The 245,340-nt window shown below is 41.5% G+C and overlaps 68 protein-coding genes and 2 non-coding genes across 70 annotated transcripts; 28 read left to right on the top strand and 42 right to left on the bottom strand.

Moving 5' to 3' along the window:
- The first annotated feature begins 1,452 nt into the window (after window positions 1-1,452).
- Window positions 1,453-4,606, top strand: BCR41DRAFT_334032 (OPT oligopeptide transporter protein-domain-containing protein). Its single transcript, XM_022021914.1, has 5 exons — window positions 1,453-1,940; window positions 2,059-2,292; window positions 2,411-2,516; window positions 2,635-3,593; window positions 3,675-4,606. Exons 1-5 carry the CDS (start codon window positions 1,687-1,689, stop codon window positions 4,408-4,410), a joined length of 2,289 nt encoding a protein of 762 aa, XP_021883290.1. The 5' UTR covers window positions 1,453-1,686; the 3' UTR covers window positions 4,411-4,606.
- Window positions 4,588-6,608, bottom strand: BCR41DRAFT_320093 (pseudouridine synthase; the record flags this gene model as incomplete). The annotated part of the gene is made up of 4 exons (XM_022021382.1): window positions 4,588-5,732; window positions 5,865-6,114; window positions 6,270-6,361; window positions 6,492-6,608. The coding sequence occupies 4 exons, from the start codon at window positions 6,606-6,608 to the stop codon at window positions 4,713-4,715; spliced, it is 1,479 nt and encodes a 492-aa protein (XP_021883289.1). The 3' UTR covers window positions 4,588-4,712.
- Window positions 6,609-7,388: 780 nt separating this feature from the next.
- On the bottom strand, window positions 7,389-9,436 carry BCR41DRAFT_394309 (hypothetical protein; the record flags this gene model as incomplete). The annotated part of the gene is made up of 7 exons (XM_022028635.1): window positions 7,389-7,632; window positions 7,733-8,276; window positions 8,369-8,444; window positions 8,608-8,689; window positions 8,842-8,988; window positions 9,120-9,224; window positions 9,357-9,436. The coding sequence occupies 7 exons, from the start codon at window positions 9,434-9,436 to the stop codon at window positions 7,389-7,391; spliced, it is 1,278 nt and encodes a 425-aa protein (XP_021883288.1).
- Window positions 9,437-9,989: 553 nt separating this feature from the next.
- On the bottom strand, window positions 9,990-12,000 carry BCR41DRAFT_349575 (cyclin-like protein; the record flags this gene model as incomplete). The annotated part of the gene is made up of 8 exons (XM_022023491.1): window positions 11,479-12,000; window positions 11,318-11,399; window positions 11,106-11,231; window positions 10,849-10,972; window positions 10,698-10,743; window positions 10,431-10,585; window positions 10,147-10,323; window positions 9,990-10,052 (listed from the first exon to the last, which is right to left on the bottom strand). The coding sequence occupies exons 1-8, from the start codon at window positions 11,928-11,930 to the stop codon at window positions 9,991-9,993; spliced, it is 1,224 nt and encodes a 407-aa protein (XP_021883287.1). The 5' UTR covers window positions 11,931-12,000.
- Window positions 12,001-12,016: 16 nt separating this feature from the next.
- Window positions 12,017-14,585, top strand: BCR41DRAFT_13819 (hypothetical protein). The gene is made up of 6 exons (XM_022019525.1): window positions 12,017-12,386; window positions 12,475-12,588; window positions 12,675-12,905; window positions 13,007-13,264; window positions 13,354-14,275; window positions 14,395-14,585. Exons 1-6 carry the CDS (start codon window positions 12,135-12,137, stop codon window positions 14,550-14,552), a joined length of 1,935 nt encoding a protein of 644 aa, XP_021883286.1. The 5' UTR covers window positions 12,017-12,134; the 3' UTR covers window positions 14,553-14,585.
- Window positions 14,586-14,790: 205 nt separating this feature from the next.
- On the top strand, window positions 14,791-16,665 carry BCR41DRAFT_320088 (armadillo-type protein). Its single transcript, XM_022021381.1, has 3 exons — window positions 14,791-15,030; window positions 15,147-15,638; window positions 15,749-16,665. Exons 1-3 carry the CDS (start codon window positions 14,923-14,925, stop codon window positions 16,256-16,258), a joined length of 1,110 nt encoding a protein of 369 aa, XP_021883285.1. The 5' UTR covers window positions 14,791-14,922; the 3' UTR covers window positions 16,259-16,665.
- Window positions 16,666-17,511: 846 nt separating this feature from the next.
- Window positions 17,512-20,655, top strand: BCR41DRAFT_369073 (hypothetical protein; the record flags this gene model as incomplete). Its single annotated transcript, XM_022026432.1, has 3 exons — window positions 17,512-17,637; window positions 17,727-17,910; window positions 18,038-20,655. The coding sequence occupies 3 exons, from the start codon at window positions 17,512-17,514 to the stop codon at window positions 20,653-20,655; spliced, it is 2,928 nt and encodes a 975-aa protein (XP_021883284.1).
- A 181-nt stretch (window positions 20,656-20,836) lies between these two features.
- Window positions 20,837-22,656, bottom strand: BCR41DRAFT_349563 (60S ribosomal protein L14). The gene is made up of 4 exons (XM_022023490.1): window positions 22,627-22,656; window positions 21,862-21,972; window positions 20,984-21,232; window positions 20,837-20,886 (listed from the first exon to the last, which is right to left on the bottom strand). Exons 1-4 carry the CDS (start codon window positions 22,627-22,629, stop codon window positions 20,842-20,844), a joined length of 408 nt encoding a protein of 135 aa, XP_021883283.1. The 5' UTR covers window positions 22,630-22,656; the 3' UTR covers window positions 20,837-20,841.
- Window positions 22,657-24,421: 1,765 nt separating this feature from the next.
- Window positions 24,422-28,027, bottom strand: BCR41DRAFT_349562 (hypothetical protein). The gene is made up of 7 exons (XM_022023489.1): window positions 27,531-28,027; window positions 26,690-26,840; window positions 26,322-26,395; window positions 26,172-26,203; window positions 25,803-26,031; window positions 25,412-25,691; window positions 24,422-25,297 (listed from the first exon to the last, which is right to left on the bottom strand). The coding sequence occupies exons 1-7, from the start codon at window positions 27,532-27,534 to the stop codon at window positions 24,430-24,432; spliced, it is 1,638 nt and encodes a 545-aa protein (XP_021883282.1). The 5' UTR covers window positions 27,535-28,027; the 3' UTR covers window positions 24,422-24,429.
- Window positions 28,028-29,873: 1,846 nt separating this feature from the next.
- BCR41DRAFT_394303 (hypothetical protein) lies at window positions 29,874-31,709 on the top strand (the record flags this gene model as incomplete). Its single annotated transcript, XM_022028634.1, has 1 exon — window positions 29,874-31,709. The coding sequence occupies one exon, from the start codon at window positions 29,874-29,876 to the stop codon at window positions 31,707-31,709; it is 1,836 nt and encodes a 611-aa protein (XP_021883281.1).
- Window positions 31,710-34,280: 2,571 nt separating this feature from the next.
- Window positions 34,281-35,875, top strand: BCR41DRAFT_380408 (hypothetical protein; the record flags this gene model as incomplete). Its single annotated transcript, XM_022027259.1, has 2 exons — window positions 34,281-34,349; window positions 34,586-35,875. 2 exons carry the CDS (start codon window positions 34,281-34,283, stop codon window positions 35,873-35,875), a joined length of 1,359 nt encoding a protein of 452 aa, XP_021883280.1.
- A 512-nt stretch (window positions 35,876-36,387) lies between these two features.
- Window positions 36,388-37,244, bottom strand: BCR41DRAFT_394301 (nuclear transport factor 2; the record flags this gene model as incomplete). Its single annotated transcript, XM_022028633.1, has 4 exons — window positions 36,388-36,495; window positions 36,642-36,740; window positions 36,869-36,940; window positions 37,155-37,244. 4 exons carry the CDS (start codon window positions 37,242-37,244, stop codon window positions 36,388-36,390), a joined length of 369 nt encoding a protein of 122 aa, XP_021883279.1.
- A 1,289-nt stretch (window positions 37,245-38,533) lies between these two features.
- BCR41DRAFT_385029 (serine dehydratase alpha chain-domain-containing protein) lies at window positions 38,534-41,832 on the top strand (the record flags this gene model as incomplete). The annotated part of the gene is made up of 5 exons (XM_022027632.1): window positions 38,534-38,929; window positions 39,306-39,378; window positions 39,711-39,792; window positions 39,932-41,277; window positions 41,800-41,832. The coding sequence occupies exons 1-5, from the start codon at window positions 38,550-38,552 to the stop codon at window positions 41,830-41,832; spliced, it is 1,914 nt and encodes a 637-aa protein (XP_021883278.1). The 5' UTR covers window positions 38,534-38,549.
- Window positions 41,700-43,033, bottom strand: BCR41DRAFT_13644 (hypothetical protein). Its single transcript, XM_022019512.1, has one exon. It carries the CDS (start codon window positions 42,899-42,901, stop codon window positions 41,924-41,926), a length of 978 nt encoding a protein of 325 aa, XP_021883277.1. The 5' UTR covers window positions 42,902-43,033; the 3' UTR covers window positions 41,700-41,923.
- A 4,567-nt stretch (window positions 43,034-47,600) lies between these two features.
- Window positions 47,601-48,376, top strand: BCR41DRAFT_420494 (hypothetical protein). Its single transcript, XM_022029908.1, has 3 exons — window positions 47,601-47,772; window positions 47,900-47,999; window positions 48,140-48,376. Exons 1-3 carry the CDS (start codon window positions 47,684-47,686, stop codon window positions 48,206-48,208), a joined length of 258 nt encoding a protein of 85 aa, XP_021883276.1. The 5' UTR covers window positions 47,601-47,683; the 3' UTR covers window positions 48,209-48,376.
- Window positions 48,377-49,021: 645 nt separating this feature from the next.
- Window positions 49,022-53,683, bottom strand: BCR41DRAFT_385028 (trypsin-like cysteine/serine peptidase domain-containing protein). Its single transcript, XM_022027631.1, has 4 exons — window positions 52,731-53,683; window positions 51,099-52,319; window positions 49,995-51,001; window positions 49,022-49,879 (listed from the first exon to the last, which is right to left on the bottom strand). Exons 1-4 carry the CDS (start codon window positions 53,389-53,391, stop codon window positions 49,076-49,078), a joined length of 3,693 nt encoding a protein of 1,230 aa, XP_021883275.1. The 5' UTR covers window positions 53,392-53,683; the 3' UTR covers window positions 49,022-49,075.
- A 658-nt stretch (window positions 53,684-54,341) lies between these two features.
- Window positions 54,342-56,101, bottom strand: BCR41DRAFT_349551 (translation initiation factor eIF2 alpha subunit). Its single transcript, XM_022023488.1, has 5 exons — window positions 56,006-56,101; window positions 55,647-55,841; window positions 55,078-55,285; window positions 54,582-54,933; window positions 54,342-54,484 (listed from the first exon to the last, which is right to left on the bottom strand). The coding sequence occupies exons 1-5, from the start codon at window positions 56,052-56,054 to the stop codon at window positions 54,362-54,364; spliced, it is 927 nt and encodes a 308-aa protein (XP_021883274.1). The 5' UTR covers window positions 56,055-56,101; the 3' UTR covers window positions 54,342-54,361.
- A 3,265-nt stretch (window positions 56,102-59,366) lies between these two features.
- Window positions 59,367-60,011, bottom strand: BCR41DRAFT_369066 (hypothetical protein; the record flags this gene model as incomplete). The annotated part of the gene is made up of 3 exons (XM_022026431.1): window positions 59,367-59,396; window positions 59,459-59,824; window positions 59,952-60,011. The coding sequence occupies 3 exons, from the start codon at window positions 60,009-60,011 to the stop codon at window positions 59,367-59,369; spliced, it is 456 nt and encodes a 151-aa protein (XP_021883273.1).
- Window positions 60,012-60,845: 834 nt separating this feature from the next.
- Window positions 60,846-61,753, bottom strand: BCR41DRAFT_349550 (ubiquinol-cytochrome C reductase hinge domain-containing protein). The gene is made up of 3 exons (XM_022023487.1): window positions 61,310-61,753; window positions 61,041-61,174; window positions 60,846-60,924 (listed from the first exon to the last, which is right to left on the bottom strand). Exons 1-3 carry the CDS (start codon window positions 61,686-61,688, stop codon window positions 60,892-60,894), a joined length of 546 nt encoding a protein of 181 aa, XP_021883272.1. The 5' UTR covers window positions 61,689-61,753; the 3' UTR covers window positions 60,846-60,891.
- A 168-nt stretch (window positions 61,754-61,921) lies between these two features.
- Window positions 61,922-64,045, bottom strand: BCR41DRAFT_349548 (cell division control protein 42). The gene is made up of 5 exons (XM_022023486.1): window positions 63,819-64,045; window positions 63,549-63,565; window positions 62,993-63,049; window positions 62,556-62,628; window positions 61,922-62,422 (listed from the first exon to the last, which is right to left on the bottom strand). Exons 1-5 carry the CDS (start codon window positions 63,847-63,849, stop codon window positions 62,025-62,027), a joined length of 576 nt encoding a protein of 191 aa, XP_021883271.1. The 5' UTR covers window positions 63,850-64,045; the 3' UTR covers window positions 61,922-62,024.
- Window positions 64,046-67,612: 3,567 nt separating this feature from the next.
- On the top strand, window positions 67,613-69,881 carry BCR41DRAFT_349546 (dehydrogenase E1 component-domain-containing protein). The gene is made up of 4 exons (XM_022023485.1): window positions 67,613-67,799; window positions 68,250-68,483; window positions 68,727-69,194; window positions 69,297-69,881. The coding sequence occupies exons 1-4, from the start codon at window positions 67,737-67,739 to the stop codon at window positions 69,705-69,707; spliced, it is 1,176 nt and encodes a 391-aa protein (XP_021883270.1). The 5' UTR covers window positions 67,613-67,736; the 3' UTR covers window positions 69,708-69,881.
- On the bottom strand, window positions 69,876-71,783 carry BCR41DRAFT_349545 (hypothetical protein). Its single transcript, XM_022023484.1, has one exon. The coding sequence runs from the start codon at window positions 71,586-71,588 to the stop codon at window positions 69,942-69,944; it is 1,647 nt and encodes a 548-aa protein (XP_021883269.1). The 5' UTR covers window positions 71,589-71,783; the 3' UTR covers window positions 69,876-69,941.
- Window positions 71,784-72,046: 263 nt separating this feature from the next.
- Window positions 72,047-73,048, bottom strand: BCR41DRAFT_320057 (hypothetical protein). The gene is made up of 4 exons (XM_022021380.1): window positions 72,918-73,048; window positions 72,477-72,835; window positions 72,254-72,368; window positions 72,047-72,132 (listed from the first exon to the last, which is right to left on the bottom strand). The coding sequence occupies exons 1-4, from the start codon at window positions 72,979-72,981 to the stop codon at window positions 72,071-72,073; spliced, it is 600 nt and encodes a 199-aa protein (XP_021883268.1). The 5' UTR covers window positions 72,982-73,048; the 3' UTR covers window positions 72,047-72,070.
- A 109-nt stretch (window positions 73,049-73,157) lies between these two features.
- On the bottom strand, window positions 73,158-73,229 carry BCR41DRAFT_t45. Its single transcript has one exon. It is a non-coding gene; the product is annotated as a tRNA-Glu (tRNA).
- Window positions 73,230-95,398: 22,169 nt separating this feature from the next.
- Window positions 95,399-97,880, top strand: BCR41DRAFT_349524 (hypothetical protein). Its single transcript, XM_022023483.1, has 2 exons — window positions 95,399-96,673; window positions 96,766-97,880. Exons 1-2 carry the CDS (start codon window positions 95,431-95,433, stop codon window positions 97,794-97,796), a joined length of 2,274 nt encoding a protein of 757 aa, XP_021883267.1. The 5' UTR covers window positions 95,399-95,430; the 3' UTR covers window positions 97,797-97,880.
- A 9,064-nt stretch (window positions 97,881-106,944) lies between these two features.
- Window positions 106,945-111,855, top strand: BCR41DRAFT_349510 (hypothetical protein). Its single transcript, XM_022023482.1, has 5 exons — window positions 106,945-107,081; window positions 107,964-109,491; window positions 109,701-109,731; window positions 110,744-111,240; window positions 111,349-111,855. Exons 1-5 carry the CDS (start codon window positions 107,046-107,048, stop codon window positions 111,822-111,824), a joined length of 2,568 nt encoding a protein of 855 aa, XP_021883266.1. The 5' UTR covers window positions 106,945-107,045; the 3' UTR covers window positions 111,825-111,855.
- A 2,781-nt stretch (window positions 111,856-114,636) lies between these two features.
- BCR41DRAFT_369059 (JmjC domain, hydroxylase-domain-containing protein) lies at window positions 114,637-118,367 on the bottom strand (the record flags this gene model as incomplete). Its single annotated transcript, XM_022026430.1, has 7 exons — window positions 114,637-114,741; window positions 114,841-115,215; window positions 115,377-115,833; window positions 115,947-116,448; window positions 116,706-116,976; window positions 117,150-117,350; window positions 118,068-118,367. The coding sequence occupies 7 exons, from the start codon at window positions 118,365-118,367 to the stop codon at window positions 114,637-114,639; spliced, it is 2,211 nt and encodes a 736-aa protein (XP_021883265.1).
- A 1,692-nt stretch (window positions 118,368-120,059) lies between these two features.
- Window positions 120,060-122,540, top strand: BCR41DRAFT_420483 (hypothetical protein). Its single transcript, XM_022029907.1, has 3 exons — window positions 120,060-120,777; window positions 120,881-122,310; window positions 122,423-122,540. The coding sequence occupies exons 1-3, from the start codon at window positions 120,202-120,204 to the stop codon at window positions 122,523-122,525; spliced, it is 2,109 nt and encodes a 702-aa protein (XP_021883264.1). The 5' UTR covers window positions 120,060-120,201; the 3' UTR covers window positions 122,526-122,540.
- Window positions 122,541-122,600: 60 nt separating this feature from the next.
- On the bottom strand, window positions 122,601-124,923 carry BCR41DRAFT_420482 (kinase-like domain-containing protein). Its single transcript, XM_022029906.1, has 5 exons — window positions 124,033-124,923; window positions 123,630-123,908; window positions 123,354-123,489; window positions 123,012-123,232; window positions 122,601-122,903 (listed from the first exon to the last, which is right to left on the bottom strand). The coding sequence occupies exons 1-5, from the start codon at window positions 124,674-124,676 to the stop codon at window positions 122,714-122,716; spliced, it is 1,470 nt and encodes a 489-aa protein (XP_021883263.1). The 5' UTR covers window positions 124,677-124,923; the 3' UTR covers window positions 122,601-122,713.
- BCR41DRAFT_385017 (hypothetical protein) lies at window positions 124,834-128,685 on the top strand. The gene is made up of 5 exons (XM_022027630.1): window positions 124,834-125,901; window positions 126,039-126,072; window positions 126,177-126,361; window positions 126,505-126,853; window positions 126,972-128,685. The coding sequence occupies exons 1-5, from the start codon at window positions 125,160-125,162 to the stop codon at window positions 128,629-128,631; spliced, it is 2,970 nt and encodes a 989-aa protein (XP_021883262.1). The 5' UTR covers window positions 124,834-125,159; the 3' UTR covers window positions 128,632-128,685.
- Window positions 128,686-128,773: 88 nt separating this feature from the next.
- Window positions 128,774-129,983, bottom strand: BCR41DRAFT_420480 (hypothetical protein; the record flags this gene model as incomplete). The annotated part of the gene is made up of 4 exons (XM_022029905.1): window positions 128,774-128,859; window positions 129,000-129,140; window positions 129,230-129,350; window positions 129,438-129,983. 4 exons carry the CDS (start codon window positions 129,981-129,983, stop codon window positions 128,774-128,776), a joined length of 894 nt encoding a protein of 297 aa, XP_021883261.1.
- A 622-nt stretch (window positions 129,984-130,605) lies between these two features.
- Window positions 130,606-132,117, top strand: BCR41DRAFT_394278 (hypothetical protein; the record flags this gene model as incomplete). Its single annotated transcript, XM_022028632.1, has 3 exons — window positions 130,606-130,975; window positions 131,249-131,416; window positions 131,516-132,117. 3 exons carry the CDS (start codon window positions 130,606-130,608, stop codon window positions 132,115-132,117), a joined length of 1,140 nt encoding a protein of 379 aa, XP_021883260.1.
- Window positions 132,118-132,813: 696 nt separating this feature from the next.
- BCR41DRAFT_394277 (translation initiation factor eIF 4e-like domain-containing protein) lies at window positions 132,814-134,382 on the top strand (the record flags this gene model as incomplete). Its single annotated transcript, XM_022028631.1, has 5 exons — window positions 132,814-132,842; window positions 132,984-133,536; window positions 133,692-133,874; window positions 133,977-134,113; window positions 134,268-134,382. The coding sequence occupies 5 exons, from the start codon at window positions 132,814-132,816 to the stop codon at window positions 134,380-134,382; spliced, it is 1,017 nt and encodes a 338-aa protein (XP_021883259.1).
- A 289-nt stretch (window positions 134,383-134,671) lies between these two features.
- Window positions 134,672-139,159, top strand: BCR41DRAFT_420478 (hypothetical protein). Its single transcript, XM_022029904.1, has 2 exons — window positions 134,672-134,807; window positions 134,940-139,159. The coding sequence occupies exon 2, from the start codon at window positions 135,090-135,092 to the stop codon at window positions 139,053-139,055; it is 3,966 nt and encodes a 1,321-aa protein (XP_021883258.1). The 5' UTR covers window positions 134,672-134,807; window positions 134,940-135,089; the 3' UTR covers window positions 139,056-139,159.
- A 260-nt stretch (window positions 139,160-139,419) lies between these two features.
- On the bottom strand, window positions 139,420-140,496 carry BCR41DRAFT_403211 (secreted lipase; the record flags this gene model as incomplete). Its single annotated transcript, XM_022029348.1, has 3 exons — window positions 139,420-139,514; window positions 139,600-139,703; window positions 139,811-140,496. The coding sequence occupies 3 exons, from the start codon at window positions 140,494-140,496 to the stop codon at window positions 139,420-139,422; spliced, it is 885 nt and encodes a 294-aa protein (XP_021883257.1).
- A 1,211-nt stretch (window positions 140,497-141,707) lies between these two features.
- Window positions 141,708-146,666, bottom strand: BCR41DRAFT_320045 (hypothetical protein). The gene is made up of 6 exons (XM_022021379.1): window positions 146,432-146,666; window positions 146,246-146,337; window positions 145,918-146,124; window positions 142,462-145,785; window positions 142,230-142,348; window positions 141,708-142,089 (listed from the first exon to the last, which is right to left on the bottom strand). The coding sequence occupies exons 1-6, from the start codon at window positions 146,625-146,627 to the stop codon at window positions 141,867-141,869; spliced, it is 4,161 nt and encodes a 1,386-aa protein (XP_021883256.1). The 5' UTR covers window positions 146,628-146,666; the 3' UTR covers window positions 141,708-141,866.
- A 126-nt stretch (window positions 146,667-146,792) lies between these two features.
- Window positions 146,793-148,455, bottom strand: BCR41DRAFT_349498 (hypothetical protein). The gene is made up of 3 exons (XM_022023481.1): window positions 147,954-148,455; window positions 147,211-147,876; window positions 146,793-147,086 (listed from the first exon to the last, which is right to left on the bottom strand). The coding sequence occupies exons 1-3, from the start codon at window positions 148,224-148,226 to the stop codon at window positions 146,856-146,858; spliced, it is 1,170 nt and encodes a 389-aa protein (XP_021883255.1). The 5' UTR covers window positions 148,227-148,455; the 3' UTR covers window positions 146,793-146,855.
- Window positions 148,456-148,616: 161 nt separating this feature from the next.
- Window positions 148,617-149,528, bottom strand: BCR41DRAFT_349496 (hypothetical protein). Its single transcript, XM_022023480.1, has one exon. The coding sequence runs from the start codon at window positions 149,424-149,426 to the stop codon at window positions 148,914-148,916; it is 513 nt and encodes a 170-aa protein (XP_021883254.1). The 5' UTR covers window positions 149,427-149,528; the 3' UTR covers window positions 148,617-148,913.
- Window positions 149,529-149,861: 333 nt separating this feature from the next.
- Window positions 149,862-151,419, bottom strand: BCR41DRAFT_333983 (histidinol-phosphate aminotransferase). The gene is made up of 3 exons (XM_022021913.1): window positions 150,836-151,419; window positions 150,443-150,708; window positions 149,862-150,332 (listed from the first exon to the last, which is right to left on the bottom strand). Exons 1-3 carry the CDS (start codon window positions 151,295-151,297, stop codon window positions 149,891-149,893), a joined length of 1,170 nt encoding a protein of 389 aa, XP_021883253.1. The 5' UTR covers window positions 151,298-151,419; the 3' UTR covers window positions 149,862-149,890.
- Window positions 151,420-152,202: 783 nt separating this feature from the next.
- Window positions 152,203-153,650, top strand: BCR41DRAFT_349493 (3-hydroxyacyl-CoA dehydrogenase). Its single transcript, XM_022023479.1, has 6 exons — window positions 152,203-152,283; window positions 152,401-152,450; window positions 152,533-152,765; window positions 152,907-153,048; window positions 153,136-153,184; window positions 153,311-153,650. Coding segments are annotated over exons 1-6 (771 nt in total). The 5' UTR covers window positions 152,203-152,281; the 3' UTR covers window positions 153,606-153,650.
- Window positions 153,651-153,710: 60 nt separating this feature from the next.
- BCR41DRAFT_349491 (WD40-repeat-containing domain protein) lies at window positions 153,711-156,156 on the bottom strand. The gene is made up of 6 exons (XM_022023478.1): window positions 155,511-156,156; window positions 155,007-155,366; window positions 154,739-154,856; window positions 154,397-154,626; window positions 154,173-154,295; window positions 153,711-154,052 (listed from the first exon to the last, which is right to left on the bottom strand). Exons 1-6 carry the CDS (start codon window positions 156,139-156,141, stop codon window positions 153,736-153,738), a joined length of 1,779 nt encoding a protein of 592 aa, XP_021883251.1. The 5' UTR covers window positions 156,142-156,156; the 3' UTR covers window positions 153,711-153,735.
- A 1,245-nt stretch (window positions 156,157-157,401) lies between these two features.
- BCR41DRAFT_302528 (cysteine proteinase) lies at window positions 157,402-162,135 on the top strand (the record flags this gene model as incomplete). The annotated part of the gene is made up of 11 exons (XM_022020673.1): window positions 157,402-157,538; window positions 157,760-157,923; window positions 158,075-158,586; window positions 158,761-158,869; window positions 159,027-159,351; window positions 159,470-160,095; window positions 160,211-160,494; window positions 160,641-160,750; window positions 160,887-161,682; window positions 161,776-161,896; window positions 162,017-162,135. The coding sequence occupies 11 exons, from the start codon at window positions 157,402-157,404 to the stop codon at window positions 162,133-162,135; spliced, it is 3,303 nt and encodes a 1,100-aa protein (XP_021883250.1).
- A 125-nt stretch (window positions 162,136-162,260) lies between these two features.
- On the bottom strand, window positions 162,261-163,421 carry BCR41DRAFT_420470 (hypothetical protein). Its single transcript, XM_022029903.1, has 3 exons — window positions 163,258-163,421; window positions 163,073-163,135; window positions 162,261-162,933 (listed from the first exon to the last, which is right to left on the bottom strand). The coding sequence occupies exons 1-3, from the start codon at window positions 163,396-163,398 to the stop codon at window positions 162,328-162,330; spliced, it is 810 nt and encodes a 269-aa protein (XP_021883249.1). The 5' UTR covers window positions 163,399-163,421; the 3' UTR covers window positions 162,261-162,327.
- Window positions 163,422-163,741: 320 nt separating this feature from the next.
- BCR41DRAFT_349487 (DUF51 family protein) lies at window positions 163,742-165,306 on the bottom strand. The gene is made up of 5 exons (XM_022023477.1): window positions 165,114-165,306; window positions 164,597-164,722; window positions 164,386-164,448; window positions 164,128-164,179; window positions 163,742-164,020 (listed from the first exon to the last, which is right to left on the bottom strand). The coding sequence occupies exons 1-5, from the start codon at window positions 165,206-165,208 to the stop codon at window positions 163,778-163,780; spliced, it is 579 nt and encodes a 192-aa protein (XP_021883248.1). The 5' UTR covers window positions 165,209-165,306; the 3' UTR covers window positions 163,742-163,777.
- Window positions 165,307-165,382: 76 nt separating this feature from the next.
- Window positions 165,383-165,940, bottom strand: BCR41DRAFT_349486 (hypothetical protein). Its single transcript, XM_022023476.1, has one exon. The coding sequence runs from the start codon at window positions 165,898-165,900 to the stop codon at window positions 165,442-165,444; it is 459 nt and encodes a 152-aa protein (XP_021883247.1). The 5' UTR covers window positions 165,901-165,940; the 3' UTR covers window positions 165,383-165,441.
- A 999-nt stretch (window positions 165,941-166,939) lies between these two features.
- On the bottom strand, window positions 166,940-168,827 carry BCR41DRAFT_420468 (hypothetical protein; the record flags this gene model as incomplete). The annotated part of the gene is made up of 2 exons (XM_022029902.1): window positions 168,319-168,827; window positions 166,940-167,405 (listed from the first exon to the last, which is right to left on the bottom strand). The coding sequence occupies exons 1-2, from the start codon at window positions 168,729-168,731 to the stop codon at window positions 166,940-166,942; spliced, it is 879 nt and encodes a 292-aa protein (XP_021883246.1). The 5' UTR covers window positions 168,732-168,827.
- A 1,261-nt stretch (window positions 168,828-170,088) lies between these two features.
- Window positions 170,089-170,819, bottom strand: BCR41DRAFT_349484 (hypothetical protein). Its single transcript, XM_022023475.1, has one exon. The coding sequence runs from the start codon at window positions 170,667-170,669 to the stop codon at window positions 170,136-170,138; it is 534 nt and encodes a 177-aa protein (XP_021883245.1). The 5' UTR covers window positions 170,670-170,819; the 3' UTR covers window positions 170,089-170,135.
- Window positions 170,820-171,513: 694 nt separating this feature from the next.
- BCR41DRAFT_349483 (hypothetical protein) lies at window positions 171,514-171,972 on the bottom strand. The gene has a single exon (XM_022023474.1). It carries the CDS (start codon window positions 171,891-171,893, stop codon window positions 171,537-171,539), a length of 357 nt encoding a protein of 118 aa, XP_021883244.1. The 5' UTR covers window positions 171,894-171,972; the 3' UTR covers window positions 171,514-171,536.
- A 3,566-nt stretch (window positions 171,973-175,538) lies between these two features.
- Window positions 175,539-178,990, bottom strand: BCR41DRAFT_369040 (hypothetical protein; the record flags this gene model as incomplete). The annotated part of the gene is made up of 3 exons (XM_022026429.1): window positions 175,539-178,016; window positions 178,098-178,499; window positions 178,622-178,990. The coding sequence occupies 3 exons, from the start codon at window positions 178,988-178,990 to the stop codon at window positions 175,539-175,541; spliced, it is 3,249 nt and encodes a 1,082-aa protein (XP_021883243.1).
- Window positions 178,991-182,365: 3,375 nt separating this feature from the next.
- On the top strand, window positions 182,366-182,728 carry BCR41DRAFT_12657 (hypothetical protein). Its single transcript, XM_022019472.1, has one exon. It carries the CDS (start codon window positions 182,457-182,459, stop codon window positions 182,682-182,684), a length of 228 nt encoding a protein of 75 aa, XP_021883242.1. The 5' UTR covers window positions 182,366-182,456; the 3' UTR covers window positions 182,685-182,728.
- A 336-nt stretch (window positions 182,729-183,064) lies between these two features.
- BCR41DRAFT_394261 (hypothetical protein) lies at window positions 183,065-186,646 on the top strand (the record flags this gene model as incomplete). Its single annotated transcript, XM_022028630.1, has 5 exons — window positions 183,065-183,190; window positions 183,315-183,369; window positions 183,812-184,195; window positions 184,284-186,103; window positions 186,203-186,646. The coding sequence occupies 5 exons, from the start codon at window positions 183,065-183,067 to the stop codon at window positions 186,644-186,646; spliced, it is 2,829 nt and encodes a 942-aa protein (XP_021883241.1).
- A 647-nt stretch (window positions 186,647-187,293) lies between these two features.
- Window positions 187,294-187,365, top strand: BCR41DRAFT_t48. Its single transcript has one exon. It is a non-coding gene; the product is annotated as a tRNA-Pro (tRNA).
- Window positions 187,366-190,391: 3,026 nt separating this feature from the next.
- BCR41DRAFT_302825 (hypothetical protein) lies at window positions 190,392-191,860 on the bottom strand (the record flags this gene model as incomplete). Its single annotated transcript, XM_022020686.1, has 2 exons — window positions 190,392-191,519; window positions 191,618-191,860. 2 exons carry the CDS (start codon window positions 191,858-191,860, stop codon window positions 190,392-190,394), a joined length of 1,371 nt encoding a protein of 456 aa, XP_021883240.1.
- A 793-nt stretch (window positions 191,861-192,653) lies between these two features.
- Window positions 192,654-196,753, bottom strand: BCR41DRAFT_349477 (glycoside hydrolase superfamily). Its single transcript, XM_022023473.1, has 7 exons — window positions 195,848-196,753; window positions 195,125-195,517; window positions 194,974-195,027; window positions 194,321-194,876; window positions 193,968-194,215; window positions 193,398-193,845; window positions 192,654-193,277 (listed from the first exon to the last, which is right to left on the bottom strand). The coding sequence occupies exons 1-7, from the start codon at window positions 196,369-196,371 to the stop codon at window positions 192,690-192,692; spliced, it is 2,811 nt and encodes a 936-aa protein (XP_021883239.1). The 5' UTR covers window positions 196,372-196,753; the 3' UTR covers window positions 192,654-192,689.
- An 816-nt stretch (window positions 196,754-197,569) lies between these two features.
- Window positions 197,570-198,767, top strand: BCR41DRAFT_420462 (hypothetical protein; the record flags this gene model as incomplete). Its single annotated transcript, XM_022029901.1, has 4 exons — window positions 197,570-197,783; window positions 197,918-198,179; window positions 198,290-198,471; window positions 198,620-198,767. The coding sequence occupies exons 1-4, from the start codon at window positions 197,758-197,760 to the stop codon at window positions 198,765-198,767; spliced, it is 618 nt and encodes a 205-aa protein (XP_021883238.1). The 5' UTR covers window positions 197,570-197,757.
- Window positions 198,768-198,852: 85 nt separating this feature from the next.
- Window positions 198,853-201,372, bottom strand: BCR41DRAFT_320021 (hypothetical protein). The gene is made up of 6 exons (XM_022021378.1): window positions 201,189-201,372; window positions 199,778-201,064; window positions 199,552-199,690; window positions 199,356-199,442; window positions 199,129-199,266; window positions 198,853-199,027 (listed from the first exon to the last, which is right to left on the bottom strand). The coding sequence occupies exons 2-6, from the start codon at window positions 200,944-200,946 to the stop codon at window positions 198,893-198,895; spliced, it is 1,668 nt and encodes a 555-aa protein (XP_021883237.1). The 5' UTR covers window positions 200,947-201,064; window positions 201,189-201,372; the 3' UTR covers window positions 198,853-198,892.
- Window positions 201,373-202,076: 704 nt separating this feature from the next.
- BCR41DRAFT_320020 (hypothetical protein) lies at window positions 202,077-204,422 on the top strand. Its single transcript, XM_022021377.1, has 4 exons — window positions 202,077-202,779; window positions 202,873-203,536; window positions 203,630-203,850; window positions 203,939-204,422. The coding sequence occupies exons 1-4, from the start codon at window positions 202,225-202,227 to the stop codon at window positions 204,392-204,394; spliced, it is 1,896 nt and encodes a 631-aa protein (XP_021883236.1). The 5' UTR covers window positions 202,077-202,224; the 3' UTR covers window positions 204,395-204,422.
- A 155-nt stretch (window positions 204,423-204,577) lies between these two features.
- BCR41DRAFT_369035 (hypothetical protein) lies at window positions 204,578-205,244 on the bottom strand (the record flags this gene model as incomplete). Its single annotated transcript, XM_022026428.1, has 2 exons — window positions 204,578-204,738; window positions 204,851-205,244. The coding sequence occupies 2 exons, from the start codon at window positions 205,242-205,244 to the stop codon at window positions 204,578-204,580; spliced, it is 555 nt and encodes a 184-aa protein (XP_021883235.1).
- Window positions 205,245-206,336: 1,092 nt separating this feature from the next.
- Window positions 206,337-208,476, bottom strand: BCR41DRAFT_420458 (hypothetical protein). The gene is made up of 2 exons (XM_022029900.1): window positions 208,027-208,476; window positions 206,337-207,386 (listed from the first exon to the last, which is right to left on the bottom strand). The coding sequence occupies exons 1-2, from the start codon at window positions 208,148-208,150 to the stop codon at window positions 206,725-206,727; spliced, it is 786 nt and encodes a 261-aa protein (XP_021883234.1). The 5' UTR covers window positions 208,151-208,476; the 3' UTR covers window positions 206,337-206,724.
- Window positions 208,477-210,967: 2,491 nt separating this feature from the next.
- BCR41DRAFT_289191 (hypothetical protein) lies at window positions 210,968-213,624 on the top strand (the record flags this gene model as incomplete). Its single annotated transcript, XM_022020322.1, has 6 exons — window positions 210,968-211,297; window positions 212,567-212,644; window positions 212,948-213,089; window positions 213,222-213,294; window positions 213,379-213,431; window positions 213,515-213,624. Coding segments are annotated over 6 exons (786 nt in total), but the record flags the coding sequence as incomplete, so codon positions are not given.
- A 1,007-nt stretch (window positions 213,625-214,631) lies between these two features.
- BCR41DRAFT_384996 (hypothetical protein) lies at window positions 214,632-215,724 on the top strand (the record flags this gene model as incomplete). Its single annotated transcript, XM_022027629.1, has 1 exon — window positions 214,632-215,724. The coding sequence occupies exon 1, from the start codon at window positions 214,645-214,647 to the stop codon at window positions 215,722-215,724; it is 1,080 nt and encodes a 359-aa protein (XP_021883232.1). The 5' UTR covers window positions 214,632-214,644.
- A 585-nt stretch (window positions 215,725-216,309) lies between these two features.
- Window positions 216,310-216,956, bottom strand: BCR41DRAFT_369032 (hypothetical protein; the record flags this gene model as incomplete). Its single annotated transcript, XM_022026427.1, has 3 exons — window positions 216,310-216,331; window positions 216,367-216,669; window positions 216,844-216,956. 3 exons carry the CDS (start codon window positions 216,954-216,956, stop codon window positions 216,310-216,312), a joined length of 438 nt encoding a protein of 145 aa, XP_021883231.1.
- Window positions 216,957-217,334: 378 nt separating this feature from the next.
- BCR41DRAFT_349466 (nuclear protein localization protein 4) lies at window positions 217,335-220,438 on the bottom strand. Its single transcript, XM_022023472.1, has 8 exons — window positions 220,029-220,438; window positions 219,818-219,898; window positions 219,596-219,714; window positions 219,340-219,486; window positions 218,966-219,245; window positions 218,170-218,871; window positions 217,861-218,058; window positions 217,335-217,734 (listed from the first exon to the last, which is right to left on the bottom strand). Exons 1-8 carry the CDS (start codon window positions 220,029-220,031, stop codon window positions 217,462-217,464), a joined length of 1,803 nt encoding a protein of 600 aa, XP_021883230.1. The 5' UTR covers window positions 220,032-220,438; the 3' UTR covers window positions 217,335-217,461.
- BCR41DRAFT_349463 (hypothetical protein) lies at window positions 220,334-221,511 on the bottom strand. The gene is made up of 5 exons (XM_022023471.1): window positions 221,334-221,511; window positions 221,091-221,239; window positions 220,710-220,962; window positions 220,537-220,630; window positions 220,334-220,460 (listed from the first exon to the last, which is right to left on the bottom strand). The coding sequence occupies exons 1-5, from the start codon at window positions 221,477-221,479 to the stop codon at window positions 220,377-220,379; spliced, it is 726 nt and encodes a 241-aa protein (XP_021883229.1). The 5' UTR covers window positions 221,480-221,511; the 3' UTR covers window positions 220,334-220,376.
- A 1,001-nt stretch (window positions 221,512-222,512) lies between these two features.
- On the top strand, window positions 222,513-224,058 carry BCR41DRAFT_377151 (UDP-glucose 4-epimerase; the record flags this gene model as incomplete). The annotated part of the gene is made up of 2 exons (XM_022027088.1): window positions 222,513-223,665; window positions 224,021-224,058. The coding sequence occupies 2 exons, from the start codon at window positions 222,513-222,515 to the stop codon at window positions 224,056-224,058; spliced, it is 1,191 nt and encodes a 396-aa protein (XP_021883228.1).
- A 277-nt stretch (window positions 224,059-224,335) lies between these two features.
- Window positions 224,336-226,332, bottom strand: BCR41DRAFT_320011 (oxalate/formate antiporter). Its single transcript, XM_022021376.1, has 2 exons — window positions 225,792-226,332; window positions 224,336-225,697 (listed from the first exon to the last, which is right to left on the bottom strand). Exons 1-2 carry the CDS (start codon window positions 226,179-226,181, stop codon window positions 224,456-224,458), a joined length of 1,632 nt encoding a protein of 543 aa, XP_021883227.1. The 5' UTR covers window positions 226,182-226,332; the 3' UTR covers window positions 224,336-224,455.
- Window positions 226,333-231,643: 5,311 nt separating this feature from the next.
- BCR41DRAFT_384992 (DnaJ and TPR domain-containing protein) lies at window positions 231,644-233,663 on the bottom strand. The gene is made up of 3 exons (XM_022027628.1): window positions 233,291-233,663; window positions 232,374-233,185; window positions 231,644-232,240 (listed from the first exon to the last, which is right to left on the bottom strand). The coding sequence occupies exons 1-3, from the start codon at window positions 233,448-233,450 to the stop codon at window positions 231,671-231,673; spliced, it is 1,542 nt and encodes a 513-aa protein (XP_021883226.1). The 5' UTR covers window positions 233,451-233,663; the 3' UTR covers window positions 231,644-231,670.
- Window positions 233,664-233,953: 290 nt separating this feature from the next.
- On the bottom strand, window positions 233,954-236,457 carry BCR41DRAFT_349458 (velvet factor-domain-containing protein). Its single transcript, XM_022023470.1, has 2 exons — window positions 235,935-236,457; window positions 233,954-235,649 (listed from the first exon to the last, which is right to left on the bottom strand). The coding sequence occupies exons 1-2, from the start codon at window positions 236,003-236,005 to the stop codon at window positions 233,975-233,977; spliced, it is 1,746 nt and encodes a 581-aa protein (XP_021883225.1). The 5' UTR covers window positions 236,006-236,457; the 3' UTR covers window positions 233,954-233,974.
- Window positions 236,458-238,753: 2,296 nt separating this feature from the next.
- On the top strand, window positions 238,754-241,961 carry BCR41DRAFT_349456 (SPX domain-domain-containing protein). Its single transcript, XM_022023469.1, has 5 exons — window positions 238,754-238,878; window positions 239,052-240,369; window positions 240,462-240,806; window positions 240,900-241,619; window positions 241,725-241,961. Exons 1-5 carry the CDS (start codon window positions 238,817-238,819, stop codon window positions 241,926-241,928), a joined length of 2,649 nt encoding a protein of 882 aa, XP_021883224.1. The 5' UTR covers window positions 238,754-238,816; the 3' UTR covers window positions 241,929-241,961.
- Window positions 241,962-245,005: 3,044 nt separating this feature from the next.
- On the top strand, window positions 245,006-245,300 carry BCR41DRAFT_394245 (hypothetical protein; the record flags this gene model as incomplete). Its single annotated transcript, XM_022028629.1, has 1 exon — window positions 245,006-245,300. A coding segment is annotated over one exon (295 nt), but the record flags the coding sequence as incomplete, so codon positions are not given.
- Between the last annotated feature and the right edge of the window lie 40 nt (window positions 245,301-245,340).

Below are 245,340 nucleotides of genomic sequence, written 5' to 3'. Positions count from 1 at the left end.
CACTTATTTTCGTGTTAGAACACATATTATTCCAATGTAAAGGAGGGAGCACAGGAGCAAAAAAAGCATTTTGACGTGAGCTTTTTTTTTTTTTTTCCTGATAGATAGCGGGCATAATAAAGAAGAAAAAGGAGAGAAGGTGGAAGTGCATTTAATGACAGAGTTGACGCCATTTTACTTGCATTTGGTAAAATAAGAACCACTAATGTCAGATCTCGCCATAGGCTAAAAGCTATATAAAAAAAAAGGAGCACCTTTGCTTTTTTTTTTTTTTTTTTTTACCCCGAAGAGTGAGATAAAGAGGAGACAGCAGGTTTGTTGCCTTTGTTCATGTTTGCTTTTTTGCTTTTCTTGGGAAAAAAATTGGCAATTAACGTCGCTCATTGGATACAGAGCTCCGAATATACAAACAAACACATGTATACTACGTCTAATTAAATAGACAAACAAGCATACAAATAATCGAGACGTTCAAGATGCATAACATGTGTACAATAGATATGCAAGTATAATAATAAAGGAAAGTCTTTTGTTCGAGTCTCGAAGCACAAATAAACAAACAAGCAAACAAAAGAGAAGGGAAACGTCTCGGATCTTGACTGAAGCAGCATAAATCCGTATATATAATATAATGGATTTGATGTGTTGAGCGGTTTGTTAATCATTGTGTGCACTGTGTGCATGTATACATGCGTGGCAATGGTTTACTGCCGAAATGAAATAGATTTTTATAAGCTCTGCAAAATGTGCAAATATTCTCACCATTGGAAGCTGTTGGCTCGGAGTTTTTGTATTACATATTGCTTATTGTTACTCCACCCAAAGCCAGTATGTCAGTATGTCATTTACATTTTGATAGATCTAAATTTTTGTCTTTATTCTATTGAGCAGGATGAAAAGGGAAAGTGACTAATACAACACTTTCGTTAAAGGTTGAAGCCAAGGCCAAGTATTACAGCTATTTTCAGTCAGCAAGGGTTATTGGGCCGTGTAATGACCTAGCATAGTCCATGCAGACACAGAAGTACAAACAAGATGCACACGCTGGGCGTAATTCCCCCACCCGTCATCACCAGAATGTCTATGTTGTTTTGGTGTTGTGCTGTTTCTATTTTTTTTTTTTTCTTTTTTTTCTTTTTTTGCCGAGGGTTGGTCACGAAGGTAGGATAACAAGAGTAGCAGCAGCATTATCAATAGCAATGAAGAGTTTTAGAGCCTGCATTAGAAACCAATTCTTCTCTCGTCCTGAATTGAGCTGTTCATTCAAAGTCAGCTAAATCCAAATCCAGTAAATGACTGCATATTGGCAGATTCGCCTTTGCGACCAATTCATTCATCATTTTTCAGTTGGGCTACATAGTTCTAGCGCTCAACCTTCGGGGGAATGGGTGCTTACCTTGAATCTGCTATAAAACACGGCTATCCCCCCCCTTCCTCTCCTTGCTTTGTGCAGCTTGCCGCCACTCAAATAGCATTAAAAATACTCGCAAAACTTTCTCTTTCACTTCTCGCGCTCTCTTTCTCACCCCTTCGGACGACTTCGACAAAGGGTTGGGCGTTCCTATTCTCCCTTAACTGTTGCATGGCCGCTCTCTTTACTTTCCTCTTGCTCCCACTCTCTCCTCTATCTTTAATTCTTTGCTGACCCTGGAAGCTACACCATATCTTATATAATATCCACTGATCATGTCATCAGAAAAGGGCTCTTTCGCTCCATTACACGACGAGAAGCCTCCCGTTGCCGAGGATCCTGTTGCCCCCATCCCCCATTTCCCTTCTGAGAATAAGGGTGATATCAAGGATGAACTAAACGCCATCGAGACTGATGCCGGTTCCTTGGAGGAGGAGAAGCTCGAGGAATCGCTTCGCCTTGTACCCAAGGTCGTTCGGGAGCTGGTCTCGATGGAAGATGATCCAACCCTTCCAACTGTTACCTTTCGGTAAAAGCGCCACACGAAAACATTGAAAACGTAATGAAATGAATCAAAGCACTTACGAAGCATTATGCATTCTGACACTTCATCTCAATTATTTTCTCTTTTCATTTTTCCTCCTCAGTTACTTTGTTCTAAGCACATTCTTTGTCTCGCTTGGAGCTGTAATCAGTCAGATTGCATGGTTCAGAACCACATCTGCCTCTTACTCTATGTTCTTTGTGCAAATCGTGTCCTACTGGTTGGGTAACCTAATGGCCCGTGTCTTGCCTTCTTGGGACGTAAACCTTGGTTTTATCAAGTTCAACCTTAATCCTGGTCCCTTCTCTATCAAGGAACACGTCCTGATCACTTTGGCGTAAGTTGAAAGAAAAAATTATAGGGATGCTGAGGTTGAAAAGACAGATCAATCAATAAATCTTGATTGATTGATTGATTGATTTTTTTTTTTTTTTTTTTTTTTGTATAACTTATAGTGCGAGTGCTGGCGCTACTTCTAACTTGGGAGAGATCATTGTGTCCGTCAAGGACATCTTTTATAAAGAGCAGATGCACCCCCTTGCCGCCATCTGTCTCATGTGGGTGCGTGTTAGCCTATCTTTTTACTCTTTCATATCCTGTGAAACATCTAAAAAAAAGCCTCTCATCTCATTGTTACTGCGTTTCCATATCATGTCATGTATTCTGAATTTGAGAATAGGCTACCATGTGGACAGGTTATTCGTTCGCTGCCATTGGGCGTAACTTCTTACTTTATGATCCAGACCTGATCTGGCCTTCTGCACTGATGCAGACAGCTCTTTATCGCACTCTCCGTTCCGAAGGTCATTCACTGGAGTATTCCAAGAAGCAAATCCGTGTTTTCTGGTTGGTCCTTATCGGTGTCTTCTTTTGGTCATTCTTGCCCGAATATGTTTTCCCATTCACCTCATCATTGGCGGTCCTTTGCTGGTTCGCTCCTCACAATGACACTATCAAATTTATCGGTAGTGGGTTTGGCGGTATGGGTTTCCTGAACTTCACACTTAATTGGTCGAATATTACTTCCACGATCATGGTCTCCCCTTGGTGGACTCAAGTAATCAGTTTTGTTGCCTTCGTCACTTCCGTCTGGGTTTTGATTCCTATTGTCCATTTCACTGGTGTCTGGAATGGTAATAGGTTCCCTCTTATGTCCAATCGTCTTTTCACATCCAACGGTACTTCCTATCCTTTCACTAAGTTAACTGACAGTGAGGGCAAGTTTGATGAGGTAGCATTCAATGAATTGGGTAACGTCTACATGTCGACCTATAATCTTTGGGGCATCTTCTTTGGTTATGCTACATTCCTCTCAGCGTTCGTGCAGATCTTCTTGTTTGGCCGCAAGAAAATTTGGGCTACAGTTCAACATTTGCGTCAGAGAAGATCGCATGGGTTCAAGGACCGTCTCAACGTTTTGATGTCTGCCTATGATGAGGTCCCTCTGTGGTGGTACATCCTATTGTTTACCTGCTGCTTCACTACAATGCTAGTCTTGATTTTCACTCAGGACTTGTACTTGCCTTGGTGGACCTACGTTATCGGTGTCATCCTTGGTGCCATGACAGTTGTGCCCATGGGCTTCATCTACGCTGTTAGTGCTTACCAAGTCAGCACTGGTACTTGGAACGAATTAATGTAAGTGAAAATATAGTAATGATCACATGGCTTTGACAAAAAAAAAAAAAAGGCTCTAATAACTGGCTTTTTAAATCTTAGTTACGGATACATGGCGCCTGGAACTCATCCGGTTGGTTCACTCGTATATCGTGTGGTTGCTGGCCAGTGCTGGTATCGTGCTCAAAGTATCTTACTGGATCAAAAGATTGGTCATTATATGAAGGTCAGTCCCAAAGCTACTTTCTTGTCTCAGCTTTGGGGCAACCTGCTTGGAGTACCCATTAATTATGCTGTCATCCGCTGGGTCATTGACACCAAGCGCTCATACCTCGATGGTACTGAGAAGGATCCTCTAGGTCAATGGTCCGGCCAAGCTCCTCAGAGCTACTTGAACCAAGGTATCCAATACGGCCTCGTAGGTCCTACTCGTCTGTTTCGGGATGAGATCTATGGTCCTCTTCGCTGGGGATTCTTACTAGGCATAGCAGCGCCTGTGCTGATGTATTTATTACACAAGAAATTCCCTCGCGCCAAGTTCCATCTCTGGCATAGTACCATCTTCTTTTCATGCATGGAGAACTTTTATGGATACATCTCAACAGGGCCTCTGTCATCCTTCATTGGAGGGTTCTTTTGCATGTACTACTTCTTCCGCTACAAGCACGCGACATGGGTTAAGTACAATTACCTAGTAGGAGCAGCTGCCGACACAGGTCTGTCGTTGACAATCTTGGCCATCTTTATCTGCTTCGGAAGCGCAAAGATTATCAAGATGCCTTATTGGTGGGGCAACGACTCTGATTCCGTCGAGAAGTGTTATGGATCGGGCAATTAAAAAAAAAAAGAGAGGAAAATAGAAAATAGAGTTGAATATCCTACATTCATTAATCCATTCATCACCTTTTCATCCTATCCATCCACAAATTTAATATGTACATAGTCAGATGTAGTCCTCAAATACCTTAATTTTGCGACGCGTCAAAGAAACAAATTAAACTTTTGACAGTCACAAATCCGCAATTCAGCGTCCCACTCGGACAACCTTTTATTTACATATTAAAATGCAAAACACAAGAAAGAAAGAGAAGAGCATGTAGTTTATGGGCAAACGGAGTTTTTTTTTCTTAAAAATTTGCTCTAGTCCGAGTCTGAATCTTCCTTTTTACTCTTCTTTTCCTTCTTCTCCTTCTTCTCCTTCTTCTCCTTCTTCTCCTTCTTGTCTTTCTTCTCCTTCTTCTCCTTCTTTTCCTCAGTCTTGGCTTTCTTCTTCTCCTTCTTCTTCTCGGATTCAGAATCACTGGAAGAAGCCTTGCGCTTCTTTTCCTCGTCATCTTCTGCTTTGGCAGAAGCGGTAATATTAGAGACAGCGGAAGCAATTGCAGCGGCATTGGGAGCAGCAGCGTCCTCACGGTTGAAGTCAACATACCCCTTCTTCCAGTTCTCTGGTGTAGCATCGGTCGTGCGTCCGTACTTGTCCAGCTTGCCATCCTTAATCAGCTTCTTCTTTTCCTGAGCCTTGGGCCCCAATCCCCAGCGACGAGGATAGGTATCACGCTCCATGATCACACGCTTGATCTTGGCCACCACTCCATGGTCGCAAGTCGCCATGACTGCCGTAGTCATCTGAGCAATACCCAATGCAATGGCCTCGCCCTTAGTAGTCATCAGCACCACCTCCTCGTTAACCTCAATACCGGACTCGTAACGAAGCAAGCCAGGAATCATCAGCTTGGCTCCATAGCAAATAGCATTGACTGCGCTGTCCTTAACCACCACACGCTTATATGTTGTCAGCAGTGTCTCCAAAGGACGAACCATCCTACGAAGGTACGATTCATCCTTGGTGTTATCATACATCCACTGAGCATCCAAAACATCATGCATCGTCACAATGTCGTCTTCCTCTCCCATATGTCCTGAACGAACACGGCGAAGTTCCTGCATATGTCCTCCCACGCCCAACAATAAGCCCATGTGCACACACATCGTACGCATATATGTTCCAGCCTCACAAGCAACCCAGAAAACAGCCAGATGACGATCGTTATCAAATTCGATGAGCTTGGATTGGTGAATCGTACGGATACGAAGTTGTCGCTTGACAGCTGAGATAAGAGGAGGACGCTGAAACAAAGCACCCGTCAGCGTCTCGAGGGTCTAAGGGCCCAAAAATGAATAAATCAAGAAGAAGGAAAAAAAAAAAAAAAAGTTAGAGAGCAATCTTAGGAGAAAACCGAAAACAACTAATAGAATAACAATGTATTTTTCACGCCTATTTCGTTTCTTTACCTGAGCAAGCTTCTTCTCGGACTCGATAGCATCGTGAAGACGAAGAACACAGACGTACTCCTTACCAGCACCTTGCTGAGACTTGACCAGACGAGTTGCACGATCAATGCAAACAATCAAGCATCCAGTGACCTTGGGATCAAGTGTGCCACTGTGGCCAGTTTTTTCAACACGAAGAATACGACGGACCCAAGCGACAACTTCGTGCGAGGAAGGGTTGGCAGGCTTATCCAAGTTAATGACACCATACCTTTTTTTTTAGTTAGAAGCAAAAAAAATAAATGTCAATTAAAAGTCTTCTTTTCCCTAGAGACCAATGCCTTTTAGCTTCTGACCTAGCCCAAAAGATAGTTTTTTTTTTTTTTTTTTTTTTTTTTTTTTTCCCTTCAGTAGATCGATTGTTACCTGATGTACTCAGTAAGCTCTCGTCTCAAGGGGGAGCATCCGCTAGGGATAGGAGTGTAATGACCAGTGCGGACATTGAGTTTATCGTAGTTCTAAATAAGAAAAACCAAAGACAAGCAAGTAATAGAAAACCATTTGTCAGAAAGAAACCTTCAAACAGCGAAATATTGACTTGCAGTATTGGAAAAAAGAGAACTGGTTTTCATTGAGATAAACACTAACCTTCAACAACAATGGCCAGTCAGCTGTGTTGAGTGAAGGAGTGGCAGACTCTGGCTTGATGGCAAAGTCGCCCTTGCGCTGAGCCTCTTCAACGTTGTTCTTCGATGCAGCGGACATTTAAAGGGTTACTGGCGTTGTTGTTGAAATGTGTCGAAGAGGAAGAGCAAAGCATTACATGCAACACCACTCGCTTCATTTATGCTCACAACCTTCCTTTTCAGTTTTTTTATTGTATTTGTTTAGGATGCTAAGCCGCACAAGCGGTCCCCGATCTATCACGTGTTGACTTCGCGAAAGGATTTTTTATTCAACAGATATAGACAGAAAGTGTAGTTGATTACAAGAAGAAAAATGACAAAGTTATGCTGTGGTATACGGGACATGATCAAAAAAACAAAAAATAAAAAATAAAAAAAAGAAAAGAAGAGTAAACATATGAAAAAGCATGACAAAGGCTTTGCATACAGACAAAAAAAAGGGAGAATGTGATAGATGCAAAAAGAAAGACAAACATAACGTGCAACCGGAACGGATTAGTTGATAGGGCATAATTATACAAGAGAGGGCAGTAGTAGAATTAGGCGTGATTCACAGAGCAAAAAAGTAGGAGCAGGATTAGAAAAAAGAAATACGAAAAAAGATACAAAAGAACAAGGAAGTGTCAAGACTTTTGGAGAATATGATGAAGTAACAAAAAAGAAGAAAAGAACGAAGACATGAAGCGAGGAGCAAGAATTAGACCTGGAAATAAAACATGAAAAATGCAAAGGACGTGTTTGTGTGTATATGTGATGTATGATGACAATAAAAAAACTCACTGCTCATGTGATGGACCGTTTTGCGCTGCTCTGGGAATCGGAGGACTATATCCGTTTGTTAGATCTTCCATCTGAAGAACTAGGCGTAAATCGCTCCAGATCCTCTCCAGCTAGCGCCTTCATCCATACGAGTCATCAGAGCATCCTTTCTCTCCATGAATATGCGATTTTGGTGCTCGACTGGAATTCTCTCCATGGGATCCCGCGAAGACTGTGTCTGCATCAGACCAGGTAACATTGAGCTCTGTACAAATCCCGGGAATGTGCCAAAAGATGGAGTAGCTCTGTTGTGTCCATAGCCGTATTGGTTATGCATAGGAGGGCTAACACAGGTAACAATTGTAAGCATAAGTTCAGCCGTCATTATACGGAAAACATAGCAAGTGAAGAGTATGAGTGTTGATTTATAGTACAGTTCCTTACCGGAAGCTGGATGCCACTGGAGGTCCATGTGGCGACATCGGTTTTGGCTCATTCTGAGCACGTCCCCATGACAAACGAACGCGCGAACTACCGATTTGGTAACCATTTAGCTGGTTAATGGCCATCTCCGCACTTTGTCTATGCACGAATTGAACGAATCCACATCCTTTGCCTGGTGGGATCTTAACATAAGTAATATCACCATATGCTGCAAAGATATTCCTGAGCTCGTCCTCATGAGTTATTCCAGAGAGTCCTCCAACGAAGACCGTAGTATTATTGGGGTCTGTATATTGATTGAGGGTATGGGTGTGCTGAGGACTAGTGGGTTGAAGAGGCATATAACCGTGGGTGTGCGCATACCCTATTGGTGCCATACCCATACTTCCGTTCATGTTACTAGCACTCATATTGAGTACAGGAGCTTTATTCTTTGGGGTCGCAACCGATACTCTGATAGGCCGGCTACCGCAGTAGACGCCTTGCATCTCGTGAAGTGCACGCTGCTGCTCGGCTTCGTCACCAAATCGGATAAAACCATAACCTAATCGGAAATGAAAGAGTTGTTCAAGCAAGTGTTATTACTTTCAGTTCTATCTAGTTTACTTTTTACATAAAAATATGAGGTCAATTTACCCCTGGAGGCACCCGTTGCAGGATCGGTCATGATTTTGGCTGATCTACAAGTCATGTATCGCTCCTGGAATGTAGCCTGCAAAAAGTGTTCAGAGAAGGTGAAAAGTATAATTCAATACATGTGCATCAAGCAATCCTTTTTTTCCTGAACCGAACTCCGCAGCATCTCTGTGTCTCAGTCTATTATATATAGGTCCTTCTAGAACAGGAGGGAGATTAAGAAACAATAGTGCACATACCATGAGGATATACTCAGTCACCTCAGGTGATAGATCTCCAACAAATAGAGAATACTCTTGATTGGCACCTACACCTGAACCTCTGGAGAAGACGAAAAAGAATGAGTTAATGTGATCTGATCAGTCCCTATGAATATGCAATCCGGGGAGAGGAATGGATAGGAGCTGAATATGCCACACAAGCAGCAAATATACACAATTGGCATAGTAACAAATATATATACATGTACTTACACAGCTGAGGTCATATTTCCTCCCGTGGCCCAATTCAACTTGAAAGTCTTGTTGGTACCAGGAATTAAAACCCCATTCAGGTTTGCAATAGCCTTAGCAGCCGCTGCTGGGCTAGATAGCTCAACAAAGCAATATCCAGCGCCAGCTCTAGCAGCATGAATAGTAGCAAGAGGAAGGAGAGGAAGAGATGCATCAGTCCATCATATTCTTTGTCATCTTGCATAGAGCAGGAACAGCTTTTTTTTTTTTTTTTTTTTTTTTTCGAGATCGTTTATTACCCTGTATATTTGTCGCGAATCATTTTCACCGCAACCTGTTCACCAGCACTGTACCATGCTCCTCGGATCCAATTCTCATCCATCCATGGCTCTAGCTCACCCATCCTACAAAAAAAAAAAAAAAAAAAAAAAAAAGAGACAAAGGTACAGCAGTTGTCAGCAGTTGACATCGTTGTTATTTTTTGCTGTTCCCGCCATTACAGAAGTAATCAGGGGTTACTATGCTAAAATGCTCACCAAAGGGAAGACGAGTTATTGAAGCCAGGTGACTGTTGGAGCTGGAGTTGTTGATAAGCAAGAGGATCGTAGTAGGCCATTTATGCTGTTGTTGGAGTGAATAAGAAAATATTATGCTGAGAAGGCGAGAGAGTGGGGAATGGAATGATGAAAAGTGAACAAAATGAGCAAATACAAAAAAAAAAGAAATATATGTCTATGTATCAATATATGTGAATGATATAAAAATATATATAGAGATGAAGATAAAAGCAAAAGGCGTGTGAGAAAAAAAAAAAAAACACACGCGGGTAGATGGAAAGGAATAATAACAATGGAAATGTGTGGTGTGAAGGAGGAGAGGAAGAAGGATGAATGAGAGGAGATATTTTTTGTTCAGGAGAACATTGAGCAAATTGCCCATGGCTTGGCTTCTCACTACAATCATTTTTTACATGATAAAAAATATCCGCGTGGAACATGGGTCACTTGAATTTGGAGGCAAATCGTCATGGCATGCTCACGTCCGTGTTGTTTATTTGTACGAACGCATTACATGACCCGCGTGATCACACCCTCACAGACCCAGACAAAAATGCGCGGCAAAAAAAAAAAAAAAAAAAAAAAAGTTTTTTTTATTTTATTTTTAATTTTGTCATGACTGGCTGTATCGCACAGTCGGGTTTGATGCTCCACCGTCCTGTATCCTTTCCAACTCTATGAAACAAAAGATTGTTAAGTTTATCAAATTAGCTCATTTGCGACAAAAAAAAAAAAAAAAAAAGGCGTAAGCGTAACCAAATAAACATACCAGCTTGTACACCAATTGATGTTGCAAAATCTATCCTTGCCTTCTTCAACTTGGGCATTTGATGCTCCAAATCTAGCCTGTGTGCATCATTCAGACTAATGTGTATTGTATCGTACTGTTGTCTCTGTGCATCCGAACGTCCTATTGACAGCAGGTCTAGCATTTGATGGCTGAAATCTATATAACAGGCAAATGATACACATGTTTATACACAAAAATATTCCTTTATATACATTCATATTTATGGTTATTATTCATAAGCAAATAAAAACGCTCCATATTACCATCGACATCTATTGATCGTGTTCTGAACGCCTTCATCCATGGTACTCCTTGGACAAGATCTGGGAATGATTCCCCAATCAGTTTTGCTGCTAGATATATAGACCCTGCTGCTATCGTATGAGGAGGGTATTCCAGGCAAACACCAACCTTATAGCTGTTCTCCCAGGATAGCAATGGGATCGAGCAAGGGTGTATTAGATGAGTAAATCCTTGTTATTTTTGGTGGCTGTGGCGCTGTCCTTATTTCCTGTATTCTCCTTTCTTACCTATTCCGAGCAATATCCCAAGCCTTTCGAGCTAAATTCTGGGAGCCTAGTTTTTAGAAGCATTGAAAGACATTAGCTTCCTCTAATATCATGCATCCTGATAGAATATGTACTTAAGGTATTGAATTATGGTGCTTCGCAGCTTACTTACCCCCCATAATTTTGACAAACTTGATCACGTATTTATATGGATGGACAATACGGAAATCAAAGCAGATAGATTCTAAAACCATTTTTTCATACGAAAGAACCCGCTTTCGTTGCTCTTCGCCTTCCTACAACCAGACCAATTAAAAATAAAGATAAAATAAAAAAAAGAGGCAGGTATATAAGCTAAGCGTAAATTTATAAAAGTCTAAAAAAGAATGGCTTTCGTTCTATTGAAGCTATGTCCGACTTCTAACTTACCCTACTCTCAGGGTCCCAGTCCGTTGCGTCCGAGTGCCTATAAATAAATGTTGCCACCATGATATCCTTGAGCTTCTTGATAGTGTCTTCAACTTTGGATGACACAAATAGACACGCCATCACAACCTAAGCATTCGATATGCATGGAGTGTCAATAATGGTTCTAAACACAATTATTTATTTTGCCTAGATGTCATACTTGACTACATTACCTCATTTCCTGTATCTGGGACAGAGTTGAACATAAAGAAGCGATGTAAAAGTAACTGTGCCGTGCTGATTGTACGTTGCGGACTTAAAATAAAAGAAGTCAGACTTCAACTTTTCTTTTCTATTGATTTCCCCATTACTTTGAACCAGCGATCTTCCTTACAATCCAATTTTCTTGCCAATAGCTGCAATGACTTCACACGCTTCTCTTCTCATATCTGCCTGCCGGTGTAAACTGATTCCAGGATTTCGTGCATAGTAAATAGTGTCTTGATCTTTTTTACTATAATATGTTCGTGAGACGCGGTTGATAGAATTAAGGATGGGCGCTGGTTGTAATGTCAATAGTTGAGGTTCTGAGAGTTGAGATGCTTGTGGCCGTACGGATTCTGATGTAGTTGCTCCGGGAGCCAGTGCAGCCAGTTGACCCTGTGTTGATACTGCTGTGTGGGATACTGACGCCTGTGCTTCTGCTTGTGTAAGATGTCCTTGTGTCTGTACTGGTGCTTGTGTCAATGGCTGTTGTTGCTGTTGTTGTGTGAGTGTCTGACCATGAGAAGGTCTCAAGGAAGGTGTACCCGGACTAGTAGATGTCGGTCGACTAGGTGAGTACATTGGTTATATTTCCAGCCCTGTAGTTTTCTCGTGTGAATGTGGTCGAGCAACCAGAGTACAAATAATGGTGAAAAACGTCTTGCCAATAATGAAACAGAATGAGATCTCTTCAGAAAAAAAAAAGAAAAAAAGTGGCTTGTGGAAACCAGACTTTGTGGCCCCTGCTCATGTTTTGCCGCTTTTTACTTGTTTCCTCGAGACTCAATGACGAATGCATCGCGACAGAAGAGCTACCGGCACCATCGAGGATCTGCACACCGTAAAATCGACTCTGAACACTCGCCCAAGAGACAACCGGGCCTCAGACAGCAAGCAAGAGAGGCAAGTGGTTGTTCTCAGCTCTTAGCTGCTGACATAGCAGCATTGAGGGAGGATTTGAGCCGAATACAGGGACACGTTAAAGAGCTGGGGACAGACAAGTCCAAGGATACAGAAGACATTCATGAATTATCAAAGGCAGGTCTGCAGCGTTCATTGGCTTTAATGGACTAAAAACCCGGCATAAAAAGAAGCTAAATCTCCTGCCCGATCCCTGTCAACTTAGGTTGCTTTAACAAAAATTGCTTCAGCATGCTATACATTATCAGCTGAGTCAATACAGGATGTTGACTTGATGTCGAAAGTCGTATTTTCTTTATTCAGTCGGGATCTTATTAAGGTTAGAAGCACTAATGTTCAGTTTCAAAAGTCTCAAAAGGAGCTTTTTTTTTAATATGCCCGCTTTTTTGTTGTTTTTCTTTGAAGGTTCCCGTATCTAGTAGCCCACAGCAGGACACCATAGAATTATTATGTCAGTTCTTCATATCCGCATACAAATACGAACAATCAAAAGAAAATGTGGATGCAGATAGCAACTTGAGTGGTACTGGCACGATTACCTCCCCTTCGCCTGTAGACGACCCTGACCGCGTTAAGGTGGATATTCTTCGTGCATTAAGCGCAGTATTATTCGAAAATGGGTTCCGCCTAAAGAATGTAAAGTATTATGCAGCAACGCAACATTAAATCGTTCCTTGTTGATTTTGATACTGCCATTTATTTTTCGTCTAACAACCTATTTTTTGAAATGATCACAGTCTCTTGAGGATCTATTGGAAATCATTGTGGCAGTCGGCAAGGACACAAGGCGACAGGAACAATCAGAATTGCGCCGGATGGCACTGAATTGCATGGCAAATCTTGTCTGCAAAACTGGTCATCTCCTCTCAACCTATCATGAACAGATGTATGAATTGCTTTTAGCCAACCTTACCATCACGTCCCAATTCGATCCTAGCTCAGCTTCGGGGGTCTCTAGCACATCGCGCCGTAGAGACCGCGGATCGGATCGAAAGGTATGAGTAGCTTTCAATTTAAGATGTGGCGTATTACAAAGTCTAGTAATACTAGGACTTATTTATTTTTTCAACGTGGTCGCCGCCAGCTTATTAGCTCCGCACTCCGAGCACTGCATTTTTTATTGCAGGAGGACAAACGCATGTCCACACGATCCTTAGCACCATTCATAAATATTGTCTGCCGATTCATGTTTTATACTTCTGAAAACCTGACAATGCAGTCAACTTCCGTGTCGTCATCCACCAGCGTATTCAACGCCGGGGTCATCCAGCGCTCCGTATATTCCTCCCCATCAACAAACATGGTATCCTTGGTGAAATCAGCAGGAGTTGGGTCCTCCAATATCTCACCATCGCAACAACACTCACTGGATATTTCAGAGCCATCATCGTTCATATCTTATCGTAACATGCAGTCCTCTGATTCGGAATACTCTGATTCAGAATTAGGAGCTCATCTCTCACATCGGAGGCAACACGATGGGAAAGTGAGGCTGAACGCATTACTCTGCTTACAAGCTCTGGCAAGAGGTGCTCCCAAGCAGCTACAGCCACACTGGCCCAAATTCTTAACGAGCTCGAACGCAGCACCAATGATGGCAGGCACACATAAAGCACCTTCGCTCATTGGATTAATTTCGACTGACCCAATCTTTAATGTACGCTCTGCGGCTTGTGCTGTCCTTGGTAGCATTCTCGAGAATTCAAAGCAGTATCTAGCTATGGCTGAGGAAGAAAGAAACACGGCAGGCCTGTCTGGCTTGGCCATTAGGAACCAGACGGGTTTATTGGCGCTATCGGAAAGAATAGGCATTATGGTTCGAGAGCTACATATCGGTATCGCTACGGCTATGAATGCGTTAGACAAACTCGTCGTTGAACATGGGGTTATAATTCCGATGATTAAATGCTGTTCATCAATCGTGGCCAACTGCTCGTATGAGAAAATGAGGCCAGGGCTTGCACTCTTAGTATGGCGTTCTATTGAGAGATTCATGGACTCAAATGGTGCATACGATACCCTTTAGAATTATGCTTTTTATAGTGTTGTAAGGTTATGAATCACATTCCTAATATCTTTTCTCTTGTTCATTCTCATTCTCTATTGAAAAGAATCAACATTGCAGACTGCGACGCTTTCTTTCCTCTCGGCTCTGTTGAGCAATTCGTCTGCAACAGTAGACACACGGCAGCATATTCTGTCATTCTCAACAGCATCACTCAATGCCAGTGCCAATATCAATGTTATTCCGGAGCTACTCTCAAAACTTTTATGCTTGGTTGAGAGTCCGAGGACATGTGTGGCGGTTTGCCTGGAAGCCTGGGGTGTCCTACGAGTCATCGCTCAATATTACTTTGACCTGCTCAAGCCTGCATGGCCACGACTCGATGCCGCTTTGGAGCATAGTGGCGGGGGAGGGATTGAAGGAGGAAATGAACAGCAGCTACAGCTGTCAGAAGACATCCGTGTCCGTTCCGCAGGACTTTTTTTCCTGGAGGAATATACCAAATCTGGAGCGTCTGCATCAGATCCACTGGTAACCTGAAACACTTTTGTAGTAGGCTTTATATAAGGGCTTGAGTGTTTGAATATTGCTAATACCCTAGTTTATCATCTTTGCTCCATGTAGGCATCAGAGTGGTGGAAGGATGTCATGGAGAGGCATGTCCTCAAAGCATTTGCGGAAGATAATCCATCTATTAAGGCGTTGGGATGTGATTGCATCTCTCACCTCCCCTCGGATATATTTGATGACCTGCCTGTAAAGCTTATCAATGATCATTGCCACTCACATTTATTACCACTTAAACCACTTTTATTGACTTGAGGACCCCATTTATTAACATTCCTTCCTTTTGGCCTGTTATTGTTTTGTAGGGCCGACTTCAGATGTTAATCATGTCGCTTGTACTGGGTACAGCCCTCGATGAGCATCCTACAGCCCGAGCTGCTGCATGTCGTGCTATTGGGGTATTTATCCTTTTCCTATCGCTTCATGGGGATACGGGCAACATGATAGACATGGCGAGCACTGTCCTGGGCTTGTGTCAAGACCCCAACTTGAATGTTCGAGTCCGAGCCAGCTGGGCTGTTGGCAATTTGAGTGATTCGTTAGTTCTACTCAAAAACAAGGGAGCAGAATATGATCACATCTTAGAAGAAGTCTTGACGTTGCCTCTGTGGACACGAATCATCAAGACTGCATTGCTGATCTGTCAAGACCATGAAAAGATCAAATCAAATGGTATTCGGGCCATCGGAGGCCTTCTTCGTGTCACCTTCGAAGGTATTCTAGAGCGGGAAAGACATAGCTTGGTTAAAGATGCCATATATACCTTAATCAGACACATGGAACAAGGGTCTCTTAAGGTATAGTTTTTCTCTTTCTTCCTTCCTCCTTTCCCCTAAAGGTTTTTTGATGTCCGATTCATTCATAGGATTTTAATGTCTCTATAACCCATCATAAAATGAAATATCAGGGTCGCTGGAATGCATGTTACGCTATGCAAAACGTATTGCTTAATCCAGACTTTCCGATCGGATCTACTGCGGGCACTAGCTATGCTCTGGACTCGCCTATGGTTTCGTGGACAAAGGACATCTACCACGCACTTTTACAGGCTATTCAACAAAGCAAAAACTTTAAGGTCCGAATTAATGCTTGTGCGGCGCTTGCGGTGCCAAAAACGAGAGCCAAATATGGTGATCAAGCCATGCTTCGGCACATGGTTCAGGTACTCATGTGCGCAGTCCAAAGCCTAGATGAGAAACAAGAGGATCAAGAATTTGGCGAATTCCAGTATCGAGATCTACTAGAAAATAAGCTGTTAAGATGTTTAGATCATCTACTACAGCTAACTGGGGGTGTAGCAAGTTTGGATCTGGAGCTAGATCCAACTTTACGCCAGAGAATAGTTGCCAGCCGCCTACCACCACCATCATCTGAGCCTGCGATCGAGTCGGTGTCACAGGAGTCGGCTATCTCATAGTAAATTTTATCTCTGACCCATGCAGATTAAAAAGATACGCGTCTATGTCCTTGCCGTATTGTTCATTACACGAGGCCGGGCAATTAATCTGCGGCTTTTATTGCGGTACACGATTCCAAACAGCCAACAGTAAACAAAAGCAACAAAACATCATCTCACTTCTTACAGAGCCAATGGGAACCTAGGAGAAATACGTGCGCAGAGAGGTTAGAATGGGCTTGATCTTGAACCTTGCGGCTTTAGAGCTTACCGCGCAGACACCTTTGATTAGATGATCAAAGGTCAAGAGGATGGTAATTTAGAGAAAGATATACCCATCTACGCTAATAGCATAGCTCTCTCGACATATTATATCCTTTGTCCTGACTCTATCGGCTTATTAAGGACTTCAGTTGTAAGAAATAAAGGAATTGAACAATGAATTAAGCCTATCCTTTTTTGTTCAATGCCTTCGCAGTAACGTCTTCTGATTTGGACAACAGCCACCAACTCATTTACAAGACAGCCACAAAAAAAGAACTGCGCGATGATGGGGTGGGCACATCAAGAAACGTATGAAAGAGGATGAGAAACAGAAGAGTTGCTTTCAGCCGCTTTCCATGGCTGTCTTGGGATGGAGTAGGCTGATTCTCAGCAGAGAAAGAGGCAATATTCATCTTTTTGATCCAGCTGCCTAGTATATACATGTAGTCAACAGAATACCGGTTAAGGCCAATCTTCATGCAGTGAGCATTGGTTTATGAGTGCAATAAGTAAAGGGCAAAAAAAGAATGGAGTAAAATGATTAATGCCCAGAACCTGCCCTTGGATTCATCACCTGGTTTTGCCTGCAGCAATTGGCTTTCCTCGAGATGCATAATAGCCCCATCTCTCCTTTTTTTTTAAAAAAAAGATCGGAGGTCGTTGTTTAACGGGACGGGTGTGCATGCATATCTTGGACCCTATAGCTTTTTTTTTTACTGTCTCTTGTCCCTTTAACTAATATCACTCCTTCTTCCCTTTCCCTCACCTCCTTTCCAAAAGACCTGCCTTTTCATGGTCAATTGTCATTGTAATTGCCATGTCTTCATTCGCTAAATTTGCATGCTCGCATTCTTCTTTGACCTGACCTCTGCAACAGCCATACGCGTATTTTTTATTTTAATTTTAACTTTAAATCCTGTCGTACACAACGCACTTTTCAATTTTTGTAGGCCACCAGAATAATAAATAACAACAATACTGCAATGCATCTCAATAGTTTCCTCATATTCATGACCTTGGCAGGTCATATTTGTGCTCAGAGCGCCACGAGCACTGTTGTCACCACTGCTATCTCTACGGCCATACCACCATCACAAACATGTGAAGCACAATACGATTGCTCAGCCTCACCCAAAGTAAGTCAAGTTTGCATTTGCAGATGTAGACTCCTATTGCTTTTCATCCTTATTCAACATTCTTCATTTACAAATGGGTTTGTTTTTAGGGCTGCCTAAATAACGGTGTTTGTGAGAACAAGGCTTGCAAATGTATGTCTGGGTTCGGTGGTATTGACTGCAGTCTCCTAGCATGCGGCTCGCCTTTGATAGACCCCGCACAACGACCCACAGTTGCTTCAAATACCAGCTGTAGCTCGTGTGACGATGGTTTTGGAGGATTCAATTGCAATGGTACTAAAATCAGCAACTTTTTTTTTTTTTTTTTTTTTTTTTACTTGTTGTGCTGTGTGTGTATTTGATGATGGTTACAGGGTTTGGCACATGAGGTTGATTTACTTATTCATTTATTTGTATACAGTTTGCCAGACAGATGCAGGCTGTCGATCGAAACCACCGTCGCGAACATCCTTCTTGAGCAATGAGGAGATGGTCTGCAACAAAAAATCCGAGGTTTACCATAATGCATACATGACTTGTGCAGTCCGTGCCCCTGAACTGACAGGCTTCTTCCCTGGAGAGTACAGTCTGACAATGAGCTTGGACCCAGTCAACAAGACAGTGAATGCTCAACTGTGGTTGGATCATACTGAACAGTTCTTCTGCAGTGCTCCTAACTGCACACTTGCCACAATAGAAGAGAAAGGTGCTATTCAAACAAGATGGGATTGCCCAATACTGAATTGTAAGTGTATCAAACCAACGCTCATTTGCGGAGGTGTCCCAGGACCTGTTGTAACACTCGGAAATGTCGTCGATGGTTTGAAAGGCCCCTTCTCATTGAGCTGTCCACAGAACAGTAATGAGTGCGATTTTTATATTAAAGACCTCAGTGGATTGTTTCCGACGGGTCTCAAAGTGACGGACTGCGACCTGGGTGAATGTGTGTTCCCATCAGAGATGCAATCCACTGTCACCACAATCAAAAGCACTATGTCCCCAGGTGTGATCGCCTGTTTGGCCATTCTGGGCGCATTGGTTTTGTTCTTGATTGTTGTTTGTTCGATTGCCCGTCGGAATCAACTTATCCTCAGACGTACACCTTACACTCTCAATGCCGAAGCAGCATCACTTGAGTTCCGCAATGTGGGCTATACTCTTAATAAGGACGGACTGGAGATTCTGAAGGGTATCTCAGGAGCAGCACCTGCTGGCGTGGTCCTAGCGGTGATGGGGCCATCTGGTGCTGGTAAATCGACACTGGTTGACATCTTGGCAGGTAAACGCAAGGATGGCAAGGTCACGGGTCAGATCCTGTTGAATGGCAAGCAAGTTCATGAAAGTGATATTCGCAGAGCAGTCGGATTTGTGGATCAGGAGGATACGTTGCCGCCTACTCAGACTGTGTACGAAGCAGTGCTGTACTCTGCCATGCTACGCCTTCCTGAGGCAATGCCTATTCACCGGGTCCACGAGCGCGTTTCGGAGGTGATTGAGATGTTGGGATTGACTCACTGCGCAGATCGTAGGATCGGCAATGTTACAGCGCGTGGTATCTCTGGAGGAGAGAAACGCCGTGTCTCGATCGCATTGGAACTGATTACACGTCCCCCGATTTTGATTCTGGACGAGCCCACCTCTGGACTGGACTCTTACAGTGCACGCATGGTGGTCGAGCAACTCTGCAAACTAGCAGCCAACAAGACAACGACTGTGATCCTGACAATCCACCAACCTCGCTCCGATATTTTCTTCATGTTTGATCAGACATTGGTCATCAGTAAAGGAGAGACCCTTTATTTTGGACCTACGGACACAGTAGCGGAGCATTTCCGGCAACGCAATTTAGTCTGTCCTCCAAACTACAACATTGCAGATTACCTATTGGATATTGCCATGGATGATGCGTTATTGAGCAAAGCCATTGATAAAAACAATAACGAAAAAGCTGGAGCATCAACTGGACGTGAAATACACGTTTCTGCAGGAAATGCTGTCTCACGACACGCTGTTGTCAATGGTCATTCAGAGAGCCATGCAGAAGCTATACTAACAGTTACAGGCAGAGCAAGCAACAACCCATCACCATCATCATCTCATCAAACTACTGTTCAAATAGAAAAACCAGAGTCCTTCTCCGAACATCATGCATCAGCAGCAGCTTCTGTCAACGAAAAGAGACAAAGAAATGTGTATCCCACTAGCTTCTTGACACAATTACAAGTCATCATGAAGCGTGATTTTCAGAATCTGATCCGTGATCGATCTTTGCTAGTTCTCCATTTGGGAGTATCGATTGTTCTTGGTCTTTTTATTGGTGGCCTCTATTTCCAAGTACCCATGAGTCTGGCTGGGTTTCAGAACCGCGCTGGGTCCCTGTTCTTTATGCTTGCTCTTTTGGGGTTTAGTAGCATATCTGCTCTGGGGGCCTTCACAGAGACTCGTATACTGTTCATCAAGGAACGATCCAATGGTTATTATCCACCTCTGCCGTTCATCATTTCAACCTTGCTATTTGATCTAGTTCCACTCAGGATTGTCCCATCGCTCTTTATGGGCAGTATCTCTTATTTTATGATCGGTCTGACTGCAGACGTGGCGACTTTCTTCAAGTTTCTGTTGATCCTTGTTCTATTCAACGTGGCGACTGCTATGTTCTGCCTGGTTATTGCAGCAGGAGTTCGGACCACAGGTGCGGCATCGCTAGCATCGTCGATTGTAATACTATTCATGATGTTGTTTGGAGGATTCATGATCAACTCTGGGAAGATCCCAGCAGCCCTAACCTGGATTCAGTATCTATCCATGTTTAAGTTCGGATTCGAAGCCTTGGCAGTAAATGAGGTGGCAACCACAAAGCTGGTTGATAATATCCAGGGGGTCGCGTTCAATGTGCCTGGATCATTGATCCTGCAAAAGCTATTTGGATTTGATCTTGGAGGCTATTGGAGAAATATGATCATCCTGATTGGATTCATCATCCTGTTCATCGCCATCTTCTGGATGCTAGTGACATTAAAGCTCAAAGAACGGAAATAAAAATGATGATACCTTCAAGTAGTATAGTAAAATCACAATGCTTTTATTCTTTTCTTTCTTTCGCTGACAAGTTGGAAAAGCAACAAGAAGAGGAGAAAGAGAGAGAGAAGGAGGATAGGGTAAAGGCGGATGAGATGCAAGTTTTATTTTTTTTATTTTTTTTATTTTATTTTTTATTTTTTCCCTCTAAGCCTTGGTAGCCTTGACAGCCTTGTTGACAATCTCGCGACGCTATTATTAGTATTTTATTACAATAATATATAATGAATTAGTATTACTGCAAGACTCCTTTATGATTTCATATAATAAAAGCATAGTCAAAACTTACAAGCTTCTTGTATTTCTGGAGTTTGAAGCGGTCAAAGTCAGTGTTGGAAGCGCGCTTGGAACGAGAGGCGATCTTCTTAGCCCAAGAGGTCTTGGCCCAGTTACCAGCGAGATCCTGCTTCTGAATGGCAGCCTTGAGAACAGCCTGACCAGCGTTGCGAGGAACCTTGATGACCAAGGGAGTCAAGGTTAAGCGACGGAAGGCATGGGCACTGCGGGGAATACCAGTGGTGGGGCCTTCAATTAGAGCCTAACGATATTAATGGAGACAAACACAGGAAATTAAGGTAAGTATGTTGATCGTAATAAAAGCTATTCCGCTTGCGCCTTTTTTCTCTTTATAATTAATTTGTCCCGTCATTTGGAAGATATATGATACTCCAAAAAGACTTTAAAGTCATGCAGAACATGAAAAAAGGCCCGAGTCCCTGGTTCATACTTGATTCCAGCTTGCTATTTTTCCTGTTTATTCATCTGTTCATCGCAATCAGTTTCTGGCCGGTCTGTATACAGTTCTGGATTTGTAAAACTAGAGGTGTTTCATCCAGACGCCGAATCCTTTCATACTATGCTCATCCAACTTGTCAATCCATCCATCGATCCATCCATGCAGCCATGCAGCCATTCCTGATTAGACTCGTGTACACATAGACTTTTTGCTTCGTTATTTTCAGTTTCGTTTTTTCAGATATGTTGCCCTAGAATTGTCTACAAGCTTTTTTTTTTTTTCTTCCCCGAGCCTATTGTTGATAGAGTCGCTCCTGCGTTGACCAACGGCAAGATGTCTTCTTTTGCTTATTGATTTCCTTGCCTTCCTTGAAATGAATGATAAAATGATATTCCTGATCCGTGGATAATTTCAAATTAAGAAACACATACGCGGTTGTGGTCAATGATATCGACAATAACTGCGAGCTTGCCGGCATCAGGACCATAGTTGATCATGACAACACGGCCAACCTCAACGACACGCTGGAAAGTAGGAGTGCGCTATAGTATCGTTTTTTTTTTTTTTTTTTTTTTTTTTTTTTTTCGAAATAAGACAATAGTTGCATTTTTCGTTAGTCCTATTAGTTGATTGTGGAGTTATGAGCTGGAAAAAAAAAAAAAAAAAAAAAAAAAAAAAAAAAACTGAAGGTGAGATCTTTTTTTTCCAAGCTTTCCGTTTTTTTTTTTTCTTCCTCTGTCGGTTATTAGCTGCTGTTTCTTGCTGACAACTTCTCTTTCTTTCTGTTCTTCAGTTTTGTAGTGCCAGAAAACAATAATAAATTAAACGCATTTTTTTTTTTTCTCCCGTTGTAACTGCTGGATTGCATAGCTTAGTTTAATTATATGCGATCTGTAGCACTCCATGATTTTGCATTCAACGTCGAAAATCCATTTGCATCCCATCTCGCGCCTTTTTTTTTTTTTTTTTTTTTTTTTTTTTCCTGATTAACTGAAAGATATAGGCTTAGTAGAGTGTTTCCAAAGGATGCCTAGGATGTTCCTGATAGCTTTTTTTTTTTTTATTTCCCTAATCGATGGATATATCCTTTTGTTTTCTCAACTTGGATTTTTTTTTTTATTTTTTTTTTTTTTTTACTTGATCTCACTATTTGCCCATATTTCTTAAAAGATCGAAATGACCCCTTAAATAAATACCATTGTTAAAAATTGGATTTTTGAGCAAAGAGGAGGAATTCAATCCCTACTGCACTTGTGGCCAAACTAATATGCGGGGGCTGAGCGATTGACAAGGCACAATAAATTTAAAGTGGCTTAGACATTCCCTTTTGAATCATAAAAGGGTGGCAAATGCGGCCTCCTTTCCTCTCTTTTTCTTTATTACTTATTATGACTAGAATAATGAAGGGATCACTAAGATTTGGTATACAAAAACCAAGCGTCTTTTTTTTTTTTTTTTTTTTTTATTTTTTTTTATTTTTTTGGTTTGATTTGCTTTGTTTTTAGCTTCGGTTGTGTTTGCTCTTATGGTTTTGCCTGTGCTTTTGGTGATGGCGAGCCTTCTTGCCCTTGTGGGAGGCCTTATGGCGTCCATGCTGAGGACGCTTCTTGGTATGAAGGCCAAAGGCCGCCAAAAGCTCATCCAAATCACGCTTCTCGTGCTGGTGGCATGATGCAACCTCGTGCTGCTGCTGTTGCTGCTGTTTTTGAACATGAGAATGGTGTTTCTTACGGTGAAGGCTAACGGCCTTCAAGTCACGCCGGTGGTGTTGGTTGCAATTGCTAGGCTTGCTCTTCTGGTGTTGCTGCTGATGGTGATGTTGCTGCTGATGGTGATGTTGCTGCTGATGGTGATGTTGCAACGGTTGTTTTTGGCGGTGGAGCTCCAAAATATCCGCCTGGACGTTGATAATAGGAGCATCAGCAGTGGCCTTTACATCACGACGCTGCAAATGCTTGTGCTCATGGCTCTCTTGGGATTTGTGATGGTGATGAGGATGGTCAGTCTTATGGTTGTGGTGATGAGGATGATCAGCCTTGTGATTATGAAGGTGACGAGGTGCCAGTTTGAAGTTTGTTTGTTGCCGCTGATGGGGATCAGCAATTGCCATAGTACCAACAAGGACCGAGGCCAAGAAGACAGAAAGGATGAAACGCATGATTAAAGTAGCAGTCTAAATGCAGGGTAAAATGGTGAAACGTACACGTTTTTTTTTTTTTTTTCTTTTTTTGATGAGGAGGGTATGGGTATCAAGAATGAAATATTGTCCAGAGTTTTATACTTTCTTTGACACTGAGTTTGTAAATCTCTTTTGATGCCATTATTTGCTTTATGCATGCATCCATGTATTAACATGAGAAATTGGAATACAGTGTAAAAGAGGAACCATCTCTTGTAAAAAAAACAAAAAAAAAAAAAAAGAGGGGAGGAGACAATCAATCTTTCTGATTCCCAAATGGCCCGTGCTACATCAAGATCGCACTCTTTACATGCGACGCGTGCTTTTGTGCATCCTATTAGAAGTGTAGAAGTGAGAATATTTTCGTTTGTATCCATCCTATCTGTACAACGTTACCCAAAGCATTGGATGAACATCACATCGCATCCAAATTATGTCTTTATAAGGACGGGTTGACACTGTCATATCCTATTTGGCTCGTCTGAGGAATTCATTATAATCCTATCCTTAACGACATTCCATTTGGAATGATCCTTCCCTTGCTAGAATGTCCGTGTGGTACATGCATGTTTGTAAAGTTAATAACATTTCAGTCCCAAAAACATTAACGAGGTTTGTACACGAAACAATCCGGAAGAAAAAAAATGAGTATAAGCAGCTCTAGTTCCAAGTTCTTTTTTTTTTTTTTTTTTTTTTTTTCTTTCTATATATATAAATATGTATTTCTGTGCATTTTTTTTTTCTTTCTTTTTTTCTTTCCTTTTTTTTTTTTGATTAAAAAAAAAAAAAAAAAAAAAAAAAAAAAAGTTATTTTACAGCTTTAATTGTGAGGCCGGTTCGATGGATATGGGCCTTGCTGATAGTGCCCACGCTGCTGTTCCACGTAACTGGAACCGCTTACAACGCTTCCATTAGGGTTAGGATGGACACCACCGCCCAGACCTGTGGGCGGTCCATGGTAGCCACCGTTACCTCCATTCATCCCACTATAAGGGTTGGGCGGGCCACGATGGCCACTCATATCTGTCAACATGACTGTATCTGAGAAATGATTGCCATTACCGAGTTCATGTCCGGTATGCTGCTGCTGGAGTGGATGAGGCCTTGCTCCACGGCTTGGTCCGTATCCGCTCACCACACTGCCTTGGTTCGAACCACTCAAGACTGTGCTGGTATCTGAAGCCTGTCGTCGATGTGGAAACGCTTGGATATTGGGTTTTGGTGGATATTGATGAGGATGATAGCCACCTCCTGAACTATACGCGCCTTCACTGATCTCACTCCGGTCATCTGGATAATCGTAGGAGTGATTTTGATGACTCAAGTTACGATTATGATAGTGCTGTGCATGATTATCCTGTCGCAATGGCCTTGTATCGCCATCGTCGTCCATGGTAGGGGTATAGGGTCTTCCGGGGGCTGGGGAATATGGCCGTGAAGGCTGTTGTGGGTATTGTCGGCGGTAGGGATCGTTAGGTGGCATTGCTTTACGAAGACCAGGCGATCCTCCCATGTATGGCGATGGAGCTGGTGCAAGTCTAGGAGAGTTTCGAGGGCCTTCCTCAAACAAGTCTATATTGGGCAATGTTGGTTTTTGAAGTGGGGTCTCGCCACCCTTTCCGTTCTTTGCATTCTTGGCTGCCTCCTGTGCACGCTGCTTCGCTTTTTTCTTGACAATTTCATCAATTCTATGTATCATTAGAAAAACAAAAAAATAAAATAAAAATAAATAAATAAATAAATTGGTATTACTTTTTACATATTGATGTCCATTTTTCTTAATAGCAACCAAGATTGTATACCGTTTATCAATCTTGTGGCAACAGAATTCCTTGAGGTTTCCTTGAATCTGCATGACCAAAGGGATGTAGAGACAGACCGCCACAAGCATCAGCAGAATCGAGATGATCCACAATGTAAGCGTGAATGTCATGAGAACCAAGGTGATCTTTGTTGTGTTTCCTCCTGCGACCTTGTATTCGAAAATATTCAAACTGTTTCCCTGACTCTTAATAATTGTCATCAAGATGATCGCATTGATAACCTGTCTTGGCCCATCCGCAAACAGCAAGCGCTTCCAGCCTACGAATAGAATAAAGTAAAACAAAGTTATATAGGCATCCTAATAAGCGCGAGCGAGTATGAAGTACAACTACAATCTTTTTTTTTTTTTTTTTTTTTTTTTAATAGTACCTCGGAAGGTGAAGAAGCAAAAGAAAGCAATTTCGTCCATTGTCTTTTTGGAGTTGTGGATCTTTTCGAACAGACAGAAATGAGCGTAGCTTTTGATAGCATAGTATCTGTAGGCGATCATGCTGGTGAATGCATAACTGATATCACGACTTTGAACAATTGCCACCGCTTTTTTCATGTCCCATGCCAGCAAAATAAAGGATAGAATAATACATGCGGAAAAAAGATACTATAGCAAACGTCCAAAAGATGAATTAGTTACGAAGAAGAAGAGGAAAAAATAAACATATCTCCCTATACTCTTTTGTGTGCTTTGCGCTGATATGTAGGTATGATCGATAAATAACACATGCATATGAAGTAGCTTACTCTGTAAATTCCGGAGGTGATGTTGATGCCACCTATATTAATAAGAAAAGAAAAAGAAAAAGAAAAGAAAAGGAAATTGCAATGATGAGTTTTTGTACCTTTTTCATCAAAAAAAAAAAAAAAAAAAAAAAAAAAATAGCTATTACATACCCCAGCTGAGTTCTTTGTTTCCCTCGAAACCTGCCAATTGCCAGTTTTTAGTCACCAGCAAGTTGACTGCCGTCCTGAGAGAGGAAAACGAAGGATTTCAAAGGAATAAGGATGCGTATGTATATCAAGTGAGCGAGTAAGAAAGATGTAGTGAAGGATGAGTGCATCGATGAAAGAGACAGAGGGGAACGACAATGCCAATAGAATAGAGTAAATAAATAAATAATAAAATAAAAAACAAAAAATAAAAATAAAAAACAAAAAAGAGGTGAGCATTTTCATTTCATTTCTCTTATCGGATAGACATGCTAAATATCCAAGCCTTGGCCTGTTCGGCAAAAGCACTTTCTGAAAGAAGAATAACTTACCATAAATCGGCGCAGTAAATCAATATGCCTTTGATGACAACTGCAAAGACAAGCGAATATTTGAATTTGCGATAGGGAGAGTTGTCAATGTAGTCTTCGACATCAATAAAGTCGAACTTGTGGTCCTGAACTTTCTGTCGTTTCCAGTCACCTAAATCAAACCAAACCAAGTAAAAGCATAGATAAATCCTTGTGAGTTTTTTTTTGTTTGTTTGTTTTTTAAGCGTATTTAATATATTCCTCCAGGAGGATGGAGCACAAAGTTATCCGCAGATAAAGGGTTCACAAAAGCAAGCAACTCTCTGCAGTAAGATTTGTTTGCATTGTGCACATGGACGCAATGTCATTTACAATGGCCCAAGGTTAAAAATAACTCGTGCGATCCCAAAGCCCAAAATTAGAATAGATTGACCCAGTCCCCAAAAAAAAAAAAAAAAAAAAAAAAATTGAAGTGATTCTTCTTTTTTTTTTTTTTTTTTTTTTTTCCTGTGTATCATTCTATTCATGTACGCTGTAGGTCCTGATCTGACTATCTGTATCCATAAAAGACCAACGCTGCAAAAGATCACTTTTTTTTTTTTTTTTTTTTTTCTCATGTCCTGTTGGGCAAACATGCGGTGAGTAGTCCATGGTTTGATACCATTGAGCTACACAAGACTCTGTGGGATGTTTGTAATATTCACCACATTGAAAAAATTGACGATACACAAGTTTTTTTTTTTTCTTTTTGTGGTTGAGGCCCCCTGTAGATACAACAAAAAAAAAAAAATGAGGGGAAAGGAGTGGGAGAGAAAGAGGTATTCGAAACATTTTGCTGGAACGAAGAGAGAAAGGGACTTACTCATATTGTATGAAATATATAATTAGCAGATGTAGAACCAGCACCTGTCTTCCTTGAGATAGAAGTGTTAAAGAATATAAAGAAAAAGAGAGAGAGAGAGAAGGGATAGTTGACGCGTTCAGTGCGACAAAGGATATGCTTGCAGGGTAAAGGTATATAGACTTGTGTATGTTTAATAGTAGGAATGCGATATATGAAGTAGATGAATGAATGTGGATGAAGAAGTTTTGTTTTCAGTGTTTGTGCAATGTAGATGTGGACTCGATTGTCAGGGACGGAAAGATGAGATGATGAGGTGATGAAAAGATGCAACAAGGTCGTTATAAAAAAAAAATAAAAATAAAAAATAAATAAAAATAAAAAGAGAGAGAAAGAGAGGGAGGGAGAATCAGTCGAGGTTCATGAACGAGTGTAGAGATGCTGAACCACACGGAATCAGATTATGAGATGAGAATGAGATGATGGTAATGGGATATATAAAAAAAAAAAGAGAGAAGACAGACAGAAAGGAAGGAAAGGAGGAAGAAAATGGTCTCTTTTGATATTTGATGTTTGTTGCATTGGATGGCTGTGTACACTAGATGAAATAAAATATATCAATGTAAAACCAATTGACCATGGGAATGATAAATAGATAAATACATACACTATGATATATTGCATGTCGAAGAGAGGAAGTTGAGTGGTCTAGTTTACAGTTAGTCTACTTGTCCTCTGCTCTCCGGTCCCTGTCCATGGTCTCTGTCGCCAGCTTCATCGACTGACTGACTGACTGTGGCTGACTGTGGCTGACTGTGATGAATACAAATCATAAGAGTCCTACACCATGTCCTTTAGCCTAAATATCTCGACACTATTGCTGACGACATCTTCCGTCTTTCAGACTAATAAAAGGCATTGGCTCACGGCATTGGTGGCATACATGTTATATAAACTATTCATTCATTCATGTACATGTACATGTTTACACAGGATATGACAAAAAATCCTCCAATCAAGATCTTTATGATTAGGACCATCTGTTCCTGAGTTTTCAGACATCTTTAATTTGAATTAGGAATTAGATATTTTACTGAAACACGGCCTATCATCCAAATCATTTAAACCCAATTTTTCTCATTTACTGTTTTATTACAAGTGTCACAAGGATCTATCGTTTTTCTGTGACATTGTAAAAGCAAACAACATCCCTTCTCTTGCCATAACCTGACGATAACAAAAAAAAAATTCAGCTGGCCACACATGAAGAGAAAAGACTCAAACACAGCATATAAAACTAGTATGAGGAGCCTTTTTTTCTGAGTGATAGCTGGCCTGATATAGACCTCCTTAGATGCCTTTTATCCTTTTTTTTCTTTATTTTTTTAAAAAAGACAATACTCAAGTTCATTATGCATGGCTCCTTAATGCTCTCATCCTCACTTTCCCTACACATCATGCCGTCTCCTTCTCGCCATTGCGGTTGTCAAGGCCGGCAAATGTTAAGAAAACGATAAAAATAACATCATCGTATGGATGATGGAAGGAACCTGTCATGAACCACTTCAAATATATAACCCCAAATACAATGGTGTCTTGTCCTCTAGGTTGGGGGCCAAGATTGATGTTGTGGCTGGGAAAGATGACAAAGGTCGTCCTCACTATTCACAATATGAACAAAAGTAGAGACTTGGCACGACTCCGAGCTAGGAAAACGTGTCAGAATTTGCTGACTGATGGATATATTTTATCGCTGTAAGAACCTTTAAAACGTCTATCAAAGAGCCTTCAAACCAATGAACAAAAAAAATTAAATGTTGACAATGCCAGACGCCAATGAAAATAAAGCATTTCTGGAACCTTCACCTCCTTTCGCAATCATGCTCTTGTAATCTGGTGTTGGTCTTTGCCCCTTCTCATTGTCACCCTGACCTATAATCGACTGTTGAATAGACTGCATAAGACATGCATGCATCTACACCGGCTTCTCTTGATTTTGCACAGATTGAAAGGTAGTCAGCTTCATTACTGGGTGGTGTAAACTCAACTCATCTGAATTGGATGCCCCTACAACTAACGCATGAGCATACTACACTTTACTACATTTCCCCTGTTGAGCATATCCAGTTTGAAAATAATTTACATAACATGCCACGAAAGATGGGTTGCCTTGCGGAAGAAGAAAGAAGGGGCCGTTGTGGACTAGAATAATAATAATAAAAAAAAAAAAAAATACATATAAGAGTTCCTTTTTCATCCTTTCTTACTAGTTTTCATTCTGATTCTGTATTCATTATATCTGTTACCCATTAGTTAGCAAGAATCAACCACAGCCATCTTCTACAGAGCATATCACACTACATTATGCCAGCTAATTCAGTCGCACCATTGAACATTGCACATAGGTCGCAATCCCAATCAACATCATCGTCAATATTAAACACAAAACTCATATCCTCAGCACCGGCATCAGCATCAGCGCCCTCGCTGCTTTCGCCCTCTTCTGTTCCCCCTATGTCGTCATCCAAGTTCAAAGGAAATATGCAGAAAAACAGCCCAGATACTCATTGTAAACTGCATGTCATTGATACCCACATATGCGACCGAGATTCGCAAAAACGCGGCAACAGGAGATTTTTTACAGAGAGATACTCAAGTCTGAAATCATCATATCCACTAATGTCCCCTACAACGTTCACTCTGGCCAAAAACGACATCTCCAAAGTCAACAATTCCGTCATTTCTCGATTGAACAGCGAAATTTTACTTACCTTGTTTCCCCCACCACCTCATGCGTTCCCAAAAAGTAAGGCCCAAACTACCCCTTGTTCAAAAACCAGGTCTGCCCCTGTTTCTACCGGACTGCCTACAATTGAGTCTGAAGAACCAGCAGCGTCGTCATCCGTGTCTCCTCCACCTTCAAAATCCGGTAAGAACCGGAATTGGGTCATCAGCTCGGGCTTCTTTGTTACTCTTACTGAGGATGGTCAAAAGTCCCATATAAGTGTAATACCAGGAATCGCACGTTTAAGAGAGCAAGGGTCAGAACCAAATACACCAGATACGCCTATGCTTAATATCAAACCCGTCCATAATCAATCTTTACCGCCTTGCCAGCCCTTATCATCTTCTATACCTCCCCCTTCACTAAATCCATCCACTACGTATTGCAGTTCGGACCAAGCTTCTTGTGCGCCGCCACAGTCGTCACGTCTCTCAGATTACTGTAGTGATGTCAAGGCCCCATATGCGCCAGTACCATTTTTGGATGAAATGAACTCGTTGTCAGAACGTCTCCTAGAGATTGAAACTCAAATGAGAAGACCATCCTTCCTCATGAATAGGCGGACATCTGTCCTATCGGCGTTATTTCCGTCAAACATCATTGCTCCAGTTTCAGTTTCAACTCCAGTTTCGGCTTCAGTCCCAGTAATGGGTGATATGATTTCTAAACATCAGCAAGAAATACTGCTAGCCGAGCTTTCCTTGACCGTTGGGAGTATTACCACTCCATCACCAGAGGTTCCTGCCTTTTTGAATGGCCTGCACAGCAACAGCAAGAGCGTCAACAACCGCGCGGCTGCGGTTGAAGCTGCCTTTGACAGTGTGCGTGTTAGCGATGAAGCAACAGAGTCAACATTAGTATCAGCACCGCTGATGGACTGGGCACGGCGACGGAAGCAGCTGCCTTGTCCGACGGACCCACCACTGTCGTCACTGTTTTCAACAAACATGCCCAATGGGAAGCCTTACTCATCCTCGTCTACTAAAGCCTCAGCAATGTCCTCTACGACTAAATCAATGGGTCACAAGCCTCGAAAGTTCTTTTCAGCGCTCACAAATCCAGGTATTGGTGCTGGCTCTGCCCCTTCAGTGTCATCATTCCCAACACAGATGTCCCGCCCATCTCCATCAGGGTATCCTCGTTCCAGTACCATCCCTCTTTTACCGATTAAGGACGATCATGGTGAAGATAGTAATGCTTACTGCTCAGCTCTAAGGAAGAACAAAGGCCATCAAAAGTGGGGTGAACGGCTCCAGTCACTGGTCCACACTTTCCAGTTCACAAATAATGGCAACAAAAGTAATAGGCTTTCTAAAAAATTAGCGGGTATCTTGCCCAAAAACCGTTGGGATAAACGCTCCCGAGGTTCCCCTCGCACTCATTATCGATCGTCATTTGAATTAAAGAGATCATAAAAATATATATATATATATATAAAAGGTCTTTTGCTCCTATTTTCTCTCGTTGGTGATTTCACTTTCAGCTCTAGAAGCAGTTGAGGCTATTCAGTTGAAGTGACAAAAAACCTATAATAATAGCCTTTCGCTATTTGATCAAACCATTGGCCATGAATGCTTTAATCATCTTTTCCCTTTCTTTCTTTATCCTTTCTCGGAATCATTCCTTGTCTCGACCATGCATGAATGAAACAAAACCCCTACCTTCCTTCGCCTATTTATCCATTTATCCATTTACTCTTTTGTATTTCTAGCGAGAACAGTCAAACAAAACATCGTGTAACAATCCATTCAAGTCGCACTAAAGTGAGGATTGTGTCTAAAAGAGGGGTTTTCTGGGGAAATAAAATGTATACTTAAAAAGAAGCTTTGTTTTACATCGGTTCTCTGAGATTTTATCCACTGCCTTTTTTTTTTTTTTTTTTTATTTTTTTTTTTAGATCGCTTCAGCTTCCTAGTAGATTCAGCTTATCCTACGATACTGGTAAAATTCATTTCCCGAAACAAAAGTGCATTCGATTTGCGCACAAATGAAACTAATGTCATGGATTTGTAACATGTAAGACAGATAAGCGGTTGACCATTGGATTATCTCACATCAAAACGGCACATTCAATACATTCACATTCACAGAACGGAGTCCGACCTTGTCACTCTCATGGCGAACATGCGAGCGATATCTCTCCTTTCATATACCGACAGTATGTGTTCACTTTGTATATTAAGATAGACTCAAGAACACAGAGAATTGTCAGTGTTGTAATTTGTAATTGTTGGGTTGATCGAGGTCATCCATATATCCATGGATACATGTCATTTATACTTCTTACTTCTTCGCCGAGGTTTCAAATCTATTCATTGTAAAACGTTACTCCTTGAAGGATGGAAGGGGGGGTTTTTCGCATTCTTTATATTTTTTTTTTCTTTGTTCTGCAGAATCTCTGCACTCGAATCAATCTCTCACGTCTGTTTACATATTTTGTGGAACAAACATTCTGCGATCAGACCCTCTCTTCTACTCCAAAAATCAATCCATTCATGTCCAATAGCAATAACCGTAACGCCTCTTCCAATCCTCGCTTCATTCCAGCAGGCACCAGTAGGATAAACGGGATCAATGATCCTTCTCATAACAACAGCAATAGCAACATCCGTGCTATTGACAACCGTTTAGCTGGCCCTAGTAATGCATCGGATTCAGCTCCGGACAGGTTTCCTAACGGTCTTCGCCAGCATTACATGACTGCTGCATACCAACGATCAAATCACCAATACTACCCACTTCAACGACCCACCACTCCAATCGCCTCTCCCATATCCCCCCATCCAAACCTTAACCAGAATCAGCGCAATAATAGTAATAGCAGTAATCACATCCCCCAAACACCAAAACCGGTAGCACTAAGCGCACGCCATCCTTTCTCTCTAGATTCTCTTCAGATCCAAGAAGAGTCTGGCACCCCATTGACAAGCTCTAGGAGCTCTACTACGCATTCCAGCCCCAATTCCAGCCCCAACACTAACTCTATAGCCGATAGTCATGCCATGACCTTACAACTCCATCGCGCACTATCAGATCTGGCCGATAGCAGGGAAAGGGAGGGGAAAGGAGAAAGTGATGAGGATGGACCAATCATGTTGGAGGGCTCCAAAACTTCATCTTTGAAATATAAATCCCCTGAAACCCAACCCTTCAAGAAAGTTATTGCAAAGTGCTCCATGGTCATCAACAGCTTGGGTCTTGGATCGACTGGACCAGTAACAGAAAATAATAGTACTACTACGTCTGACACTGCCAGTCCTTCAACCACTACTCCTACAACCTCTGTGAGGGCAGGCCCCCTGACACATGGAATCGGAGGTTCAGATGTGACACTGATACCATCAATGTCATTTACTCCGCCAGCTGAGGAGTCCTCCGGGAAGAAAAAGGAGTTGCATGTGCTATTCAAGGAGCAGGTCACGAACAAGGAAAAGCCTGGCGGCAATAATCGCCAATGCGATCGCATCTCCAGATTCTTTCAGGGAGATGTAGCAACACCAATGGTGTCTGTCAACCGAGATCAACAATCACAACCTACAACAAACACTGCCGCCGCCACTACTACCGCCGCCGATTCCTCTCGACAACCTTCTAAAGCTGGTGTACTCAGCAATTTGTTGAAGCTCCATAATAATGGGCGTCACCAAAAGGTACATGTGCGTAAATCGGATCTTGTCTTTCTTTTTTTTTTTTTTTTTTTTTTTTTTTTGTGCCTGACTTTGTATCTAATGTTGCTTATTGACTTTATTATTATTATTATTATTATTATTATTATTATTATTATTATTATTATTATTATTATTATTATTATTTTCCCCCTTCGATGTAGTCAAACCATAGATCGTTGTCATTACCGAAGTCCAAGACGCCCAAAGAAAAGAGGAGTCTGGATCTGTCGACCATTTATGATCGTTCTGCCAATAATTCGACTTCCTCAATTCGAGAAGCTGTCTTTGGTACATATCCACCTCTACCTCCAATCCAGAATGGTGGACGAATCAATAGCCTCTCCAATTTCCAGCCTACTCCAAACAGCGCCAGAAGAAGAAGCATTGGTACCCTTAATAGCCACCGTCATTCAACCTACTCCGACGCGTCCTCAGGCCAACAGCCATTCTCAGCCATGAATTCATCCAAACAGACACTCTGTATGCCCCCCCGCGGATCTTTTTCAGGCAGCGAAAACATGCATGGATTAGACAGCGTTCCATTTAATATGAGTAGTAGTAATAGTGATGCATGTGGGCGGGGTAGTATATTTGATTCACGGTCATTATCGGGTGACGAAAAGATATGCATTACCGTTGCTATGGCGGATATTCTAGAGCGTCAAGACTATATTCTCCGTCTAGCGAAGTCCATGATCAAATATGGAGCTCCCCCACATCGGCTGGAGGACTCGATCGATCAAGCTGCACGCCATCTTGAGCTCCATCTCCAATGTATTTACTTGCCCAACTTGATGATCGTGGCCTTTACGGATTATGAAACCCACACATCCGAGACACACTTACTCAAAGCCTCTGCAGGGCTGGACATGTACAAGTGTGCATTAGTTCATCAAGTCCATAAAATGGTCACTCATGATACCACCACAGTAGGAGAGGCCATTATGAAATTAGAAGCTATTCATGCACAGAAGGATATTAATTCACGTCTCTTGACGCTCTTGGCCTATGCCTGCGCAGCCTTTAGTACCACACCCATGTTCTTCCAGGGATCCTTGGCTGATGCTGGGGTTTCGTTCTTGATGGGGGGTGCTGTGGGTTTATTGGCTTGGTTGTCCGAGATAGTACCTAATTCCACACATATCTGTGAGGTCGCCATGCCGATGCTCGTTGCATTCGTGACTGAAGGCTTGCGCCGGTATCATGTCTATCCAGTCTGTCAGGGTGCAGTCCAGTTGGGAAGCATTATTATCGTTTTGCCTGGTTTCACCATCGCCTGCTCGATCTTGGAGCTCAGTGCTCGACATGTTATTTCGGGCTCGGTCCGGCTCTTTTATGCCGTGCTCTATTCGTTGGTGCTTGGCTATGGTCTTTCGATCGGTACCTCGATTTGGGACCTATTTGGTCGTTTGCCTAGCGAAGAAGCAGCAGGGAAATACACTCCACAATGTCCATTGGAGCCACTGGACTCTAAATGGAGTATCTTGTTCGTACCGATGTTTGCGATTTCAATCAACATTTGGCTTAAAGCCCATCCTCGACAATGGCCCCTGGGCATCATTCTGTCCACAGTTGGGTTCACAGTTGGGTATATAACAACGACCTATACAACAGTCACGTCAGACGTTTCGTCCGCCTTGGCAGCCTTCTCCATTGGTTTGCTGGGCAACATCTATCAGCGTTTGACTCGACAGCTATCATTCCAAGCCGTTTGCTGTGCATCATTCTTTTTAGTTCCTGGTTCCATTGGGTTAAAGGGAGCAATGTCCATCTTTACGGATGATATGGCAGGAGGCATTCTTTTTGCACGCCAGATGGTCGCTACCGCCATCTCGATCAGCGTTGGGTTATTTGCTTCTGCTCTGGTGGTATATCCAACGGGCAAGCAACGATCCCCACAAATGACTTTTTGAAAAAGAGAAAACTGTACTCATCTTTTCAGCACTGTACTTATACCCCCACTCCCTAGCTTTCTTATACCCCCTTCTGTCATCAGAATACTTTTCCGAAGTATGCCTCCGATTGTATATCCGTATATAAAGCAAAATGGAGAGGTTTTTTTTTTTTTTTCCCTCCTTTATCCATGAGTCAAAGATAGCTCTCCGTGATGTAAAGAGTTGTTTTAAATCCTTAGCCATTCTTGATTACATTAGATACTGTCATGTGGAGCGCATATGGTGATGGGTTACTGAATTTCAAAAAAAAAAAAAAAAAAAACGACTGCGCCTTTATAAAAAAAAAAAAAAAAAAAAAAAAAGTTTTTGTTACTCCTGATCTAGCTCTTTTTTCTATTTATCCTTTATTGTATTTATAATTTTATTATCTCTTATCGATCCTGATATTTCTTCTTTATTTTGTTTTTTCATTCCTCTTTCTTCTTGATTGAGACGATTTTCAAAAACCAACGAAAAAGGGTGGGTGTGCTTCATGCATAAACGAGACGGAAGATGTCATTGGCAACATAGAAGTTGCTGCCATCGTGCTTCAAGTAGAAAGTCTGCGTGAAAAATTGAGGGTTCTGTTCATTGTCAATCTTTATATATATAATAACAATAATAATAATAATAATAATTCAAAGGCGTTAGTAAGACGTTTTGTTTCCTTTTATGCATCACCTGAAGGAAAAAAGAAAAAAGAAAAAAAAAAAAAAAACTGATGACGTGGAGCCGCAGCACTTACCAACAACTGTCCAGTAACAGAAATAACAATAGAGTTGTTATCAGATGGCTGAGAATCGTGGGTGGAAACCTTGTGGACAACTGATTGGAAAGGAAGAGACTGTTTATGCCATAAAGAAAACAAACGTTAATAATCAAGGATAGATGAGGGGTAGATAGGCAATGAGGGGACCTTCTTCTCAGACAGAGCTAAAAAAAAAAAACAAAAAAAAGAAAAAAGACACTTACGATTAACTTATCGACAATAGCCTGAGCACCCAAAGTGTGAACACCCTCGAAAGTCAACATGGAGTTGTCACGCTATCGATGGTTTGTGTAGATATATTTATATAAAAAAAAAAAGAAAGAAAGAAAGAAAAAAGAGTAGGTCAATTAGTGTATGATGAATACTAATATCCAACTGTTGCTCCGGTTCCTGATATCCATTTTATTAGTGATTGATGCTTCGACAACGACGCGTCAATAATGAAAGCATGTTCAGTCAAATCTTTAAAGAAAGAAAGAGAAAGCATACGTAAAGAGGAGCGAGGCCGGCGCGGCTACTGTCGAATGTACCATAGTAGTAATCAGTAAACTGTTTGCTAATTGCTTGGATGTCGGCCATGATGTGTACTTTTTGAATGAATAAGAGCGGAGAAGATTATGTGATGAATGATTCAAAAAAAAAAAAAAAAAAAGAAAAAATAGAGAAAGGGACGAAAAACAAGAGGAGGAGTTAAGGTCCTTAAGGGTCGTGATGGATTTAAGACTTTTAAGGGGTAAAACAAATAAGAAGTGGCACGCGGACCAACCTTGAAGATAACAGGATACACACCAAGAGTTTATTGCTTGCCACCATACTCTGCATCCTCTGAAAGGACAGTCTTTATGGCTTTGATAGGTTCATGCGTATTAAAATGAGGAAAAGTATGAAGATGGGCAGTCAGGTCAATTCAAGACTTGTAAAAGTTTTGAACTGGTCCTTATAAGCGACAGCAATGAGTTTGTGCAGACTCTAGCGTCAAATTTGAGAGAGAGAGAAGAATTTGGGCACCCAAGGGTCATCATGTATAAATATGTATATATATTGCTTGGGCCGTAACAGGATCTCTATAAGAAGAAAGAAAGAAAGAAAGAAAAAAATAGAGTGTGCCCCTGAATGAAAGTGTAGAATAGAGTATGGAGTAAAGTTGAGTGGAACGCGCACAAATTGCTAATTCACCCAACGTTTTTTTTTTGTCACCGTGCCCGTTTTTTTTTTTTTTTTTTTTTTTTTTAATTCCACCGTGCCAGGTTAAGCAGGATATAGTTGAAAAAAACTTTAAATATAGAAAATGCTTAATTTAAACACATATTCAATTGAAATCAAACAAAGTTTTTTCTTCATGTATGTAATACATGTGTACATGTCAACTCGATGTCATGTCAAAGAACATATTCAATTCGCTTTCTGCTTTGCCCGAGCGGTCAAACAAAAAAAAAAAAAAGCGTGTACAGATTTCAAAAACGACCGTCTGAGAATAATGTCATCCACGGACAATGGAAAAAGAGGAGTAAATTCAAGTTCCGGTTTGTTAGTAGAATGAAGGGCCTCCTTCTTCCTACCTTCTTGGTCTGTTTAGTATTTCTATCCCTTCACTTCTTCACTCTCTCTTTTCTTTCTCTCTCCCCGTCTTCTTAAAAAGCCTTTTTTCCGAAACCATTTGTTCTTCTTTTTTCTTTCTCCCCCCCCCTTTTTAACTCTACTCTCCACTCTTTGTACTTTCTTTTCCATAGCCTTTAGTTTCTCATTGAAGTTGCTGGTAGTTCACCACGTCTGACCCATCAATTTCAACCAGCCCTTTGCCACTTCCACATCAAACCTTTCTCTTCTAGCCTCTCCTTTTTCATTTTTCATTTTTTTTTTTTTTTTTTTTTTTTTTTGTTCACAATGTCAACATTCACTCGAATGAGCTTGGTCATTCCACGCCAAGCTCGACTCTATTCTACCACATACAGAGCACTCAATTCTACTCCAACGACGACTGTAGGAGCAGCGCAACGTCCCCGTTTCTCTGTCCCTTTCTTGTACAACTCCCATGGTCGCATCTCGTCTCATAGGACGACTGCGTCTTTTGCCTCCCTAAAGGTCCTTCAGACCAAAGGCTTCTCTACCTCGGCCTGTTGTGCTGATCCATCGTTGACAACACCAGTTCCGAACCCCGTAGCCCCTGAAGAGACTTGTCAGAACAACCAGTCAGAAGAAGAGGTTAAGCATGCAGTAGTTTCGACTTTTGATCTTTTCTCCATTGGCATTGGTCCGAGTTCAAGGTAAAGGAGATACAAAAGAAAAAGACTTTGGAGCAAGAGCCACAGTGTGACGATAAACCCAGATGGAACCTTGTTAAATAAATTAAACACCGAGATATCAGAGCAACATCATAACATCACACAGGGGCAAAAAGTGGGGTGAGCGGGTGAGGGAAGAAAATGGGGCTAAAAAAAAAAAAATTAAAAAAGAGCACAGATGGATGTGCGAACCTGTAAAAGGCCAGGATGAAGAATGATTGGTTCGTTTCAAGCGTGAGAAATACTTGTGCAGTTGCCCTATTCAACCCATGCAATGCAAAAACACGTCAAACTGGACTAACCCACTCAAGCTATTATGAATGTTCTATCTCTACCCAAACTCGCCATCACTCTTTAGTCACACCGTTGGCCCAATGCGTGCTGCAAAGATCTTTGTAACAGATCTCAAAGACCACAAAGTACTTGATAAGGTATGGACATGGACGGAAGCAAACACCCTACATACTACACCCTACAACACCTCATTTACACATACACACACATACACATACATACACCTTATATGATGGCCGTTTTGCTCATACTTACTCCTTCCTCCTACCAAAAACTGCTAAGCAACTACAACCCTTGAAGTGATTCAACTCACATGTTTATAAATCTATTTTTTTTCTCCTTCCTATTTTATCATCATACACTTCCCATCTGTACTTGCCTTTCAACCGGCTGCATATTTGGGTCTGAAATCATATTTTATTGTCACCTATCTATCATTCTATTCTGCTCCCAATCTTATCCATAAAAGGTTGCCACTCTTCGAATCGACCTTTTTGGCTCTCTTGCCCTCACAGGCATCGGTCATGGTACTCCTGACTCTATTCTCATGGGTAAGAAGTCGTTTTTATTTATTTATTTATTTTAACATTACAACAATTGTGAAAGATACATGGTTGTAAACACGTGTTCTGTCCTTTTAATCTAATCTTTATTTTTTTTTAAAAAAAAAAAAAAAAAAAAAAAAAAAAGGCATGGAGGGTGAATCTCCCGAGTCGGTCGAGACGTCAACGATCCAAGCACGTCTGAAAGCGATTGATGAGCAAAAAGCCCTGACATTGGACTCGACCAACCGGATCAAATTCGATCCAGCCAAGGACCTAGTCTTCCACTACTTTGAATCTTTACCCCAACATCCAAACGGCATGCGATTCTGTGCGTTTGATGACCAAGGAGATCTCTTGGCAACCAACGAATATTTCTCTATCGGAGGTGGATTCGTAGTCAACGAACGAACTCAGTTGGCTCATGGTGAGAACGTCTTCTACAAGAATGAACAGGACAAGGAGACCAAGGCCAACAAGGTCATCCCACAAACCCGTCGAAGCCAGGATCTGGCCACTGCAGCCCTACCCTTCACAAACGCTCAAGAATTGTTGGAACTCTGTCATCGAGAGAATATGACGATAGCACAGGTTGTGTTGGAGAACGAACTCCGATGGCGATCAATGGAAGATATCAAGGAAAAGACTTTTGCCATCTGGAACACTATGGACAATGCAATCAAGAATGGTTGTCTCTCAAGTGAAGAGATGTTGCCAGGACGTCTTCGTGTCCGCCGTCGTGCCCCTGGCCTATACAAAAAGCTCTTGAAGGGACTCTATACGACCACTCCGCTCTACAAGGATACCACTGTAGGATCTGGATCCAATGCTTTATTGGGAGGGGGCCATGGATTGACTAACCAAGCACCTGAGCGTAGTATCGACAGAGTCTTGCCTAAACGTGCAGTCAAACGCCTTATGCTCCCTGCATTGGATTATCTCAGTGTGTATGCCATCGCTGTGAACGAAGAGAACGCAGCAGGTGGACGTGTCGTCACTGCACCCACTAACGGTGCTGCCGGCGTCATCCCTGCAGTCCTCAAATACTACCTCGAGTTCATCTCCGACAATCCTGAACAGGACATCATGGAATTTATCCTGACTACTGCAGCCATCGGAATGTTGTACAAGCGAGGTGCATCCATCTCGGCTGCCGAGATGGGATGTCAGGGAGAGGTCGGTGTCGCTTGTTCCATGGCTTCTGCAGGCTTCGCAGCCGTCATGGGCGGTACAGTTCAACAGGTCGAGAATGCTGCCGAAATTGGTATGGAGCATAACCTGGGTCTGACATGCGACCCAATCGATGGACTGGTCCAGATCCCTTGCATTGAACGGAACGCACTAGGTGCAGTCAAGGCTGTCACGGCTGCTCAACTGGCTCTGAACGGAGATGGGCATCACCGTGTGACCTTGGATCAGGTCATCGAGACCATGCGTCAGACTGGAAATGATATGCAGGCTAAATACAAGGAAACCTCTCAAGGAGGACTCAGTGTCTGTGTTCCTGTCTGCTAAAAAAAAAAAAAAAAAAAAAAAAAAAAATCGGATCGATCGTTGCTTCTCGCTTCCCTTTTTTTTTTTTTTTTTTTTTTTTTTTTTTTCCTCCTTCCTGCATACCTCTTACCTCTATTTGTCCATAGATGAACATCATTATCCATTCTTATTTTTAGCATTTTCAATCATCCCTTTGTACTTTATCTTTTTTTTTTTTTTTTATTCATACTCATACGCCAAAAGGTGTTTTTTCATATGATCCTCCTTTGGCAATAATAATAAAAGTAAAAAAAAAAAAATAAAAAAAAAAAAAAAAGTAATAATAAAAACAAAAAATCATGTAAGCATCGGAAGCAATGCCTATTCAATTCTTTTTATTTACTTTATTTTATTTTATTTTATTTTATTTTATTTTGCTTTTTGCTTTATTGTTTTTAAGCGAAGCTTGAGGAAGCAAAATAAAGGTCAGCATTAATGATGATGACACACATAAATATGTATATATATATTTAAAACTAAAAGGAAGATTGCAAGTGTCAAGTCTATGTAGAATAAAAATGTGTAAGATGTAAAGGATATGAAAAAATGCTACAGCAGTAATAAAAAACCTTTATTAGGGAGGGAGAGAAGGAGAGCCAAGTTTTCGTTATGACCACATGGTCCTTGACTTTGGAGGCGGTACATAACCACCATCGTTGGTGCTGCTCCTATTGTTATCATTGCTGCTTGAACGACGCCCCCCATAATCAGACCCTACTTGAACCTTATAATCATGATGACTCTGTGTTTCATCAGCACCATCGAGAGCAGTGCCCGCTTGAGCTTCAGCTTCTTCTTGACGGGCCCGTCGAATTTCTCCCAAAAGTTCTGCCTTGTACCGATCATCCGAATAATGAGATTCGGCAACAGTGATGTTATCAGATTGATACAGCTGAGGACTTCCCTTGATACGTGCACTACTGTTGTTGGAGTCCGGAGTCACCATCCCTGTATCAAAGTTCTGAGCCGCTCCAATGGAATAAGGATGATGGTTGCTAGATCCTCCCCCAGCTCCTGATGAGGGGACTTGATCAAGCACCGAAGATGAGGGCGCGGTCGTGCTCCCTAAAGTGGCTTTCGCAGTGGTCGTAGATGAAGGAGCTGTAGTGGTAATAGTAGTATGAGATACTGGTAGAGGATAGGTGGCACTGTGACGAGGCGGTGGCGGATAAATATCAACTGTCGATCCCGATACAGGAGGAGGTCCTGAAGTAGGATTTTCTGGATGATGTTGTTGCTGTTTAAGCATCCTTTCATGTTTTTGTCTCTGAAGAGCCTCAGCCATGTTCTGATGGTAGAGCTGCTGTTCTCTTAGTTGTTTTGCATATTCCAAATGTGCCAAAGCCTTCTGTGATGCCAAGTCCTCCTCATGCGTTGGCTCTGCGTGGTTATTGCTAGTGTTATTAATGTTAGGCTGATTATGCCCATGGTCTATTAGAGTCTGGCTTCCCCCATACTGCGCGCCAGGTGCCCTAGCTCCTGGTGTCTCGACGTAGTTAGAGGGCTCTTCAGTATACTCGCCTCCTGTTATGGGCACCGCCGCGGAACTTTGGTTTTGATAGCTGATGCCTGTGGTTGGGATCATCTCGTACGATGGCCGGTGCTGTCTCTCTAATGCGTAGTTACTGTTGTAATATGCCTCATTATCAATAACTGCCTGTGATTGCTGCGCTTGGGACTGAATCTGCTGCTGTTAGAAAGAAAAAAAAAGAGAGGGAGAGCACTCTTTTTAGACTTAACGAAGCAAAAGAAAGTGGGTTCGGGTGATAAATGCATCTTCGCATCTAGCGTTTATGTAGTGAAGCTTGCGACTTACATAAGGATGATTTAAATAACCTGACGAGTTTTGATGTTGCATTTGGTGGTTGTAATAGGGCTGTTGGTTATTAACAGGATTAACGCGTGGGGTTTGATAGTGATGTTGCTGATATGGTTGGTAAGGATGTGTGGGCCTTGGTTGGGGTTGTTGCTGTACAGGCTGTATAGGTCGATGTATTTGCTGCTGTTGTTGCATTTGCTGCTGCTGACGCTGCTGAGCACGCCTTCTTTCAGCCTCTGCAATTACAGCAGCAGCCTCTTCCCGCTCTCGCTGAGCAGCATCTTCTTTGGCCAACGTTGAGGCCATGGTCGTGGGTGAGCTCGTGATCATTTCCTCTGTCAGATCCTTAAATTCTAAGGGTCGACTACGGAAGAGCACGACCCAAAGGATGGTCGTTGCAAAGAACAAGACGCCACAGGCAGCACAGCCTAGCAACTGACTCTGCCATAGACGACAGTGGATCATGCTGTCATACGAACTTGTTGAACAAAGAAACTCATTGGGTTCTTCATTGGCGAAAGTCTGATAGAACTGCCAGGCTGCAGCAAAGAGATACAGACCTGAGAACAGACCGGTGAGCACACACTCCTGGACTGTTGGCCTTCCATTTTCGTAGAGCCTGGACTGAGAGATCCAAAGGAGAGATTGCAATGCACCCGCGCAACCTAATCATGCAAAGCGTCGTAAAAAAAAAAAAAAAAAAAAAAAGAGGTCGTGCGTTAAAACGGAAAGATCGGGTTTCAGAAGGATAGATAATCTATAATTACTACATTCACGCGCGAGCCTGTAAGGGGAATGACCCAAAGCGGTCGAGACCTTGTTTTTGTTGGTTTTTTTTTTTCTACTTTTCCTTAGGAGAGGGAGTGCTTAATGAATTTTTTTTGCTTTTTTATATTAATCAGCTTTGTCTTATACACTCCAAAAGAAGGAAAGAGAAAAAGGAAGGGCAAAAGAGAAAGTGAGGCATTCACTCTGTAGCAAGGTGTGACAGAGCAGGAAGGCTGATTTTGTGTCCGTTACTTTCTCTGGCCTTTTGGAATATTTGATGTCAAGAACGGATTGTGTTCCATTCCAATCATGCTCAAAAATAACAAACAAATAAACACTGTAACCGTTTTGGATACAGTTTCAACCCTTTTTATAAATGTGTCCATGTGTATCATGTCTTTGCCCGAAACAAGGAAAAATACTTTTTGGAGTATGAAGTGGCGAGGAAATCATCATTCCTTAATCTGGTCTATCCAGGGGTTGTTTTGTAGTTTTAAACATTTGGAGGCAAAATATTAATAAACAATTGTTGACTTACTGACGCTTAAGAGATAATACGTTAGCCAACTATAATCATAGTTACTGCCTTCGTCCTTTCTGACCCTGGTAGTAATGACTGTTCGTGCCCAGGAATAGATCGAGTCAAGGAAAATAAAAGTTAGATTTAAAAAAAAAAAAAAAAAAAAAGGACTTCCCATATTGTATTAACACAAAAACAAACAAACAAAAGTCTTACTCAGTTCAGCAACTAGACAAGCACAAGTCTTTTGTTAGGGGGGAACATGAAGTTGGAAAAGAGTAGCATGAATAAAAAGGGGGCAAGACACGACAAGTATCAACAAGTGGTAAAAAATAAAAAAAAATAAAAAAATAAAAAAAGACGTTGAGGTGGTTAGGTGTGAATTGAATAGCCTAGGTCATTCTATTTTCCAAGTGCCATGAGAATGAATGAAATAAAGTACCCCAGCTGCAAAGATGAACAGGATCAAATGGATCAATCTGGCTGTAATTCTGCTGAACATTGTGAAAACGGACGTGGACAGCTGAAAAACGTCCTTTCGCAGTGGCGGGTAGAATTAAATGTATTTGTGTAAAGTACGGGTATTATGTAAAAAAGAAAAAGAAAAAGAAAAAGAAAAAATTAAGGGAAAATAACTGTGTCAAATATCCAGTGATCAAAAGTGTGAATGAGTGTGAATGAGTGTGAATGAGTGTGAATGAGTGTGAATGAGTGTGAATGAGAGGAGTGGGGATGAGGATGAGGATGAGTGGGAATGAGCGAGGGTGTGAATGAATGAGAGTTGGAGTGGAGTTGAGAAGGGATGCCCAAACTAAAGAGACAAAAGACAGAAAAGAGGCGGAATGAAGAAACAAATGGCGATGAGGCAAGACAAAGCATGAGCATGAAAAATAAGTTTAATGTCGGGTTTTGAGAATTTTTTTATTTTCCCCTGACTTGCCTGACTTGCCTGACTTGTCTGACTTGCCTGCCTTGACTTGTCTGATTTGCTGACTTGGTGTGCCTGGGCTTGAGCTTAAAAGAGTTTAGAAGGGGGGAGAACCAAATACACACACAGACATGCAGGACACTTTTATTCAATTAAAGCTTCCCTGCAAGCCCAACATCTCATCTATTCTCACAATACTTCCCTCCATTCTTTGCATCGCTTCGATCAGCTTTACCAGGATAGCATTACATTCAAACTCTCATTCACCCAGACATAATTTTCGCAGCTCCGATGCCAACAACAAGTGCAGGGATCCCATCTTTCTCTGTTCACACAAATGATAGGAGGGACCTTCTGCTCATTCAATCAGCCATTCACCTGAGGCATACAATTTACATTGTTGCTTCGGACTTTTTGAATGCAACAAAGAAACCCCTGACCATGCTCTGTCTGTGCCCTTTTTGCTTTTCGCTCATAAATTGCAATAACATTCATGTCTATATCTCTTTCTATACATCATTATCACCATCATTATTATTATTATCACTATCATTATCATCATCATTATTATCCTTCGCTAGAGATTTCTGTGAGCCTTTTCCATTTCACCAAAACTTTTTTTTTTTTTTTTTTCTTTTTTATCTCACCATTTGTCAGTTACGAAAAATAAGCCATATCAATGCTTACCGTTAACGCGTCTTTTCATATCCTTGAGCGGAAGATCGTCAAGTAAGCCATTGGTATAGCCCGTTTCATTTGGTCATGATACCTTATATTTTTTGAATACTTTCGAGTGTATTGGCAGCCAATTGGCTCGCTTGTTGCGAGTATTGTTGCAAGTCCGTCACGTAGTGAAATGCCACCAGAACAATTCAATCATCGTTTTTACATTAAAAATATAAAGTATCATGACCAAATGAAATTGGCGATACAACCTCGCATTTATTATTCCACTTGCAGGCTAGGCTCTTGCAGCAGACAAAGCAGTTGGCACATCCTTAAAGTTGATATTAGGAGACATCGTGCAGACATTCATCGCTTTATCAAGAATTGTCCATACTCTTGTACACAGCGTTTTATTGTAAACCATATTAAGGCGGTTTGACATCAAAGCATCCCATCGTCACAGTATACGGATTGGTAGCAAAGGCCTAAGCGCGGCGTTCAGCTTTTGCCATGGCTTTCTTCGAAGCGTTCTTACACGTGTCACCTTTGGTCCCGTGACATAGATCCCAAATGCTACAGCCTAGTCCAACCATGAAGAGAATATCATTCTAGGGCCGGATGCCGGCCATAGATTTTAACAGTTTATGTAGTGTGACTCTTGGATCGGGCCCTGGTTTGCCCACAAGGCTGGCTCTAAACCTAAGTAGCATTGTTGAAAGCGAAAGGACGCCGTCCTTACTCATTTACTCGACTTTGTATTCAGACTTCTTCACCTCCTTAATGAGATAGCATTTTACTATCAAGGCGGTGCACTAAAAGACGCAAGTTGGCTCATTGTCGCCAAGGAAAATACTCCACAACTCACTAAAGCGCCTACTTTCATCCTTAAATACAATCGAATATGTACCCCTCCTGCTAAGGCACAGCAGACTGCATAGGCTGTAATAGGTCCTGATTGTTTTAGCATTGCAGACCTACATATTCTAAAAGTCCTCGTTGAAATACTGTTTAATGTAAGGTTGGATAAGCAAGTATCGAGAAAAGTGTATATTACATCAGAAGCCGGTCTAAAATGGGGTCGCATCTTACATTAAAAGTCGCCTCCGTTGTGATAATATGCTTTTTCTCTTCACATTAGTCAATTTTGGAAGCTTGTACCTACATCTTTCAAATAGCTTACATTCATAATTGGCAAATCACTACAGCCAAAATTTTCAGAGTTGTAAGCTTCTCTTCTATCAGCCTGAATAGATTCAGGTAAATAATACTCTATACCTTGTTATTTTTATTAGTCGCACAGCGTGCCTGACCATTTTGATTTTTTTTTTTTTTTTTTTTTTTTCCCTTTATATACACCATCGTTTGGTGGCGTAGCGAGAGCTCATTGATAAGGGATAGATGCAGATTGCATATTGATATGCGATTCAGTTCATTTGGAGAAAAGACATCCTTCAAAGTATGCGCTTTGGTCTCTTCATTGTATTCTCATTTCCCTTGTCCACCCTCCTTGTTCGTGTATAAAAAGGGACCTTTTTCTTTTTTCTTTCTCTTCTTTCTTTTAATATATACACTCAGCTTTCCTTTTTCACTCATCACTCTCCACTCTCCACTCAGTTTTTGCAACTTTTCTTTTACCCTACTTCTTCATATCAAGTAAAATCACAATATGTCTGGCGTCGTTCACCTTGTCAAGACCAACCCTGCTTTGGCTCCTCTCTTCCTCTTTGGCGGTTCTGGTATCGTTGCTGGCGTTGCGTAAGTTACAAAAAATGCAAATTCTCTTTTTCTCTTCCTCTCTCTCTCCAAGTCATTCTCTTCCACATCCTTAAGTGCTTTGATCATGAACCACAAGTCTTACCATCCTTCTTTTTCTTTTATATAGCTATATCGGCCATTGTTTGAAAAACGGACCCGACGTAATCATCAACAAGTCTGCTCCTCAAAAGCCATGGCAACGTATTCAACCTCATGAGAACGCCAAGGTAAAGACTCGATAGGAATCAAAAAGGACCTTTTCCTTTCCTGAATCATTCAGAAGCGCAGTGCCCCCCCCCCCCCCTTTTTTTTTTTTCTTTCTTGTTCCTCCCAGCTTACATCCTCCTTGTCTTTCTTTATTCTTTAGTTGTGGTCTCCCAACACTGAGTTCTGGCAACAGCGCAAGGAACGTGCCGAACAAGCCAAGACGGCGTAAAGAAAAAAAGAAAAGAAAAGAAAAAAGAAAATCAAACAACAAAAATACTGGATATTCTTGTTTGTCCCTTTCTCCAAAGCTCTTCTGAGGAATTCCACTTACCTCTTTCTCATTCTCTTCCTCTCCACTCTAAGAAAAAAAAAAGTTTTTACAAACACATTCGTACATACAAAATAAATCTTTTTTTTTTTTTTTTTTTTTCCTCGTCAGTTCCGAGAACTAGGAATAAGTAAAAACAAAGGAAATAAAGAAAAGTAATCATCTTGTAAAATAAGAATGTATGCGCCGTGCAATAGGTTAAAGAATATGATGCTGAATATGCTGTGCAAATGTGTATGTTGGATACTCCGACCTTCATTTGTTGTCGGACTTTGGAGTAAGAGTGAGTAAATGACAGTTCTTAGTTCTTTCTCCACAAAAAAATCTTGAATCAGTTTTTGACTCCAATAACAATCCAAAGTGGAGGGGCTCTTTGGGAGAAGAAGAGGGGGGTTGGAAAAGAGTTTGACCATTTTCTTCCCGTCATGCGTATGTGCTACTACACGCCTCTTTCTTTCTCTTTTTTGGTTGCATTAACCAATCATATCATTGTACCTGTCATCCTCTGGGCTCCTCCACCCACTTTTTTTCTTTTTTGTAAAAAAAAAAAAAAAAAAAAAAACTGGAGAACCGAGCGCTCTAGTAAGGCTAACAAGAGTAAAGAGTACACATGATCTATATCATTCATGTATACACATATTAATATATAGACATGTCTTATTCATTCTGTAACGACCATTAGCCTGAATCTAGTGCATTTTTTTGAGATTACATCCAAAAGTTTATAAACAAAAAACAAAATATATAAATATGGGGCTATTCTTTCCTTTAGATGACATCGCACAACTTCCAACCACTGACACTGTCAGGATCTGGTAACAATTGAGTGGTACTCCAATAGATAGGATCTAGTTTCATGGCAATCACAGATACCGTGCCATTGCGCGCCTGGATCTTGATACGCACATAACCCTGAGATTGTGCTGCATCGTCCCCTTGTACCATTGTAGGAGACGGTTCTTCCGCCTCATCCTCATCCAACAAATGAGCCTCTCCAAAGCTGCCTGATGAGCCTCCAAGGTCCATTGGATGTATTCCATCAGGGTTAGAAGAGCCCAACTCAGAGTTCAGAATACCGAGGCCAAGACCATTGAGGGCAGCAGTTACACCAGTAACGGAAGGCGGAGCAGGAGCGTTACCGCCAAGGACATTTGTAGCTGAATGACCCTGAGTGCCTTCGGAATGAGTAGATAGAGGATGTTGCTGCGTCATCTTCTTGAGGTTTAATGACAAACGCTTGAGCCCAACTTCACAGACACTACCCTGTCGAGATCGAACAACCTTTTTCTCATGATGATGAACCGCATCCAAAAACTCATCCAGATTTGCAACAGGCATGCCATCCACCTCTGTAATCCAAACCCCTGGCCGCAGGGCCGTCGACGCTGGAGAACCATAAAGTGTGCAGGACACATACACACCCGTGGGAGCGTTTGACACTTGCTCAAGGACTGCCTTATAGGGCATCTGAATCAATGCACCAGCCCAAGAAATGATACGATTCGTGTCTGTGCCCATCAACGGGACCGTTGGAACTGTTAAATTGAGCACCTTGCCTTCACGGAGCACAGTCTAGGTTGATTATAAGAAAGGATGAGTGGTTAATTGCAATGAAGAAAAAAAAAAAAAAAAAAAAAAAAAAAAAGGAATAAACGATAAGCACCCTTGCATAAGTGCAGTTTATTACCATCTGAACAGAGTCCACGTTTCGAGCGCGCTCCAGATCCTTCATACCAGTTGCAACTTTGCCCCCGAGTTCCAGGACAATGTCTCCAACCTTCAACATCTGGCTGCAGGGTGTACTTGTGTCCAGCAGGCTCAACACATAAAGCAATGAGTGCTTCGAGTTCGGATCGCTCTCAATTCTCTGAACCCATGCATCTGTGAGTCCCAGGGAACGGGCTGCTGCAATACGCATCGTCCAGAACTCAACATCCAAAGCTCGCAACTTTGGATATTCGCCTCTCATAAAAGGTTCAATCACTGTCTTAACACTTGCAATGTCCAAGCCAGACATGAATGTGATATCGTTTCCTTTGTCATCTTGAGACGAATAATTCACCCATAGAGCCTGGACTTTACCCTCATTGTTACAGAGGACACCTCCCTGAGTACCGATAGGGTCATCAATCTTGATACCCTCGACGTTCATAGCACGCCAACGAGGCGGTGAGCATTCGCGCGTACCAATGTTTCCGACGTTCGAGACCGTAGTCTTCTTGATAACTGGTGACTGATCGGTGCCAACTCCGACTAGATAGCATTCATCACCCTGCATCAGAGGCTTATCACTGAATGTCGCAGGTCGCACAGGGGTATCTGCCAGCAACGCTGCATCATAGGTCAAGACCACAAAGTTGTAATGTGGGTGCAAATAAACCAGGCGACCTGGGATAATCACACTGTTGGCAAATGTAATAAAGATATCGCCAATTGAGATAGGGATCGTGTCACGGTCACAGACCACCAAAGGTGGATTTGTAGAAACAACCAAACCAGTACCATAGAACTGAGTCGCTTTCATGCCGTCGACCAAGAAGGGAAGATGGAAATCAATGGCGACAAAGGATGGCATCAAGACTGGTGCAGGATGCAGTGCAGGGTTAATAGTAGGATAAATGGCTGTTGCTGGAGCATATGGTGGAGATGGCGGGGGAGGAGGCAAATCCGTAAAGTCCCAGAGACCAGTCTTGTCTAAATTAGACGAAACAGAACTAAATGTGAGCCCTCGGATCAATTAAGTTTGAGGATGATAAATTGAATGATTCAAAATTAGGAGAAAATCACTCACCATTACGCACAGCAACGCGACACTTGTGCCAGTGACGATCCACATGCATAATCATGATCTTCTCTTTGAAGGCCTTTTGCAAAGTATAGAATCGAATCGGGACACGAGCACCATCAGGCAAAGTTGAAATAGCATGAATAAATGCATCCAGATTAGGCGTTGGGATGTTGTTGACTGCAACAATAACACTCTTACGCCATGCGCTGGCAGAAGCCAACATATGACCCGAAGTCGCCACGTAAACTCCTCCACATGGCTGACCATATGAATGAGCTAGCTGATAAGATAATTCGTTCACAACACCACCTCCGACCTCCACGAAACGATCAGGCGTGATCGAATGCAAATCCTGAACTGTTAAGGTGAAAGTCAGCAGCTGAGAGTTGGATCCACGCACAACAGTGAGTGTGATCTTTTGACCCACAGAGTCATCAATCACGGAGAAGAGTTGAATAAAGTTGGCAATAGGCTCATCATTGCATTTAATCACAATGTCTCCAGGGATGAGATGATCTGCCGCAGGACCTTTGGGTAACACGGTCTTGACGACCAACATTCCAGTCTCGTTAGGGAAGTGCTGTCGGATCTGTTTTTCCATTGAAATCTTGAGACCCAGGCGCCGCAGCTCATCATATGGGAAATACTCAAAATCTGTCTGTAAAGTACCACGAGGTACTTGCTGTCCTTCCTGAATGAACTTGAGTGCACGCTTGACTCTGTCCAAAGGCAAGTAATAAGAAGCTGAAGCTTTGCTGGCACCTCCAGCATTTAATGCCACAGCATGGCCTTCAATGTCAAGGACAGGACTTCCTGAGGACCCACCACTGGTTGAAGAAGCAGCCTGAAGATAAAATGTGTTGAAATCATTGTATTCTCCTTGACCATAATCAGGTGCTGGTCGATCCAGACGAGCCAGAGTTCCTGCTAAAATGGAAAGCTTTTCACCAGCATCATTCCCCACCACACGGATTTCCAGGCCAACACGGGCACGCTCGGGGCTGAGCGGAATTTCTTCTAGCTGCATGAATCGGACTTTGGTAATATCAAACTGCATAAAACCAAAATCATGGACGGGATCGCGGTAGATCGGTTTGAGTTCAACTTCCTCATAATTGGATAGGATAGCGAGAGCAAGGATAGGAGCGGGTGAAACCACATGGCGGTTGGTGAGGATAATGCCGCGCTTTGCATCAACGAGGAACCCCGTAGCGGAATAGGCGCCTAATTAGTTTTTTGTAGTCATCATATTGTACATTGTACCCGCAAGAGGAGCCAGATGAAGCGTAGGTTAGTAAGAATGCATCTCACAAGCAAAAAAAGGAAGTAAGCCCAGAATGAAGGTAAGACAGTGTCATCAATGTGATGCGATTCAAAGGAGGAAAGCTATTTTAGACACCAAAAATTGAGTGATGAACCAAAAGCCCGATATCATCATCAGCTCAGAAGTGGAGTACATGCAGACTGTACGTGCATATCCTTTCATGATGCGGGTTGTTATCCCAATATAGTTCGGTGCTAAATTTTTGTACTGTAAATTTTTTTTTTTTGCATTGACCCAACCAATCGCACTAGAAGCTTGGCTTGGGAATAGATAAAAAAAAAAAAAAAAGGTGAGAAAGTGATAGACGTTACCAGATGTTTCCGTATCAAAACTCCTGACATGATTAGCAGTAATCGACACAATCGAACGAATCGAACGCTCCAGCGTTGATTCCCATGTCTGGAGTCTGGGCGTATCCATGGGACTGAGTCCAAGGGTGGGCGGTGGTGGACCCATCATTCCGGCCTTTATATCAATAGTGGTGTTTTTGCCTGTGTTATCCAAGACCAGTGCAGGTCCACCAACACTGCTACCACTGCTGCCTCCTCCGCCTCCCACGCCACTATTCAACAGCGATCCATGGTGGTGTAATCTATGCTGCTCTTCATCATCTGCATCGTCGCTTCCATCGTCATTTCCACCGCTTATTCTATTACCAGCGCTGCCTGATCCCGATCCTGTTCCTGCTCCTGGTGAAGCGGCCCATGACCCCTGTCGGTTGCTCTCATTCGTATTAAGAATGCCAAACATCTCTGAGGGATCGACAGCACGACCATTCATGGCCTGCGCCCATGAAAGACCAAAGGCTAGTGACTTGGATCGAAGCCTACCAGATCGACCACTGCCACCAGCTAATTTCTCAAGTGAGCTGATTTCCGGTGATGGACGGGTCTGCTCCTGGCAGGCAAAAAATTCAAGTGCCTCTTTGTCTGCATTGAGACAGTTGAGAGATTCACGGCGCGCTCGGTTCATGGTTAAAGAATATGAGGGGAAAAAACTGTCAAAGAGAAAAACTGTACAGTAAATGATATGATTGGAAAATATAGGTTATTTGTCATCAACCACACATGGAGAGGATGAGAGAAAGAGATGATCTTTGTTGCCTTTGTAAAGGTACAAACACAACCAAGAGAGGTGTTGAGGTGTTACAAAGAAATTGAAAAAAAGATCCAAATTTCGAGTTGATATTGAACTAGTAATTGTAAGGTAGAGAAATGAATGGAGTATATAAGAAAGGGATGAAGAACGAAAGATGATAAAAAAGAGAATAATAAATATGTCAGAAAAAGAAAAAAAAAAGTCTGCCAGCTTCGTTTGGTTAGCACGAGAGCATGAGAGTAGTTTGAAGTCTGGGCCATGCATTTTAAATCAAAACAGCTTAGTGGTTCTGTTGCAAAATTACGAAATGACAACCATTTCAATTAAATCAATCCATCTTCTTGTTTCTCTGCCTCGCCTCCCTGTCTCTTACCTCCCTAATTTTGTTTACCTGTTTACTTGATTACCTGTTCTGCCCGTCTACCAACCTTTTTCTCTATCTGTCGACCTGTCTATGATTAGCAAGATATCCGAACAGTGGACTGAGTAAGTAACAAAGAAGGCACCTATTGCTTCGCCAGATAACGCATTGATCGTTACGCGAAAGAAAAAAGAAATAAAAAATAAAAAATAAGGTTACCCTCTTTATCTCTCCTCCCACAGCTTGTCTTGTGAAATGTGCATGTACTGTGCAATTCCAAAAAACCAAAGCTCACATGCATCAATGATGGACTTTTCTTCTTTTGTCTCCACACAAACATGTACATGTATATAAACGTTTTAAATATATATATATCTTGATTTGCCTTCGACCTCTCTTTCATGAACTGAAAATATATATATATATATATATATATTTTTTTTTTTTTTTTTTTTTTTTTTTGGTTTATTTTCAATGTTTAATTTAAGCAACATCTGCATCGGAATCCGAGTTATCATCATCGCCCGATACTTCCGCATTTTCTTTATCAATTCTCGCCAACAACTGATCGAGTTCCATATCATCTGCCTCAGTGACGGCCTTGGGCTATATAGATATATATATATATAAAGACAGCAAAAAGATGATCCATTAGAATTTTTTTTTTTTTGTGGAAAGTAGAAGGATAGAAAAAAAAACCTACACTCATCTTCGTGACCATGTTGCCGTTGGCCTTCTTGATGCTTTCTTCCAAAACTGCGATAGCCTTCTCCATTGTATCAATGCCAAGCTGCTTGTCTAACGCGTTGGTGATCATGACATACAAAGGTGGCGCCACCAACTTGACGCGGATCGGTACATCGGCCAATGAGACAGCCTCAGCTTCCTTGAATGCAGTTTTGATTGCATCAATACCCTCATAGTCAAAGCAGGTCACCTCAATATCTGCGCGGATTTTGATCGGCTGTGGAGTCAAACGACGTTTAATGTTGTTCAAAAGCTCCTCCTTTGTGCTCTCAGCGATCTCCAATCCTTCAAAGACCTTCTCTGGCTCGCTACATAAACAAGATCAACAGCAATATTAGCAAAGGGTAAATGAACGGAGTAATTTTATAACCCACATATGTCATCCTATGTATATAAACGCTGATCTCGAAATAGAATAAATAAAGAAAAAAGTAGTGTTTGGATCTACTTACTTAAGGGCAACCTTGAAGGCATCGTAGGCATGACCATACTTGGCATAGAGAGGCCAAGCTAATTGTTCGTACAGAGCCTCCAGGTCCTTGTTTTCTTTTTTAGCAACGGTTGACATAATAGAGTGCACAGCCTTAGATTTGTTATAACGTTCCTCGCACTTAATGATATCCGTGGCTGAAACACGACGCTTGGAAAGATCAATATAGCCTAGAGTGAGCAAGGTTATAAGTTTTATGAGGCGCTAATTTCTTAATTCCTGCTCTGCTCCCATGTCTTTAACTCCCGCTGGGTATTTCAATTCTCGGTGCAATTTCTGGCTGCTAAAGTATGTAATGAGATGCGATCCTGAACCTCGGGCACGTCCAATACTATCTTTTTTTTTTTTAAGTATATATCATCCATCCTGCGGTTGAGAGGTTATTTTTCTTTGTCTCAATTCTTGCTTATGATTCTGTAAAACTCCAACAAATAATTACAGTTTTCAAGGAAATATACGCCTAGCCTAAATACACTCACTTATATCCCAATATCTCAAGCAAAATAACAACCAACCACAATTATTTATTACCTTTCTCTTTGTCAACTCTGAGGACGACAACAACCTCGTTCTTGCCAACACGGATAAGTTTCTGGATCGAGCGAATACGACGTCTGGACAACTCGCTCAGGAGAATCATTCCCTCAATATTGTCATACTCGAGAAGTTGGACATAAGCACCCATCTCAGCAATCTGACGAACGTTAACCATAACCAAGTCATCCACTTTTTTTTAGAGAGAGAGAAATGAAGATTCAGTTTCTTGTTTAGTTACAAACACGCAATTCTTTATTCTTCCCTATGCTCTTGGCCAATTGATCATTGTGATCATTGATCATACGAACGAGGACAAATGAGCTCAAGTGTCTCATAACTTGCATTTGTCGTACCTTCGGGAAACTTGTTGGCGTACATGCGGCATTGCAATCTTCCAGCCATGATGGGCGATGTATTTAAGCACTCGAAAGACTAAAGAAAGAGATATAAAAACTTCTTGATGCTAGTTTATTTAAAATGCCTCAGGAACCTCTATTAGAAATAGTTATCACGTGATTTATAATCCATAAGAGGCGCTTCTTCCTCTGGTTCCCCTTCCCCTTCCTCTTCCCCCTCCTCCTCTTCCCCTTCCTCTTCCCCTTCCTCTTCCTCTCACTGCTTTTGAGTCCGCCAAGTCGCTTCCGCCAGGTTGGTCTCTTCCGCTTTGTAACTTCGCTATTTTTGTGCGATAGGGAATAAAATCATCATCATCATTACCACCATCGTGATCGCCACGGCTCTGATATTCAGTACCATCCTCGCTCTTTCCTTCTACTTGTTGGACTGGCGCCTCGGTGGTTGCTCCCGCATGGTTTCTGCTTTGATCCAAGAAGCTGCTTTTACGTGTAATTCCTTGCAACGCGACTTCTTTACTTTCTTCGACATTCTATCGGATGGAACGCTCAAAATGGTCGGAACAATAGCCTCCGAAAAACTCTCACAATAGACCTTGTGTCCCACTTAGCCTTACGGGCATCCTTACCTTACGCTTTTTACTAGATTTGTCCTCAAGTATAGCCTCTGTAGCTTCATGCCCAGGCTTCACAGTATGATGATACTGGTCCTCGGTAGTTTGAGGCTAATAAATTTGTGATGAGACAATATGGACAAAGCTGTTTGATTAAAGCTAAAGCTTAGTATGACCAGGATATACAGTGGTACACATCTCTTACTTATCACGTACTGTCGACGTTATGGATTGGTCCATCGGCCATTGCAAAGATCCAGTGCAAAAGCCTGATCCTAAGTGTCCGCTGTGAGCCTGTGCAACACTACTAAACAATTCTGATCCGTCCAGAACTGGATGCGCCCCTGTATCTCCCCGACGAGTTGACCTGCTGAAAGCATTTTGCATCTGTTGGATTTCTTTCTCCAAGGTGCTAATTCGTTTTTGTTTTTCTTGATTGTCTTTCATCATCTGTTGGTGCTGTTCCAGGTGCTCTGCTTCTATTATTTCAATCTTGGAATTAGATATGATCAACTCCATCTCCTACACAAACATTAAGGAAGAAGCATTGATCCTAGATTAGTATCAAGTTAGCCTTTTTCCCGTCCTTGTAAACTGCTTTGGTTCTGAATTTCCTACTTTGCTTGCGAGTTGCTCAACTGCTCCGCGATGTTCATCGATCTAAGCAACGAGCAATATAAATTGGTTAGCGTTTCGGATATCTCTATCTTAACGGGCTTCAAGAGGGCTGCTGCAATCTGCAATCACTAACAAACTTTTCGCGCTCATCCATAATGTCCTTTAGCTTCTTCTCGAGATCCTGGATTGTAGTAAAGATATGGAAATGATTACAGTAAGTATCTGACCCAAAACTAATCTCATGATCATATGGAGAACATTCTATACCTCTATCTTATCATTGTTGGCAGTTGCTTCATTTTTGTGCGTTGTCTCGAGTTTTTCAGTATGCTCATGAACTAGCAAACCAATCCTCATAGCATTCTAGGTGTTTACTTGAGTAAAGACTCGCTCTTGCAAAAAAAAAAAAAAAAAAAAAAAAAGATGGCAATTAGCTGGCTCCAGCTTTTGTTGATAGTTACCTCACGCTTAAGCTCTTCATTCTCTTGCTCCATAATTGACAGTTTTTGGCAAAGAAGATCGTTATTTGCTTTTTGATCCTCGATGCGCTGTTGCAGACTTTCAAACTGTTTCTGCGTGGCGAGTTTGGACTCCATACTCCCCTAAGTATTTGTTTACAAAGTGTTCACAGATTTAGCATATGCTTACGGCTTTAGTTCATGCTCCTGCAATGTTTCTATTCAGTAGGAAGTACGTTGATCTGCTCCGAAAGCGCAGCATTAGTTTGCGCCAAGGCTTGTAACTCGGATTTCTGGGATGCTATTGTTTTTGCTTGCTCATCTGTAATTGTTCTTGTATTATCAATGATATCCTGAAGTTGCCTCGCCCATGAATGTAAGTCAATAATAGTGTCGTCACTCGTGCCCACACTTGTTGATTTAGTTATTGTGCTTTTAACGATTTGTTTAAAGATAATTAGTTTCAAATGCGTACTGTATCAGTCACACGAGAAAGCTGCCAAATTTACCATATCATCCACTACGTTCACAGAGGACCTACCACTTCTTAATATCAGCATTAAATAGCCTTTCCTTTGTGAGCTCATGATTGGCCTGTGCCAGCTCATTATGGGCGCTCATGAGCCTACCAGTATTTCATTGATATATCAACTTTCACTTTCACATGAAGCCTCATTAAGAGCAGCAAAAATAACAGGTTACAACACATATATATACCAAGTTTTCCATCTTTCAAGTTCGGAGTCTGCTAATTCACGCTCATCGGCCCTGGAATGCGCGTATAATTGGACTAGGTCCGTTTTGGACTTCAGTGCCTCCTCCAGCTCACGTATTAGACACGTCTTTTGATCGATATCTGTGGAAAGTTGTATACAAGTTGTTCTCTGAGACGCAACCTCGCCGCTCAATTGCTGTATAATGAGCTCGTGGTCTTTGCACCTAATTAGGGCCAATAAAATATGGAATGGCTGTCAAAGATGAAAAAATACTGACATGGTCAGTCTGTTTTTAAGCAATAGTGTTACCTGTGAATATATATATCAATCTCCTCAGACTTCTTCGTGACAAGCTCTTGGCTTTGAAAGTAACGAGATTCCAGCTGCTGTACCTTGGATATCAACTCTTGTCTCACTGTTATGTGGTTGGTTTGAATGCCTGCAAGTAGCTGAGAAAGGTTATTACAATCCTGCGAAAGACGGGCTATGTCAAGCCGTTTTTATTAGCAGCTTCTAAAAGTCAATTTCAATGCGAAAACTATGGTATCTATGCATTTGGTTAATCCTCAGGATTCAAGGACTTACTTCGATCCGTGCTCATCTCCTGAAGAGTTCCTTGAAGGCTGCAGATATTGTTTTGGACTCCCTTGACTTGATCCGCCGTCTCTGTAAGAAGCTGGAATAACTCTGCACATTGACTTTTGATAGAGTTGACACGCTCAAGCACCCGCCCTTTCATTTCGCTCTGAGCAGTGATTAAACGCTGATGATCTGGCCAATATCAATTATTACAGTTTGAGCGCGCAGCAACCACATTTAGTAAGTCTACCATAATATAATGCTATGGTAAAAATACCAAAGTATGAAAACAAGGACTTGAACACAAGATTTACCATGTTGTAAGTTCATGAAGCGATCAGATGTCTGCTTCAAGCTTGCTTGGGTCATCTCCAACTTACAATTCTAGGATACAGATGTACCGTACCTATGGTATCATTTATTGTGGATAATGATACACGTACACTTTAAAAAAGAAAGAAAACTTACTGCTTCCAAGAGGCGAATGTCTTTTACTCTCAATGCTGCTCCAATTAACTGAGCGGTATCTACATCTTGGGACGATAGGTGAGATAGGTCTTGATGTGCAAGGACATTATTTTGGAGATTGCTAAACCAAGATATAGGTTGCTGTTTTATGTCTTCATAGTTTTCAAACATTTTACTGTGGCTCTGAATAGGCTCATTGATTACTATGTGATCGCCTTGCTGGGGCCAATTTTGCTGATAATGCGTAGTGAAGACCTGAGGTCGAGGTTCGGAAGGTTCTTCAAATGCAAGCATACTTGGGGCTTCTTTTTGAGCGCTTTCTGGGATACTGGGTTTTACAGTTTGTTGTTCGAGTCGGCCTTGCTGCTTTTCAAGATAGTTTTGATTTGAATATTGTAACTTTGATAATTGCGCGATGTTGTTTTGGTGAGAAAGACTGCGCAAACTTTTGAATTGGGCCTGGCCCCATTACAAACGATCAGATAAAGCTTACTGCACCCTTCGGGCTCACGAGTGCATACCTCAGAATAAAAAGTCTTTCCATCTTGATCATTAGTATTCTTTGACTCTTTAGTCCCCTTAGCTGTCACTGTGCAGAGAGGGCTCTCTCCATGTGTCTTCGCTGGTGTCACAGAGCTACTAGATGGTTCTAAATGAGGTACCAATGGCCTAGTAGTTGGCGGTTGCACATCCGCAGCTAGATTTCGTGGCATAAATGCAGAGGGTGGACGACTTGCTGAGTCACTTTCCAATATTGCTGGAAGGACTATTGGCGGATTAAGCATAGGTGAGCTATGCCTGCTTCTTCTGGTCAAATCAGATAAGCTTTTGGGTCTGAATAGAGATCGACTTGGGGTTTTTGTCGGTTGAAATAGGAGCTTCGGCATGACCGAAGGGTCCGCAAGGGCCATACTCCTGTGCTCTACGGATGATAATATAGATGTCGGCGGCGCATCAGAGCCTTGGAGCAGCTTGTCATCTGTACCTATATTCTTGCTATAGCTGGTGTTATCCTGCGCATTAATCCGGTCCGCCATGATATTCGGATCCAAAGTTTTTGAGTTGCCTGTTTCTTCGTCTAAGAATGGACGAGCTAGCCGATGGTTCATCGGCGCTATAAAGAATGGTTTATTAGACGAACCAGATTGTGACGGAAGGTTGTCGTTTCGTGGACGAATACTCATGTCGGCTATTTTGAATGGTATTGAGCAAGATAGCCAGTCGATAATAAAATATAAAAAGCGTCGTAATTGAAAGGTAAAAAAAAAAAAAAAAGAGCATGATCACTCGTAGCAACGAGCAAACGAGCAGCAAAGTAAATCCCGGATTTCGTGTTCTCAGAGTCACAAGACCAGCTCAGGTCATTACTTTTTCGCACAAGCGATTCGTGTTTTTATTGTAATTGGGTTTTTGCATTTATTTTAGTTTTTTTCCTAAGCAAGTTTGTTGAAGTACTTTGGAGCAGCCTACAGGCAGTTACAAGGACAGAAGAAGAACATATGTCAACTAATTGCCATTATTTGACATGAAGGATTATAAGAAAGGGATGGTAGACACAAAAAGTACTATTAATGATACTTACACATTCATTGACGCAGTGCAAGAAATGATAGAGCTCTTCTATACAGTCCTCATGTGCGCCTTCTTCTTCGACACGGCGCGTGCACTCATCAAGGTGATGCTTCAATTTTGTACAAGCTGCAGTCTCGGCACAAGCTACAAAAAAAGGGTTTGTTTTAATAACAAGCAAATAGTGTTGAGGATATGTGACAGCAAATTTCTTTTTCCCATGACGCGACATCGTCACAATGGCTCTTCCAAAGGCATCTCTCAATTGAATTGTACACCCACCTTCCTCGATCTTGGGCTTGATATCTTCTGGCTCCTCTTCTTCCTCCGGTTCTGGAGGAGCTGGAGTACTCTCTTTTGAGCTGCTCTTGCTCTCTTTCTCGGGCTTTTCATCGCTTGCTTGCTTTACATTCTTATGTCCATCTCCCTCGTCTTCTTTATGGCTCTCTTTATGATCCTCTTTTTTCTCCTCCGCCTCGTCTTGCTGTTTCGCTTCTCTGTGATCTTGCTTATCTCCTTGCTTGTCATGCTTCTCCTCCTTGTGGTCATTATTCCCTTTATGCTTGTCATCTATCAAATCATGATCAGGAGCATGAGCCTCCTGAGCCTTCTTCTCCTCGGCATAGACCGCAGGGAACATATCAACGATAAAGCTAAGCATGTTAGAAGCTTGGGGAGATCTGTACGCAATGAAATAAATAAGAGAGAAGGAACGAAGAAAAAAAAAAAAAAAAAAAAAAAAAAAAAAATAGGAAGTGGTACTTTAAAGAAACAATGAGAAAAAGGAGAATGTGAATGTGAGAATTTAAAACAGATCGTTTTTTCGTTTTTTCCGAAAGACGTCATTGCAGCACATGCGATTAACACATTCCAATTATGACATTTCCCCATGAACGGGAATGGATTTTTTTATTAACATTAATGGCACTGCTGGCTAGAATATAAAAGGTCCACAGAAAGAACATGCTGTCAGAAGGATACTGTTGCCATCCTTGGCCTAGAACAACATGCACTTGTTCTTCTTTCGAACCACTTGAGGTTCTAAAGCCGCAACAATCGCCTCGTCGAAGACGTTTTTCAAGCCTCGCTGGGTCAAGGCGGAGCATTCGACATATTTGACGGCGTTCTGCTCGCGACACAGGCGCTCGCCACTCTCAGTGGAGATAGGCCTCTGCTTCTGGCGCGCCAATTTTTCCACAACTGTTGGATCATCACGTAGATCAACTTGCGTACCCACAATCAAGCAAGGAACACCAGGGCAATGGTGATGGACTTCAGGGAGCCACTTCTCTCTGACGTTCTCAAATGATGCTGGGGAAGTAACTGAAAAGCAAACAAGGAACACGTCTGTTTGAGGGTATGATAGAGGGCGCAGACGATCGTAATCCTCCTGACCTGAATCAGAGATGTCATCATACAAACAGAGGAAGTCAGCCAAGGTTCAGAAAACTAGGGGTTAAAAATTAAAAAGAGAACTATTCTATTTGCTAACACAGCCTTCAAGATGAGTTGGTGCTCCATAACTTACCAGCAGTATCGAACAGTCCAAGTGTATAAGGCTCATCACCAATCATAACAGTGACGGCGTAGTTATCAAACACCTAAGCACGTCAAAAAAAAAAAGTAAAATCTGGTCAATCAGTCGTGAGAGGATAACTTTATGGAGAGAAATAAGGGATGGAAGAATCATTTTCCAAAGAAAAAGCAATTATGACAGGTGAGCAAGCCGCCGTTGTCCCTGGACCCTAATTTGTGTCAACAGAGAAGCACGGAGAATCATAGAAATGAAGAGGCTTCCATATCGTAATACAACATATGCAACATGCACACATCTTGCCATCCCCTCAAACCCGATGAAAAAGGAGAAACAAAAAAAAAAAAAAAAAAAAAAAAAAAGAGCCACCCACAACTGTGAGTAAAGCTGCCGTAACTCCGATTTGCACAAGTTCAATACGAGCATCTTACAGTAGGAACATATTCAGAAGGGAACTTGTTAGTTGTATAAGAGATAAGAAGACAGGTCTATGAGAGGCAATAACGGCAAAGAACGCATAGGTAGCATAGGGTTAGTACATTGCTTTAGCCTTTAATTTAAAAGGATCCTGAAGAATTGTTTGCTTTTGAAATCCAGGACCATTCAAAGCGTGGGTCTGCTTGTCTGTCTAGAAGTCAAATGTGCCTGCCTGAATATCAGACAGCCTGATTAAATGTCATCTCCGTGTCAGCTATCGGTATTTGAACAAAAGAATTGACATCCTTGTGGTCGAACATGTTCGAACAATTATTTTTTGTCTCTGAGCTCAACAGAATGATCTTTTTTGAATCAACATGTTGCATGAATGTTGAAATGAGCCGCCTCCTAAACTGTAGTTATTGCTGGTAGAAAATAAAAATCCTTTGTCCTGCCTGTCTGAAAATCTTGGGAGCAATGCCGTCTATCTTTCAAGTAGGTCGTGGTGCTAATCGAACTTTTATATCAAACCGTAGCAACGACAACAGGAGACTTGGGCTATATTATTACCTTTCCGACAGCACCGTCTAAATAAAGAAAGAGACGAGGGATGTATGGGGAGAATAAGAAACGGAGACATCAGAGTAAAAAGTAGTTAGGAGACAAGGACTTCGCCCAGAAAAGCCATCCAAAAGGATTCCCATAGTGCATAGCTTAGTCAATAAACTAAAATAAGGGTAGCCACCGCTAGATGAACTGCTACTCTGGATAGGTGGATAGATGAAAGGGGACAAAGTGAATGCAGGGTGAAAAAGTGAGCAGTTATCCTTTGTTACTTGCCTCCAACAACGACGCACTTTATGGTTTGCATTGCAAGGAATAAGGAATTAAGTCGAGAGAAATAAGAGAAAACAATATGTGAAAAGAAAAGAAATAGAGAGTAGAGTAAGAGAGAAAAAGAGAGAGGGAGAGGGAAGAGAAAAGAGGAAGAGAATGTGAATGAATTTAATGAGACAAACAGCAAAGAAGGAAATGGAGGGAAAAGAAGAAAGGAAACATTCAAGCAGAAGAGGGATAGGTGATAGCACTTTTTTTTTTTTTTTTTTTTTTTTTTGGATGAAGGGGCCATGCCGCTTGGAAGGCCACGAGGCGTGTTTGCCCCTGAAGAGTACGTCAGTATAAGTATATCTGTATTGTGTTGTGACCAGTCCAAAAAAAAAAAAAAAAATAATCTTTTCTTTCTCATTACCTGTCACCATTACACGCAATACCAACTTTTCAATGCACAAACATATAATGGGACTTGACTGATTCTGGTCACTTATTAGGAATTACTAGCACAAGCTTAATGCCCACTCGCAACCCCGCCTCACCTCACGCCTTACAACAATCTAACTGCTGGCATTCTATGAATCGCTGTACTATCCTGCTTTTACACCATGGTACGACCATCCAATATACGACACCTAAACCAGACAGTCAGGAATAGGTTCCTGACTAAAGATTACTTAAAGGGATACATATGCGAGACAACAGTGCAAGAGCAACTGAGGCTCTAAACCCATTAAAAAAACTCTGGATCTGAATCGATCGTGTGTGTGCAAGCATCATTTCTAATTTATCAATAAATAAATCAATACTTCATTTCACTGGAGGGCAACATGTTTAAGTCTCTCTGGTTGTATAATGCGAACTCAAGGGAATAATGCAAACACGAGTGACGCAGGTGTTTCCGGGATTTGGATATATTTCACTACAAGAATATACAGCCATTTTAGCGACAAATACCTCAGAATTGATTTCTGGTGTATGAGATGGATTCTACGCCTCCCATATCCTCAACTTACAGATTCTTTTATCGTATCTAGCAATGAATTCAACAAGAGTGTGACGACACTCGGACCACCTCCGAACTTGAAAATGACCAGGTAACTAGCCTGTTGGGATCAGAAGATAATTTAACTTCAGGGGCTGTGGCTGACCATGGCACAAATGTCTATGGTATATGCAATTCGTCTGCAAAGTACAGATCAGGCGCTTCTACCATCCGTACTCGGGTTGTTCGACATAGGGGATATTAGTCCTAATGAAGATTGTACGTGGATATCTCTGCAACCAGGCCCATCCAAATGTCTGATGAACTGGACAGGGAAACGTTGACTTGGGTAGATGATTGCAAAGGTGACCAAAAATAAGAAGCGCCACTGCTGCTTACATAGAGCCATCATTATGCTACATCCCGGAAATGGCCGCTGAGCTTTATTGTGGATCTCTCCTCCCCACTTACTCAACTCAAGCTAAAGCTGAGCAAACTACTTCTCATAGTGTAGCCATGTATCCGCGTTCCTTGACATGAAGATTGAAGTTCAGATAGAGATGTCAGCACGCTTGTGTTGCGTGTTCGTGTGAAGACATGTCGGTGATATTACTGACGAACACGTGCTGACTTTGTATCTTGCATATTTGTGTGTAACCCCGTTGGCCCTAACTACAAGTCCATGATGCCTCGAGAAATATCATGGTACGTAATATCTACCCACGAAATGTATGTATTCATGTTGGGATGGATTCGCCATCTTAAATCTGTAGTATCTCTTACAATCAATGAAATACCAGCATCATTCCACTTGCCTTGATATTCATCCTCACAAAAAAAAAAAGAAAGAAAGCTGCACAAAGCTGGGTTCTCAGAATGATAAAAGTACAAATAAAAACCTTCACTTCATCCTTCCGAATTTGGTTTTCTCATAACAAATGAGAGTCAATGATTTGTATTCACTCTTTTATAATCGTGGACTGCCCTCATTAATCCCTTGGCAAAGGTCCTAGAGCACCCGCCTACCTACCTTGACACGCATTGGCACTTCCACAAGCATTTTATTAGCCTGTCTAGCTGTCTCAAAACTGAAGTGTACTACGGGCCTATCCAATGAAGAAGCGGTCCATATGCATGTATGATGCCAAAGCCAAATATTCCAAAGAGGAATAATGACAGTAGAGGTGTCAAGTTCAAAATCACTAATCCACCATACATCCATATGCTGAATCCTTTTTTTTTTTAAAAAAAAAAAAAAAAAAAAAATCGAGAACGGGCTCGGTAATGTCACCAAGAGTACAAGAGTACAAGAGTACAGTCAAACTGCTTTTCAAACGGAAGCCACTGTGGTATGGCATAACAGCCTCTTGAAGTCAAAGATGTACGCAGGATAAGTGTTTAATCTAAACAGGCGCTAGTGAACATATCATAGTCAAGATCTGATACCATGTTATTGTTGGTAAACCTACCAAAGCTCAAATGCGCTAGGGCAAGAAGGTCGATGAAGGAAGTGGCATATCATAAAATTCATGGCACAAGGCTTTCCGACCTCTCATCTGCAGTATAACCCTAAAAGACAACACGGCATCTAGTGAGATGCATGGTGATCCAGGCAGCATATTCTGCCAACCATTAAAGCAATAAATACCTGATAATCACTGCTGTAAACATGTTGAGCTTGACTCCTGCTCAACAGCTACCACTTGGATTATCATAGGCATCAATGATCTCGTGTTGACTATGTTGATTGTATCGGTTTGGTTCTCAGTACACAACAAACGTTATGATCTCGTCCTTTGAACTAACTGCCTAAAATAATTTTCCACTAGAGCGCAAGCTCAAGTATAGCTTTTATATAGGAAAATGTGTAGCTTTTATCAGCGGCAGGAGAATTTACAAAGTCTTTTTTTTTTTTTTTTTTTTTTTTTTATAATACACGCGTCGGATAGGATACGGGAGAAGCAGGAAGAAAGCACACATTTCCAAGTTCGTAAACCCACGGGTTTACCCTTGAAGACATAACTTAAAATGAAAAGGTTGTGCATGCACAACACGAATTGTCCTACATCCCACATGTACTGCTTCGAGATATGATGCCCGCATTTGCTGTGGAGCGGTAAATTGAGGCTGGGACACACAAAAATCGTTGAATGCCAACACTGTGTAGAAAACCCTGGCCACAAGAGTTACTTCTAGACATATATATATATATTTATATATGGAATATATATCTATATATTTATAATGCCATAATGAAAGTTCTTACAGTAAGAAATAGTGAACAACCTTATCACTCCTAATCAAAATGTATAATATAATCGAAACTCAGCCATTTTAAAAAAGTGAAAGTGAATAGAGCGGAGTGAATTGCCCGCAGTTAATCAGTGCTCTCTTTTTTTGTATTGGATGCCTGTTTCTGACTTCTGCAATATTAATCTAGAATTCATGGGCAATCTGTATTTCTCAATGGAATATCAATAGCTACACCATGTCTAGAGACTATACCAGCATGTCAAGGCCTCTATACCTCTACAAGATGTGGTAACAGTTCCTCCTGTTTTTAACATTTAGAAAAAGAGAAGAAGATTGCTTTAGTCTTCTGTCATGTTATTGGACTTGCAATGGATGGTTCTTGGAAATAAATTTGATGGGAGCGTGCCCGAGTATTTCTGATTTAGACTGTTTTTTATAATTTTTCCCTCCACATCTCCTTGCACAGAGTTTACACCGCGATCTTATCATGGTCGTTTTTTTTGGGCGGGCGTGGAAAAAAAGACCCACACGAACCAACCCCATCACAATGAGACCCTCTACTGTCTATCAAACCCGTTCTCTTCCTTCTTTCTTTCCCTTGGCCGCTTTTTCTTTCTTTTCTTCTCTTCTCTCATTCCATCGCTTCTCCCTTATTCTCTTCTATACACATATTCTCTTTTACATTCACCATGTTGTCTTCTAAAAGGATCAGTCTTGCCAAGGTCGCTGCTAGAGCCTTTATTACTCCTGTGGTAAAAAAAAAAAAAAAAAAAAAAAAAAAAGCCTCTTCACTTTCATTGTACACACCACCTCCATATCCGCACAGCATTAATCGTAGGAACCATAATGGACGACCAGATCAACAATACATTCGTAGGAATTCAGGGAACACCAACTCATCAGCCTTTTCAAAAAAAAAAAAAAAAACGCGTTTTTCACTCTTCAAAAAGTGTTACTACTGCCATTTTCTGTATACAGAACGAACAATAATAACCTTGGCATTCAACACGAAGGATGATAGAAAAAAAAAAAAAAAAGAGAGAGAGAGACTGGTTTTTATTCATTTGTTGGTTAACGCAAGAGATAGGACAAGGAGCATTGCAATCGGACTATGAACGTGTTCTATCAGCGACAACAGGTGGTACCAACTTATCGCACTAGCTGACTGTTAAACCCACGTCACCTTCATCTTTTGCTCGTAGACTGTCCGAACATTTGCCTCGTCCTCTATTGCACGCAATGTTAACATCACACTCCACAAAGCCTCATTTGAGACCTACAACTGCGATACTCCTTCTCTGGAGGTCAACATCTCCAAGGAGGAACTCGTCAAAATGTACCACAGTATGGTTATCATGAGACGCATGGAGATGGCCTCAGATGCCCTTTACAAGGCCAAGCTCATCCGTGGTTTCTGCCACTTGTGTACTGGTCAGGTAAGATACAATGCGTCTTTTGTCATTGATCTGGTCACCTGCCTTTTGTCATTAATTACTTCAAAGAAAACTGGTTTTTGTTATGTTCATTAAACCACTTGCCAAGTTCTTGTCACTTGGTGGAGAAAACAATCCAAAAGAAAAGGAAGGAAAAGGCTTTGACTTGCGCTGAAAACCTGAACTCATTACCTTCCTATTCCTCGTACCTCTATCTCAATCTCTTAACATAAATAATAATAACAGGAAGCCGTTGCCGTTGGTATGGAAACTGCCTTGACCCCTGATGATAAGATCATCACCGCCTATCGCTGCCACGGCTTCACCTATATGCGTGGTGCCTCTATTACTTCTATCTTGGCTGAGCTTCTTGGACGTAAAGCTGGTATCTCAGCTGGAAAGGGTGGCTCCATGCATATGTTCACCCCTAACTTCTTTGGTGGTAACGGAATCGTCGGCGCTCAGGTCCCCTTAGGAGCCGGTATCGCTTTTGCTCAAAAGTACCTTGGTCATAATGCTTCCACATTTGCTCTGTATGGTGATGGTGCTTCCAACCAAGGTCAGGTCTTTGAGGCCTATAATATGGCCAAGCTTTGGGATCTTCCCTGTGTCTTTGTCTGCGAAAACAACCGCTATGGAATGGGTACCTCTGCCAGTCGCTCCTCCGCTAACACCAGCTACTTCAAGCGCGGTGACTACATCCCTGGTGTGAAGGTACATATTTGATTAGTAATTTTAGTAATATGAATACCTACAGACATTTTGTACCTCAAATTTATTTATTTATTTTTTTCATTATTTTCTACATGCCTCAAGGTCAATGGTATGGATGTTCTAGCTGTTCATCAGGCTTGCGCCTATGCCAAGGAATGGACTACTTCTGGAAAGGGCCCCCTACTACTTGAGATGGAAACCTACCGTTATGGCGGTCATTCCATGTCCGATCCCGGCACTACCTACCGTACTCGTGAGGAGATCCAGCATATGCGCTCCAATAACGATCCCATCACTGGCTTGAAGCAGCGCCTCCTGGAGCTCAACGTTGTTTCTGAGGATGAACTTAAGGCCATTGACAAAAATGCTCGTGCTGAGGTTGACAAGGCTGTCGAAGAATCTAAGGCCTCGCCTGAGCCTGAATTGAAGGCATTCTGGGAGCAAGTTTACAAGAAGGAGGCTGGTATTCCATTCTTGCGCGGACGTGAACCAGAGGAGACCCATCACTTCTAAACAAACCGGAACTTTTTTTATTTTTTACAGACGACAGGAAGAAAGGGCAGGAGGGGAAAGGGCACCAACTCAATCACTCATTTTATCCGTAGAAATTACTCGGGTGCTTATTGCATTCACATATTACATATTAAATACACTTCTTTCATAAAACAGAATACTCAATATGTCCTGCTTTTTATTGTTTTATTGTGTCTCTCATTATGGATAGATGAACAAAATTGTTGCATTTGACTAAGGAAGAACGTATTTTGGATACGAATCAATATATGGAAAGCGTATTTTAAATTGATCCTTTGACCCCTTAAAACATCTTCGGTACATGTCGAAGGCTTCTTTCAAATTTGTTTTCGCGAGTTTCATTTGGAATAATATCATTGCTGTTTCGGTAATGGCAAGATGAACTTGGATAGCCATCGCCATTTCCCCATCGAATTTTCGCAGAGCAACAAGGAGATTATACAACAACTTCATAGCACGTTGTGGATTTTTGAGCATTAAATCCTGGGCCACTTGAAAGATTGGAGCCCTGAGAATGTAGACATCCTGCTTGCTGAGTCCGTTCTCTAGGTCGATGTGGCGCATGTGGCAAATTTTCTCTATCTGCGCTACACTCGGAGCAGCTAGTATTGCCTCGATGTCTGATTTGTTCCGACGACCTTGCCACTCAACACATGTTGCACAGTTGCACTTGAAGAAACGCTCTTCCCCACGTAAGCCAAATTTCCTTGGGAATTCAACTCCAATATCGAAATACCGTGTTAGTAGCTCTGCCCCCGCAGGAATGTCCTGTCGTGCGAACACGTACATCACATCATCTACAATTGACGAATATGTATTCGGGGCACAATCGTGATTCATCTTTGACGTCAAATTCCACAACCCACTTCTACCACCCTTTTTTGGTTCTTCTCCTGGAGAGGGTGGTTTGGTTGAAGCTTTAATAAATTCGTCGTGTGTTCTGCCCGAGAATGTATTAGATTGCACAACTTCATGGATGCTAAGTAGAGTCGACTTGGACTCGGGATTTATATTTGCGGGAAAAAGGTGACTCACAACACGCAAATATATCTCGCCGCTTGAGCATCTGTTGAGGAAAGCCAACTCTTCGTACAACGCATAGGTGTTGATATCTTGGTATTCTCTTTTGTCTGACTGGAATGCAAACCCATATCGACTCTCTGCGGCAACGATTGCTTTCTCAGTGAGGACAATCTCATCCTTCTTTATATGTTTTGTCGCAAAAAGACCTTCTCCTGTGGCCGACGGTCGCACTTCAACATTCGCTAAGAAGTTAGCAAAGCATCGTTCAAAGCCTGTGGGGGGACTGCGTGTAGTTTGAGGAGACAAAATGGCGCTGACATTATTCTTGAACCGGTCTGCGAAATCCGGCGTTGGTTGGTTTGGATGGAACTTTATGTCATCTGGGTCGTCAACTCGAATGAAAATGTTTTGGACAAAGCATCCCGTGAATATGGCCATTGGATTGGGCGCTGAGCATTTAAGGTATGGTTCACGGATGCGGATGCGAGCTCCCAGAGGCATGGCCCAGTCGAGGTCGCTTAGCGATTTGATATACGTACGTGGGAGCCAGTTGTATAGCGACAACTCCACAAACCCCGAACTATCCTGCACACAGGTCATGACTCCAACCATTATAGCGGGCTCAATGGTAACTACGACATCAATGAACACCCCTCGGTTGATACCAGGGACAAGTTTCGCGATTGATGTTTTGGAGCATTTCTCCCACGGAGATCGAGAGGAAAGGCCCAAAAAATCAGTGGTTGTTGATGCGACTTCGAAATTCCCATCTGCTTCTCGAAGTGTTTGATTTAGAATGTCGCGCTGTTTATGTAGTTTTCGTCGTACTTCGTTCATTGCTTAGAAAATACAAATAAGCACAATTTAGAAGTAGATTAGAACCCTGTTTTTAAAGGGCTTGTTGAAAGAAGGTTTGCGAGAAAGTTGGGACAAAGAAAGGGGGATTTGCAAATTAAGATTATACGAACGAACTTGTTTAAAAGTAGTGAAGTAGTGTCTTCAAGAAAGACATATTTTAAAATAAAGGGAATCTGAAGAGAGTTCAGGTGTAAGTGGGGAACTGGCAGTCATTTAAAGGATTGCTGTGTTGACAGTGCTTCATTGTGTTAGCGGAGCATTTGAAAGACACTGGTGGTACGCGTTTTCACATGTCTTTTAAAACCACACACTTGACTTGTAACAATCTGATATTTTAAATGTCGATCATTGATAAACAAATATTAACCCCCGAGGAGGCCCAAACGATCTCTAAATACACTTCCATAAACAGAATAACCAAGGTGGTCATTGGAGTTGTTGCTTTTCATTGTTTTATTGCATCACTCATTATGGATAGATGAACGCGTGGTTTGGTTAACGTGAGAGAGATATGTATTCCAACCTAGGGTGGCAGAAACAAAAAATGCGAAATGAGTTTTTGCCATATCCATCAAGCCAAACTGGGTAATAAGCCTATGCTTAATTAAAAGTAGAGTGATATAAGTGACACTGTGTTTTCTTACCCAAGGCAAATGTGTTAACTACCATGAGTCGGTGTTGTAGGGGTACGAGCCAAAAGTTTAGGCATTGGACCGCGGGCCACACCATGTAGTTGCTCTTCAGGGCTTCGGGATATCCCTAATGTGAGATACGACCACAAATTTTTGGTTATCTTTCATAATCATGTTCAGATTTAAACTGGTCGGTTCCGCTGGATCTAATTTCAGACAAAGAATCAAGCATTACCTTTTTCAGCTTGTTCAGAATCACTTGCTGGCCCTCATCGGCCAGCAAGCCCTGACCGACAAAGAACGAGGCAATGAAACAAGGCGCAAAAAAGATCTGGTCCACAGCAACACGACCTAATAAAGACTGAACAGGCGTGGAAAGACGGATGGTTTTGTCCAGAAATTTATACCATTGATGCAGGACTGGCCCTGCAAAACATGTACCAAACAACATCATTCTTGCAGTCCTGGCCTTATCCCAGCTTTGCATGCCGATGCTTGTGTCAGTACTTTTCAACCGATCATGAGATACGACAACTTTATTCTGATGTTCGATCAGGAATTGAGCTATTAAATCTCCAGTACCAAATAACATCCCTTGGAGGATCAAAGCATACGTTTTAAAAAAATCTTAATAGTTATTTCTTATCATCCAAATTGGTCATCGTTCAAATCTTACCAGTTGTGCCAGCTTGTGTTGCTATGGGATAGTTGGACAAGATCCGTGTATAGAAACCAAGCATGTTTAACAGAGCAACTAATAATGCGAAAATAAATAAAAGTTCAGGTTTATTAACAAAAATAAATAAAAATGGCGTTCTTTTTTTTTTTGTCGGCATCTCTAAAAAGAAAACTTTTCATCATCCAACCACTTTTTTTTTCAATCGTGACTCGATGACAATAAAATCTATCAAAAGAGTTCCCAATCCGGGGTTCGAACCCGGGCCGCCTCGGTGAAAGCGAGGAATCCTGACCACTGGACCAATTAGGAGATTCTGATGTAATGTGACGTGGAAAGATCTGTTAATGATCCCAAAGATTGACAAAAATGAACAAAATGATAATAAAAAGTTGGACGAAGTGCCAAAAGATAAATTCATAAATGGACAAAGTGCCAAAGAAAAGCCCAATGGCTGAGTAGTATACTCGTCAGGGCACCCCCCTGTCTAGCCCAGGGGCCGGGTTCGAGTCCTGGTTAAGGCACATAAAGTGAAGCAAACATGTGCCAGGTCAGGGATTTGCTTGAGTTTTTATACTTTCTCTCCGAGACAGCCTAGTGTTCTCCGCTAAGGCTAAGATCGTGGGTGCACTACCCTAAGTCGCCTGGCTGGCCACATGTCTTAGGTTTATATTCCACCCCCCAGCCGAACCAGCGGTACATCTGGCAGCACATCCCCCCCATCCACCCACTTGACTAGGACAGCGATGATCACAAAGTTTGACGGAGTCCAAAGTAGAAATTTCAGACCAATCCCGCAAGATTTGGGTCCACATGCCAGTGGATTTGATCGAATAGAAAAAAATTAAAAGTCGTCCTTAGCTAGAGTCGGCACGCCAGCCTCCGCGGCTTTTCACGGGCGCAACAGGCCACATCGGAAGGATGGACTTCGAGTACCGATCACGGTGTACAGTGGAATCTCGATAATTGTACATTTTTGTACAAATTTCGAATTTGATATATTTCTAGGCCATTGGTTGGCTAAGAGCCTCTCAATTCAAAAATACTATTGTAAGCTGACCTCTCTATGTCAAACATGGCAGGAGGGCAGGTAAGTGACTGGCAAGTGAGGGAGATTGTAGCTAAAGGAAGGGATTGCAACTGAGGGAAGGTGATGGCGTAAGCTTGAAAAGATCTTGTGGTATTTTTTTTTTTTTCTTTTGTCAATCATCAAACACGACACAATCATAGCATCAGCCATCAAGCAAGTCCCTCTTCTCTAGTCCGTTCTATTCACGATGTCGGCTACTCTCTCGAGCAACAGACACAGCTGCAGCTGCATTGGTCCCTCTCTACCCTTAGGGCAGGGAGAGTTTAACAGCCATCTTCGCGGTGGCAAAATCCCACCATCTTCGCCATGGTGATGATTGTTAGTGACCAGCGCTGTCTCTGCAGTTGGTTTTCTGTCTGCTTCGAGGCCCTCCGCAAGCAAGAAGCAATTCTACAGGCTGGACGTCCAAACTCTTTCTCAAGCAGCAGACACAGTTGCAGCTGCATTGGTCCCTCTCTACCCTTAGGGCAGGGAGAGTTTAACAGCCATCTTCGCGGTGGCAAAATCCCACCATCTTCGCCATGGTGATGATTGTTAGTGACCAGCGCTGTCTCTGCAGTTGGTTTTCTGTCTGCTTCGAGATGGAGCAAGTCTTGATCCTTTTCACTGTCGCCTCTGTCATTCTCGCTGTCAATTGCCATAATAGTAACCACCTCAACATTTTTTCAGTCTACAGCTGATATAACATTTTGCCAGTACTCGATTCTAACTTTTTTTTTTTTTTTTTTTTTTTTTTTTTTTTAATAATATTAATAATCATATTATTACTATTATCAATATTATAACATACAAGACAAAAGAAGGAGGATCCGGAGCATCCGCAGCCGCACATGGACAAGAATGTTTGGCCTTTGTTGTTCACTCACCACTCACTCCCTCATACTTATTCGATATATAACATTTAATAAATCTACAGCTCGTCACTTTATTACTTTTTCCGGGGGGCTGGGAATGTGAAAAACCAAGTCTAAAAGTACTCCTCATGGATGGCACTTTGTGTGCATTGCATTACATTATGCTGTCCCGAGAGCTCCGTGCTTTACCGTTCCAAAAGATAAACGCTGCACTATTTATAAAAAGAGCTGAATCACCCATTATCCAATTATCCAACACTCTCAATCAACATTTTCTTCAACATGCCTAAATTCACTACTGCCAATAAAATTACTGCCAATAAGAAAAAGAGCAACTCTTCAAAAGTGTGTTCTCTCCCTTTCAATTAGATTGCCAAGTGCTGAAATAGCATTCCAAAAACATTGAACTGCCAACTAATATGCAACTAACATGCAACTAATAGGGACTCTCTATTGTTACGAATCTCGTCGGCCGAGGAACAACATCTTGCCGCCTTTCCCATGAACACTTGATTATTAATAACGTAGATGTTTCGTTGAAGGCAATGGAGGCGCGGGAAATATTTGTGAAGAAAGAAGCGACTTTGAAAAAAGCTGATGAGTTATTGTATGTCACTGTGTTCGCAACTGTGTTCGCAACTGTGTTCGTAGAGCGTGGAATGCGGAGTTGATACTTATATTAAAAACTCCCTTGCCGTAATATCTCTAGAACTCTCAACTTTATCTTTTCGAAATCAATTCTTAAATCGCTGGTTAGTGACCAGGTTCTTGGAGAGATATTTGGGACCAGGAAAGTAACCAGGATACCCGAGGAACATTGCAGTTTCCTTAAAGGATGAACCCGAACTGCGGGTACCCAGGATTATCAGCATTTCCAGGATAAGCTTTCCAAGGCACCAAATGCTGTCAGAAATTCGCTCACGTTCAAGGTAATCCAGAATATGACCTGTACCGATCGAATATGGGGGACCAAGAAAGGCCAATCGCTCAATGAAGCGACATACCAGCATTTCTTCGTTACTCCTGTAATTGAGACGCTCCTGCATGGATTGGGAGCAACAATTGCCATGTAATCACGAATTCATTTATAAGTATCTGCCAACCGGCAAAGTTTCCCCTAAAATCGTTTAACGCTCGATTTATGTCTTAACATCTGCTAGAGATTCTCGCCTCGAGGAGATGCCATCCCTGGATGCCAGTCTGGAAGAATTCCGACCCGACATCATCGCACGGGTAGATGACTTTCCAGTTCTCCTCGTGGAAGTGAAAAAACCTGGGATCAAGGCTGGGAAACTCCTATCGTTTGATTATCTCAAGCTGCTCTCCATGATGAAGCTGTCTTTAAACAAGATGGTCTGGGGTAACATCAATAACCCAGTGGTTGTTGGTGTGCTTGTCCAAAGTAGGTTTCAAATATCTGTATTTTACGTATGCACATATATATGTTTTTTAACACTATAAAGCCAATGCGTTTTAGGTACAGCAATGAGATTTTACATGATGGAGTTGAGGTCCGAGGCACTATACATCCCGAAGGAAGTTGGTCGGATGCATTTGCCCACCGATAGATCAACTTTCTCACGGATGTGTGGTGGGCTTGGGATTCTGGAAGACGTGCAGGTACCCTTGTCATGTTCGAGCTTTGATCCACATTGCATTATAAATTAGATCTATTATTAATCAGCTCAATGTTTTCTTGTTACTCGTAGCCGCTTGTACAGCGCGTGGCAGAGGCGGTTCGTGGGCGTCAGGCTTCGCCTCCTGGGCCTTCACCCCAAGAACCCCAAGATCTGAAATATACTCGCCCTTCGTATTTCATACGTCGTCGCGAATAAGGCTGAAGCACTGGCAAATGGTTGCCCGGGTTGTTTTTTTACATTCCTTTCAGAAGTCGGAACTTTTGGCAATATTGACACCGGTCTAAAGATGCACAATAAAGCCCAATGATACAGCTTTCAAACACCACTTGCTGAAAAAGGTTCGTGAAATTCCGATTTTTGTCACGCTCTCCATCCGCAGATAGATTTATAATAATATCATTGATGATTGTGGATGATTGTGACTCTAAGTAGCCCCATGGAGCCACCTGGCCTCTGAAAGCGATGTGTGTTGCGTATCGAGGCAAGCACCTCAGGGGCACTTTCATTTTTATTCATTAGGTTAGAACATGGTGTGACGGTCAGGCGAGACTTTAATAAAAAGTTCTGTCTGGCAACAATCTCTTTGGCTTCAAGACTCGAAAATATCGGCCTTGGAACTCATGAGCCAATAATAATCATAACAATCATCTCTAATTAACCTTGATCAAAGTTTGCAGAGAGTCAACTCAGCATTTAGCGCTTAAACATGGCAACAGTCCTTGAATAAATACTGGCATAAAAATCCTCAATCTACAACAAAACTATTCCTGCTTCACTCATCCACTCATAATCTCCCTACTTCTTACCATTTGCATTTATTTACAATGGAGTCTCAAACACCCATTCAACAGCGCTTGATATTTGTGAACTACAACGAGACGAATATGCATAGCGATCTGCTAGCTTCGCCTAGTCATAGAAAGTCTCAACAGCTTTCCACGAGTTCTCAAGAGGCTCCTTTGGACTTATGGAAGTATAGGCAGCAGATTCTTGATGCACAAAAGAAAGACTCCTCAATGCAAGGCTCATCAAAACAAAACTCGTCAGAGCAACATCCCCCATGGCTTAGTTCCGTGCTGCCTTCATCACAATCTTCAGAACAGTTTCCTGCACCGCTTCCACTAGCACAGTATCCACTCCTCCCTCCACCGCAAACTCCATATCAACTCCCTCCACCGCTCAATCTACAGCCGCCCGCACCACAACTTCAACAGCAGCGCCCAACACCACTGAATCAACTATCTCCTGCGCCCCAACTTACACAGCGGCTTCAAACACCCCTTCTACCACCACCACCACAGTATCCGCTGCTGTCCGCGGCACAGCCCCCACAACAGTTCCGACAACAGCCTATACAAAGCCCCCAACGGTTTCAATCTGTCGGCTCTAAACATGGGCCTGCGGGACGCATCAATAAGCCTGTGGTTTTAATGCCCAAACCATCCACTTCAAAGTACGAAATACATAGCTTTGACGTGAAGGAATATATCCTTCAAATGTGGAAGAGTCATGTAGCCAACCATCAGCTGTTTGGCGGAAAGCATTCCTTCCCAAAGCAAGGACCGTTTGAAGAGGAGCATCACCTTCGCCGACATACCATTAATCGCTTACTCGATTGGGAAAAGAAAGTCAAGCTCGAACCGCGGGCCAATTGGGGCAATAAGTTCAAAGTTGTGCGCCAGCCCTTTTATCCAGTGGAAGTAGTTCTTGTCCGAGCGCCGACTGCCTGTCAATCAACCGTTGATGAGGATAATGGCGGGCCATGTTTATGATATGCTTGTGACAAAGTTGGGTCCTTTGGAATTTGCAAAGCCCTCATTTTCATCAGGGTGGTTCGACTCATTCAAGGCCCATTGGGGTATTACATACCATAAGATGATGGGAGAAGCGGGCGGAGTTGACCTGGAAGCTATTGCGGAGGAGGTTGAAAAGATAAAGATTGCTTTGGAGGCGTATCGCATTGAAGATATCTATAATGCCGATGAGACTGGCTTGTTTCTCCAGACATTATCTTCATGGACTTTGGACTTTGAAAAGCTGGCAGGGATAAAGATTCCGTCTACAAGGGTTTCTATACTCCTTTGTACCAATGCTACCGGGACAGATAAAAGAAAGCCGTTTGTCCTCAGTAAGTGTTTGAGAGTATTTTTCATATTTTTCCCCTTTCATTTTTCAAGCGTGTAAGCATTTCAAACAGTGTATGTAATAACCAGAGTATTTCTAGGCAAATATCTTCCACGAGGCTTCCATAATGATAGCATTCTTCAGGAACTTATAGAGATTCATCCATGGAACGAGGCTGCTCAGGGCCATGGCAGCGATTTTGAGGATCATGACGAAAGTCTGAGCAGTACTCATACGAGAAGCCAAAAGAAGCCTCGCCATCGCCCTGACTACATGACAAGAATCGTGTTTTTAAGTTGGCTAGAGAGGTTTCAAGAATCAATTGCTGCCCAAAATAATGAGCGAAAAGTTGCGCTACTTGTTGATAATGCAGGCTGCCATAAGCTCCTGGATGAGGACAGGCGGCGCTTCCCCAACATCGGAGTTATCTTTTTACCAAAAAACTCGACTTCTGTCACGCAGCCGCTTGATGCAGGAATCATATCTGTTTTTAAGCGATACTATCAGAGCAACGTAAGGAATCAGACTCTGAGCATGCGTTTGGACCCTTTCAATGTAGATGGTAGGCGGGTGAATGCCGTCTCTAACTATGATGCATGGAGAATCATTGCTGGATCATGGGACGAGGTCAAAAGTATGAGTATCAGGAACTGCTTTGGTCATGTCCCAATTTTTGGTAGGCGTCAAAAGAATGAGCTCTCAGGCAATGTCGCGCACGATCCAGATGTGCTTTGGGCCCTAGTGTGCGATAATGAAGCACAGGAAGCCGCAACCAACGACACTGGCAACACGACAACGGACATGGGGCGCAATTACCCTCTTCTACCAAGTCCTAACCTTTCTGTGCCAAGTTCTAACATCCCTCTACCAAGTCCAAGCTCTAAGGATCCTTTTGTGTGCGCAGCTTACGGGGACCTTAATCGCACTGATCGTGAAGCGAGACTAAGGAATACGGTTGCACCATTTGCGAGGATCCTTGACGGGACACCCATCATATACCATGCCATCAATGAATTGCTGGAAGAAGAAGGCTTAGTTACTGAGAAACTTCTGTCGTACCTCGCCCCAAGACCAAGCGCCGCCGAACTTATGGATGTAGATTGGCAGGAGCATGATGATGACGATGACGAGGATCACGAAGTATATGTCAGTGATGCAGAGGAATTGGGCGAATATGTCGCGATATCAAAAGCTAGTAGGAGAGGCTCCTATGTCAGTCGTGTCCATATCCAACCCTCAGATGACGATTCTTCTATGGATACTGATGGATCTGAAGAGCAAGTAGACTATGATGAGAGGGTCCAGAATATGTCTCCTGGTGCACGGCATGATGTTATGATGCTTGCTGCAGCAATAGCAAAAGGCGATGCTCGAAAGATCATCCAGTTGCATGCTGACAAATTGTTTCTAACGGAGATCCCAGATTATGAAGATCCTAGTACCAAGTATGATAAGAAGCAGTTTTTGGCCGACCAAGCAGAGGCAAAAGCTAAACATCAAGAGCAACAAGAAACGTATGCGAAGATTATGGCTAAATTTCCAGATATACCCTCGTCCCAACGCTGAGAATTTTGCGCTGTACTGTAATGCAATGCACACAAAGTGCCATCCATGAGGAGTACTTTTAGACTTGGTTTTTCACATTCCCAGCCCCCCGGAAAAAGTAATAAAGTGACGAGCTGTAGATTTATTAAATGTTATATATCGAATAAGTATGAGGGAGTGAGTGGTGAGTGAACAACAAAGGCCAAACATTCTTGTCCATGTGCGGCTGCGGATGCTCCGGATCCTCCTTCTTTTGTCTTGTATGTTATAATATTGATAATAGTAATAATATGATTATTAATATTATTAAAAAAAAAAAAAAAAAAAAAAAAAAAAAAAAAAAAAAGTTAGAATCGAGTACTGGCAAAATGTTATATCAGCTGTAGACTGAAAAAATGTTGAGGTGGTTACTATTATGGCAATTGACAGCGAGAATGACAGAGGCGACAGTGAAAAGGATCAAGACTTGCTCCATCTCGAAGCAGACAGAAAACCAACTGCAGAGACAGCGCTGGTCACTAACAATCATCACCATGGCGAAGATGGTGGGATTTTGCCACCGCGAAGATGGCTGTTAAACTCTCCCTGCCCTAAGGGTAGAGAGGGACCAATGCAGCTGCAACTGTGTCTGCTGCTTGAGAAAGAGTTTGGACGTCCAGCCTGTAGAATTGCTTCTTGCTTGCGGAGGGCCTCGAAGCAGACAGAAAACCAACTGCAGAGACAGCGCTGGTCACTAACAATCATCACCATGGCGAAGATGGTGGGATTTTGCCACCGCGAAGATGGCTGTTAAACTCTCCCTGCCCTAAGGGTAGAGAGGGACCAATGCAGCTGCAGCTGTGTCTGTTGCTCGAGAGAGTAGCCGACATCGTGAATAGAACGGACTAGAGAAGAGGGACTTGCTTGATGGCTGATGCTATGATTGTGTCGTGTTTGATGATTGACAAAAGAAAAAAAAAAAAATACCACAAGATCTTTTCAAGCTTACGCCATCACCTTCCCTCAGTTGCAATCCCTTCCTTTAGCTACAATCTCCCTCACTTGCCAGTCACTTACCTGCCCTCCTGCCATGTTTGACATAGAGAGGTCAGCTTACAATAGTATTTTTGAATTGAGAGGCTCTTAGCCAACCAATGGCCTAGAAATATATCAAATTCGAAATTTGTACAAAAATGTACAATTATCGAGATTCCACTGTACATTGGTAGAGAAAAACATGGATACGAATTGGCTCTTCACAGCCATCCCGTGCGAACTTTGAGAGTTTCGCTTGTTTCATAGTTGAGGGCGATATCATTACTTTAGAGCGAGATTATGAAATAAAATTCCTCACCTCTGTGGGTTCTTGTTAACAGGAAAAAAAAAAAAAAAAAGAAAAATAAAACTACAAAAATAAGAAAAGTCGCTCACCTGCAAAATAGCATCAAAAAGTGAAAAGAGGGATGCTGTTTTGCAAAGAAGCCAAAGTGATTTAAATATAATACTACAGATTGATAAAGGAAATAATGATAAAAAGTACTGAATGATGATGGAAATAATGAAGAAGAGGATACGTAAATAGCAGATTTACGACAGTAAGGGTTTCTTCCTAATTATCTAATTCAAACAGATGACGTAAAGGTAGAAATGTTTTGTGTACTATTTTGATCAGCGCTTGTTCGGTGCCTATCCAAAAGGTGCACCAATCAGAGCACACCTTCGAGGTTTGGCCGAGTGGTTAAGGCCAGTGACCCGTACTGATGTACTTAAGTAAATTTTTACTTATTATAAATTTACTTAAACATCGGTAAAAAAAAAAAAGAAGTACATTTATACTTCCTAATGACTTTTACCAAATGCGGAACTCCAAGTATTGAGTTAACTTAATACACAGGATCCGAGGAAGATATCTGGTGCAATCTTATATCAAGGTTCCTTGGCGCCATGAGCCTTGGTCATTGGTCTATAGCTCTTCTAGAATTCTTGGAGCTATTCACGGAGCTAGAAAACTAGAAGACGCGACTTGGCTTGACAGACAAAACTATGCATGAGGAAATGAGTGAATGAGGGAACAAATTAATCAAGCACACGTGATCTTTTCTGATTCGAATCAGACAAAAAAGTCGGGTGAATCTATTTGACAACCCCGGGTTGTCACTCTTATTTGACAACCCCCCCTAATTTAGCAGTCACACCGGCTTATTTGGCAACCCAGGTCTTCAATTTTCACTTTTTTGTTATTTGACAACCCGGGTTGTCAAGAAAAGAAGAAAAATTGTCTTTTTCAACCTGTCACATGACAAGTCTTCACCCTCTTGTACTTATGGAGGACCTTTCTCAGCTGGATTTCTAAAATGGTGGCAACACTCCATTATCATGACTGTGGTTATAGCTTCTTCTGTCTCTCTTTTTTTTCCTTTCCGCGTCTTACGCATGCGCCATCAAGCGTCGCATAACCACTCCGAATTTATGCATGCTTATTTATCCAAAAAAAACCCCTTAGTGCATGTTACCCGTATAGGCACATTTTCTATAAAAGCAAACCCTTGTTTTAGAAATCAGTTGTAATAAAAAAACAACACCTCGTAACCAAAAAAAAAAAGTTTGTTATTTGATGGAAGCTTTTAGATTGCTGGAGGGATTTCATGTTGCTGAGGGATAGCAATAGAAACGATTTTCACATAATAATCTTGCCAATAAAAAAAGGGTTGTCAAATAATAGTGAGCTTGGGGTTGTCAAATTAGATTTATATTTTACTATTTGGCAACCCGCAAAGAAAAAAAATTGAGAAAAATAATTAAGGGGGGGTTGTCAAATAGATTAATTCAACATTGCTGTTCGTGACAAGCAGTGCATCTCAGCCGGCAAAGAACACGTACATCTGCCCAAGTTTGCTAAGAACTTCAAGTTTCAAGAGAAAGATTCAGCAAAAGAAGCATTCACGACTCTTATCAAATCTACAAAAATTGATAAAGTGAGGCGGATATCTATATGACTGCCTTCATGATATTCAGAAAAGATGAAGACAAGTTTTGGGCGAGTGTAGAGAGGAAACACAAGCAATCCGAAGGTAATTGATTACCTCATATCAGTAGCAGTTGCACTCTCTCCTTTTCTTATTTTGTTTTTGTTTTTCTTTTAGAAGCCATTGATGAGTTAGAGGGCCTAGATGACTTTAAAGAGAATCCGTTCCATTCTCTAATAGAGTACATCTATATGAGGGTGAGTTAAGGTCTGAGTAAGAAATTGAGCTTTTTTCATGTGCTAAGACCTAAGACTTCCATCCCATCCTCTAGGTCCGCGGCTTACCGGCTGATATACCAGTGGTTCCACCTAGAATTTCCAACAACCATGCTGAGATGTTCGAGCGTGCTAGACAGATCCTTTTGGACGACAACACCCCTGAAAAAAAATCTTTTTTGCTGAGCAAGGATGTGTTGTAAGTAAGCCCTTCCCGCTTTTATGTAAAAAATACGGAGATAAAGATTAGTATGATAAACCATTCAACTTCCTCAACTATTAGGGTGCTCGCTTCTGGGATCATTGACACGGTCTCGGACGCTAACCATAATCTGTCACTTAACGCAGAAATTCAAAAATACTCACTGCTGCCAAGTTTCAGCGTGGTAGAAGAGCATGTAAAAGAGCTCATGGACGCAATGCATCGTGCTCTTTGCCCAGATGACGACCGCAATCCTTTAGCTACCCCAGATTTGAGCAAATTAAAAATGTGGATCTGGGGTCAGCTGGCCGCCTTGGACGAGACACCGCAGGATTTCAGAGAAATGACAGAAAATATCCTGCTGGTCGTCAATCACCTTTGTTCCTGTTTGGAGACCGACGAACTCGCGCCACCAGTCACTGAACATACAGTTGTATCATTGTGGGCATTCGTTTTAAACAGACTGATGGGCAGGAAACCAATCAGAGTGATCCCGTAAGTCTCATTTATACTTGTTCGCTCACTGCTGATTATGCGGCTGCTGTACCTAACCATCAATGTTAATATTTTATGTTCAAAAAGAGGAGAGCTTGCGTCCGCAGCAAGCAAAGATGCAGGGATAAACGCCGAGAAGAACTACGGTTCGACCACGAGGTCCGTCGGGGGCCGTAAGGTGGACTTGTCGCTTCGTTTGAAAACAGACTACCATTGGAATATGGAAATTGCGGTCTTCGAACTCAAGACTGAAAATACTTCTAAGAAGATATGTATCCGTCAGCTAAAGAAGTCTATCCGTCTGAACACTGCTGTGTTGCGTTCTCTGCAAAAAAATGGACTTGACACCACCACCAACTTCCCAGTCATAGCGGAAGGTCATGGATTTGTGCTTAACTTCTATACATTGCGCCGTTACGACGATGTACATGGAGCGGGGAAGACTTCGAAGGACTTTGCATGGCTTCCAAGGGACGTGCTGGCGTTGAAGACGTGGCTTTCGTCGAGTTCACTTCATCTGCTACTTGCTTTCGTGGTAAGATCAAAGTGATAAGATATTGACAATTAATGGCATTCGAGTCGACTTTTAGATTTAACCTCCTTGCCTTTGGTGTTTATCTTTTGTTTCAAATATTACAGAGCCATAATGCGAAGTTTGCCGGCAATGTGAGGGATTCACAACTACGGACGGTAACCAAGTCTCCATCCTCTACACTCCCCCCATCAGTGCTCTTCACGAAAGCTGTCTCGAATTTTGACTTCGATATTGACTCCGACCTTGACTTATATGATGACTCTGGAGCAGTGGCACAAGACAAAAGGCGGAAACTTCGCATTACAATAAGCAGCTGAGATGTAGTCAACATTAAACGATAGATATTGTACAATGGGTCAGGCGATAGATACGAATTGATGAATATTGCATTTAGTAGTCATCTGTATGGGCTTTTACTCTAATTAAAGAATGTGCAAGCAACATGAAGGCATGTGCAATGCCATGCATACAATCAAATATGAGTTGACGAGCGTTGGGCCAACTGGAAGTCGCCTTCCTCTGGGTTTTATTGACCTATAGTTAAGTTTAACGCCGTGGATTTCCAGGGCGCCGCTTTGGGATAGGACCAAAGGGAAATCTGTCATAACCATATGGCAACAAAGACGAAGGTGGAGCTGGGGCTAGCATCCGCTGCCCCGTATTTAGCGGCTGTGGTGACGAAAGTGAGGACGAATGTAGATGCGGGGCCGGCAACAAAGACGAGGATGGAGCTGAGCTAACACATGCTGCCTCATATTTAGTGGCTGTGGTGATGAAAATGAAGACGGAGGTGGCGGTGCCGGAAACAAAGATGAAGATGAGACTAGAACCGGAGTTGAGAATGAGGTCATGGCCGAATCTGAGGACGGAGCCGGGAACGAGGTTGAAACTGAAGCATTGCTCGATGCCTGCGTTCGATTTGATGATGGTAACGATGAATTTTGTAGCCATGCGGGGTCTCCCAACAAGCGGATGCTAGGTCCTACATTCGGGTATCTTTCATTGACCTTTTGCTCTTCCTCTATTAGCTGGTTAAGGCACATAAAGTGAAGTAAAATGTGCCAGGTCAGGGATTTGCTTGAATTTTTATATTGTCTCTCCGGGATAGCCTAGTGTTCTCCGCTATGGCTACGATCGTGGGTGCACTACCCTAATTCGCCTGGCTGGCCACACGTCTTAGGTTTATATTCCACTCCCCAGCCGAACCAGCGGTATATCTGGCAGCACATTCCCCCATCCACCTACTTGACTAGGACGGCGATGATCACAAAGTTTGACGGAGTCCAAAGTGGAAATTTTAAACCAATTCCACAAGATTTGGATCCACATGCCAATGGATTGGATTGAAAAAAGAAAATTAAGTCGTCCTTAGCTAGAGTCGGCACGCAACAGGTCACAGCGGAAAGATAGACTTCGAGTACTGATCACGGTGTACATTGGTGGAGAAATCATAGATACGAATTGACTCTTCACACCCATACCGTGCGAACTTGGAGAGCTCCACTTGCTCCATAGTTGAGGACAATAGAATTGATCTAGAGTGAGATTATAAAATAAGTTCCTCACCTCTGTGGGTTCTTGTTAACAGGAAAAAAAACCCGGTTAGTTTGATCAACGAATGCAATTCTCTGTCCCGTACAGCGCGATCTAAGTTCGCTAGCTACCTTGATCAGCAGGCTATGGAGTTGATTTGGAAGCCACCCTGTAAGAAAACCATTGCCAAGGAGAAGGAACGAAGTGTGAGACCGAGGCAGAAGCGTGCGCCACACATTGGACCAAAGGTGACTGGAGCAACGGATATGGATTTCTGACAACAGAAGGCTTATGTCCTTGTGGTACGGCAATGGATGTGCATCGCGACAAGCGCTGTCCAGGACCTACGCTTGACCCACCCATCGCAGACAAGGTTCTGTTGCAGAGCTTGTTAGGAGAGTGGCGGTTACCAACCATGGAAAGGATGGGCAATTCCTTTCCTGTAACAGTATGTTTTCGGCGTAAAACACGGCGATGAGCCGTGGCAATAGTCACGCGGCACCCAAAGGGCTTGACGAGGGAACGTGACTAGACTTATGGCGACTGTAAAGCGATCCTCTCCGGAGGATGGACATCAAGTACATTCATTATAGTTCTTCAGTTTTAAAGTTTTTTAAACTTAAATTCCCGCAAAATGTGTCAGCCTCGTTAATCCTGTTGTCAACAAAAAAAGAAGAAAAAGATCTATGTCATATCGACTCTGGAAACTACAGTAGACCTTGTTATTTAAAAAAAATAAAATAAAATAAAACTAGAAGCTACAGTAGAAATGAGGGTTTAACTACAGAACACGTTGTCTTCTACGCTTCCTGAGAACGTGCATGAAGGAGTACTTTGGGAAGGACTATACAAATAGAGTTCCTATTGATTTAATTAGGCATCTTTTAAGCTTAGCCCTGGGCGGCATTTGCGACTTTAGGACATTCTACGCCATTCTGAGCCTTAGTGATAAAAGTCGAAAAAAAAATGGTAATGGTTTTCTTTCCATCCTAAATTGTCCACTCTCTTCACGCCCCACGCTAACTCACAAGGCCACAAACACATTCGTCAACCCAATATGACTGAGCATGAAGAAAAACAGCTCAATCATCAACGCGATGATGGAGGATCAGGTGGAATGGGCGATTCCAACGGCCAGTACGTGCAGAAATCAGATCTAAATACTAATGACACTACCCTAAACGTGGAGGACATCATCCTAAGCACAGAAGATATCAGCCCAAATGTAGAGGACACTACTCAGCGCTACTCATATACCCCTGTCGAGCAGATGATTGCTACGAAAAAAGGTGCTGAGCTTGTAGTAGAAGCAATTGTCGAAGATGATGCCGATGCAGACTGTGACTGTGACTGTGATGGTTGTTGCTTTTAGATTTTAGACTTTTATTTTTTTTATTTCCATATTTTCAGAGATCACTAGCCAATAATAAAGCACGTCTTTCTTTCGTCTTGTTGCTTATTATCTGTTGATCTGTAAGGTTTTTAAAGTAAGTCCAGAAATTCAGGGGCTAAAGATTAGGTAGAAAGGATACAGGAAACGGAAATAAACAGAACTTACAAATTTTTTTGTGGGTGTGCGGGTACCCAAATACTTGTGTCTAGCGTCGTGCGCGCTTTGCAGCCGGAGCAGGCGACTCTTCCATGGGGTTGTATATACTTTGTAGGTCTCTCTTGCCTCTCAATTTGAGCAAGACCGATTCTTGCGATGAAAACAAAAAAAACACCGCGATGCAAAATGTGTGCAGAAACCGAAGAGACGTTTCAGCTGTTTATTCAATAGCCTGGCATGTTCGTGTACACACAACTGATAGTAACTGATGAACAAGATTTGCAAAAAAAAATTCTCGCCAAATATTTTCGAAACAATAAAAAACCCACGATGCACAACATGTGCAGACAAGAAGCACAACAACTGTTTGCTCACATACATTTTTTTCACCTGCTGTGCCTGTATGTCTTTTAAGCTTTCTGTCTGGTCGTTTAACACAAGGAACTCCCAGAAAAAAAATACCTCGCATGGTTGGTGCCAGGTCTGAAAACAACAATAATGCAATGCCGTGCATGCAAGATAGGGCCTTGACACTATGACCATTGTTATGCAGACTCACCGAAATCAACTTGTGATCACAACTGCTACTCATGCTCTGTTGCCAAGGACTTGAAAAGGGATACCAATCCCTTCTTCCTTGCTCTCATAATCGCTCACATCCTCTCAATACTTTCTTTCACCGTAAATGTCCATTACATCTGAATCACACACAGGCATTTCATCATTCACTCCAACATAGATATATGTATCACCTTAGGCATGATATGTTGTTGTAGTTCTCTCAGGTTTCAACAGGCCCAACAAACTCTATAAGCTGTGTTTACCAAGCCAGATATATCAAGGGAACGCAAGAAGACGAGGAAGCAAACGATGTGATAGATCAAGTCTCGCCGAGTTGTACAGGAAAAGATAAAGTTAGTCAAGCTCCATGGTGCGGTAGAATGAATCAACTCAGATTGCCCTTCTTTCAAGTCGATACTACGGCAGCGAATATTATCGCTGCTATATTACATCAGTCAATAAACAAACGATACAATGGGCTCTCAAGCGGATTCTCATGCGAAAGTCTTCATGGGCTTTTTTATTTGCACGAATAGTGAAGCCAGGATAGCTCCGTGACAGTTTAGTTTTCGGTCATTTATTTCGAGACAATGCTGGATTTCAAGCCCATTTATAATGGTAAATTTGCTCCTTCTTACAGACGAAGGGATAATCCATGCATTATTCAGAGGGAAGGAGCGAAGAAGAGATATTTCGCGGCCATGACTCCTTTGAATATGATTTATTATGACACTTACGCCACGAAAAGTGATGAACCTGAGCATATTCTCACCTACTAAGGAAATCCACTCGCATCAAGAATAAGAAGCTCCTTCGTGTTGTTGTTGAAACAATGAGCGACTTGGAGGCCTTGCTGGGACTCATTTATAATAGAGAAGACGAAGAAGGCGAAGTATCATCGGAGTAATATATTTCAAGGTCAGTGCGCTTTGAAGAATAGATCAGTTGAAATGTTCAGTCTTCATACTAGAACTGATGTATTCCGAATCAGATCAGCAACGATTCAATTCGATGAAGTGGACAAGATTGTAACTTATATTTATAGGGCACGCCTAATTGCCCTTCAAAAGCACTTCAGAATGAGTAAGCTTCCAGTTGTGGGCCCTCACAATGTAAAAGTGCACAAACACAATCTTGCATCAGGAGCCTGTAGGCTGATGGCTAATCGGCAAGTGAAGTTTGACCCGCAACTAGCAAGCAGTTTTGGGATCCCTGAAAATACACTTAACATAGCAGATAGGCTCTATGACACTGTGGATGACAAACTACTGCAGAAGCTTGCAGCAAGAGAGCTGTACCATGCTGAGTAAATGCTAAAAGGCGATTCGTCTCTTGCAAGAAAAAAAATCAGAGGACTTCCTCAGTATGGTCCCACCGTGTTTAAAATGCTCTTCATGGGTCCATATACACATAGAACCTCATTGATGAGCGACGTAGAAACTTCAAAAATTAGACAAAGAGAAGGATATGGTATTGGGTTCCAAGAGTTTATTAAGGCCGAAAGCAACGAAATAGTTAGTGAATCGTCTACAGAGGAAGAAATATCGGAGGAGCAACTCATCGAAGTTCATGAACATAGAGACCCATATAACTCCGAATTTAAAGTAGTGGAAGAGAAAAGAGTACGAGGTTAATAAAAAGAATAGAGCTGGGGGAAGCTCACAAAAAAGATAAAGCACTTCAGCTTTGTGATCGTCGGAAAAAGAAAGCAGGAGGCAGAAGCGGATAAGGAAAGTGAAGAAAGAAAGGAAAAAGAAGAAGAGAAGAGAGGAGTGTAAAAACTAGATCTGAGCCAGGCAAGAAGCTACGCGCATGAAGTCCATCGAAAAGTACAAATACAAGCCAAGTTCCAATGCCTCGAAGGACAAAAAAGAAGAGAGCAGTGGTGACGAGCTTCTAGTCGGATCAGGTGTAGAGCACGAGTACGCAGCAAGCTATATGTACACCTTGAGCTCGATGAATAAACTTTCGACAGGCTGCTAAGAACAAAGGTGCAAGGAGAGGTGGGCTCCCAGAGGGCCATCATCGTTGATATGGCTCTTCTGAGTGTTTATATGTGTAGATTCCACAAGTTTGTATGGCCAATGTGCTGAGATAATGAGAGGAAATATCAATGACGAGACATCTGACTCTTAACTCAGATGGATCTTTTGAGGAGACAGGGACAAGGACTGCGTCAAATGTAGTGTCAGTCAGGGTCGATGGCTATGCCTCATCCACCAAGGCAGGAGAAGTAGAGATATATGCGGCCGTCCTGGTTCAGTTGGTGTGAACGCACTGTATGCGGGCGACTCAAAACAGGGTTAGAAGAAATATTACAGACTTGACTTGAGAGAAGTGGATTGCGAAGCAGGCTTGCATATACTCCGTGACGACAACACGCCAAGGCCTCTTCAGCAACCTCGCGGATTGCTATAAGAGAGTACAGGGCATTAAGAATATTCATGATATGCTTTCTACATTCACGTACTTGAAGCTGCAGGATGTGTGGATTGGAACAAGAGGAGACATAGCACCTCTGACGACATCTCACGACACTGGACGAAGAGCTGAGAAGATAGAAGCAGGCGATCAGACTCATTACGAAGGACGATAAGAGACCTTTAGGAAAGGAAATGGAGAACTGAAAAGGCAAACATGACAAAATGCAGGAATCGGATTTGAATAAAGGTCTTCCTTTCAAACCCATAGTGGACTTCGTGATTTGCAACTCCTTGGAAGTGGTGTTTAAGAAGGTCAGAGAGATTCGATATGTAAATGCCTTGCTTGGTGAAGAGAAAGGAGATGGGATAGGGAGACGAAGATAGAATGCACACTGGGGTGTTCAGGACGCGTATCGCGATTCGGTTTCAAAGAAGGTAATACAGAAATGAAAGGTGGTTTTCAGAGCCATAATATACATTGCAAGTTGCACTGATTGTCACTTTTTTAAGGTAATCGAGGGACTCGGCAAGACGGAGATCTAAAACAGATGCTGCAAATGACCGTTAGCTGGGAAAGGGGTAATAACATTAACCCCATAAGCAAATGCGCCAAGGAACGCAACTGTATTGGTAGATACAGCCGTAGTAGAGGTGAAGGTGACCAGGACTAATGCAGATCAGCGAGTGGCGGCGAGCTATCGACATCAAGTAGAATTAACGGTTATGGAGAGTCTAAAAGCAGCAAGTGTTTTGGTGATTGAGAACTACGGATAAAGTAAGGTCTTTGCGCACAACAGACCAAGTATGGGGTAGAGCCGTTCTGCAGTCTTCCTTGGTTCCCTGGGATGGAAATCTGCACAATGACGTGGTTTATATACAGGATATTGCATTGTAGTAGTATAACTACACGGCTACAGCCAATTGTTGGATAATACTTTGTATGCGGCTCTGGGAATGGGGGAGCCCATTCATAGAGCTAGCATCTAAATTAATCCTACAGAGCTTCATGGATCCTTGCTATCAAAAAAAAAAAAAAAAAAAAAAAAAACAGTCAGCTATTTTTATATACACTAGACTATTATAGCTATCTAAAGGTACCTGTATTTCATAATCATGTTCGTCTGTTTGCGCACGTTCTTGTGCAATATTTAATTGATCATTCTATCCGAACCCTTAGTTACACGAAAAACCCTCACCAGACTTTGTTAGGATCATCATTGCCTTTGACCCTGTTGACCTACATCCTAGAATATAGTTTAAATCGGAGTTATCTTTTCCTCTAGAGCGCTCGTGACAACCACATGGGAAACAAGCAAAAAAAAAGGAGTAAAATGCGATTATCTTCACTTTTCCCTTTTTTTAAAGCATCAAATAAGAGGTATATGAGCGAATTGAAATAGACTTTCAACGCGTTTCATACTATGAATCTAATAGAAAGAAATAGGATAGACACGATAGGCCGTGTAACCTTTCCTTGCCTAATATGGGCAGTATATATGCACTTCACCCCTCAATTAATGGGGTTAGGCGAACTAGCAAATAAAATAAAAAACAATATATTTTGTACATATTTATGTATATATATCTTTTGGTGGTGACAAGACAAGGTGGCTGCCAACGAAATGTTATTAGAGCTCAAATATTTTGCTCCGAAGTGTCAAAGTAGCTCCACAATGTGCGGAGCATCTCCGTTCTGAGATCTAATGTCGGTATGCTTTTGGAATATGCAATGGCCCAGTGACTTCGTTTACCCTTATTACCTCGCTGTTTACTACGACAGATAGACAATAAGCAGTTCAACTAAGCAGAACCACGGTACAGTAGTATAATAAGCTGAATTTCACTCAATAACCAATGGAGTGATTCACTTCGAATAATGCATACGATTTTATGTGGCAACAAGCATGTGTTGCTTTTGTTATTGCTGAAGACGCATGTGGTCACCGTCAGTCTGCCTGCATTCCCTCAGTATGCTGTTTTATATGGTCGTATGGAGGTATTCTAGACAGCATTGCAGATAGAAACCCGATCTTTCGACTCTCCTCCCCTCCCTAATCTCGGCGAGGAGATCAGCAAGCATAAGTATATACCTACATTTGGATCTGATCCGTCCCAGAAAAAACAAGGCATGAGCTCTATAAATTTGCATCTTCTGTCCCTTGAGGAAACAGCGCGTCGGCAGTGACCTCATGTGTTCATATCTACCTTGACAACGAGAGGACCAATTACGTGCAAGGAATGGAGATGGAGAGGGTTTGATCAATAGTGAAAGTGAAAGTGGTCGCTAATATCATGTTCCGCAAGCTTCAAGAAATCTTATCTCGCGCTTAAGCACATCTCCTCATCTCCCACGTATCCCCTTATACTCTCCTTTATTGAATAGTCTATTATTCTTTTATACTCTATTTTCATTTTCGTTCGTTGTCGTTCATTGTTGTTACACTACTGAGTACAGTACAGTCTAAACTTTGGTTTAAGAGTTGTGCGTACTGTGCCATAGTGCGCTTTTAGAAATTATCTGGATTTCATTGTTTGCCTGACCTGTCTCCTTTTTTATTGTTTGTGCATGTCTGTACGCTCCTAAATAAAAAAAAGTTGTATTTGAATCTCGGAAAAGCGTGTTTTACCGCCCTCGCCACACCAGTGAAACTTTTTCTTCCTCTTCTTCGTGCTTGTCCTTTTCACTCTTCTCTCTCACACTCACACACATTTTTATGCTTCATATGGTCATTCTTCTCAAGTCCTCGACGTATACAAGGCTGTTGGGATCATAGATCTGTCCAACAACGTCCCTTGCTCAGCATATTTTCCCCTGAGGGTTAAAAGGCTTATATCAATATGTCGCCCCGACCCTTTTCTCTCTGTCTCTGTCCATTTTGCAACAATCATCCTCGGCGGAAAGAAGTCGAAGGAAAAAAAAAAAAAAAAAAAAAAAAAAAAGTAGAAAAGCTGTCTGTGGAAAACATTACGATCGCTTTCTGAGCCACTCTTGCTCAACAGAACTGTTCAACAATATACAATCATCCACGCACCCTAAAAACTATTCCGTTGCTCGACATCACTGCTTATCTGTTTTCACTTACGCACATACGGCATACACTCAGCAGCCTGGCTCTGAAGCTATTCCTATCTCTAACTTTAGCTCCTGCTTACCCTGCCGACTCCCATGCTTGTAAGGCCATATTACATGCATGCGTTCATATATCAGCAATAACATTGATGTATCCTTCGCGCCACTCTCCATGGGCCTTTTATCATGAAATAGACTGCTACGCGAGTATGAATCGCTATCAGTGACGTGTGTGTATTGCGTGTATGTACCAGTGTGGGAAAGAGTTATCCAGCTATTCCTCTTCATACCTTCTTGCCTTAAGACACTTGTTTGAACGCTTCCCAACTTTCCCCCCCCCCCCCCCCTTATATATTCCTTTTTCTTTTTTATTCTGGAATTTTCGATCATGGTGTTTATGTACTGCTTGTTCATCGGCGGACAAACAAGAGGAAATGAATATTGGCACTCAAGGCTTATCATTCATCGCTTCTTGAACATTTTCTTTTATGGGGGGGATAGACATCTTTGTTACTAGTCATATACTATGCAGTTGAGCATCAAAAAAAAAGAAAAAACTGGAAAGAGGATGCGATGGGAAACCTTACCTTGGTGTCTTCCAGTGCTTGAGTAATCGCTTAAGCGCAGATTTATCAAAACAAACATTACTAACATAACAAATAAAAATTATAATTGAAGGTGATCACACTTGCCATCAATTAAGTTTATAGTTTTTTTTTTTTTTTTTTTTTTTTTGGCCAAAATTAATTTTAAAAGAGAGAATTGTAAAAGCTCTTTTTAAATGATGAAATCTTCAGCAATCCAAAAACCATAAAAAATTCGAGGGTTCAGTCATCCGTAGTTTTGGGATTTGAAGCGTTCTTTAATTCATGGCTAATGCCATCCTACTTAGCACATCAAGTATTACTCTTCACTATAATGTTCGAATAACCCAAAGCCTAACGTCACTCATGGTTTTTCTTGCCAACCGTGATCATTCAATCCGATCCTGCACCCTAGTGAGGCCATTACTGCATTCATATATTATATCCTAATTGAACCAATTTTAAAGAGTCCCAGACACTTCAAGCAAGGAGCCTCCAATCAGGTCAGTGAATAATATTCACCTTCTTCAACTTTCCCTTTTAATAAGAGATTGTAAAGATTGTAGTTAAAGATCAAGGACAACTGATACCATTCACCCTTTCCTTTTCACATTTTCTTTTGCCTGCCTGCTGCTACAGAAACGGAATTGGATAGTCATTTGACGACTAAAGCGCCTTCTCGAGCACAGATCGTCAAACTCGCCCTTATTCCTCTTAAGAGCCAATTGACAAAGATGGATCCTCCTAATAAGGCCCAACGTATGAATTGGCTTCTTTTTTGTACCACCCGCTTTTTTATTTTTCGCGCTCCAGCCTATCCTAATTTGAGCGCTTCGGCGGCACGCGTCGTGGTTTGTTTCTATTCTTTATTTTGGTATTTCATAATAGTGCATTTCAGGGATAGAGTTTTACCGATGGACAATGACCCAGATTACCAGACAGTCAAGTTAGAAGAATATAAAGACGACGCATACAACCATATACAGGGGCAAGGGGTACATCACATGCCGCATAAGCTGTCAGTACAGCAACAAATACTAATGCAAGATGTTCGCCCAAGAAGCGACGTTATTCAGACGTCATTGACGATGTCCATGCAGATGCAGCAGCCTATATCACCTTTGGTAAAGCCGCTTTCTCTTGACATGTTTAGATCATCCTACCCAACACCTTCTGACTCAACTGCCCTGAATAGTCCCTCGAATCCACTCACATTAACAGGGCGATCGACGGACGAATTAATCAGTGGGACGTCGAGCCAGGAAAGTGAAAAGAACCCATTCCCCACTCCTGGGATGGGCGACTCAGCCATTCCCCTTGCGCAGCGTAACGCGTCCTCGTTCCAAAATGGCACCAATATACAGCCGACTTTCAATCTTCAGCTACAACAGCAACTACAGCAACCTCAACCAACCCCTCCTCTATCATCTCTACCAACCCCACCACCTTTACCATATCATCAGCAACAGCTCCAGGCGCAGGTCCAATCATTGCATCAGTCTAGTTTTTTCCCAAAGGGGTTGAGTACACTATCGTCTTCGACGTCGTCGACTGCAGGTGCAGGATCCTCTGGCTCTGCAGATATGACTGAATTGCCTGAGGAAATTGCTATACGACGAGCTGAACAGAATCGAGCAGCCCAGAGAGCGTTCCGTCAGCGCAAGCAAAAATACATTAAGTGGCTCGAGAGTAAAGCCGAAGAGCTGGATGAGGTATATAGAATCATGGCTTTGGTACGTGCAGAGAACCAACAACTATATAACATTGTTATGGAGTTGGATGAGAAGCTCAATGGCAACAAGCGAATAGAATCAGGCACGGGCATGGCAGGCGATGGTCTTGAGGGGAGTCAGAGCAATGATCTGAAAAACCGAAAGATCCACGGAATTGATGAGACTCTTAGTCGGGAAATCTCCATGCGACTCATGAATTTGGCAACATTTCCCGGACTAGGATTCAATAGTGACCAGGATGCAGTGATGGGCAAAATTAAATACCAACCACGGTCGTCTTCATTCAGCAAAGGCAGTGCAAAAGGAAAGATGGCTTTCAAGATGAGTCAACAAATGAGACAGCAGGGAGCACTCCTGCAAGCAGCTCTTCAACCAAGCCAATTACTTCACCAACAAAAACAAGAGCAACAGCAACAACAACAGCAACAACAACAGCAACAACAACAGCAACAGCAACAACAACAACGGCAGCAACAGCAACAACAGAACGGCATGACTTGGATGGCCAGCCAGCCACAGCCGGCGGCAATAATACCAATGGGATCTTCTTCAGCTTTTTTGCCAGAATCTTCGTCGCACGTAGGCAATCCATCTCAAGGTAGGTAAAGTTTGCGTGCCTTGGAATGAAGTTGAAATTCAACCAAAAAGGCTTGGAGACCAGTCTGATTTTTTTTTTTTTTTTTTTTTTAGTGGCAAGTGCAATACCCTTGTTGGTTCCCTCCACACAGACAACTGCTGCCTTTTATTCATCTCCTCCTCCTGGGACTGGTTTAGTTTCTGAGAAACAGCAGCAGCATCCAGTTCTTCCTAATACAACCAACAGCTTTATGGCTATTTCAAACCAGGATCCCAACAGCAACAAAGGGGCTCCACCTCTCCATCCTGGAGCGACAACTGAATCCATGGCGATGTCGGTTGACAACAACTTTGTAACTCAGTCATTGGCACCCAAGCCCGTGCAGCGAAATGGATCTAATAGATTCCATCAATATGCTGAGACCCCTCATAATGCATTAAATCTAGCCGCAACAGGAACTACCATCAACACTACAGCACCAAGTGGAGAAATAGCCCATCCTCACTTCGGTTCGCCATTGTCCTCAACTGCTTCTTCACCTGTTCAAACCGTGGCTGGCCTTCATTCTCATGCCCACCTCGGCCCCCTGCAGCAGGTGCACCATCATCCGTTTAATAATATGCAACAACAACAACCGCAAGTTCTTCAACAGCAGGTTCATGGGCAATTGTCGATACACCCAGTCGGACCCATATCATTTTATTATCAACACGCGCAGATCCCTATTTCGATGGCCACACATATACAGCAGCAAGCTAGCCAATTTGCTTGGTTGGACGATGATGCTTCAGGTCTGGGACGCGGAAGGCGATCATCTATGCCCACACTCCACCTCTCGATGCCTTTATATGGAGATGGTAGTGGTAGTAGCAGTATCGTTGCCCCAAGCAGCACTCATAGCAGTGACATTAGTAGCAGTACTCATAGCAGTGGTATTAGCAACAGTACCGGTAGCAGGAGCATCAGCGGCCATGGGAGTGATAGCGGTAGTCGAAGTGGCAGCAGCAGTGACAATAATAGTGTTTCTAGCGCTAAGGACCACAATAGCAATGGAAGCTCTTTTAATCCAGCCTCGCCAGTTTCTGCTTTTATCCCTAGCGGGATCTCAATGCAGATTGATAGTCAGGGGTATATGAAACAGTAACGACTTTAATGACTAAGAAACAATTATGGCTTTAAGAAACAGTAATGACTTTAAGAGACGATAAATACGACAACAAACAGCAGCAGGAAAAAAAAAAAAAAGAAAAAAAAAAGCAACAACATTAAAAAAGGAGTTATGAATATATTTTCTTTTACTCAAATGATTTGGTAGTAATGTAGTTCCCTCTGTTGTAGACTGTTTTTGATGTATATGTACGTACATGAAAAAACCGGCGTTCATCCACTTGGCGGCTTTTTTTTTTTTTTTTTTTTTTTATTTGTGCATGAGTTCACTCTTTAGTTGATATTCTCCAATATCCATAAGAGATCGCGTGTGCTCACGCTAATCAAGTTGTTGACCATTTAGAAGCTAGCATTGTGTAGAAATTGGTCATATTAAATAGAAGAGTGTATCAAGATCCTGGGACTGGACATCAGAAACAGGTAAAAGAATAAAAAAGTTAATGATCGTAGGCTAGCCAGACAAGTCCTATATACAAACGAGCCCGTGTGGAGCTCTTTAAAGAGCTTTCAGGTTCAGTCAGTTTACTTAGTATCTTGTCTGAGTACATAATTCTACATACAGACAAGTAAATACAATAGACAGTTACCTTTCTCATGACAAAACGTTCAAAGAAAACACGCAAATAATACTTACATGCATATAGATGCACTGCATACTGGACTACTTAAATTTGTGCACTTGACTAATGACTAAAAGTGAGTTTTTGCTAGTGCTTGAAGCCTCTGGCACGAGTAATGAAATGATGGCGCGTGGAAGAGAATGGGCCATTTTGTGCTCAATAGTACATAGCTACAGTTAACACCTATATGACTACTGCTTGCGATGCTTTGCTCACTCGTAACCGTGATCATTTACAACTTGGCTTTCCTCTAAACGCATAATACAATGACACAATAGGGCTATCAGTATGGCTGGTGTAAACACTTCTATCGCTTCATTCACGCTTTCATATTTCCTTTCTGCAATAGTCGTGACAGTAACGCAGGCTCAAGTGACGCCTTCGTCAGATTTAGTATGATGCGTGGAAAAGAAAGGAGAACTAGGGAAATCAGAGATGAAGAGAAGGGGGCAAGAGAAAGACTCTTTCTGCAAATGCCCTCAATGCCACTGAGAAACATAGCCCTCAGAAGCAAGTCTATCCTCAAGACACGGTAGTCTACATGAATAATGCGGTACCATAAGCTCCATCGCAGGCGGCGAAGGCAGTGGTCAATAGCAAACTGAAATTGGCCCGTAAGGAAAAGAGAAAGCTGAGGCAGTGAGAAGTAAAGACGACGGCGGATGAAAGAGCTCTTCAGAAGGTCGTACATGAGCTTAGCAAGGTCTTAGGCAGCATAATTCACATCCTTGTGAGGTCTTGAGTATCCAGGGATTTGAGGAGGTCTCTTAAGGAGACCAAGGTGATACAAGAAGCGAACGTGAAGAAGAGGTCCTTTAGGTCCCGGCGGAGCACATATCGGCATGCTCTAATCAATTGCAAATGATAAAGCCAATATAGCCAAAGCAGTCCTGTACCACGCTATTCTTTCATATCCGCAAACTGATTGCTCACTTCCCACCTTTTGTAATAGAACAGCGGTCGAAGACCCTACCATGTCACCCGATACGCGTTTGATAGTTCAGCAGACATTGGGTGAGCTCCGTTCCCCAGAGGACAATTTCATCCTACAAGGCAGGACATGGTCTTCAGCGCGTCGAAAAGCCACAAGCACCATCATCAGCTTATTGAAGTAATCAAAGGAGAGGTAGAAAGGGAAACTCAGCCAATTGACGGGCCTTTGCAAGCGCTATCAGGAGCGAGCAAAGAGCGCATCGTGATTTCACTTCGTATTGAAATGGAGACGAAAGAGAAAAGCGAGGCAAGAGAATGAGAACAAAAGGTGAGCATGTCACCGGATAATGTTTAATTTGCCCTACATTTACCACTTATGCAGTTTTGGATGCGAAACTGCATTGGTTATGAGTTAACGTCGAAATATGGTAAAGACAGGATGTTGTTATGAGGACAATGAGATGTGAGTCAAAAAATAAAAATATTGAAAGGCGTGAAAACGTAGAACAGCCACCGAATCCAGGAACAGGGGAAGGCACAAGTGCGCTTGGATGCTTAGACATGGTGACACAAGATATTGTGCGTTTCAGACAAATGATAGTTGTTCGATCTCCTGTAGTATCAGCTATAAAGACCATAAAACCATAAAAAACACGCCTATTCAATATTTCCAGGTCTGTCTGTATGGACATGAACTGTAGAAGACCAATATTTAAACAAGCTTGGGGCGATTTACAAGTCCGCGACAGCAGATATCTGTCGTTAAAACTCTCCTATCGATCTACTTGCGTGCTGAGACTTTGCCAACGTTGGAAAACTTCTTTTTCATATTGTCTTTACTGTTTTTCTATTTTCTTCGTACTAAACGCGAGAAGGAGAGGGAAAAGCATGATTAAGAGAGGACTTATATCAACTATCTCAGCTCGAGCTCCATGGGTTTAAAAATTCATTTTATCTCGCGTCGTAAAATCGACCTTATTGAAGACAGAGCAGTAATAGTTGAATGTGATATAATGTGGGCCAACCAAGCAAGTTTGAGGCCGGCTGAAGTAAATAAAGAGTCTAACAGATGCATTGTGCCTTCACGTTTCTTGTGCATAATTATTCTCCTAAGAGCAATAAAAAAAACATATATTGAGCAGTTTATTATCTTCTGCTATAGTAATAGGTCATACCGAAGCTTGGCGGACTAGGCGATTCTGGCGGAAGCAGAAGGCTTAATATTCTTCCCTATATTGTGGTGCCTCAAATGGAGATGCCGCTGAATACACAGTGGAGTGAAAGAGAGTTAAGGGACTGTTATATGAATAAGTGTTGTTGACACAGTATCCAAGCATATCGTTTGCTTCATTATGATACACCTTGACGAAACCTTGAAAAATAATTCAATAAATAAAGGGATTGGTCTCAACAAGAGGGACCTTGGGCATGATATCACAAACTGGCCGTGTCGCTGTTTCATTGAAAAAAAAAAAAAAAAAAAAAAAAAAAAAAAAAACAGGCACATTCTACAGACAAAACACTATGAAGACGTACGGTTTTATGTCTGGAACTACCCTTTGCAAGCTTTATATTGCACTCTCAGTCTGTGGAAGCTTGTGCCCCCTTTTTTGCGCGTAAGTATAGTTCAAATAACGTGTCTGTTATCGTAGCTCCTCTCGACAGCATTAAATGAAACACTCGAGTATTGTCCATTAGGCAATTAAAATGCACTCCTCAAAAAACAGAGTGTCAAAGCAAAGAAATTAATCTATAGCACGATTCAGACCTTTTCATTTAGTCGCGATCGCTTATGTTTTTTGAATACTCTTGTTGCAAGTCCGTCACGAAGTGAGATGCCACCAAACCAGCTCAATCACCGTTTTTAGATTATATGTGGGATCATGACCAAATGAAGGGGCGATACATGTGCAGTCTAAGAAATTTAAAATACTGTTTATTCAGTAAACTTTATCAATATCCGAACCATTTCCACTGTGTATCATCCGGAAAACCAGAATTCGACTGTAGACTTCTCAGTAGCGACGAGAACTGTTTCTAATAGACTTTTAGCAGCGTTCATTGATTGGGCAAGTACATGTACCCAGTGGATACAGGCAGGCAGAATTTAGCCGTGTTCCTCATTCTCTTTGCCACAAGGTGTTTGTTTCAGACAGATCTAAGCTGATCATCAGATCTGTGATATATTCATACATGATTTGTCGATCGCCTAAAGTGAAGAAAGTCCCACATCCAATAGTGTCTGACTTTAAAGGTCAAGCCACACGTGTGCAACTGGCTGAGCTTTCATGGCAGATCACGAACCTAGATATTGATTTTTAACATGATTAGTCCACATCATGTAGGCCATTCAAAGTATTCATGAACCTGGTAGTCGAGTTCTGAGTAGAATGGAGATCAAGAGAGACGTATTGGTAGGTTTCACTCTATATAACACTACGTATTCCGTGGCGAAGCGCGTCATCCACTGAGGCCGCGTTTTCCTTCAAAGCCGCGGAGATACTTTCACTGATAAGTAAAGAGGGAATATTTATTTTCCTCTGAGTCATGCTATCGTTACACCATTTTACTGAAATGGAAAAAAATGAGGACAAAGAAGTCATTAAATTGGCGGCAGAGTCCGCCAGGAAGTCATGAATCGCATATATTGACTTTAAAATACCTCTATTGAATCTTAATACATTAGATTATCCAGTTCATGACTTTCTGGCGAGGCCTCTAGTCAATTGAAGTGAAATGTTATTAAGACGAATTGGTGTTTGAAAGTATCCAGGAAAGATAAACAATAATCTAGAGTCACCCTTTGAAGTGTGGGTTTATTCTGTTTTGAGTTCCATAAAGTGAGACAACAGGAGCACAATTTGACTCGGCTGCATTGTCTCTTCGTAGAGCAACTGAATGTTCCTTGACAGGTTAGTATAAGAGAGATCTAGGAGGCGCGAACGGTATACTATATTTATTATAGTGTACAGCTCTTTAAGAATATGCTACTCACGCAGCTTGAAGGGAAAAAAAAGAAAAAAAAGGGGGTTCAGTAAAGTATCTTCGTTTTGAATGAGTGATGTGGTCCACATTCCTTTCTATTTCTATAAAAGGAGATGGAGAGATGGACGATAAGATGCGACAACGCGCCAGATATCTTGAAGTTCAGAGTGTAGTATGATGATATATTTGATTTCCATGTATTCGACAGCAAATAAAATACAGTACATGTATACAAGCTCATAATGGCATTTACACAGATCTACTAGCCTTTGTGATGTCTGTTACTATGGTCGTGATCAGCAGAGAGCGAACGGATAGATGGGTAAGTAATATGGGAATGTGGATCGAATTCTTCACAGGAACCATTGCATCGATAGAGCTATGACGTAAAAGTAATAGGTTGTCATTGATCGGACGACTGTTTATGTACATGAGGTGATAGGTGAGACTGCATGGTAACCCAGGTCCCAGGGACTGGGGGAGGCTTCGTATTGGAATGTAAAAATTTAAGCACAGCACCGCAGAATTTTAGGACACACATCAAGGGGCCAGATAAAAGGTTTCCCTCAACCTTCGGCTTTGTCCTTGCTTTTTCACTGATCCCTCCTATCTTATTATCGCACCCAACTTTCAATTTGATCCTACTGCTTGGTCCTGTCCAGATCAAGTCAACAATACATTCTCATTCTCATTCTCATTCTCATTCTCATTCTCATTCTCATTCTCATTCTCATTCTCATTCTCATTCTCATTTTATTCTTGTTTCTGTTCTCATTCGCTCTCGAATACTCTATATGCGGATTGAAATACTCTGTGGAACTTATGATTGAGGCACAAGATATCAAATCATCGCACGTCTTCTAGTCACTACAGATGTAAAACTTTCGTACTATCTTTTCATTATTTTTTTAAGATCCATGTTTCTGTTTAAATGTTTATTTTATTGCTATTTTATGTCCCTTGAATCCAAGTATTCGTTTCTATTATTCTTCGAACGATCTGAATTGAATGGCTCATAATACGCAAGATTTGCGCCCAACTTAGCTTTTATAAGCAAATGCTCTTATTGTTCCTCAATGATTGTTCAGACACGTCTTACATTTACATTTTTAATATTATTCTTTTTAAGGTTGGCTGGCACAGATGTATAGATGTAAAAGCGGGGGGATGAATGGAATATATTTCCATACAATGCTCGACATTAAAGCCGTCTTATAAGGACCTAGGCAATACTGAATAATGATCCTTCTTCTTGGAAGCCAAGTTAGACACACTTCCATACACTTAAATAACAGCAAAAGACATTGTTTATCAAAAGCGAACTGGCGTTGAGTGGAATCCCCCTCTTTTTTAAGCTTGATCTGCGTCACCGTGATCTAAAGTCAGCTTAGCACAGCTCCTTGGGAAGATTGGATTAACGTTGCATACAGACATTGTTTGGGTCAAAAATGTGTTTTGTGCGCAAATTATTCATTCCACTATTTCAGAATAAAAAGTTGCGTTCGCTACTCTATATAGCCGATAGAAAAGGATGATTGCGGTGGTTGAGCTTTCAATCGAGACTAATTTCCCTTCTATACCCTTTTGTTTGTTTTGTTTTAATTTTTTCTTGTGCTCTGTCATTGTTGGCAGACATTGATTTGAGGCCACATGCAAGTGAACATTTTTTAAAAAAAAGATAACGAACGGAAAAAAAGAGCACCTACAATCTGTTGTTGGTAAGACTCAAATGCTCAACAACAAAATCGAATCTGATTTGCAGGCGCTCTTATTCCTGATGAAGTAAAAGATGAAGAGAGAAGAGACCGAGAGGGGTAATAAAAACTAAGTGAAAAGGATGGACAGAAAAGTCGAATTGGCCCTTTTTTCAACCTACAGGTCTCGTCCCTCTACATATTCCATAAGCAACACTGCCCTTAGCGTTGCTTTCTACTCTATGCAGTTCCGTCTAAATCTAAAGTACTATACCATAAGATTATGGCATATGTCCCGGATGAATGATGGGATTGGAGCTATCGCTTCTTTTGTTCTATTCATCGATTGCATCAATATGTCCGCTTATAGCCGTCGTTAGCCCAAAGTAAATGTAATGGATCCCTTACTTTGCGGTCAAAAATGGTATTAATAGTGGCTACGATAGAGAAGATGCATCGAACTTTCCTTGAATCCGTCAATTCCTTCTCCATTCCTTCTGTTGTGGCCTCCATTATGAAAAATCCAGCCACGCGTTTCCAAAATATCTAATATAAACAAGAGTGTGGGTTAGTAAGTATATATCCTGTATAGCTTTGCGTAAGGACACAGATGCGTAAAGAAAGGACCTCGTTTGGTTCATTTTGGATATAGGCCTGACTTGAGTTGCGAGTGGGTGGGAGAGTGTGAGGTAATGACCATTTATTACATCCGACAGCAATAATACGCTATAGCATATTGTACCATGGGTTCTCTTTGTAGCAACAGCATTTGGCTTGCTTATTTTTGGAGATCAGCTATTGGCCCCAATTGTCTTGTCCATGATCTCTATTTAGTCCACAGAAAGATTGGGTGCACGCATAAAAAGAGAGGAAAAAAAATGAGCCATTCTTTTCATTCTCGTAACGGAACACTGTCAAGTGTCTGTTTTTTAAGTTTGTCTTTCTCATTTTCATCTCTTTTCTTTCTTTTCTTATCCTCTCTCCACTTTGTTCTTTTGTTCCCCTTCCAATTCCTTGTATTTAAACACTCTATCTTGCTTACTATTCATTCACTCCCCGTTCAGTTAGCATTACACATACATGCCCAGCCTGATATACGCAATCAGGTCCAAATCAAACGCCCAGCCTCCCTGGTCCCTTTTACTCTTATCCAGTCCAATTCCTTTCTCTATCTTCTCCCAGCAAGTAGACTCTTTCTGAAGCTAACGTTCTTAAATAACGAGCCCTTTCCCGTCAATTCCTTTTGTTCCTCAACCTTATCCAAACATCGAAAAAGTAGGGACGAGCATCGCATCGCATCTTCACCTACCGCACATGCTTTTTTTTGTCTCCATATATCCTCCAATTTGCATCGTGTTGAACAAAAAAAAAAAACGCTTCTTGATCTCTTAAAGTACATCCTGTGCTGCAAATCGCGTGTTCCCTCTATTCTTTGCATCCTGCCCTGACTTCACTTTTTTTTTTTCTCTCTCGATCAAGCTGTAACACTTCTAAAATTCTCAATGCAAGTTTTTTCCCGTCCTTTCTTGTCTCCACTGGATCACTCTATCGTCACAAGAATACGCGCATTCAATCTTTAACACAAGCAGACCAAAAAAAAAAAAAAAAAAAAAAAAAAAGCACCGATCTTCAGTACTCAGACCCTTTACCTTTGATCTCCTCTCGGAGATAACACTCTAGGTGTAAGTGCTTACAATCGCTTCTTGATCTGGGCTTGGGTTACTAGGTCCCCAACCGAACAGGGCGTCTCTGCAAAGAGGTGCCTTCTTTGTTGAACGAGAGTGTTCCTGGATTCAACATTGGTGGCTCAGGTAAATAGGAAAGGAACCTTTGCAGTAAGAGTCACTTCCTTTTTTTGTTACCTCACCTTGAGCAATCCTTTCCCGAATCTATTCATCTACTGGAAATGATCCTGTCTACGATCCGTATGCGGGTGGAGGCAAGAGGGGTGATAGGTATTCTTTCATCAACAGCATTTCTCACCTTCTAAAAATTCCCAGTTGATAAGTCTACCGTCAGCATGGTGTTCTCAGCACAGTGAAGCAACTCTTCGTGTATATCTCTTTTTATGCAATTCAACCTCGAGCCAATCCCGAACAATCAGCCCCTTTCTGCCGATTCATTTCTCCGTTCTTTTTTCGACTGTCCAATGTTTGCTTTGACACTTGTACTTAGCTCTGATCCAGAAATATCCACAATACGCTACCCTCTCTCCTTCCTTCTCTTCAGTTTCTCTTTCATTAATACATGTAAGGTATTGATGCTCTTTTTGATCCATTGAGCAATTCCTTCCTTGCTGCCATATTACGCCAGTAACAGTCCATATGCCTAACGCTGATTCGAAAAACAGTAGGAGCAACGCAAACAGTCTCCCTTACACTATTTTCAACTCGAGTCTTCATTTTAGCCCCTGAACATCTTTATCTACCAATAATCCATCCATCCATTCGTGCTCGTACAGCCATTTACTTACGCAATCCTCTTTTCCGTTTCTTACCTTTTTTGATTACCATTGATAATGGATAGTACGAGATCTGCAGGGCTTCGGTTTCTAATGGATCCATCTCAAGAAGAAAAGCTAGGTTCACTTTTCAACAGGTATAGATATCACAGACAACAGTAGCATAAATGAAAGGAAAGAGCATAGGCCAAAATACATGGAAGTGCGGTTAGGCCCTGGTGCGTGAGCTTTGACACTTTTCTGAGCCTTCTTTGGGATACTCACACAGCTCTTTTTCATTCGAGTACCTCGCGATTGCATCTGGGGAGTACCCACCAGCCGCTTGAATGTTGATTTCGGTGATATTTGCCATCTTACTTGTGTTACTTTTACATCTTTTTTTTTTCCGCACTGTTCTCTTGTCATTTCATACTCGTAGCCTTGTCGCCTTGGCCTCCACAGCCAGGCTGCGGTTCTCTCAAGGATCTATTTCAAGCTGCATCTATTCAGTACAGGAAATCTGGAAGAAGGCCAAGGAATTGGAGCTTGGGCTTATGGATCTAGAGCAAGATGGAACACATATAGATCATGTAAGCACTGTTCTCCATATAAGTTCACCCTCCCCTTGCTCAACAAAAAAGAGAACTTGTTGTGGTGTCATGTCAGTGCGCGCACCTTCCCTCCTCCCCTCCACTTTTTTTTTGTCTTTCAATGGGCTCATCAAAGCTGATCCGTTCAAATGATTCAGAAACATGGTCATTTTCCTATTTCATTATCCTTTTGACTGTTTGGAACACCAGTTTTCCAGATTTCTTCGATTTGCAAATAGGGGCTTTCTCAAAATCTGTCTGCGACACCTCCGGTGGCTAAGTGAAATCAATTCGCGCTTCGGAGGGTGACTGACATTCATTTCAAATATATCTTTATCCATTGCCAATCCCCATTCCCCATTACAATGTATTCTACTTGTTCCACCCCTGTGTCTTTGAACCTATACGTGGATATTGAAGAGCCTAGTAACAATACCTCCAGAAAAGGACAAGTTAGTTTCTCTACCATTCACTGAACCTCAGTAAAAATTATAGCAAATCACATGGAAGTAATTGACATAGTGGATCAACTTTTGCTCACCATACCACGCCAACCGCATAGGTTCAGTCTCTCACAGAAAAACGCAAGATAGCCCAATTAATGAGGAGCATATATCTCGTATTCAAGGCTCCAGGGTAAGCATTGGCTTCCTGGAGCCTGTTTCATCTCAACCTCCTTTAATCACACTTCATATGGCGTATCAAGCATTTAGTGCCCACAAAGCACACATGCGCCCACCCATCGTATTTTGCGCTCAGTCGACTCAATATTTGTTTCCACTTCAGGAAGGCCGTCAACCATTCATTTCTCACCTCTTCTTTTTTTGATGTCTTGGTCTTCTTTCATTGGTGCATCGGAATTATCTTGATAATAAACGATAGAGAGCTGAAGTTTATACAGATCCAATATCTCAAGAGTACCAGCGTCCTCCTACTCAAATGAGCATTCAAGAGCAAGACCGAGCATCCACGTTTTCATATCAACAGCAGGGAAACCCATCATTGACATTACATCAGCATTCTACAACATATCCCCATGACCATCCATTGCATCTTAATCGAGGTCCTACACCACCAAGACCAGTACCACATGCCTTGGGCTTTGGGCATACATCCTTCCTTGGCCCTGGAGCAGCTAAACCACAGCTTACACATGTGCAACCACGATATCAATCAGTACAAGAGGCAGGTCGCTATCGTGAAGCGCATGACACTCCACCAGTGCAGGCTCATTCGGGATCAAAACGACCTTTCCACTCTGATCAGAGGATGTATTTTTTGGGAGATGAGCCCATTTCATCACAGGACCGTAACCGACCAACTGTATATCCTCAACACCAACAGCATCAGACAAATGAGATGACAAATAAGCTGTCATCAGCAATATCGCCTTCACCCGAGAATGTCCCTGGGCAATCTTTACCCTCTTTAACTCGTCGTAGTCCTGCAGCTACATTACAGGATCCTATTATTCATCCAGTGTACCGTCCACGTCAAAGATCACTACCTCAGGTGCTGGAGTATAGGCGGAAAAGTTGTGATTCGCCATACCATTTGCAATCGGATCATGATGGAGGGCCTAGGTCCATATCTCCTAGCTTAGCTACAACGCAGCAAAGTCCCCCGAGGACACAGTATAGCACATATCAATCATCTCTTTCACAATCAGGCAACACAGATGATCTCCGCAGCTCCAGGTATGTTCCAGGACATGATATACACCATCCAGTGCATCATCCACACCAGCAACCCCCCCACCTACCACCTACCTTTCATAGAACACGTGCAGGAGCAGACAGAGATATGCAAGACGCGCCACTATTCTCACGGCCACAGCAACAGGCAAGGATACCGCAGCAAGCTCAAATTCAGCATGAGTACATTTCTGGCCAACAAAGCAAAGCATCTGCTCGGATAAACACAGAAGATGGACAGAATAAAAGTGGAAAAGACGTTGGTCTTGGTCATACAGATGTGACAGACAACAAAATGTCCTCAGGTATTGTTGGTGGGGGCGGCACAGGGATGATCCAGTATAACTCGAATGGAGAACGAAGATTGTCTCCCGGTGGTAGCCATTCTACGCCCACCACTACAACTTTACTGATACCGTCTGGGCCATCACCACCCATTAGCGCATCGGGAGCTCTGCCCGTGTTCTCGGCTTTATCTTCAACGTTTCCATTCTCTCCAGCAGGAAATGCTGCAGGCCAAGGACTGGGTTTGGCGTTTGATGCAGGAGGAAGCGGAGGAGGTGGACGCACTAACAGTGGTAGTAATGGCCACAAAATGGGCCGTGAAAGTAATTCAGGCGGAGCAAGGACTCAATACCATGCGCCATTGGAGCCAGAAGTTATTGCTAGACTGGATGAGCTTTTTTTCAGGTTTCTGCAACGGATATGTTCAGACTGTAAGTAAAATGGAGTGGGAGCAAAATGAAAAGATAAGACAATATTTGAAACAAGGAAGTATCTTGATGGTTGTTAGGAATTAGTCAATAGCGTTGATGTTATTATCATTGTTGTTATTCTCGATGGCAATGGTGATGCTAAAGTCGGTATTGAGGAAGCATACGTAATGTTTCTTGTTTATCCTGATATTCTGTTCTATCCCTGTTAGTGAAGGCAAGCGATTCACGAGGTGAACAAATGTAAGTGAATAATAGTGACAGTAAGGGGGGTTTAATTTTATAATTTACTGAGTGTGAGCTTAATTGAAGTGGAGATGAGAGTTGGAGTGGACTGAGTAGGTTTGGAAGAGGAAAGTGTATGCTAATGAAAGTTAAAAGAAAGAGGAAAGAAAAAGAACGAAAAAAGTTTTTTTTTGTTTCTAAAAAAAAGTGGAGCGCTAGGACTGTACTGTGAGAGAATAGAAAAGAAGGGGAAAAGGAAAGAAGAGTGAGCAATGCAGTTACAAACAATGAACCCACGGCGGGAGTACGGGAAAAGTCCCAAAGAACCATGAGCCATGAGCCATGAGCCACGCATGGCTGTGTGCGTCCTTTCACTTGGATTTTCTCCCACTCAATGGTCGATTGGGGATTTGTCTCACTGCTCACTCATGCAACTGATACAACTTCAACGGTGCGCTCAAAATTGGTTTGCATGTTTGGCATGGTCCAACATTGCGGGATCAGGGCTCAGGGCACATTCTATCTTTCGTACCATTGTCCCCTTTTATTTATTATTATTATTATTATTATTATTATTGCTATTATTATTATTATTATTATTATTATTATTATTATTATTATTATTATTATTATTATTATTATTATTATTATTATTATTATTATTATTATTATTATTATTATTATTATTATTATTATTATTATTATTATTATTATTATTATTATTATTATTATTATTATTATTATTATTATTATTATTATTATTATTATTATTATTATTATTATTATTATTATTATTATTATTATTATTATTGTTATTTTTTTCACTTCCCCTTTTCCACCTGTGCCCCCCCTTTTTTTTTTTTTTTTTTTTTCTGGGATAAAGAGTTCTTTTTCTTGGTGCGGAGATGTGTACGCTCCATCAACTGACTCTTTTCTACTATTACGTTTTTCTCAACGTTTTATCCCTATTTGCATCTAACTATTATTGTAACTATTATTATTTTTCGGTTTTTATGGCACGTCATTGAAGTCACCAGCCTCTCATGGCCAAGAAGATGCAGCGTCTCGAGGCTTCTTCAGACTTTCGGCCCTTCAAGTTCAGGATCCAAGCCTTTACAAACGCGTTTCACGAGTCACTGGTACAACATGGTCTGACTGAGGACATTCTACCACTTCGTAAAGTTAAGGTCTATCTTTGGAAACACAGGTATATTTCTCGGTTCAATGAGGATGGGAAGAAGCAAAAATCAAAAGGAAATCATGTTTGGAATATCGAGGCTCGAAAGATCCCCGAATCAAGGCTAGCCGATATTATTGCAGTAGGAGGAATTGGTATTGTTACGTCCTCTGGAGGCGTCTCGGGAATCACTACTGGTCCTATCAGTTCTACAATGTCTCCATCTGATCCTCCAATTCGGTGGGAATTCCGTGAATACACCAGCCGGATAGCAGGGCAGATTATTAAATATGCTCGAGTTGGTGTCCCTTATGTCTATACACCACGGATCTGGGATGCTCAGATGTCGTGTAAGTCATAAGGAGCCTAAGGCTCATTTTCTTTCACTGCTATTTGTATGCATGTCGTACGATTATAATAACAAAAAAAAAAAAAAAAAAAAAAAAAAACATGAATAGGCCCACAAGCTGAATATAGTAGTCCATGGCTTCCGGCCTGGCTAAAATGGCACCGCGGAGAACTTCGTGGGATCCCTGGACCAGAAGACAAATCCTGTACAATTACTGTTGTTGCGGAGTATATGCGTGAAGGTGAAAAATGTCATCTGGAGCTCACTTATCATTTGACAGTTTCGGATCCTGAAAAAGAAGGGGAGTTGATGGACTCTGCAAATGAAGAGGAAATGCCCATGCATGATGGTGATGATAGTGCTACAGTTCCAGCAACAGAGGGTTTGAGTCAAGGAGAAGAAGAGGACGACGTAGAGATGTTGGAATATTCATGCCAATCTGATCCGCATGATTCTCATACCTCAGGAGTAACACGAGGACGAGGCGGGCACCGTAAGCAACGGGACCGTAAAGCCGGAACAGCAGATAAGGAATCAAAGATCAAAGAAAGACAACAAAGCAAACGACGCAAGCAAGCAAAGTAATCAGTGATCTAGACTTTCTCTAATAAAGGCATTTTGTTATTACATCTGTAGATCCTTTTATTTACTTATTTTTTTGATCGTGCGATCAAGTGGTAGAAGAGGAGAGAAATATATGGTTAGGTATGACACTCATGAGAAGACAAAACGGCAATCCACAGAGCCAAGATCCAAGATCCATCTGCTGGCTTTTCTCTTTCCTTTCTTAGGAACCATATCATATCTGAATTCTGACCATTTTTGGTTCCAATTTATTAAAAAAAAATATTTTTACTTAAAAAAGCAATTAAGCAAAATTCTATAAATTGACGCCTCCAATTAAGTTAAATTGAAATAGAATCCGACGATGTGATTGATCCATACCATAGTTAAGGTTTAGAGGACCTGTGACTGTGCGAAAGGATCCCGCACAAATTTTTATACGAGTAAGTCTTTAGTATGGTCTTCACTACGGTAGCTTTTTTAGTATAAATGTAGTGAATCTCCTTGTTCGTGACGACGATTATTAGCCCCAACTTGGTACCTTCGAGGATGTTTATTCTTAATATTTGAAGATGGATTCACATTGCTTCATTAAGGATTGGATGTCAACATTCTCCATGAAGTACAGCAGATAAAACGTTACTTGCACATTTCGAGTCCTCAAGACGCATCGCCCAACGGCGTTCAGACTAGCTATTACGACAAGGTTCGGTCATGTCTTCGTCAGGTACAATACGCTTCCAAGCACCATTATGTCCCATAACGAAATATATCGACTGATAAGATGGTCATTCTTTTCTCAGATGGAAGCAAACACACATTTTGACTAAGATCCAAGTCAATTCCAGAAGGATAAAAGATTCTGGCTTTATACGATACAGGCTATAATTTACCTTTTTACCTGAGTTGCGAGGCGAGTAGAGCCCGATGTCGAGCTCTTGCAGGACCCTTTGCCCATCTGTGACGGCGACGAGCTTCTCTCTGCCACAGGACGAAAGGTTGTATATTTCGTAGATCAGCTTTCGGAATTTTCCTGCCTTGAAATTCAATGTTTACATAGACGGTTCTTTTTCAACCATCTTCCCTTTTCAAAAATATATTGAGTCGTGGCATTGGAGCATGTGAGGCCGTTCGTCTCGACTCACCACATTTCTCTGCTTCCCTCAAGGATTTCAAAGAAACGCGTCTAGAGTGGAGCGAGAAAGGTGAGATAGTTAAGGATGTCTTAGCAGTGCTTTGGGTTGACCGTGATCTTGTGACAATGTTGACAACTATCCATAGCCTTTATGGCAACAGCGGGCTAGTGAATAAGGCTAGAGGGAGCCCGCAAGAAAACAAAGCAAGTGCTTCTAAGATACGAAAAAGTCTTTGAGTACTATCAACTCATATATACTGTGGCACATCAAGAACAAATTGACGAGGAAAGACGGACATCGTCAATTTCGCTTGAAGCTTGTAAACCAACTCTTATCGCTCTCCAGGTCCCAAGCTATCGTCAAGCAAAGGCACTCAAAAAGCTAGAGATTTTCCAAACTTACTATTAAAGTGTTAAAAAGGCAAGAGATTACTAAAAACGACTCTGCTCCAAACCCCCACCGCCATCTGCTGGGATTTCACTACTCAGTCAGAGGAAGCGAAGGAGGGATTGCTAAAGGTAGGATAACGTGCGTTAACTGTAAGCTCAAGAGTCTAAAAGAAGGCAGAAAAACTACTTTTCAGACAGAATGGAGCTGTATCACCTGCAAAGTCAAAAGCAGGACAGAGCTGTTTTGAGGAGTATCACACCTAATAGAAAAAACAAAAGAAATCATAAATAAATGTGCGCGACTCATTTGTACAAAAACTATCTTTTTACTTCAAGTAGACATTGGCATAAACATTATGATTCTTTCAGCTTGATTCCTTATTGATTTTTTTTTTTTTTTTTTTTTTTTGAGTAAAGAAATTGGTTTCGTAAAAACTAGCTTCTTCACCTGAGATTTAAAACTAGTGGGGTTTTAAATTCTATACTTCAGTCAGTGTACCAATCAACAACGCAAGTATAATAGCCACGGACCATATTTCCTACAAGGACAAGGATTAGATCCTTCGATCATGAAGTTAGACCATTGCTGAGCGATATCCAATGCCAATATCAAGATCTCCATACAAATGTGAGCGACCCTTTCTTAACGAATCTTTCCCGAGGGGTCAGAATCAAAATAATCCGAAATTGAGTCAATAACTAGCTTGGAATAAAAAATAAAAAATAAAATAAAAAAAACGTTATTTCATTAAAGAGCCAGGCTGGAAGAACCCTACTCAATAATGACGTAAATGGCGACGAAGGCTTTATTTGTGCCAGGTATCACTAATGTCTACATACATTCCTATGAAACGAAAGAAAAAAGTTAACTGATAGGCGATCTTGGTTCATTTTTGCACTGGAAGCGTGTTATTTGTTCCTTGCCATTTTTATTATTTTTTTGCAGAGGAAATAAAAATAAAGAAGAGAAAAGAAAAAAAGAAAAACGTAAAATAAACATGTTACAAGCAATGTACAACAGTAAGAGTTCGAAGAATATATAGTCTGGGTTCTTCTTTGGCCAAAAATAAAAAAAGATGGTAAACAATCGAATGGTAGACATATATTTTTTGTATCCAACCCAACTATACTGATCTCGCCAGCAAAACACAGAAAAGAAGGAAGGGAAGAGAAAAAAAAAAGATTTTTTTTCTTTTTTTCTTTTTTTTACACATGAAGGAACTGTGATGATACCCGTTCCTCAATTGCAGATGTCCTTGCGAAGTATAGATCAGAGAATAAAAAAAGAAAAAGAAAAAGAAAAACTTTTTATGCAGAGGCTGCGGTATCAACCACCTTTTGGACAATATCCTCGAGCTGTTTGTCAGAGTACCGAAGTCGGAGAAAACGTTTCGATGGATCGCATTGGCAGAACTAAGTCGTCACAGTAAAAGAGAAGAATGTTACTAAAGCTATTAAAGAAATCCAATAATAGGTACAAGTTTCTTACTCCCTTCACTTTCACATCCTTACTTCAGAAATATGATCGCTACAAACAACTTTGGGTCCACAGCTGCATGCAACTTGTGAAAGGTATATATAGGAATTGCAATACAAACATTGGACCTCTTCCTCAGGACGATCCATTTCTTCCACAATTACAGCCATAAATGGGTACGAATCCAAAGCTTTCTTTCGCTGCGCCATCTCTCGCTCCAACAAATCTTTCATTTCGTGCTGAAGCCATTTTGCAGTCTCGGAGCTTCTGTCCTTAAGCGCTGTGGTAATGATTAATTCATCATGTGAAAAGACAGGGTGTTTCCGATGTTCCTTATATCGCAGTGCACAGTCAACTCCAAAGTGACACCAGTCAGGTGGCGCAAAATTGACAGCCTCAGCAAAATTGAACTTTTTTTTTTTTTTTTTTTTTTTTTTTTAAAAAAAAAAAAAAAAATAAGAGATTTGCTTGTCAGTATGTGTGATTGACTGTACGTCGTTTCAGACAAGAACAATGCAAAAAAAAAAAAAAAAAAAAAAAAAAAAAAAAAAAAAAAGCGTCAAATTATTACTCCTTGATTAAATCCAGCATGGTAAGCTTGTGGGAAAGTCACAACAAGCTGTCCTGGTCTTTGATCCAATGCTACAACTTTGACTCCATTCTCGACTAATCTGCCAGGCGAAAGCATTGTCACGAGCTGAAACAATAAATCAGGCTGTTGCTCAAAGAGTTCTGGGACAGCCTGTCGCATCGTCTCTTCAAACTTGAGGGCATCTGAAGCTGGGATTCCGTACCAGGTCTTGGTCTCTCCCCAATGCATGTAATTAATCGAATAGGTATAATGATCTTCGTTGTGCCAACAGAAAGTTGAAAAGCACATGCCAACATACAACCAAGGGATCATCATTCCTGAAATATCAGATTTAATGTGGCGGAAGAGAGACTGTGGTAACACCGGCATGTTGTTTAGATTAGCAGGATGAGTCGAGTATTTGTCATGAGGATTACGCTTCTGCGTCGGGAACCCACTGGAGGATTTGAAATACCAGAGTGATATTACAAAAGTCAGTCGTTTGTGATAAAAAGATTTTTTTTTTTTTTTTTTTTTTTTTTTGGACAACGGAAGCCAAGAAGAAAGTACCTTCCGTGTTGCGATGAGTGAAGATCCGCGCCATATTCGACCTCAACAGTCTCGAAAGCATTCTCGACTTGTCTCCAGAACTCTCGTTCGACCACATCCTCTGAGACTTTCCCGTCCGCATATCCCATCTTTTCAAAGTACTCCTTCTTAAACGTGTTGCATTTCTGCTGGAACGAGCTCAGAGAGTATTCCTCTCCTTCTTCAAACCCAAAGTCTTCACCTGCGATCAAACATTTAGGACAATACCAGTCAGACTTGGGGATATGCTGCAGTGGCGGACTCAAACAGAAAGTATGGTGTCCAAGTTCACAGCCGTCACAAATTAGCATCCTATCCAAGTGACCTCCCTGACGACACAGTTCACAGATAGCTTTAGATTTGTCTACGTTATTATTCTCGCTGTCGTTTTGGCTGCTGGTATGACTATCCTCTGATTTGAAGGACGCTGGTTCTGTTGACATGCGGTCTAACAATGATCCAGCTGGAGATGAAGGCATAGAGTCTATAAATATATGACAATTAATCATCCATTCATTTGTTCAACGTAAAAAAAAAAAAAAAAAGAAAAAGAAAAGAAAAGAAAATAAAGAAATTGTCAATTATTTAATTACACATGGGTGTTAGGAATCAATTACTCGTTGAAGAAAAAAATGAGCGCAGAATATAGAGTAAACGACCAAGGATACCAACCTGCATATGAAATGGGCTCTTTTTTAATGCGTTTGGATCGTCGGGTGGGAGTGGGAAGAATGGACTCACTACTGGGTGGTGGCGAAGCTGCAGGTGTGGCTAAGGTGCCTTGACTCTCGTCTAATGACATGTCTGTGCTTGCTTCTCGTTTAGTGCCAGCAATAGCATCACCTGGTGAGCTTGCTGTAGAGTTTGGCTGCTTATGCTTAGCAAGATAGACCTCGTAAGGAAGGATAATGTTAAGGTAGGCGTTTTTAAGAGCATTTGACATGGATGTGCACTGCTTTCGTGTGTAATTCATGCCACGTCCAATCTCCGCCCATTTTTTGCTCGCGGTCACCTATCAGAAGAAATATAATATGCGCAGAGAGGGAGTCCCGTGAGAAGAGATGGATCGCGTCACATTAGCGGGATTTGCATTTGCTTCAGTTTACTGTGCAAGATTCTAGGTGTCGTGATGTCGTTGGATAAATAATCACGGCCCCATAGTTTGCGATTAATATGTATATATACTTTTTGATAACCGCCACGAGCGGCAACTTCTTTTCTGAGTTGATACAAGTCCATAGGTCGCTTATCGAGCTGCGGGATCTTGTAGACAGGATGGCCCTGTTGACGATGGAATTTGTAGAGTTGCTCAAGGTAGTTGAGGTTGGTCCTCGTCTGACCTTCCATCGAATTGAGCCTTTGAATCCTAGTCTTGAAACGAAAAACCTATATAGATGGGTAAGCAATAAAGAGCAACATGAGTTGCAATAAATGGTATTCATATGAACGAGAATAACAGGGAAAAAAAAAAAAAAAAAAAAAAAAAAAAAGCGGGTCTTGAAAAGAGACAGAGTGAATACCCTGTATGTTTTTGTTCTAGGTTAAAAAATATCTAGAGAACGTTTTTTAATGTCCCCTAGACCAGTAACTCTCCTACCACCCGTCTTTCCTTCTTGAGGTTTGCTGGGCAGTGCAGTCCAAGATGGTGCAGTCCAAGATGGTAGGGAACACAAGCAGTTGAAACAGTGCAGACACGACTCTGACCACTCAAAAGAGATTTGGTCACAATAACTGCGACCCAAAAAAGAAAAGAAAAAAAACTCTCCAAGTACCACTTTCATTGGGTAAACTTCATGTATTCTCTTCCCAAACTTCATAGCATTCCTATGCTGTGGTATTATGTGGAGAGATTGGCTATCCCCCACGTGTGCTAAGCAGCAAGAGTATGTACAAGCTACAAGCTAAAAGGGCAACAAGGAATGATTCGCAGCAAAAAAAAAAGATAGTGCTATTGATGCCCTTACACAGGTTGGAAAGGAAAAAAAAAAGAAAAAAAGAAAAAAGCCAACTTTTACAGCCTGTATACCCTGTCTCCCATGGCCAGGAAACCAAGAGACACGTAAGGTCACAAAATAAAAAAAAGAAAAAGAAAAGAAAACTCACCTCAGTATCGAGTGAAAAAGGGGGTTTCCAGCCCGCGGGGGGGATGATTTTGCAGATACCGGCCTTCTCAGCCTCTGGACGGATACTCTCAATATACTTTAAAGGCTCAATAAACTCATCAGCGGTCGGATAGAAGCATGGTGCATCCTCAAGGCCAAAGATGCGCGTAGGTGGGTTAGTGCGAGGGTTCTCTGGTGGAGCAGTCGTAGGAACAGTGCTCATGTCGAGTGCAGGAGCCTTTTGGATAGGCACATGGGGACTCAACACAGATGACGTATCTGCAGTAGGAGCTTGTGGCATGGTAAGAAGAGGAGAAAGGGTTGGGGCATGCGCGGTAGAATCCCTTGGTAGGACCTGCTTCATCATCTTGAGATATATCTCTTGGTCACTTTAAGAATGGTGTTGACAGCTGCGTAGTTGGGATGTTTCTGACAGTCTAGGTCAAGAGACAAATAGAATGTCAGCTGTTCTAGGTTAAAAAAAAAAAAAAAAAAATAATAATAATAAAAAATATCGACAACAGAAAAATAAAAAGAGATGGGTAAGAAAAAACAAATAGTTTTATATAGATATATAAAAAAAAAAGGGAGGAGAGAAAAGAAGAAAAAATTAAAGAGTGAGCGATTGAAAGAAAATAAAAAAAAAAATGGAAGGATGGAGACATACAAGCCAATATGCAAATATGAAGATTTGAGGTAAAGTCAGTGGAACCAGTCAAAAGGTGTGTTTCCGGCTGCTCGAATTTTGAAGTGCAGTTTGCAGTTTGTGAAAGAAAAAGAGAGAGGGTGTATGTAAAATAGTGTGGTGTAGAAGTGTAGTAGGTGCAGTTAGTGTAGTAAGTGCAGAGTGGTATGAGTATAAAATGTTGTATTGTAAGCGTGTATCAAAGTCTATGTCAATGATCGTAATATCGTGCGATGAAGAGTGAAAAGAGGGGAAAGGAAGGGAAGGAAGGTGTACCAAACTATTAAATTGATTCAATCAAGTCAGCTCTTCTATTTCTCAGCAACGAAATAGGGCGCAGACCGACTCTTTTTTTTTTTTTTTCTTTTTTGGTGAGAAAGGATAATGATCCTGGAGTTCTTTTGAGTGATGTGAAGGGTTGTAAATTATGTCACAAGAATGGATGAACAATGAAGGGAAAAAAGGTCAAGTCAGATCTCTCTTTTTTAATGAAATTTGATTGAGACAGACATGAATTGAATGTGAATCTTTAAAAGTACATGTACTTTGTACTCTTTGACAGACTGACTTTATTGGAGAGTAATTTGGAATCTTTTGCTGTTCATTTTAGCCTACAAGGAGGATGGTTGTGCAAATGTTGCATGTGCGCAAATCATGTCACAGACAGAGGCTAGGTTGGGAAAGCGTCGATTCCGTTTTTACTTCTTCTCTCATACCTTAATCCGCTTACTTATAGACTAAGGTATTCACAAGTAGACAAATACATTACAAACTTTCCCTGGGTTTCTTCCCCCCCTTCTCTGTTTTCATCCTATTGTCCTTATTGTCCTATTGTTGTATTGCAATAGTTCTACCGGTAAGCAATTGCAGCAATTGAACTTATGGCAGTGTGGCTTGTCCTTCATCTGCATAATCTGATCTTTCGATCCCTCCAATTGCAGATTTTATTAGCCTAAGACCACGCTGGATACAAATTTGCTAGACATGTTGAGGTTGAGGATAGGCAAAAGGACAGACATGCCACGGTGTTACAGAGATCAAGAATATTTGACGCAACTGTTGCAACAAAACACGAGTCGAATGCCAAACCTTGGTTTCTTTTCCTTCTGTCTCAAAAAAATAAAAATAATAAATAAATTCATGCCGACTGTGGCAACAGAGTTTGGTCAAACAATTTAGTTTTTCCCGGGCGTAGTGCACAAGGAACAGGCAGGGGAACCGTTGTGAAGACGAAAGGTCACACAAAGACAGGTCGTTCACTACAACTCTCTGTCTTTTGCTCATCTAGTCCATAATTCCATTCTTTCTCTTTCATTCATTCATTCATTCGTTCATTCATTCATTCATTCATTCGTTCCTTACTCCTTTCATCTACTCCTGTTTCTATCTCTCCACTCTACTCCACTTCTTTTCATTATTTTGTTTATTTCTCGTTATTAACAGGAAGTACATGATGGAGTTCAGCTCTTTCCTTCCGTCTTTTCCGCCGTCAAGATCCAATTCAAGGCGAGTCTCTTCTATGAGTGCCTCTTCGCCTGTTAGCAATAGTCCTGTACCAAGTCCGGAGCCTGCTGTCGCACCTATGCCGCACCTCAGCGCTAGCCGGGTTCTGTTCGAAGAGGGCCTTTATAGCGATGTCACGGCCATTCTACAGGTCCCAGGATCACTCAAAAGGACACTGAGCCTTCACTCACGTATCCTCAGCAAAGAGAGCGATTTCTTTGCGTCGCTCTTCGCAGGAAAGAAGGATCTAAATGAAAAGACCATTACTTTATTGGATGACCGAGACAGCAATGATTCCCAGGTTATAGAGATTCAATGTGTTGATGCATTAGAGCTTTATGCGATTGAGGCTTCACTGCGGCTATTATATACCGGTAACTGGTGCTCCGATCGTGATCTCCAGATAAGCTCATTAAATGCTCGCATTAGGCGTGGCATGGATGTTATGAAGCAAGCAGCAAGGTTCGGTCTCAAAGGAACTACCACTGCTTTGCTTCAAGAGGAGATCACTCAAATGTGCCAGGTACAAATAAAAAAAAAAAAAAAAAAAAAAAATCCTGGACAAACTACATGTATGAATATTATTCATTTACAATGTATGTGTCCTTTTTTATTTCTTTTTTTAGACTCAGCCGGAGCTAATGGAAAAGCTTAGCAGATCATTGAGAGCAGAAGACCGTGAGGACGACCAGGCGATCCTAAAGTTTGAGAAGGATGCATTACAGCAGATGTGCAGAGTCGCAGTAACTAAGGTTGAGATCAGGGATCACTGCGAAATAGCCATTGCACGGAATTTGTATGGACCTAAGAAATTTCGCGACTTTTGCTCTAAGGCTACAGTTCAGTTATCGGAACTCAGACCTGGGTACATTTTTCCACCTGGAGGACAGGAATCTATTTATTTATTGAAAGGTGCACCTTCCTTGCCTCTGCATCCATGCAGAGCCTCCAATGTCGAGGCCTTGCGTCAAGTCGTTGATTATTATACTGCCTATAATTCACAGCGACCCTTGCGAAAACGCGAGTACTATGTAATTCCTAATGATGATGGCCCAAGTGAGGTAGCCGCCCGAGACCCAAACATTCCTACATTTTACAGGATTGCATTCACAACAGGATATCATTGGCTCATGGATCAGGTGATCAAGGTTTGTGCGCCATTTGAGCTGATCATTTTATTGCTCAAGGACGCTGTGGATGAGAACTCAGACTCTCGCAATAATGTATATTTTGGAGAGTTCGCAACGAACAGTGATGGCGATGTCTACTTGCAAGGGGTCAATTATATAGCGGATGGACTTTTACATGCCTTCCAGGACCCTACACTGGAATCGTTCCGCAACCCTGGCGCTTCAGGATCTCTATTGAACATGATCTCATATGGTGTTACCTCATTAACAGATCTTCCACCACTCCGGGAAAAACCGAAGAGTAAGAGTAAGAGTAAGAGTAAAGATGCTGGGGTTGCACAACACCAGGAGTATCCCGCGCTGTCGACATTAGTTATGGAGTTTTTATGGCAAGTCCTACAGCTAGCATTAAAGAGACCACACCACCTGGAATTTGTACAACTGTTACTGGATTCGATCACAAAGGTTGCACCCTTAGCACCGTTCGAGGTGGTGGACCGTATTGAAGAGCGTCTTGCAGAACTACTGGAGGAAACCCGCAAGAAGATCGTGGAGCAACGTGGGGATACCGAAGCTGCAGATGAAGAAGGCGCAGACGATGATGAAAAGATCAACGATAAAGACGAGAGTGATAACGCAGATGCATTAGAGGATGAAAAGGAACAAGCTAATACTCCTATCAGACCGCGGACTATTCCTAATAACGGTACTCATAGTGAGATATCTGCTGGGAGAATGGATGATTTTGATGACCGCACATCGATGGTCAGCAGTGTTTTGTTAACTTCAGAAGTTTCTCATGTCACAAGAACCGCCCCTATCTTCAGCACGAAAGAGGATGATGCGTCATCTTTGCATCCGGAGGAAGAAGAGGGAATAGAGCCTGGGGCAGAGGTTGAGGTTGAGGTCGAAGCGCCATGGATGAGGTGAGACAAGCAGGAATATGAAAGTCAATTTAAACTAACGTCAGATTCAGATGAATACGTTTTTAACTTTTTTTTTTTTTTTTTTTTTTTTTTTTCTGTCATGATCTCATAGGCCTGAGTATCTAGAGCCTCTCTGCTTGCGGCTGCTCACAAAGTTCCCCATGAACATCCAATCTTCTTTGCTCTGGGCGATTCACGATTTGCAGCTGCTGTGATCCCTTGATATACCCATTCTTTTGACTAAAAATTATAGAGTGTTATTTTTTATAAATATTTAATATAGAGTCACTGTTTGAATTACTGAAATGATGGGTCTGTCTCTTTATTCGATTCCTGTTATAAGGAACACCCTATCCCAGCAAATAATGGTTAATGGATTAAAGATATTATTTGATGAGTTGAATTAGACCTTGAGTCGGAAACCAGTGGACTCTTGGTTTGCAAAATTAAACAGTCCACCGGTTTCATCGTCATCTTGCCCGTAACCATGCCCTGCCTGTGGGGCAGTTGGTGAAGCATTACGTCTTGCTGCCCTTTCACCTTTGGATGGCCAGGTTGGAAACATTGATGGATGTTTTGGTGGCGGAGCCTCACTAATATGTGAATGATAAAAACATGTGCTCATTATCAGCTTAGATGCAAAGTAAGATGCAAAAAGCAGGTAGGCTTTTTTTTCTTCTTTGAAATACGTGTAAACTTACGAAAAATAGGGGTGCTGGAGAGCCTCCTCAGCGGTGATTCGCTTTGCGGGGTCATAGGTCAACATTCTTGACATAAGATCGAGCCCATTCTCAGTCAAGTAGGGCAGCCGTTTCCGGAGTAAATTATAAGGTTGAACAAAATTGGGGACATGACTGGCAAAAGGTAGTTTTGAGTATCCAGGCCAGATTTTATCATTAGGCATTCCAAGAAGCTTAAAGATCTTAGTAGGATGAAAAAATAAAAAATAAAAAATAAAAGCTGCGGTCAGCTCTTTTTTTTCTTTTTTTTTTTTTTTTTCTTTCACATCATTTCATGGACAAAGTTCACGAGGAATATCGTACCTTTTCCAACTGCTCCGCTTCACTTCGTCCAGGTAAGAGTGGTTCATTATTAACAAATTCCGCAAAAATGCATCCTATAGACCATATATCAATGGCGGTAGTATAGTGTTTTGATCCGAGTAGTAACTCTGGTGCTCTATTTCTCTCAAGAAAAAAAAGGCGTTTAAAAGGTGTGTCTGTCCTGTTAGTTGTAATATGATCCAGGCATCCTATTATTGACTCATCACATCGACGAAAAAAAAAAAAAAAAAAAAAAAAAAAAAAGGCTACACCTGCCTGTACCAGAGCGTGACAACAGGTTGTGTCATCTGATCTTGTGGTTCTCCATATCGTCTTGCCAACCCAAAGTCGGCAACTTTTATCTCGCCTTGGTTGTTGAGCAAAAGATTCGAAGTCTTTAGGTCACGATGCAATATCCAGTTCTCATGCAGTAGTTCTGTCGCAGATAATAACTGTAGCATAAGCGTTTTAACTTCAGATTGCAAAAAAGGCGCTCTCATTCCGCTCATCAATTCCTTAAGATCATGCTCAATGAAGTCCATGACAATAAAGATCCTAATATGATAAGCGAAAGTAGATAATTGTCAGTCCTTTTTTGTTTTTATAGAAAAATGTTGCCATATGTTCCTTAATTTTTTTTTTTTTTTTTTTTTTTTTTAAAAAAAAGAAAGTCCCTTACTGAGTCAACTTGTCACCTACAACGATCTCACGCACATTGACAATGTGCGGATGCTTTGCTAAGAGGAGCGTGTAGACTTCACGTAAGCTTGTAATTGGAAAGCCATTTTTCTCCTGATCTAGCTTTAGCTTTTTAAGAGCTACGATTTCACCTGTCACGCGATCTTTGGCGCGATAGACGACTCCATACGTTCCTTCAGAAATTCTGTTCAATTTTTCATAATTCTCAACGCTACGACACCCTGTGAGGACGGGATGTTGTGGTATATCCGGCACTTTAATGCGATATTCTGGTACTTGCTGGTGGTGTTGATGGTGGTCAGGGTTCTTAAGTGTGGATAAGGATGAGTGGTCTCGACTCCAGTCTTGCTGATAATCAATAGATTCGCTGCTAGATTCATATTTTTGAGCTGTGATCTCGTGCTTAAGTGCAGAATCTCGACTGTGCTGTTGATATTGGAGATCTGTATCCCGCGATAAGAGACGACCAGAAGAGGTTGAGGTGGGTGTTCGACTACCCTCGCGAGATGCAGGCGAGTCTCTTGACTTTTTAAAGCGTTTCTCTCTCCGCTTTCGTCTTGAAGACTCTTCCTCATCGCTTGATGGCTCCCGAGCCCATTTAGATGCAGCAGCAGAGTGCTCCATGTTCTTTCTGTCAAGTTGTTTCCCAATTTACTAGAGGTTGCCGCGGTACTTTGCAAGTGATGAGGCAATTGTTCGTTGTTCGTTACCTCTGCGGCTTAGTAAGTAATGGTCACAACCCTGCATCTGTTAAACTTTCTTTTCTTTCTTCTCCATTATTATTCTCGTCTTTAACCGCCGCATCAGCTCTTCTTTAATTTAGGTGGATCCGAAAGGCATTTCACCATTATAATTGGTCTTACAAGGAGAAAAAAGGAGAGAAAGGATAATTGTCCAAGGACATCGTTCTCGTTCCTGTTTTAATTAGACATTGCTTTGTGTCAGAGCAGCTGCGAAGGTCCCTAATTAGAGGTGATGGCTTGTTTTTATCCTTGCAACACATCCTCGCCATTAATCCACACTCTTTCTTCAGCATTAATCTTCGTCTCTTAATAAGAAAATCTCGAACGATTTAAAAACACTCTTCCCCAACAAAATTTATCAGGCATGGACCTTGTGGATAGCATGAACACCGCTATGGACCAGGAAAAACAACATCGGTCCACACCCTCTCTTCTTGTACGCGATAACATCTCGACAAGTCAAGATAATCAGGAACCTGATCAAGAATCGATCTCAACAAGTACCACCATTACAACCCTTGGAATGGAGCCATCCACACCAAATTCGGCGCTTCCAAACAGTAGTGACAGCAATGCTGTTAATTATTCCGCAACTTCATTACTTGGAACGAACTCGACTCTAGCATCGCCTACAGAACATTCAGCCACAACTAATAATGCCACCGAGAATGCCACGGCTACATCACCTAAAGTCATCAGCTCAACGCTAAACGAATTTGTGGATGGGAAAAGTACCAATGGTGAGTCAACAGCAGCACCAATGGAGGCAGAATCAAGTGCAGAAGGAATAGAGAGAGCAGAGGGAATAGAGGAAGCAGAAGCAGTACAGTTGCCTGGAAACGAGGCGTTAGCAACAACAACAGAGCTAGCAAATGAAGAAGCAGAGTCTACAGAGCCAAAGCCTACAAAAAAGAAAAGAGGCAGACCTGCTGCGTCACCATCTCAACTCCCAGAACCCCTCGCAGCATTACCAGCATCCACCAAATTACCAGACCTTGAGGATTTCAACCTGAGGGCAGAGCAGACTAAAAACCCATTGTTTGTCGCGATCTGTAAAGTTTTACTTGTCTATGGCAACCATTGGCAGAGCGCCATGGATCTAGTCGGTAAGTTCTTGTTATACCGCGTCTGTGATGCTTTTTTATAATTTTCATTGGTTATGCACGGAAATATCGAGGATGGCATTCTAAGTTCTTTTTGGTTTTCTCTCATGTATGCTTATATATTTGTTGATTACTATTAGATGGTGTGCGGCATTTCGGTCTTGCAAGCCTTGGGTATGAACTCTATTGATTGATGTCGAAGCATGAAAGAGGGCTTTTTTGTTTTTTTAAAAAAAAACTATGTTAATGGACTGACGAAACTTGCACGATGCATCTAGTGGTCGGACACCAAAGGGTACTATACAAGGCGCTATATCGACAGGATTGGCTTTAGCACAAGCTCTCAAAACGTTTGAGCCAATTGAAAAGTTGCGGTTGAATAGTACAACATATTATCGAATGGATCTCAGAGTACTGGAAGAGCCATCATCAGATGCTAGAGAGTCTTTTGAAGCCGGAAATGGTAAGACGTGTCCTTTTTTTTTTTTTTTTTTTTTTTTTTTTTTGAAAAGCGAAAAATTTGTATCTAATAGGTGCTGTATACCACAGTTTACGTATTCACACAATGATCAACTAACTTGCATAATTTTTTTTGTTATGGAGTAGATACAAAAATTAGAACTACATCAACCATACGTAAAAAAAAACCAGCGGGAAGGAAAAAAAAACGCAAACCTGTGGCGCCATCATCAGACACTTCGGACTCAGATAGCATGGAGGAGGATTACAATGATGATGAGGACAGGTCCTCAAACGGCTATTCAAAGCCATCTTCAAAGCGAGTGCGAACAGATTCCCCTCCTATGCAACAAAAGATTCTTGCTAAGCAAGATATGCCAAATGGCCTCAAAAAATTACCAAAGGGTTATGTTTATGACACAGATATCAACCAATCAGCACTTATGAACCTATCTATCAATCCTACACAAACTGGGGAGTTCATGGAGCATCTGAAGTATGTTTTTTTACCAGGGATCTTTGGGGATGTCACCAAAGCTATGACACAACCGGTGATATAAGATTTTACTCATTAATATTATCTTGCTATTTATTTATTTATTTTTTTGTATTAGAGGTCAACAGGCACTATTGGAAATTGAGTATCCTGACAAGCGGTCACAATATGGTGTTGATCTTACAAAGGAGCCAATGTGGTTTGCAGTGGAGCAGCAAACTGGTTATACTTATCCTCGACTAAGGACTAGCAGACGTGAGAGGCTAACTAAACCAGACTGTGAGGATGGATATGCAGTGGCTGATTTGAAGCACAGTGAAGGGTATTTGGGGCGATTGTTTTGTATTACTGATGGTCATGGTGGACGGGCTTGCTCATCGTTTGTAATCGCGACGATACCTGGCGTAATGCAGGTGATTTTGGGAAAATACAAACCCGAGGATTTGTCTTTGCCTGATGTCCAGGAGACTGTGAAAACACGTATTACAGAGGCAATCCGGCTGATTGATAAGGAGTACCTTGATCATAAGAAACAGCAATATCTGCTTTACAAGGCCAAAAAACTCCAACACGATCCTGGCAGTGATGGTACGACGTTGATTGTTAATATATTCATCGACAAATGGCTCATCTGTGTGAACGTTGGCGACAGTCGAACAATTCTAAGCACCAGAGACATGACAGGACGATGGAATGTGGATTTCTCCAGTGAGGACCACACCCCATCACTGGAACGACTTGCACAGACAATCTATGCTAATGGTGGCGAGTTTGTGACACACGACGATAAGGTGATCAGGTTTGATCCCAACTTCAAAAACGATAAAAAACATCGACAGTCACTAAAAGAAGCACGGATACGAGTCAAGAATGGTGCATCAAATCTTTATGGTATTCCTTACCGAACAAGGAATGGACAAGCAGCCTCGATCAACCTGGGGGCCTGCATTGGCGATGTATTGTACAAGCTGGACCCTGTCAAGCCGATTCTGAGCAGTAAACCTGATATTACGTTCATCGATATCTCTAGCATTCAGCATGGTTATTTACTGATGGCATCCGATGGATTGTGGGACTATGTGATGCGAGGAGGCAAAATGCAGGACCAGAACGCTGCAGTCTCCCAATTTGTGGGAGACAAGATTGATCGAGGTTGGACTCACCAGAGAATTGTCAGTACATTATCGGATCGCGAAGGAATGACGGGGCTGTACACGGATTCGATTCAGGAATATGATGACTTTACTGCCATCTTAGTAACCATTAACAGCACCCAACAGAATGGGACTCAAGGTTTAGAGAAAAAGTCAGAACCGGAGGGTGAATCAGCTCAGCAAGAAGCCTCCGAGACTGCATTCCTTAGTCACCAGGAGCAGCACCAACAAGAGGATACACCAGCGATAAATGGAGGTGAATCTGTAGTAGTGCAATCATCTGATGTTGAACCTGCCAACAATGAGGCTGAGCAACCACAGACTTTAGCAATGCAAGCGGACGAGGACATGGGGCCTATATCTCCCAAGAATTTACAATCATCTATATCTGAACATCTTCCTAGACGGAGCTCTGAAGCTGAGACAAATATTTCAGTGGAACGGATGGATATTGACGAGGGTGAGGATTCCGGTCCTGAGTCAACTCTAACGGACGTTGATCTCGACGATATGTCGACAGATCTAGATATATCGCCGTCTCAGGACCAAGACCAGAATATGGATGAAGTTATAGATCCGATTGCAAGCCCAGCACGCAATTCATCCGAAGACATTGACATTTGATGATGCAAAGAAGACAAATATCCACAAACAATACAAAATTAAATCCCTGTACAGTACTTTTTTTTTTTTTTTTTTCTTTTTTCTGTAATAAAAAATGCTAATACAAAGATATCCGCGTTCACAATAAATATGTGTTTAGTTTTTATTGAGACTTGTGAGTAGCAGCAATAGTGGGGATAGAGGGAACGAAGAGAATGGGCACATAGACGAGGAGCATGACAGCGGTTTCTAAGACATTTAAAGTTGTGTGAGTTTTAGTTGTGCCAGAAAGGTTTTATTTTATTTTTTTATTTTTTTTATTTTTTTTATTTTTTTTATTTTTTTTTTTATTTTTTTTATTTTTTTTTTTATTTTTTTTTTATTTTTACCTGCAACCCAGAAGCCAAGCAAAGGCGACCATTTACTATCTCGGCTAAGGATGTTTCCATTGTCAAACAAGGCCCAAAGGTTCTGAATAAATGTTTGTTTAGGGTCGTTTTCGTGGTACCTGACGATGTAGGCACCAAACACTTACATATATTAAGAAGGGTAGTTAAAGTATGAAAATTAGAATATGTAATAATGCTAATAATAAAAGAGGTATTGGTTGAATACATACAGGTGGAAACAACAGAGACACCCTGGAGTATATAGAAAATACAGGTCAAGGTGAGACGGGACTTGTCGCCAGGCCTAATCAATGTACCCTTCAACCAGACATAGACTGGGATATAGACAGCCTTTTGATGATGGATTTGTTTTAACTGTTAGTTTTTTTTTTTTTTTTTTTTTTCCACGAAAACCTTTTACTCTTCTAATAAATTTACCGGAAGCAAGATGACACCCATACTCAAAAGCGTAAAGAGTATCCTGGATGTGAAGAAATCCGTCAATGGATATTGGAGACCAGCTCGCCAAGCAACATAATCGCTTGGGTACATAAAACGATTATAGCCCATACCCAAGATTGCACAGAAGCAAGTGTAGGCATGAATCCAATATTTGTGGTAAGACATTGGCAATGATTCTTTTGATTGAGTTCTTTTCAAGGTTAGAGATCTTATTTTAGAGTAGGTAACATAGTAACCAATGATGCCTAGCAGGACATTGGTGAATGCAAAGAGAGTCGGCAAGATTGCATGGATTTCGTTCTTATCACCAAGGACAAACATGGATTCCCAGCCGGGATTGTCCCAGAGGAGGTAGAGGCCAGAGGGAGCAAAGATCAAGGATAGGAATAGGAGGGTGTAAACAAAAGAAGGAGCGGACCAGAAGGGAGTTTGAAAGGCAATATTTTTGGAGATCGATCCAGCAGAGCATGCGGCAAAGACGGCTCCGAAAGAGAAGCTCCAAAAGACATCGACTTCAATCATGGCTTTTTTTTTTTTTTTTATTTTCCTTTAGAAACAAGTTATATTGTTAAGTCCTCTGGATCAGTAGAAAGCGAGAGAAGGTAAATGAGGGATGGGATAAAGGAAAAAAAAAAAAAAAAAAAAAAACCAGAAAAAAAAAAAGAAAAAGACCTTTCTCGGCATTGCTTGATCTCACCTCTTTAGAATCCTGTAGTTGTTCACTTACTGTCACTCTTCCGAGCCGAAAGATATAGCATTTGCATGAATGAATGTCATGCAACGCTTACAATGCCAATGTTACAAATAAAGCCAACCCAACATTTATGCACATGCATATGTGTTTGGAAATTTAGAACAAATCCTTTAATAATATGTCCTTAATTGGATGTTCGTCAGAGTTTGTTTCCTCCACTTATTTGAGGAAGAGGATATATACTAGAAGCCATGTTTTTTGTTGTTTGTCTGGTTCAGAGCTCGGTTGAAGAAGCGTCGCAATCCAGTCATACAAGTACTTCGAATGTAAACAAATATTGACTATATTCACTCGGCTGACACTTTCCACTCGCGCGCTTGTCTTCTTCTCTTCTCTTTCCTCTTCTCTTCTCTTCAACTTCTATCCATTTCCTAATTCTGAAGCCTCAATATGAAGGATATAGGCGCAGCGTCAATGTCCAATAGGACAGCCGAACCAAAGCAACAAGAAGTGACAGCAGCAATAACAAATGTAGTGTACATCCCTGCGACACCAGGAACGCAATTTGGCGGAGAACTCTTTGACAGGACAGTGGTTCGACTCTCGGCATCGCGCTACTTCCCGAAACGTCTTGTGGAAATATGCATTTTGATGGTAGAAATCATCATACTAAATATACCTGAATGGATATTGGGAGAGAAAGGCCTGCCAAACGTGCCTCCAGTCGAAAAGCGGATTGCAAGTTCTATCGCCTCCAGCAAAGTGGTGATTGCAGATGCAGTTTCCAAAGGCGAACGACGCAAGGTAGCTGTAATAACAGGTAATCTAAAAAGTAATAAAAAAATAAAAAATAAAATAAAAAATAAAAAAAACTAAACGTTCTTATATTCATGCCTTAAAAAAAAAAAAAAAAAAAAAAAAAAACTCTAAGGTGGTGCAAACGGAATAGGATTGATAACCGCGATGGCTCTCGCCGAGGCAAATTACCATTTGATAATTGGTGAGTGCATAGAATGTTCATTTCTTGTCAAAAAAAAAACTAATATAACGCGCGATCCTTAACATTCATTGACATTTGAATGTACTATAAAAGGCGATAGGGCGACCGAAGCTGGTATTCAAGCGGTTAAATCAATCAAAGCCAAGACGGGTAACATGAACGTGGAGTTCCTCTATCTTGATCTCGGTTCCCTCAAGGACGTACAGGCCTTTGTGCAGAACGTATCCAAGCGCACCTCTGCTGTTGACCTTCTTATCAACAGTATGTATATCAGCTTTGGCCAAGGAGGCAAAGAAAAATGAAGAAAAGAAGAACCCTTCCATAAAATTAACGCTTTATTTTCTCCTTTTCTTCCATTAGATGCTGGCGTGATGGATTTACCAAATTTCCGGCCCACGGCTGAAGGTCATGACAGCCAATTTGGAATCAATCATTTGGGGCACTATTTCCTTACATATCTGCTGTTACCCTTAGTCAAGAAAGCACCTAAGGCCCGCATTGTGATGCTGACATCATCAGCGCACTATGGGGCGACTGAGATCAATTATCGTGGCATTACATCTGCCAAGTATTATGATCGTATCCATAACTATTGCTCATCTAAGCTGGCAACCGTGCTGTTTGTCCGTCATCTAGCTCGTAGCCTTGCTAAGACACATCCTAATATCACCGTAAACTGCCTGCACCCTGGCGTGTGCTACACAGGGCTATTCAACTATTCCTGGACATTGTACATTATTACACGACTCGGCTTCAAATATCTGTTGAGGACACCAACACGGGGCGCGAGAACAGTCTTGTATCTTGCGTTGAGTGAAGAGGTCGAAGGGATCTCTGGAGAGTTTTGGTTTGATGAACGAATCCGACAGCGTAACCCTGTAGCTAATGATTTAAATCTTCAGAAGGAGTTGATGAGGTATAGCAACAAGGCTGTCGGCTTTATGGAAGACCAGGATCTGTAGGAATACAAATATACTTTTTTTTTTTTTTTTTTTTTTTTTTTTTTTTGATAAAGGTCCATCAGGATACATGTATTTAACTATTTGCTTTTCTACAAACTGAGACATATGATCATGTGATCAGCCACGAGATTTTTCAGAAGAAATGTCTTCATCACTCCAACACAAACAGCAAACAGAATAGCGCTTGTCGCCTTCTTCTATTGCAACTCCTGACAAACTTGTTCTCCTTGAAATACAAAATATAATCTCAAGACAAGAGGGATAATACTAAGAGAGAAAGATTGATTTCAAAACATTCGTGACATCTAAATCAGATCCTTTACCATTTTCCATCCGTTTCCCCCTTTTCTTTTCCCTTCTTTTCCTTCTCCTTCCCTTACCCACGTTTTGCATTCATCGCCTCGTAGGGCTTCTAGTTCTTTTTTGAGGTAAGAGGAGAAGGGGGCTTCTGTTTTTTTTTACTTGAGATGCATCTGTCAGTCAAGAAGAGAGTATGCGTCGTAACTGAATAACCCATAAACTGGACCTGATCTGACCATTTTTTCGTGTTCATGCACAGATCAGCATCTTGTACATCAATTTATATTCTTTATATTTTCACATTTTCGCCTTTGTCTCTTGACTTTTTTTTTTATTTTTATTTTTATTTTTTTTTTTAAAGGAAGAAACTAAAGACAAACATATCTACATCAACCCATGGAATCTGCTTGGGGTACTCGCAAGTCGTACGTTTTCTTTGCTTTTTTTTTTTTTTTTTTTGTCTCGTGTATTATCGTGCTTTTTTGAACTCAAAAAGCTGATCACTCAATTTCGACCCAAACTTTAAACCATCGCCTGGGTGTTGTCTCTCACTCCATTCGATATAGAACTCGCACTCAAGGCGATGGAAATGCATCCACGACAGGTAGCAGCGGAGGCAGCTCTAAACTAGTGCAATTGCAGAGGCAGAGTTCTTCTGCTGGACTTGGATTGGCAGCATCTACCTCGGGTCCGGCGTCATCATCCAGCGCGGCCAGCAATGGACCCACGATCTCTGGAGGTGCATTGGATTTTGGCGGCAGTATTAGTGGCGGTAGTGGTGGTGGTGGAAGTGTTCGGGGCGAATCAGGGCAACTTCACTACAGTTCCAAACTTGCTCACGGTATCTCAGGGAATCAAAGTCGACCTCCTGCTGTCACAGGTGGAGTTTCTAGCAGCAGCGTAGAATCATCTGGATCAGGATCGGGAACAGGTACATCTGCAGCGGGATCCACTGTTGCAGGAACCTCAAAATCGACTGCTGTCCCCTTGACTGGTATAAGCACTGGATCACTGCACCCATTGCACTTCAACTGGGTGTTTTGGTTCATGCATCGTGCTCCTGGTAGCAAAATTGTGAATTATGAAAGCTCAATGAAGAAGATCGCCACCTTTGGATCGGTATGAAGCGTTATTATTATTATAATCAGGTTTGAGAAAATTTAAAAGGTTGTTTATCCTTTTCTTATTTTTTAAAGCAAACCCCAAATACTCACCCACTCTTTCTTCCCTCCATTTAATATATTTATTGGGTGATTGGATGTCTCTGATGATAGGTAGAGGACTTTTGGGCTGTATATTCGCATCTAAAACGACCTCATGAATTACCAACTGTAAGCGACTATCACTTGTTCAAACAAGGTGTGCGACCTGTGTGGGAAGATGCGACCAATATTAATGGAGGCAAATGGATTGTCCGGTTGAAGAAGGGACTAGCGAGCCGTTATTGGGAGAATCTGGTACATAACTCAATACCCATCTTTAATTTTTAATTATTGCGAATCCGATATAGTGCGTCTCTTGCTAACCGCCTTTTTTTTTTTTTTTTTTTTTTTTTGAAGGTGATGGCTGTAATCGGAGACCAGTTTGATGTTGGATCTGAAATCTGTGGCGCGGTGTTGTCGATCCGTGGAGGCGAGGACATCCTTTCGCTATGGAACCAGTCTGCACACGAAGGGCGTATCAACTTGAAGATTAGGTAACTCTTACATGGATACAAGCTGATATTCGAAATAAGACGATCTAGAAACGAAATATTAACAATCTTCTTATTTTCTCGTATAAAAAACAACCACAAAACAAAAACAAAAAAAAAAAAAAAAAAAAAAAAAAAATGACGCTCGATCTTGTAGGGACACAATGAAGCGAGTACTGAATCTACCTGCAGACACGATTATGGAATATAAGACACATAATGATGCACTCAAGGATAACTCCAGCTTCAGGAACACGGATGTGTTCAGGTGAACAGCTTGTTGCTGTCAATACCTAAGGCCTGTTCTCATACCATGTTAAAAGAAAGCTTCTTCTGATACTGAGTTTGATGAATAGTAATCATAATAACAATAAAAAAAAAAAAAAAAAAAAAAAAAGGCTGGGCTTTGACATTCAATTTCATTCTTTGATAACAGATTTTGATTTGTACGCCACCAAATAGATCATGCATACCACGTGAGAACAAAACGACTTTGGCCCCGTAATAAAAATCATTAAAGTTGTGTGAGTCGTGTCTCTCTTTGATGTTGCCTGACGCATTCATCTTTTCTTGCATTTCAATGAAGTGATTGGCAAAGTTTTGCACATTAGCCTATAAACTTCATCTGTGGATATACCTTCCTGGGAAGCGTGTTGAACCCTATCGTATTATTTTACCATTTTTAGTGGAGTGACAAGTAGGAGAGTTTCCATCTTTTTTTTTTTTTTTTTTTTTTCCACTTTGGGATCCTTTAAACCTAATATACCAAGAACTTTTTCATTACATATACCCTACTAATATCAAACACTCCTTTCATATATACTTTTAGCCAGTTGGCTTTGGCAGCATAAAATCCTTTATCAGGCATACCCTAAAGGCTTTCTCGATTCAGAAGGGCAAACAAGAATCAGGGCTTATTATTATTATTATTATTGTTGTTGTTGTTGTTGTTACAAAACATATACGCATAAAAAAAAAAATGTCGTCCAGCATCTTAGCACTTTTGCCGGATTCGATTTCCGCGCTGCTCCTTGACAACTCTATTATTCAGTCGCCGATCCCAACATCACCATCCAAAAAAACCCCATCTACCTCAACAACCACAACAACATCTTTGGATCCTCGGATTCTTAGGTCTTGGCTTAAACAGATCCCGCGTTCGACTTGGATCCGTCTTGGATCTGAATGCCACAATTCAGGATTTGCAGCGGAAGCAGCAGTGGCGATCAAGGGGGCCAAACCTGCAGCTGCATCTTCCGTTTCCATGTTCTCAACCGCGGCAACTGCAGCCAGAGCTGCAGCTTTACTATCCGATAACGGAATCCCTAGGATCCTGAAGACCATTGAGCGCCGAAGACGACAATATCAACAATACCAGCAAGAGCAAGAGCAACAAAAAAGTGCCCGGAGCATATCTGGAGAAGACAAAAAAGTGGAAGAAGAAGAAGAGGAGGAGGGTGCTGCAACAGAGACACGACCAGCATTATGGGACCTTTATGAGTTTTATAAAACACATTGCTCATCGACGTCGCCACTATCATCAGCACTCAAGGAAAATGGTAAAGGGAAGAGACGGATTCCAGGAGGTTCAGAGAATAATCGCCATCATCATCAGCCTCAGTTTTCACCCTGGCAACTTGAATTTCTAAAATCTGGATGTCCTGAATTGGTGATCCAGGTATTTTTGGACACGTTTTTAGAACACGGACCACGACACGGTTTCGAGCGTGATCTTCCTATAGACTTGATTGAAGCTCTAGATTATGAATGGCGTTCGTCATCACCATCACCATCATCGTCATCATCATTATCAACAGCTGCCACAGAAACCAGTGCTGCCACAGTAGTAGAGACGGCAGCAATAGCAACAGTGGCGGCAAAAGCATCCAAGAGAGCCGTGCTGGCATTGATTCAGACTCTAATTTCATGTCGCCGATATGCAAAGAATCATAATCGTGATTCAAAGCAGGCGGCGGCCGCTAGAGGGCTCGTCCTTGGGGTACTCGGACGGAAAAAAGGTTCGTCTGCTGAGCCTATGACTGTTATAACAGAAGCTGGGTCGACAACAGCAGCGACAGGGGTTGATATTAACAAGTTTGATGAGCAACAACAGGAATTAGACCAGGCTTGCCATCAGCTAGCATTATTATTAGCGGAAGCATGTGCAGCGCTGGAAGTATTCTTTGAGACAGAACGTGGACGGAATCTTCCAAAGCTTTTAGCTTTGTATCAACAAGAAACCGCAGCGGATGCCAAAATGCAATCAAGATCTAGTGGTAGTGCGGGTAGTAATGTTGGTGGCATCGGCACTAGCGTCAGTGGAGGTGGATCTGGATCTGGGCTGGACAGAGGTATCAAACGACCACTCGTCGGAGGAGGGGCAAGTGGTGTTGGTAGCGGCTTCAATGGATCGGATCCTCTAGATCCTGTTTCAAGGAAACGTCTCAAAAGTACTGGAGGAACCGAGACAGGGGGATCACTCAGTGTAGTCTCGTCAACATTGTCTCCGACAGCAGCGTCCAGCCCTTCTTCTTCTTTATCAACACCAACAGGGGTATTAGGACAGCAGCCCTCACCTGCGTCCCCGTTGACAACTGTGGCGTCACGTGATAATAGCGCCGACGGCAACAATGGAGGCGATAAAACAAATACAAAGCCGTTTAAGACCACCTCTCAATTTGTGGACCAGGCGATGACAGGATATGCATCCGTGCTTGCCTCACAAACATCGTCTGCTACTGGCGGTGCTGGAACTGGAGTTGGAGTTGGAGCCGGAACAGGGGCCGGCGGTAGCTTTGTACCATCTACACACCTGCCATCCACTTCAACTCTTGCAAGCAGCGTGAGTGCTCATCAACAGGCCAAACTCTCGAACCCACTATGGTCTCCGATCATGGGCTTGACTCATCTACCACAATTACCAACCAAATATGCTGCTCAGGCGGATTCCGAACTGGAGCGGTGGATCACATTGCTAGGGCATATGGATGGGGCAGTCTTCTCTGAAAAGCTGGTTGGGTTGATCAAGTCAGTTTATCCAAGCGACCAAAAGTTCCTGTTAGACCAGATCTTGATTGATTTTATGTGTTGGGATGGAAGTGGTAGTAGTAATAGTGGCAGTAGTAGTAGCGGTGGCATTGGTGGTGATCGAGATCGAGAGCTTGGTGCGGAAGGGCTGGCTTTTTCAGCAGCAAAGTACTTGAAGGAAGGATTGGTCAGTAATAATGACGCAGCAACGATGGCAACAGCAACATCAACAACATCAGCAACAGGGGCGTTAACAATGAAAACAAAATCAAATATTAAGACAGGACAATGGGTCATGGAAATGATCATGAGTGCGTTAGTGGGTCTCGTAATTAAACCAGAGGAGAGCAGTTCCTACCTAGAACCTGGGTCTAAAAAATGGATAGAGCCAATTGAGTTTCCAGCCGATACTTTCACAGCTAGTGGCACTAGTGGTAATAATACTGTAAAAAATGCAGGGGATGGTAGTGCGATGGCATCATCAAATACAGCTGCTGGCACAGTATCCATATTACGTCCATCTGCAGCGTTAGGAGGCACCAAAAAGCGTCGTGTTCGTAACTTGTATAACCGTCGAGTGAGTCCATTTTATGCAGTGCTGACAATGTTCCAAACAAAACGCGTTGTGGGTAGAATCAGCGGGATGATCTACTCGAGTGGGGACGATTTGCCAGACGACTTGGCTGGCGCAGGAGCAGGAGGCATTGCAGACTCCGGTGCCGGCGGAGTTGCCGGGCTGGATGCACAGGAACTTTTGAAGCAAGTCAGTGAAACTAGCTCGATCACAAATGCAGCACCTAAACTAATGTTGAATGAGCTGGAAGAGCCTGATCCAATGGTGGCCAAAATGGACCGTAGAAAAAAGGCAAAGAAGTTGAAAAAGCGCGAGAAGAAAGTCCAACTCAAGTTACTGAAAAAAATGGAGATGGAAGGAAGGGTTGTCCACGGTGAAGGAAATACCATATTAGGAGGCGGAGGGAGTAGTGGAGGCAGTGGAGGAGCGAGCAATTTCAGTATTAAAGATTTAGATGCAGAGGAAGAGATTGACCGAAGAGCCAAGATGGACTTGGATGAGCAGGCAGCGGATGTGGAGGCACAACTAGCAGGCTTCAGCGGCCTGCGATCGGATAGTAGTGTGTTGCCTAAGAATGGCAAACAGAGCGACAAAACAAAAGATGGTGACCATGAAGCTAAGAAAGAAAAAGATAAGGATGAAGATAGGGCACAGAGTATAGGTGGTGTTGAGAGAGATGAAGACGCTCCTGATTCACCGCCGAATCATCAGCCGCATGATGATGAAGAGGATGATACTGAGGCCTTAGAGCTGGCTAGACAGGTGGAAGCATCTCGTATAGTGTGCCAGGCGCCTCTCAATGTATTAATGTTTATTTTGCAGTACTTAACGCGAGCTAACCAATCTGGGGCCCTGGATTCATGGATTACGGATGCCCTGTCTGCAACATTACCAGCACTGCAGATACAGTATTTTGAGTGGATGCTATGCTGTTTAGCCGTGGCACTAACTTCACCATGGACTTCATCATCATCGACGTCAGTTGGTGAAGCTGCTGTAGCTGCAGGATATGACTCTGGAGATGTTGTAGTGTTCGAGGAGGAATTACTTCGATTGCTCGCTGTTCTTTTAACAGCTCAAGGAATAGGGTATGATCCTGTTCGAACTGCAATGGAGAATGTAGAGCGGGCACATCGTGATCTCATGAGAGGAGGGAAGGGAGAGAATGCTGCTACCAACGAACAAACGAAGGCTAGCCCTGAAGACGGACTACGAAGAGGAGAGAGAGGAGAAGAAACGCAGATGGAGGTAGATAATGATGTGACTACCATTGCGGAAAACCGTCCCTGTAGCATCCAAGGACCATATTGGACAAGGGTCAAGACTTTGCTTGCAAATCATTGAGTACAGTAAATTAGATGTCTTTGAGATAGCCTCAGCGCTCCAGCTCTCTTTTCTGCTAGACGTTCGTGGTAAAAGACGAAAACAATAAAAAGCGGCAATTCAACCGAAAAATTGGAGGCATCTATCATGTAGATCCTATAATGCATCTCACCAGGATCCAAATATGAAAGTTTATCGAAAGCTTTATTGAATACTATAATCTGAATCAATACAATCATGGTAGACGACCTGCGTCATTTATGAAAGAACCAACAGTAAAGTACGAGTGCATCGTTGTGTATAAGTATAAGACGTTAGCTGAAAAGCCGTAGGTCGAAGGCTATTAATTCCCTAAGGAAATCAGCCCTATCCTTCTACCCTTGACTTAGAACATCGACAAGCAGTTCGCAGTCTTAGCAGTGGCTGGATCGAGCTGGTTGAGGACGAACTGAAGGACAACCTTGGTATTGACCATGGTAACTAATAAAATAAACAATACAAAAATCAACCACTGGACTTTTCTCGTGTTCTTACATCTTAACCTTACAAACAAACAGTGACTTACGATGCTCGTTCACTGACAAAGCGCAGAGGTCCTGAAGTAAAACGTTTGTGATCTCAGGGCCCTCCTGGAAGCATGTCTCCCAAGGAGTAACGACTTCATCATATCTATTGATTGTGAATAGATTAGCAAAAAAAAAAAAAAAAAAAAAAAAGTGTCAAAGAGTATTGTGACAGATTATGCGTTATAAGTTTATAATCGAAAAAAGACATACTTGGTAGCGATGTTGGAATGGATGACGCCAAGAGCAGTGTCACCTCCAGCATTCAGCTTTTGCATGAAAGTGGAGTTCACGACCATTTGATAAAATGATGGCGCGAACGAGTCGAAGGTGGGCTGGGACGGCTCGAACATCTTCATAGCCTTAGTCAGTGTCGTGATTCCGCTCAGAGTTGTACCATGATTAATGGGAGAAACTCCAACATGTCTGTAAACCTTGCCGGCTCCGCCAAGATACTTCATCCAGTATCTCGCCAGAATACCACCTTGCGAATGCCCAACAATATCAACTTGGGAGACTTTCATCTTGCTCATGACTTCGTCTGCAAAATTGGCAAGCTCCTGGGCAGAATCCTCGATCGGAGCAAGACCTCCAAACTCGGGGATTTTCTTGTATTTGCCATAGGTGAGACCAAAGACGCAGTAGCCGCGCTTGGCCAATTCGGGCGCAAAAGTGGACCAAGAATCGACAGTGAGTAGAGTTGCATGAACCAGGATCACAGGACGAGGATGAGCAGGGGTTAACTTGCAGTCAAAATTATTCAAGCCCTCGATCGCACGTTTTTTAAGTGCAACAGATCTTGCGGGATCAGCTGGAAGGGATTGAACTTGGATAGCCGAAAGAGAAAGGACCAGGGCGGTGGCGGCAGCGCTAATGACGGAGGAGATAGTAAACTTCATTGTTGCTTAAATTTCTTTGATCCGTAGAGGAAGTGAGTGAGTGTGCTGGTGTCGTGAAAAGATAACTTGGAGGATGATGATATTCAAACAAAAAAAAAAAAAAAAAACAGAAAGATTTATCTCGCTATTTGTACTTTTTCTAAGTCGGCTGGATACACTGCATTGACATCTATTATAGTAGCAACGGTGTCGACCATGAGGAGATCAGCGTATCTTTTGGATCTCATGCAAATAATCAGAGCGCATAAAGTTAATTAAAACATTCGGTGGGGTTCCTGAACAATATTAGGCTTCGCCAGGGACGGCAACTGTCCTCATTAATGCATGTTAAAGCCGAGCTCAAACATTGTTATCAATAGTCGGTAATGTCAGTGAGCAGGGACATATTTAATACGTCCATTCCTATTAAAGAAAACGCTTTGGCGCTATTGCAAACAAGCGCGTACTACATAGCCCGGAGTTGGTTTTAGAAGAGGCAATAGAGGCAAAAGATCTTTTGGGGAAAAGACAAAGCTGAGGTACAGGGGCATACACAGATTGTTACACTTACATTATTGGATTGCAACAAAATAAAAAAAAATCTCGTGAAAGCAACTTGTTGGATCTGTTATGGAATTGACGCGCACTAGACGCAAGGTGTAACGGTGCAGTGATGGTTGCACAAGTCAAGGGACATACAAGTGATTGCCATTGTATATATGAAAAATGTTTGTTACAATTGGTGAAGGAGCTTTTTTTATCAAGGTGTGTTAATAAGCTGATTTGGCAACAAACTTGTGAGAAGCCTATCATTTCATAGTCCGTAAGGGCCTTTGTTTATTTCGTACTGCATTGTTTGGCTTTTTTTTTTTTTTTTTTAAACTACAGGCTCTAAATTTTTAGGGGTCCAAGTGTCATATATTCGCACAGAGCTCTCTCTCCCCGCGGGCGAAGCAGTTGTACAAAAGCAAAATGAGCAAGTAGTACACGGAGGAATGAGCCACTCATACGAATCAGCGACATACAAAGTCAATTAATACATGCATGTGCTTCTCCACAAGGATGAAATTGCTGCACATGCACAGTATATAGTTTGGCGGAGATATGAGCAAGTACATCAACAACTTCAATACCTGTGGGGCAAGAAGATTAAGGTCCTTTACCCCTGACCAGTTTGATGTCCGCCGTGTCTCCACAGCTAGTATGAAGTAGGGGGTATCTTATCAATTTTGCTTCGCTTTATTCAGTCACTTCGTTCAATATAATACATTGTCTGTGTTCAACTCCACCGTTCAGTACAAAACAAACTTTTGCAAAAAAAATCACGAGGAAATGCTGTATTCGCTTTGACTATAGTCGAAAAACAAAACAAGATCTATTATAGTTTCATCTTAAATAACGGATGAGGAAGAGGATGATAATGGGGAGCCAGGAGTGGTCCCTGCAGGCGAAATGATTCGGGAGGAAGAAGGAGTGTTGACCGGGACAAAATCAAATGCTGGTTCAATTTCAAAATCTTTAAGCGTCGCTTCTTTGAAATCGATACCGTATTGAGCAAAATGAGTTTTGATTGACTCTGGAGGCGAAGGAGGAGTCAGCAAAACGGTAGTCAATCTAAGAAAAAAAAAAAAAAAAAAAAAAAAAAAAGAAAGAATCATAATCAGATCAAATCAAATAAAAAGAATCTGGCAAGTGAACTAAAAAAAAAAAATAAAAATAAAAAAAAAAAAATAAAAATAAAAAAAAAAACTTACCCCTCATGGCCATTCAGGAATTGCTTAAAGTACTTTCTATAAACACGCTTCAGATCTAGGGCACTGACCTTATAGAGGTAGTTGCCGCTCATGCTCAGCTCCTCCAATGATGTATAGCCCTGGGATATGGAGAGAAAGAGAGAGAGAGAAAAACAAGCCAAATCAAACATAAATATGTGATTTAAGCAGAAGACGACATATCATAAATGCTTAAACACAAATAAGCTCTTACCCGAATAGCTCCTCGAAGGACCCAAGATAAGGCCCCACCTGCAGTAGCGCGCTCCATACATGTCTGATATGCCTGAGAGGCCATGGCGGTCTCCATCTCAAACACTGTCCCGACTACCTGTTCCCAATCCGTATCCATTCTACGAATGATATCTAAAAATGCATCATAAGCCTTAATCGGGTCCATAGCATCTCGGACCTCAAACGCCATCTGAGCCGTCCATAAATATACAGAAATGGAGCATCCGTAGGCATATCCCTGTCCACGAATCGCAGAATACAAAGGTCCCTCACTCCGAGACAAGACCTCACAGAGCAGAAGAGTTGCGTATTGATCCATAATGGTCTCCTCTGAAGCTGTTGTAGGATCGTATACAATGTCACAAGGCACGATCGAGACCAAGTATGAGGATGTGATGGATTTCAGAGGGATCAAGACACTGTTAGGCGCAGGCCCTGACCTAGACACAGACGATGAATGGCTGGAGTCCTGTTGCATATCATGATCATCATCTGCATGTGCCGCTGTTACCAGGGGACGATAAGGAGTTCTAGGGAAAGGGAAAGGATGGAGTCCAATGGACCCTGGTACGAATGATCCTGTCTTATTCGATGCCACAGCAGCGTCAACAATATTAGAGGCACGAGTCTCGTTATTGTTATTGATAATAAACTTATTAGTATTATTCAACCCATCTTCTTTGAGTGTCAGGTGTGAAGTCTTAATGGTTGTCTCGACTTCATCCTTTAAGATGCGCACGCTAGGTTGTTCCTGTTGTTGGTGGAACGGTTCTGATGGTTTGCGCTTTTTGGAGCTTTTGAGTGATTCTGAAGATATGATAGCGCCGTTGTTCCTCAATGAGGATCCTGATGTAGCCTGATACAGCTCATATGTGCGGTCCCAGATATCTGTGAGCATCCTAACGGGATCTTTCGTTCCTGAACTGTCACCACTTGTGCCAGAAGCTCCATGACCGCTAAAGCCAATAGGGACCCCAATTTGTGCAAACCCCACTACAGGCGTATTTCCGTTCCTAGTCGAGTTCATCATGATTTCTGACATGGACTGTAGCAGAGCCTGTTTGATACACTCCAATTTCTGTATGATCTTAGGGACCTGATCAGTCCTTTGTTTCATTTCCTGAACCAGCTTCTTCAAGAATGGTTCTTGACGGAATATAGAGATGGCCATATCATTGCCCAAGACCGGTGTCACAGATTCCAAATGAGCAGGATATCGGAGTCGAGCCTGGGTAAGACCAATGGGAGTATGGAGAGTTTTACAATATGCTGTAGCAGTCTCATAACCACGGACAGGCGTTGTCATACGTGTACTGACCATCGCCAACATATCACCGCCATCTCGCTTGAGCTCCATGATTTGGGTAATCAGGTTCTTAGCCACGGTGAGGACACGGTCCTCAGTGAACTGGGTGAACATGAGCACTTGTAGTAAAAGCTCGCATTGCTCCTTGAACTTGGATCTCTCAGCTGAACAGGCGAAGACAAAGAGCTCTGACAACCAGGAGCATGCAAAGATATCGTTCCCAAAACCAACGGCTGCCTCGTGCGAAACAAACGTGTTGGAGACTAAGGTTACCACAGACTGATAATCTAAAGGCTCAAAGACAATTTCTTTTGAGCCATCATCATTGACAAGGCACTTAGGCATAGTGCAAGAAGATTGGAAGATAAGTTCTTGGAAAAGAACCAAGTAAGGACGCAGGTCTTCGTCCAGGTGTGTCAAAGGCAGACATAGTTTAACATGCGTGAAAAATGTATTTGTTTCAACCACCTGGACCAATTTAAATGGCCTTGCATCATCTTTGCTCTCTATTCCTGTAGGTTCATATCGTGAGCGGATAGGGATCGTGGGGACCTTGGATGCGTCTGAAATTGGAGGCATCTTGGCGATGATCTCTGGCGTTAGATTGACTTTGTTTGCTTCTACTGCCTCCACGACCATCTGTCCTTGTTTTCTGAGGCCTTCTTCACCCAACAGATTCATGAGTTCGTTCTGGGTTTTGGATACCATCGATTTGATTGTCTTGCCCAGTTTACTATCTGGAACCATACAGACTTCTACCATAGCGGGGTCCAATAACCACTTCTTGGCAAGGTTCCTCCAGAACGAAGGTTCCTTGGTCTCGAGCTCGTCAATAATTGCAAAGATACTGCCTCGTGTTCCGATGGCTGCAGGTTTTGTCTTGTCTTTTTCTAAATAGGCGTAAGCGAGGATATCGGGAACCAAATATGCTGTCGCTGCCTCATGTGGGTCGTCTTCGATCGATTCATAAATCTTGGTACGATGTCGAGCAATAATCCGAGACATCTCTGTAGGATCAGACATGAGCCCATGGTCAACGAAATCCTGAAGAACATGCATCACCTGCGAATGGAAGTATCCTGGTTCGTATAGATCTTGGGCTTCTGCTTGAAGGTCATCACCACTATCATTGACTTCATTATGTTGATTATCGTTATCATCTCTATCATCTTCGGATCCATATTCATCCTCAGATCCTACATTCCCCTCTTCATTGCTATCTTTATCATCGTCATCATCATCTAACTGGTCCTCATCATCATCCTGCTCAATGTCACTCGAACTCTCTTCAGTGTCTGTATTATTATAGTTTCCAGAATTTGGTGACTCGCTCCTCTGATTGATTTGACTATTATCCTTTCTTCGAATTGGTACTCCTGAGAACAATAGCAGCAAGCTGCTATCAATACAGCCCTTCACATCAAAATCCACGTGGCTCGCCATAGGGTTCCGACGCTCCACAAAGGCCTGTGCAAATGGTGAAGCCGAAGTCTCATGCAGGAACCGGAATAAAATATCAAGAGCAACCATAGAATGAAGGTCAGAGGTCCCTGGTCCCAACCATCCATATCCGATCGATCCAACATCTTCATCTGCAGATGGAAAATGAATTGTGCGAGAAACAAGTCTTTTTTCTTTTTTTGAGCCCTGGTCCTGGTCTTGTTCTTGATTCTGAATCATCATGATGGGAGCATCTTCCCGACCCCTTGAGATATCCATCTCCTGAATGATATCGAAGTTTACTATATTATCGCCATCAATCCCAGTGCTAGTACCATCTGAAAGGATACGTTGTTGGATCAAGGTAGTGAATATCCGCTCTGGTTGAAGTCCATCACCTGCGACAACGATTATCATGTTGGAGGGGTTATAAAATTTTTTATGGTATTCTCGAATATCGTCATTAGTCATCTTGGGAATCTCAGCCGTTAAACCTCCACATTCGTAATAATATGTTTGTGATTTTGGGTACAATAAACGACGAAGACCTAGATCTAGCTATTTTTTTTTTTTTTTTGTTGTTGTTGTTGTTGTATCAAGTCGTTTGTAAAAAAAAAAAAATTAAAACCAAATTTTCTGCTGATCAAGTCTTCAGTTTTTTTGCTGTTGTTGTTGAGACTATCTCATTACCAGATCAGCCTCCGAGTTTTCACGTGCAGCCATTTCTGAAAAGACAACGCCTTGTTGTTTTCCTTCGCCATCAATGTGATAAACTTCGGTGACATACTGATCATCACGAAGAGTTGGATGTAGTACATGATCTAAAAATACTGGTAGAATTTCTGCCATTCCATCCCGACCCGCTGTTGCAATTGTATATCCTGTATAGTCTTCTGTCTATTCGAAAGAAAGAAAGAAAAAAGGAGAAGCGAAAGTAAATCAACATGAAATGTAAAAAAAAAAAAAAAAAAAAAAAAAAAAAAAAAACTGTTCTTGTTTCCAGACATGTAAAGCGTACAGTGTATGCATTGGTACCAGTGGAAAGACATCTGTTGGCCAATGAATCGAGGTATCCTCTATTAGGGTAGTTTTTTGATCCGCAAAAGACCACTATGAAGATAATTCATCTAAATGTTAGCAAATTGAAGTAATTAGAGGAAAAAGAAAAGGAAAAATCCAGCAACATCTGCCATTAGAGACTTACGGTGCTCCAGAGTATGAGGTAGACCACGCGAGTCTTTAACAATGGTGGGCACAATGATAGTGGCTGTGGCCTGTGGACCAGGGATATCGACAAAGACAAGTCGCATGGAGGTATGGATATGCTTATAAACTACCACAGGAATGGGTTGACTTGGCCCAGGCAGGGCTACCTGCGACTCGAGTGTGAAGTGATCCATGTTTGAATGTTAATAATGCAATAAAGTGGATGAATGTTCTGAACAAATGAATTGTTGAACTGATTCAACTAAAAAAAAAAAATTAAGGTTTTGTGTTGTTTCAGGCACAGTCATTTTTCATTTAACAGTCAAGTGCTCAAAATCACACCCTTGCATTGGTCAATGTTGTGGCAACAGACTTTATTTCTTTTTTATTTCCACGCACAAACATCATGGCCTATTTAAAATTTACAAATATTCATGCTTGGCGAGGACATCTGCTGCAAGGCTTGCTCCCGCAGAATAGAAGTTCAGTTTTGCAGAGCTGTTCGATGTCAACAATTTGACTTGACTCTCACCCTGGTCGTGATATCCACGCTTAGTATTTTTCTTTTCTGTCTCAAACATCAAATGGGATCCCTCGACTGTCGTAGAACTATTGCTTGTCTCCAGGTCGAACCAGCCTTTGAAATCGTCGGTCTATATATTTTAATATATAAATATATTATCAATAATCAACAGATGTTAAAGATCAAGGACCTTTGATTTGTTTTCCTTCATTCCACGATTTTTAACAGCCTATTCCGCTGCCACGACTACTTACCAGATTCACAGTTACGGAGCCATCCGCCGACTGTGCTAGGCATTTGACAAATTGGGATGGCGGCACCATGATAGAAGACAGGATACTGGCATTGGATGTTTTGTTAGTCACCTCCAAAGCCTGTCCCGTCTGTGAAGCATCCAGATTGAACTCAATCTTGGAGTTCGAGGTCGTTGTGCTAATGTTTGAGCTCTTCTCACTGGGGCCCAATAATGTACCAATCACAATCTTGCCATTCTTGGTTGTGTTCTCCATCCAAATACCCTGTCGTGTCGTTGTAGCATCCACATGTAGATGAATCGAAGCATTCGATGTCTTTGTCATCACAATTGATTGTCGACCATCCTGTGCATCTTCGACCCGGAGTTTCGCAGAGATAGATCCATTGGACGTTGTCAAATCAATATGTCCTGCAGAGAAGACACCAGAGATACTTGAGTTGCTGGTCCGGAGGGCGATGGAGTCTGCAGCAGCCAGGTATTGAAGTGCGATGGCTGCATTGGATAGCTCTGTCTGGACAGATGTCCAAAGGAGATGATCAAGGCCTTCGGCCGAGAAAGATGTGTTGGGTGCCTTGAGACGCAGAGATCCAAGATGCTGGAATGACCGAGGGATCTGGATGGTCGTCTCATGATAAATGTTGAAGCTTCCAAACCGTGTTGGTCCCTATCAATGTTATCCAATCAATATTATTGTTTCTCAAAGTATAAATCCTAATACAATTTTCTTTTTGTTTTTTTTACCTCAAGAGTGAACACATGTGTCTTATTATCAAAGCTTAGCTTGATTGCAACCTCATCTTTATCATTCTCTTTGGTGACCCAAATGCGAGTTGAGATCATCGCAAGGTTGGAATCATCCTCAGTTCCATGGATAAGTCGGATCTTACCCTGGACTTTTCCTGTGGCAATGAAGCTGAGACTGGGGTATTCCTTTGGATTGAAGGTCGAGTCGTCATTAGGGACCCGGATTGCAATGCTGGGTTGATGGATGAGTCCTACAAGAGATGCAAACATGGTGTGTCCTTTTGTGCAGGTGCTTTTCTGTGTGCTTTGCGTTGAGTGTTGTTACGTTTTACGTTTGCGCTTTGTTCGACCGAAAGGAAAGAGTGTGTGGGTGTGAATAGAGATTGATCTTCCTTGTTTTCTTGGCTTTCTGTGTAAACTTGTTTGTGTTTCGTCCTATCTTTTTCTTGTCTTTGTCCTGTACTGAAGTTGTTGAATCGAGGTAAGAAAAAAGTGAGGAAGTAAAATGGGAAAGGACACTACTTTTTATAAGCACTCACAGAAAATGCCAAGAGACTGGCTATAATTTTAATTTGTCTTGGCCTTTCTTTTTTCTTTTTTTAATGGGTCGACCTCTCGTCGCAGAGAAACTCTGTCTCTTTAAAACAGTAAAACAGTAAAATAGATAAGCAGTCTAGACTACAATTGCACAGTCGTACGTGAAAGCTTTGAATAGGCATAACAAGCACCAGTCTAGGACTTTTGAGCCATCCTGCACTTGTTCCTGTGTCTTTATTTATTTACTTTTTTGCCAAATATTTCATCCCACCCAACCGACATCATGATTGTAGCCCTCATTCTTGGGAGGATTCTTGTGTATTTATTAATGAATAGATCGAATTGACAGTGGGGAAACAGAGAGATATAGATGTGTATGAGTTTCTATGTGAAATAAGATAGTGAAAGAGTGTAGTAGATCTAAAGACTAGACACCATAGTTAATGCAGTGGATGAAATCAATACTATAATCCATCCCAAGATCATCTTCGAATCTAGATTACCCCAACCCCATCGTAGTTGATGTCCTACAGCACTGTTGGGTGCAAGGCTCGATGTGGGTGAAGGTGAAGGAGAGGATGAAGACGAGGGTGTGGGTTTGACGCAGGTCAGGTTGAATGTGGTCTTAATTAACTCGGGGAAATTCGTCTGAAAATCCGTAAGCTCCTTGGGCTGACAACTGGTGGAGCATGGCTGTAGCCAACTGTAATCAAAGGTTGACTCGCAGAGACAGGTCCTATATTGAGGATTCGAATAGTCTGAAAGGTTTGACAGGTTGACACCTGCGCAAGAAGGAAGAGTCACAATTTGTTTCTCCAAGCAGTCGTTGCAGGGAATGGAGATATCGAATTGAGCCGAGACTCGGTCAGTAGTCGATAACACAACAAGGATCAATGGTACAATTATGAAGAGTATGCGTAAAGAGCGGGTCATGGTGGGAAAGAAGAGATGATATGATAAGGATAATGATGCGGATGGTGGTTGGTGCCCAAAGGAAATTGGAAGGGGGAAGGAGAAAGAAAGGAAAGGAAGAAGAAGTCCAGGAGTCAACGTGGCAGTTTTTTGTGCGGAATGCATCAGGGGAAAAATTAAAAGTCCTATTCCACCCTGCCTCCAACGAGAGCCTCCCCCTATTTTTATTGACAATTCATCAATGCCATCTTTGCAACGCGACCATAGACGCCTCTTCCCTCTTGTATTTCCTTACACACGGTATTTTTTTTTTTTTTTTTTTTTTTTAAAAAATCATTATAATTAATGCAATAGTGGGAACATGATTAAGACTATATGGGGCTCATTCTTTTTTACTTTTACATATTGATTTCAATGAAAGATCTATATTGCTTTTTTTTTTTTTTTTTTTTTTTTCGTGAAATAAACACATTGGTGTGTTGTTTCTATGCAGAAAGTTGTTCCGTCAACCTCTTGATGACTACATCATTCTCCTCAGGTGTACCGACAGTGATGCGCAAACATCCTTCACATCCAATCTCTGTGCCTCTGAATCGAACAACCAGTCCCTGGTTTTTGGCCATGTCCGTATAGATATGGTGGGCACGCTCATTACAGGGTTTGCCATCCTTGTCCAACACCTCTACTAACACAAAGTTGGCATCGTTGGTACCTAAAACACGACCCAGTCCTGAGATAGACTTGAATGCCTCCAACAGTCGAGTGCGTTCCTGAACCATGACTGCAATGTTCTGACGAAGGATTTCTAATGCTTTAGGCTGAAGAGCTTCCTGAGCTACTCGTGAGGTCGTACTAGCGATGTTGTAGGGTGCCTTTGTAGCATTCATGTAGTGAGCTATTTCGGGTGTAGTGATCGCAACTCCCAGGCTGGAGGTTGTCAATTAATAATAATAATAAAAAATAAAAATAAAAAAAAGACAGTAAATAAACTTTATCATCTCAAAGCATTTTTTTTTTTTCTAAAAAAATAAACATACCGAACTCCTGCAAGTCCAAAACTCTTGCTCATGGTCTGCATCACAATCAAATTGGGATAATCATTAACCCAGGTAGCTGTGGTGCCTTCTTTGTTGGCATCAATGAAATCCACATATGCCTCATCCACAACAACGACACCCTTATAATTAGGCAAGGTTAGGACCCGACGAATACTCTCGTGTGTCAATGCTGATCCAGTTGGGTTTCCTGGGCTGCACAAGAAAATAGCCTTGATATTAGGGTGAGCCTCGACCTGTTTTTCGATCTAGAGAATGTTGAAAAAAAAAAAAAAAAAAAAAAAAATCAGTTTGAAATAGCTACGATTTCACTCTTTAATTGATTTAACTAAAATAAAATCCGTAAATAAGATCATTATGACAACAAAATAGTACCTCCTCAACGTTCAATTGAAACCGCCCATCAAGGGTTAGAGTGGCCTTGTGAACCTCCACATCGTTGATCTGCGCACAGACAGAGTACATGCCATAGGTCGGAGGAGTGATTAGGACTGCATCTTTGCCAGGGACACAAAAGACCCGGAAGACCATATCAATCACTTCATCGCTACCAACACCCAAAAAGAAGTTCTCGGGAGTGGCATTGGGGATATTCCTGAATTTGGCGATCAAATTCTTAAGATCATGCTGGTGTGGGTCAGGATAACGATTGATATCAAGTCCAGAACTGGTAACTGCTGCATCTGAAAGAGGGTTCAACGCGGGGCCATAAGCATTTTCGTTGGCATCGAGAAGTACACCCATGGAATAGTCATCTCGAGCACAACGATATGGCTTTAGGGCCAAGATATTAGGACGAACAATGGATTTGATAGAGAACTGAGATGATGCAGCCATGATTATACAGTTGACAGAGGGGGGAGATGAAGAAAGAGAGTTGAGGTATAGGAAATGCAGAAAAGGTGAGTAAGGAAGAAGGAAAGGAAAAGGGAGGATGAGCAACTGCGGGTGAAGTAGCTTGTGGGTGTTTGAAGATATTGTCTGAGTTCATTAAAACAAATACATCTTGACTCACTTCTTCCCCTTTGTCCCCGTGTGTGGGTGACTGGCAATCGATTCTCTCTCAAGCTATTGAGACTATGGACTCCTTCAAAGCACTCGCCATGTCCTCCAATCCGTAATATTTAAGGACTAGCCAGGGTGAACCATGGCCGTATCCCTTCCGCCGAGGAAACTCTATCTCTATGCATAAACGTGAGAAGCTTTGCGGTAATTACCATGGGGTGAATACCCTGTAGTTGGACATGATATCAAACAGGGTGTCTATCACGTAAAGTTGCTTGTTACATGAAGCTGTTAATTCCAAGTTAGCGATCAAGCAAGGCTCAAGTCGTGCATAGAAAAAACAGTAGGCCTGCACTTGTAAATTATATCTTTATAAAATGAATCCTTGTCCTAAAGAGAAACAAAGAAAAAGTTGAAAGTATAACAGTCCCTAGAGAAATCTGCTCAAGAGTGTTAAGCGCGGCTTCAAGAAAAAAACATGCGGGAGAGGAGAGGTTTAGAAAAGGGCCTCAGATGATGATTGTTGATATCATGATCCTTGGTTTCTTGCAACAGGGTGTTTCTGATCGACTCACTTTCGTCGCGTCTTGAACTTTGGTGAGACTCGTGTTGTGCAAACCATATTCAAGCCCGATCCTCCTAAATACCGTTTACTTTGACAGCACACAGGGTCATAGCCCCCGGTTCACCATCTACATTAAACATTAGCTTTCATTCTTTTTTTTTTTTTTTTTTTTTTTTTTTCTTCTTCTTTTATTCTTTGTACACTCTCTCCATCAATCTTCACGCGCTCACTTTTTTTATACATTCAAAACAATGTAGGTGGAAACAAACCAGTGAAATTAAAATAAAATAAAAAATATAATGTAAAATTCAACTCCAAACGACAAAAGTAATAAACATACTAATGCTCAGGCTTGCTTTGAATAATTAAGGCATATCCAGGGGAAAGCATTTGTTGTTACTGGCGGTAGCTCCGGGCTTGGTATGGCAGTTATTTTCCTCCACTTTGTCAACTGTTTAATTTATACAGCTCGGCTCACCATTTTTTTATTCTTCCAAACAAGGTGAGGCGACAGTTCGCGCTATAGTAGCAAAGGGCGGCAAGGTTGTGATTTTCGACATCAATGAGGAGCGTGGGGAGGCCATTGCTGCAGAATACCCGGATACCGTCCTCTGGCCTGGTGCAACTGACGTTGCCAGTGAGGATTCAGTCTTGTCTTCGATCGAAAAGGGTGTACAAAAATTTGGCAATCTCTCGGGCGTTATTAACTGTGGAGGCATAGGCATGGCTCAAAAGGTGAAGCAAAAACAAAAAGCTAAAAACAAAGCCAAAAAAAAAAAAAAAAAAAAAAAAAAAAAAGGTTGCAACTTTGTTCACACGATATATTCATATACTATTGCCCTTCTACTTCTTTTTTCTTTTTTAATGTTCTCTTAGATCGTGTTCAGAAATGGAGAACCACAGTCATTGAATATCTTTGAGGAAGTCATTAGGATCAACTTGATTGGCACATTCAACGTTTGCAGATTGATTGCTGCACATATTGTTGCTAACGTTAAAGAGCAGACTGAGAAAGATGGTAGGTTCATTCTACTCAATTTCAATATGTATCGGCAGTGGCAACGCGAATAGCAACAAACTTTTTTTTCTTTCTTTCTTTCGTTAGAGGACCCTGGTATCATCATTAATGTCGCATCAATTGCTTATACAGAAGGGTACGTAACAATAATAGAAAAATCCAAGACGTAAAAAAAAGTTATTTTCTTTGAAACTGTCAGTTTGAAATTCAAACTGACAAATAAAATACTGCGATTGACCTTTTTCTTTTGTCTTTTCTTCAGACAATCTGGTCAAACCGCTTACTCTGCCTCCAAAGGTGGTGTTGCTGGCATGACTCTACCCATGGCCCGTGACTTGGCAGGCTATGTCCGTGTCTGCACCATTGCCCCAGGGGTCTTTAGCACGCCTATGGGCAACTCAATCAAGCAATCCGTGTTGGAAAAACACATGATTCATCCTTACCGTGCGGGTAAGCCCAGTGAATTTGCACACCTGGCTTGTGCTATTATCGAGAACCCAATGATGAACGGTGAAATCGTTCGCATTGATGGTGCTGTTCGCCTCGGAAAGCTGTAGAAGCAAATAAATAAATGACAAATAAAAAATAAAATAAAGACAATCAACATGGTTCAAAGCAGCCATCTTCTATTTTACTGTCAAAAAAAAAAAAAAAAAAAAAGACTTTATGGAGCTCTTCTTCCTACGATTATTTCTTCCTCTTTGAGGCACGACCCCAAACTTTAACGGTGAAATCTGCGGATCCTGAGGCGAGAACATGATCAATCGGATGAAAGTCCACATCATACACCCGATCCGTATGTCCAGGCAGCTTTTGAAGTAGTTCATATTGTCCATCCCCTGCACTAACATCAAACAGATACACGTATGGGTCCATGCTTCCTGAAGCAAGCAATAGACTAGACTCTAGAGGCATATCTTTGTCTGAAAGAATCGACTGGGGCTCTTCATCTCCGTCAGCACCTCGCACTTTTCCTGGCCGTCTAGTCGCCGCACCAGCAATATCTGTCAGCATCACACATGAAACAAGCAGGAAAAAAAAAAAAAAAAAAAAAAAAAGTGCGTCAATAAGATGAATTAGATAATCTGGAACTCATAAATACACACTAAAAGTAAGCGGCGTACATTCTTGTCCATGGAAAAAGGCGCTTTTGATAGGCCAATGTTTATTCCTGTAGCCCTTCAGTGAATGGATGAGACGTGGTATTGTCGTTGGTGGCTCGAATCCCCTATCATAAACTCGAATTACTGAAAATATATATAAAAGCGTATTTAAAACATATATATAAGCATTTCTGAACTAAAGGAAGAAAAAAAAAATCCGTCTGTAATCGGAAATCATGCTCTACCATTGTCATAGCTATTCACAGCGAGCCAGCGGGATTCCGGCTCTTCATTCTCAACGCTATCAATGCCATCCAAAGTTCCACGCTGCTTTGAGACTGCAATATGAGAAATAGGTTTTTTTGTGGGCTCGTTCAAAATGGATTGCAATACTCGACCCATCCTGATGTCCCAAGTTTTCAGATATCCGGAAGAATCTCCGGATATGACGGTCAGACCGTCATGGTATACATAGCTATTATTTGTTTGTTTCAAATCATCCAAGAGGAATTCGTTAAGCTGCGGATATTTTTTTGAAGACTATTGTTGACAAAAGAAACTTCGAGTACTTTAGTATGCAAAATTACATTGAGTTGACCATTGTGTCGTTCTTGATCGCCGTAGCAGGTGCGCCACTATTGTCTCTCCTTATGTCAATCATGCTTAATAGGTTGCGTGTTGTTCCACTGAAGAAGATATTGTTATCTATATATTTTTAAATTTTTTTGTAAGGAGAGCATTAATTCTAGCAATGATGCTATAGAACCATCTGCAATCCTTGTCCTTGGAGAAGCATTTTTTTTTTTTTCTTTTTCCCTTGAATAGTAATAATGATCATAAAATATTTTAGCCTACTTTGCGGATGAAATCGTACACACTGTACAAAGCCATCGTGGTCAAAATTATCCAAAAGTTTTCCTGATTCGACTTCCCAGAGCCTGCAGGTCTTATCATAGGCAGCTGAAAGCAGAACAGTAGAATCATATCCCCATGCCAAATCCGATATATTGAGTCCATGCCCCTTGAGAACATACAACTCATTTTGATTCGTTGTGCCATCCCAAATCCTCACAGTCTTATCAAACGAGCCGGTAGCGAGGAATTTGCCATTAGGAGAGTATTGTACAGCATAGACAGCTCCTTGATGACCCTTCAAGTCGTTTTTCAAGTAGAATTGTCGTCCATCTGATTTTGAAGATCCATCTTGTCTCGACACTGTGGAATAAATTTAAATAAAGGAAAAAAGAAGGTGTAAATTAATCCTTTTCGCCTCTTTTTTTTTGAAACCTGGACGACATTTTTTTCTTCTTCTTTCAACTTCATTTTCTTCTTGCCCTGCTTTGCTTTGTTTTGCTTTACCGATATTGCCCATATTCAGCCGCCGCACGTTGTCCTCTTCTGCCTTGATCAGATCTGCTGCATTCTTGAATTGTGTTTCTACATTTCGTAGGGTAGGATCGGAGCTACTGATAGGATTGGTTGTTCCTGCATCGACTTTGTTTTGATTTTGTTGTGTAATCGTCATATTTGAGAGGAGTTGATCCAAAAGCTGAGCCATATCATTCTGAAAGCCAACTGTGCTCTGACCTGAACTTGGATTGGCGCTTGTACCCTTTCCTGTTATACTATTATTTCCTGATGAATCTCCTTCGTCCGTTGTTGCTGTTGCTGTTGCTGATGTATGATGATTATTATGTCCATATTGTTGTGGTTGCTGCTGTTGGTGATGGGTATGATTATTACTATAACGATGGCACTTCTGTATATCCTGACAGCAATGGGCCTTTTCTTGTCCTAACTGTGAGGAGTAGATATAGGACAACTCGAAAAGTGATTTTTTGAGTGCTTTATTTTCTGCTTCAAGAAGGTCGATCTTTTGCTTGAGCGATTTGGTTTCACGAACGAGTTTCTCGATGGCGGGGTCGACCTGTTGAGAGGATGAGGATGAAGGCTGGTGGGACTGATGTCCAGCAGCGCTTGTTGCTGACATTGCCAAACAACAAAAAAAAAAAAAAAAAAAAAAAAAAGCAAAGTAAAGAGCTTACTTCAAGAGAGATGGAGCGTCACTAAAAAAAAAAAAAAAAGCAGTCGATTATTCGTCAGGTGATACGACGCAGGATGCCTTGGCACAGAACACGTAAATGTAAATCTCTTTCTTCCACTTTTTTTTTTACTGTCTGTGTGTCAGTGTGCTGGATGTGCCAAGGTGTGCGTGCGAACATGCGAACAAAACAACGCGAGGACTTTTGGACTGATTTTGATAAAAGGGTGCTCGGTCGGCTCTTCTTTTCCTCACTCTTCTCTTCTTTTCTTTCAAACCCTTTTTTGTTTCTGCCGCCAAAATAAAATAAAATAGAGAACCTCACGTTTGATATTCACTTCACACCCTATTACTTCTCTTCTCTACTTCTCTCACTTCTTCACTACAACCATCATCGCTACTTCTATTACAATCCACTTTGACTATTACCATCAACAATAACCAACTATATCACCAACTTTATCTAACATTCAACAAAAGAAAAAAAAAAATAAAAAATAAAAAGACTCAATAACTCAATACAAATCTATCCATCATTGACGCCCTACTCCACCTCGTCTTTGCCTACCTCAGTCCTCAAGTCCTTGTCCTCCTCTGCCTCTTCGTATTCGCCTATCAATATCTCCCCCGCAATATGGTACGTTCTGATGTCAATACTGTCCTATCACTCACACGTTCCGCTCTTGTCTATAAATTTTTTTTATTTATTTCATGAATGTGTTTAAAATCAACGTTAAATACATTGCGTTCACAATATGTGCATCGTGCAAAAAAAAAAAAAAGAAAAAAAAAAAAAAAAAAAGTATGCATCCATCCATGTGGAGACGTGATTATCTCCCCATCGGAACATTAATAAGAAAATGGTGCATGAGCGGGCGATTTCAGGTACCACATTACAAATTTGCTCAATGGCGTCATTCAAACATGTTCCATGAAACCACTTTTTTTATAGGAAGGACATCCCAACACCAGACCGAAGCGTGCGTCACCCATAGAAGAAAAACCAGCTGTTCAGGAATATCATTCGGTCGATGATGGTAACGTGAAGGATGCGTATGCATATGATCCATATATCTTTAAAGTTTTTTTTTTTGTTCTTTTGCGTGCGGCAACTGAATCAGAAAGCCACTAGTAAAAAAAAAAAGGATCACTCATATATTTCTGTATTTTCCCCTTACTGTTGACTCGCGACTCCCTTTAGTGGAATGGATGACCAAGACATTGATCCCTACTCATCCGGACCTTGAAGAACGTGCATGTGGGATGTTCCAATGGCATATTACCGATTGGAAAGCTCTGGACAAGCGAGTGACAGGGCCTGAGTTTGAGATTGGAGGATACAAATGGTAAATTGCATCAAAAAAACCTTTCTTCTTGATGATGACGATGATGACGATGATGATATTCTGTTGTCTTTTATATTCATATTCACAATCTGCCTCATCATCAATCGTAAAGGTTGTCAACTTGTCACATCTCCTTTTGCCCACAGATGAAAAATTGCTAATCAAGTTTTTTTTTAATCTTTTTGGTTGTTGTTATTTCTGATCAACCAACTGTTATTCAGGCGCATTCTCCTCTTTCCTCAAGGCAACAATGCACCTGAAAGTGTAGCTCTCTATCTGGACTCTGCGGAACCCAGGGACCAGACTGATCCTCACTGGCATGTCTGCGCTCAGTTTGCACTTTTGATGTCCAACCCACATAATCCAACAGTCTACATTGCAAATAGTAAGGGAGCAAAAACATAGGAGGAAGAGTGTCTTATTACTTTGGACTGCGGTTTGATTCCAAAAAAAAAAAAAAAAAAAAAAAAAAAAACATTCTTGTTAAAAGCAAGCCATCTCATCTTTTTTTTTTTTTTTTTTCTCCCTTTTTCTAGATGCTCAGCACCGGTTCACGATTGAGGAAGCTGATTGGGGATTCACTCGCTTTACAGAGATCAAAAAGCTGGAAACTCCACTTGATCACCGAGGACTGCCACTGCTTGACAAGGGTCATACTGTAATCACGGCTTATGTACGAGTGTATAACGATCCAACAGGAGTGCTCTGGCACAATTTTATAGACTATGATTCCAAGGTGATGACGGGATATGTGGGTCTCAAAAACCAAGGAGCAACCTGCTATATGAACTCGCTTCTTCAGTCCTTGTTCTTCACCAATTATTTCCGCAAAGCTGTCTTCAACATCCCCACAGCAGAAGATGAACCTTCCAAGTCCGTATCATTAGCCCTTCAACGTGTTTTCTATCAGTTAGCAACAAGCAATAACTCTGTCGGGACCACAGAGCTGACAAAATCATTTGGATGGAACTCGTTAGAGAGCTTTATGCAGCATGATGTCCAGGAATTTAATCGTGTCCTGCAAGATAATTTGGAGGGCAAGATGAAGGTATAATGATAGACACACATGCCATTGCAAAAAAAAAAAAAAAAAAAAAAAAAAAAATTGAACAGATACAATTTGCCAATGCTCTGTATGACGCATTATCATTGTATATGATTCAATGGATGACCGCCTACGATGAACGATGACTAATGAAAATCTTTTTTTTTCCTTTTTTAGGGCACAGCGGCTGAAGGCGCTATTCAGAAATTATTCGTTGGCAGGATGAAGAGCTACATCAAATGTATCAATGTCGAATACGAATCGTCTAGAGTTGAGAACTTTTATGGTATAGAAGAATGACGGAATTTCACTTTCTTTTTTTTATTTTATTTTATTTTATTTTATTTTATTTTATTTTTTTTATCAGACATTTGTTGGAGCGAACCTGCTTACTTATTCGCTATATTGAAATATCCTGTATATCCTGCTCTACTATATCATAGATATTCAGCTCAATGTTAAGGGGTGCAAAACGCTGTATGATTCGTTTGCCAATTATATTGACGTTGAGACTCTTGATGGTGACAACAAGTACATGGCAGAAGGTCATGGGCTTCAGGATGCAAAGAAGGGAGTGATCTTTGAGACCTTGCCGCCAGTCCTTCATCTTCAATTGAAACGCTTCGAGTACGATATTGAACGGGATGCGATGGTTAAGATCAATGACCGACACGAGTTCCCGCTTAATATCGATCTAGCTCCTTTTGTCGAGGACAGTGAGGAAAAGCAAAAGGCTGGACCCGATGGATTCAAATACACATTACATGGGTATGACTAACAACAACAAGAGTAAAAAAAAAAAGCTTATGATTCACTATTTTTTTTCCTCGTCAAATATTGATTTTTTTTTTTTTTTCATTGCTATTGTTGTCCTTAATGCATATAGTGTACTGGTTCACTCTGGAGATTTGCATGGAGGCCATTACTTTGCGCTTCTCAAACCCGAGCGCGACGGCAAGTGGTATCGCTTTGATGACGACCGTGTGACGATAGCGACTATGAAAGAAGTGTTGGACGAGAACTATGGAGGAGGAGAGCCTTTAGAGAATCTGGCGAGCATGACACTGGCAATGCGGCAGATGAATAGACACAAACGTTTCACGAACGCTTACATGTTGGTCTATATTCAGGACAATGCCATGGATGAAATATTAAAACCATTGACTGCTGCTGATATTCCTGAACATCTGCAGCGCCGGCTGGATGATGAACGAATTGCATTGGAAAACAGACGTAAAGACCGAGAAGAATCGATGTTGTTTTACAATGCCCGAGTGATCTCGGAAGCAGATGTGAAGCAACATGATGGATTTGATCTCTTTAACCCATTAAATCCTACAGCTGGTAAGCTGATCAAAGTCAGGAAGCAGGACACGTTTGCCAAGTTCAAGGAAGTTGTCGCTAATACCTATGGATTGACGGAGGACCAGATTCGAATTTGGACTCTAGTAAAGCGTCAGAATGATACTGTTCGCACGGACACCCCTATCCCAGATACGGATTTGAACTTGAGTAAGTCGAAACTGCAAACTCCATTTTTTTTTTTATTTTATTTTTTTTTTTTTTTTGTTTTTTGTGACGTGCCTTAAACACTGACAAAAAAACAACTTATTTTTCATGCTCTAAGCAATGGATGTAATCAAGGAAAGATATGGAACGCGTACTCAGGCGGATCTGAAATGCTATGTCGAATTTGCGGATAGTCCCGGAGGTGCGAAGACGCTTCCCACCCCAAACGAGGGTGCCAGTGGTACTATCATGATCTTTACAAAGTTTTACGATCCATACACCTCCAAACTGGAGGGAGTAGGAAGAATTTATGTTCAAAAGGCCAACAGGGTTGGCGACATTGTGGGTATTCTCAATGAAAAAAAGGGCTTTGCGCCTGGTACAAAATTGCTACTCTTTGAGGTAAAAACAAACAAAGCAAAACAAAAAAAAAAAAAAAAAAAAAAAAACTGCTATATAGCAGCTTCTTTGCTCATAGTTTTAACGACTTTTTGTTATGATGAAAATCTTTTTGCTCACATAACCTCTAACGTCCTTTCCATATCTAGGAAATCAAACCCACTATGATTGAGCCAATGAAGATGAAGTCATCATTTCAACACAGCGAGATTCAGGGAGGTGATATTATTGTTTTCCAAGAAGAATTGACACCAAGGCAGTATGTTAAATTTTGCTGGCAATTTTTTTTTTTTTTTTTTTTTTTTTTTTGTTTTATTTTGGAATTACAGAAATTGGCTCATTCGTCCTTCCTTTCTTTATTTAAAAAAAAAAAAAAAAAAAAAAAAAAAAAAAAGAATATCCGAGCTCACAGCTTCGAATGCAAAGCCGCTTATTCCGAGTTACTATGAATATCTTTGCAACCGAATTGTGGTGGATTTCAAGCCAAAGAATACTGAAGATCCCTCATTGAAGACATACTCTATTGAGCTTAGCAAGAAGAGCACATATGATCAAGTAGCGTCCAAACTTGCGGAAAAATTAGGAACAGATCCATTACATATTCAATTTACATCTGCAGGCGCACCCAGTGGCCTTCCAAAGGCAATTATCAAGCGTATACCGAATATGCAGCTACAGGAAATGTTGGCTCCCGGATATATCCAACATCATCACCATCAACAATTGCATAATCCACAGGCGCTTGCTGGAATGAATGGTGCTGGAGTAGGAAGATTGAGTGTGATTTATTATGAGAAATTGAGCATCAGCATTGTAGAACTGGAGAGCAAACGGTTGATTAAGGTCACATGGCTTGGCCCCGCCCTGAGCGACCAGTCGACCCATGAGCTATTATTGCTAAAGACCAGTACCATGAGTGCGGTTGTGGATGCATTGTTACCTAAGATCAAACTGGCGCCAGAAGGAAGCAAGAAGCTTCGTATGTTTGCAGTGTTTAATGGCAATTTGATCAAAGAATATGGGGTTATGGACCCAATTAGCAGCGTCCACGATTCATTGTCAATTTATGTGGAGGAAGTTCCAGTATCGGAGCTTGACCGCAAGGAAGAAGATGTTATCATTCCATGTACCCACTTCCACAATGATATTACACGAACACACGGCATCCCATTCCGGATGGTTATCAAGGAGGTAAAACACTTTTTTCGCTTTTCTCATATCTGTGCAGTTTATCTCTCATTTTTCTTTGCTTATTAACTTTTTTTTTTTTTTCCTTCCTTCCAGAACGAACCTTTTGCAGAGATGAAAGTGCGTATGCGGGCACGATTGGGCATGAATGAGAAGGACTTTGCCAAGATCAAGTTTGTTTTATATCAGGGTGGCAAGCTTAATGTATTGAACGACGGTAAGCTTTAACAACTTCATGAGCATCGTATGCCTTGTAAAAAAAGAAAAAAAAAATGCATGTATTTATATAAGCTTAATACTCAACTTTTATTTTTATGTTCGCTATTGCTGCATTTAGATGACATATTGAGCGAAGCGGAAATTGTATCTGGAGACTTTATTGGTTTGGATCATGTTGACAAGACTAGCAGGAGCAATCGTTTGTTACCCGAGAAGCCAATCACCATTAGAGGATAGAACAACATTAAAAAAACCCCCTTCGCCTTTGTCTATTAGCAACCTTACAAAGAAACACAAAAATAAAGATGTTACAATAAAAAAAATAAAATAAAAAAAAAAGAAAGAAAGGGAGAAAGAGGTCGCAGAGAAGGCATGTTTTATTATTTTACTTTTTTTTTAAAAAATATATATATATATATTATGGTGTATTTATAATGATGAATCTTTCTGATGTTCAAGATCACTATCAGTTGCATAAAGGTCCGCTTCCTCTACCTCAGCATCCAGATCACGATCCATCATCAACATCATGGCTGCTTGATCAGAATCCTCTTGTTCGGCTTCACTTTGGTCGTCTAAAATGTCCAAGATATCTTGATCCAACTCGTCCGCAAAGGATGTTAAAGGAAATGGGGAATTTGGGGACTGCACTGTTGCTGATACTGACGGTAATGCTGATCCTGTTGCCATTGCTTCTGTTGCTCTTGTTACTCTTGTCGATATCATAGACGGCGATATAGGTTCTCTAAGATAATCCACTTGAAGATGCTCATGATTAAGCCCCAAGTCCATATCCATATCCATATCCAGGTTATCAAGGTCTAGGTCCAGATCCAAGTCCTGGAAATCCTCATTGTCTAGAGTCTGATCCAAATCTTGTATCAATGCACTATCACTATCACCATAGCCATCACCGTAGCCATCGCCATTGTCATATCCATCAAGTGCTTCCTCATACTCTATCCCTTCTTCCTCTTCTTCTTCCTCTTCTTCTTCCTCCTCCTCCTCATCTTCCTCCTGCTCTTCCTCAAGGTCCTAATAGATCAAATTAGAGAGAGAGAGAGATGAAGAGAAAGAGAGAAAGAGAGAAAGAGAAATGATCAGGATGATGTCTTGTACAAAAGTTAAAAAATAAAACAATACAACACAATTCAATAAAAACCCATTCCATTACCACAAATGGTTTTGATAAGCCTGGAGGTATGAAATGCGTTCCTGATTTCTGTATACTTTTTTGCTAACAAATAAGAAAGAAAAAAGAAAAAGTAAAAATGATCCTAGTTCTTTTACACCTCACCTCTTTTTTTTTTTTTTTTTTTTTTTTTTTTTTTGCTTTTAATTTTGTAAATGTGCCCTAACCAAACGTTGATAGGCCAGTTCTTCTTGTTGTAATTCATCTTGCATGTGCTCAACTCCATTCTGTCGAGGGTACCATAACCTCTCTGTTCTCTGTGGCACCAAAGTTGGCATTCTACTTTGAGGTGGGTAACGGGACGACATTGTAGACAATTCGTTGAAATGTAAGGAGGAAGTAAAGAATGTTAAAGCTTTCCTTTTTTTTAAAAAACAAAGTTGTGACTGTGCGACGCGTCCTAAATGCTAAATCATAGTTTTATTTAAAAGGATACAACGGCTTCTAGATCTTTGTGGCCTTGCCTCTTCAATTAGAAGCATGCTCATGCAGCGTATCCTCAATTATTGGGAGTATAAACATCCACAATTATCTTTTCTGGTTATTCATTCATTCAGACTAAAAATGAATGTAAGACAGGGACGGGATGTTTGAGTCTATTAAAAAGGAAATATAAGAAAAAAAAAAAAAAGAATGAAAAGAAAGAATGATGGGAGGAGAAACATCCTGAATCATCATCCTGTTTGATCAACGAAAGGCCAAGTACTCCGCATAAGTCATTCCAGCTTTTTGACTTTGGTAGCGGGTAAGGATGATGCCATCCAGGACATCCTTGGTAATGGTCCCCCGGAATCCTCCTTTACGCAGTAAAGACTCAATAGCCTTCTCTTTAGTCCATTTTTGCTCCTTGGCTACCTCTGGCAAGTAAGTTGCCGTCCTCTTGCGACCATTTGTGTCCCGGAACTCGATCCAGATACCATGAGTACCAGCCTGGCAGGAGAGAGGGAAAAAAAAAATTCAAAATATAAGGGTGAGTAACGGGTACAAAAGCTTTTTTTATATGTTTGATTGCAACAAAAAGTTTTTTTTTTACTTACTTCCCAATCGAGATAATTTTCGCCCTTTTCAAAGTTCACTAGTAGTGAGACGCTTTTTTTTAAAAAAAAAAAAAAAAAAAAAAAAAAAATATTGAAAAAGGGGGTGCAAAAGAAGTTGATCATCAGTTAACAGATTGACTTTTCTATCATCTGCGCACAGGACTGTTCACGGGCTCAATTGCCACTATTTCACAAATCTCTATATGCTCCCTTTTTTTAATGTCATCTATCATGCGTATCACTTCTTTTTTTCCTTACTGGCATGTCAACGATGGAATTTCCTTCTTCAATATTGGTGGGAATCGTCCATCCTTGAAAGCACTAATTAGTAAAAAAAAAATTCAGATTGAATAGGAGATGATTTTTTTTTTTTTAGTTTTGTCTCATATTTGGTTAGAGGTAAAACTGTGACAGGTACGAGAAAAAAAAAAAAAAAAAAAAAAAAAAAGGAAATATCTGTTCAACAAACCTGGTCAGGGCATACTCCTTCAGCCCAGAATGCAAAGGCATTGCTGAGAAATTGCCAATACATCCTCGCAAGACCAAGTCTGTCATGTCTCCATTCTTGCTCGTGTTCCAAGTAACAAACAATGGACTACGAAAAAGGAGATAATAATGATATTATAATGAAAGCGATGGACAGCCGAAACATACAAAAGTATATCCCCAGCGAAGGAGAAGTAAAGCCAATTAAAACGTCATTCAGTCGTATATATGATAAATTTAAAAAGAAAACGAGAAAGATTAGTGTTTGTTGTTGAGGAATTAATGAACTCATAGAAAAGAACAATAAAAAGTATTAAAAAAAAAAAAAAAAAAAAAAAAAGCTCTTTGCTTGCCCCATTCCATTCTTTGCTAGATGAAATTCAATTGAATATCTTCATGAATGTAGGAATGGAAGAATGAGTAAATGAATTAAAGTGACTTTTTTTTTTTTTTTTTTTCATTCGCTCATGGAAGAAATTATAGAAGAAATGAATACTAACTATTCTTCATTTTCAAAAGTAGGCTCTGCAACAGGCCTTAATTCAAAGTAAGCAACAAGGGCATCGAAGCAGTAAAAGCAGTGCTCTTTGGACATGACAGAGTTGGTTCAGATAAGGCTGAGTATGTTTCGGGAGTGATGTTGGTATGTAAGTTATCCAGGTATGAAAGAAGGAGTAGGGAAGAGAAGGGAAGAGACAAAGAAAAAAAAAAAAAAAAAAAAAGAAAGAAAGAACAGTGGCAAAGCCCAAATGGGCGGAAAAAAGAAAAGGATAGGACTGCTTTTTCTTTTATTGAATAGCTCGATAATTGAATGCTTTAATTACAAAATTACATAATTACAATTAAGGTTGTAACAAAAACTAATACCACCGCAAAACTTGAAGTAATGACTGTTCTTCCTGCACCCTCCATGTCAACATTCGCGCACATCGCTCCCTTGGTCTTATTATACGCATCCATACTAAGCTCTACATACGCTGCTGGGCATCCACTCTGGTCGTTCTGGCATGATGTCAGCCAATGAAAGGATGATGCTAATGCACAAAAACATCTCTTAGCCCCTGAATCTGTCGCATTGGATCCAGGTACCTCACTATAGCTCGCGCAGTTGGAGATTGACTGGATATTCTTCCGAAGACATTCTGCACATTCCTTATTGTGGGCGCCTGGCGCTGGGGTACTTGTAGGCGCTGGGGACATAGGCGACGGTGGTAGTGCGGATGGTGCTGACTGTGCAGCTGTAATGCCTGCTACAGTTGCTGAAATGAACAGGGATCGGAGATGCATGCTGAAGTTTAGAAAAGGATAAAATATGTTAAACAAGAAAATTAAAGGCTTGGTTTAGACCTTGCTCAAGGCATCTTTTTATACCTTCAACGCCAATCCTAAAGGCCATCATTATGATTTCACTTTCTTCCATAAACACATGAAAGGGGCATGGCTTCCGATCGGCCGGTTTAACAGCATCATAGATAATATACGTTGCACAAACAGTTCCTAAGTGTTTGTTCAGATCCAGAAAAAAAAAATGACATCGTTGCGCGTCAAAGCAGAAAGTAGAGAGCCCATATTGCTGACTGTTCCTTTATACATTTGACCTAAACCATATGCGTATAGTTCAACCGAGAACACTTTTATTGAATTGAAGAAAGTAACTATCTGACATCCACGGACATGGAGATAAAAAATGAATTACTCTCTTAAACCATCATCCGAGTCGCCATAATACCAAGAAGAAGTATAGCAACTCTGGAAGCGGATAGGGGGTTTAAGGTGAATGCATTGTTTGGCTTGTTTTCATTTGTAAAATTCGGGCGTTGGCACCGCTGTTGCTATTGTCGCTACTGTACCTATTGCTGTAATTGTCCTTCTGGTCTCCACAGAACATGTCAGACCATACTAACACTCCTTGAGAACTTGACACCCTAGCGCTATTTACATGTAACATGTTCAATCAAATATATTTTCCCTACAATTCGTATGAAACCAAGCCTCAAGCCTCAAGATACAGTACCCTTTTTTTCTTCGATTAAAATAAGTTGTATTTTTGAAAGAAAAAATAATAATAATAATAATAATAATAATAATAATAATAATAATAATAATAATAATAATAATAATAATAATAATAATAATAATAATAATAATAATAATAATAATGTGAATGTGAATGTGAATGATTTATTACATAGTGATATAGAACTAGAAGAATCAAGAAAAAAAAAAAAGAAAAGAAAAGAAAAAAAAAGCTGAAATAGCAATAAGAATAGAAACATCATTTCTGCCTTGAATGGGGTATATTATTATTGTTATTACTATTTATACTTTACAGCACTTGGCCAATGGCCACCACAGTGACCCCAAGGGCAGTGGCTCTAGCTATATTAAAAGGAGTAGTAGATAAATGTGCCGTATTACTGGGATTGTTTAACGAATTGATATCAACGCCTTCACAGATCTTTGGTTTCACCACCTCATAAGACTGCAAAATGGTTTGGACAAAGGAACTAGAACATTTACTCTCGCCTTGACAAGAGGTGATCCATGAGGTTGTCGATGCCTGAACACAGGCACATTTTTTGCTTTCCGCATCCAGTGTACTTGGAACTGCATAGTTGCCACTGTATTCAATCGTGGAACAAGGGGAGAGTGAACGAATATTGGAATTGATGCAGTCGTTACAGGCTTGTGAGGGGATAGCAGGGTTCATTTGGGCATTGACGACAGCAGCGACAAGGACAAGTATTGACGTGAAAAAGGACTGATAACGCATGAACGATTTCAAATGATATCTAAAAAAAAAAAAAAAAATGCGACGTACTTGGTTGACAGGATCTACTACAAAATGATTAAAAGAAGGGGAAAAAAGGTTGAAGATTGAAGTAAAAGATCTGAAAAGGAAGGGGAGTGGAGGACGGCGAACATTTATGTGGCCTGCATTCCATGGTTCATTTCTTAGTTTTGATTGTATTTAGAGTTAGAAAGGACTTAGGCATGGTTGGGCGGTGCAAATCATCCTGGGCTCCTCTGTCCAATTTTTTTCTTTACCATTTCTAATGTCTTTAAGGATGTCTTTCCTAAAGGCGCATCACCCATACATTACGGATAACTCTTTCAGCCCATCAAAACAGACAAAAAAAAAAAAAAAAAAAAAAGATAAGAAAAGAACTAGTGATAAGGCAATTATTTCCTACTATCAACTTGGTTCTGCCAAAAAAAAAAAAAAAAAAAAAAGACATTTCCGGCCCTGTTGTGTTGTGAAAAAGAATGCGCCGCTTTTTCTTGTGCTCTTTTTTTTTTTTTTTTTTTTTTTTTTTCGATCGTCTTGATCAGAGTGCTCTCTCCCCCATATATGGACTTCCTTATATACTCATCGATCTCTTCGTTTCCATCTCTTTGTATGTACTTGTCATTAGCCTCATGTGGCATCTGCTGAAATAAAGACAAATGCTCCTGTACTACCCAAATGACAGCTAAAACATTTAATACATGGCTTCGGTATAGTTGTAGAGGTAGTGGTGGTGCAGACATGTGCGAACTACACAGGAACAATATCCTTTTATGCGGCGCAGCTATATCTCTTTATCAAGAGATATTAGTCAGATAACATCGCTCGGCACATCCATCAGTCAGCACCCAAAGCATGGTTCGTTCAGGCATGGTGTACGAAGAACATTTCTTATTATTAATTAGAATGTATTTTACAAAATAGCCTGGACAAAGACACCAGCCAAAGCCATGGCAACACCGGCAGACTTGGAGACGCTGAGGGCACATCCAGCATTACCATTTGCGCTAACATCGACACCCTTGCAGTAAGTATCCTTGCCGTACTTGAAACCCTGGATGACCAAACTGGTGAAATCTGCACCACAATCACTGTTACACTTCTCGACCCATGCGGTGTTTGAGGCCATAGTGCAGTAGCATGTCTTATCTGCAGCCGCTTTGGCGGGATCCATGTTGGGATCAAAACCGTTGCAAGCCTTGACGCTCTGGGCACTCTTGGTCAAACAGTTTCCGCAGGCTTCGGACATTTCAGCCTGAGCAGCGACCATGGACGAAGACGAGGCAAGAGCCACGATCAGGATAGAGGCAACGACGTTTTGGAAGCGCATTGTGTGATGTTATTATATATGTATGGGTGTGTATGTGTATGTGAACGTATAATTTACGAAAGGCGTCTGTGAGGAAGCGGTGGAGTTGACGTGAGATGATTGAAGATGGTGGGAGAAGCAAGACGTTTGTCTCTTTTTTATAGTTGAAGGAACTCTTCAAAAGATAAACAACGCCATTGTTTTTTTGCCACCAACAACTCTAAATACGAAAAACAACAAGCAAATATGCACCATGGTCGGCTTTCTACTGTTCAATCGAGAGCGATCTGCTAAGAGTAATTTAGTCCCGGCGTCTTAAGAAGAGCATAAAATAAAAGAAAGAGAGCACAGGTAGACGAATAAAGAGCCTTCACCAACCGTCGACATACAAACAATGGGAGAAAAGTGAGGCAGTGTAGTGAGGGCTAAATGCTCAGAAGCATGAGCTTAATTGGAATAAAGAGAAACAAATAAAAATTCTCTCTCTGTCTGTGGACAATTTCATTTACTTTGCACGTTCCTCTTCGTTTTTTTGTATGTCGATAAAAATAGACAGCTATCCTGCCTCTGCCTTCAAATACTGTACACATTGATACACATGCTGATTCTAGAATGAATCTTGGACTCAAGCGTTCTTACTTGTGGAAAGGTGTCCTCCCTTTCCAAACAAGCAATCCACTCCAAGTTCTTCTGAAGTAACGACTTTCGGATTAATACATCTTTATAAAAAGCGCGTGTGCACACTACTTTGTCCTCAGCCACCTTCTCTCTGTTGTGTCCATGCAAAGTCTCAAATTCCAAGCAAAGCGTAACTACATTAATTGGCTGTAGGACAAAAACTTCAAATGCCCTCACACCTAACGATTCATGGACAGGCTAGGCTAGACTAGTCACTTTCCCTTTGACACTGTTGTACACGTCTGCTACTAGCGATATTTGATTGAGCCACCCTAAAATAATAAGTTGTCAGCCAGTGGCTGCATTTGTATAGCAACTGCGCCAGCAGCTATAGCAACCAAGTGCACTTTTCTATACTGTATATTCCTAATTTGAAAGGTAAAAGTTTATATTTGACATACACTTGCAAACGATGTAGGAAGAACAAGGCAGTTAGAATGACAAGCCAATCAAGCCTATATTAATTGCCGTAGTAGAGTCCTCGCTAGAAAGTCGTTGACAAATATCTTTTCAAGGATTTAAAGTGGATAAAGTACTCTCTATTCAGATAACATTTGTCGACTTTCTCTAGTAGATAAATAGACATGCACATGTATACAACAATGTAACGAAGACTGAACCCTGGAAATGAATCGCGTCCAAGAAGTATGCATTATAATTGAGATGTACATGTTTTCCTCTCCATCATTGTAAAAAAGGACCAGAGCCGATGTAATTTTAATAAACTATTACTATAATTTCCCTTCTCTAGATAAAGCTGGCTCCAATAGCAACAGCAACTGACACAGCACCCATAAGCTGCATGAAAAATGTCGAAGGCATTGCGCCAACGATGCTGGACGATGGCTTATCACTAGGGGAAGCCATTGAAGGCCCACTACCGGAGGCAGTTGGAAGTGCAGAGCTAGGCTCTACAGGGTCTGTGGGTTGAGGAATAAAAGTTGGCGTCGTTCCATTGCATCTTAATCCAGCTTGCTCCATCGTGGCGGCGTATGTCCCCTTGAAAGATTCGACGTCAGGACCGCATTTTGAAGGATCCTTGCAGAGATCAACCCATGCTCCATCCAAGGAAGAACACATGCATGCAGCATAAGCAACAGATTCTCCTGGATTAAAGCTTCCCATGGTGATATTGAGATCCTTACAGAGTGGAAGAGCACGAAGTGAATCCTGGAGACAAGTCGTGCATATAGCTCCATCTGTATTGTTGCCGTCATTCTGTGCCGAAACTGAGGATACAGTGAACGCGAATGCAATGATCAGAGCAACTGAGAATTTCATAACTGTTCTTTTAATAGGTCTTGGAGAAACGTGATGACAGATGAGGTTTTGGAGATGAGGATGGAGATGAAAATGAGGAGGATGGAGATGAGGAAGAACACTTGACTTTAGTGATCCTTACTCCAACACCAGTAACATGGTATGACAAAGGTATAAACAAAGTGGAGAGTATCCAAGTTTTATAATTTTATAATTATTATTACTCAGCACATGTCACTTTCGCCTTTGCCCAATGTTCTTTATTTGTGCAACAGTGCCCAGCTCAAACAAAATCGGCGGCATATTGCAAGTGTTTAATATATATATACATGTACTTTCTTCTCTCAAACTCATGAAAGGGTTACAAAATAGGCATTCGCATTTCCGTCTTCATTAAAGCACATCTCTTTGTTTTTGATTATTTGATCATTTTGTTTGTGCTTGAGGAGAAATGAGCTCCAATATCATTGCATTAGGTCAGGAGCTGTCTTTTTTATATATCGACCATGTAATCAAATTGTGGAGAAAAATATGAAGATGGTGAGAGAACGATGCGCTATGACCCCTGCCTTCTTTTTAACTAATTGCCCTTTAACTCTGGTTGGGCAATGGTAATATTTCATCCGATTCACCTATGCTGGCTTTACAACCTATTCTGATATAAACGGTCGAAGAAGAAGATCTTGCTTAGTTCTTAATAAATACTTTGATGTCGCTAGACCACCGGCAAGCGCATCTAATGGACGCTTTTCCATGGTACTAAAACGACAGTCAATAAAGGAAGAAGGGTACTGAATTTGGTAATCTCATTGGGACATTTCCAATATTCTTTTTATATATATACATGTATATTTATTATTGCTTTGCTATTTCCTTTATCACTGCTGTTTAAAATTTTGCAGGTAAAAAGACCGGTGTGGGTTGGCAAGACAATCCTGCCGCTTGAATGTTTTCGCTATATGTGTTCTTGAATGACAGGATATCTTGATCACAGTGCTCTGCACCAGTGCAGGCATCGACCCAGGCTGCATCCAAGGAAGAGCAGAGGCAGGTTGCGAAAGCCGAAGGGTTGTTGCCAGGATTCAAGTTACCGATTTGGATATCAAGACCCTTGCAGTCAGATAAAGATGAGAGAGAGCTCTGGAGACACGTCATGCAACTGTTCAGGGGAGCAGACTGTGCAGATTTAGAAGTCAAGGCCAGACTTGTAAGAGCTACAAGAGCGATTGCAGAATAGAGCTTCATGAGATCTTTTTATGACTTTTGATGGATGTCGAAGGTTCCTTGAGAGGCAGAGAAGGAGTAGAAAGAAAGGAAGAGAAAGAGAAAGAGAAAAAGATAATGGATAAAATGATACTGAAGAAACAATTGCAAGGGATTTTATAATAGACGATAAGGTAAGCGAACGAGGTTCCTGTGTTGATCTATTTTTCATTAGCATCATTTCATGAGAATAATGATTACCACTGACTATCATTCATGGGAATAATAACTACTACCAATCGATCTTAATGTAAGCTCACATCAATAATAACTCACCCCTTTGTGGCTCACTAACGAACGGATGACGATGATGAGCCAATAGCAGCCAATGTGTGACAGCATAAGTCAGAATGGCAATAGCAATGTTGACCGAGAAGTTACAGGATCCGGACCAGGGACTAAAAGTGGAGCATACTAGCCTATAGAATGTCAAAATCCCTAAGCATGGGGTCGAAGCATCCAAGATTGGTACGTGCTGGATAGCAGAAGGCCTCTCGTCCTATCTTTACTCTCTGGTAAGATAAATGTATACGAAAGCGTTTCATGTCCTCTTTTATTTTAAATTGCGTTACCTTATTCACTCTCTGGCTGGAATAGACAAACCTGTCTTAGATTAAGAAAAAAATGACGATTGCTCTTATTGGCGACCATTCAAATCCAGCCTGGCCATTCGTGAGCAAAAGCCAATGGAAAGTAAATATCATACAGGATGCGTGACTTTGTGGAGCAGAAAGAGGCAATCATCTAAACATCGCAACTAATAATTTAACAGAACGATAACACGCACAAAAAATCAAAAAAGCTTTGATATCCACCATCATCCTCAGGAACGGCTCCTCTCGATAAAACAAAGTCTGAGCTTTTTTTTTGTTATCCTCTAAAGCATACGCATCAGAAGTCTGTTTACTGAAGGGACGCTGAAAAAGCACAACGGCGATTTTTAAATCAAGCCTGGAAGGAACGAAATGTATGCCAAAGATGGTGGCTTACAACTTAATCGAATGGAGGTTCATCCCGATCAATCAGCTGAACTACGGATGTGGATCCATATTACGAGGCATATCTGAGCTGTTGTATATACTGTGTGAGCAGAATGTAGCCTTATCCAGAGGAATATATAAGAATACCTTCTACGTGTAGACGCCATGCAGAGTTGCACGGAGATATTGAATAAAAGCAGAGGCTGATAATTAATGTGTACACTACTGCTCTTGACGCGTACTAGCTTATACAAGGACATGGCACATTATTCTCTTGTTTATGGCAACTAACTAACTAACACCTCCCGCTTTAGTCTTTAACTTGATGCTCTCAATCGCATGCTACTTGTTGTTCTCCCTAGTCGCAGCTCTGCAAGAAATGACACGTGCAAAAGTGCATTCGCTGCACACATTGCATTTAAAGCGGTATTCTTTGATCGATCCGCCTGGCATACTATTCCTCCAACTCATTGTCTTTGAACCTGTCTATAATGATGGGTCTTAGTGGTGGTCTGCTTAGGGGTTCTTTGGTCACGTAGGGCACTGGTGGCGTTGCTACAATGGGCTTAGACACCTCATGTGCGGCCAAAGGAAGACATTGCTCGCTTATAGCCACTCTCTGCTCCGGGAGCTTTCTGTTGACTTCACTCAACCCACTTTCATCTTGAATACAGACGTTACTAGCGTTAATGACCGTTTGTCTAGTGCCTCACTTCAAGCGATGCCGATATTGATCGTCCTTATTCACAACCTGCAACATCCGAAAAGAAGCATCTAGGGACCCTGTGGCCAGGAAGTAGCTTTCCTCAGAGGCACTCCATACAAGTATATGGACATATCCGCCCACAAAAGCAGTGCTATATGATCAACATCTCCCTAACAAAGGGATGTGATTGTGCCGCATAAAAGGACAGTGTTCCTGTGTAGTTCGCACATGTCTGCACTACACTACCTCTACAACCATACCGAGGCCAAATTTTGTAGGAATAAAAGTAAATGTGGAAGGGAAAGGTAACATTGGCAACAGCCAATTAGAGATAGATACAACATAACCCAATCACCATTGTTGATCCCCTTAAGAGCCTATTCAGTCGTGTTTCCATACCAAGTGTGGTTGTTTTATTGCTTTTGCATGGTTTGAAGGGGAAAAGGTTTGTAAAGTGGCGACGCTGATAACACTAACCAGGGTGGCCAAAAGAATTAAGTCACTTCTCGCTTCATTGAAGAATGAACTCTTTATGCTAAAGCAGCCTTTGGGCTGATATAGAGCAGGAAGAGCCTTTGTAGACGTGTGGTATATAAGGGAAGGCTGGTATCTAAACAATGAAGATATGACAGGACTTGTGTCATTTTCCTTAAGTCATCCATGTAGAACTTTATCCTACTTTTGGGTCTATGTCGTGGTAAGCACCCAAGGCGGTTGGTAATATGCTTAGGATAATATGACGGTGGCCTCGATACCAGAGACACTACCCTGTTCTTGGGTAAAATAACAGCGGGGTGGCTTCTTCGACCTGCACGCTCTTCCTTCTTCACTATGTCTAATTGGATATCTTCCAGGTATATCATAGAGGAGCTATTCCCGATAAGATCTCGAATATTGTCTAGTCCTTTGAACTTTGGCCACGTAGGGCGTCGGTAGCTTTGCTACAATGGGCGTAGGCACCTCATGTGTGACCAAAGGAAGACACTGCTCGCTTATAGTTCCTTGCTGCTCCAGGAGCTTTCTGTTGACTTCACTCAACCTTGTACGCGATTCTATCAGAGGCCTGTCATAAACTGATTGAGAGCGTGTCAAAGGGGCACCAGGCAGCCTACAAAGTCAAAGGAAAGCATACAAAACACTAATTATATAGGTTGCCTACAGATACAACACTACTAGAGAGTACCAATACAATTGACAAAATGGCTCGATTGTCATTTAATGATCGTATTGACACCAGAAGCAATGATATTGGGTCCCAAAATTGTGTATGCTGTTCATTATTACAATTGCTATGTTCATTCAGCTATTTCTCTCCACCCAGTCGGTTTTGAGCATGCAGCAAGAGAATGGAGTAACATCTCTCATGGCAACAAAAATAGACGGGTGCCCCTTGCCCTGGAATAAAGTTTCGGTTTATATTTGAAAGTTTGGAATGTTGATTTCCAGCTTCCTTTAGTTAACTGCCTCCAATTCTTGTTCGACCATAGTAAAATTTCATCCGATTCACTTACGCTGATTAGGCAGTCTGATCTGCCATAAATTAGTTGTAGGCCTTGTTATTTACAAAATCCTTTAAGTCCTTGACCGCACTCGCTACTCCAAACACTCCTCAAAGTACTGCTGATGTCATTGAAGCATGCCTTACATTGTCAATTCATAGGCTGAAATAGACTCGCTCCGATCCCTCTAAGTGCATCTTGACAAAATGTCTAAATTTTTGGATGCTACCTACTGGAGGGGATGGTTATAACATCTGTCTAACAATTTTATTCGACATCATTGTAGCCCTCTCTTACTTATATCTGAATAAACCACTACTGATTAAGAGCAGTGATGTATGGTTTAGCATTCAAAGGCATCCTTGGCGAACTATGTTTGGTAGCCGAAAAGTATTTGCTGCATTGATCACTGCCTCTCTTTTATCTATTTGTCATCCGCATTTTAACTTGACAGGAGGTTAGCAATCTTTTCAAGCGACATGGCTAACCTGGATGCATTACCATCCAACAATCTCAAATTAATATTCATAGAATCCAGCTTCTGGTCCATAGAAGCTAATCTATTCTCTAGTACTGAGACTCTGTCGGGCTCGGAAGGCGTTGCTGGTGCAGCTGCAGCTGCATCCAATCGCTTTTCTAGCGCCAGGATCTTAGTCATAAGCGCATCATGGCGTTCGGCGGCTTCTAGGCGGGCCTCAAGAGCAGCAACTTTGGCTTGGAGAGCATCAATAGAAGGGGCAGTGGCAATCTGGATAGAGGTCATTCCAGGCACTGGCGCACCAGATGATATTGCTTCTGGGATTGGAGTCATCGGTGCAACAATGGACGGAGTAGACAGGGAAGGCGCGGTAGCTGCAGCGGGTGGAGGGACAGAAGCTATAATAGGCTCAAGAGCAGGAATATGAACTGGTGCGAAACTTGAGAGAGGAGTTGAGGCCGGAACTGGGACTGGAGTTGGAGCTGGAGCTGGAGCTGGAATTGGGGCTGGGGCTGGAGGGACATCGTCATCGTATGGATCATCCTCGACTACAACTACATTATCACGATGAGTAACTTGAGGCACAATCTTGGACTCCTCGGCATACTGGATCGGACGTGTCTCCATATCATCTTCGCAATAGAGTGGGCATGGCGCGTATCCTAGACAAGCCGAAGTTTTAACAGGAGTCTTCTTGCCATGGTACACCAGAACCTTAAACCCGTATACCCGTCTACAGTTCAAGTCCACAAGAGCCCATATCGTCCAGTTAATTCCTAGGTTATGCTGGCCCAACTTCATATCAACTTGAGTGACGCCCGTCTGTTGCGCCTTATATACAATCTTGTGAAGGTCTGTCACAGTCAGTTTGATGGGAGCTTCTCGATTGGCACAGATAGAAAGAAAGTAGTCAGGGGAAGGCGACTTGGTGATTGTGACAAGAGTCCGTTGACTAATATCGATATCATCAACAAAAAAGTAACCAATATCGTTTTCTTTGCGAGGCGTGATACCCATGACAAGGTGAACGTACTCTTGCACAAGTGAAATACTCTGCCCTCCAATATCCGTTAAAGTGATCCGAACGCGGAGTGGATGATGAATAGTCAAATGCGCAAAATTGATTGCGACCAGGTGGTCTCTGTCCTCTCTGACCTTTTCCGGCTTGTCAACAGTAAACTCAAATGGGATGTCGATCGCTTGTGACGGCGCCACAGAAAGTGGAAACTTAGCATTCAGCCGTAATCCGAAGTATTTGACGGGTTTGTATTCCTTCTCACCCACAAGGCGGAATTCGGCTTTTGCTGACAAAAAGATAATTTGGTTCTGAGTCGATAGAGGTGCAGTATTGAGCGCGCGCCAGTGCCCCAGGAAGCGATCAATATCCCGCCGTGAAACCAATTGGTTATTGTTAGCCACCATCTCTGAAGGAGCGCTCAAAATAACGGGATAGCCGTGTGGCGCTTTGGTCTTGAATGTCCTAGGTTCCCTTAGGCGCGTCTCCCGCAGAACTGGGCCTAGTTGAAGCGTCTTTGGGAACACGTAGGGCGTCTCGGGTTTGTAAACCTGCCATTCTCCCTTAGATAGGTATTCGAGGGATTTTCCAGGCGCCATACTGACTTCCTTGGGGTCGATTGGTAAGATACATACTGTTGGCTCCTTACTACTCTTGACCTTGACAGTCAGTTTCATGCCTGTGATTTGTTGCGTCCCTTGATCCAGAATCCATTCACCCATTGAATAAGCCTCTGTCTCGCCTTCAGGAGCATTCTTGAAAATACGTGTGTTACCGGTTCTTAGCACTCTCTTCCGTTCATCCTCTATTCCAGCTGCATCAAGGATTTCAAGATAATGCAGAAGATCATCCCTGACGTGGCCAATGTTGACAAGCATTAGAGGGATCGGGATAAGCTCACCCCAAGTCTTCCACCGAAGCAGCTTTCCTACACGGACCTTCTGCGTACTGTCATCCTCCTCCAAGTCGATTTCAATAAGCTTAGCCCAGTAGTCAACAGTATCCGAATAACCGAGCAAACCGTAGGACCAAGGATAAAAATTACTGTAAGGGTATTTAGAATGGTGTTCTGGCTGATGATACCCTATCTTACATGGCGACGTCCGGTTGCAGCAACGGTATCGGTCATAGTTGGCGACCGCAGAGTGGAAACCGCATGCTTGGGGACCGTTAGCAGAAATTTTGTAATCTTGATTGCATTGCACACAAGTTAGCTTCCGCTCAGATTCCCATTCTCGCTGCTGATTTGCAATAGTTTTGATGGTATCTGCGACGTTAGTGCTAGAGGACTGGCGAATCAACTCTTCGATCTGACGCTGGTTCTGAGCCATCACTTCCTGCAAATTAGATCTCATCTGAGTCATAACTTGGTCTGACATAGCCAAATGCATTTTTTCTGCAAACTCTTTGACAAGTGTAGGATTGTTCTAATATAATAAAAATAAAAATCTTCAGTATTCGTCACCATATCCTTTCTCCTCATGAATACAAATAGGGAAAGCACTCACATTAATGGCTTCTTGTCCTCCATGGTCTTTAATGAAATTCTCGGCGACTAGGTCCCTAGGGACCGCTCTCCTCAGGACGGAAAGGTCGCCCGTCTGCTGGATCTGCAGACTCATCATCAAATCAGAGGAGCAGCTAGAGATACGTTCGGCCATGCTCTCAAAGTTTTGGGTATTAGACATCTTCAACCGCCGGGCAACCCTGCCTTGCTTCCTGTAGGCTTCAATCAAGGCCGCGGCATCCTTGAGCACATCCTGAACTCGTTGCATGACTGTCCGGAGTATATCCATGACTTCAATGCGTTCCAAAACAAGTAGATGACTAACCATGAAATTGATACGCTCCATCAAATCCTGACATTTTTCATCGGTATCACGCGCCTTTTGCTCGGCATCAATTATAATCTAATATTTTTATTTTTATTTCATATTTTGGGCAGATGTATTAAATTAGTGGTGAGGAAACGGTGTCACATACAGAGTAGCTCAAGTACCCATAAAAGCCTTTTTTCAAGTCATTAACTAACCTTCAAGATGACAAAGACCGGGGCTACGATTGGCACCACTTTTCCGACATCGACAATCTTGTCTGCCAACTGAATCATGCTATTGAGAACTGGCTTGGCATTATCACCCAAGACCCTCTTAACCGTCGATAAACCGAGCGCACCCATTTCATGAACCTCCATGACTTTATTACCAGCTGCGAACATACGGTTGCCAGCAGTATCCAATCCTCGGGCTGTGGTACTGGCTGGCTGGTTCTGCTGGCTTTCTACAGTCATCATACGATCCCGGATCTCGTTGAGTCCCTCTGCGTAAGTGGCATTAGTATTAGTTGTATTATTGATGCTAGCAGCATCAGCCACGGTAGGTTTTGGAGACATCCCGGTCATGTCGCAGTAGATCTTGATGCTTTTGTGCTTTTAAAAAAGTAACTCGAGCTAGGTCTATCCTTGTTCTCCTTTGTAACTTGTCTTTGGCAATCGAACAAAGGTTGAAGTAATGAGTAGAGATAGGAGACAATATGCCTTGATGAAGCTGTAAATGAATAGAAGAGAGAAATGAAGAGGAAGTGGGGCGAGGTCGGAAAGTTTATAATAATAATAAAAAAAAAAGTGAGAGCAATAAATAATTCGATTTAGTACCAAAGTAAAAACATTAACGCGGCGCGTCTATGCATGTCGCATATCCAGTCAACCCAGTGGCACTGCCACTGCTCAGACGATGGCTTATGCTCCGAGGAACAAGCAGCCTTATTTTTATAGGTAGTAATCTGAGCAATGTAATGAGATTCGACATGATTGTCCGTCCTTGTCAGGATGTTGTATATATAGAAATATGTATCTATTGTTGTAGGAAACAAGCTACAAGTTCTCAATATATCCTATCGTAATTGAACTGACCTTTGCAGAGCAAGCACTTTAATGGTTACTGAGACTTTCAAGACAAAAAAAGAATCTTTTTTTTTTTCTTTTTCTTTTTTTCCTTATCTTTTTTTTTCTTTTTCTTTTTCTTTTTCTTTTTTTTTCTTTTTCTTTTTCTTTTTTTTTCTGGAGTTTGGGCTTTGTTTGGTAGGGCCGCGAATCAACATTAATAAATTGATGTATCTAGTAATATAAATTATATATATACGTGTTTTTCTTTGCAAGCTTTATTTTCTTGGTAACGGAAATAAGGGTCTTTGGTAATAGTTGTAAATAGTATATGGATAGTTGTCCGGTAATGGCATTATTTATTGTACAAGGAGAGGAGCGACAAAATGCTGTCAGCGATGTTTTGATTTAAAAATAAAGAATAAAAAAGCTGATAACGTAAATTCATATCTGAAAACTTCAGATGCGAAGTATATTTGCTGAAATGTCAGTAGATACTTTGCTCGTGCGGCTAAAAAAAAAAAAAAAAAAAAAAAAAAAAGTGGAACAACTCCAGCTTTGAATTCCCCTTACTTTTCTTGAGGCGATTGTGAGAATGTAGACCTGCTATCGAATATTCTACTGGTAGTTTCGGACAGCTGTAAACATGTATACTTTTCTATCGCATGGTTCGTTACATAGTTTCTCTCGTGCGACATTGCATTTAATTTGTACAATGTGTACGGTTTATAAAGTTGAACATTAAAACTAATGAGCAAAAAAAAAAAAAAGTATTTGATCTATTGGCTTATCAGTTGACTATTAAGGACTAAAAACAAAAAAAAAACAAAAAAAAAAAAAAAAAAAAAAAAAAAGGAAAGCTCTTTTTGCAGTTGACAAACATGCTAAGAAGAGGACAGGGTCTTGAAGAAAAAAAAAAAAAAAAAGATGAAACTCCATGCCGTATGCCGCACGGGTTTCTTGAGCGAATTTTCTCAAAAATAAAAAAACAGACATAAATACAAGACTATGCGACACCTTGGCTCCAGCAGCAGTACATGTAAACTAAAAACTGAAACAGGGTTAGGTGAGTCTTGGAAGGATGGTCCATCGCAGGCCGTTATGAATGTCTGTATTTCTAACAACATCAATACGTATTCTAATAAGAGAGGATAGAAGTACATGTAGTGAAAAAGAAAAGACTATTAGAAATGAATGTATTCTCTGTTTTATAAGGAAGAGCAGCTCATTATACTATAGTGTAGAATCCATCAATGTGGCCTTCACATGGCATATTAAAAGGTTTTTTTTGATTAATTATTGCTACTTCCGACAGATGAAGGAAACTTTAAGCTTTTTTTTCTTATTAAGCATTAACAATCCAACATGGTTGTATATGGCTAATTGTTTCACCTAGTCAGGCATTTTTATACTCTAATCCAGAATGATAACATTTCTTGCTACTATACATGAATACACCTGTAAGGAAACAAAAACATCTTGACCGATGCTCCCAGGCTACAGAAAGGCGGCATTCGATACAAAACGAAATATGGGTTGATTTCTGACCTCCAAACTGAATATTGAAAAGTGAGCAGAAAAAAAAAAAAAGAGTGATGTGAAAAGATTCATTACTTTACATGAACAGAGAAATAGCTTCATGCAGAGTATACTCTCACTCCTTTCTTAGTCTTGGAAATAAGCATACATGCAGCAAGCAGAGTCTAAGGGTCACTAGAAGAGAAAAAAAAAGAGGAGCCCTGTGTTCATCTGCGGATGAGAGCCAGGATTCAAAGATGTTGTAATAATTCTATCGGTTATGTATTTTTGTGGTATAAAGTTAAAAAAGAGTGAAAGAAAGGATCCGCTTAGGCCTATAAACAATGTAGAATTGATCCTGGCTGAATAAGGGCAATTTGATAACCAGACCAAGTGTACATGATGTACATGTATTAATACATGAAGATGGGCGTTGTGGATACTCCTTTCTTGTTGCAATCCCTGCCCCTTTGGTCAGAGAGATTAAGAGATTTAAAAGAACACAATGACTGGTTTTTTTTTTTTAGGTCTAAGGGGCACATGTATAAAATGAAGTTGTTCCTGAATTTAAAAGTGTTCAGGAACACTTTCATTTGCTGTAATTGCAGCAATTGCAAATTTGGGGGTGAAAGAATAAGGCTGCTCATTAAACGAATTATCGCTGCAAGTCAAAACAAACAATTGCCGCGCGCTCTCCTCTCTTTTGTTATCCTTTTATACTAAGCCTACAGAGTGTGTTTATGCTCACTTCACAAAAAAAAAAAAGAGTCAGTCATCATTACTTTGCTCAATCATTCTGGCTGGTTCATTCCTTTTTTTTTTTTTTTCTTCTTTCCTTTCCTCATTCATCTCCATCCCTCCTCATTCCCTTTTCCTTTCCCTTTCCGTGCACTTGCCCTGCAAGCTGTGTCACTTTAATTTATTTTCTGTATATTTTTATTTTCTTCATTATACCATTTCATTAACGCCTCTTCTCGCTATTCCACGCCACCATCCTCACGACCAAAACGACCAAAACGACCAAAAACGACCAAAAACGACCGAACCAAACAACTTTTACGAATTGATGCCCCTTTCCCTTCAACAATAGAGAGAAATTTGACAACAACTTTTTCATTTTTATTTAATTAAGAAAGTATGGCAATCCTTGCTGTTAATTGATAAATGACCACTGCACATTTCTGCACCCATCTGCATATTTCTGTACATCTGTACATTGACATTTATCAATCTTAGCCCAATATATCATTGTCATTCCTCCCTCTCCTCCTCGGGGTCTCATCATACTCTATTTTCATCTCCTTCCTGCTTGCTCCCCTTTTCTCTTTACTGTTTTCTTCATTGACGTCGTTTTGGTGTGCTTCAATAACGGGCCATTTCAGTATTCATTAAAAAAAGGGTCATGTATCAATCATGATTTATAAAATAATACTTCAGGCAAGATAATCGCCTGTTTACTCCGAGAGTAATGCATGTAACGGAAAGCACGGGATACCATGGCATGATGGCATGGAGTTGGTCCGACCACGATACTCGCAATAGAACTCTTCACACTTTTGGCGCCCTCGCATTTCTCTCTAAATTCGCAACTCTGCCATTGTCTTCAACATTGTCATTTGTCTTTATTGACTCTCTCTCCCACTTTAGCTTTTTCTTTCTTTCTTTCTTTTTTTCTCTGAATGTGGTCGTATTTTGACTTTTCGCTCCTTTTCTAATGATTGCAAAATGCATATTGAAATATGATGATAAAGACAAGAACCACAATGTTTGCTGGGAAACAACATTTATAGCTGATTCTGCTCCATTTTGTCTGTGTTCGCTCTCGTTCTCCCCCCCTTCTTTCCTACAAAACACTCCCTATGCTCTTTTTCTCTCTTACTCTTTTCACATTGTGGTCTGTAACTGTATACAAAATAACAGCTAACACACTCCCACAATTGCTCTCTTTCTTTTTTATTACTATCATTATTCTTCATCAGTCTACTATTCTGTACTGTTGAAAGAAACAACAAACAGTCCAAAGTACATACAAAAAAAACGCAAGTAACGAATCACCACGCGACTAAATAATACATCATGCCCGAGACCGTTTGGGCCATTCACAACTTCGAGGCCGAGGCCGAAGATGAAATCTCCTTTCACATTGGCGAGCCCATTATTGTCATCCAGAAAGATGAACTCTACCAGGACGGATGGTGGGAGGTAAGCTAATTGACCTCCTCATCTCTCACTCTCCTCACCTCCTTTTTTTTACACGCAGAACACCAGATACAGCCCAAAGTAGTCCTTAATGTATATCTTTTTACTCTCTACTATCATCAATTAGGGTACTAATGTTCGTGGCGAGACGGGTCTGTTTCCGCAGAACTATACCGTTCCAAGTAAGTCCTTTTATCCTTGTCGGAGTATATGTGAATGCAAATGTGTATAAGAATGACCAGGGTCTACCGATCTATGGCTCTGTCTTCTCCTACCACCAATAAGGGCCCGGTACATCCTTCATCTCTCCCTTTCAACTTGGCAAAATGAAAAATATTATCTATCAATTTGGCTCTGGTTTAAATTGCAGTTAGGCCAAGTTTTTTTTTTTCTCAATAATGAGAGCGCCTGATGTTTATTCCCAGCCTGTATGAAGGAAGAATTGGGTGCATGTTGTCAGAGTCTTTTTTTTTTTTCCTCAATATGTGGCCATTATCTTCATAATGATCGAATTCTCTTAAACATGATCTCGGGCGAGGTCCTAGATAAGAGTCCAAGAACCAGATAAAAAAAAAAAACTCCCTTATCAAATATTGACGCCCTGTCCCCACTTTCTTACAATAGATCCTCCTGACCAAAATCAGTCCAATTCACCCACAGGCGACCGCAATCCATATCATAATGAAAATATCAATAACAATAAATACGGAGGCAACAATATGAATGGTAGCCACATGAACAATCTCAGCAACGGTCTCAACAACATGCACATCAACCAGAGTCCTACGATTAGTAGTCCAACCTCTGGCGGTTCTCGAATTGCATTCGGAGGCAACAATGCAGGCAATGCTACATCCAATGGAGGCTCTAACAAAGTCTCGCCTCAAACCATCGAGGAAAGTCTGCAGGACCCTCAATTGGAAGGTCACCCTTCAACCTGGAACATTGATCAGGTGGCCTATTGGTTGCGCTGGGTCGGATTCGACGGCGTTGTCAACAGCTTTATTGGTAAGATGAGGAAAAAAAAAAAAAAAAAAAAAAAAAAAAAAGTGCGGCTAATTAAAGCTGTTGTAATTTTAAACTCTTCATGATACAGATAATGAAATCTCGGGCGCCATTTTGTTGGAATTAAACCTGAACAATCTTAAAGAGTTGGAAATCAACTCGTTTGGCAAACGCTTCAACATCATGAATGCAATCACAACATTGAAGCAGCTTACAAAGGGTGACAAAGGACCCAAGGGTCAGTATGCTGGCCTAACCAACTCAGTCGGTGCCATGTTTGCTGGAGGAAATGGTGGCGGACCAAACATTCCACCACGCATGGCTTCTGCTGGAGGACCCAGTCCTCGCGCTTCATACGATCCTCGGAGTGATTACGTGAATGATCCTCGGCAGAACCTTCAAGATCCTCGTAGTGCTCCCATGTCACCCCCTTCATCTGTTCAGTCCCCCACATTGCGTCACCAGCAGCCTTCAGATTATGATATGCATGGACGTAACCCCGCAATATCTCGTTCCGACACTGTGGGTTCTGCTAGCGGCGGAAGCTTGGCTGAAGCCAATGGTCCTAAAGGCAGTCAGCGTCAAAGCGCCACATCTGCATACTCATCAACGTCAAACCATCAGCGTGGTCAGTGGGATCGTAACGCACCCCGTCCGCCACAAATGCCTAGCCCAGTGTCTCAGCAAATAAGAGGACCCAACTCGGCCCACTCTGATGAGCAACCTTATGGACTTCGATCGATGGAGCAGTCAATGGATCAATACCCTCGAAATATGCCAACTAGTCCTGAGATGGTGCATCAAGAACCGTTTTCACCTGATCAGTATCAGGAGCCATCATCTCCAAGGCAACAACGGAAACAGCATGTTCCTGATAGCAGTCACCGTCAAATGAATGGTAAAGCAGACCCAAGTGACAAGGTTGTATCTCTGGAGCTTATTGGGAAACCTGATTATGCTGGATGGCTTAAGAAGAGAGGCGACACATATAGGACTTGGAAGAGCCGCTGGTTCATGCTCAAGGGCGTAACTCTTTACTACATGAACTCGCCCAAGGAGAACGCCAGCAAGGACTACATCAATTTGGTTGGATACAAGATTATTCAAGATGAAAACATCTATGCAGGAAAGTACTGCTTCAAGGCAGTCCATGAAGAACTCCGCAGCTTTTATTTTTATACTGAAAGTGAGCATGATATGAAAGGATGGCTCAAGGCCCTCATGAAGGTTACCATCGGTCGTGACCCCACTGCCCCTGTGATCTCATCCAGTAATATTCCTACGATCCCACTCCATGTTGCCAGAAAGATGGCTCCTCGACCACCTTCGCCTTCTAGGCGTAATCGTGCCATCGGTCCAAACGGCCAACCCATGCGTGCTCAGCAACAGCAACAGCAACAGCAGCAATATGATCAAAAGTATCAGCAGGAGCAGCAACGACAGCAGCAGCAGCAACAACAACAACAACAACAACAACAGCAGCAGCAGCAGCAGCAGCAGCAACAACAACAGCAGCAACAGCAGATGTTAGACTACGATGATCCGGACTCCGACGGTGAGGGATATCTCCAGGATGAATATGAGGGGAATTCTAAGCAATATTACCAGAATGACAACGGCAATGGGATGAACAATAACATGCACCAGTCCCAGAATCTTGGCCGTCAAAGTCCTAATCATCAACATCAGCAAAACCAGCGGCATAGCTTTGTGCAACCTGACCAGGATGACGGTCATAACAATGATGGTGATCCATGGCGAGATGAGGACGATGAAAGATATGGCCAACAGCAACGTTCTCAGCATCTTAAGAACTTACGGCCTGATAGTGAGCTGGACTCATTCCATCACCAGGGTCATGACAGCCTTTCTTCATCTGGTCAAGGCCCTAGCCATCAAGGTGGACATTGGGTAAGTCGGCTTTGTAAACTCTCTCAAACATCGTCTTTTATACTCATATAATCTAAACACTTTTTTTTGGTCACTTACATATGGATTTAATTGAAATAGACGCAAGAACAATACGTTGATTGGATCAACCGTAACTTGCCTCCTTCAGTGGGACCCGTCAATGATATGACACAGTCACTGCGTTCAGGAGTAGTGCTTGTACGGCTGATTGAGCAGCTGTCTGGCGAGCAGGTCGACAAGAGAATTCCCAATGCTACATATACTCTTCAGATGCTTGAGAATTTGCTGACTGCATTCAAGTTCATGGACCGTGTTGGCATCTCAACGGATGGGTACACAGTCAAGGACATTTTCAATGGAAATGAAGAAAAGATTGTGCAGATGTTTGAGAGGATCCGTGCTCGGTTCCCGGACGATAGCTACACGAACGGAGGCAATGGCAGTAGTTCACAAGCTAACGGAACGCCATTGCCTCAACAGCACACTGGTGGATCAGAGTATGAAGCATTATATGATGAGGCAGCACGAAGCACGATCCATTGAAATTATAAATAAGGAATTCAGGAAGTTTTGGGTGTGATCCGTTATTAACATTGTCCTTTTTCTCTCTCTTTTTTCCCTATCTTTTACTCTTTTCTCATTTTTTTTCTTTGCTCCGTCCCTCCACGCCATTGTATCGTGAACTTTTGACTCCTTCCCTTTCGCTTTCGTTGATCCTTTAATTTCCGGTCATGGCATGGTTTAGCTACTATTGATTAGATCAACAAATTAATCGGACATAATAATTTTCTTTTTCTTAATGTACTCTTTCTATTAATTAATTTATTATTTATCATTTTCAATTATTTTATGTTATGACAAAGTAATAGAAGAAAAAATATGTGTATACTCGTCGTTGTAAATCATATTCACGTCCTTCCACCCCAAAGAACCTGCCGAGAAGAGTAACAAAACAATGAAAATATGAAATAATAATAAAAAAATGTCTCGGACGATGTTCTCACATATGCATACCTAGCTTGTGTAAATTGTGTAAACAGACGTCTTTTTTCTTTTTTTTTTTTTTTTTTTTTTTTTGATAACGAGGACCCATAAGCGCCAAATGAAAGCCCAAGATATTGTAGTGGCTATCACGTGACTATATCTATTTGGAAATATAATGTTATTTAAGTAAGCGAACATCAAGCGATGGCCGGATGGTTTAGTGGTATAATTCTCGCTTAGGGTGCGAGAGGTCCCGGGTTCAATTCCCGGTTCGGCCCTTCACTTTTGTCAAAAGTTCGTCTGACTTGGTACTATTTTACAGTCGAATAAGGTTAGATCCTATCCTGTTACACACCTTATTCGCGTCTTTTTTTGCAGAGTATTAGGCTTACTCCAATGCGTGTTGGTAGATCGACCTTCCTCAAATAAAAGCATCTTTATTACGCCCACCCTAGTTAGTATCCAGTGCTCGTCCATTGATACCTTGTTGTGCTATTGAGAAGCATAAGGGCTCAAGCTCGTATTGAATTTTTTTCCTAACTTTGCCGGGCCGGTTTTTTATGTATGCGGATGTTTATCAATTAAAGGCAGATTTTTTTAAATTTTTAATTGAGACAGATTTCGATCATGGTCAGGATATGGACGCTTCCAAACATGACGTTGGGGTAGATAGCAAGGATATCTGCAAATACAATAAATATGAATGGTCTTTTCCACGATACCTACCAACTGGGTTTACGTTGAATATTTCACTAAGTAACAAACTTCTTTTTTTAGCATCCTCAAGCTTTGATAATGCTCGGTATGAAAGTTGTCGCTTAGCCAGCTATTTTCAATATTGTTTTTCATCTGAAAGTGTTGGTTAGTATTCATTGACATTATTAAACCCACCTAAAGCAACTTAAAAGTTATAAAATTAAGCGGATCCTCAAAAGTTATTGCAGTTGCATATTGCATATTTGATTTTGCTACATAGTACTCTCAATAGATTTCGGCTTTAATAGAGGCGTTCATCAAGAGGCCAAGAATATATTACTTTCATTTATTTAAATTGTCTCAAGGCCCAAATGTTCAAGCGCGGATTGTACAACAAAATGGCAATACACATCAACGTTCATACATTCAGATCTAATGACTTGTAGATTTGCAGGGATACCTTCGTGTATTTACGTGAGAGCTAGATTGTTGATTTAAAAACAACACAGAAAGAATATATTTATAAGAATATAGGCCAATACAGGAGCCATGCTGGCTGCTCATAATCATGGACAAAGCACACGCTCCCCTTCCCCAACCGTAGCCTCATTCCTTGAATGCTAATAGTTGGGGCTTTTGAGCACTATATTTTACTCAAGAGGTTACTCAAGTACTAGCCTTTAGCATATGACAGAAAGGGCAAAGTTCTTTATCCAAAGGTAAACCATATGACTATGGAATTTGCCAAAGTCTCATCACAATCATCTAATCTCAAAGGTGTCAAGAGTTTGAGTTGGCACTCAAGGCGGAGCAATTAGAGATCATGACTGTCGCTCCATCTGGAATCTTAGTATGTGACAAGGTGCTGCGATAAGAATACGTAATACTGGCATCGTCTTTTGAGGTGAGGCTCCATTGCAACACAAGCATTACTTTGATGCTACCATCGATAGGCTGCTTCGAGATAGTATGGCACAAGGCACTCCATTCGGTGGTAGGGTATTTATGTTTGGAGGTGGCTTCAGACAGGTGCTCCCAATCATCGTTTGTGAGATGTAGGCTAAAACTAGGGATGCTTCATTGCAAAGATCTTGTATTTGGCCTTCGGTGACAACACTCAGGTTGAGTAAAAGTATGTGGGTTAACAGTCATCCTGAAAACTGAGCATATGTCGAATGGCTGCTTCGCATTGGTGACGGAACAGAGCCGACGGCTAGCATTGGCATTCACGGCGGCTATATCAGAATACTCAGTAATTTAATCTTGATGCCCCTGTTGTGAATAAGGATCGCAAACGTGGGTAGTTGTTCATTAGCCAGATATCCTCGGATATCGAAGATGCTGGGCTCCGTCCTGAGATGCTCGTTGAACGCGCCATCTTTAGCCCCCTCAACGAAGATGTGGATAGACTAAACCAATTGGCTACCGGCATGCTCTGTAGTGCCCGGTAGTTTGCCATTTACATTGGTTAAGATAGCCTTCAAGGCCTTGAAGCTACAGCTACGACTCACTGTTGTATCGAACAAGGAAAAGATTGTATCCTTATTGCATCGTGCGGATGGGGCGAAACACTGGTATATTTCCTTCCTCTAATTATTTGGCTATTCCCAGAGGGACTCATGTAGGAACAATCCAATAAGTCCGACAAGAATATAGCCATATTCTTTAGCTTCCTCTTGGATACCAAAAAAAAAAGACTATTGCCTACTTTGATGCAAAGCATGAGATGATGAGCATTCTTGGTATTTAAAAATAATGTGGCCGACAGCAGTGCATCTAAAATTAATGTTTTTCGTGTTAACCTATCTGAAGAAGGTAAAATCTCTCATTTGGAGCGGTTCACGCAGGGAGGAGTCTTGCTACTTCTTTCTACAGAGGCAGCAGGGATGGAGTGCGGTGTAGGCGATATCGGGTGGGTTGTTCAAGCCAGTGTACCAGGTTTCATAACGTCATTTGTTCAACAAATGGCCCGGGCGCGTAGCTCGCGATCCACAATGGAAGGAGGCACCCCCATTTTTATCATAGGGGCAAACATTATGTAGCGGTCATGGCCGAGGATTGATAAAATTCCCGTCTAGCAACGATAATAAAAACCACTTCTTGATCTCATTGATTATCGGCCTTACAAAAACATCTCAGAATTTTGGGAAGGTCATAGACACTGCACCGATTTTTGAATTAACAGGATGGACCCGTTCTTCAAAATCGAGATCCTCTCCTGCACAAGTGGCATCAGTCTGGAGGATTTGAACACCGCCGCTCCAAGACAAGATGACGCCATGAAAGATGGCTGTTCCGTGCTGAGAACTGATAGCAGCATGTTAGGAGAAAGGAATAAAAGGGAATGGCTCAAATGAGGATCCTCAGGTAATTCTGAAAAGACATTTGCGATCATCTTCGAAGCGCGAGTTAAACGCATTGGTGATAACACGGTCGTCGATAAAGTTCAAGTCTATTTAATGAATCGAGATTATCGATTGCGTTGTCACTGATTTAACCACATTCTTGCAGTTATGCACACAATACGTATGGACAGGCGCTGCCATCATTTATTCCCATTCTCTAATTATCTAAATAACTGCTTTCTATCCAAGAATAGCATAGCTTCTTACATGAACCGCAGATCGATAAAGTCACCTTCACGTCCAACAATCTTCATGCCCTTTCGGCTTGGACAGCACTCTGTCAGTCGGTGATCACCCCAGACAACCACCTTGTTCAATCTAGACGCACTTTTCACAAGCTGCTCCATGACTTCATCATCCATAGCACGACACCAACTGGCATCTAACATGGTCAAGTTTTCACACTTAGTTATGGTGAGTAAAGCATCTTTTGTAAGTTCATCCAGTCCCTTGATGTTTAGCGTCTCCAACGTTGTGGCCGAGTGAGCTGTGATTGCCATCAATGCTTCATCCTTGAGCATTACACAGTTCTCAAGGTTGATATAGCTCAGGCCACGGTTTACGGTCCAATCCTTGAAGAGTGTTTGAATGGCCTCTGTTGTGAACTCTTCGCATCCAGAGATATTGAGCCGCTCCAAACGAACACAACTTGGCCGGATCGCGTCCAACAGAACTGGATCTTCAATTTCCACGAACCCTTTAAGTTCCAGCTCCTCCAATCCGGATCCCACAGCTTGAATGAGTTTGACTACTTTCTCAGTGCTCACTCTATCACGTTCCGGATTCCGCAGACGTAACGATTTCAGTTTTGTCAGATTTGAAATCGGTTCCATCCATTCGTCGTCCATCTGACCACAATCTCCAAGTCTTAAATGGGTCAAGTTAGGGCAATTATCACATAGTGCCTTAAGCGCCTTTAAAGAGAACCTGGCGGAGTGCTTCAGTTCGAAGCGTGTAAATCTCTCGCCCATGGCCTCAAAGAATTTGATGTAGGACGCCTCAGTTATCAAGATGGGTCCAATAAGAGATAACGATGTTAATTGAGATAAATGGCTTGTATAGTAATCCATGACAGAATCATCGATGCGCCCACAAAACTTGAGCTTGAGAGATCGGAGACTTGGACAGAACTGAGCAATATTTTGGAGACCTAATGCATTGATATCAGTGCAGTCATAGAGGGATAAATCTGAATGACGAGAGTCCAAAAAGAGCTGGAGAGTATTCGCATTCAAAGATCGGTTTCGGCTGATGATCCTGCATATTTTGTCCATGCTAAGGTCACTGATGTCTCCAAAGCCTTCTACATCTTCGATACAGTTTGCAATTTTCTGAACACGAATTTGGTACAAGAAAATAAAAATTAGCCATGAAGCCTTTCCAAAACACATGATATTAGGGAGGAAAGTCAGGCCAAAGTCTTACTTACCTGAATGCATAGATCCTGGAGCGAAGGAACCTGACTCTCAATCTCTGCTTTCTGCGCTTTTCTCCTTGGTCGCTTGACAGGCCGAGCTTTGGGAGTAGCTACTGAAGGACTAGAGGAGGAAGCGCAGGTAGGGCATAACAACCCACCATCATTCTCATCCACCGCAGGCGTGGCCCCAGCCTTGATCGTAAATCGAGCTCTGCATCGTGAACAAAACTCAATCTTATTGGAGCCTTGTGGCATCCTACCCTTATGGCTAAACTTGGATCGAGAAACATAGCCGGTAATGTCATGGAAGTCCTCGTCATCGGAGTCGTCCGAAGCGTCTTTCTTACGAGAGCGCTTCTTGGATGGATGGGCCTCAGCGGCTTCAGTAGTCTTGGCCTTGGCGGCTTTGGATGATGAGGCTGCTGATGCAGAAGAGCTAGAAGAAACGGCGGCATCGGCGGTAACAGCAGTTCGGGCTCGGACTCGAGTGGTACGAGTGCTTCGGGCTGTAACAGCAATAGGTATGAGGCTGGGTTCGTCTTCTTCTTCATCACTATCGTTACCATCGTCTCCTGTAACAACGTGTGATGCAGACTCGACTCTAACGTCAATAGACTCAGAGAGAGAAGTGCCGGTCGAGGTCGTCACAGTCCTTCCTCGGGTCAATCGAGCGGTACGGGTAGTTCGTGAGGCGGATGAGGAGGAGCTCGCCTGTTGTTGTTGGTCTGGTTGCTGCTCCTCCACCTCTTGTTCCTCCTGTTCGGTGGAGGCGGTGCTAGAGACAGCAGTGTTGTTGCGAGGAGGACGAGGTTGTGGAGCAGGGTTGGCTCGACGAATGCCACGTTCATTCAAGAAACTAGTCAATGCACTAGTAGGTCCACGAACATTGTTGACATAGGTAGTACCAGCACCACGATTCCTTCTCGACATTGTATTGGGCAAAGTAGATTTGAGAGAATGGAATGAATGAAGAAAGTGTCAAACGAAGCATGGATTGGTAAAAAAAAAAATAAATGTATATTTTTAGTGGCGTTCCATGTCAAATCATGGAAAAAACTTTTATTGGTCTAAAAAAATGAAAAAACTACATGATAAGGCAGGAACGGTTTGAGTTGTCTTCTGGCATGGCATCTCTAGCCTTGATTGACTGTTTTTTCACAGATTCTCCATATTCCAGAGCCTGAACTTCAATTTTATCGACAACAGCTGTAGGTCGACGAAGAGGCTTGATTCGGATCGAATGCACTGCACCCGGCTGCATATTTTTATGTCGGTAGTATAATGTCTGACGCTCCTTCACAAATAGCCAGTCGCCATCACTCACTTGGATCTCCAGCTCGACTCCATCATAGTGATACAGCGGTACAAAGATCTCGGTTTCAAATGCAGTCGTTGTATCCTTGGGTGGATGGCCATACCATGTTGAATTTAGTTCTGTTTTTTCACCGGACGACCCAATTAGTTGATTGGCCAATGCCGAGTCACTGGAGTTGACAGAATCAGAATGCAATGGAGAGGTGTCAAGGTCCCGATGTAGCTGTTCCGGTGTGGTGATGTGGACGATCGGCACCGGTGCTTGAATGTAGTTACAGTACCGGAACGTGTACTGCAACGTCATTAGATCAAACTCGCTCGAGATTGGTTCTCCTACCACTTTAGCTGCATAGGGTCGCTTTTTTTTTTTTTTTTTTTTTTTTTTTTTTTTTAAAAAAAAAAGTCAGATTAAATGATACATACTTGCCTTGTTAGTCAATCCTTAAGAGTTTGGGCAATAGAAGTTGTATGAACATACCACAATAGCATCTAGTGCGCGACCCCCAAGGTGTCCCTCATGATAAGGTCCATGGTCTGATTCCTCATGGTCAAACGAAAAATAGGATCGATCAAATGGGGAGTCCATGATCGTTTCTAGTCCGTCGTCTCTTTCGGTGTAGAGTTCGTCCTCTATTGTGTCGCTGTCTTCGTTGTCGGTAGAGTTATCGTTCCCACTGCCAACGGCATTACCGTTTGTTATGGTCGGTAGCTCGCCAGAGCCGTTCTGAGCTGCCGCTCTCCGCATCACTTCCTTTGCAAAGTTTGGAGCCTGTTGCCTAAGCGATGTCTTTGAGGAGGAAGGTGATCCTGCGCTAGAGAGGCGAGGAGTCGATGACTGGGGCGAATCTAGTGAAAAAATGGAGAAATCTTCGCCGTTCCAATGATCGCCATAAGTATTGTCGTTGGTGGCGTTGTAATTCCAAAGGCTGATTATCATTAGAGAAAAAAAAATCAGTCAAGTAAAATCTACAATACAAGAAATGGCTAAGAACCACTATGTACACTATACTCAGGGCCCATGTAGATTTAGTTGCCTAATCGAGCTTACGTGAAACTTAGGAGGTTTGATTCCAGAGCAGACAAAATGGCATCCAGAAATTTGGAGTGGTGTCCATAGTCTCCACTCATGAACGCTGCTCGCTGGTTGATATCCATAGGGATACCACATTCTCCAATGAGACATGGCTTTATTCCCACATTCTGCAGTCCCAATTTGAGCACATTGGCAAGCTGGCCACGATAATTTCTCTTAGCTCCTTTGATCCCGAAATATGTAGCAGAGAATACGTTCTTGCCCTAAAAAGAAAAAAAAAGTTAATATATAAGCTAAATATGCTATTTTCAACCTAGATTTGCAGCTGAGCAGAGAAGGATATAAAGAGTGCAGAGTAACAAACATACTCTGCTGAGACTCTGAACATCATGCGTAACGCGGCCATCAAATGTCTTGTTGAAGATTGAGTGCAGATCGTACCAGTGAGGAGCATAAACGATGTTCTCCTCATGATCTCCTGCCCCCCACACTGGTGGAGGCTCGTTGGGGATGGGTCCAACGAAGACGAACGCCGAGGGGGTCACGCTCTGTATGGCCTTTGAGTATTTATTAACGAAATCAAGGTAGAACCTTGAAAAGTCGATTTTTTCGCCAGTTGAAGGGTCCTTTGTGAAATAATCTGGTTTGTCTAGCTGTGCCGTGCCTGTCTTTGGGTTCACACTCCAAACACCATGTTGTCTCCACAAGCATTTGCCATCAAGCCATGCAGACTCCTTTTCCGCATTGACAATCCTGGTTTTTTCTTTCTTCGTTGGATATGGCCATGATTTGACCCAAACCTCAATTGGTAGTGTCATACCATCACCCAGCGCCATCGCCTCAAGCGCCGATGGAAAGTCACCAAAGAACAGGTTAGTACGAAAGTCATACCGCTTGAGGTTTTTAAGGCCAACGTATCCGGGACTATGTTATAAGAGAGTGAGAAGCAATGAGTGAGTTTCGATATGATTTGACAAATATATCTGTCTCAGCACAGGACAGGAAAGCATCTTTAACTTACTGTGGTTCATTCATTACTTCATAACCTATAACCGCATCGAGATGGTTCAAACGCCTAAGCAGGAGTATTAAGGTTGTGAAATAAAAGTAAGCATCGTCATTTCTATGACGCCATAATACACCGTAAGCCAATCTTATTGTCTATTTGTTACCTTGCAAGATGTTGATAGCATGCAATGTATCGATTCTGTAAGAATTGCTGGATTGTCTCTCCTTGATACGTCTTTTGAGGTGCAAAGGTGTCTCCAGCCCAGAAGAGAGTAAACATGGTGCTTGCAGCAAGTTTAGTATAGTTGGTAGGCCAGACCATAGGTGGTGAGTCGCCTGGGTATTGATTAGTATTGTGGACATAGGCCGCTCCTGTCGTCTTAAACTTTGTAATATCGAGTCCAGCCGCTTCAAATGTCCACCCCGGTGCGCCTGACCCGCCCGAAAACCGAGACCAGCAATCTTGATGTGGATCGATAAAGCACTTGATCCCATACTTTGGCATAAGTTCGATGAGCTCGATCAAGGAGTCGATAAATTTTTCATCATAAATCCCTCTAAAATGATCAGGATCGGTCGTAACAAAAAAAAAAAAAAAAAAAAAAAAAAGAGATATCAATTAGCTCCTTGTGGGGTCAAACAAGACATTTTCATCAAATGTATCAAGCTCACAAGAACACGAGGAAGGTATCGTGCCGAACATAAGGTCCCCAACTGACTAAGCACACGACAGACGTGAGCACTTTTTTTTTTTTTTTTTTTTTTTTTTTTTTAAAAAAAAAAAAACAATTTGAAGTGAAGGGTCATTGACCTCATCGCTCATCATTTTCGTTGCTGAACGCTCTTCGATATCTATATCAAAGTGGATAACTAAAAAAAATACGTACGGTCCAGAGTGCTCTAATGCCTCCCATGGAACCAGCAGACGTACAAACGTCAGGCCCCATCGTTGCAGCCTTGAAAAGTGCTCGTCTGCTTGATCCCGAGGAAATGGACGGCCCAAAAAGCAAACATTACGGTGATCGAAGAAGCCTTCATTCAAATGAGAGCTGCCATTGGGTGTAGTTGGGAGTTTTGAGTTAGCACACATGTTGACTCCTCGCAAGAGTAACGTCCTGTTCTGTGCATCCCTAAACCAGCGGCCATGAGAAGTGACCACCCCTCCTGAATACCAATCATGGGCCTTTCCAGCCGGTCTATGGGCTTTTGTTGAAGGTGAAGATGGGCGAGGACGAGGAAAAAGAGTGGCTGTTGCTGTAGTGGTTGCAGTAGCAGTAGTAGCAGTGATTGTTGCAGTAAAAGCACCTTGTGTCAATTGAGGTAATGTTCCTGTTGTTTTTGTTGCTGTTGAAAGGGCTTGATTTTGGTCCCCATCATTAACATTGCTATCAGATGAGGCATATGAGGACATGGAGGTGAAGGATGCGACTTGTTTAGTCTGAGGTCGAAGGTGTGGGCGGAAAGAGAAGTCAGACTCACCGAGCTATTCAGAGTCGGTACTGACTGGCTTTGGAGGTTTAGTATTTGCAATGAAGAGCTGTTGTTAATGTGTTAATGAAGTAAAAGTATTTTCTTGTGGATATTGAGGAGCTCAGCTAAAGTGAGTTGAAGGAGAAACAAGAGTGGAATTGAAAGGAAGGGAGTATGAGTGGCCTGAAAAGAAAAAAAATAAGGAGCGGAGAGGGGATGCTCTGATCAACAACGGATGAACAATGATGAACGAATGGATTTCTTTGCAAGAAGAAAGGGGATTTGACAGGAGAAAGAGGGGCGATGAATAAAAAGAAAAGAAAAAAAAGAGGATCAATGTCTTTTTTGGAGAACAAACATGAATGACGAAGAATACGCATTCGCATGCTTAATTGGTTGCAGTCAAGCACACAGGCACCATGATACGGGTAACTGAATTTGTTCCAAATAAGATTGGTTAAATACGATTCATTGCGTGTAACAGATGTATTACAGATTCCTTTACTCCTTCCTTCCGGCAAAACATTTAGCATGCGTATGCACACAATTGTAAAGCGCGTTTTTTTACACCCTTAGTCTCTCCTCTCACTTTTTAGAATTTTGACAGAACTCCTAAGCAAGGCCATTTCCCTTTGATGGCACTGTAAATTCATCGACATGTCGCCTCTTGGATACCGACGTTGCTCGTCTGTGAAAGCAAATAAGAGGGCTCATCAGGCAAGTCTTAGTATTCTCTCTTTTAATATAAGATATGCACGATCATGGTGATGAAAAGACGCGTGCGTGATGTCGGATTCGATTCTAGTTGCCAATACCAATGGGAATGCCAAGGAAATAATGAGGCAAGCCTTTCAGTTCCGTTTAAAGTCATCAATTAGGGATAAATTAATAAACATTAAAGCCATCATCTAATCTTACACGTGCATGAAGCATTAATGCATCAATTTTTTTTAGTGTCGCACGCATCTTCCTGGATGTATAAACAAAAAGTGTTAGAGAAGTGCCCTTGAAACGCTTTCAGGCATCTCCACACAATTTCACTTTCATTCTTCGACTTTCTTGCATTTCCATATTCATTCGCACACTTTCATTATCACTTTCACTTTATACTATCCCCCTTTTTTTTTTTTTTTTTTTTTTTTGCAATATTTGCATGTTACCCCATTCATTTCATCAACATTCTTCCTCTTCCTCTTCCTCTTCCTCTTCCTCTTCCTCTTCCTCTTCCTCTTCCTCTTCCTCTTCTTCGTCTTCTTGCACGTCCACTTCTACTGCTTATTGGCAGCATTGACTACAAGGATAATTTTATAAACGTGAAGAAGGCCTAATGGATAGTGCATACACTATACTTGGGTAATATATAGAGCATCTTTTCGGCTTGCGTTTAACAAGTTTGTTTGTGAAAAAAAAAAGATAATATTGTTGGACACAGCCACCTTACCTATTTCTTTTTTTTTTTTTTTTTTTTTTTCCAAATTACGTTTTAGCGAACAGCCAAACGCAGTGCCAGCGATGAGGAGTCATCATAGTCTGTCGAGACGTGAGATTTTTCAGAATTTGGCCAACAGGATCATCTACTCTAAATTCTACATGGTCCTATATCTGGTCATGGCCATCCTCAGTATCTGGTCCATATTCCTCTCCATTCAGCAGGGTTGCTCTAGCTCGGCGCTGTTTATCGTTTTAGAGTCCATCATCAATGGCACTATGATTGCAGAGGTCGCCTTGCGACTAACAGCGCTCGGCAGGGTAAGAATATATACTTCTTTTCTTTTTGTTTGGCTGTTTGTTGGATGTGTTCAATGAAAGTTAAAAAAACGAGATAAAGGGATGCTAAAAAAAAAACTTCAAAAAAAAAGACATATTGGAGGTCATCATCCAACATTCTAGATATTATCTTGGTGATCTTTTGCTTCATTACATTGATTTTAATCCTTCAAGGTTGTGGATCAGGACATGAAGCCGAGAAAGTGCTTGATACTGTCTTTTTGATCCTTCGAAACGTGGTGCAATTCTGGCGGCTCTTCATTATGATTAGGAAGTATGTATTGTACATATTTCTATATTTGTACTTCAGTTAACGGATCAAATTTTATTTTATTTTTTTGCTTGAATCTATACAATGTGTTCTGATTGCATTTTCCGCTCCTTTCAAATAATAATAATAATAATTATAACAATAATAATAGGAACTCACTAATTGCCAATCCAAGAGTGGCAGCCATTGATTTCGATAATGTAAATCGCCCAGAATCCTTTGATATCGAAGGGTTTGGAGCTGATGCATATGTCGATGATGACACCTTCTTGGCTGACGAGAGTGACGATGGCCTTTAAAAAAAAAAAAAAAAAAAAAAAAAAAAAGTATAATAGTAAAGTAACCTGTAATAACAAAACTAAAGATCAAGTTAAGCTCTTATACATGTGCCCTGATGATGGAAAACTGCATGAACCATGTTTATTTAGTTGCCAATAGAAAGTACTTGTTGATTCCAGTCTATCGTTAATCCAGCAATTGGATCTATTGAATAAAGCTCTTCCTGCATCGTTTCACGTGCCAGATTGTCGAGTTCTCTCGTTGTGGTACTTAGGATTTTCTAAATCGCCAAAAAAAAAAAAGTTACTTTCCTGTTGCTGCAGTTTTCACTTTGTATTATTGTTATTATTCTTTTTTAATAGGCGTGTATGATTCACCTACCTTGAACCGAATATCGATTTTATGGAACATATCTGATTCCATTATGATATTCGCCTTGTAGGTATCAAACTTTTTGTAAGCTTGGGCAATCATCTCGCAGAGTGTCGCGAAGATAACAATATAGTCCATTTCAAATGGCTAGTTAAAATTGACAATAAAAATTTTTTTTTAGTCGAGATACTGTGCATTACACATTTTATAATATAGAGACTCGTTAAAAAAATTACCAAGGATCTGGTCTCGAAATGTGTGTATTCGCTAGTTTCTTCAAAGAACTTCCCATCATGCACTCTCCACCCGTTTTTTAAAAAGCTCTGCAAAATAAAATAGTATCAATGGTATGTTAAATCAACCAAGCAGCAATTATGCAAGAACTTTTTTAAGCATAAACTGATTTTTTTTTAAAAAAAGAAGCAGCCTTACCATCTTAGACTTTGTTTCTGATGATTGAAAATGCTCAAACTCTTGTAAAACTGCAGAGAGCGATTTTACAAAGTCAGGAAGATGGGGTATTTCCAGTATATTGGCAATGGACGTTCCCAACATGAAGTATTGCTGCGTCCTGTCCCCCCCCCAAAAAAAAGTTAGCTTCTTGTAACTATGCATACATGCATTTTTTTTTTTTTTTTTTTTTTTTCCTTTCACAAACCTTTTATGAACAACTTCTGGCGTATAAAACTTGCGAAGATCTGCTTCTGTCAACAAGATAGTGTTGTAGTAAGCCATTTTTCCATGGTAGACACGTCCTATGTACTCCCATGAGGTCATTCGTTTCAATATCAATTCATTAGGCGTATGAGTTGGCCGTGGTGCTGATGTTGATATTGATATTGGTGGTGACCGCAACTGAGTGGTTGATTCTACCGTTGAAAGCTTACAAAGAATATTTTGATTGTTGATACTTTCCACCACGTCGCTGCTGGTATTAGTTGTCACCACTGTCTTATCAAACGGATGAATAGAGGCGTCCGGTAAAGATTGAGCCTCCATCAGGACAGCGACCTCTGTACTGCTGTTCACAAACGTCATGTCATCCGAATCGCCATACGCACTATCGATATCATTGTTCATTACAGTTTCTGTTGCTGAAATTATCACGGCCGTTGTTGCTGTTGTTGCTAATGCTTCTGTCCCTTCTATTTCCTTGCTATTTCTCGATATTACTATCTCCTCCTTGATTTCCTCATCACCACCTCTGCTATTTGAGCTTAATGACTTAGTTTCTTCCACAGTCCTTTTGTCAGGAAAGTTTGACAAATGTTCATCCTGTGTACTGAGGCTACTTGCAAAGGCCGGGGAAAATGTGGATTTGGTTAAGGAATTTAGTGATTTGACAGAGTTATTGGATGGCGCTGTTTTAGTCTTCTCAGATTTCCCAGGGTTATTTGATTTAGTTGAAGAAGAAGAAGAAGAAAAGCTTTTTTTCTTTTCAACAAACGTAAGTTGTTTTGATTGATATGCCTTGGGTTCATTTGCATTTGTTGCACTGGTAGAAACAGCAGTCTGGAATCCAGGAGCATAGAGATGTGTGCTAAACATGGGCATGAATCCTACTGCTTTGGAGGACATCCCTAGAGGATCGACTGCTGCTTTCCATTGAGGTGATTTAGGTACAGATGCGTAAGACGAGGATTTGGATTTGGTTGACGCGGTTTTAGATTTTATCGACTGAGATCCAGATCTGAGGGATGAGGTTGCAGAGGGAGAGCTTGTTGATTTGATAGAAGGTGCACCTCCTGAAGATGACATGATGGATTCACCATCTTCGGTCGGGTTACAATATAAACTATCTGTTTCGGAGCGATCGAGAGACGGCATGGTTAAATACGGAACGATTGTCGTGCAAATTATGCTTGTTGATTAGACTGCAAGGAGTAGTGAATTGAGTACAGAAATAAGACACAGGATATCAGTCAGCAAATAAGTTTTTCAAGTGCTATGAATTTGGAACCAAAGAGGGCTTGTCAGTCAAGCTGATCCCCCCATTCGACGCCATTCCACATTCCTTCTCGATCTCAATGATGAGACAAGAATGTATTTTACAAGTTAACACATTGTACCTTCAGAGTGAGGATAACTGTGACACAAACAAATCGACTAATAAACAGATAAGCATGCAGAGTAGAGACGTAGAGGCAGATGGAGTGGGATTAGTTCAAGAGGGACAAAAAAAAGAGAGAGGAAGCTCTTCATGTTTTCCTGTCCTCGTCCCCGCCATGGCCCGACATCCACCTCGGAGTCAGAGGGTAGAGCAAACAAATAAATAAACAAACAAAAACTCAATCATGCAGTTTCTTTTCATTTCTCACATGGCGTCAATGCTTTTTCACAGGCGATCCATGTTATAGTCTTGCATTAGAAACAAGATTTAAATTTTATGGCCGTTTCTTTCTTGGCCCCTTGGCCTTCAAGACAACTTCTGAGCATCTGCTTGTCTTGAAATATTTTGGACTGGGATTAAATTGAAGCTAACAAAGTGCAATCCTTACTTTTTGGTTCTCCAAGATCTGGATCATTTTGGTTGACCTGGGCCTTTTTTTATATGTATAAATGTATATTCTATCCCTGCATAGTTGAACTCTTACAAATAAGTTTGATGAACAAGAACGGGCCTGCTTTTTTTTTTTTTTAATGCTCAACTGGGGAATTGGGCGTAGATTTTATTTTCGCCATAAGAAAAGAGAAGGGTTTACATTCCTATGCTCACGCAAGTAAACAGTGTACTCAATTGTCCCCGCTTTTCGGTCCGCTTCACAGTCTACTCGAAACTCTTCATTCCAAATCATGACTATTAGACAGCAGAGATAGGATTGTATACAATTGCAACAGTGTAAGAAAACAAACATGCAACTTCGCCCAAAAATATTATTACCAGCAGTCACTCGTTGAAGAAATTGACTAAACAAGAGAAGGATCTATTCCTACACATTTTTATTCTCTTGCTGCCATCCAATGTAGTCGCTTCAGCATCACCCATTCTTGTCTATTTATTGCCTCTATTGTAATTCAGTACCCTAAACATCCAAACCAACAACAGTAGCCAAAATATAACAATAACAGTGAGGACGGATCTGCTCATCTTTATAGCAATTGACCATGAGCAGCAGCAGTAGTTCAGAGTTAGATCTAAGCATCTCACATCGATCAATCAGCAGTGGCACAGACATCGACACTATTGACATTGACATTGATAGCTATAATCCCGTTAAGAAGAAACGTAAAATTGTACCAGAAAACAACAATGACAACCTTGTAAAAGAAACAGTAGATGCAGTATCCACAACAGCCACTAGCTTGACGCCTTTATCGACCAACAAGCTTTCTCAATATAATTCTCTAGTGAATGATGATAATTATGATGGTAAGACAACAATTGTCTCCACCACGACCACTATTACTTCAGAACACCATTCATTTAAGCGTAGAAATCCCGATAACGAAACTAGTATTCAAATACAAAACGAAGATGAAAAAGTAACCATATCAGATCAAGAACCGGTGCATGAAGTCACAAGTCACCGATCGTCCATTTCTTCAAAAATGTCATCTTCATCCAAGGCAAAGCAATATATCTGCCTTTACTCTGGGTGTGGGAAAAAATATACCAAGCCGTCGCGGTTAGCTGCACATGAGCGTTCACATACGGATGAAGTAAGTTGTCTTGTCAATTGAAAATTGGGCTTATGCTATTTATTCGCCTTTATTTTTCTCCACTGCTTGCTAATCTTCTTCATTTGGCTACAGCGACCTTATAGATGTCTTTATACAGGATGTAATGCCGCATTCAGGAGAGAAGATCATCTTGCGGTTCATGTTAAAAGTCATGGATCGATACGGGAATTTCAATGTATAAATCCAGGGTGCACTAAAAGCTATTACACAAAGGATAAACTTGCACGACATGTCAAGACGCATAACGAACTCGCAAGTCTGTCCAGCATTGAGATTTGTACAGCTTTTTTATCGACTCCTTCATCACCAGTTCAATCATTATCATCAGAGACGCCGCCATCAGAGACGCCGCCATCAGAGACATCATCATCGGCACTAACACCAATGCCGGAACTACGTAGATCCCGATCTTCTTCCAGCTTACCAACATTGGTTTCTTCAATTAATTCAGATAACGAGGATCTGAATATAAAGAGTGGTGCTAAACGTGGATACAGGCGAGAGGCATCATTGGACCCAGAGACGTTAATGAAGGTTGCGGAGGAAATAAAAAAAGAAAAACCGTACGCATGTACATGGGACGGATGTCAAATGCGTTTCAAAAAACATAAGAAACTGAGTGCCCACGTTTGTACGGACCATGAAGGGCGAAAACCATATCCATGTTTGCATGAAGGATGTCAGATGAGTTTCCAGACTCCAAGCAAGCTTCAGAAACATCAACTCGTCCATAATGGTAAGAGATTGTGAAAGCTCCATAAAGTTTATTTGGGAATTTACCACAATTTAATTTAATTTTTTTTTTTTTTTTCGTTTGACCACCAATAAGATACTCGACGGTATGGATGCGGTTATCCAGAGTGTAACAGCGTTTTTTCAAAGTGGTCGCTTTTACAGAAACATAACAAGATGTATCACAAGTCAATGCCCTGCTCCGTCTGTGGCACTGTCGTATTGAAAACAAATATGCGCTCTCATATGAAAACCCATGATCCTAATCGACCCGTTATCCCTTGCACATTTGAGGGATGCAGTAAAATCTTTTCAACTGTACGGTGACCAAATATATCCCTATATATATATATTTTACCAGAACGTCCACTGAATTGATGCGTATTTACTATTTTATTTTCCTTAGGCATGGACGCTTACGAGTCATATTAAAACTACACATGAGAAGGATCTTAATGCACCCAAGTTCCGATGCGAATTTGAAGGTTGTGGAAAGGAGTTTGGATATAAACATGTCCTCAATAAGCACATTAACAGAAAGCATACAAGTCCTTCCCTGATGAGGAAAAAAAGGAGTGATGCAATCCAAGCGACAGCATTAGATGAGCTCTTCGGGTTCACAGAAGAGGATGCACAAGTAAAACTACCCTTTGCATGCGTTATACCTGGCTGTCATAGGCGCTATCATCGAGAAGATCTGTTAAGGCGACATTTAAACAGTAGTGAACATCAGAAAGGAAAGCTGACAGGCATTCAAGTCCTTCAGTCGATGGAACAGGTTGAAAACCAGACTATACAGGAAATGATCAGCTTACACATCGACAATCAAATTCAAGATGGCAGTGATATTGTTGACCGCTAATCATTGAATGTACGCACCGCACTCTAGCATATTTGCGTGCACAGTGGCACGTTCATACTTTTTTTTTTTTTTTTTTTTTTTTTCAATAATTTAACTTCATAGATACCCTGTAATCATATTAAAGCCTTAGAGAACCAAATGTAGGAAGATGTGTATTTTCCAAAGGAATCATGAAGAAGCCTATCAAATTGGGTTGCCAGAAGCCTTGGCAAAGGGGCTAGGCCGATGCTTTTTCATTTCCCAGTCTGCATCTGGTCCAACATGACTCTCTCGGAAACATTGATCACAATACTTGTCATTATCACAGCCCAGACATGTCCACTTTGCATCATCATTGCATATGCCTGAAGAAAAAAGACAAAGAATGAATAAAAGAAACAGAAATGTCAATAAGCATTTTCAAGTGAACAAGGAAAAAGGAAGAAAAGGCCCAAAATAAAATAAAAATAGACTTACAGCACCAGTTTTCGGGGTTTTCGTCATCACCTCCACCTCCAAACCGTAGTTCATCCAAATCAATCGCTGCAGGTGGTGGACCCAGACCTGTCATTCTATCGCCTTTTTGACTAGTTTGACTGGTTGGCTTTTGTGGCCGGGTAGAAGACAAGTTCTGTATGTCCTTTTTCAATTCATGATGTCTACTAATGAGTCCCTTCAACCGTGCCTCCTCTAGATTTCCATACTTGGATTCCAGTTGTGCAGCTTCCCTGGCCTGGGTGATCAACTTGAGTGCTTCATCATCGTCCTCATTGTATCTATTTCCAATACTATCTCCTTCCTTAATGTTACTTGACATCAACCTATCCAAATGATCTCCAAAGGCTTTTTCCTGTTGTGTTTCTCCTCCCATTCCTCCTTTTACTCCAAACAGCAACTCATCTGATACTCCTGTATGCGTTGCTGATGGCTTTGATACTGATGCTGACGTCGATGTTGTTGCTATTGCCTTATAGTCTTGAGAAGGGTCAGCTGCCATTAAAGGTCGATGTGTCTGCATGAACTTGGACAAGGTCTTTTCTAAATCTTTAGCGACATCCCCGTTTTGAGCAAATGCTGCACGAAGCTCCTTTGTCTGAGCTGGTTGGAGTGTATCAATATCGTCCAAGAAATCAAGGTCATCATCATCATTTCCCTCCAATCCTGTTTTGTTGACGAGAAGGTCTTGTGAGTCTGCCAAGATCCTGTCAATCTTTAGAAAATAATAAAATAAAGAAAAATAAACATAAGGGTCTATTAGAGGCTGAAAAATAAGATTAGATTTAAGATACGGATAATGCACCATGATTACCTCTTCCTGATCTGAAGTAGCGGGGATGAGATATGACGATGACTGGGATCTCTGTGCTCCAGGACGTCCTTCTATCGGTTGTTGTAACAAGTTAAATGTGGGTATCAGTGTATCCTTCCTTTGATTCTCTTGTGGATGAGGGTCGAGTAACGATGAGCTCAGATTGGTCACAGCAGGAGAGTGGCCAAAGACCTTTGAAAACTGTGTAGTCAATTCATGGTCACTGCAATCAAAGAAAGAAAGAAAGATAGAAGGAAAGAAAGGGGGGAAAAAAGAGATAAGGATCACGTTATTCAACGTGTAAGAAACTGATGCATGGCATAGGATGGCATAACATAGCATAGAGTATAGCACAGCAAAAACATGCCTGATAGGAACATCTGTAGTAGGGGTCTTCTTCTTAAGCTTGATAAGTCTCTGCTCTAATTCTTGGTCGGTGATAAAACTATTCTGCGATGGATTGCCTTTAATATCATCATTATGAGCTCTATTGTTGTTGGTGTTGTTGTTATTGTTGTTATGGGCTGACATGATGTATGAAAGAATAAAATGGACGAGTATGAATGAGCAAGAATGAGATGCATGAAGTGAATGAAGTTCACTTTGTTTTGAGAAGCGTGTGACAATTGAAGACAAATGATTTTTTTTTTTCTTGTCCCTGCACAACATTCAACTGCTTTATTTATTTCAATTGTTCTTTTTATTTTTTAACTATTCAACACAAAGATCGCCATGCATTACAAGGAAAAAATGAAAGCATTGAAACATTACGAGTTGAGGAACCTGCCTAAACTCACGCACTTTTTCTTAAAAAAATCTTTCATTTAACCCATTGCATGCTTAACAAAAAGTGCCTTTTTTTCGCTTGGTGTTAATAGTGATGAAAAACGAGTGAGCTTACATAGAGATGCATTAAGTACATGATGATGATGGCGATGTTTGCATGGTGCAACCATATGATATGAAATACAGTAGAAGTAAAGAAAAAAAATAAAGAGGATATTATGCTGGAGAAAGAAAGAAAAAAAATAAAAGATGCTTTTTAAATATTCTTTGCAAGGTTGCCAAACACCGAGGTTGAGCGACCAAGAGGAGTTGGAGGAGGAAGAGGAGCAGTTTGGTTGCCGCCTGGCGCGGTGGGATCTGTACCAGTGACCGCCAGATCCCAGCAGGACGCATAGAATTCACCTTCATTCAACTCCCAGCGCCACTGGACCACATAGTTACCAGTCTGTAAATTAGCGGGGATAGGAAAACATCCTCCACAGGGAGCAGCATCTGGATTGCTCTCAACTCCATGACAATTCTTGAAAGGAATCGTGGCAATGGTTGAGTTGGAGAAGGTTTTCTGGTCTGGATCTTTATCTAGGAGCTCTAGAGGCATGTTGATTCTGACAAACTTCTCACGCTCATTCTTGGCAGCGTGGTTCTTGGCAGGCCAGCGGACACACATCGTATCTCCTGCTTTGACCCTGGGCTGTGCTCCGAATTTGCCACCGTAGGCCTTGCTTATGGGATCCTGACGGGTTTCATCCGCACCAGGCTCGACACCAGCTCTGCGATTAGAGCAAGGTACAGGATTGGCAATGTGGTCCTGTTGGTAATGTCTGCTGGGGCTGGAGCTATCAAGAGCAGCGAACGGCGTCTTATCCATGGGATATTGACGGGCCCAGCCAAAGCACTCTCCATCACTGTCACGGAAACCTGTGTTATATTACGACAATGACAAAACAATAAAAAAATCGACGAGTTCAGGTCAGCTATTGCTCTATTTCTTTCGGGTTGTTTTTTGGTTTTCAAAGGTGCTAGGTAAAACTCCCCCCACTCTATCTTCGCCTCTTCGTGCCAATAAAGTTACAGGGGGTATTGACCGAAGATATGAAATGAGACTGAAACATAGCCCTTGAAATTTACAGAAAGTGTGATTTGACGAGCATTTGGTACTTCTTGCTTATTCAAGAAAAAAGCGCGGGAAAATACAACTAGTTCAATAATCTCCGGTTGTTTAAAAAAAAAAAAAAAAAAAAAAAAAACTCCCTCTCACAAACACACAAACAAGAGTGTTGAGTGGTAAAGAATGAGAAGGACACCACGAATAGACTAGGACAGTAAGAATAGCCTCCAATTGGATAGAGAGGAATAACGCTTCGGTCATTGAGTTGTTAATGTCGCACGACCCAAAATAGACACAACCATGTTATGAGGGCAATGTGGTATGAAATGTGTAATGTGTAAATGATAAAATGTGTAATGTGCGCTGTGTATATTGTGTTCAACCGTTGATTTGCATGTAATAAACATAAAGTTGTCTTGCACTTTTTTTTTTTGTCTTCCATTTGCATACCTGGATTCTGAGGGTCCTTGGGACGCCAGTCAACGCAATCGGCCCAAGAATGGGCTTCAACTTGAGCCACAGAAGCAAGTAGGGCAAGGGTGGCAGATGCAATGATAGATGTGCGAATAAACATTGTGATTATTTTGATGATATTGTCAAATGAAAGGGAGGAAGGCTTTGTCTAAAATAAGCAAGCTTAAGAGGACTTGTTTGGTCTTTCTTTGGTTTTGTCGTAAAAGGAAGTATGAGGAGTAAAATGTGAAGAGTGAAGAGTGAAGAGTCAGGAAGAGAAGTCGTTCAACGACAATGCACGAATGAATAAATGAACGAGGTTGGTCAAGTGGTAGGGGGACTGAAAAGACAAAGAAACAAAAGAGACCAGAAGTAGAGCTGGGGCTGAGAGGACAATCAATGATCTTTTATACCTCCTTTCTCTTCGCTCTTTAAAGCAATTAAAATATAAAAATATAAAAATAACAAATAAGAGGTTCATGAGTGTGGATCACTGCCCAAACGTAAAATAAGTGGGCTCGCGAGCAACAATGAAAGCAATATAAAGTCTAGATACCACTGTAGTGTTCTGAGAAGAAAACAGGGAAAGGGCTAGGCAGTTCAGTCAGTTCACTATTGTTGTGGCCATGCCATGATATGTCATCGGCGTATTGCAGAAAGTTACATAAAGAAAAACAACGAGGGCATCGGGCATTGACTGCAGCTGAAACGCCCGTGATCAAGTCAAAAGGATTGTTGAAATACAGCGCACAAGCACCCGCACGCACTCACGATTCAGTTTCAGGCACATGTGCAACAAAGTTGCATTTTGCATCCGAGAACCCCTGTCGTGATCATCTTCGTTATTTTCCCCTCAACTTGTGGATCAACATCGGTCTACTTACATTCCTTGTCTTTTTCTCACATTCCTTCCCTTCCAGAATATCTTTCTGGATAAAACAATTGTCGGCACAGGTATCAAACAATGGACAGTGCAGTGTAATTGTTGGGTGACCTGCACAAATCATTCACCTTCCCCCTTTTTTTGCTATGCCATCTGCTTTTACCTTCATTCTTGCACCCACTTGTTTGAGATGGTCATCAATTAGCAAGCAGAGAGGCGGCGGCAAAAAGCAATACGTAAAGAAGAACAAAGGAAAAATAGAGAGCCAAGAGAGCCTCTTACACAAGAGAAAGGAGAGTAGACAGACCAATGTCCACTTTAATTAATTTTTTATTTTTTATTTATTTTTTTTTTGCTTTCTGTACACCAATGTTCAATAGACCTTGACTCTCTTTCACCATTACTTATTGTCAGCTACAGAGGTGAGGGCAAACATACTAACATAGCCCGCGGACAAATGGTTTCTTTTTACATGTAATTTTCATTTTCGGCGTTCTTGTATTTTAAAAGACCGACATTTACCCCACCTGTCAGAAGACAAAATCAAAGAGCAACCACTGCCGCAGCCGTCAGTATCGGAACAATACCTGTTGGGCCTTGCAGCCCCCCTAGAAACAAAAAAGAGGCCATAAACTTTTAACAAAAAGAATCAGTGCGGCTAGTTGGGACCTGACCCACACCAGGTGTAAAACCTGTCAGGAACAGGAAGTATCAAGACCACATGGACTTCGTGTCCAAGACATTGGATCGTTCTAGTCAACGTTTATTTGTCATCCAAAGTACAAATTAGCGCGTGTTTGATTGGTTCTTATGTCTATTTTCGCTTAGACTACTGTATATACATGTATATACTTCTTTTTTTTTTTTTTTTTTTTTTTTTTTTTTTTCCTTGAGCCCTGGTGGAATGAAGTAAAATACCACCTCTCCCTTCAGGCTAATTAATTTCGATATTAATGAGCTTCATGAGAGAAGACGACCAGATCTTTTTCTTGACCACAGATGCCTCGCTCCCTTGCAAAACATCTGCTAATGTCACGTATTCATGTTGAAGCAAATAGTGAGCGATAGCAATGTTTGAAGCAGAAGCTTATTTTGGTATGTGGGAATCAGTCCCCATTCATACGATACAGATTACAATATCCCCAAGCTTTTCTTCATTCCTTCTGCATTGATACGTAGTAGGATGGAGCCATCAATTGCTTTGGCCCTGCAAGTTACACTAGAACTTTGAGGCCTCGGCTTGTTCAGATCTAGTATTTAATGATATTGAAAGGTTTACGCAAGATACTGTGAATCTTCAATCAACAACAATAGCTTATTAAGTTATCAACAATAACTCAAACCGTACTCTCAAGCCAGCAATCTATCGCTGGGAAATACGCAGATTCAGTAATGGATGTGCATCGCGACAGGTGCTGTTCAGGATCTTTACTTGACTCCATCTGTCACAGGCAGGACCTTTTGTTACAGAGCTTGCTAAGAGAGTGGTGCTTAGTAACTATGAAGAGGGAGGAGAGATCTATTTTCTGTAGCAGTATGTCTTTAAGCATAGTTATGAACTGTAGCAATGGTCGCGGCAGTGCTTGAAGGACTTATCAAAGGAACGTCGCGAGGCGTATGGTGACCGTAAAGCGATCCAAATTGATGAATAAGGACATCAATTACACTCTCGATTCAGTTTTCGAGGTTTGCTGGGCTAAAAAGGCATTTGTAAAATAATATGATTGCAAATGTTACATCAGAATTGATATTCTTAGTATCATCCACAAAGGAACTTCCGCATTCGCCAATAATTGGAAGAAGGTTGGGCAAAGCGAAGCGAATAAATATATCCTTTTTCGGCTTCTCGTGACTAGGGTTAATTGCAAGCACAGCTAGAGAGAAGTACAACAGTTCATTCTTGCTGGAGGAAAAAAAAAAAAAAAAAAAAAAAGCCAGCATCGACATTGGCATTGCGATCAAAACAACAAAACCATTGAATGATCTTGTCAGTTTTTATAGTATCGCTAGTTGTGAAAAGAAAAAGAAAACAGGTGAATCACATTTCGATCTGTCATGTCGTTTGAATTTGCTTGGGACAAACTCGATGACGAAGTAGCACTTCAGATCGAGAGCATGATCCATGCTCACTTTCAGCGCATCGCGAAACCAACATTTCTAGGGAATATTGCCGTCTCGAAATTCCGTTTCGGAGACACACCACCCAGTGTTACGGTTCTGGATGTGACGGATCCGCTCGAAGAGTGGTATGTTCATATGGATCAGGAGGAAGCTCGACTAGCACAAGAGGCAGCAGAGGCAGGAGGAGGCGAGAGTATGGATGAAGATGAACTCGCCAGTGGCGATGAATATGATGATGAATATCCTTATTCGCCGGATGGAAGCGTTGTCATGGTAGGCGAGGGCGATGATATCGAATATTTAGGATCAGGACGTTTCGAACGGCAGCAGCAACTAGAAGCAGAAGAGTGGCTGCATCGACAGCAAGACATACCACAAAAGCACAGAAAAGGCGGCGCAAGCAGCAGTGGATGGGATTCATACAAGGAGGAGCTCAATAGAGATCATCGTTCAGGAGTACCGGGCTTGGGAGGCTTGGGGTTGGATAGTTCAGCCTTCATCCAGGATCATGGCCTTCGCTCGATCCGGTCTGCGACAGCTTCGCCAACCAAAATTTCGTCTCGGGCTTCATCAGTATCATCTGCCGGATCTAGTCGGTCAGCACCATTCGAGTGCTCAACTTCACCTTCAGTGCGTCGTTCTCGTCACCATCCTGTAGAACATGAAGTAGTCTCATATACTCAAGAACCGAAACGTATCAATCGAGATCTCAAGCTTGATGGCGACACTAGCGTCTCTGCACCCTCGCCCTACGATACTAAAAACACATCTGCAAGGAAATCTAGTACAAGCCATAGCCTAAGTTCTCATCCATCTGATGATGAAATTGAGAGTGAAGCGTTTTATACCCAAGGAGAATCAACCATTTATCAGCGCATGAAAGATCTAGTCTTAGAGCATTCAACGCCTATCAAGGCAGCAGACCAGGAAAGCTCATTAAGAAACAGTGCTCAAAATCTCCCTCAACAACAGCAACCTCAACTTGGCGCATCGCTCTTCCCATCCACACCAGGCGGTCCGAATGGCAACATGGGGAGTGGGCTTGGACTCGGATTTGGCCCGGGGATAGGGTCCAATCCTGGTGGGGTTTTATCCAGTGTCATGCAAACCAGGTCTGGAACCCGATCGTTATCAGGAGTTCCATTTTATAGCTCACCAACGTCCAATTCTGTTAGTGCTACTACGGGCTCTAATGCAACGACCACTTTTAACTCAACTGCCGTAGGGCCTCCGGGACCACAACTCTATTTTCCAGATCTTTCAAGCATAGTCGTGTCCGGGAATTCACTCTTGGGGCTGAGAGCTGGAACTCCTTCTAGAACCATACCCAGCACTCCAAGAGGCTTCGAATCGCCTACAACAGCATTTTCGAGGCGACAAAGCTTCTCGGACACAGTTGAAGATGAAGCCTATACAGTATCGACCACAGGAGAAGCAACACCAGCGGCTTTAACAACGGAACAGCGCTCAGTGGCAGCAGCTGAGGCTTTGCTGAATGGGTTAAGGGATCAAGAGCAGGATCCTCGTTACCAGCAGCATCATGACAACTCTATTTATATGTCACCGATAGAATCATACAGTTTTGATGCATTTCCATTGCAGCCCAAGACTGTTGGGAGTTTGAAAGATGATAGAGGCCCAATAATAGGAAGGACCAGCAGATCAACCACTGGACAATCGATTCCGAGTGAGCAAAGGAGTAGAAGCAGTAGCATGATCCATGGCCGTTCAAACGTCCAGTCTACCGGTGGCGGGAATAATTCTATCAGCCAAAATGTCGGGGACCACCAAGACAGGAGAAGACGGAGGAAGCGAGAAGACCATCCTAGGAACAATGATTATGACCATGGAGGAGCAAGGACACCACCTACATATACACCGCCATTAGGAACAACGCCCTCTAAGCGTCACGAGAATGACATTCAACTACTCCTCTCGGTGCAATATCAAGGGTCAATGGGATTTACAATCGAAACAGAATTATTGCTCAATTATCCAACGTTTTCATTCTTGGCGCTGCCAGTGAAGCTTGTTATCACGGGATTCTCGTTCAAAGGTAATTGGTAATACTTTACCTTTGACATTTGACAGTTTAAAAATTAGATCTTACCCATATTATCATGTAAAACGAATTGTGTACGCTAACAGCCTAGACACCATTTGTTCAAACTGCTGTTTTTTGTAATAGCCAAGGTGTTGATGGCATATCTGCGTGATCACGTCAATGTTTGTTTCCTGGAACCCGAGGATCCTAATGAGAGGTAAAATAATAATAATAATAATAATTGCTCTAGATCATAAACAGTAGCTTACTGCTAGCTTCTCTCTATCAATTAATATGCTAGTATCCTATCAAGTGTTCGAATTGAATCCCAGGTTGGCGATGAGCAAAAGCAAGGTATCTCAATATATTTTCTTCGTCGTGTTTGGCTCTACCATTTCATTTCTAAAATTATTTCCTTTTCACCCATTGATTGATAGCTGTATTGAAAAACGTGGGAAAGGTTGAACGCTTTGTCTTAGAACAGCTTCGTAAGTTCATCACCGAGGATTTTGTCTACCCCAGCTATCATTCAATTGAGCTTGTGCGCCCCCCGCCACCATCGTCTACGTCAGAGTCATCCGCAACCGGAACAGCTTCAACTTCATCAAGTCAAGTTATCGGGGGAGGAAACCATGCAGTCAGTTCACGAGGCGGAAGCGCAATACCTTCGCGTCCCTCAACGGCTGCATCAGTTGCCACAAACCAATCCAGCCATTCAATACCAATATATGGCAACAGTAATGTAGAAAGAAGCAGAGGAGCGTCTCGTGGCTCGGCGGCCTCTGTGACCACAAGTACGAGTCGTGCAGGAGATGTAATGTCGTCTTCATCATCGTCCCTTCGGGCTCGAGCGTCTCAGGGGGTACCTACTGTTAACCAAAGACGTCATTAATATAGGCTATAGTTAGATGTATAAAAAAAGAAAACGTGCAAACATTTATATCCATATTACACTATGCCATGGCCCATGTTAATTTAAGCTGACATAATAAAAAATAAACAATGCTTGTAACGCAATATGCTGTAAGATTTTTGTGCCACTTAATGCACAGCCATGGAACGGAGAAACCATCATATTTTATTTCAATATCAATGTATGACGCACACATGTTTGTTTGTTGCTGAGGAACAACATTCCTTTAATTTTTATTTTTGTACACCACCCTTTTCTAGTGTAATTACTTGTTATTACTTGAATAACTTTTCAAATGATGCTTGGGTGATGTAAAATACCAAACAAAGCAACAAAGTAAACGTCTTAAGAAGCCTTATTCCGAGCGTTCAAGTCATTTTAGCAGGGTCTAAAAAAAAGCCCATGTGATCCACTTGGGCAGCTTAACGCCATTAAGATTATATGAAGTAAAATTGTCTTCTAGACAAGCAACAATGGACCAAACCAGGGACCTGCTACATAGACCATCCATTCATGACATAACGTCTCCTATGCATCTAAAAGTTTATTGTCTTTTATAATAAATACCCATACCCATGGAACATATAAAAAGAACAGACCTCCTCACCATCTTTTTTATTCCTTAACACTTTTCAAATTAAATCATATTAAAACATGACCCGCTCCAAAAAATCTACAACTCTCCTCCATTCACCAAGCTCACTCCTACGTAGTAGACGCCTCCCTCGCACCAAACCCAACAACTGGCTACGATGTGCGCCTGCATATCTCCTCATGATCATCTCCATGATGATCTCTCTCTTTGCTACCCTTTCCTCCGCTGCTCCCCTACCAGGATTTCCAACGGCGAGTAAAGCTCCAGGAGATGATGATAATGGCAATAATGATCTTGATGATGTCCTCGGAGATGCGCGTGAGGGACCCTACAACATCTCGACTCAGGCGAAAATTGCAGGCGCCATCTTGATTATCCTAGGCTTTATTCTCTGTTTCTTTGGCTACCGAATCTATTATGTAACCTTATTCATTGCTGGATTTTACTTCCTGGGTAACCTCTCTTACATTGGTATGGCGAATGCTGGTGTATCCTCCTACACTCTCCTGTTGGTAATCTCCATCATAGTTGGCATCATCGGAGGATTGTTCCTTATCTTTTGTTCCAGACTCGGAGCTGCTGTCTTGGGCGCCTTGGCGTTCTATGCTGTGGGACTTTGGATCCTGGGTTGGAAATCCGGTGGAGTCATCACCAATTCTTCAGGCCGAATCTCCTTGCTGGTCGTCCTCGCGGTCATTGGCTTCGTGATCGGGCTTTTTAATGAGAAGGAAATGGTGATCGTAGCCTCTGCTATCGTAGGCGCTTACTCCTTCGTCGTTGGTGTGGACATGTACGCTCATACTGGCTTCACCTCTCGTGCAGACTCCTTCATCAACTCTCGAAACAGTGTTGAATCTCATTTCGAGGATGAGCCTGCAGGTGCCTATGCTCTGCTCGGAACGTTCTTGGTTATGGCTATCTTGGGTATGCTTATTCAGTTCTATTCTTGGGGAAGGACCAGAACTTTCCGTCCTGTAGCAGCTGTCGCTCCTGTTGTCCCTGTTGCCCCTGTTGCTCCCGTGGCACCCGCCGTTGCTGGTGCTCCCGGTACTGCTCCTATTGCGCCTGTTGCTGACCCCGTCTATACAGAGAAGCCCGTCGTTAGCCGCTGGGGAAGATTCTTTGGGCGCCGTTACTAAATATCGAGACCCGAATTGTAAATTCATTATAGTTTACCTTCCCCTTCCACTTTTGTTAAATTGTTTCAATCTTCTTACCCATAACTTATTCTAATGATATGAACAACTTTATTTATTAATTTTTTTGTTCATCTAATCACCATAATACATCTTTAACATTTATAATATTTATATAATAATAACACAAAAAATATGTAATAAAAATTATCTTTATTTCATCATTGCATTAATAAGGTTTATGGAAGATTTTGTCCCAAAGTGCAGGGTCCTTGAACCATCCTCGTCGATCGATAAAGAAGGACATGCGTTCTTTTTTACTACCGAGCATAATATGAGCACTACTTCCTTCCTTGGCGGGTGATGTCCCTTGAGGCCCAACGTTTGTGAGCAGTTGTTGACGGCATTGCATGTCCTGAATTGGATAGATCCGATGATATCCTTTGGGGAACTTGCGTCCAGTCTCAATCCTAATCTGCGTGCCGCCTCTAAGTAACGTCAGCTTTGTGACATATCTTGATAAAATAAATAAATAAAAGGCCAAGCAAAAGGGAAGATTAAACATATGATATTGGGACTATTCCTTCCTCAAAGTAGAAACTTTCCTGTCCTAAAAAAAAAAAAAAAAAAAAAAAAAAATGTTACCTCCATGGAACAGCACAGATACCAAATGCAATGACGAAACCAGTACCAACAAGCCCAGCCGAGATGATGATCCGTTTACGGAGTGGAGCTAAAGGCAGATCTGTTGATTCAACTCCTTCAGTTCCAGGAAGAGGCAATGGTGGAGGCGGAGGCTGAGTGGCTGAAAAGATAGGATTATCCGTGTAGTGCGTAAATGCATATTGTGCAACATTGCCCCAGAAGATCATTTGCAATCCTGCAGTTATATAGGCTAACATAAATGTCTTTTTGATCGTCGGTGGAGGTTCATAGAACACAACATCTCTACCATTCAGATCAGTCAAATTTCCTCCCACAGAGGAAAAAAAAGTTAGAGATGAATATTAGATCAGCATTATCTGATAGTCTTGAGACTAAGAGACCTTTTTTTTTTTTTTTTTTTAATGCTTGCATCACTCCTTGCTAAAAAAAAAAAAAAAAAAAAAAAAAAGACTTTACTGCTTAGTACACATCTCTGCAAGGTTGCGCGAGAAATTGGGGAAAGATCCTGTTCCACCTCTTCTAGTTTTCGATCCAATAGATTCTCTGGGTACTGCTGCCGTTGTTGCCATTGTTGAGGGCTTCCCTGCTGTAGAGTTGCTTGCAATTGACGAAGGTGACAATGTAGCATTTATGTTCTTCAATTCCGGAGGTGAATGTTTGGAGAGTGAGGGCGACTTCTTTGAGGAAGTTGCTGCTGCTCCTCCTCTTCCCCCACTTTTGACTCCTCCAGAAGCATATAATCGTACGGCCGTGCATGTGGCGTGTGATTCGATTTTGTGACCGAACCCGAGTCCTGAAGGTATTCTACGGAAATAGAGAGTGGTGATTCTGTTCATGATGCTGTTTTCAGAACTGTAAGAAAATGAAATGAACAAGATCAACAACGCTTTTAATTAATTTTTCTGCAAGTGACTGCGTTATACACGATCCATGAAATGAAATAAACTGTATCACTTTTTATTTCTTTTTTTCTTTTTCTTTTACAATAATAGTAGTCAATGAGATTCAACAACATGTTGAGCAAAGTTCCGTGGAAAGAAATTGTTAAAGTGCGTTCCATAACTTCTTCCACATTTATCCCATTGGAAGTCCACACATCTCGCAGTTCTCGTCACCGTGGGTGTTAAGGAATGTGCAATGACGACATGTCCAAGGCGCTGCTGCTGATGTGCCCAATGAACTACCAGCGCCTCCACTTGAAGAAGACTCGCCTTGATTTGCTCTGGACGGTCCGGCAGACTCCTTCAGGATTGTCAATAGTGTCTGCCACCCACCCGTCTGGACTAACTTGTTTGCATCTTCTTCTTTATGTAAAAGTGCAACACGTACCAAAAGATTCATTTCATCCTGTATCAGTTAAGGAATAAAAAAAAATGTTTAGTATGATTCCATGGCTCTTTTGGTATTCAATTGAAAAGCCAAATACTCCAAGGTTTCAATAATATAGGAATAGTACGAGTAATATAGACTTACAGCATCATTTAAAATACCCATGCTGCGAGTAAAAAGTAAAAAGTGAAAGTTGGATGCAAGATCAACCAGGTTTCCAGATTGAAGGTAGCGATGCAATGCACCGGCATCCTGTGTAAATACCCCAACTCTATTCTCGATAGGGAAATCCTTTGGTGAGGTAAACATTGGCGAAGATTTAACAGGGAAACCATGTGTTACCTATTAGCGATATAAAAATACGCATTAGTGCCCGTTCGGGAGGGTTAACTGGATATCCATACAAACAACAGCTCCATAAATGCTAACTATAGCCATGGCTGAAAACCTTACGTTAACCAAAAGGTATTCAACGGGGAAAGAGGGCTTTGCATCCTTCTGAACAACCAAATTATACTCGTTCTTGTATTTAAAAAACACATCTGGAATGTATCGTTCCGACGTGGGCTCCTTGACTCGCATAATTCCTGGCTCTACACTAGGCTCGACAATGTCCGCATCCACCATACCCACACATGTGTTGGAAACTTGATATGATGACACATCAATGTTGCCTTCCTCGTTGCCTCCAATGACACATGTCACGAATTTGGAGCCAAACGTTCCTGTGGAGGAGTATTTTGTCGCATTGGGGTATTTTTTCTGCATCACTGCCGCAAATTGACACTCTTGCGATGAGAAAAAGTACGAATCAATATGCCGCTTACAAAGAACTGTCCCTTTCCCGGTGCCATCATCAGTCAAGTCAGTATAGATCATGCCCACGCGCTGGAGTCCACATGCTGTCGCCATCTCACCTGCTCTTTTTTCGCCTTCGATTGGGTCCTCAACCCTTAAGCCTTCGCTGTCGCCTTCCTGGGGAGGCTCGTAAATGGCTTCTACCACAGCTTTGATACCAAGAGGCACTTCTGGATAAGGCTCATATCTTCCATACATGTAACCAAAACGCTGAAGTCCAGTGGAACGCCAATAACCAATAAAGTTGTCAATAATGGATGCGTTGGAGAACTCCACGTGATCAACCAGTCGGAATGGCTATGATATTTAGCATTGGTGATCAATGTTAGCCTCATTATCACGCAGAGCTAAAAATATAACCTCCACTTTGTTGTTTGTTAAATTGCCTCACCTGGCGCTGTAAAGTGATAGCACTGGGTTGACATTTAGTACAGATGCTGGCAGGCCATGGTGGATGTCCAGAACTGCAGTTGGTTTTAACTTTGTATGATGGTTCCTCAAGTGAAGGCAAGGTGATGTAGGACGTTCCTTGCTTCTTATCATGTGCACCCAGCTTTCGCAAATACGAATGAAACGACATGCTCTTGATCTTATGCTCCTCCAAATATGCTGGATCATATGGCTCGAGAGGCATGCAATAGTCGCACATTCCATTCGCAGCATGCTTGCAGCTAACGGGATTTGCAGGACGACATGAGAGCAAATATTAGTAAAAAAAAAGAAACATATATGCCGAGGAACGAATACATGATGTCTGCTACGTACAATTTAGGATCTTTTCCTCTTTTGATAAGGCCATCCTGTGTATCTAAATAATCATCAACAGCATCCTGCACGACTATTGCCGATGGTGCTTTATTGTCAGCTTGCACCGCAGCTTCTGCAAACCCAATATAGAGAAGATCGCCATGCCTATAATAGGAAACGTCCAACAGGTAAAAAATTAAGATTAGCAACGCAACATGCCGCAGCATTCAAAAAATGTTATTATATCCTGATCAAAAATATATCGCTTACATACTTGATATTCAGCTCAGCCAAAGACTTTCCAGAAAGGCTATCCATTTGTGTGGCTCCTGCATTGGGTTGGTCGCTAACGGTGATCGTTGATGGATCTATGATGCTAAGTGCTTGTGCGATCTGTTGAAATACATCATAAAAAGGTTGACAAAGCCATTAAGAGTAATGTTCACATAGACCTACTGCGCAGTACCATAAAATGCCACCAATAGTAAAAATATACCTTATCCTTAAGGACTGTGATATCGTCAGTTGGATTCACCTCAATGCGATGAGTGCCCTCTTTACTTCGCACTCGGACAAGCTATTGGTAAACGACATTTGTCGGGTTAAAAGAATGACATTTATTGATTACATGCATTATAAACATTGTCGAGTCATTAATAATGGTCATTCAGTTGTACCATTCCTGGTGAGCGTGTTCATTAAATTACCATTGTAGTGAGTGTAGTTTTAGTGAGTGATAAGAATTGGTAGGTTGGTAGGAGGACAAAAAAGAAGAAAGACTGAGGGAGGCCTTATTCTAAAAGCGCAAGTCCAAAATTACGTAGACGTGACTGCCACAACGCGTCGCTCGTGCCACTTTTTTTATTTTATTTTACTGTAATGCGACAAAGCCAACTTTTTGGCCCAACTTCCAGGCAACGCGACGCACTGTAATAGAGCAGTGTCGCAGGTCTTGCCCAAGCTCGCCTTCAAGCTCAGGCATTGCGTCTACAACTTCCTTGTTAAGGATATCGCCACCTACAGCCCATGCAAAGCTGGCGTGAAGCTCAGGGTCGTCATAAAATCTGGGTTGTGAGTATCGTTGCACAATGGTATCCATCTCTGCCACAAGATTTTCTATCTACTCGGTACAATACCAACTTAGGGTTGGTCATTAATAGGCCAAGCAAAACTCGCAAAACCCATAGTACCGAAACTTTATACACAAGTCCTCACCTCTGCATGCCCTGATCCCACTCGTAAACTCAAGAACGACCTTGTTTTCTCATCATTCGCGAAGCTTTGGACACCCGAGAATGACAAACTAAACCTATCAGATGAATCAATTGAAATACAATATAAGATTCATTTGCTCTATTCAAATGATTTCTTACTTGTGATCATTTTACCTTTTCTTATTCTTAAAGGCTGTTCGGATATCTGACATGAATCCGCCAAGGTGTAGCTCCTGTAGATATAGAGGTCTAGTTAGGCTGATATGTAACTCAGTCGCATCCGCCGCTGTTTCTGCTTCTATTGGTATTGCTTTCGAGTCTTTAACTGATTCCAATGACTGAAGTAACGAAACGGTGTTTGGGGCCATTTCCCGTGCTCTTTTAGTCAAAGTTTTTACGATATCAAAGAGCTCGCTTGATAGCTTAACTGGATCATAAAAGACCATTGTTAGCCATGCTTCTCGTTTGTCTTCTTCATAATTTTGTATAATTTTTTTTTTTTTTTTTTTTTTTTTTTTTCGCTCGCAGGATGTACACTGCGAAAACTACACATACCCTCCAGATAGACATGAACAGGCCAAGAACCATCAATGTGTGCACGATTTCTAATTCTTCCTTGATGTCTTTCAGGGTTGTCAGGTTGACGCTCTCTGTCTTTGAAAAGATTAGTTAAAGATACTGGAAGTGGAGGAAGAGCCTTGGGTCTAAAAAAATATATTGTTTATTATTATTAACATGGGGATTATATTTTTAATGCAAGGGAGAAGTCGGCTTTGAATACAGAAGAACAATGCCAACCTTTTGTGTGAAGCAACCTCGCTCTCATTCTGCAATGAGCGCTTAACTCCCTTGCGATTTGCATCGTTTCCATCGCTCTTGACATTTGGTTGAGAGACTGGTCTCTCATCTTCGTCCGATGAGCTTCCATAGTCAACCAATGGCATTCCAAGAACTAGACGAATGTGTAGAAAGGGGGGCACAACAGCTTTGCAACAAAACGCGTCTTTGAGGAAATTATACTCCAGTAGTTGGGGCTTAGCCGAGGTTGTGGCAGCAAGATCACATTAATTAGAGTCACTGGATCGGCATCTGGAACATTCTCGTTACCAATTATGGAACAATTACACATAAGAAAATCAATTATGGAACTGTTTCTATCCGTTTTCTTTTTTTCGCTTTAGATTTAGTTAGCATTTTAGTATATGTATATGATCGACATCACATCATAGAGTGAAAGTGCCTGCCTGGGGTTGAGCTGAATGATTAGGGTTTCTCCTTTCAAGATACTATTCATCCAGTCTAAACCTGCACCCACTTTTTTTTTTTGTTGTCTATTTTCTAATAACCGGCCCAGTTGCATGGATGAGACAACATCCTGTTACGCCGCGGATGATACATTTTTCTTTGTTGTTTGCATCATGAACCTTTCAAATCATTTTCATATTTCAAAGGGATGAGGAACACATCATTACATAACGCACAGGCATTGTCGTTCTGAGCCCTTTTTTTTAACACATGGCTTTGCTGTGGTTATGCTCGAACATGCCCCCTTGCATTTGAATTAAAAAAAAAAAAAAAAAAAAAAAAAAAAAAAAAAAAAAAGCGCTACTATATCTTTTTTTCCTTTCATATCCATGTTCATATTTCTACCAAAATAAATAAAAAGGAAAAAAGGACAGTTTGGCTGGTTGAAAGCGCTGACATCAGAGTGAATGTAAAGCCAAAGTTAGTCTCTTTAATAGTCTCGTGCTAACTTGTCGCCATTTGTTATTTATTTAACTCTTTGCTGTCATTCTTCATCGCCAATATCTCTTTTATTTTCGCTCATTCCCATTCAACAAATACTATATATACACCCTGAAAAGGAGTAACCAGAAATTGACCTCCTTGTACCTTTTTTTGATCAATCCTCATCTTCTTTCCTTTTGAATTACAAACCTACTTCAAATTGGCAATTAAGAGTAAACTATCTCCCCAATGACTATTCCACCTCATCTTCACAAGGATGTGCATCAGGAGAAGGAGGTGAAGAAGGAAAGCGTGACAAAAAAGGATGGATATAAAGACCAGAAAGAAACTATCTTGGTTACCGGAGGTGCCGGATACATCGGATCGCACACTGTCGTCCAACTTCTCAACCTTGGCAAACATCTTGTTATCGTCGATAGCCTCTGCAACTCATCCGAGGAATCACTTCGGCGTGTCCAATCCCTTGCCAAAGCCAACAATTATAAGGGCTCATTCAACTTCCACAAGGTCGACATTCTTGATATTGATGCGCTTGAGAAAGTCTTTGATCGTTACACATTTTCAGCCTGTATTCATCTCGCAGGTCTGAAAGCTGTAGGAGAATCCTCAGAAGCCCCTTTGAGTTATTACCACACCAACATTACTGGAACCCTCAACTTGATTCAACTCTTACAGAAGCATCAATGCAGAAATTTCATCTTTTCATCCTCAGCCACTGTCTACGGTTTGCCAACATCAAGCCGACCCATTCAAGAGGATGCACCCTTGGGAGCTATGAACCCCTATGGACGTACGAAACAATATATTGAAGAGATCCTACGTGATACAGCTGCAAGCGAGCCTGGTCAATGGAATATTATCCTGCTCCGGTACTTCAATCCCGTTGGTGCTCATGAATCAGGTGTGATTGGCGAAGATCCTAACGGGACTCCCAACAATTTGATGCCTTACGTCGCACAGGTTGCTATTGGACGGCGACCCGTGATCAATGTCTTTGGAGATAACTATGACACAAAGGATGGAACAGGTGTTCGAGATTACATTCACATTCAGGATTTGGCTAGAGGTCATGTGGCCGCACTCGAAAAGATCGAAGCTATTGAACAATCCAATAAGAACCTTGGTTGTGTCCCTTATAATCTTGGCACAGGAGTCGGATATTCTGTGATGGAGATGATCAACAGCATGTCAGAAGTTGTTGGACATCAGTTGCCTTACAAGATCGTCGAACGGAGGCCTGGCGATGTTGGGACAGTAATTGCAGATCCATCCCTAGCAGCTAAGGAGTTGAACTGGAAAGCTGAAAAAACGCTCGAGGATATGTGTCGGGATCTATGGAGGTGGCAGACAATGAATCCTACAGGCTACTCTGAATCATCAAGTTCATTATCATCACCAACAAAAGAAGCAGGAAACATACTCCCAGCAGCAGCCCCATTGGTATTATCATCAACACCATCAACACCACCGTCATCGCCACCATCACGACATCCCAACATATCTTTCCCAACTTTGGCTGTTACCTCCAAAAAGACATCCGTAGAAATGGATACGGATATGAGCATGAATACGGACATAGATATGGATGGGCGCTCAATACGATCCACACCGCTGACTTCTTTCTCACTTACTAACTATCCGGCACCGGCGCCCACTGCCAAGAAGTCACATCAGAAGGCATTCTGAGGTTTATTCATGTGGTCAACACGGACCAATATGTAGTTAAAAAATAACAGGCCCTGGAGCATGGACATGGGCTTCATTGAAACAATAATAGTGATCCTTCTTCCTAATATAAATCGCGCGTTCTACAGCCGTTTGCCACCAATTTATAAAATTGTCTGCTTGTGTCAGAGTTTAATCGGATGAAATCAGAGTCTATCACCCATATCCTTACCCTTATTATTCAATGAAGAGTTTAATCTAGCAAATTTGCTCAACTCATGGCAAATTTTCATCTCTGTATTGAAAAGGCTCGTGTCAGCATTAATGTGAATATAAGCGACATGGCGGTGATGCAATTGACAGACAATCACATATTACATTCATATCGGGTTGTTTTTGTTTATTTATACTAGAGTGCTAGAGTAAAGTATGATATACAGTTTTTTTTATGGAAGATAGTATATTATAGTGGTAATAGGGAAGTAAAGGAGAAGGCTTGTCATTATTTACACTTTGACTCCATCGGTCACCTCAGCCTTGTCTCCAAAAGCTTTTTCATTTGCAGTAGCAGTGCTTGATGATTCCGAATGATGGCCAGATTGAGCATCAACATAGGCATCCCACTCCTGGTCCTCCTGTTGTTTGCTGACAGTCTGGACGCCAAAGGAACCGAAGCGGATGAGGCGGCCAAAGATACGAACACGAGTGAACTCGCCTTCGACTCGAGGTAGGAGACGGTCGCGGAGCGAAGTGCGGACAAAGAGAACGACGAGGAATCCAAGAGAGCAGATTGCAAGGAGCCAGTACAGGTTCAAACCGTAGATCCAAGCATCACTGACCTTGTATCCATTGCTCCTCATGTTGTTGAAGATAGCTGTGAACAAGAGACCTCCACCGACACCAGCAATCGACCAAGCTGTGAGGATGATACCATGGAGAGCTCCAATGTTTGTGGGTCCGAACATATCGCAGAGGAAAGCGGGAATGCATCCGAAACCACCACCGTAGCAGGCAGTCAAGGTCCAGATGAGAGCCAAGAATGCAGGGTAATTGCGAGCCTCCATTACGGTGGGCAAGCTCGCCAAGCAAATGACCTGCCAGAGCAACATGACAATATATGCATTCTTACGACCGAGACGATCTGAGGCAGTCGAAAAGAACAAACGTCCAGCCAAGTTGAATCCACCATTAATGGAGACGACGGTTGCGCCATCAGTGGAGGACTTAGTAAAGACATCAGCGGCAATATTCGAAAGACGAGACAAGAAGACCAAGCCAGCAATGGAATTGCCAAAGAACATGAGATAAATGAGTCTGTATTCGCTCGAGAAAATTGACTGAATGAGTGTAAGAGTTGAGGCTGGGTTACGGATGTTGTTGGCGCTAGAGCCAGCGTTGTGGGCCTCGATATCACCGTTCTCGTTGACCTTGTTGCGATAAACATCCAGGCCGTTGACAACAAAGCCTGGTGGAGGCACACGGAAGACGAGACAGCAGAGGAACATGACTGCAAAGTAGCAGCAGCCCAAGGTCAAAAATGTCTTTGTCAATCCAATGCTCGTAATCAAAGGCTCGGGCACCTTGGCCAACGCAATTGAACCTGCTCCAAATCCGCAGACTGCGAAACCGGCAGCGAGACCGCGACGATCTGGGAACCATTTCTGAAGTGCAGACACTGGAGAGATATAGCACAAGCCCAAACCGGCACCGCCCACAACACCATATCCAAAGTAAACCAAACCAATTTGCTACAATAAGAGAAGAAAAGAAAAAGAATAAGCATAATATAAAAAAGTTGTGAAGCATGATGACTTTCAAGTATGTTTGTAATATATTATTTACCTTGACGTGAATACCAATGGTGGCAATCATGTTTCCAAGAAAGAAGAGAAAAGTACCAACCAAGGAAGCCTTGCGGGGACCCACACGTTCCAACCAAGGACCATTGAATGCAGCGGAAAAACCGAAGAATCCGACAGCTAAGTAGAAAGTGACGGGAGCATTGACCTCGAGTGGTTCGTTTTTCGCATCAGCACCATAGATGTGTCGATCAATGGGCTTATTGAAGACAGACCAAGCATAGAGTGATCCACAAACAGCTTGGAAGATAAATGCGGCTGGGAACATCAGCCAACGGTTATAGGGAAAACAGCAGATAGTCTTTTCACTCTCCGCCTGTTTTTCTGAACGGCGAAGAGTGGTGTCCGAATAATGCCATCTGATAAAATTCATTGTTTATACAAGGTGTTGCTTCAAAGGGTTCCCGGTTCTGATTATTTTTTTCGTTAGTTGCTATAGTTCAATGACCGACTGTTTACGTGTGTTGGGGGTATTAAGAAAACGGAGGAGGAGAGAGAAGGAAGAAAAAAAAAAAAAAAAGGTGGAGAGGGGAGTTTGTTGGCCAAAGAAAGAGAGAGGAGAGAAAAGAAAAAGAGAGACGAAAAGAACAGGCAGATGAGGGCAAAGGTCAAAAAAAGAAAAAAATGTGGGAAGAGGAACGTATTTTATACAGTGGAGAAAGAAGACACAAAGACAGAGATTATTTCAGAGGAAATTGGGCTGCTCCGTTAGTGAACAGGAAAGAAGCACGGCCCAAAGAATAACTCACAAGAGACACAAAAATGCTTTGTACAGATATATCTATAATATATATATATTTATAATAATGTGCTGATAATAAATACAATTTTATTCAATTGGTAGATAGGCACAACAAACACAAACAAGCAGCGTTATATTTATTATAAACACAAAAGTCTAATCTAACCAATACAAATTTGAGTGATTCTCACCGCTTATTTAAATTGTACATATTTTAAAAAGGACCTGGGTGTGTGCATTATGCACTCTCCACCTATCGAAGATAACTGCAACTGTAAATTGGATTAGTTGAAATCAGCCTCTTCCCTTTTTGTTACTGGAAAAATAAGCACAAATACACTACACAACAAAAGAAACTTGGTCTGCTCTGACACTGCTCCCTCTCCCTTGCAACCACCACGACTACCATTGCTGAACAAAGCGTCTAAAGGAAAGAAAAAGAAAAACTAAAGTTATCGCCATCACCACCACTATTACACTTTCACTGCCATCGTCAGCGCAGCATCACAGAACGCACACAGAGAGAGGTTGTTGCAAAGATTAAGAGATAGCCAGAAAGAGAAAGAGAATGTTCGAGATCCTGGTGCAAGATGTCCGGAAATACTTTTGCTTTTTTACTGTCTAACGAACATATTTGGTTGTCACGATTATGCTCGCACCCCCCAAGCAAAGGAAGGAGAGAGCCTCTTCCAAACCCACCAGGGGCAAAAAATCAGAGTGGGTCCATGCTCATGCACCTTCAGCCAATCTTTGATCTCTATCAATCTACTAATTCTCAGTGGATACATGACTTTTGTCCTAAAAAGAGGCCTTTGACAAAAGAAGAGCGGAGAGCTAACTTGGCAGTGTACAAATTGGACAATAAGAGTTCTGTTGGTGATACCTGCTCAACAACAATCAAATGTGGTGACAATTGTGCAAGTCCCCAGCAAACAAAAAAAAACTTTACACGGACACAAACTACAGGCTAGTCATTTGTCATGATCTGGCTCAACTTTTTTTTTTTTTTTGGGACCTCCCTTCCCCTGCTCACTTTGTGTGCATTTTTTTTTTTATATTCCTCTGCTCCCATGCAAATGCAAGAATACGACAGCCTCAGTAATCGACAGATTAAAAATCCCCTCCAAAGTCCAAGAATTGATCTAGTGCGGGCTTAGCTAGTTTCTCAAATCGTTGAGCATGTCAAAAAAAAAAAAAGTAAGAGGATGAGGAGATTTGATGGGCATCTCGCGGATGGTCCGTATCACTACTATTTTAACAGACAGATACCCCCTGTGAAAGGGAGATTTGATCTTTTTTTACTTTTTTATTTTTTCTTGTCCACAGGCCGCGGATATTTTTGTTGTTGTTGTTGTTGTTGTTGTTGTTGATGTTGTTATTCCTGCTATTCTTGTTGTTGTTTGGGTAGTTAAAAATATATTACCGTTACTTCCTACGTCCACGAATAAAAGGATGTGTGACAGAAGGATAAACACACATGAAGATCCTACCCCTATCCTTGTCCAGCTTATGTGCATTAAGCACTTTTGAACATCTTGCTCAAAGCGAGAATATTTAGCGCACTGTACACTTGTTTCATCAGCCCTGTCGTACTCAATGTAGCTGCAGCAACAGCTGCAAGCCAGGGGAATGAATCAAGCTGCAGGTCATTAAGTGACCAAGCAAGCATAAAAGACCAGCTGGACTTAGAGCCAACTGGAACGATTATGAAAGCGGTAAAAAAAAAGATTATCCCGTCAATATGCATTAGAAAATGTCCTTTCTGTCCCATTAGGATGAAAAGGAGGCAGGACTTACTCTCAATGAAAGCGGTGTGTCTACTCAAGTATAAAATGCCGGTCGATATGCATACAATGCATAGTTACGTGTCTTGCATGCGTAGAAGGGAAAAGGAAAGAGGAGATGCCAGGAGGGCCCAGTAAAGATGACAAAGTGCAAGAGACAAGTGAGCGAGTGTGTGAGTGAGAGCAAGACAATTCACAGTACACCAAAATTTTGTTTATGTGGACGATTTACTAAGGAAAACGTCCATATATTTTTAAGGTTCCAATGAATTGGGAAGTATTCTTAACTTTACAAAATATATAGGCACATGTGACATTGCATTTAAGGGTTCCCATAAATGCACATTCCCGGACGAAAGGTTGGACAAAAGGTTGGACAAAAGGCCGGATCCAAGTGCATTTATGGGAACCCATAAATGCAATGTCACATGTGCCTATATATTTTGTAAAGTTAAGAATACTTCCCAATTCATTGGAACCTTAAAAATATATGGACGTTTTCCTTAGTAAATCGTCCACATAAACAAAATTTTGGTGTACAACATCACAAATAAAAACAAGCTCTCAGATTATAAGGCTGATATCAGAAAATAAGGTAATTTTGTCAGCTCAAAGTGGTGTCAGGAAATTAAGTTATGCAGCCACTCGGCCACACTCGGAATATTTTTCTCAAATCTCAAACATGGGGAATGAAAAAAGGCGAAGTCGTACCTCATGACATACATGTAGTATATATATTTATATCGTTTCTAAATTTGAACGAGATCGGATATTGGAACCAGACAGGGAGATCGTGTGGGAACTGATAATAGTTAAGACATTCATGTAGCACCATGTGGACTATGACGTTTTGGATTCTAGAAATCTAGGGACAGCTCAAACAATGGGTTACGGAGTGTTCCTTAATCTCAAACTGTATGTTCCTGATAATGGATTAATAGATTTAGAACCTGTTATTGGAATCCAGAAACAGCATAAACAATTGGTACGGAATACTCGTATGACCTCAAATGGGATCTCATAATCGATCGTGAGGATCTGGAGGTTACACAACTCAAGGTCCGACTTAAAAGGGTACTGTATTTGTTGATGTCTCAAACTGTTCCTTTTAATAAATAGGAAGGTCTTGGAGATTACAAGGATCTAGGTTATTTTCAAATAACGGGCTCGGAGTATATACTTGTGTGTTGTCTCAAGCAGGGCTTTGGAAGCAAATAAAAAAATAAAAATAAAAAAAAGACCCAAGTCTCTACTAATTACGCGCTTTTTAGACAAGTTGACAAGTCTCTACATGTAAGTGAAGCATTCTTTTTTTTTTTTCGTCCATTACTATTCCCTCCGTTTCATTCAAGCTTATCGACAGTAATGTTGTGGGTTATGAAAGTTTTATCAGGGAGCTCAGATTTAGGGTTTAAGAAGTCCATGGTAATGTTAATAATCTAGCTGCGGATAAATATCATGTAAACATCGTAAACATTCCAACAATCCAACAATCCAACAACATCCCACTGTAGCCTAAAGGTGTCGGCCTGTCTCTGAGTGGTTAATCTTTGCCGCAACTCAAAAAAAAAGACCAAAAGTCTATGTAAACACAAACTAGTAAAAAGAGGGCGCTTTCTCATCCCCTCACACATTTGTTATACGGTGTATATATATAACAAAACACATGTATTCATGCACCATGTGGAGAAGGGAACCAAATAAGCTTTACCGAGAAGTACAGTACATGTACATGTACATGACATGTAGCTATCGGAGGAGAGTGTCAAAAGCGATTGACACAGGGCGTTCTCGTCCTGAAGAAGAAAAGAAAAGGCCGTTCCTGCAGCTCGTTGTTGATATTGTTATCATTGTTAATGTCATGTTCGCTATTTAGCTATCTTACTCCCATTGTCCAAGGAGAAAAACAACTAAACTTTCCAACCGCACATCGAAACGTAAGAGGTTGATATATGCCTGACTTGCATAAAAATACATGTAAGAGCTAACAATTTGCACCCAAGTCTTCGTTTTTTGTGTTCACCTGTCTTCAAGCTAATCAGTGGAAATAATAGATATATACGATCAAGCTCAATTTATCTCTCCTCCATGTTTGACAGTAGTTTGAAATTGATTCTTTTTTTTTTTTTTTTTTTTTTTTTTTTCGCACTATTAAAAAATATAGACCTGTTTTATGTTCATGTTCATGTTCATATTCATGTTGATGTTTTTTTAATTATTCATCGTGTATTGTATAAATTTACAACACGATTACACTTTTGTTTTTTTTCCCCTCTTCTGTTGTGTACCGATTGTACTACCTGAACCCCCAACTTTGTGATTCTGTTGTGGATCGTATTTCGCCTTTTTGGCCCGAAACTTTACAGCAACGAGTTAACGCAAACTATGTTGGTTCTTTTAAAATGATTTTGAAGAAAACTTGTTCCTTGAATCCTACTACACTTTTTTTTTTTTTTTCTCTTCAATCCAAATGATCATGATCCATTTGTGTTGTTATCATTTTTTTTTTTTTTTTTTTTTTTTTTTTGATATCTACATATTCATAAAAAGTGTTAGCGGGATCCGAGCAACAATTTTTTTATTTTTTCCTTGGTAACCACAAGCTCCTTTTTAAAAACGTGCCTGTTGCTCATTATTTGATAATGATTTACAAATTGCGACACAGCAGATGTGAAATTAAACCAATTGAAGCAAAAAAACAATCGCACCTCTTCCTCCTTTACCCCTTCCTTTCTCAACGCCATGTCCTTACCATTTGCTCCTTCCTCATGACAATGCCTATAGACCTATAGATAGAGAGAGTAAGAATGAAAAAAAAAAAAAAAAAAAAAAACCTCCAATTGATCAAAAGCCCCTTCACTCTGCTTTCTCCTATCCCTGAATGTTCCAAGCCTGCTCTTTGGAGTTAAACTTAACTGAGATGGCGGTGCCGTTTTCAAAGCAAATAAAAAGTGTTTGTACACTTTTGTTGTAACAAATAGGATATTGCCAAGGGTCCAGGCAAAAAAAAAAAAATTAAAATTTTGTATTCAATTTTCTCCCTACCAAATTACTCAGATTAAGAACTATGTATGAAATTGAGGCATGCATGTGTATGCGTGCAAATTTGATCCAAGGCAAATTGGACACAATCTCGTCGACACCGAGAGCCTACCAATCCCATTCGTCCATGTAGCAAGAACACAAGGTTCAAGAACATTCTCCATGTGATTCTCTGAAACCAGCCAGATATCCTTCCAGCCAAGAGTAAAAAGTAAAAAGTAAAAAGTAAGAGTGGAAAACAAAGAGTAGAAAGGTTGATCATACGATCTATATTTTATTATACTATGTCACATTTTAAAATTGAAAGTTGAACTGGAATCCTCCACTTCCACCTTGACCGAATGGGCTTCCACCTTGTTGGAAGAAGAATGGGTTACCACCAAAACCTTGTGCGAACGGGTTCTGTTGCCCCTGTGGATCATTAGGATCGTCACCATTATCAAACCGTGCTCTCAATTCTGGATCGCTCAAAACTTCATAAGCCTCATTCAAGCCTGCCATCTTCTTCTCTACTTGCTCTGGAGATAAATTACCACTATATCTATCAGGATGCCACTGCAAGGCCTGCTTGCGGAAAGCTTTCTTGATCTCTTTTTGAGTTGCACTCCGGGGAACACCCAAAATCTTGTAATAATCTTTATGTTGAGATTGCCTCAAGAGTCGTTGAGCCTTGGACAGTTTATCATGAATATTCTGATTATTCCCTCCAGCAAGCTCTTGCGCCTTTGTGAAATCCCGGATAGCTTCCTCGAAACTGTCATTTAACATATATGCCATTCCACGTCCGACCAGCCCGTCTACATTAGATTCATCTAGTAATACTGCTGATGAGCACCATTTGAGTGCATCTACCGCTTCTTTACGCTACAAAAGATAATGGAAAATATACATTATATTTTAGTACAAAAAGAATCTGCTTTAGCTTTCGCTATTCACATCATTAAGATATAGCACATATGTTAAAAAAAAAAAAAAAAAAAAAAAGATATGCATTTACCTCAGAGTATGCTTTACAAGCAGCAGCGTGGATCTTGAGTAAAAGTCTCTTGGGCATCTTACCCACAGCATTATTCGCCTGCTCCATTTCTTTTGTCTCTGTTTCGACGGATTTAGCCAATGATTTTTCATTTCCAACAGCCTTATTGATCACCTCAGTCCAGCGTCCCTTTTGTAGGTCAGAATTAAGCTTAACCATATCCTTCTCGGTCGTCTTGAGCTTTCGGAACAAGGCCTTACACAATTTGTTTTCAGGGTCGAACGAAATACATTGCTTGATCTGTGTCAGAGCCTGCTCAGGCATATAGAGAGAGTAATAACTCATAGTCGAAAGACGATGCATCAATTGTGGATCCAATGCTGCGTTATGAGTTGCTCTGTTAAAGTCATTGACGGCCTCCTCAACTTTCCCACGAGCCAAATGACATTCTGCTCTCTGCATCCTGAAGGGAATATAGACAGGTGCCACCAAAATAGCTGACCCCAAGATATGAACACATTCATTCATTTGTCCTTTCTTGAAAAAACCCTCTGCCTTCGTCAACGCTTTGGAAGCTTCATCGATGTTATGTAAAAGCTCGGGAATCTCTGTGTCGCTAGGATTGCTCTTCAGATACTGCTCTAGATCTTCCCTGGCTTTGGTAAACTCTCCAGATTTGGTGTAAAGCTTGCCACGCTGCAACAATGCTTGGCTGAAGTCAGGCTTTAACTTCAGGATAGTTGTAAAGTCAGCAAGCGCTTGATTATTACGTCCGAGAGTGAGATAGGTAGCTGCTCGCTTGAAATATGAAAGATAGTTCGAAGGATCGCCATCTATTGATAGATAGTTGAAGCAAAAAAAAAATTCATCAGTTTCTGATAGAAAACTCTTTAGAAGAAATAATAATAATAATAATAATAACAAGCGAGTCCCCTTACCAATAGCAGCATCATAGCTCTGAAGAGCCAAATTATATTCGCCTTTGCCCAGGTAGATGGACGCCTGGTCAAGGAACTGCTTTGTAGTTTGCGGTCCCTCTGCACAGACTTGATGTACTGAGAGAATAATGGGTAACAGAGACAAGAGATGAAGCCTCATTGTCGAAATGATTTGTGTGTTGTGAAGTGGAGTGGAGTGTAGAGTCCTTAATTGGAGTGAATGACTGAATAATTATAGTCTACTTGCTGGTAGGTGCTGCTGTTGTTGTTGTTGTTGTTATTGATGTCGTTGAAATGAATATGTAGTGAAGAAAGGGCTTCAGTAACTTTACATGGGAGAAGTTAAATAATTGTTTGTGATTTGTGTTTGAATTAGACAGGAAGGATATAACGAAATGCATCCTAAAATATCCTTTTTAACCTAACAGAGGCAAAAAAGGTGTTGCCGTGGGTGTGGCAAAATTTCATTGGCCCTTTGATGGCACGTACAGGGCGTTTGTACGGAGTCAAAGTCTTATTCTTCATAACAGAACACAGCCTGATCTATGGATCTTTGGGAGCCCGTAATCATTTGCAAAAAAAAAAAAATATCGATAATGTTTGGCGTATAGTTGCTTGACACATCTGAGTTGAATATAAAATTACAAAATGTAAAAGTATTTTGTTTTTTATTTTGTCAAGAAACTATGAGTGTATGTGATAGTGCTGATCACCACCATTTGATCTAATAGGAGCCAATGTTGGAGAGTGTGTTGAGAGCGTATGAATAGGAGGCAGCTGGATCTTCTCGCCTGGGTATGCATGTAGATGTGGCCTGGGCAACGAAGGGAGGATCGACGGCAAAGCTGAGGTAGGAGACATCGGTGGCGATTGGCCACGAGCCATTTGAGGTTCAGGTGGAGAAAACGGATGAGGTGGAGAGAAATTGCCATCACTATGCTGTGAAGACATAGATGGCGTGCGACAGTGATACGCGTGGCCACAATTGTAATTGCTGTAGCCGTGACTGTGGTTATCATTGTGGATATGGCCGTTAGATGCTGTGCGCTGGTCGTTCAACGGCTCGGCTGAGAGCTCTTGACGACCAGCATGCACAGATAGAGGAAGAGGACGATTGTTATTATTTACAGATGAGGAAGAGGAATAAGACAAATGAGCAGCGCCCATTGGATGCGACGGAGCGTGGACGTTGGAAGGTGATTCTTCAGAGTAACGGCCGCGTTCGTGGGAGAGGTGGTGATAGTCTTGCGAGGTCGATGATGGCATCTGTCGGAGATGATGCTGTTGCTCTGCATATATATGTAAATGATGCTCCTGTGGCTGTGGATAGCCTGAAGGACAGCTTGACTGAGAATGATGTGGATAAGGATAAGGATATGGACATGGATATGAACCAGCATGACTGTATTCATGAAGATAGTATGACTGTGTGTCATGATATGAGGGCCTGTCAGTTTTACTATAGTACCCATAATATCGTGATCCATCCTCTGGTGCTTTCGACACATATGGATCTTGACGCGGTCTTGAAATACTCGAGTCTTGAATCTGAAATGACTGTGGCGAAGGCGGTGAGAATCGATCCAGAGGTTCGGAAGTGTAGGGGATATCCGAGTGCTTGGGACGTGCAGTAATGGTCATGTGACGCATCTGAGGATAGCCATGTGAAGAGTACGCGGAGTCGTCGTAAGTATGTGTTGATGATCGGGATCTCTTCGCAGGCTGGTGTACATCTGCGTCTACATCACTGTGCTCAGCCTCATGACACGATGATGGTGGGCTGTGCATGACTAAACCATCCATGCCATCATGATTCTGAGAAGACTTCTTGGGCTTGACATGATGATCCTTACGGATACGGATACGCACACCCTGATCCGAGAAGCATCTAGACAAGAATGTGGGCTCGGACATGCCTGGGAACTTTTTACTTGGATAAACAGTAAAAGGATTGGAGGCTGTAGTCATCAAATGAACAACTTCTCCTTCAATCAACTCAAAAAGTGTAAATCGCAAGCGGAATCGGCCCTCTACCCGAACAGACATGTCACCAAAGACAAAAAAGCCACCATCAGAGTTATCAACATCCTTGAGACGGTTAAGTGACGAGACAACAGTGCCTGCTAAGACTCTATGAGCAGGTGCAACGATTTCGCCCGAGACATTGTCAGCATCGATAATATTGCAGCACATGAAGAGGTAGGGGCTCTGGAGGTAGTCTTTATTTTTGTCCGAAGAGGGATCTGCCAGTTTGATCTGCACAATAGGTGGAGGATCGATAGGACGTCGATCACGCTCCTTTGATCCACAGAGCTTAGCATACTGGGGCTGTTGACGAATGGTGAGTACATATTTGGATCTAAATAAGAGATATTGAACCCATTATGAAGGCAGTGATGGGGGCGTGATGATGTTAGCAAGCATAATCCTTACAACAGTAAAATGTTTTTGAATACAGCAAGGTGTAATTTGTGCTGTGTATATAAATATAAATATTTATTATCATTGGGTGCGCCGAGAAAAGATAGAACAGAACGCATCCACATTTAGCCGGCGGTATGTTTGACTGGGGAGGAGACTAGTGTATAAAAATATGCGCAAATGAAAAAAAAAAAAAAAAAAAAAAAAAAAAAAAAAAACATACGACGAGGCAATCTTGGACTTGTCGGTCTTCCCACTAACAAAGCAGTAGGGTGTGGATGATGATCTGACCATCTTTTTGTTTTGTTTTTGTTTTTGGTGTTATTGTTAGATGTCACTGTATAGACTGGTAAGTAGTATAAGTACAGGTCGAGTTGTGAGGGTAAGTTGATAGAAAGGAAACCAGAACAGTAAGTTGAGAGATGTTGGATAAGAAGAAAAAATCCAGGATTGAAAGTAATGGGAGTTAGATGCAAGAATGAAAGAGGGTGTTTAATAAAGTTCGTCCGTTAACCTGAGAAGAATGTTGTCGAGTCGTTGTAATCAGGGAGTGTTCGATGGAGTGGTGTGGAAGAGATTGAGTGAAAGAGAAGAGAGAAAGGGATGAGATTGAGAAAGAGATAAAGTAAGGGTAGGGATGAGTGAGCGGATAAATATAACCATACAATTCGACAAAGAGAGACAGATGAGGGCTGTTTTTGTGTTTGAGTAAGTGTCCAACTGACCCAATTGGACTAATCTGGACCAAGGTGGGTAGTTTTTACCGAGAATTGTAAAAAAAAGGGGAAGACAAGAGGGAGAGCAGAAGCGGAGTGAATGGGTAAATTTCGACAAGGACGGACAAAAATAAATGAGCTCACATATATAACATGTAATACACTTAAAACGAAAAACTATGTACATGTTTATCTATACAAATATAATAGTATATATACATATATTTGTATAAAAAGCATACATGAAATGTATATCTCTGTAAATTAAAATGTCCCTCATATTAACAAATCCACTATCCAATAGTTGAGATGTAGATATACCAATAAGACATACAAGCAAGCACATTAATGCCCTATAGAGCTCCATATTTTGTCTTTTTATATTTTTTAAAAAAAAAATTGATCCGCAAACGTTAGGTCTAGTATATAGCATACATCTCTCAATCTCTCAATGAGCTCATCATCTATGGTCTGGTTACTGGTTCATTAAAGAAAAAAAAAATAAACTATAAAGATCTTCTCAATACGGAAGTCGTATTACTTTTTTTTTTTTTTTTTTTTTTTACAGAGCCGAAGCTTTACTGAAGCAATAATTTATTATTGTGCTGGGGAATCCATTATATCACGTTTTAGTCATAAATGTAATATTCACAGACCCCCAGAACGGTCCTCGTCTGGTGTAAAATGGGTAGAAAGATTGTAATGTCGATGATACACTGATTAGGATAAAAACAAAAGAAAAAAAAAAAATGCCGCAATTAATTTTTTTCGCTTTTTTTTTTTTTTTTTTTTTTTTTTAAATTGCCTTCCTTATCCGTGATTTGAAGGCTCATTTCCATTGCCTAATTCGTCTGTCTCTATCATGTCCACGAGGACAAGTTTATCCAGCTCTGTCAAACTGATGTCCCATTCAAAAAACAGTTTTTTTTCTTTTTTCTGCTTTGTCTGGCCCTTGATCATTAACCGTAATCGTTTGAAAGTATCAAGAATAAAGTAAGGGATTACTTGCATAAGATGCATGTTATTATTGGAAGATTGAACTTCCGAAACATGCAAATGGCTTCATGACGTTAACAAAAGTTGAAGTAAGGTCTCAAACAAACCTATTCGGGCATTCATAAGGCAGAAGTTAGCCCCTTCCCAATTCCTATCCTCTAGGACTCTGTGAATGACGGATTTTCCTTGATCCCAGTGAGGACTTAACTCAAGCAAGAAGAAAAGTAAACAGTAACCCATTAAAGCCCTATCATGCACCTGGCGATTGATTATTAAAAATATTTAACCCATAAGAATAATTCATTCATTCAATTGGTAAAACTTCTAAAAAGTTTCATGTAGTCAAATTTGGAAAGTGTTGTCCACATGCTTAATTTTTAAATAGGAAAAAAAAATTAAGTGTTGGTAACTCATCGCGAGCTATCCACGGCGTGGTTTACTACAATCAACATAATCTGCCATAGATAATAGCTAACGATATTTCTCTCTATATAGTTTGATCATCAAGTGCATTACTGCAATAGTGCGCTAACAAACAAAAATAAATAACTAAATCCTTAGCACATTTGGAATAACCAAATCCTCTGAAGTTAATTATGTATGTCGATACCTTTGGTAAACTTGCACCATTAGAGACCCAGGATCAGCGAGCAATAAGTAATGTTAGGTTTTCTTATACTAGTGGAGCATGGTATCAACCTTTGTCTGAGAGCATGAATGGATAAAGTCAAAAGTAGCCAAGGATTTAGAATACGAAGTAGGTGGAATCGTTAGACTATATCTTGTTCAGCTTATGGGTTCTGCTATACGCCTGCGTTGATCGAAATCAGGATCTGGAATATTAGTAAGAAATGTTATTGCTTGACTTTGCTCACTAAGAATGTCATAATTCAGGCATTTGCTCGACTTTCAAATGAACGATAGTTCTAAATGTTTTTGATCTGGAGCTTATTGACAACCGTCGTAAATGTGATCTTGCCTCTATCCACATTAAGCAGTTGTGAGAAAGGGTGACTTTTTTTGTGATACCATTGTGTTCGCGTCGTAACTCCGTTTAGTGAAAGGCAAGGCTACAGGGAGCTACAGGGATTTAGTGAGAGTGACTGACTTGTTGCGCACATGGTGAAGCCGTTGGCCCTAGTGCAACGAACCTAAAAGTTCTTGGTGAAAGCAAAGCGTGTAACAAAAGAGCAATGATTATCACAGAAAAAGGAAAAATGGAGAACTAGTCATTATTCTTGCTTGTAGTGCGGGAGAGTCAGTGTGTTCGTGTGAAGAGATCGTTTTGGGGTGTTTAGTGTCTTGTGCTTCCTCCTTTTTTCTTTTTTTTTTTTTTTACTGTTCATTCATTACTCGGTAACATTCCTCGCGCCCATCATTCCATTCTGTGCCGATGAAGTTCTCTCATCAGCTTCAATTCAACGTAGTACCCGAATGGGCTGCTTATTATCTTGCGTAAGTCTTCAATCATTTAATTTTATGACGAAGCAATGAGCAGGAAGTCTCTAAAAGGCACTTCATGTATTTATAAAGGAGCAGAAGCATGCTTGCTCCTGTTCATTTCAAATCTCCATGTCATTAATTGCAAATGCATTTCGTGGCTTCACAATCTACTGATGACCGAATAGTTACTCGAACCTAAAGAAAATCATCTATCAGATCGAGAAAGATCTGGTTAATCAAGCCGATATCGAATATGGTTTTCGACAGCAGGAGCCTAATGAAACTACACGGCTACTCTCTTCAACTCCAGGACGTCCAGTTGCTGCAATTGCAACCACTAATAATGCAAAAGCCTATGTCAACAATATGTTCCTACCAGCGGTTGATAAAGAGCTTGATCGGATCGTAACGTTTTACTACAAAAAAGAGCGTGAATTATATACAGCTGTTGAAGCTCTTGCATCGGACGTGCAGTATGTAGAAAACGTTGAACACACGTTTGCAGCTAGAGACTTCGATGGCGGGTACGTCCCGCGCAGGAGGTCCTCAACGGCAGCAAGTAGTATCAAACGGCCAAGGTCTCGTCGTGACAGCAGATCCAGTCGTCGATCAAACAATCAGACTCGATCTGGCAGCTGGAGTTACGATGCGGCATTAGCATTGGCAAATGAGGCATCCATTCAGAATGCTGCAGCACAAGCCGCACATACCGAAGTTAATCGAGACTCGGACATCGATACAAACTCTGAACCCTCCGTGGCCACAAGACACATTATTGGATCGGCTTCTGACGCCACAGCAGTGAACCAGGAACAGCATCATCGAAGCCGCCACGATGATGACGACGACGACGATGATGATGATGACGACGACGATATGAAGGGTCTGTGGCTGGAACCAGAGATGGAGGAAGACCGAATGCGATTTCGACATAATTGTATCGAGATGTTTGTCAACCTTTCTGAATTACAGGCGTATGTCAAGCTGAATTGCACAGGATTTTCAAAGATTCTTAAGAAATTCGACAAAATTTCGGATAACAATACGAGGACCATTTACATGAATCAGGTTGTACTCCAGGCGTATCCATTCAAGCCAGAAACTACGGCCAAACTTCAGGAGCAGATCCATCGAGTTTGTGAAATCTATGCGAGAATTTTTGCGGATGGTGACGTAGAGGTTGCGAAACGATCGTTAAGGATGCATCTGAAGGAACACATGGTCTGGGAGCGCAATACAATCTGGAGAGATATGATCAGTCAAGAGCGAAAGAGCCAGGCAGTTGCTGTTCGCCCATCTTCTGAGCTTGAGCGAGGACCTGTTGTCCTTCATACACTGTTGGGTGATTTCAAACTGCCGTTGTTCCTGACTCGCAATGTGATTGTGATGATGCTGTGCTGCATTGTTTTCTTCGTGCTTTTGAATGTCAATATCTTTGATGAGCCAGAACAAAGAAACTGCTTTGCTATCCTCATCTTTGCTTCTCTCCTATGGGCTACCGAGGTATATAAGAGAAAAAAAAATTGTGGCAAAAATATGTCATAGTTATATGTTCACGTGTATCCATTTAGCATTCATGTTTTCTATCCCTATAGGCTATGCCGCTGTTCGTCACATCTCTTCTGATCCCATTACTGGTGGTTATGCTCCGTGTTATGAGGACTGATGATGCAGATCATACCCGTTTGAGCACACAGGCTACTGCAAAGAAGATTTTCTCGCTCATGTTTTCGCCAGTGGTCATGCTGCTTCTTGGGGGATTTGCTATTGCGGCAGCCATGAGTAAATTTCACATCGCCAAAGCCATGGCAACTGTTGTTTTGTCTAAGGCGGGCACTCGCCCTAGTGCAGTACTCCTTGCCAACATGTTCGTTGCTACGGTGCTAAGCATGTGGATCAGCAATGTTGCTGCTCCTGTATTATGTTTTTCTCTTATCCAGGTTTGTAACAGGCAAAGGAAGATAAATCTGTCGACATGAATTGCATTACATACCACGTAATTTGACTTTATTGTTTTCTGTAAACAACGATAGCCTATTCTACGTACTTTACCACCTGGTTCTTCTTTTGGAAAATGTCTTATTCTTGGGATCGCTCTCGCTTCTAATGTAGGCGGAATGGCATCACCTATTAGCTCGCCGCAGAACATTATTGCTATCGAGTACATGGATCCTGCACCGAGCTGGCTTGAGTGGTTTTTGATAGCGCTTCCTGTGTGTCTGGTTTGCGATCTTGCGGTTGCAGCGATCTTGCTATGGACATACGAGCCATCTTCCAACACACCCACCATCAGCACGATCCGTTCCACAAAGGACCCTATTACCAAGACACAAATCTTTGTCTGCGTTGTCACACTGCTGACAATCATCCTGTGGTGCTTTGAGCATCGTCTGGAATGGCTCTTTGGTGACATGGGCTTGATTGCGATTATTCCACTTCTAGCATTCTTTGGAACGGGCATCCTCACCAAAGAAGATTTCAACAATTTTTTGTGGACAGTCATTATTCTTGCTATGGGAGGCATTGCGCTTGGAAAGGCTGTCGAATCGTCAGGTCTATTGCATATGATTGCAGCCCAAGTCCAAGAATATGTTAGTGATATGACAACGTTCCAAGTGTGCTGCGTCTTTGCATCGTTGGTCCTCGTAGCAGCTACATTTATCTCGCATACAGTCGGTGCCTTGATCATTCTTCCCATTGTTGCGCAAGTTGGCGCTACTCTGCCTGATCCTCATCCGCGCTTACTCGTCATGGTATGTGTCTTGCTTGAACCTAAGGAGATGGTTCATTTCTTAAAAGATTTTTATTTTTATTTTTTGAAATTAATTTTGTTAATTTGAATACGATGAGGCCATTAGGCAGCTGCGCTGATGTGTTCAGGGGCAATGGGCCTTCCGGTATCAGGCTTCCCAAATATGAACGCCATTATGATGGAGGACGAGATGGGACAACGCTACCTTGGCACAATCGATTTTGTGAAGGTCGGCATTCCTTCTAGCGTTGTAGCGTGCGTAACAATTGTGACCGTTGGTTATGTTCTGATGTCTATTCTTGGCTGGTGATGGAAGAAGACGTCTATGGGTGCTATTGTGTTCATTCAACAAAAAAAAAAAGAAAAAACTGCATTGTAGACACAATATTCATGTGTAAAGCTACTGAAACCTGCCTCCAGCTTGTTATTAAATTACATTTATATTATGATTTGAATGCTCAGTTGTCCGTGCGCTTTTTGCGTGGGTGGCCAGTTTAGATGGGTATTTGAAAGTAATCTCGTAATTCGCGCTTTTCCAGGCTAGCCATTTATGCAAAATGAGCCGTTGGAGAAACAATGTTTTGATGATATAAAAGTATGACACATATCATGCATGACGCGCATTCCACGTCAAATAGAGCAAAAAAAGTTGAAATGGCGCGTCTTCTCTACGTGTTATCAACCCAAGGTTAAGGAAGTCTATAAATTTTTATTTTATTTTCCCTCTCAGTTAAACATCATGACTTATCATGTCAACATGATAAACATGATGCAGACATGCTATTCGCCTAATATCGAGTGTTTTTTTTTTTTTTTTTTTTTTTTTTTTGGTATTCTTGCATATCCCAAGGAAACATCAGAAAACAAAGCTTTTATTTCTCCTAGATAAATAACCTTTCAGGAAGGTGGATTTGTCCTGATGAATCAAGATAGTTCTTGTCATAGGACAAAAAAAAAAAAGGACGCGGATTTGTCTATAATAGGTATAAATGTTACATGAGCTTCTTTTGTTTTATTGTCACCATGTTGACATCCATGTGGGAAGAATACTTGTAACAACGAGAGGAAAATTAATCATCACCTGCAACGACATGCATGAGATCCGAGTGAAAAAAAAAAAAAAAAAAAAAAAAAAGCGCGTTTCTATTTCTTTTTTGGTTATTTTGTTTGCGGGGGTGATGAACAAAAGGGACCTTCAAAGTTGATGAAATCCCTTTTTTTTTTTTTTTTTTTTTTTTGTGTTTGGTGGCTCAGGACTTTTGAATTCATTTTTTTTATTTTTTTTCATAAACAATGAAAAAACTTTAAATGTGAAATCGGACAAGGGACCGTCTTTGCGACCTGCAGAATTCTGCACCTGCACCTTGCGTAAAAATAAAAAAGTGATTTTTCATTCGTTATTCGATCTCTTGCAAGTCTCAGGGTGAGTAACTGTGTTTGCATTAAATGTCAATGAGGGCTTTTTTATTTATTTATTTTCTATTTTCTAATGTGGTTCCTTGCTATTGTTGCACGCTCGTACTGTGAATCACCTGAAGTAAAAATAAAATAAAATAAAAAAGAGAAGTAGTAACTAAGAGTTCTCCTATGGCACGTTCTTATTACGAAAGATATAATAAGATAAATAATAATAATAATAATAATAAAAAGATAGAGACGCTCTTGAATTGATGCTGACTGAATGTGCCTATGATGTAGACAAGATTAGACGAATTAGTCCCAAAGTACAAAAAGCGAAAAAAAAAAAAAAAAAAAAAAAAAAAAAAAATCATGGCTGATGGTGCGGCGGAAGAAAATATTTGTAAAACATGGTTTTTGGTAGTGTTGATGGGATGTATTAAAAGATTACTGACACTCCGCATCGGATGCCTGATATATAAATGTCTGTGTACGTGGAGGGAAAGAAGCATTGCACATGAAATTAATAATTGCCTCAACAAAGCGTTTAGATATAGTTTTTTTTTTTTTTTTTTTTTTTTTTTTTAAAAAAAAAAACTGGACTCTGGAGCCATGTAGACCAACCAGAGGACAAGTCTTTTTTAAAATAAATAAAAAGAAAAAGCGAGCCCATGCCATGCCTTGGGTACAGTTCAGTTGCTGAGGGTTTTTTTTACAACTTTGTACGCAGGTCAAATGCTTCAGATCATTGCGATTCGATTCGTTGATTAGCTATAACTACAGCTGTTTTTTTACTTTCGGTGGTTTATTTTATTTGTACAAGGTGATACGTGGAGGTGAATCAGATATCAGATATCCCTATTGCCCTAATGTTCGATGCTCAGAAAGGAGGGAAGAGGCCTTTTTGTTGCTTTCTCCAAGATGTTTTTGATGGCCAAGGGATTGATTGCACCTATGATGGATCAGAATGGATGGAAGAATGTTTAAGATAGAAAATAGGAAATAAAGTCTGTTACTGCGGGGTTTAGAAGTCAACAAGGCATTCGTTTGATTCAACGAAATAAACAAAAAATTATCGCATAGTCGCATAGATATCCCTCCATCCACTCCAATACATTCATCCCCCTGCCAGCATGTGTCCATCCATCAGCATATAAAAGGCGTTTGCTCCCACTTTTTTTTGATTTTTATTTTTTACTCTTTTTTTTCTACTCACAGTCAATCCTGTAACACACCCCATCCTTACCTCAAATCACTTTCAAAGCAAAGCAAAAACAAAGCAAAAAAAAAAAACAATCCACTTCTCTTTTTTCCTCTTTTTTTTTTTTTTTTTTTTTTCCTTTTTAACAAAGCCATTCTCAAGAATCCTTCCAAGCAAAGAAAGGATCAACACAAGCATTCACTTTCAACTGTCACTTTTTCTAGTCAGTTCATCCCTTTGACTTCAAAAGCTGCTGAACAGAGCACAACCTTTTCTGTTGCCAGTGTCCTTTTTCGTTTTTTTTTAAAAACACCCCCCAAAAACCCTTTCTCCCTTAAAAGAGATCCCCCGGGCTTCCACCCATTCCCCACCCCGGCAGGCCGTTTTACTTCGGTTTGCTATTAACATCACGGCGCTACGCAACGGTAACATCAAGTCCATTCTCTTTCGGCGATCGCCTCCCTGGCTTCCCGAGAACCAAGGTCTTGTCTGAATTACTCTTCTGTCTTCAGGCACACCTTTCAAACGAAGCACACTTCCAAACTTTTTACATTATTTTGTCGCCTCTTATTGGGAAGCCTCACTTCCGTTTCTAGTCCCTCGTCCGTCGCTTTTTTTTTTTTGAAGTCCCTAATCCCTTCTACTCTCTCAAAGCCCTGTCCAGGCACTTATTGAGAAAGTAAAAAAAAAAATAGTTTCAAAACACTACTTTCAAAGAACATAGTCATTCGATTTCGACCTTTCTTTCTAAATACTTGTTATTACAGCCTCAAATTCTTTTCCAACCGATGATTGATATTTCCCTCCAGCAAGATGAGTACGAGGTGGTCCCCACACTGGTGCAGCCCACTTTGGTCGAGGTCTTGAAGTCTCGTGTCAAGGCCAACATGGCTCGTGAGGCACAACTGCCCTTGGTTCACACGCTACCCGTTGAGCAGATGCTCCAGGCCCGTTTGGCCTCTTTTGATCCTAATACGGAGGATGCCGAGGTCGATAATGCGTTCTACGTTGCCGACATGGGCGAAGTCTACCGTCAACATTTGAGATGGAAGGCTCTTCTTCCTCGTATCGAACCATTCTTTGGTAAGTTCTCAATTGATCAGATAGAATTTTCCGCCACGTA

This window comes from Lobosporangium transversale (assembly GCF_002105155.1).
Source record: "Lobosporangium transversale strain NRRL 3116 chromosome Unknown BCR41scaffold_10, whole genome shotgun sequence".
Lineage (NCBI taxonomy): Eukaryota > Fungi > Mortierellomycota > Mortierellomycetes > Mortierellales > Mortierellaceae > Lobosporangium > Lobosporangium transversale.
The sequence above is the reverse complement of the archived record's forward strand: the minus strand, read 5'-3'. Positions and strand labels throughout refer to the sequence as shown.

Bases quoted from the DNA above. Each gene is read 5' to 3' on its own strand.
- BCR41DRAFT_334032 (XM_022021914.1), top strand. From the start codon at position 1,687: ATGTCATCAGAAAAGGGCTCTTTCGCTCCATTACACGACGAGAAGCCT. The intron at 1,941-2,058 runs GTAAAAGCGCCA...TTTCCTCCTCAG, and splicing joins CTTCCAACTGTTACCTTTCG to TTACTTTGTTCTAAGCACAT. The intron at 2,293-2,410 runs GTAAGTTGAAAG...TATAACTTATAG, and splicing joins CACGTCCTGATCACTTTGGC to TGCGAGTGCTGGCGCTACTT.
- BCR41DRAFT_13819 (XM_022019525.1), top strand. From the start codon at position 12,135: ATGACGAATGCATCGCGACAGAAGAGCTACCGGCACCATCGAGGATCT. The intron at 13,265-13,353 runs GTATGAGTAGCT...GGTCGCCGCCAG, and splicing joins ACCGCGGATCGGATCGAAAG to CTTATTAGCTCCGCACTCCG. The intron at 14,276-14,394 runs GTGCATACGATA...TCAACATTGCAG, and splicing joins GAGATTCATGGACTCAAATG to ACTGCGACGCTTTCTTTCCT.
- BCR41DRAFT_320088 (XM_022021381.1), top strand. From the start codon at position 14,923: ATGGAGAGGCATGTCCTCAAAGCATTTGCGGAAGATAATCCATCTATT. The intron at 15,031-15,146 runs GTAAAGCTTATC...ATTGTTTTGTAG, and splicing joins ATATATTTGATGACCTGCCT to GGCCGACTTCAGATGTTAAT. The intron at 15,639-15,748 runs GTATAGTTTTTC...ATGAAATATCAG, and splicing joins TGGAACAAGGGTCTCTTAAG to GGTCGCTGGAATGCATGTTA.
- BCR41DRAFT_349563 (XM_022023490.1), bottom strand. The intron at 21,233-21,861 runs GTATGTGTTTCT...TAATATCGTTAG, and splicing joins ATATCATTGACCACAACCGC to GCTCTAATTGAAGGCCCCAC. The intron at 20,887-20,983 runs GTAAGTTTTGAC...TACTAATAATAG, and splicing joins TCCAGAAATACAAGAAGCTT to CGTCGCGAGATTGTCAACAA.
- BCR41DRAFT_349562 (XM_022023489.1), bottom strand. The intron at 26,032-26,171 runs GTAAGCTACTTC...CGTTTGCTATAG, and splicing joins TCACCTCCGGAATTTACAGA to TATCTTTTTTCCGCATGTAT. The intron at 25,692-25,802 runs GTACTATTAAAA...TTCTATTCGTAG, and splicing joins TTGCTTCTTCACCTTCCGAG to GCTGGAAGCGCTTGCTGTTT.
- BCR41DRAFT_13644 (XM_022019512.1), bottom strand. From the start codon at position 42,901: ATGATCCCAACCACAGGCATCAGCTATCAAAACCAAAGTTCCGCGGCG.
- BCR41DRAFT_420494 (XM_022029908.1), top strand. From the start codon at position 47,684: ATGTCTGGCGTCGTTCACCTTGTCAAGACCAACCCTGCTTTGGCTCCT. The intron at 47,773-47,899 runs GTAAGTTACAAA...TCTTTTATATAG, and splicing joins GGTATCGTTGCTGGCGTTGC to CTATATCGGCCATTGTTTGA. The intron at 48,000-48,139 runs GTAAAGACTCGA...TTTATTCTTTAG, and splicing joins AACCTCATGAGAACGCCAAG to TTGTGGTCTCCCAACACTGA.
- BCR41DRAFT_385028 (XM_022027631.1), bottom strand. From the start codon at position 53,391: ATGAACCGAGCGCGCCGTGAATCTCTCAACTGTCTCAATGCAGACAAA. The intron at 52,320-52,730 runs GTAACGTCTATC...AAAACTAATTAG, and splicing joins TTTTGATACGGAAACATCTG to GCGCCTATTCCGCTACGGGG. The intron at 49,880-49,994 runs GTAATAAACTGC...TAATCAACCTAG, and splicing joins ACGTGGACTCTGTTCAGATG to ACTGTGCTCCGTGAAGGCAA.
- BCR41DRAFT_349551 (XM_022023488.1), bottom strand. From the start codon at position 56,054: ATGGCTGGAAGATTGCAATGCCGCATGTACGCCAACAAGTTTCCCGAA. The intron at 54,934-55,077 runs GTAAGTAGATCC...TTGTTTATGTAG, and splicing joins GCCTTCAAGGTTGCCCTTAA to CGAGCCAGAGAAGGTCTTTG. The intron at 54,485-54,581 runs GTAGGTTTTTTT...ATATCTATATAG, and splicing joins ACATGGTCACGAAGATGAGT to CCCAAGGCCGTCACTGAGGC.
- BCR41DRAFT_349550 (XM_022023487.1), bottom strand. From the start codon at position 61,688: ATGCTTAGCTTTATCGTTGATATGTTCCCTGCGGTCTATGCCGAGGAG. The intron at 61,175-61,309 runs GTGGGTGTACAA...CTTTTTTTGTAG, and splicing joins CAAGCCCAAGATCGAGGAAG to CTTGTGCCGAGACTGCAGCT. The intron at 60,925-61,040 runs GTAAGTATCATT...AACTGCCTGTAG, and splicing joins TGCACTGCGTCAATGAATGT to GCTGCTCCAAAGTACTTCAA.
- BCR41DRAFT_349548 (XM_022023486.1), bottom strand. From the start codon at position 63,849: ATGCAAACCATAAAGTGCGTCGTTGTTGGAG. The intron at 62,629-62,992 runs GTAAGATGCTCG...TGACGTGCTTAG, and splicing joins CTTCTGAATATGTTCCTACT to GTGTTTGATAACTACGCCGT. The intron at 62,423-62,555 runs GTAAGTTATGGA...TCTCTGATTCAG, and splicing joins TGGACTGTTCGATACTGCTG to GTCAGGAGGATTACGATCGT.
- BCR41DRAFT_349546 (XM_022023485.1), top strand. From the start codon at position 67,737: ATGTTGTCTTCTAAAAGGATCAGTCTTGCCAAGGTCGCTGCTAGAGCC. The intron at 67,800-68,249 runs GTAAAAAAAAAA...TTTTGCTCGTAG, and splicing joins GAGCCTTTATTACTCCTGTG to ACTGTCCGAACATTTGCCTC. The intron at 68,484-68,726 runs GTAAGATACAAT...TAATAATAACAG, and splicing joins GCCACTTGTGTACTGGTCAG to GAAGCCGTTGCCGTTGGTAT.
- BCR41DRAFT_349545 (XM_022023484.1), bottom strand. From the start codon at position 71,588: ATGAACGAAGTACGACGAAAACTACATAAACAGCGCGACATTCTAAAT.
- BCR41DRAFT_320057 (XM_022021380.1), bottom strand. From the start codon at position 72,981: ATGCTTGGTTTCTATACACGGATCTTGTCCAACTATCCCATAGCAACA. The intron at 72,369-72,476 runs GTAATGCTTGAT...ATCTCACATTAG, and splicing joins TTCTGAACAAGCTGAAAAAG to GGATATCCCGAAGCCCTGAA. The intron at 72,133-72,253 runs GTAAGAAAACAC...CTGCCACCCTAG, and splicing joins AGTTAACACATTTGCCTTGG to GTTGGAATACATATCTCTCT.
- BCR41DRAFT_349524 (XM_022023483.1), top strand. From the start codon at position 95,431: ATGTCCATGCAGATGCAGCAGCCTATATCACCTTTGGTAAAGCCGCTT. The intron at 96,674-96,765 runs GTAGGTAAAGTT...TTTTTTTTTTAG, and splicing joins CGTAGGCAATCCATCTCAAG to TGGCAAGTGCAATACCCTTG.
- BCR41DRAFT_349510 (XM_022023482.1), top strand. From the start codon at position 107,046: ATGGATCTAGAGCAAGATGGAACACATATAGATCAT. The intron at 109,492-109,700 runs GTAAGTAAAATG...TATCCCTGTTAG, and splicing joins GCAACGGATATGTTCAGACT to TGAAGGCAAGCGATTCACGA. The intron at 111,241-111,348 runs GTAAGTCATAAG...AAACATGAATAG, and splicing joins CTGGGATGCTCAGATGTCGT to GCCCACAAGCTGAATATAGT.
- BCR41DRAFT_420483 (XM_022029907.1), top strand. From the start codon at position 120,202: ATGATGGAGTTCAGCTCTTTCCTTCCGTCTTTTCCGCCGTCAAGATCC. The intron at 120,778-120,880 runs GTACAAATAAAA...TTCTTTTTTTAG, and splicing joins AGATCACTCAAATGTGCCAG to ACTCAGCCGGAGCTAATGGA. The intron at 122,311-122,422 runs GTGAGACAAGCA...ATGATCTCATAG, and splicing joins GTCGAAGCGCCATGGATGAG to GCCTGAGTATCTAGAGCCTC.
- BCR41DRAFT_420482 (XM_022029906.1), bottom strand. From the start codon at position 124,676: ATGGAGCACTCTGCTGCTGCATCTAAATGGGCTCGGGAGCCATCAAGC. The intron at 123,909-124,032 runs GTAAGGGACTTT...TTATCATATTAG, and splicing joins GTAGGTGACAAGTTGACTCA to GATCTTTATTGTCATGGACT. The intron at 123,490-123,629 runs GCAGGTGTAGCC...TGAGAGAAATAG, and splicing joins GTTGTCACGCTCTGGTACAG to AGCACCAGAGTTACTACTCG.
- BCR41DRAFT_385017 (XM_022027630.1), top strand. From the start codon at position 125,160: ATGGACCTTGTGGATAGCATGAACACCGCTATGGACCAGGAAAAACAA. The intron at 125,902-126,038 runs GTAAGTTCTTGT...GATTACTATTAG, and splicing joins GAGCGCCATGGATCTAGTCG to ATGGTGTGCGGCATTTCGGT. The intron at 126,362-126,504 runs GTAAGACGTGTC...GTTATGGAGTAG, and splicing joins GTCTTTTGAAGCCGGAAATG to ATACAAAAATTAGAACTACA.
- BCR41DRAFT_420478 (XM_022029904.1), top strand. From the start codon at position 135,090: ATGTCGTCCAGCATCTTAGCACTTTTGCCGGATTCGATTTCCGCGCTG.
- BCR41DRAFT_320045 (XM_022021379.1), bottom strand. From the start codon at position 146,627: ATGGATCACTTCACACTCGAGTCGCAGGTAGCCCTGCCTGGGCCAAGT. The intron at 146,338-146,431 runs GTAAGTCTCTAA...TTATCTTCATAG, and splicing joins ACCTCATACTCTGGAGCACC to TGGTCTTTTGCGGATCAAAA. The intron at 142,090-142,229 runs GTAAGTTTTTTT...TTTTTTTCTTAG, and splicing joins TTCCTGAATGGCCATGAGGG to ATTGACTACCGTTTTGCTGA.
- BCR41DRAFT_349498 (XM_022023481.1), bottom strand. From the start codon at position 148,226: ATGTTTGCATCTCTTGTAGGACTCATCCATCAACCCAGCATTGCAATC. The intron at 147,877-147,953 runs GTAAAAAAAACA...TAACATTGATAG, and splicing joins CACATGTGTTCACTCTTGAG to GGACCAACACGGTTTGGAAG. The intron at 147,087-147,210 runs GTAAGTAGTCGT...TAAAATATATAG, and splicing joins GCTCCGTAACTGTGAATCTG to ACCGACGATTTCAAAGGCTG.
- BCR41DRAFT_349496 (XM_022023480.1), bottom strand. From the start codon at position 149,426: ATGACCCGCTCTTTACGCATACTCTTCATAATTGTACCATTGATCCTT.
- BCR41DRAFT_333983 (XM_022021913.1), bottom strand. From the start codon at position 151,297: ATGGCTGCATCATCTCAGTTCTCTATCAAATCCATTGTTCGTCCTAAT. The intron at 150,709-150,835 runs GTACTATTTTGT...AACATTCTCTAG, and splicing joins TTCAATTGAACGTTGAGGAG to ATCGAAAAACAGGTCGAGGC. The intron at 150,333-150,442 runs GTATGTTTATTT...GACAACCTCCAG, and splicing joins TTTGGACTTGCAGGAGTTCG to CCTGGGAGTTGCGATCACTA.
- BCR41DRAFT_349493 (XM_022023479.1), top strand. The intron at 152,451-152,532 runs GTATGGCAGTTA...CTTCCAAACAAG, and splicing joins TGGCGGTAGCTCCGGGCTTG to GTGAGGCGACAGTTCGCGCT. The intron at 153,049-153,135 runs GTAGGTTCATTC...TTCTTTCGTTAG, and splicing joins AGAGCAGACTGAGAAAGATG to AGGACCCTGGTATCATCATT.
- BCR41DRAFT_349491 (XM_022023478.1), bottom strand. From the start codon at position 156,141: ATGTCAGCAACAAGCGCTGCTGGACATCAGTCCCACCAGCCTTCATCC. The intron at 154,627-154,738 runs GTAATTTTGCAT...AACAAATAATAG, and splicing joins GACACAATGGTCAACTCAAT to CTATGTATACCATGACGGTC. The intron at 154,296-154,396 runs GTAGAGCATGAT...ATATATTTTCAG, and splicing joins TGTGAATAGCTATGACAATG to TAATTCGAGTTTATGATAGG.
- BCR41DRAFT_420470 (XM_022029903.1), bottom strand. From the start codon at position 163,398: ATGTCGTCCCGTTACCCACCTCAAAGTAGAATGCCAACTTTGGTGCCA. The intron at 163,136-163,257 runs GTTAGGGCACAT...CTTATTTGTTAG, and splicing joins AACTGGCCTATCAACGTTTG to CAAAAAAGTATACAGAAATC. The intron at 162,934-163,072 runs GTAATGGAATGG...TTGATCTATTAG, and splicing joins GCTTATCAAAACCATTTGTG to GACCTTGAGGAAGAGCAGGA.
- BCR41DRAFT_349487 (XM_022023477.1), bottom strand. From the start codon at position 165,208: ATGTCCAAAGAGCACTGCTTTTACTGCTTCGATGCCCTTGTTGCTTAC. The intron at 164,723-165,113 runs GTTAGTATTCAT...CCTTTTTCGTAG, and splicing joins ACTTTTGAAAATGAAGAATA to TCCATTGTTTGTTACTTGGA. The intron at 164,180-164,385 runs GTAAGGAAAAAA...TTTAAAAAAAAG, and splicing joins ATTCCATCGTTGACATGCCA to CGTCTCACTACTAGTGAACT.
- BCR41DRAFT_349486 (XM_022023476.1), bottom strand. From the start codon at position 165,900: ATGCATCTCCGATCCCTGTTCATTTCAGCAACTGTAGCAGGCATTACA.
- BCR41DRAFT_349484 (XM_022023475.1), bottom strand. From the start codon at position 170,669: ATGAAATTCTCAGTTGCTCTGATCATTGCATTCGCGTTCACTGTATCC.
- BCR41DRAFT_349483 (XM_022023474.1), bottom strand. From the start codon at position 171,893: ATGAAGCTCTATTCTGCAATCGCTCTTGTAGCTCTTACAAGTCTGGCC.
- BCR41DRAFT_12657 (XM_022019472.1), top strand. From the start codon at position 182,457: ATGCATGTAACGGAAAGCACGGGATACCATGGCATGATGGCATGGAGT.
- BCR41DRAFT_349477 (XM_022023473.1), bottom strand. From the start codon at position 196,371: ATGTCCTCATATGCCTCATCTGATAGCAATGTTAATGATGGGGACCAA. The intron at 193,846-193,967 runs GTAAGCTCGATT...AATGATAATCAG, and splicing joins TCAAACCTCCTAAGTTTCAC to CCTTTGGAATTACAACGCCA. The intron at 193,278-193,397 runs GTATGTTCATAC...AAAAAAAAAAAG, and splicing joins GCGCACTAGATGCTATTGTG to CGACCCTATGCAGCTAAAGT.
- BCR41DRAFT_320021 (XM_022021378.1), bottom strand. From the start codon at position 200,946: ATGCCGTCTCTCGATCGCTCCGAAACAGATAGTTTATATTGTAACCCG. The intron at 199,267-199,355 runs GTAATTTTTTTA...AATTTTAACTAG, and splicing joins ATTTCGAGACCAGATCCTTG to CCATTTGAAATGGACTATAT. The intron at 199,028-199,128 runs GTAGGTGAATCA...TTGGCGATTTAG, and splicing joins AAATCGATATTCGGTTCAAG to AAAATCCTAAGTACCACAAC.
- BCR41DRAFT_320020 (XM_022021377.1), top strand. From the start codon at position 202,225: ATGAGCAGCAGCAGTAGTTCAGAGTTAGATCTAAGCATCTCACATCGA. The intron at 202,780-202,872 runs GTAAGTTGTCTT...ATTTGGCTACAG, and splicing joins AGCGTTCACATACGGATGAA to CGACCTTATAGATGTCTTTA. The intron at 203,851-203,938 runs GTACGGTGACCA...TATTTTCCTTAG, and splicing joins GCAGTAAAATCTTTTCAACT to GCATGGACGCTTACGAGTCA.
- BCR41DRAFT_420458 (XM_022029900.1), bottom strand. From the start codon at position 208,150: ATGTTTATTCGCACATCTATCATTGCATCTGCCACCCTTGCCCTACTT. The intron at 207,387-208,026 runs GTATGCAAATGG...AATATAACACAG, and splicing joins CAAGGACCCTCAGAATCCAG to GTTTCCGTGACAGTGATGGA.
- BCR41DRAFT_349466 (XM_022023472.1), bottom strand. The intron at 219,715-219,817 runs GTATATTTTTAC...GTATTTCAACAG, and splicing joins TCACAGTCCTTAAGGATAAG to ATCGCACAAGCACTTAGCAT. The intron at 219,246-219,339 runs GTACGTAGCAGA...AAATCCCGTTAG, and splicing joins AGAGGAAAAGATCCTAAATT to CTGCAAGCATGCTGCGAATG.
- BCR41DRAFT_349463 (XM_022023471.1), bottom strand. From the start codon at position 221,479: ATGCCATTGGTTGACTATGGAAGCTCATCGGACGAAGATGAGAGACCA. The intron at 221,240-221,333 runs GTTGGCATTGTT...ATATTTTTTTAG, and splicing joins GAGGTTGCTTCACACAAAAG to ACCCAAGGCTCTTCCTCCAC. The intron at 220,963-221,090 runs GTATGTGTAGTT...TTTATGATCCAG, and splicing joins TGTTCATGTCTATCTGGAGG to TTAAGCTATCAAGCGAGCTC.
- BCR41DRAFT_320011 (XM_022021376.1), bottom strand. From the start codon at position 226,181: ATGAATTTTATCAGATGGCATTATTCGGACACCACTCTTCGCCGTTCA. The intron at 225,698-225,791 runs GTAAATAATATA...CTCTTATTGTAG, and splicing joins CCATTGGTATTCACGTCAAG to CAAATTGGTTTGGTTTACTT.
- BCR41DRAFT_384992 (XM_022027628.1), bottom strand. From the start codon at position 233,450: ATGAGGCTTCATCTCTTGTCTCTGTTACCCATTATTCTCTCAGTACAT. The intron at 233,186-233,290 runs GTAAGGGGACTC...ATCTATCAATAG, and splicing joins GAGCTATGATGCTGCTATTG to ATGGCGATCCTTCGAACTAT. The intron at 232,241-232,373 runs GTAAATGCATAT...TATCTTTTGTAG, and splicing joins CTTGTAAAGCATACTCTGAG to CGTAAAGAAGCGGTAGATGC.
- BCR41DRAFT_349458 (XM_022023470.1), bottom strand. From the start codon at position 236,005: ATGGTCAGATCATCATCCACACCCTACTGCTTTGTTAGTGGGAAGACC. The intron at 235,650-235,934 runs GTATGTTTTTTT...TCTCTTATTTAG, and splicing joins AAGTCCAAGATTGCCTCGTC to ATCCAAATATGTACTCACCA.
- BCR41DRAFT_349456 (XM_022023469.1), top strand. From the start codon at position 238,817: ATGAAGTTCTCTCATCAGCTTCAATTCAACGTAGTACCCGAATGGGCT. The intron at 240,370-240,461 runs GTATATAAGAGA...CTATCCCTATAG, and splicing joins CTCTCCTATGGGCTACCGAG to GCTATGCCGCTGTTCGTCAC. The intron at 241,620-241,724 runs GTATGTGTCTTG...TGAGGCCATTAG, and splicing joins ATCCGCGCTTACTCGTCATG to GCAGCTGCGCTGATGTGTTC.